This window comes from Heterocephalus glaber, unplaced genomic scaffold, assembly GCF_053883595.1.
Source record: "Heterocephalus glaber isolate CG9 unplaced genomic scaffold, H.glaber_assembly_v1.0 deba00001550, whole genome shotgun sequence".
Taxonomy (NCBI): Eukaryota; Metazoa; Chordata; class Mammalia; order Rodentia; family Bathyergidae; genus Heterocephalus; species Heterocephalus glaber.
In genome coordinates this window covers 13,703,949-13,979,972 of record NW_028258343.1, presented here as the reverse complement: position 1 = coordinate 13,979,972, position 276,024 = coordinate 13,703,949, and the positions used below count along the sequence as shown (strand labels likewise).

Below are 276,024 nucleotides of genomic sequence, written 5' to 3'. Positions count from 1 at the left end.
TTTTGCTTTTGGGTAGATTCCCAAGGCACAGAAATGTATTCTACATATTGAAAAACACTTAGGAGGGCAGATTCAAGATTATGTTACACTATTAGTGCCTTTAGCTCCACTTTCTCCAGAGGGAATTCTTTCTGGAAATTGTGATTGCTAAAAAGAAAAACACACCCAGAAAATAACATAGAATGACTCAAATACAGATGTTTTACAAAGGCAGGACTTTGTCTGCTTTGTATATTATTATTATATTTTAGTTTTTTGCTCAATGATTCAAAAAGCCTTCTTTATTAAGTATTTGTCAAAAGAATAAAAGAAGGGCCAGGGATTTAGCTCAGTGGTTTCGCCCCCTGCTGCACAAGCGCAAGGACCCAAGTTCAATCCCCGGTACCAAAAAAAAAACAATAAAAGAAAAGCACAAAGCCAGGTGTTGTGGCACAAGCCTATAATCTAGCACTCTGGGAGGCTAAGGCAGGGGGATAACAGTCCAAGTCCAGCTTGAACAACTTAGCAATTTAGTGAGACTCCATCTCAAACTTTAAAAAAAAAAAAAGTTTTCTGAAGGTCTAAGAATTAGCTCAGTGCAAAGACTGAAAATGAATGAGGGTACTTCTATTTCCTATAGTTTGATAGATCTGTTATTGAGAGAAGAATTCCCAGAATACAATACCTAAAATGATGGATTGAGCTCAAGGCCTTGCGCTTGCCAGGCAGATGCGGAGCCACTAAACTAAATCTCTGGCACCTTGTAATATATTTTTAAAGTGTTTTAAATACAGAGCCGAGCCTGGTCAAAAAGGTAAAGTACTAGTAAGACACCAGAATCTAAGGGAAAGGCAAATCCCAAAAGACAAGCAAGAGCTAAAGCCAGCATAGTCCTCTGCACACACTGATAAAGTCGTGCCCTGCACAAGAGCATGTGATCAAGGTGAAAAATGAGGTGATTTTTTAACCAACTCTCAGTGCTGCAAGGGTTGAATCAACTCAGAGCATGAAGTGTCCTTTTGAAATTCATCCATCCCTAGGAGGTGCCACTTGTAGAGTTTGCCCTGACAAAAACAAAGCTGGCCTGTACCCGGGGTCATCTGCACATTCCTGATGCTGGCGGACCTTTGTCTTCCACAGGCCGCACTATTAGGAGCTAGCTGGAGCTGGAAAGCAGCTCCTTTTTGAGTAAATTGAGAAAAAGTCATCTTCTCTGCAGAAAGATTTTTTGTAAATTATTTGTATTAATTCTTGGAAGAAGAGGGAGATTAAAAACAGGCGCCTAAGAATGTCTAACATAGGCCCCCTGTCACTGGGATTCAGTTAAATGAGCTGGGGAGATAGCTCAGTGGTAGAGCCCTTGTCTAGGATGTATGAGGTGCTGGGTTTGATCCCCAACACCACACAAAGAAGAACAACAAAGAGAAACACAGTGTCCATGTTGTTCTCATGGCCCAAGTACCCCCAAGACAAAAGTTTACCACCTGGCGTGTCAATCTTTTCCAACAGATTTACTTTGTACTAAATTTCTAAGGGGCTCTCACAATTACCATTCCAAGGATCATGAATGCATGAACATGAACCCTCAGGGATTACAATTACAGGAATGATCAGACACAGAAAATAAAGCATGCTGAACATATTTAAAAAGAGACTCCAGGAAGGCAAAAGAGCGGGCTCCATCAACCTCCTCCTCCTCCACAGAGAAGAACCAAAAGCACAAATGAGAAGCTGAATTTTGAGGGGCGGAGAGGAGACAAAGGAGAGACAGGAGCACTGAAGAGACAGAGATCCGGCTGGTGGCACAGAGAAAGGAACAAAGAGCACAGGTGACTGTGACGTTGGCTTAGGTGCCAGCAATGCTTGCCCCGAGTATGGGGTGCGCAGGCTTGGAGCCCAGTTAGGGAACCATCTGGAGCTGGCACAGTAACTTTGCTTAGAGAGAGAGCTCCCATTCTCTCCACCCAATCCCCAGAGCCCAGGCAGCTGCCATGTGCCACCATTTTGGAAACAGGTCCACTGTCAAAATTTAAATAGCTCTAAGGGACAGAGCCTCTACTCAGACCCATGCTTGGGGACACAGGCATGCTGCCACATTAGCACAAACAGCTCCAGCTGCACAAACCAACCTGACCCAGCAGAGCAACTGTGACCCCAGTGTGCAAGTCCTCACAGCGTACTGCTCTATAGGGGACAGGCAGTTCAACACAGTGCAGAAAAGTGACATAGCTAAGACCTATGAAAGCAAGGCCCTTTTCCCAAGGAACATGGGGCCCATCCTCCTCTCATTCCCTGTCACATCCTGCCGTTGTGATCAGCACCCATGCCACATCTAACTGGGCCTGAGGGATACCTCTCATCAGCCAGTTGCACTTGGTCCTACACTGCCTGAAGACTCATCTGCTACACCCTACATTTTACTGCTCACCCAAAAGGGGTCACAGAGGAAATTCAAGAAGAAATCAGACAGTTCCTACAATTAAATGACAGTGACAGTATAACATATTGGAATCTATGGGACACAATGAAAGCAGGATTATGAGGGAAATTGAGAGCAGTGAATATTCATATTAGGAAACCAGAGTGAGCCCAATTAAACAACCTGATGCTGAACCTCAAGGTACTAGAAAAAGAAGAGCAGGTCAAACCCAAAGCTCATACAAGGGAGGAAATTATAAAGACCAGAGCAGAAATCAATGCAATGGAGACTAAGAGAATGATAGAAAAAGTCAATGAAGCCAAGAGTTGGTTCTTCGAAAGAATAAACATAATTGACAAACCCATAGCCAACCTTATCAGAAAGAGGAAAGAAAAGGCCCAAATCCATGCAATTAGGAATGAAAAGGGTGAAATTACAACAGACCCTGCAGAAATCCAGAGGATCATCAATACCTACTTCAAGAACCTATATAATACGAGAACCTATATGCCAATAAGATGGAAAACACAGAAGAAATGGACAGATTCCTAGATAAGTATGAATTACCAAATTTGAATGAAGAAGACCTAAAAATTCTAAATAACCCAATATCAATCAATGAAATTGAAAATGTAAATAAAAACTTGTTAACTAAGAAAAGCCCTGGTCCTGATGGCTTCACTGCTGAATTCTACAAGACACTTAGAGAAGAACTACTGCCACCACTGTTTAAACTCTTCAATGAAATTGAAAGGGAAGCAATACTCCCGAATTCATTCCTGGAAGCTAGCATCACCTTGACCCCCAAAGCAGGCAAAGACCCAACTGCAAAAGAGAACTATAGGCCAATCTCACTAATGAACATAGATGCAAAATTCCTTAATAAGATACTGGGAAATAGAATGCAGAAGATTATCAAAAAGATCATACACCCTGACCAAGTGCGACTCATCCAGGGACACAGGGATGGTTCAACATATGCAAACCAATCAATATAATACACTATATCAATAGAGCCAAGGACAAAACCATGTAATCATCTCAATAGATGCAGAAAAAGCATTTAACAAAATCCAACACAGATTTATGATAAAAACCCTACCAAAAAATGGAACAGACAGTCTCTACCTCAATCTGAGAAAAGCCATCTATGAAAAACCTACAGCCAATATCATACTAAATGGTCAAAAACTGAAAGCTTCACACTGAAGTCAGGAACAAGACAAGGATGCCCACTATCACCACTCCTGTTCAACATAGTTTTGGAAACATTAGCCATGGCAATTAGACAAGAGAAAGAAATAAAAGGAAGAAAGATATGAAATGAAGAAGTCAAATTGTCATTATTTGCAGATGACATGATACTCTATATAGGAGACCCCAAGAACTCCACCAAAGTCTTCTAGACTTAATAACCAAATTCAGTCATGTAGCTGGATACAAGGTCAACACACAAAAATTAATAGCTTTCCTCTACACAAACAACAGACTCACTGAGAGAGAAATAGGGCAAACAATTCCTTTTACAATAGCATCAAAAAAACTGAAATACCTAGGAATAAACATAACAAAAGAAATCAAAGATCTCTTCTCTGAAAACTATAGCACTCTGAAAAGAGAGATGGAAGATGATATCAGAAAATGGAAAGACATTCCCTGCTCCTGGGTAGGAAGAATCAACATAGTGAAAAGGGCCGTACTTCCAAAACTGCTATATAGAGTCAATGCAATCCCAATTGAAATCCCAGCAGCATAATTCATGGACCTTGAGAAAACAATCCAAAAATTCATTTGGAACAAGAAGAGACCTAGAATAGCAAAAGCAATTCTAGGCAACGGAGACATGCCAGGGGATATCACAACCCCCAACTTGAAACTATACTACAAATCTACAAAGCTATGAAGCATGGTACTGGCAAAGAAACAGATCTGAACACCAGTGGAACAGATTAGAAGATGCAGAAACAACTCCAGACACACTCAGCCACCTCATCTTCGACAAAGGAGCCAAACACCCTCACTGGAGGAAAGATAGCCTCTTTAATAAATGGTGCTGGAAAAATTGGGTTTCAATTTGCGAAAGATTAAAACTAGACCTATATCTCTCACCATTCACTAAACTAAAATCAAAATGGATTAAAGATCTAAATATTCAAACAGAAACACTAAACTGGCTGGAAGAGAGTTTAGGAAGAACTCTTGAAGACAGTGGTGTAGGAAAAGATTTTATGAACAAAACCTCAGTTGCCCATGAACTAGCACAAACAATCAACAAGTGGGATCTCTTCTTACTAAAAAGCTTCTGCACAACAAGAGAAACCACCAACAGTGTGAAGAGACAACCCACAATGTGGGAAAAAATCTTCACCTGCTGTTCCTCAGACAAAGGCCTACTATCTCGAATCTATAAAGAACTTAAAAAAATCAGACCTCCCAAATGTAAAGACCCAATCCAAAAATGGGCATCTGAAATGAAAAGACATTTCTCAAAGAAGTATAAATAGCAAATAAATATATGAAAAAATGTTCAACATCACTGGTCATTTGAGAGATGCAAATGAGAACAATGCTGAGATTCCACCTCACTCCAGAAAGAATGGCTGCTATCATGAAATCAACCAATAACAAATGCTGGCAGGGCTGTGGGGGAAAGAGGAACCCTGCTCCACTGCTGGTGGGAGTGTAGACTGGTGCAACCACTGTGGAAATCAATATGGAGATACCTCAAAGAACTAGGACTGGAAGTCCCATTTGACCCTGCTATTCCCCTGCTGGGTATATTCCCCAAAGAATTAGAAGAATCATACCACAGTCATATATGTGCACCCATGTTCATAGCAGCACAATTTGTAATAGCTAAAACTTGGAAGCAGCCCATCAACTGGAGAATGGATAAAGAAAATATGGGGTTTTGAAAAATAAAATGGAGTACTACTCACCCATAAAAATGAGAAATTAGAGACATTTATAGCTAAATGGATGCACATTGAGGCAATACTCTTAAGTGAAATAAATAGGACACACATGTGTAAATACGGAATAGTTTCTCTAGTCTGAGAAACTGAAAGGGTAAATAAGGACTAAAAGGTATAATAGATAATGTGAACTAGGAAGAAAAGGGGCAAAGGGGAAGGGGAAGTGGGAGGGATAGGGGAAAGGAAAGAAGGGAATGGAATTAATAGGAGAAAATGAAAAAATGGAAACAAAGTCTTTGTAAATAAGGAGGGATGGAAGGGTTGAAGGGAGGGCAGAGGAAGGGAGTAAAAATAAGAACCAAGGGAGATTATGTAAAGGTGCAAATTTCCAATGATGAATGTCATTATATTGTATACCTAAAATGTACCAATAAAATTAATAAAAAAAGAAAAAAAGAAAGAGCTACTAATGCAATTTCTGGTGAAGAACTCATTAGAATTATTCTAAGGAAGCTCAATGAGGTACAAGAAAACACTAATATGAAATTCAACACTTAGGGAAAAAAAATAATATGACTGAAAAATTCAGCAAAGAGATGGAGAGCATGAAAAAGAATCAAACAGAAATCTTGGAACTAAAGAGCTCAAAAATTTCCAATTAAAAACAGTATTTAGTCGAGATCCTCAACAACAGACTAAATTAAGCAGAAGAAAATTTCTGAACATGAGGAACTCTTTTGAAATTTCCCAGTCAGAACAAAAAGATGAAGGGAAGGGAAAAAATTTTCAAATCGTAAAGTTTCTAAAGGTATAGAAAACCTAAAGTTATGGACAACCAGATGCAGGAGTCCCAGAGGAGCCCAAGCAAACTGGATCCAAAAGTGTCCTTATCATGAAATATTGGAATCAGGTGAGCAAAAAGTCCAAGACAGAGAACACTAAAAATAATAAGAAATATGTGCCAACTCACATTTATGCATACCACTCCCATTAGAATAACAGCAGATTTCTCAGCAGAAACTATTCAGACCAGGAGAGAATGATATATTCAAAATTCTGAAAGAATAAAACCTGCCAATGAAAAACATTATAGCTAGTAAAGCTATCCTTCAGAAATGAAGGAAAAATGAAGTAAAAGCAGAGGGGCTAGGTATGGTGGCACATGCCTGTAATTCTAGTACTCAGGAGGCTGAGGCAGGAGGATTCCTGTGAGTTTGAGGCCAGCTTGGGCTATATAGTGAGTTCAGTGCCAGTCTGAGCGACATAGTGAGACCCTGTCTAAAAGACAAACAAAAAAAGCAGAGGGAATTCATCATTATTCAGACTGGTCCTCTAAAAAGTATGTAAAGGAATTCTCCACCAGGAAGGGAAAGGATGACAACTATCCTTATGAAAATACACAAAAGAATAAAACTCACTGATAAAGTAGATGTACAAATGAAAAAGAAAATCAAGTTCTACCATAACAGAAAACTACAAAAACACAAAGATAAGCAGTAAGAGCAATAGAAAGAAACAAAGAACACGCAACATGATCAGAAAACAATTAAAAGAAGAGTAAATCCTTACTTATCAATAATTTCCTTGAAAGAAAATGATTTAAATGTTTCCGTCAAAAGACAGGGAAGGGAAAAAATATACAGATTGTAAAGTTTCCAAAGGCATAGAAAACCTACAGATATGAACAACCAAGCTGCTGAATTGATTTTTAAAAAGATACAACTACATGCTGCCTGAAGAAACTCACTTCATTGGTAAAAACACATAGACTACCAGTGAAGGCTTTGATACAGCTAGTTTCAGGAGAGGTTTTTGAGGTGGGATTTTTTAAAAAAGTAGATACTTGTGTTCACATTAATTTTGCTTTTTTTATTTGAAAATTTGCACTTTCTAAAGGTGCTTGTTTGTATGCTTTTGTTTTTTTTTCTATTTAAAAAAAATTTTTTTTTTTTGGTACTGGGGATCAAACTTAGGACCTTGCACTTGCAAGGCAGGTGTGGTGCCACTGAGCTAAATCCCCAGCCCTTGACTCTTTTTAATTGAGTGTTTTAGTTTAGAATTTTCTGAGCCTGCTGCAGACAGGCAGATCTGCGCACACCCTACCGAGGTTGCGAGTGGCGCAAAACATGCCGAATCAGCCCCTGCCCTGGCAACAATCCACTGGACACCGCCCCCGCACCCCGCTCCTCTGTACAGCCACCTGGTTCCACATTACAAAGACACAGAGGACACTGGACAACCAGACCACAAGTACTGAGTCCCACCGCTCCCAGCCCAGAGGGCAGAGAAGCTCAGCCAGTCCCAGCACCCAGAAGAAAGCTCCCTAGGGAAGGTGAGCCCCGTGGGTGCCAGAAGAACCGCCCCCCCCTCCCGCTGTGGAAATGAGAAAACACATAAGCAAGCCTCAAAAACAGAGTTCCAGATCACCTACAGCAACACCAAAGGGAAACGAGATGGAACAATTTAATACTTAACCACCTGGACTCTCTGAACTGGCAACAAAAGAGGATCTGGGAAAAATGAAATCAGAAATAATTACTCAGATAACAGCAAAGATTATGCTCATGGTGCAAGACATGATTAATAAATCTAAAGAGGACACAGATAAAAAAATAGAGGACCTGAGGAACATGATGGAATCCCAACATAGGAATCAAATGGAATCCATAAAACAGATACAAACAGATTTCCAAGAGATTAAAAACTCCATCAAAAGTCTGCACAGCAGAACGAACCAATGTGAGGATAGAATTTCACATACAGAAGATAAGATTGCAATTAGTGAGGAGGAAAAGAAAAATTGCTTTAAAATTGTAAGGGACCATGAGAAATCAATCCAGCAGCTGCTAGACGATGCAAAGAAGAATAACATAAGACTGATTGGAGTCAATGGAGAAACAGGAGAGAGTGCAGATGACATAAAAAAATCTGTTCACAGAAGTGATGGCAGAAAACTTCCCAAGGACGGGAAAAGAACTTGACATACAGATAAGTGAGGCATATAGGACTCCAGCTAGCCTTAATCAAAAAAAGTCTACATATAATAGTTAGGATTCCAGAAATCCAACAGAAGAACAAAATTCTATAAGCAGTGAGAGAAAAGAAACAAATCACATACAAAGGAAAGCCCATCAGAATCACAGCAGACTTCTCAATGCAAACCCTCAAGGCAAGAAGAGCTTGGAGTGATGTATTTCAAGCCCTAAAGGAAAACAGCCTCCAACCCAGATTGATGTACCCTGCAAAACTATCTTTCAAAACTGATGGAGAAATAAGATACTTTCATAATAAAGAGCACCTCAGGAACTTCATGAATACCAAACCGGCACTCCAAAAAATTTTAGGCAATACCCTAGGAAACGACAATGAGGATCTCAACCCCAGGAAGCCCAGCAGAATGAATCCATTGGGTGTGACAAATTAAATTCAAAGGGGGAGAATCCAACAAAAGAAAGAGTCATGACAAGGCTTTTAAAACTTTTAACTTCATCTCCCTAATGAGGGTATAATTCAATCTTATTGTTGTACTGATTAGTATTTTTCTGATTCTAGAGTTGCACACCATTCCTTGTGCTATATTGGCTATTTATCATCTTCTTATGTCTACATTTTAATTGGGTTGTCTATTAATGAGCTCTAAGAATTCTTTATATATTCTGGTCATAGGTTATATGCATTGTAAATATGGTCTGTTTAAGGACTACTTTTCATTTTAATGATGTCATTTAAAGTTCTAAATTTTGATGGAATCTCATTTATCAATTTTTTTCTTTTATACATCATGATTTTTGTATCCTAGGTAGTTCTTGCCTACCCTGAATTCATAAATATTTTCCCTCATAATTTCTTCTTAAAGTTTTATACTTTTAGGCTTTCTTATTTAGGTTCATAGATCCCTTCAAGTTATTTTCATGTACGGAAAAAAAGGGTTGAGGTTAATTTTTTATATACGGATAACAGATGTTCTAGTGCCGTTAGCTGAAAACACTACCTTTTCCTCTGCTCTTGAATTGAGTTTATATTCTATAAAATGCTAATGTTAAATAATCTTTCAAAACTCAGTGGACCATATATGTGTGGTTCTATTTCTAGATTCTCTGTTTTATTCAAATGATCGATATGTCTTTCCTTGCACCAACACTGCCTTGATTACTGTAGCTTTAGAGGAAGTCTTAAAGTTAGGTACTAAACGTCTTCCAACACTGTTTTCTTTTTTAAAACTTTTCTAGGTCCTTTGTACTCCTACATAACTTTTCAATTTCAATATCTAATTCTTCATTTATAGCAAGTATACACAGACCTGAATTTTTATATATACCTTGTGTTTTCTAATCCTGCTAAATTCAAGTACAAGTTCTAGGGGCTCCTAGAGATTTCTTAGTATTTTCTCTGTAGATGATCATTTCATCTACATATAAAGATTTTGCTTCTGCCGTGCCAATCCTATCCTAGTTGTATCATTTTATTCCCAGACTATTTTGGTGGGGGCCTATGTTTCAAAGTTTAATGGACAGATAAAGAGTAAGCATATCTGCCCTTGCTCCCCACCTTAAGGAGAAAGCATTGTATCTTCTCCATTTATATAAGGCATTCTCACTGGAAGTATGGAGTACATGTCTTTAATCTGTTGAGAAGGTTCTGTTCTACTTCTAGTCTCCTGATAGCTTTTACCATGAACAGCTGTAGAATTTAGTCCAATACTTTTTCTCCAACTAGTGACAGGATTATATGGCTTTTTCCTTTCCTCTGTTTACATGATGACTTTTGGGGGTGGATCTTCCAATGCTGAACCAACACTGCCATCCCTATAACAAAACCACTTTCTACATCCTGCCAGATCTGACTTCCAATAGTTTGTTTTGTTAAACAAATTTCTCTCTATGTTCATACTTTTTTCTTCTATTATCTTTATCCAGTTTTAGGATTAGCACAATGTTGATTTCCTAAAATGAGGGGAGAAGTGTTCCTTCTTTTTTCTGCTTTAATTGTTTGATATAATTTATCAGTTAAAATGTTTATGAGCCTGCTGTTGTCATATAGGTAAGTTTTCAAGCTAGGAATTTACTTTCTTTAATAGGTGCTATTCAAATTTTACATTTCCTCCAGAGTTAGTTTCATTAATTTGTCTTCCAAGGTACTTCTTAGAAGTTGTCAAATTTATTTCAAAGAAGATTTTTGAAATATGCTTTCTATATCCTTTTAAATTCTGTAAAATCTGTGGTAATGTCTCCTAGATCTTGATATTGTAATTTAAAAAATGTATAACTGATATTGTGTAACAGGAAGAAAACGTCTAAAAGAGCAGGGTAATTGGGAGGGGTAGGGGAAGGGAAAAAAGAGAAAGGAAAAAATATGAGAAGAGAAAAAAAATGGAAATAAGGTCTTTGCAAATAGGGAAGAGTGGAGGGGGTGAAGGGAGGGCAAGGGAAGGGGAAAAAAAATAAGAACCAAGAGACTCATGTAATGGTACAAGATCCCAATGATGAATATAACTGTATTGTATACCAAAAATGTACCAATAAACTTAATGGGGGGAAAAATGTACCGATGATTAGAATGAATAATCGATAATGCAAAATAGGAAGGTAAGGTCCAAAGGGGTAGGGGTAGTGGGAGGGGCAGGGGAAAGGAAAGAAGGGAAAGAAAAAATGATGAGAAATGGAGAAAATGGAAATAAAGTCTTTGTAAATAGGGAAGGGTGGAGGGCGTGAAGGGAGGGCTAGGAATGGGGAAACAATAAGAAACAAGATGCATTATGTAAAGATACAATTCCCAATGAGAAATGTAATTGTGTTGTATACCTAAAATGTACCAATAAAAGAATTTAATTAAAAAAAGGAATTTTTTATAGCTATACATATTAAATTTTCAGTCTACTAGAATTACAGTGAAAGAAAAAAGATAAGGAAAGATTTCTCAAAACCTAAATAATGGGACAAGGAAATAGAAAGCCAATTGTGTAATATTAGCAGAGACGGCATCAGCAGAACTTCAGGAGATTCAGAAAATCATGATATCCTGACTAGTTGGCACAGTTGTGAGGTAAACTTTTTAGGGCAAAGGAAAAAACTTAAGGATGGTTGAGATTCTGGGTTTTTTTCACATGGGTTTCATAAACTTTTAGTAAATGATGCAATTAACTTTGCATCTGATGATTTTTAAATAAATATATAATGATATTTAGAAGAAAATATAGTTAATAACTTAATTCAATAAAATCAATTAAATGAACACATACATTTTCAAAATAATCTTTTTATAGTTTTCCATGTAGGGATCTTACATAACTAGATTTATTCCTAGATATTTGGGGGTTTTTATGCTATAATAAATAGCATCATTTTAGAAATTTCATTTTCTACGTATTTTCTGTATACACTATTATGTTTTATTTGCAAACAATAGTTTGATTTCTTCTCAATCATTTTTCCCTTTATTTTTTATCCTTGACTTATTAAACCAGCTAGGCCAGTGTTGAATAGAAGTAATGATAGTGTGCTTCCAAATTTTATTCCTGACTTCCAAGAGATTTCATTTATTTATCATTAGGTTTGCTATGATGATAGGCTTTTTTAGTAAATATTCTTAATAAATTAATAAATATCCTTTATAAAATATCCTTTATTACATTCAGAATGCCCCTTTTATCTGATTATAAGGGGACTTCATGAATTGATTTTGAAATGTTAAGTCAATTTTACACTCATAATAAATTAAAAATGATTATGATATTTTCTTTGTACATACTGGTATACTCAATTTGCAAAATTGTATTTAGTATTTCTGCATTTTCATTCATGAAATTGTACTGTAATGTTTCCTTTAAATAATGTCTTTATCAATTTTGGAATCAAGGTAACGTTGGCCTTATAAAATAAGCTGAAAGTTTGCACTTATTTTCTGTTTCCTCTAAAAGTTTGCATGATTGGTGTTATTTTTCTTACATGTGAAAATAACTAACCAAAAAAGCCATCTGGGGCCAGGGATTTAGCTCAGTTGTTCCACCACCTGCCTCGCAGGCACGAGGACCCGAGTTTTATCCCCAGTACCAAAAAAAAACCCAAGAGTAATACATCCATCCCATGAAATACATAACAACAAAAAAGCCATCTGGACTTGGAGATTTCTTTGTGGGAAGGCTTTTTGGGGGTCGGGGGTTGAGGGTGGTACTGAGGATTGAACCCAGGGTCTCATACATGCTGGGCAAGTGCTCCACACTGAGGTCCATCCCCAGCCTTTTTATTTTTTATTTTGAGCCAGTGTCTCACTGCATTGTCCAGGCTGGTCTGGAACTCATGATCCTCCTGCCTCACCCTCACCAGCACCTTGGATTACAGGCATGCAACATCGTGGCCAGCTTGTGGGAAAATGTCTAATTATAGTTTTTTTTTAACTAAAGTATTAGTTGCATTTTCAAGGAATTCTTGAATTTCTTTCCAAGTTTCAAATTTATTAGCGTAAGTTGTAATTTTTGATTGCCTTAATGTCATAGGGATAGTCCTCGCCGTTTATCCATGACCTTAGTCCTTATGCTTTCTATTTTTCTTTATCATTCTTGCTAGAGGCTTATCAATAGCGATACCAGACTACCTTCTGGTTTTATTGATTTTTCTCCACTTGTACAAGTGCTTTCTATCCATGTGATAACCTTTTTATTATTTCTTTCATTTGCTATTATTCTTCTAAAATCCTGAAAAAGCTACTTCATTTTGGGGGGATTTGTTTGGATACAGGATTTTGCTCTGTAGTTCAAGCTGGTCTATAGAGCCCAGGCTGGTCTTAAACACTCGGCAATCCTCATGCCTCAGCCTCCCAAGTGCTGGGATCACTGGAGTACACCACCACACCTGGCTTTACTTAGATCTTTCCTTCTTTCTTTTTCCTTTTAGAGAAAGGGGAGGGGATCAAACAGGGCCTTGCATATTTTAGGCAAAAGTTCTCTACTATGAAACTATATCTCCAAGCCTCTTCTTTTCTAATATATGTATTTATGACTATAAAATTCTTTCTAAACATTTCATATATTTGATGTTATAGTTTTGCTTTCATTCAGTTAAAATATTATTTTAGTTCAAAATTTAGATCTATTTTATGGTATTTGATATCAAGACTTATTGTAAAACTATAGGATGTATGATATTGCTAGAAAGGTAGACAAAGAGACCACTCTATAGTAATACAGACCCACACATATATGGTCACTCGGTTTACAAAAAAGGTGGCTGCTATAGGGAAATACAGAGAGGACATTCTTACCAAATAAATGATTTTGTGTCCTTGGATAATCACATAGGAAAAGAAATGAATCTTACTCCATACTTCCCTCCATATACAAAAGTAGTTTAGTTGGATTGTAGACCTAAATGGTAAATGGTAAAGCAATAAATCTTCTGGGGCTGGGGATTTAGATCAGTGGCAATGCGCCTGCCTCGAAAGCTCAAGGTCCTCAGTTTGATCCTGGGTATCAGAAAAAACAAAACAAAACAAACAAACAAACAAACAACCCAATAAAGCTTCTACCTACAAAATAACGTAAAAGAATGCCTTTGTGATCTTGAGATAGGCCACAATTTCCTAGAATTCACACGCAGATGTGCACACACATACACACTAGCCCTAAAGAGATTGTTACATTCATTTATATTAAGGATGTTTGCTCATCAAAAGACACCGGTATGAAATAAATATTTTGAATTCCCACATATGTCAAAGTATCCTTATGAAGAACACTTATAAATCAATAAAAATGAACTAAAACACTCAATGAAAAAATGGGCTAAAGACAAAAATTTAATAGAAACAGGATGCTTGAATGGTCAATAAACACAGGAAAAGGCACTGAAAACATCATTAGTCACGGGGAGAATACAAATTAAAATAGCAGAGTTCTATCACTAGGCGCCCACCTGAATGGTTAAAAGTAAAAAGAATGATAATACCAAATGTTGAGGGTTAACTTGGAATACTAATTTGGAAAACTGTTTGGCAGTGTGTGCTATAGCTGAACATATGCATATCTTATTGCCCAAAACTTCTACTCCAAGGGACATGTCCTAAAGAAACATTACATAAATGCATTCAAAGATATGTATGCAAATGTGTATAGCAGCATTTTTTAATAAAGGCCTAAATAATAAAATATCCACAAAAATACAATTGTGGTATATTTATACAATCAGTTATGATAAAGCAATAAAAATGAGTGAATTATTGCCACAAATCAAACATGAATGTCCCTAAAAAAAATATTAATGATGCCAGGCATGATGGTGCAGGCCTATAATCCCAACACTTGGGAGGCTGAGGCAGGAGGATAACTGAGAGTTCAAGGTCAGTTGGGCTCCATAGTGAGTTCAAGGCCGGTCTGAACTGCATAGCGAGACTCTGTTTCAAAAAAAAAAAAAAAGAAAGAAAAATATTAATGCTGAGTGAAAAAAGCTGAATATAAAAGTAAATGAACTGTATGAGTCTATTTACATAAAGCTCAAAACCAGGCAGTGCTACTCTCTGGTGACAGTTACTGTGCTGGGGGAGTCACAGGAGGGCAGGCACACTGCAGTGATGTGTTTTCTGATATGGATGATGGGTACACAGGTGCGTGAACTTGGTCAAAATTCACTGAGTGACAAAGCGTATGATTTCTACACTTTGATGCATGCGTCTTAATATTTCAATTTAAAAGTTTAAGCAAAAACTATATACTGAGAAAAACATGCATCTCCATGTGCTGTACCTCTGCTTTTATCTTGGGCCTTGACAGCAGAAAGAATTAAACAGCTCCTCACTTTGTGACCGTATGTCAAATTGTGTTAAAAATATCATAGCCTTGGGCCTGGGGATTTAGCTCAGTGGTTCCAGTGCCTGCCTTGCAAGCGCAAGGTCCTGAGTTTGATCCCTGGTAATAACAACAACAAAAAATTACAGCCTTGCCTAGGGGTGCAGCTCAGTGGTAGAGCACTTGCCCAACACTTGTGAGGCCCTGGATTTGATCCTCAGCACCAAATATGCCAATTTAAAATAGCACAGATCCTGTGGCACCGGGCCTGCCTCACAAGCACAAGGTCCTGAGTTCATTCCCTGGTACCAAAAAGAAAATAGCACAGAGCCTGCCCTAGACATGCTCTTTCACAGTACTGACCTGTTGCTTTAACTGCAACCTAGTGATGACTGCTTCCTAAGTAATTACCAGCTTTCATTTTTATCTTTGAAAAATTTTGTTAAAAAGAAACTTGGTTGTCAAACTTAAGTGGTAAGTTTAACTTTCTCTTTTTTTTTTTTTGTACCAGGGATCGAACTCAGGACCTCAGACTTGCCAGGCAGGCACTATGCCGCTGAACTAAATCCCCAGCCCCCAAGTTTACCTTTCTTACATGATTACATATATTTAATATTTGTCGGTAGTGGTTTTACTTTGTGTTCAGGAATTGCTGACTTTCAGATAAACCTGTGTAGGAAATGGACATGTATCTGCAGGACTCAATTTGCAGCACGTTTTTACTTGTGAACAACACAGCAATGCAAGTTGGCTGTGATCGCTGGTGTGAGTAGCAGAGGAAAAAGACCAAGAGCATGACTATGTTTGTGGAGAGAGGCACGTGAGAAGAAATACAACCTTCATCACATATAGGTTCTAAAGCAAAAAATATTTTTAAAAATTCATTCCCTAACTGTAGGATGCGTAGCCTAGATCAAGGCAGGAGGTAACAGGCTGAGGAAGGTAAACAGGTCGTTTTCTTCCAGTTTGGTGACATGATCCCTTTATTGGATCACGGAAAAATTCTAATAAAAAGAATTCCCAGAGGAAAGAATGAAAAACAAGAGCCAGTACACAGTGTAACAAAGGCAGCTGAAAACCTCTTCTAAGTAAGTACTTAACCAATTGTTTGGAATATAATAGGATTAATTCTAAGCAGGTCGAATTTTCTACTGCAATAATATTGACAATTTATGCCTCCTTCAAGTTTCTTTAAACTACACTTTAAGAACCAGTTTGCTATAAGAGGATTGATGTCTCAGTTCTCAATGATTCCCACTGGCTCAGGGCTATCAGGAAAGCTATGTAAAGGAAGTGTGTGCTGATCGGGCAGTGGTGCACCCTCTCTAGTCCCAGCTACTGGGGAAGCAGAGGCGGGAGGATCACCTGAGCCTATGAGTTTGGGGTCACCCCGGCACTATAGCCAAACCACATCATTTTAAAAAAAGAAAAACAGGAAAAAAATGTGTGTTGCTGTACTCAGATCAATTCAGATGGAAAAGATGGTGATGGCTAATAAAGAGAACATACGCTGTGTAGCAGAGCTCCATCCTACAAAGAACCCCTGAAACATTACCAGAAACCTGTGCAGTAGGCTCCAGTCTTCCTGCTCCTGCTCAATGTGTGACGCAAGCCTGAGAAAAAAACCTAAAAGACAGAACTAAGAGAAACAGAAATCAGGGAGCCAGGACAGCTAATGCTGCTTAATTAGCAAAGGTGCTGGTCCGTCCAAGCCACTGATTTTTATTAGTAATCAATTAGGGTAAAGGCATGCTACGTGCAAAGGTGGAACTGTCTTTCTCCAGCACTCTCATGACTCTCCTTCGGTCCTCTCTACTTTGGCATTTTCTCTACTACTTGAAGAGGACCCAGAGTTGAAATATTGGGCTGAATTACACAAAAGTGTTGTCTTTATAGGTCAAAACCAGTCAACCATAGGCAAAGCTACAATTTAACATACACCATAGTGGACTGCAAGGACCTGCAATCATGCAGTTTCTATGGAAACTAATGGAGACAAGGCTTGTAAAAGGAAAAGTCGAAGCATTCTCAAATTAGGAACAGAATAGACAAAATACATGATTGTAATTAGAACATTGTCCTTCTAGCTAAGAAAGTTTTAGATGTGGGAACGGAATTTGGGCGCAAGTTCCTCTGACCTCAGCACGTAGGCTTCGCCGGACTGACCTCTATAAAGAAGCCAGTTGTGGGGTTAACTCTCCACAGCCTGCACTGCTTACAGCCTGCTTTGGGCATAAGCAATATTGTGATTCCCCACACATCCAAAAGTGCAGGAATGGTGAAAGTTCTCTGCACACACAAAATGGCAATAGCTACCAAAGAATGTCACTCCCTACTGTATTACTACTTACCTAAACTTCAAGCTAGCATCTCCCACCCTTTATTTTTTGCCCCCCTTTTTTTTGAGACAGAGTTTCACTATGTAAAGTAAAGGCTGGCCTTGAGCTCACTACATAGCCCAGGCCGAGCTCAAACTCATGGTAATCCTTCTGCCTCAACCTCCTGAGTGCTGCGATTACAGGTGAGCATCACCATAGCTGGCTCAAGCTAGCTCTTTTTTGCTGTGCTCCTTACTTTCTGTAGCCTTGATATCATTGCTCAATCAAGTTTCTCCTTCCCTGCCTCCTTCCTCCTTTCTGCAGTACTGTGGGTTGAACCCTAGATCCACCCCTAAGCCCCAGATTAAACAAAAATGTCGTAATTGCTCTCTCAGCTTCAGTCTCAAGTCTTTTTAATTTTTTTAAAAATTAGATCTCTTTCTCTAATCTTCACCTCTTTGGGATTTGTAGTGTAATCATTCTTTGTAAGTATCCAATTCAAATTTCCCCACCCCCCTTATTTTTTTTTATGGTGGTGCTATACATCAGGCTCAGGGCCTTGAACACACTAGGCAAACATGCTACCCTTGATTATACGCCCAATCCCTTCTGCCCTTTTAAAATCCACTACCATATTTCTTATCACCTTTACTAAACTCTTGCTTGGCATCAAAAGACAACTTCATAAACCGTGCCACCAAAAGAAATATCCTAGACTTTTATCCTTCCACCTCCCAGAGAGCTTGGACCTTAGCTCGAGTCCATATAAACTGTTTAACTCTCTCACCAGTGGTCTGTGAGTTGATAATTCAGGATACTGCCATTTGACCTTTTGAACTAAAGAAAATATCCTTCGATGTCAGTGAGACTCTTCAGCATATCAAATTTATCAGCCGATTAATTGGTAAACATGGAAAGGAAGAGATATGAATATGGGAAGTCATTTTTGTCTTTATTTCTTTTTCCATTTCCTTTATAATCTTACAGAAAAGTCTATAATCCTGTATTTATTATGAGACTAGAACCATGTAAACTACTTTGAAGTTATGACTTCAAAAAGTTTTCAATATCATGAGGTCTAACAGGAGAGAGGAGACTTTATCATAAGTCCTATTTAATCAGCAAAGAGCTTCAGTAATTTTAGAACTTTCTAAACAAAATTATCTAAACATCTGGAAGCTATTAAAGAGCTGAGGAAGTGACCCCACAGTTACATTTAGAAAGGCATTTTTATTATAAATTCCTTACAAAATAAGTCTGTGGAAACAAAATTAAATTACTGTTACCATTTTACTCAAATTTCTCATACCAATTAGATATTTTATAATTGAAATATAGAATTACTTGGGGAGAACAATGGTTTAGTGTTTAAGCAAGTAAATGGATAATTAAAATATGTGATATTATGCACCTAGGTTCTGATTTTAGTAGTAATATATTAGTTATATACATTCTGATTTGTAGGAAATATATTCAAATATTACGGCTTAGAAGTCAGACAGAAAAAAAAAACAAAGTCAGACAGAATGAGCATTAATTTCCGACTCTAGCACTTACTAGTTGCAGAGACACAGGTAAAATTCATCAACTTGGAGTCAGGATGTTCTTCTCAGTATAGAGCAGAGACAGCCTTGCATAAGACGATTAGGTGGGTTAAAGATTGAGAATACTTGATCTGAAATGCTTGGGACTGGGCCGGGGATTTAGCTCAGTGGCTTTGCTGCCTGCTGCGCAAGCGCAAGGAACCGAGTTTGATCCCCGGTACCAAAAAAAAATGAAATGCTTGGAACTGTTACCAAGTTCTGTGATTCTTAGACTCTCTGGGGATTCTTTCCAGATTCTTGGTGTCCTGAATAAAGAATTGGATAAGACATGTGGAAAAGGTAGCAAGGTTTTATGTTTACACTGAGAAAGCTCACAGTGGACACAAGGTTAATGGCAGACATCTTTGTTTTCCCCTTTCTTTGGGCTGAGGTCAGATCTAGGCTGTCCTATCAAAAACCTGCTTGGTTTCACACCAAAAGAACTGAAGATAGTACTTTCTGATTGGTCCCAGGTGCAGGGCTTCAGAACTGTTTTCTGTGCTTATGTCCTGGATCTCCATGATTGACAGGTCACACCTACTTGTTCAGGAGGTTGGCCATGCCCTGAACTCCTGCCTTGGGACCAAGAGTGTTTCTGATTTTTAAAAGTATTTACACATATATAATGAGATATCTTGGGACTGGGACCCAAATCTAAATATGAAATTCATTTATGTTTCATATACATCTTGTATGTGTAGCCTGAAGGTAATTTTATATAATATTCTTACTGTGCCTGCAACTTAATCACACAAAGTCAGATGTGGAATTTTCCATTTGTGGCATCATGCTAATCCTAGCTCAGAAAGCTTTGGATTTTGAAACAATTCAAGTTTAGACGTTTTGGACCAAGGATGCTGAACTGTAAAACTTGGAAGCCTAGCACAGTGTCTACCCTAAGTATAACAATAAATTTCCTCTCTTCTTTTCTTTTTCTTTCACTTGCTTCCTTCTCACTCTCACCCCCACTATCAACATGTCACACCTGCTTTTCATTTCAAGGCCAAGGGCGATGTCACATAAAAGTTTTTTGAAACTTCCTGTATACTTCTTATCTTCCCATTGTTACCAACAGCTTAAAACGCTAGAAATCCCCAAGAGGATTATGTTTATTTCAGGGCTGAGTATAGGGGGAAAGTTAGGACAGTGTATTTTGTTTGGCAGTAGGTCAAGGAGGAAGAAAACTCTTTATCCAGGAACACTACTCTGAGTCATACAATACGTTAGTTTTATATTTGCTTCTTTTAATCCTGATACTATTCAGGTCTGTTTGCAAAGCTCATGTTCTTTTGGCTCAAAAATTTTGTTGGTGGCTTTTGTAGATTGCAGGAGACACACACAATTTTGCACAGTGCTAGTGAGTTTTAAACCACTGACTGACAAATGGATGCACAAAGCCAGAGCTGGGTGGGGGGCTATTGAAAAACAAAAACTAAAAGAGGAGGACCTAAGACACATAAATAGATCAAGAGCAGTGTTGCCTGAGAAACTGTTCTCGGATTCCCTAGCTGTGGAAAAGAGAAGGAAACAATAGCTGAGAATCAGAGCGAAGCCTGGGGCCAGGACACACAAAAACACCAGGCGAAGTGGATCCGCTGAGGCTGAGCTGTAAATGGAAGGTGCGCTGAAAGGAGGCTGAACTTTTATCAAAGAACAGGGTGTGGGGTAATGGAGCAGTGACTCACAATAGAAGCCCTCAGAACAGTGAGACTTCCCCAGGTCAGGGACAGCTCCTGAAACACCCTCAACCAGGCTGGGTGAAGTAGAAGGAAGACATGCTCCTCCCCAAGTCGGGTCCTCGCCAGCTTCCTCTTGTTTAAGAAGCTATTCCTGCTCTCAGAAGACTTGTCTGGCCATCCCTCACACTTCAGTGAACTCTCCAGTGGCTTTATGAATGATGAAGGAAAAGATTTAGTAATAGCACATACAGCTTTCTTGTTCAGGTATACCTTTATGCTGCCATTTAAAAATATATATATTTTTAAGCCAGGTGGGGTGGTGCATGCCTGTAATCCTAGCACCCAGAAGGCTGAGGCAGGATGATCCTAGTGAGTTCAAGGCCAGCCTGAACTACAGAGCAAGACCCTGGCTCAAAAAACAACAACAAAACCAAAATAAAAAATATTTTTAAAGTAGGTTACAAAGTTAAACTAAAATATTATTCTTGTAGTCATCTACAAAGTCTTAGTAATTAGTTGTGATTCTAATTTTGCTTCTAAACACCTACATTGGGTTTAAATATCGTTTCTGTCTCCTACACGCTGTGTGACTTTAAAAATATTATCCAACTTCTTTGAACTTGAGTTTCCCTATTTGTCTGTGCTGGCATTGTTGGTAATGTCTGTTTTAACTACAGACTAACACACTGAGCTGTCCATTACTTCCAGGATGCTACCATCAGACTCGGACATCTCAATACTTCACTTTGTTTGTTTGTTTGAGACAAGACCTCACTATCCAGTTGAGGCTGACCTTGAACTCACTATGTAGCCCAGACTGGCTTCAAACTTGCAGCAATCCTCCTGCCTCAGCCTCCTGAGTGCTGGGTTACAGGTGTGTGTTACCACAGCCAGCTCACACACTTCACTCTTCTACTCATGCCCTGTGATTTGGATCTGAAATGTCTCCTGAAAGCTCTGAGTCAGAGGCGTAGTCCCCAAATGGTGGTGCTGTGGGAAGGAGGTAGAAGTTTTAGGATGTGGGGTGTCGCTGGAGGAAGCAGGTCCTTAGGCCTGTGCCCTGAAGAGCACACTGGGAATAGGGACCACTGCCCCTCCTCTCTCTGCTCTGGCCACCACTGTGTTCTCACAGGGTGAGTCCCGTGGGGATTCTTTCCAAGTTCTTAGGGCCATGAACAAAAAACTGTGCACAGCATGCAGAAAAGCCAGCAAAGGTGTACACTTATTAAAGGTGGGAAACAGGTACACTCTACAGACTGAGAGCGAGCCGGGGAAAAGACCCACAGCGGCCCGAGGATAAAGGGACAGGGGTCTTTTGTATCCAAAATTCCCAACTTGGCTTTCCCCTCATGCAAATAAGGCTTTGGGACATTTGTCCTATCAAAACCCTACTTGGCCTGGAACCAGATTTAAAGTGGAATGTAATCATCATGTCCTATACAAAGACTTGCTCAGTTTCTCCTCACATGGAAATGAAGGACAGGGATCACTGTCTTTTGATTGGCCGTGCCCACATGCAAATGAAGTATTGTGAACAGTGTCTTCTGATTGGTCCTGTAAACAGTGCCAGATTCCAGTGTAGGACTGAAAATAGCTTTTTTCTGATTGGTCCACAGTGCTCAGCCATAAACTGATGTCATTTTGGGTCCTGTGTCCTCCACACGTCCTCTGTTTTAGGGAACATCTCACTCGACCTGTTACCCAAGGGTTTTTTATGAGCAAGTGTAGGCACATTCTGCGCAGGCAGTTGTTCTGTTTGCCCCAGCCCCAAGCTCCCACCTCAGTAGGGTGAGCAGTTTTCCTGCCATGTGCTCCCTGCTGGGATGTCCCACTTCACATGGGCCCAAAGCAATGGGACAAAGTGATCATGGACTGAGAACTCTGGAATTGTGATCCGAAATAAATCTTCCACCATTTAAATTGATTATCTCAGGGCTTTTGTCACAGGGATGGACAGCTGCCTACCACGTCCCAACTGGCTCTATCTATAGACATCTGTTTATAAACTCCATCTTCCCAACATTTCCAGATATATTTCCTTTCACCTCTACTGTCTTGTCTTGGTCTAAACCTCTGTCACCTCTCACCTGGAATACTGCAATAGCCTGCTAACTCCTGTTAATGTTTCTGCTCTTGTCCATGCCCTCATGAGCTTTAAAATAAAAGTCAGATCATGTCTAAGGACTACTATCTAGAATATATAAAGAACTGAAAAAAATAAGATCCTCCAAATTTAAAGACCCAGTCCAAAAATGGGCATCTGAAATGAAAAGACACCTCTCAGGTGAAGAAGTAGAAATGGCAAATAAATATATGAAAAAATGTACAACATCACTGGTCATTCAAGAGATGCAAATTAAAACAATGCTGAGATTCCACCTCACACCAGAAAGAATGGCTGCTATCAAGAAATCAACCAATAACAAATGCTGGTGGGGCTGTGGGGAAAGAGGAACACTTCTTTACTGTTGGTGGGAGTGTAGACTGGTGCAACCACTGTGGAAATCAGTGTAGAGATTCCTCAAACAACTAAAACTAGAGGATGTATTTGACCCTGCTATTCCCCTGCTGGGTATCTTCCCAAAAGAATTAAAAATGTCTTACGACAGTGATATATGCACACCATGTTTATAGCGGCACAGTTTGAAATAGCTAAATCTTGGAAACAGCTCAAATGCCTATCAATTGATGAATAGATAAAGAAGATGTGTTTTGGAGTCCGGCATGGTGACACACACCTGTAATCCCAGCACTTGGAAGGCTGAGGCAGGAGAATCACTGTGAGTTTGAGGCCAGCCTGGGCTACATAGTGAGTTCAGGGCCAGCCTGAACTTCAAAGGGAGACCCTGCCTCAAAAAAACAAAAAAAAGGAAGATGTGTTTTTTTATACATTGGAATACTACTCTGCCATAAGTAAGGATGAGCTTGAGACATTTATAGCTAAATGGATGGAACTTTGAGACCATATTCCTAAGTGAAATAAATTGGACCCGCGTGTGTGTTGTTTTGTTTTTGTTTTGTTTTTTTGGTACCAGGGATTGAACTCAGGTCCTTGTGCTTGCACGACAGGCAGCAGAACCACTGAGCTAAATCCCCAGCCCAGGACACGCAGGTTTAAATACCACATTGTGGGCCAAGGATTTAGCTCAGTGGTTTGGCCACCTGCTGTGCAAGCATAAGGACCTGAGTTCGATCCCCGGCACCAAATAAATAAATAAATAAATACCACATTGTTTCTCTGGTGTCAGAAATTTAAAGTGGAAATAAGGACTAACATATATAGCAGATATTGGGAAATGGGAAGAAAATGTTCAAATGGGAAAGAGAATAAGGGAGGGGGAAAGAGAAAGGAAAGAAGGGACAAGAAAGAAAAGTTAAAATAAAAGGAAAAAATGGAAACAAAGCTTTTATATTTAGGGAGGAGAAGGGAGGTTGGAGGGAAGGGAAAAAAAGAAAAGGTGGGCCGGGGATTTAGCTCAGTGGTTCTGCCACCTGCCTCACAAGTGCAAGGTCCTAAGTTCAATCCCTGGTACCAAAAAAAAAAAAAGAAAAAAAAAGGCAGAATATATCATCATGGACAGGTGCCAATTCCCTATGAGTGTTATCATCATGTATATCTAAAATATACCAATGCATATTTTGCCTTAAAAAAAGTCAGATCATGTCTACCTCAGAGGATCTGGTCCGTGTGCCCTTCTCTGTCCTTGTGCCCCATTGCTCTCCATCTTTTCATTCCACTCCATCGGCACTGCTGTTCGTGCTCTTCCTAGAACACATCGAGAACTACCCAGTGTCTTAGTTACTTTCTCATCACTGAGATTCAATACCCAACACCCACAATTTGAAGGAGGAGAGGTTTACTCTGGCTCACAATTTCTACAGGTTTCAGTCCATAGTAGCTGGTTCCAAGGGAGGGTGCCATGGCGAGGGGCATGGTGTGGGAGAAACAGCACATGGCATGGTGGCAGGAAGCAGAGAAGGATCGAGGGAGGAGGAGGGAAACAGACCCTTCTAGGCCACGCCCCAGTGAGCACCTCCTCTACCCAGGCTGCACCTCCCCACAACACATTCAGCTATAATCTCATCAGTGGACTGACCCACCAATGAGTATCACACCCCTGTGATCCAATCACCTCCCCAAAGCCTCACCTAAGAGTGCATGTGGCGTTGGGGGACATCTGGATATGAACCATAACGTTCAGGTAGATCCTCTGCAAGTGCAAAGCCCTCTGCCTGGAATGTTCTTCCCTCTTGTACACACAAGGCTGTTTTCCATCCTCCTTCAGGTATTTATTCAAACGTTACCTTCTCAAAGAATCCTCTCTCACTACTCTGTCTAATGTACTATGTCTCTCCCTCCTCATTCCTTTTCACCTCCCTCTCTTCTGTGCTTTATTTTTTCTCAGCTTTTATCACCATCTAATATCTATATGTTTTATTTCCTTATCTTCATTTTCTAATTGATCCCACTGGAATGAATTCCATAAGAGCAGTGATTCATATTTGTCATATACCTAGCATGTAAAATAATGCATGACATATAATAGTAAGTCAATAGATAAATAAATAATCTTGAACTAACAAATGAATGATTGGAAAACTATAATATAGCTCATGTACCTATACCTATACTGTACTTCAATGATATATCTTGGGTAACTTTGCTTCCTGGTGAAACTCATTCTGATGTTCAACTCTGGCCAATAGGAAAACCCTCAAATGCAGCTAATAGAGATGATACAAGTGGGACTATGAGCCCACACCCTTCCACTCACCTGAACCTGGGCACACACTACCTTTGTCCTAAGGTCTATTACTCAGAGGTAGAGATAAGAAAAAGAAAAAGAAACCCCTGAGGCCACCTGGAAGATTCTGAAGTCCCAAGCCAAGACAGACATGTGCCGGCATGACCTAACAACAACCTTTCTTCACTTGGAGATCAATGAAGGCTCATGCACATGGACTGCATTTCATACATCCAATTATAACAGAGTGAATTATGGGAAAACACATATGTGATAGATGCAGCTGGCATGACTCAGCATCCTGTCAATAACGTTGTCAGTCATGCTCTGGAAGACCCAATGGGAGAGCAGTGCACATTTTAAATTCTTTTTTTAAAAAATTCATTAAGTTTACTGGTACATTTTAGGTATACAATATGATGACATTCACCATTAGGAATTTGTACCCTTACATGATGCATCTTGGTTCTTATTTTTTCCCTATTTCCCTGCCCTCCCTTCACCCCCTCCACCTCTCCCTATTTACAAAGACTTTGTTTCTGTTTTTTCCTTCTCTCGTATTTTTTCCTTTCCCTTCTTTCCTTGCCCCTACATCCCCCCCACTTCCCCTTCCCCTTTGCCCCTTTTCTTCCTATTTCACATTATCTATTATACCTTTTGGTCCTCATTTACCCTTTCAGTTTCTCACCCCAGAGAAACTATTCGGTATTTACCCATGTGTGTCCCACTTATTTCACTTAAGAGTATGGCCTCGACACATTTGGAATTCTTAAACACAACCCTTTCAGTGCTTGCATCATTTTTCTTTCCACCAGTGTACTCTGAGCCTCTCACCTGATTAAAATTTGGCTGCTTTTTCCTTACCCTAGTGTGGTACATCCAATTTTATGTTCATTGCACACAAGAATTTAGAAACCTGTCCAGGACCCCATCACCCACAGTAACATAGCTGTGGCTATTGGGGTGATGATTCCCCAAGACCCAAAGGAAACAGAGCAGGAAAAATAAGCTTCTGGAAATCTTCGTTCAAATCAGAAGACAAGGAGGAAAAGCAAGATGCCAACCCCCAGTCACACCCACAGGCACAAGCTGCTGCTGGCAGGCAAGTATGTAAATTGGGGAAGGGAAAACCCTTGATGTGGATTAATCAAGCATCTGGGAATCAGGAAATTTCTTTCTGAATACAGAGGATGTCCATTATACCTCTTCATTTTGGGCAAGCTATAGGGGAGAGATGTGAAAGGGAATTTCCTTAGAAAAGAGCAGGACTCTAGGACATTTCTAGAAAAGTCTTTGTAAACCTGAATAAGTTAGACAGTTTCTGTCTCTTATTCTTATTCACTTATTCACTCTAGGATTTTTATATTCCATAAATTCTGACTTGCAAGGAGAGCTTACGGCTTGGAGGAGAGCTTCCCAGCATCCCTGGGAGCAATGATGGCGAGAAGTGTTCACATCCACTCCACAGCCTCATCTCAGGGTCCAGAACCGAAAAGCTGTGTGCAAAGAAAATGCTGAATGAGGGGTTACTCTTTTCCTCATTTAATTCTTTATCCTGAGACTATGTTGCCATGGAAAAAGATTTCGTGTAGAAGAGAGAGAGAGAGAGAGAGAGAGAAATAGAGGTACAAGAAAGAGGTTGATTGGGACAATAGCAGGAGAAGAGACCTGAAAAGAGTGAAATTTGGAAGGAGTAAAATCATGCATAAGTTGACAGGCAGTTAGAAGACAGCTGGTGACAGATAATCCATCAGACCTTTTGACCTAGAATTATCTCGCAACATGTATTTCTTATTGCTCCTGGAGGAACTAATTATGCGATTTTCATCAGTCTGAACAAATCTTTTTTATACTATTCTTTTTTTTTTTTGGTATCAGGGATCGAACTCCAGTCCTTGTGCTTGTGAGGCAGGCAGCAGAACCACTGAGCTAAATCCTTGGTGCTGCCCGGCCCTTTTATACAATTCTTTATGACAAACTCTGACATGCATCAGAAATTCCAAGGCCATGAAAACCCTCAGTGTTTATAGTACCTGCTCCAACATTATGCGAAGCATCAACTAATAACCTTCAAAGTTGAGGGCTGCACACACCCTGTACGGTTGTATCAAAAAATCGAGAGTTACAGCACTAGGTCATGTTGATGAGACCATCATTTTTATTTTCAAATACTAATATCGAGTTCAAAATATTCAGAAAAATAAACTCCCAGAAGAAAAATAGTGGAAAGCATTATTATTTTCCCTTTAAAGGTCTTACATGTTACTGATTACTTTTTTTTTATAGAAAAGGCATTTAGTCTGTCTCTAAGAGTTGCCAAAATCCCAACAGTTTCAGCATTGCTGAAAACTCCAAGTCCATAGCCTTCTCTGAGATTTAAGGCAAACTCTTTCTTAGCTGCAAGCCCGTGTATAAATGCAAAGAAATCTAAGCATTTCCAAAATACAATGGCACAGGTAAATATTCCCATTTAAAATAGGGAGATAAAAGGAATGGGCCCAAAACAATACCAAAATCCAGCAGGGCAAACATTAAATCCCATATTTCCATGTCCAGCATTGGAGCAATTTGTGGCAAGATATGAATTCCAAAGAGCTTGGGTGGCTCCATCTCTGGGGCACTCCCATTAGTTGCAGCTCTCGTGGCTCCTCTCTTGGGCTGGCTCTGCTCCCTCCTTGAAGTTTTCCTCAGATGATTCTTGTCCTTAACTTCTCCAGCCTTCTGTGGTCTCCACCTTCCTCTTCACACTGACCACCTCACACACTGCCCTCTCAGGGCACACTCCCTGGCCTCCCAAGCCTTCTTATGAAATCTGAGTGGAAGTCTTCCTGATCCCACAATTTTTGTTTTCTGAATGTACTTAAAACCAGCACCACGTAGATGACACCAAAGTCTGCCACCAGCTAGAGCAGTAACTGGCCTTCCTTCTCTCTTGGCTGTAGGGCTCCAGTACCTGCATTGCTGAGTACTAAGAATCAAATCCTGAGGAACAACTTCCCTAGGCCACCACCATTTTGGAATATGGTGCTCTGGGGCTCTCTTCTCAAAACAAAGTTGTTCACCTTTGCAACTTTGAGGCTGCAAAGTCTAGAGTCCTGGTGGTTCCTGTGATGTCCTTGGGCCATCTTTTCCATTGTCCTATTCCCTCTCAGCAACCAAATTCTCCTCTGCTTCATCTTTGCAATCTGCAACTTTACTGGAGCTTCCTCTCTGGCCAAACTTAAAACATTTTAAATCATTCTGCTGGGCCCTTTGCACTTGATTTTCAACATACATCTGGCTAAAAGCCCCTGACAGTAACCATGCCAGTACCTCAACGTTAGACTGCCTTGAAATTTCTTCCGCCAGATTAATTAGTCCATCACACTTAGTCTCAAGCAAAGTCTCTGGACAAAAGCAAAATGCAGTCAAACTTTCTGACAAAGCACAACACATATGGTCTGGATTCCAACAGTTAATGCAGTCCTTCTTCCCAGCGGAACCCTCGTGAGCCTGGTCTTTACTGGCATCATTTCTATCAGCCTTCTGATCTTCTGTGCTCTGACCAGAGTCTCCCATCTAGTTTAGCTTATAGCATTCCAGGGCTGCTTCTTTAGCTGGCATCTCTGAACCTCCCAAACTCTTTTCACAAGCCAGTTCCAAAGGCGACTGGGCCACATGGCCAGGTAATATCATAGCAATGACCCAACTTCACTGGTACCAAAATCTGTCTTAGTTACTTTTCTTGTCACTGAAACAAAATGCCCAACATCCAAAGTTAAAGGAGGAAAGATTTATTTCAGCCCACAGTGTGTAGAGGTTAGATAAGTTCACAGTTGGCTGGTTCCAGTGCAGGGTAACATGGCACGGGGGCATCACAGAGGAGAAATAATCCATGGAATGGCAAATATGAGGCAGCAGCACTAAGCCTGCCTTTCTCTTTTCTTGTTATGGATTATTTTAATATTTAAGAAAAACTGAAAAAAACCAAACAAAACTGAGCTACTTACCCATTCCTTTTTTGGCTTTTGACTGTGAGCCAGGGTCTTGGTAAATCACTAAGTTACCTAGGCTGGGCTCAAACTTTCTGGGTTTGAACTTGCAATCCTCCTGCTTCAGCCTCCCAGAGTGCTGGGATTGACACATACTTCTGCCAAGATGTGTTGCCACCCCATAACAGCAAGAGTAACTATTCATTGCCTGGAACTTCCAAAACCAAAATAACCTTTTTTCTCTTTGTAAGTTGATTATCTCAGGTATTTTGTGACAGAAAGCTGACTAACACAGGATATCACCAACGGTAGATGAGGTCATGAGGGTAGGTAGGGCTCTGGCCCTCTGGATTAGTATCTTAGAAGAACATACACCAAACTGCTTTCTCTATGCACACTCCAAAAAGAAGCCAGGAACCAACCCTGCCAGACCTTGATATGGGACTTCCAGCCTCCATAACTTGAGAATTTAAATTTCTGTTATTTAAATCCAGTATGGATGGCGGCCTGGGCAGATGAAGCCACTCAGGGTTATACAGTACGAAATTGCATACTTGGTCTTTGTCCCTGTTTCCTGACACAGACTTTCTAAAACCTTTGGAATGTAAGGAATAGTAAGTAATAAGGTGATTGTGAGTAGGCCCTGGAGAGCTTCAGGATGGGGCTGATTGCCAGAGGAGCCAAACACGTATGTGATTAGAAGTGCAGAATTTTGAACTCCACTTTGGAGAAGGGCGAGGGGCTGGAGATTGAGTTCAACCATCCCTGGCTAATGGTTTGATCATCATACCTGCACGGTGAGATGATCCATAAAAACCCGCAAACAACAGTATTAAGAGTTTCTGAGTTGGCAAACACATTCATGTGCCAGGAGGGGGGTGCACCCCAGCTCAACAGGGAAAGAGGCTCCCGTGCCCAGGACACTTCCAGACCTCTCTATGGAACTCTGCATCCTTTATAATAAACCAGTGAAACTCAGTCAAGTGATTTCCCAGGTCTGTGAACCATTATAGCAAAGGAGCCAGCCCGAGGAGTGGGGCACGGGAACCCTGGTTAAAAGCCAGGATCAGAATTACAGGAGGAAGCCTGCTACCTGGCACCGGAAGTGACACCAGTCTAGTGGGGCTGAGCCCTTTAGCCCGCAGAGTCTACCAACACCAGGGAGTTGGCGTCCAAACTGGATTGTGGCACACCCGGCTGTGTCTGGGGGCTGAAAAGCTGACTTCGGTGTTAAAACAGCTCACACATGTGCCATCAAAAATAGTCTGCGGAAAGTCAGCTCAGAGGGTCACACGTGTCTTGCGGGACCCTCCGACCGTCCATCAAGGGGAGGAAAAGCGGAGCTCGGCCCACTGGCTTGGGTGGCTAGCAGCAAAGGCAGTTTTGTGCAGGAATTCCCGCATCCTCCTTCAGGGCGCACTGGGGCCAGTGCCAGTGTGGGACTGCATAAGTCTGTAATCATAAAACTCCCCTAGCCCCAACTGTGATTGAATGTGAGTAAATAGATAAAGACGCTTGTGAGTTCCGGGACACTAGATAAGATCTGTATCAGCCATAAGGTCCCAAAGTAAATTACTCAACTCTTTGTTCGAAACTGATGTTCCGGACACCGCTATCTATAGAACAATCTACAAACATCTGCTGACCATCAGTATGTGTCAGCTGACCACTAACCTTTGTTCCTCTTCTGTAAATTTTGTCTGTTAACTTCCCCTGCAACCCCCTATAAAAAGAGCCTCGGACTCTGGGCTAGTCGCCTCTCTAAGCTACTTTGCTTTGGGAGTGCCGTCTGGCCAGACTAAGGTCCGTTTTACCTTCCAACTTGTCCGGTGTGTTCCTTCCCGGGTCTTCTTCGCTGCAGTCAGCTCCTCGGAGCGTTTGGTAAGGCCCTGGTCTCACCCCAGAGTCCCGGTAGAGACCCAGCCCCAGCGATCAGGAGGCCCAGGGAGAGAACCCAGCAAAGCAGTACGACCTAGGCAGGGGCTCCGAGGCGAGCCACAGGAAGCTGTCTGCTGCAGCCATGTCCGGACCACCGCTGGCGAGAAATGTGCTGTGCAGGGAACTGAGACCTGGCCACAGCCCTCCCTGCAAGATCCTCCCTCTCTTCCAAACCTTGGAGAGCTGGAGCCTGATTTTTATTAAGGGAACCAGGTTTTCTCACAATGTGTCATTTATTTATCTCTTAACACCCACAGTGTTCCCAAGGGACACCTAGTTTTTTAAATAGTACAAGGTCAGTTATTTAAAAACAAAAAAGCCCTACGTGTTGGCACAGCCTGTAATCCCAGCACTTGGGAGGCTGAGGCAGGAGGATTGGCACGAATTGGAGGCCAGCCTGGGCTACACAGTGAGCTCAAGGCCAGCCTGAACTGCACAGTGAGACCTGTCTCCAAAAAATCAAAAAAGAAAGGAAAACAGAAAGAAAAAAATTAAAAACAAAAAAGAATACCCAAGTATAGAGAGTTCTATGGGAAGCAACTGAACTTCCAGATATCATAAGGCTGAGAATTGTGACGAAGTGCTGGGGATTTAGCTCGGTGGCACCCTGGCTACTTCGAAAGCACAAGGTCCTGAGTCCGATCCTCAGTACCAGGGGAAAAAAACAAAAACAAAAATAAAAATTGCATCATTAAAGAAAGAAACTGCATTATAGAGTTACCTGATGAGATAAGCAAAATCGCGTGTGGAAGTGCTTAGCCTGCACAAAGAGCTCAATAAACAACAGTGATTATCATTTAAAAAAAGAATTGTGATAAACTTGAAGATAAGCCTTTCTTTTTCTTTTCTTTTCTTTTTCTGGTTTTTTGTTTTGTTTTGTTTTTTGAGTCAGGGTCTCATTATGTATTCCAGACTGGCCTTGAACTCACTATGTAGCTCAGGCTGGCCCTGAATTTGTGTGATCCTCCTGACTCGGCCTCCTGAGTGCTGGGATCACAGTTGTGGGCCATCTCACCTGGTTTCTTTTTCATCTTTTAGCCTGCAGTCTTTTGGAGCTGAAATTACTTATCTACACAGAAGTCTTCTCCACCCAGACATGGAGTCTATGGAGTGCTCTGCCATCTCTCAGAAACTTGGTAGGAAAATATTTTAAATATTGACCATTTACTTTGACATTGCATTATGCTGTCTGCCTGTCCGTCGCATTCATCTACAACTGTATTCTCTTTCATAGATAATAACCTTTTAGATTAGGGAGTAGCAAATTATGGTTTATTGCTTGTGCTTGCAAGATAAGAATGGCTTTAAGTGGCTTCTGCCACCTCAAAAGAATAACATTTTGTCATATGAAAATTATGTGAAATTCTAATTTGTGCCTGTAAATAAAGACATATTGGACACAACCACACTCGTCCACGTGCGTATTACATTGGCTGCTCTTGCACAAGGGAGAGTCAGCTGCTATAAGGTCCCCATGGCTCTTTGAGGCCTAAAATGCTTGCAGTCTGAACCTTTACAGAAAAAGCTTGGCGACCCCTGGCCTAGATGACAAAACATGCTTACTGAGCTCCTTGTGCATTATCTACCCCTAGGCATCCAGGCACTTTAAACTGCTTCCTAAGGAAGTCTTCTGTGTGTTACTAGCATTGATTTTGACGAGGCCACTCAAACTCTATTAGATAGGAAATGGTTTTGCTAAAGTTGCTTTATTTCTTCACAGAGCCAGGGCAGAGTGTGTGTTTAATAAATGTTTATCAGATAATTTAGTGAGTGAATAACACTGGTGAGTCTGGCAGCGTGTAACATCAGTGAGAAGCCAAGCAAGCATACTCGTCGCTGCTTTGCCTGCTCAGAGCTTGGTGCTTTAAGAAGCACATACAAATCTGAGATTACAGACTTCCCCAGTGAGTCTGCAGGACTTGGTGGCACACGCCTGAAATCCCAGCACTAGGGAGGCAGAGGCAGGAGGACTGCCATGAGTTCAAGGCTAGATTGGACTACATAGTGAGTTCAAAATGAGCCTAGACTACACAGTGAAACTTTGTCTCAAAAAACTAAAAAAAAGTCAGAAGTATGAGAAAAATGTCTACGAGTAGCAATCCAAATGAAAAGGTCAGAGAATCAACATTTGTCCATGTTCTCTCCCCATCTGCCAGGAGGTCTGAGAGAGAGAGGATGTTTACTCTTCACTTAATAAACACAGGACTCGTGTCTACACTATCGGCCAGCCTCTTCATTCGGGGCAGTGTGATTCTTCCACAATAATCCCAGTGAATTCCAAATGAGAGTCCTGACAGTGCAGAAACACAGCTTAGATTCTGCCCGTGAAGTAAGTGTACATGTGCCGGAAGAAAGCCCTTCTCTCTCCAGTGGTGGTGGTAGCCATGTGAACTGAAGATGTGACTGTCAGCAGTGATGTCTTTATTTCCCTGTACCTTTCACCCCAGGGTTTCTGGGCAACTCTGATTATGGACTATAGTCTATTTCATTTGCATGAAACCAAGAAAGTTCAGATTCTTTGGATTTGAATGGCAACTTTCTTCTCACTCCCTAAGCCCTTGAAAAATCTGTAAGTGCCTAATTCCCTATACTTAAATGTTTTTATCTTTAAATATTAAGATTGATCTTTCTCTTGGCCGACACCCGACTGTATGCGGGAATAGGATCTAATTCACTTTTGCATTTTCTATAGCAGTTAACAATTATTTGTTGAAAGAATTTGGCAAGATGAATGACTACATCTTTCATATACCACATTATAGTCACTTTATCATGAATCTTTTCAAGAGTCATTATGTTCTGTCTTTTTACTTTTCTTAACATTTTCCTTTATTTTAAAAAATAGACTGTAAAAATTGTATATTTTGTGGAATACCATTTAGATGTGTGTTGTTACATTTCTTATAGCAACGCAGATGATTATGTTTGTGTCTAAACCTCAAGCAAACTAGTCCTCCTAAAGGATTAGCATGGCGTATTATCACCCACTGCCATCTGGCTGTCTGTTATAAAGATATAAGCAAGATACTAGTTGAGATAAGCAATCCTTGTTGTTTTAATATTGTATACTATTTGATCTATGTTCTATGGCCATTGGGCAACCACTCTTAGTAAGTAATCTTAAGGGCATAAATAGCAGTAAAATGTTGTAAAACAATTAGAAATTAGGATGTTTTGAATATTCATTATCTTTTTTTTTTTTGAGGCAGTGTTTTGTTATATAGTTCAGACTGGCCTTGAACTCACTGTGTAGTCTAGGCTGGCCTCGAATTCACCTCGATCCTCCTGCCTCAGTGATCCTCCTGAGTGCTAGAATGAATATTCATTACCATATCCTTAAAGTTATTAGCTTCCTGAGATATAATTCATATACCATACAATTCATCCATAGTGTTCATTTACAATTCAATGTCTTGTAGGGTATTTATGGAGTTGTACAGCACTGCCACAATCTCATTTTAGGCCATTTTCATCTTTCCCAAGACCCTGAAACCCTTAGTAGTCACACCCCTCCCACAGACTAACACAGCTACCAGCTTACTTTCTGTCTCTCTGGACTTGCCTGTTTGGGCTTCCTAATTTCACCACATCCCTGTCAGTATTTGTTATTTCCTGTCTTTTTCATTGTAGGCATCGTAGGGCATGTGAAGTGGTATTGCTGTGCTTTTTTTTTAATCTCTGTGGTTTTGATTTGCATTTCTCTAAAGACTAAACATCTTGAGCATCTTTTCCTATAGTTATCAGCCATTTGTATAAATGCTTTAGTGAAATACCTATTCAAATCCTTCATCTTTTAAAAATTGGATTATTTGTCTTTTGATAATTAAGTTATAAGAGTTTAAAAAATACATTCTGGACACAAATTCCTATCAGATACATGGTTTGCAAATATCTTCTCTTACTGTGTAGCTTGTATTTTCATTTTCTGTCTCTCCTTTCTCTCTTCTCTCTCCCTTTCTCTCTCTTTCTTTCTTCCATTCTTCCATTCTTTCGTTCCTTGTTCTTTCCTTGGAGGTGCTAGGGATTGAACCAAGGGCTTCTGCATGCTAGACAACCACTGTACCACTGAGGTAGACTATTTTCTTGATAATATCCTTTGAAGCATGAAACCTTTTAACTTTGATGAAGTCCAATTTTATTGGTTATGGTTCTCTAGAGGAACAAAGTCATGGGAAAAAAATATATAATTATGCAAGTAAATCAGTTAGGGAGGCTTTAAAATCCACAGTGGGAGAGAGAGTCCACAATCATCCATGGGATCAGAAGAAGAATCCACAACAGCTACCTGCTTCTGGAGAACAGGAGGAGCCAGCAGTTGCTCAGCCCAAGGAGACAGAAGCTCAGAATGGGAGTGGTCCAGGTACAGTGCCAGGGCAAGATCGAAGGCCAGGCCGGGAAGCTCCCAGGGGAGTCACTGATGTGAGTGTGCTCAGAAGATTGAAGGAACTGGAGACCAGTGTCCCAAGGCCATGGGAAGCCTGGCTCTTCAGAGGCCGGACACTTCCTTCTCCTTTCCCTTTTCTGTTCTGTCCAGGCTACCAGCCCACTGGCAGGTTCAGCTTCCATCCAGGGTGGGTCTTCACTCAGCTCTCTGGCCTCCATGTGAGTCATCCACAGACACAACCAAAATGTGCTTTACTAACCTGCTGGGTATCTCCTAATCCATTCAAGCTGACACATCATGATTTACAATCCCACCAAAACATCTAGTTTTCTTTTGTCATTTGTACTTTTGGTATCCTATTTATGAAATCCTAGCCAGGCATATTGGTGCAGTCCTGTAATCCCAGCACTTGAGGAGGCTGAAGCAGGGGGATTGCAAGTTGAAACCCATCCTGGACTACAAAGAAAAACTCTGTCACAAAAGCAAAACAAAATCTTACTTTTTTCAACTATGCCCTGAAAGAATAGAAAAAAAATAATTCCCTGAGAACTTACAAATTCTAACAAGCTCTTATGTGAGATTGAAGTTAAATGTATAGGGCTGTCAGATTTAGCAAATAAGAACAGAGGATTTTCAGTTAAACATGAATTTCAAATAAGTAATGAATAATATTTTAGTAAGTCTGAAATATTGCACTAGAAATTGCTTTTGCTTTTGTCTAAAATTTTAATTTAACTGGGTATCCTGCATTTTATTTGGTAACTCTTCCAATGTGGTATATTATAGCAAGAAGTAAATTGAATTTAAGTTGTTCCACTTTAGTAGTGCCCTCTGGTGACACAGAAACAAATCCATATCCTTTTTTTGGAGGAATGTAACTTCAAAGAAAGCTTTGAAGAATTTCCTCAGGTAAAGGTCTACCAGAAGCTCACAATAAAAATCACAAAACCTATAAAAATAAAGGCAATGTATATATGAAGTAGGTAAAAAAAGTCAAAAAGTATACTCAAATCCATAGAGACTTCAGATACTAGGATTATCATACATAGACTATACATTGTTAATATGTTTAAAGAAATGAGATTTGATAACATGAGCAAAAGACTAGAAAAAAAGAGATTTTGAAAAAAACCTAGAAACTCTAGAAGGGAAAATAATATCTGAAATTCAAAACTGAGAAGTGGAGAAACAGCATACTAGACAAGGCCAAAGAAAAGATTAGTGAACTGGAGGGAATGTATAATGAACTTACCCAAAATAAAGTTCAGTGAGACAGAGATGAAAAATATAGAGAAGTTAGAAAGACTCAAGGACAAAGTCAGGATCTGTAATGAATTTCAATTAAAGTTCTAGAAAAGGCAAAAATGTATGGCAAATAGGCAATAATAATGTAGAAAATGGTTGAATGTTTTCAGGAATTGTTGAGAGATACTAATTTCCAGTCTCAGGTAGCTCAATATTTTCAAGCCAGATAAGTTAAATAAATTTAAGCCTAGATCTACAAAACTATAGGGTCCCAAAGATGAAAAGATGATATTTAAAGATTTTCAGCAAGACTAGATTGTCTCAAAACCAGCAGTATAAAACATCATTACGGTCTGGGGATTTAGCTCAGTGGTTCTGCTGCCTGCCCCGAAAATGCAAGGATTCCCAGTACAAAAAAAAAAAAAAAAAGAGACATCATTACACTCTGAGTAGTAATACAAACAAGCATGTTATCTCCTAATAAGTAAATGATCCCTTATCCTTTTACTGAAGGAAAACCATCAATGATCTGGATGCAAATATTCTTAGACTGGTTAATTTTTATTCTTACCCAGAAAGGAAGAAATGCAATAAATATGTAATAATTCAGGCTGTCAACGAGGTGTACAAAAAAGATTCAGATTGTCATCACAAAGATGGTTAAGGTTCCGTGGACAGCTCCCTGATCTCCAGCTCCGTATCCCCAGTCCCTGGGTGACCTCGTCCATACCCACAGTTTCACTGACCACGTGCTCAGCTGTAACATTTGAACCACAAAAAGCCTGCCTTGGCATCTTTCTATCCTCCAGCAAAAGACTCCTATTTTCTTTCCTTTTTTTTTCTGGTACCGGGGATCAAACTCAGGACCTTGCGCTTGTGAGGCAGGTAGCGGAACCACTGAGCTAAATCCCTGGCCCATGACTCCTATTTTCATCAAGAAAACCGAGGCTTTAGAAAGTAGCTCTCTTCCTTGCGTGCAATTCCTCCGCCTGCCTCTAGGGTTCTCACCACGATCTGGGAAGCCCAGGGCCAGTGAAGCTTTCTGTTTCTCCACTTTGTCGGTTACGAGTTTCACCAACTATTGTCTTGTAGCTTCTTTAAATCTATCACTTCAACTTTACTTCTAGTCGAACACCTCTGTTCAAGTTTCTTCTTCTCCCTCTCCCTCTCCCCTGCCCTCTCCTCCTGTTCTTCTTGCTTTTCTTTCTTCTGAGACAGAGTCTCACTATGTAGCGCAGGCTGCCCTCCAATTTGCTATCTACTCCAGCTGGCCTTGAATTTGAGGTCCTCCAGCCTCAGCCTCCCTAGTGCTGGGATTACAGGTGGTACATCACACCTGGCACCGTTGTGCAAGTTCCTGCCCCTCACACTCGGATTACTGCGGGATCACAGTGAACAAAGTGGACTCAAAGGGCCGGGGATTTAGCTCAGTAGTTCTGGGGCCTGCCTCGAAAGCGAAAGGTCCGGAGTTCGATCCCCGGTACCAAAAAAAAAAATACCCTCCTCACTTCAAAGTGGACTCAAGGCTTTAATTCTCTACTCTCTGCAGTAAATCCTGCATGTGTCCAAAAGCTGTCCTTCAGAGCCATCCTTCATGTATCAGTCCCAGAGTTCTTTAACAATTCCCAGTTTCCTGCTGCACAAGCACAAGGACCCAAGTTCAATCCCCAGTACCCCCCCCAAAAAATCCCAGTTTTTAGTGTAACAAAGTCACAATTGGCACTTGAAATCTTCTACAATCTGTCCCCAAGCTAAATTTACAGCCTTATCTCCCAGTCCACTTCGATCTGAACCAGCCAAACTGGTAGGCCCTGTCACTTTCGCATCTACTTGTATAGTCCTGCCTCTGCCACCCCAGAATGCATGATTTCCAGGGCTCCACCTCCTTAATCCAGTCATTGTCAAATCTGGTCACAGATATTACTTCCTCCTCTAATCCCTCCCTGTCTCTCTCAGCCCTTGGAAATCTTTACCCTTTGGTCCACTGTTTCATTTGTTTCCATCAGGGTGACAGTTGCCTCTGATTGCCAGGGCTGAGGGATTTCTGGGAAGATGGGAGGCTCCAAAGCAGAACAGTCCAGGGCAGGCTGGGATGGTTGGTCACTCCACATGATGTGTGTGGCGGGGGTCCCAGGGACAGGACAGGGAGGCAGCGCTTTCTTGTGGATGTTCACTCAGTGCATTCAGAGGCAGGGGTGGCCACAAAGCCCGGGGTGGGAGGAGACTGAGGACACTGGACCTCATAATAAGCCTCAGACTTCAAATAAGTACAGAGCCAGAAAAATCTAACTTTTGTAGCTCATTTCAGTTTTTTCCCTGCTTTCTTTAAGGAATTAAGAAGAACAAGGGAGAATAAATAATATTTCAAATACAAGAGTCTTGTTTTTTTAAGAGTAGGAAAAATTTATTGGGAGAAAGATAGCTTCTGTCTAAGCGAGAGAGAAAGGGAACGAGAAAGTAGGTTGCCCACAAGAGCCTTAATAAGGATCTAAGTGGGTAGGAAATCTAGACAGGTAAACAACCTCTTTTATTATTACCTTGGAAACCATCAGAATCAGAGCTATTCACTCCTGGAAGAAATGAGACCCAGAAGGTAAGGCCACATTTTCTGGAGGTTTTCTGGTGCTCAGTTAAAATTCAAGATGATTTATAAAGGTGTGGTAAGACCACAGCAGATTAAACAGAGGATTGTACTAGAAACCTCCAATTTGCCCTCAGTATGGAGCAATCAAATCTGTTGTCCAAGGAAAGAGGAGGATAAAGGAGCTGAATTTGCAATGTCCTGGTAAGTAGTAAATGAGGCGTGGACAAGTTGTGTGTGGATGAATGTAGAAGAGGACTGAAACACCAAGACAGTGCTAGTAAGTGTGAGGCGACACACATGTATGAGGCCTGTGGCCAGGACTTTTGGTTTCTGAGGCCTTGGGTCCTGTTGCTTTTGGACCTCAGTGGGCAGAGCTTCGAGGCGGTGGAGTAGAGCTGCCCACCTTCTAGTGGCTGGGAAGCAAAGGGGCGGGGCTTCAAATGAGCACATCACTTTCTAGTGCACGTGCTCAGCGACCTAACTTCTTTCTTCTAGGCCCCTCTTCCAAAGGTTCCTGCACCCTCCCAGCAGTGTCCCTAACAGGGGACCAGCCCTTAACACACAAGCCTTTTTATATTTTTATTTTTTGTGGTATCAAGGATTGAATCCTTCTCACTGAGCCATTTCTCCAGCCCTTAAAACATTTAAAAAAAATTTTTTGGGACAGGGTCTAACTAAGTCCCTAAGTTACCCAGGCTGGATTTGAACTTATGATCTTCCTGCCTCAGCCTCCCAGAGTGCTGGGATTATAGGGGTGCACCACCACTTCTTCTTTCAGGAGACTCTCAAGATCCAAACTATGACAACAGGTGTACCCATCCTTGAATCTTTCCAAGAGAGTACTCTTCTAGGGTCTCTTAGGAAATTTTCTGTGTGTGGGTGTCCTCATTCAAACTCAATTTTGGGGCTTCGGATGTAGCTCCATAGTAGAACACTAGCCTAGCATATATGGGCATCCTGGGTTTGATTATAAGCACCACAAAAGCAAAACAAAACTTCAATTCTGATCTGACTAATGCCGCCATGGGCAGGGAAGGCTGGTGAACAGCAGAGAGGGGAAGGATTCATGAATCTCGAGGTCCCAGGCTGGAGGAAATATGGCCATTCACCCAGCCTGTACTCGATCCCAAGCTGAGTTCCCACCATCTCACTCCATGTGTCCATTACTGTTGTTGTTGTACTAGGGATAGATTCCAGGGAGCACCAAGCCACAACCCTTTTACTTAATTTATTTTTATTTTGAGACAGGGTCTTGCTCAATAGCCTACACTGGCCTTGAACTTGCAGTCCTCCTGTGTGAACCTGCCGAAGAGCTGGGATGAAATTGTAGGCCTCCACTTCCTGCTCATGATGTATTTGAAATCGACTAAGTGAACTATGCGATGTGAGCATTTTAATAAGACTGTAGAGCCTTTTTGTTCCTTGATCTCTGTAATAGCTTCCTGGTGTTGAACTTGGAAGCCATGTGGCATCAAGATAATTTTCTACATGATGCGATTTTAGAAAATGTTCTGTCTGCCAAGAAGGTGTCCTGTCTTTAGTTGGCATTGTGTTATTAAATAACTATGCCCTTCACTAAATAAGTTATATATATATATATATATAGAGAGAGAGAGAGAGAGAGAGAGAGAGAGAAGAGTTTATTGAGGGGAAGATAACTTCTGTCTAAGAGAGAAGGAAGGGAGCCCGGAAAGTGGGTTTCCCCACTAAATAAGTTATATTCCTAAACAAATTTGAAGCTTGAGATAGTTCATAATAATTAATCTTGCTCAACACATTTGTGGCTTATTTTTGGATTCTCAGATGATCTATAACATATGGTGATACTGTAATTGGACATGGTTGGTTTCTTTTTTCTCTTTCTTATTTGTTGGAAATAGGCAGAATACTGATAATTACTAATCCCCATATTCCTGCATTTTGAAGTTAGTGTTTGGCAGTGTGTTAGCTCTGTGGCCGCTGGAGGAAGAGCCACAGCTGGGAGCACTTTACGTGGGTGGAAGGAAATGTCCACGGCCATTGCTAGACTCACTCTCCGGGACACAGCCCCTGGCAGGCCATCAGGTCTCCAGAATCCACATCTCAGTCACCTCTTAGGACGATGTTCAGTCTTCAGAAAGTCTATTAAACAAATAACTCATGGTTTAGAACACTTAGGTGTGGGCAGGCCTGGTGGTGCAAGCCTGTAATTTCAGCACCCTGGGAGGCTGAGGAAGAAGATCACAAGTTCAAAATCAGCCTGAGCAGCTTAGCAATTTAGCAAGACCCTGTCTCCAAATAAAAAATAAAAAACGGGTGGGGGATGTAGCTGAGTGCGAAGGCCCAGGCAGGGTTCAGTCCCTAGTACCACCACCAAGAAAGAAGACAGACAGAAAGAAAGAGAAGAAAACACTGAATATCAGACTCTGAATGGAGCCCACAAAATCCCTGCCCTGGTGGAGCTTACTTCCTACTAGGAGATGGATTTAACATGTGAGTGTTCAAATACTGGTATGAATGTGGCTGATGGTCACATCAGTCAGTTTTCTATCACTGTAACCACTACCGGAAGAGGTAAAGCAGCTTCTAGGGAGGAAAGGCTTATTTTGACTCACGGTTTTGGAGGTGTCACTCCATGATTGGCCCTCCTGCTTCCGGCTTCTAGTGGAACCTCAGGGTAGGAGCAAGTGCTCCAGCACGGCTGTCTACCTCCTGGGAAAGATGCAGAGAGAGGACGGGCTGGGTCCCACCTCCCTTCACAGACACCCACTGGCCCTGGCCCTCCAGCTACCTCTGACAGGACCTGCCAGCTGGAGGGGCGTGGCTCAGCCCGAGCTGTTGCACCCTTCCCCTCACTTCCTTTTGCTCCCCCTTGAAGCCAAATGGACGGGACCATTTGCTTCAGTGTCCTCTCTGGCTATCAAAGCACATTCTCCACTCCAACAGGAGTGCAGCCAGGCAGCGTTGTGCCCCCCCACTTCAGACCACACTGTTGACTTTTTTTTTTTCTTTGGTACCAGGGATTGAACTCGGGTCCTTGGGCTTGTGAGGCAGGCGGTGGAACCACTGAGCTAAATCCCTGGCCACGACACTGTTGCCCTTTTGAGGAAGGGAGGGGACACCCTGGAGTGGCTAAGAAGATCAGGAAGAGAGGGATCCAGGCCCCTGATTTGCATACCCAGCATTCACAGCGAGCCTTCCAGAAGATTCCCTCATGAAACAGGCCCACAAGCGCTAGGGAAGTAGTTCTTCCCAGGTACTTCTGGAGTTTAGTCTGAGGGCTCCCTCCCGTATACCAGCCCCACGCTGCTGCAGCACAGGGACCGTTGAAACAGATTTGCTTTGGTTTCCTGTAAACCTGCTCATGATTTATTTCTCAGATAGTGTGGGCTCCAAAAGTCCTGTAAGTGTACTTAGGATTTTTATCCTGAGTAGTATGGACAGAAGCGATAAACACAGTTGTGAACACCAAAGAGCTCCAGAGACCAGCAGCTGAGACCCAGCACCCAGCAGAATTGACCTATGCTGTCCAGCACGAGCTGGCATCAGATGTTGACAGCCAGCAGTGACAGAGACCAGCAGCTGGCTGTGTCAGCCGTTGGCATCACAGAACTAACTGGTGTCATCTAGTGACATCAGGACTGCTGGGAGAGCTGCACTCTGCTGATTCATGATTTCCACCAGAATGGAGCAGAAGAACCCTATCTAGGCTGACTGGGAACGAATCCACAATCTCCCAGTAGCACTACTCTGAGAAAGAGCCTTTGGGGAACATTCTTTTTCCAAACTACAATAATTGTTCACAGCTTAATGGTTAATAAAATGGTTGCCTATGCATTATGTAAGGTATACAGTGTATTTTTCTGCAATTATTTTGAAACATGTCATTAGACTTTATTAGTACCTTAGTACCTTTAGTTTATGAGATTAATTGACTGACTTAAAATATAACTTGATGAAAATCAATAGGGTACTTTTGCTTTGTGTTGTTGGAGGAATAGGACCTGGTTGTTGTTGACTATGGATTATATGTCATGAAAGCACTCAGATACTTGGTTTCTTTGGAGAAAAAATAAAATTTCTATGTCATATCATACAATCAAATAAATTCCAGATTCATTAAAAAATTAAATAGTCAAAGAATAAATAGAAGCCTCCATACATGATCTTGGGGTTTTTTGGGGGGGTTTTTTGGTACCAGGGATTGAACTCGGGTCCTTGCGCTTGCACAGCAGGCGGTGAAACCACTGAGCTACATCCCCGGCCCTTGTTTTGCTTTTTGATACAGAGTCTTGCTATGTAATTCAGGCTTGTCTGGACTTCACTATGTAGCCCCCAGCCTGACTGTGAACTCATGATGATCCTCCTGCTTCAGCCTCCCAATAGTGTGATAACAGGTGGTCATCACCATGCCCAGCCACTATATATGATCTTATGACTGGGAAACATTTTCATATGTTAGAACAAAGCCATAAAATCATTAAGAAAAATTAACACATAGAGCAATATACAAATTTTCAAATTCTGATGCTACTAATTCCAATTAAACTACTAACCCCATTTAAAATAGACAGTTTAGAGAAAGTATCTTCTGTCTATATGCCGAAATTTTTTTTTTTCTGGTACCAGGAATAAGCTTGCACTTGCTATGCAGGCATGGCACCACTGAGCTAAATCCCCAGCCCTATATGATGAAACCTTTAAAATCACTAATAAATAGATTTTATGAAGTAGAAGGACAAATAACTTAGGAAAAAATTTTCTTATAAAGAAAGACATGTAAGCAGCTATTAAACATATGTCATTATAAGTATGAAAAAATTTCCCTGCCACCTCCAAGGTTCTGCAGATATGACCTGATGACAGACAAACAGGAGTAAAAGCATATGCGTTTGTTAAAATGCACACGCATTTGTTAAAATGCACATGTGCGTGGGAGCTAGACAAAATATGAAACTCAGGGGTGGGGATGTAGCTTAGTGGCACAGCTCCTGCCTGGCAAGCATGAGGTCCTGAGTTCAATCTCCAGTACCAAAAAAAAAAAGAAATAAAATTCAAAGAGCCAGATGTTGAAGCTTAAATATCCTTTTCTAAGAGTCTCAAGAGAGAACTGGGTCCTATAGGCCATTTCAAAGGGGTAGTAAATGATTTTTAGGAGAAAAGATTGGGCCCAAGGAACAATGACTGGGAACAAACTTCCCCAGGGCTTTAGGTGCAGTGTTCAACTTTTAGCCTTTTCCTTTATGATGTGACTTTAATATTCCTTGGTAATAAAGAGTCAGGAGGAGCCATGGTGCTCCTCTTTGGTGGATCTGGCCTTTAGGTTGATAAGGAAATTCACAGAAAGCCCTTCCCTGAATTTGCTGCTTCCTGGGGGCTCTCAATTTGAATCCAAAAGTAGCATATTTGGGGGTATCTTTTTCTGCAACCCAACAAAATAACATTCATATTCATTAAGAGTCAAAGACATGAGCTAAAATAACCATTTGTACTCTTTTGCCTTTTTTGGGACTATTATACAAGTGTATTTAACAAAAAATTAATATGATATTTTTAATTACTTTCTCATCAGTAGGACAGAATACCTAACATCCACAAGTGAAAGAAGAAATCATGCAGTCTGTGGAGGTTTCAGTCCATAGTTGGCTGACTCCAAGGCAGGGCAGCATGGAACACGGCAGAGGAGAAACAGTTCACAACATGGTAGGCAGGAACCAGAGTGGGATCAAGGGAGGAGGAGGGTTATGTGTTTCCAGGCCATGCTCACATTGAACCACCTCTTCCTTCCAGGCATCATCTCCCAACATCACACACAGCTTGAAACCCATCAGTGGACTGATCCAGTGATGAGTAGGACACACTTATGATCTAGTCACCTCCCTGAAGCCCCAACTGAGGCATGAGGCTTTAGGGGACATTTCAGATATAAACTATAACAGGTATTATCAGACCCTTCAACTGTATCTGACTACTGAAATAAAACTGTGATGAAATAAGCAGAGAGGTGTAGCTTACCTGTAGAATGTGTGCTTAGGATGCATTAGGCCCTGAGTTCAGTCATCACCACATGCACACAAAAATAGCTTACAGAGATTCCTCATCTAATGACCAAGTTCCATACCTGTGACTAGGTTGTTAAATGAATTGGTCACTAAATGAAGAATTGTATACGTACATTACAAGACTCAGGACAAAGAAATGGTCAAAAGAAATTCCAACTTGATGACTTTGCTTTTACTTGCATAACTCTTACAGTACTATACTGGATAACAGAACATAAAACTACAGTAATGTACTGTAGAGTACATTCAGCAAAAATTACACTACTGTATAAACAAGGTGTACTGAACAAAAAAGACAATGAAGCTTTATAAACAAGATGTACAGACCTGTACAAAAAAAATAAAAGATGAGTCATAAAAACAAGCAGCGGAGGGCTGGGGATTTAGCTCAGTGGCGCTGCACCTGCCTTGAAAGCGTAAGGTCCTGAGTTCGATCCCTGGTATGTGTGTGTGTGGGAGCAGCAGGTTGTAAGTCCCAACAGTCATTAACACAGGTAGATCATTAAAAGAGGAATATTTGTACTGATTTCTTAAAAATGTATATGCAGACATTACAAGCATTAACTAAAAGCGCTATGGTTTCCCCTCCAACTAAAGTCACCCTGGGTCACCAGGTGTTCTGGTGAGCTTTGTACTGCTATCTGACTATGTCTCATGTACTGCATGATTTCACCTGAGGTTCATACGAGGGACCAAGAAATCTTCTAGCACAAGCATTAAAACAGGGCTAATTTTTTGGTAGAAATTCATGAGGCCAGAACTCTATCACAAAAGAAAGTAAGGGACCTGACAGAACTTACCAGATGGAAAGGAGTCTGGCAGGATGAATGAGCTAATTTACAAATAAGTGCTGAAGGTCAGAGGGGGCTATGGTCCAAGAACAGTGTTCATTTGAACCAGAGCCCTTCCAGTCCAGTCATCTTGGCAGTGTACATCGTCCTCTGGGGAGAAAAAGGGCTGACCATGTAAAGGAACTTCCTGTCCCAATGAACTCGATATCTCTCAGTCGTCCAAATAATACTCTCCTGTTGTATTGTTATTGGGTAGCTCCTTCTAAAAGTGGCTCACCAAACAAACACTACTTCTTGTCTTGAACAAAGAATTGAACAAAATGAGCAAAAAGCAATTGCAAAGTCTATTTGAAAAAGTGTAAGTGAAGAGTGAGAAAGAAACTGGCTCTGTAGAGCCAGCATGGGTGGAGTAAAAGAGGAAAAAGCAAGATAAGAGTACGCCATGGAGGAGCCAGCGCAGTGGGGCATGCCTGTGATCCCAGCACCCAGGAGGCTGAGGCAAGAAAAACACAAGTTCAAGGCCAGCCTGGGCTGCCCAGTGGGTTCAAGGCCAGCCACATAGCAAACCCTGTCTCACCCCCGCCCCCCAAAAAGAAAGAGTACTAGCTGGAGGACACAGGGCTGGCCATCATGAGCAAAGCCACGATAGCAAGGTCTTCTAGGCTCGGTGTCCTTTGTACTGTCCCAACCTCAAGGAAATGCGTGAGAACTGTAGATACGGGTCCTGACACGTGGTGCTGGGGTCCCCCACCTCAGCCAGTTCTAGGCCATCCTATTGAAAATCTGCCGGAGTTCTTCCCAGAAATGGGAATGCAGGGCTTTGGGAGCTGCTCTGTGCATGTGTTCTGGGATCCTGTAATTAACACATCACGCCTACTTCCCCAGCCAGCTTTGCCATGCCCTAATTTTCTATGTCAGTATCACCCCCATTGCCTAGCCCTGGCAGAGGGTGATGGATGTATAGGGAGGAACTGTCCTCCTTTGCAAGACTGAGAGTCTCCACTGGGAACTGGTAGGCAGGTGATGTCCATGGCAGGCAGGGGGCTCCTGGAGCCGGGATGGACCAGCAGTGCCCAGGGAGACAGGGCTGGGGTAGGTGGCAGCCTGGCATGGTTTGTTATGGGTGCTAGACACTGTTGAGAACCCCAGGGCATTTCAGAGGGGTTTCACAAAGGACTGTCATTGTGATGTGAGTAGGTAGGTTTATTTAGCTATCAAGATTTATTGTTATTATTTTTTTTCTGGTACTGCGAATGAAACTCAGGACCTTGTGCTTGCCAGGCAGGCACAGTGCCTCTGAGCTACATCCCCAGCCCTCAGCTATCAGGGTTTAGATGTTAATATCAGCTAATTTTAGTCTCAGGTTTGCGAATCTTTAAAAAACTGAGGCTGAGCTGGGCGTGGTGGCGCAAGCCTATAATCCTAGCACTGGGGAGGCAGAGGCAGGGGATCACTGTGAGTTTCAGGTCAGCTGGGACTACATAGTGAGTTCAAGGTCAGCCTGAACTGCACAGTGAGACCAACAAAACAAAACAAAAGTTAGGAGGGGCTAGGGCAGGATAAAATAAAATTTATTAAAAAAACCAAAAATATTGAGATTGTCTACAATTTCCTTCCTTTCCTTCCCTCCCTCCCTTCCTTCCTTCCTTCTGTCTGGGTTGCTGCTTTCTTTTTTGACAAATCTGAATACTTAATATAAAACTTGATAAAAGTTATAAAAGTTGTATTCATTCATTGAGCAACCTCTATGCATTCGGGGACATAAAGACTTTAAAACACACATTCTGCATTCAAGGAGCATAAAGTCTAATGTGGGAAACAGGGAAATGAGGTGAAAGGGGGAGTCAGGGCAGCCACAGGGAGTTCGGAAGCCCACAGCTGGGGCACCAGACCCAGTCAGAGGTCCCAGACAGCCCCGCCTAGTGGTATTTTTTTTTTTTTTTGGTACCGGGGATCAAACTGGGGTCCTTGTGCCTGCACAGCAGGCAGTGAAACCACTAAGCTAAATCCCCAGCCCCTAGTGGTTTGTTTTTTTTGTTTTTTTTTTGGTACCAGGGATCGAACTCAGGACCTTGCGCTTGCGAGGCAGGCGCTGGAAACACTGAGCTAAATCCCCGGCCCCCGGAAGTGGTATTTTTAAAGAACTTGACAGAACCAATAAATATGGAACGTAAATTAAATAGATAAGTTTGTAGGAATTTGCTTGTTTTCTGATAAGAACCAGGCTAATATTCAGCCTCCTCAGCATCACTCACAAAGGCCTTGCTAATCCAGTGCACACCTCCCCACCCCAGTTCTACCCATCCCTCTTAACTCACCACATAGCCCTGCTGTTCCCATGACGCCTGGACAAGAAGGGTCCGAGTTCAAGCTGCCATATTGTTCTTGCACCACCAAGACCCACTGAACTTTTGAAGAGTCCAAGCCCATTATTTTATAGAGTGTCATACATGCTAGATTGGTCTGATTCTTTATCATGTTATTTTACTTGTTTTCCTAGCCTCATGCATTTCTGGTAAACCAGAAGTTACATTTAAGGCCTTAGTGGCTTTAGGTTTTATGTATACTAGCGATACTCCCAGCCAAGGTCAAATAATTTTGGCAAGAATATTTTGTGGGTGATGCTATGGTCTCTCTTGAGGCAGATTGTCCCAACACCATTGTTATTGTTATTTGCATAATAATAATAGCCCAGGGTCTTTGCACAGAACTATAGCCTCAGCCCTTTTTTATATTTTTACTTTGAGACAGAGTGATGCCAAGTCATTAAGTTTCCCAGGTTAGGGTTGAACTTGAGATCCTCCTGGTACTATTGTAGGTAGGTAAGTTAATTAGATTCTTGTAGGCAGTTAGATGGGATGGCCCTCAAGGACCCACCATGGACAACAAGATACCTTCACTGAAGGCCAGCATTGTAAAAGAGGAGAAACTACCACACCTGCCTGCTTCTCCCAGGATGAGTGGCAGTGATTGATAGTCTAAATAGGTATCAATCACCTGGGTAGGGGACCAAGATCTTAACCCATCCCTTTTAGGAAAGACCCTTGAACCATCCCTCACTGAAAATCCTTGTTCATTCCTTGAATGGTTGCTACATGACCTGCTTCCGCATTGGATCCCCATTTAATCAGGAGTACCTAAGCTATTATATTTGTAATCTTATTGGTTGTTAATAGATTTGTCCCACCTCATGTCCACCTTGTGATTTCTCATTGAACTTATATTACCTAAGCAACTGTACTTATAATCTTATTGACTATAGTTTTGTTCCACCTTGAACCTCACCTTGAGGCTTTGTCCCATAAACACCTTTGAGAAGTGGGATCAGTGGGCAACCCACTTTCTGGCCTTCCTTCTGTCTCTCTTAGACAGAAGCTATCTTTCTCTCAATAGATTTTTCCTACTCTCAACCTCTATTGTTCCTAGAATTCATTCTTCGATTTTAGAGAACACAAACTTTCGTTTTGGATATCCAGCAGGTTTGGGAGTTACCTCTATTCCCTGTATCAGCACAGGCTCCCAAAGTGCTGGGTTACAGGTGTGCATTACCACACCTGGCTGACCCCCCTCCCATCTCCCCACTGTCCCAACTTGATTGGCCTGGAAACCAGATTAGCAAAGCACACTCCAGTGTGACTGGGTGGGTCGTGGAGGTGGGCTCCTGGGTACTGTATGGCCCCCTGGCCCCTTCCGATGATTGTTCCCACAGCTGCTCCCCGGCCACCAGGACTCGAGCAGCTTTGCTCCACCAGGCTCTTCCCCCATGATGTTCCTGCCCTGGAGCCAGCCGTCCACAGACTGAATTCACTAACTTGTAAGCCAAACTAAACTACTCCTCTTTTAAATTGTGGGTATTGGGTATTGAGCCTCAGCAACAGGAACTCTATTATGCGTGGAACATTTTTTTCCAGCTTTTAATATGTATCGCAGTTATTTATGTTTCTTTCTTTGCTATCAGATGATCACTTCCTTAAGAACAAGGCCTATTTTACCTGGACAGCATCAACAGGGAGCTCAGGGATTAAATATTCAGTAGGGGACCCTTTTGCATCTCACAAGCAGCTCATCAATGCTATGGATGTAGACATCAGACCCCTCAAAATCAGTCCCCTCTCCCCTTTCTCCCCCTCCCTCTCTCCCTCCTGCAGTATTGGAGCTTGAACCCAGGACCTTCCCACTGATCTACATCCCCAGTTGTCTGATTTAGAGACAGAGCTTGCTGAATTAGTAAATCGGAGTTGAACTTGTGATCCTATTTGCTTTATTCTCCCAAGTTGCTAGGATTACAGGCACATGCCATCCTGTTTATTGTCTTTTTTCCTCAAGCCCTGGGGATTGAACCCAGGGTCTTTGTACTGAGCTACACAACCAGGTGTTTTGTTTTTTTTGTGAGACAAGAGTCTTGCTGTTGCTCAATTCCCAGGCTGGGCTTGAAGTTGTGGTCCTCTGGCCTCAGTCAATTACAGGTACTAATTTGCTTGTTCTGGGTTTCTTTGCATTAAAAACGAAAAGCAGGCTGGGGATTCAGCTCAGTGGTGCTGCAGCCTGCCTCACAAATGCAAGGTCCCCAGTTCAATCCCCGGTACCAAAAAAAAGAAAGAAAAGCAAACACCAATGGCATTGGTTCCAGGTGAAAGGTTTGTTTTCTATTTTACAAAACTAAGTGTGATAGTTAACTGATAGTGTCAATTTGAGTGAGAATTTGAGCGAGAAATGTCAATTTAGTGTCAACTAAATTGGCTCAGCAGTTCTGGGTGTGGAAGACCCACCCTAGGGAGGATTGTCTCCGGAATTCTCTGAGAGAGAAGAAGAAGGAAGGATTGCTTTTGTTTCTTCGGAGGAGCTCCACTCTTTGCCTTCTCTTCGGACGCTGTCTTCAGCTTCCGGCGCAGACCCTGTGGGCTCCGGGTATGGACTCCCTGGGATCCCCAGCACACAGATGGACCTTTCCCCTCTTCCTCACCTAAGCCAACCTTGTAAATTCTGATATATTTGTATACCTTGTATTATATCTGTTTCTGTAGTAAGCACTGTCGGATACACTAATTGTCTTTTTTCCATTTTACCCACATCAGTACCTTATCCTGCAAGACCCAGTAGTTGATTTCCCTTTCATTTCTTCCTCTCAAACCGTTATTAAAATTCCACATTTTGTCCACATTTTTTAAAAAAAGAAAGCTGATAAAATATCTCCTTATTCAGATACACATCCCTCTTTCCAAACATTTTGCAATCAGAACTGTGCATACGTGTGTGTGTGTGTGTGTGTGTGTGTGTGTGTGTGTGTTTCCCTGCGTTTTTCAAGATTTCCTGCAAAGCTAAACTCACAGGCGCTCACGAGACACCCGGCCGGGCCTGGAAGGCCACGCGCAGGTACCGGCGCTGCGCGCTCCCGGGACGCGGGGACGCGCTCGGCCCCCGGGGCGCGCAGCCGGCCATGCTCGGCCTACGCGGGTTACGGCTGTTGGCGGGGCTGCGGCTCGGGGGGCTCCGCACCTCCGCAGGCCCCGCCCCCGACCGCGCCCCCGGCGCCAGGCCCCGCCCCCGCCGGGTCCCGGAGCCCGGGCCGCCGCGCCACGCCGTGGAGCTCCCCGGAGCGGGTGAGCGCGGGGCCGGGTGGCGGGGCCCGCGCGCCGCGAGGGGAGTCGGTCAGCGCCGTTCGCAGGCCCCGGCCGCTGCGGCGGGAGCGGGGCGCCCGCCCGCCCCCAGGTTTCACTTTCGCTTCCCCTCCGGTCCTTGACCCTAGGCGCTCGGTCCTCGCGGCCCCTCCCGGCCCACGCTTTGGGTCGTAAACAAAACTGGGAAAGGTTCGCCTTTGTTCCCGAGGACGGTCATCCCCTGCCCGGCCCGCGCCCTGGTTCCTGCAGGACTTGATCTGGGTCAGAAGTGGCCGCTTTGAATCTGGCGCGAAGGCTCCACTTACGCAGCATCCCCTCTGTCCGGGCGTTTGTCCTGCTGAACTGTGCGGGTCCTGCGAGCTGGGGGCCCTAGGGTGGGGAAGCCGCCCTTCTGCAAGAGTCTGATCTTTTAAACATATGAAAAGCCAAAGAACGTTAAAAGGGGCCGCATAAATAGGTGTTACCTAGTGCGAAGAGGCTTGCGGTTGTTAGGCAGATGGAAAGGCCAGGCCTGGGGTGGGGGCCGGGTGTCCTTTAGGAGCTGCGTTTATAATAGAAGATGCGGGGATTTGCATAAGAGAAGAAGAAGGAGCTTTTTTGGTTGGTTGGTTGGTCTTTTGAGAGTGTAGTTCAGGCTCGCCTTGAGCTCGCTGTGTAGCCCAGTTTGCCCTTCTGCCTCAGCCTTCGGAGTGCTGTGGTCTTCTCTGTGGCTCTTCCTCTGCGTATTAATAGAGTTAGGGGTGTTTGTGGAGGTTATAGTTTCCTTTCATCCCTTTTATTTTGTCTCTTTCTCCTCAGTTACTTGGAGCCTAAAGGTCAAACGACCTTATTTATTTCCTCCACAGCTCCCTACATCGATCCAGACGCAAGATAGTGCTAGTTTTGGTAGCTTAGCCAGGCTAGAATGGGTAGCCTTAGCATTTGCTGTTGGTTCTTGGGGAATGTTCCTTCTGTTTGGCTGGTACACCCAACCATCTCCTTTGTATCCTCTCACTCCCTTTTGAGACACTCCTGCTATGTTCCAGGCTGGTCTTGAACTCAGGACCCTCCTGCCTCAGCCTCCCAGGGTGATGGGATTTCCTTTAGCTTTTCCCTGCCTGAGAGCTGTGGCTTGCTGCCACCTCACACCCAGAAAAAAAGTCAAAAGCCAAAATCCCAAGTGTGTTTTTTTTACTGGACATGCATTATTTTCATATCATCATAAAGCTGAAAAACCCTAAATTCAACTGTATGAGCCAGGGACCGTCTATATTTTCAAGTGATGCGGGGATTTAAGAGCTAGTATTGAGAAGCCAGTGTTAAATGGGTCACTTCATATTACCCAATGCTTAGATTAAGAATAAGGAGCCCTGGGTGCATGCCTGTAATCCCAGCATTTGGGAGGCTGAAGCAGGAGGAGCACCACAACTTTGAGGCCAGCCTGGGCTACTTAGTGGGTTCAAGGCCAGCCTGGAATATATACTGAGACCCTGTTTCAAAAAGCAATAAATAAATAAATAAGGAAACAAGCAATTGGCTTTACTTCTTTTGGTAGTGATTTTCATTCTGCCCTGTTTTATGTTTTACTGTGCAAGACTTTTCAGTTTCAGCTGCATTTGTGTTTTTAGTAATTGTTATGGCTTGCATCTAAGTGTTACCTTTAAAGCCTCATGTAGGCATAGGTGGAGCTTTTTCTGAGAGTGTGTGATTGATTAATGGTGCAATGCTGGGCTCAAGGGCACTAGGATCTAGGGTGTGAGTGCTACTCATCCTAAGTAGCCTGAATAAGATAAAAGGGCAGAAAGACACTGTTAAGCTTCCTTATTGCTTGTGTGTACCTTGAACCGTTTCTCTGTGATGCCTGTCTGCCATCTACCCTGCCTTGGAGCCAACTGATTATGGATCGAAACCTCTACAAACTGTGAACTAAATAAACCTTTCCTCCTTTAACTTTGGGTGTTAGATATTTAGTCTCAGCAACAAGAAAAGTAACCAAGACAGAATTTGGTACCAGGAGTGGGGTTGTTGTTGTGACTGCCTGGCCATGTGGTTTAGGAGCTGGCTTGTGGAAGGAAGAGTTAGGAAAGGTTTGGAGATGCCGGCAGAAAAAGTAGAGCTGTAACACCTGAGACTGTACTTAATGGAAGATTCTGGTCAGAGCCCAGAAGATCAGGATGCTGATAGAAATTGCGCTGGTAAAGATCAAGCTCAGATGGTTTCTGTAGCAGGGACATGGAGAGCAGAGAGACCACCTGGGCTTGCCTTGTGTGAGCAAACAAAACTGTATTTCCCCAAGCACAAACAGGTGGGCTGACTCCGAGAGCCACTACAAAATGGGGGGGGGGAGCATAGACTTAAGTAGGGAGGTGGTTGCTAGGTGATTTTCAGGCGTTGGTCAGAGAATTCATTGCCTGGAGGAGTCTGGGGGGAAAGATAGGGCAGCCTGTGCTCCTCAGACTGGGTGGCTGTATAGATGTTTCTTGGAACCCAAGGGCTGGGACGTGAAGGCCAAGTTTGTTTGAAATGGCTTTTCCCTAGGGCATCCAGCTTTCCTGCTGGGTGTGACCCTGGCCAAGCTGGGGTGGGGGGGTTGTGGCAGTGCCCACCTATGTTATGTCCTTGGGCATGATAGTTTCTGCTGGGCAGAAAGACTGCATTGACTGTTGGATTCCAGACCATGTGTGTTATGGCTTGACCATGTGTGTTATGGTTTGTTTGCATTTTGCTCACTGTCCAGAGACTTTGCCTGAGGCTAAGATTAAGGGTAGCAGGCTAATTAATCTTGCAGAAGAAATTTCAAGGCGGTCTGCTGTTGAGTTCATGGCATATCTACTGTTGGGGGCTTTTAGCCAGATTTATATTGAGAATCAAGAGCAAGGAGCCCAGCTGAATGATTTAAAATATTCTGATTTTGGCCAGAAAGGAAGCTCCAGTAAAGCAGTGGACTGCAAAGATAGAGCAGAAGAGGTCTTGATTGCTGAGAAGGAACAGGAGAATAGAAAAGATGGCCTGAGGCCATGGAAGGAAGCAGCAGGACTCCACCCTTTGCAGCCTCAGAATTGGCAAAAATGAAAGACTTAGTTTTGAGAAAAAGTCCTCAAAGCACTTGTTCCAGAATGGCAGCTGCCTAGGGAAGTTGTTCCAGGGGATTTGGCTCATAGGTACTGGACCCCTACAGCCAAGAGAGAAGAAAGCCTGGCTCCAGCTCCAGCTGGCAGCAGACCTTCGTGTCATCCACACGGTGCTGGTTTTAGTCTCATGCAAAATGCAAGAGTTGTGGGGATCAGGAAGGCTTCCACCCAGATTTCAGAAGAAGGCCTGGGAGGCAGGCAGGGTGCCCCTGAGAGGGCAGAGTGTGAAGCTGTGAGTGTGAAGCCAAAGGTGCAGTGGAGACCCCAGAAGTTTGGAGAAGCCAGGAACATGAGTTGTCTGAGGAAAACTGTAAGAAGGGAGCAGAGCTGGCCCAAGAGAGAGCCTTGGGAGCTGTCACCGCCAGCAGGGCAATAGGGGTGGAGCCATCCAGGCCTTTGGAGTTCACAACTTGCTACAGATTGCTGGGGGTGCTGGAAGTGGAACTGGGATTTGATGTTTGTCCTGCTGGGTTTTGGACTTGCTTTCGTCACATTCCTTTGTATCCCTGTTTGTAACTTTTGGAATGGAAATGCCTGTCTTGTGCCATTGAATGTTGAAAGTGTTTACCTTTCTTTGCATTTGTACAAAGGATTGCAGCTAAGAGTTTGCCTTAAGTCTCAGAGGAGACTTGGGACTTGGACTTTTCAGCAGTGTTGAAACTGTTCGGACCTTGGCAACTCTTGGAGATGGACTAAGTGCCTTTTCCATTAAATGATGTGAATGAGTCTGTGGCGTACCAGGGGTGAAATGTTATGGCTTGTGTCTAGATGTCCCCCAGAGCCTCCTGCAGTTGTAGGTGGGGCCTTTTCAGAGGTGGCTGCATCTAGAGTGTGTGATTGCTTCATGGTGCAATACTAGGCTCAAGGGCACTGGGATTAAGGGTGAGTGGTACGCGTCCTAAGGAGCCTGGCTAAGATAAAAGGGGCAGAGAGACACTGTTAAGGTCCCTTGTTGCTTTTGCCACCTTGTTTGTTCCACGGTCTGTTTCTCCTCCGTGACACCCCTCTGCCAAGCCACCCTGCCTTGGAGTCAGCCAATTATGTATTGAAACCTCTACAAACTGTGAGCTAAATAAACCTTTCCTCCCTTAACTTTGGATGTTGGATATTTTTGTCTCAGCAATGAGAAAAATAACTAAGACAGTGATAATGTTGTATGGTAGCTACCTGTGCCTGAAGGTTCAAGCTATGCATTGTCATGTTTCAACTTCTAAGGTTAAACTGCATTTGTGTTTCTAAAATACAAGTTTAAATATGGAAAGGCACCATTTAACTTCCCCAGTAACATTTGTTGGACACTTATGTACTAGGCACTGATATGCCTAAACTTTGAACTATATAAATAGTGTGATCACAGGGCCTGGTGGCACACACCTGTGATCCCCACACTTGGGAGGCTGAGGCAGGAACATCATTGTGAGTTCAAGGCCAGCCTGGGCTCCATAGTGAGTTCAGGGCCAGCCCGAACTGCACAGCAAGATGCTGTCTTTAAAAAACCCCCAAAATACTGTTATTAAGAATGTATTGTTATTATTATTATTATTATTTATTTATTTATTTATTTTTTGGTACTGGGGATTGAACTCGGGACCTTGAGCTTGTGAGGCAAGGGCAGAACCACTGAGCTAAATCCCGGCCCTGTGTATTGTTGTTATTATTATTTTTTGTTACCGGAGATCGAACTCGGGTCCTTGAGCTTGAGCAGCAGGCAGCGAAACCACTGAGCTAAATCCCTGGCTCCGTATTGTTATTTTCTTAATGTTGAAATTGATTGATGTTTAAAAAAGATTTTGTTATTGCTCTTTTCTTCTATCCAGAAAATAGATGTGTATGTTAATAGTGGAAGTGACTTTTTGGCATACGTGTTAACTGTGACCTAATTTGATAGTTATTCTATTGTATGTTATAAGCCATATTCTGAATTCTTTGCTGTTGTATTTGAAAATAGAAAATTATAACAAAAGGAATAAATGATTTCTTTAATAATCTTAAAGGTGGATTCGTTTTTAGTAAATACATGGACTAAAAATTATATTAAATTGTATTAAATTATAGTTATATTAAATTGTGTAATTAAATTGTATCCTAGGAAGCTGTTCAATCATAGTCCAGGTGACACTGGACTGTCACTAATGGTATGGAGAACAGGGGTCTGGGGAGTCCACTGACTGATAAACTTGGAATGAACTTCATCAGTTTCCGCAGCTCCCCAAGATCTGTGTGATTTCTCCACTATAATAAGAAAACAGAGACCCAGTGTGAAATATGACTTTCGTATTAGTGTCTGACCACGGGAGAGCTCTTACAGAAGCTAAGACCATTTGGTTCTTACAGTCAAATTTCCAAAAATGCATATTTAGACCTATGTGTACTGTATTTAACTGTATTTTCAGTGTTATATGTAGTAAGGGAGAGAAACAACTTAAAAGTTGCTATGGAAGAGAAACAAAGGTTAGAATCAAATCAAATGAGAATGCATAAGTAATATTATTAAAAATAAACATGAAAAGACTAAGCCTTGTTCATTTGTTTTCAAGAGATATGTGTTTTACTTATTTATTTAGTTGTGTTTTTTTTAGACAGGGTCTCCTATGTAGTCCGGGCTGGCCTCGAACATGCAGGGATCCTCCTGCCTCAGCTTCTTGAGGGCTGGGACTACAGGTGTGCGCCACCACACCCAGCAAAAAAATGTAGTTTTAGAATTAAGAAAAGGTAGCTGTAAAAGATGTTGAGGGTTGTTGAGGGTTGTTGATTAACTCTGCCTTCAATTAACCTCGTGATCCCATGCTTTAGAACATGACTAAAGTTTTAGACGCTTACTGGTTAGCGTAAAAGTGCACTTAGGCAATACAAAATATGGTGTAAGAACTGTTTACGTAAGTAAGTGCTGTGGCCACCAGATGTTAAAATAGTTTGGTGAGCCGAATTGTTTTGGTTCGGATATGAGTTCTCAGAAATGGCAAGTCAAATGCTGCGTTTTTCTTCCTGCTATGTGTGAAAGGGGGCGAAGTTCCGGCATGTGGGACGGGGCACGCAGAGAAGAAGCCGTGGCGGCGGACTCTCGGGTCAGCAGGCCGTTGGCCACTGTAGACACTGACCGTGCCTGCGGAGGTAAGTGCCTTGTTAAACAAGTGTTTCGAAGCTGTGCGTAGTAAATTAGTTCTTTCTCCCTTCGTAAAGTATTTTAGTTAAGTGTGTGTCATGTTTTTGATTTTAGGTTAATATTAACCGTATCTGTCGATACTGGGTCATCAAAGCTATTGCAGACAGGATTAAGGTGTGTTTAGCATGATTTGGGGCCAGATCATTCTGTAAACTGGGTCTGCGCAGAATGGGCCGGATTAGTTCCTGGTTTCTAATCCCCTCTTCGGTTCTTCCGAGCTGCTGCTGATTCCAGCAGTGGCTGCTCATCTAAGGGCGTCATTGGCAAGTGTGGAAAATAATTAAACTCTTGGGCCGGGTTTGTAGCTCAGTGGTTCCACCCCCTGCCTCGCAAGCACAAGGTCCTGAGTTCGATCCCTGGAACAAAAAAAAAGAAAGAAAATAATTAAACTTGTAACTAAGATGCACTTACTGATCCAATCAAATCCTTGGTAGCTCTTCTGAGAAAGGCTTGCTTGCTTGGAATACTGTTGGAACTATATAAATACCTAATTTTGAACATCATGTCATTATAAAAACAATTTCGTGACATTTGGAACCAACCCCCTCTAAAAGCCTGACAAATTTGCCTATTATCCAGGTTACTTATAAGTAGGAAAATAAAGGCATTGTCTTAGATACTTTTCTCTTGTTGCTGAGACAAAATACCTGACCCCCAAAGCTAAAGGAGGAAGGGTTTATTTCGCTCAAAGTCTGTAGAGGTTTCAGTCCGTAATCGGCTGGCTCCAAGGCAGGGTGGCATGGCAGAGGAGAAACAGTTCATGGCAGGGAGAAGGTAGCAAAGCCACAAGGGATGCCCACAGCTCTTTCTGTCCCCAATCTTATCCAGGCTACTGGGAGCTGGTAGCATTCACACCTTTAATCCTAGTGCCCTTGAGCCTAGCATCCACCATGAATCAGTTCCCAGCGTCACCTACCCTAGATCCAGCCACCTGTGAAAAGCCCCACCTATGACTGCAGGAAGCTTTGGAGGGACATCTAGACACAGACATGACAGGCATCAGTGTACTCAACAGATGCACATTCAGTTCCCCAGTCTGCCATCCGCTGAGTCTCCTCACGCACAGGAAGCCTTGCTGTGACTTCCACCCTCCTCGTCACTTAGGGGCCAGCTTGGTGAGTCGGTGGACGGTGATGTAATTGTGGAGCTTGTGTCGGAGCGACCCTCTGTTTACTTAATGATGGTCCATTTTATTGTTCTATTCAAAATTATTCTGTTATTAGTATTGCAGTTTCTTACTGTGCTTCGTTTATTTTTTATCTTCATTTCTAATTCATTAATGTAACAATGGACAAAGCACTCTTACAAATCTATATACTTTTTATACGTAGGATATGTTTGTGATACATAGTAATCACATTTGTCTTGGGGAATGGGTCCACACCCTATGGCATCTTGACCATCTTTATTCCCCTCTTGCCCCTGCCCTTCTATCCTGTCCCTTCCCTTGGTCTCTTCCGGTCTGTGCCTAATTTATGCCATGAACTTTATCTTTTTTTTTTGGTTCCGGGGATCAAACTCGGGCCCTTGCGCTTGCGCAGCAGGCACCGGAACCACTGAGCTAAATCCCCAGCCCCCATGAACTTTATCTTGAGTATGGATATGGATAGGCAAAAACACCATCTCCATAGGTTCAGCCCTGTCTGTCGTTCCAGGTGTCCCCTGGGGGTTTGGAAATGGACCCCTGTAGCCAAGCGGGGATTTCTGTGTGGCTTTTTTTTTTTAATAACTGAGATTCTACGTTAAACTAGAAGTTACCTTCTTCAGTCTGTATTTTGAGAGGAAAAAACTGAGACTTAGAAAAGTTATGTAAATTCACAAAGTTGAAAAGAACTAGTTATAGAACCTGTGATTTTTGGATTGGTTAGTCATTTTATAGGTAAACATTTATTGGATCCTATCAGGCATGACGTTAGACATTGAAACACGTGACAGTCTAGACCTTCATGAAGCTCCCAACTTCATTGTGGAGCCAGGACATTAATAGCAGAAATCTCATATGATGAAGGTCACGTGGGCTAGCCTCGGCTTCGGACTCAATGCAGCCTTGGCTCTCTATGTAGCCCAGGCTGGCCTTGAACTCGAAGCGATCCTCCTGCCTCAGCCTCCTGAGTGCTGGATCATAGGTGTATCGGAGTTTTGTGTTTTGAAACATCCCATGTGATTCTGATGCTCAGCCCCTCAGAAAGCACATAGCTCTCCACCTTGCAGCCTTCTTTCTAAGAGCAGTTATGGTTTGGGTAAGGGAAGAGGAATACTTAAAATGTATGCGGTATTTTGGTATTTTTGGTATTTTGCTGATCAGTGTTTCCCACTCCTTGGTCCAGGAGAAAAGGAAGCGTGCAGAGCTGTCTGCCAGCCAGGACATGTGTTTCCCTCCCTTTCCTTTCCAGCTGGCCCTAGGGAAGTGCGCTGGAGATCCACAGCGCTTGGTGACTTTCATTCCAAGAGTCTGTACTCTGGTTAAGCAGAAAACCCTTTTGGAAAAGGGAGGCTGAATAGCAAGGATTGAAAGTTTTCCTCCTAATTCCATACTTCTTGAGCAAATACAAAGGTTATATCTAAAACAGTCACATCACTTCTTCTGGTTTTGTTGCTTTCCAGCTCGGGATAAACTACAGAGCTGTGGGGAGTGGTCAGGCTGGGGTCACCCACGTGTGCTTCCTCGCCAGCCTTGTTCTGGTCCCGGTTATGCTGGAGCAGGGGGAAACCTGCTCCCCTCTGCTGCTGTCGGGCTCCCGACTACATCTTTGCTACATTGACCCCCCCAGACCACAGGGAAGGAGGGGACATGTTGGTGGCCTTTGTCTAGTTCCTGATTTGAAAAGCGAGATTGGGCTGGGTGGCCAGTCTTTCAGGCAAATGGTATTTTCTTGCAGGTTTGGTACATTTCCTTCCTGAGAAATGACGCTGACCGTGGACAGTAGGGAAGGACTCCAGGTCACTCACGTCCATCCCAAATTCTGCAGTTATGCCACTTTTTGAGAGTTTAACCCTTACGAGCTAAACTTCTGTGAGTTAGTCTAGATTCCAAAGCACTATGTGTACGATTACTTTTCTGGGAAGGTGGATTTCAGATTTGGAGATCCAGCTTACACATAGATAATGGGAGAAACTGAAAACTTCTGCTGTGTTATTTTATTTCCACTTGAGTGATTATGGACAATTTAACTATGGGGGCTGGGCTTCTTAAACTGTAAAATGTGGATTATCATTCTTCCTTGCTTACCTCCTACTGTTGCTGTACAGATCAGAAGAGGAAATTTTTTTTTCAGTTAAAGAAATTTTTTTTTTTTGTGGAACCAGGGATAGAGCTCAGGACCTTGTGCTTGCGAGGCAGGCACCGGAACCACAGAGCTAAATCCCGGGCCCTTTTTTTTAAAATTCTTGGTTTTTTGAGACAGGGTCTCACTATGTAGTTCAAACTGGCCTTGAACTCACTATGTAACCAAGGCTGGCCTGGAATTCATAGTGATCCTCCTGCCTCAGCCTCCTGGGTACTTGGATTATAGGAGTGTACTAATGTGCTCAGCTTCAAAAGAGGAAATTATGCAAGAAAGCAGTTAAAAATGTAAAATAATGTATAACTGTTATTTACAAAACCTTTGAAACATATCCCATTGGGGGACATCTGATTATCTCTCTTTTCTTTCTCTTTTCTTTTTTTGGTACCAGAGATTGAACTCAGGACCTTGCGCTTGCCAGGCAGGCGAGGCGCCACTGAGCTACATCCCTGGCCCATGATTATCTTTTTTTTAATAATGGCTTTTTTGATAACTCTAAGGAACAAATAATAACATTTTTTGCAAACAAGAAACTACCAACTAGTTTTTTTATCAAATGAGATTTTGACAAAGCTGGCCTGGCGCCTAGGCAGTCATGGGCATGGAGGCATTAGGAGGAACCTCCTTTGACCCATGGGATCTGCTGTTCCTCAGAGGAGCTAGCAGTGTCCCCAAGACTAGCATAAATGTCACCCCAGGCACCTCTTCCTGAGGAACCTCTGAGAAGGCAGAAATCTTAAGTCTAAACTGATTCTCTGACTGTACTGTCTATGGTCTCAATAAACGGACCTAAAAGGGACAGAAATTGTCGACACCAAAATGATCATTTTTGCTACAGTGCCTAGGATTATAAACACACAGTCCCGAAGCTGCACAAGGTGGTTTTGCAGTATGATACAGCATGTCTCACGGTGCCACCCTGGCAGTGCACACTGCACCCTCTCCTGAAGCCTTTCAGTGCCCCTCTGTCAGTAGGTCACACGCTGGAGCACGCTTCTCCCCTCGGTGCTGAGGCACTAACTTCACATCAGTGAGAACTTGCCCGACCCATCCTGGGCAGCATGGCCCCACACCTGGCGGTGCACTCAGCGCTGTCAGAAGGAAATCAGATATTAAAGACACGATCAGTCATTCCTTCAGGAATGTGCAGTTTTGCAGTTTTTTGAAAAAAGTGATTATTATGTTTTAATTTGTAAAGTAATAGATTATTTTCATTTTATGCATATCAGATTTGTTTCATTCTTTGCCATGTATATATACTGCCTTTCAAAGTCATTCAAAAAGATATATATATGGAAATTTCTCTTAATGTATGAGTAAGTATAAACACCAAGAAAGAAAATGTTTTCTCTCTCTCTCTCTCTCTTTTTTTTTTTTTTTTTTGATACCAGGGATCGAACTTGGGACCTTGTGCTTGCGAGGCAGGCGCCGGAATCACTGAGCTAAATCCCTGACCCCCCAAGAAACAAAATGTGATATTCAAACATAGCTTTTGTACATAGAAAGGAAAAGGAGCTTGAGGGGAGGGGGGGAAGGGGAAAAAAAGAGGTGGGATGTATCATGTACAGGTGCAAACTCCTTATGATAAGTGTTATCATTGTTATGCCTAAAATGTACCAAAAATACATATATACATACATGATACATACATAAATGAATGAGATTTTGACAAGTTCAAGGCCAGCCTGGGCAACTTAGTGAGACCCTGTCTCAAAATGCAAAAAGAGCTGGGGATGCAGCTTAGTGCAGAGGTGCTGGGTTCAATCCCCAGTACTGAAAAAAAATGTTTTTTTAAGAAAATTTTGAGACAGGCTAAACTATCCAGACTGGGCTTGAATTTGCAGTCCTGCTGTCTCAGCCTCCCAGAGTTGATTACAGATGTATACTACCACTCTTTGCTGGATCTCTTTAATCAAGAAAGTATTGCAGGTAAGTTGGTTAGAAACCCAGTAAAGCACCGAGAAGGTGCTGTTGATAAGTACTGTACAGAAATTGCAAAGGAGCCTGTGCTGGAGCCACTCTCTGCTGATGGAAGAGCTCAGTCAGCTTCCCCCAGTGTGGATCTATGCCCAGCTTAGTGTAATTGACTCTAGTCTTTCTGTTTTCTCTTTCTTTCTTTCCCAGGGTCTTGCATCGTAGTTCAGGCTGTCTTGAACTTACCATATAGCCCAGGCTGGCCTTGAACTTGAGGTGAGCCTCCTGCCTCAGCCTCCTGAGTACTGAGATTACTGTACTCTAGTCTTTTAGAGTATATAACCCCACACCTGGCTGACTCTAGTCTCTAGTCTTTTAAAAAGAAGAACCGCTGGATGGTCAGGCATGGTGGCACGTGCCTGTGATCCCAGCACTCTGGAGGCTGAGCCAGGAAGATCACTGAGTTTGAGGCCTGCCTGGACTACATAGCAAGACCCTGTCTCACACAAACAACCCACCTGAAACAGAACTGTGCTTACCTCCCCAGCCATATTTAAATCAAGATTCAAAAGAAAATAGCTGAGAGTTGTTTTCAGTCGGGACTTTCTTAAATGTGGAATTCAGTTCTTCTTTTATTGAAATAATTAATCCTTATTTTACCCAGAATTCTAATCTTGTAATCTTTGGAGATTTTTGAGATATCGGACATTACCATTTTGTTACTTTATTAGCTAATATGATTAACTTATATATATATATATTTTTTTTTTTTTTTTAAACTTAGCACCTTAAATGTTTTAAAAATATCAATTGAAACTTTTAAAAAATTTAGAGAAAAATTCTGTTATCAAAAGTTGAATCGTAATACACACCTTCCCCATTTGAAGTTTTATTTTGATACCCAATCTTGCTAAGTTCCCAGCCTGACCCAAAATTTGTTCCCTTTCCTTCACCCTCCCGAGCAGTGGGGGTTTCTTTCAGGTGTGTGCTATGCTGCCTGGCTTGGCTTGGTGTTTTAGAGTGCTGTGAAAAATGCAGATGTCCAAGATTTAGGGACTAGCTGATTGCTTACACTATGTGAGTGCCTCTAGATTGCATATGGTACAATTCTTTACGACTACGATTGTATTAATTATTGATATTTTCACAAATTGTAATGTTTCTGAAGTCAGTGTTACAGGGACCACTTCATATACCTGTACATCTGTCTATCTGTGTCGATGTGTGAGGCAACAGTGAAAAAGTAGGCCAAAATTTTGAGTGCTGTGTGTAGTGCGTAAATACTTCCTGGGATCGCTCACCAAAATTTACAATGGTTCTGTTAAGAAGTAGGTTTGAGTCATTTTTTCCTTTCTCAAATTTTATGAATATTCTTTGTATTTTTACAAAAAATGCAATTAAAAATTTTTAGTGTGGTTAAAAATTTGCTTTTAAAAGGTTAGGCTTGGGCCAGGGATTTAGCTCAGTGGTTCCGCTGCCTGACTCGCAAGCGCAAGGTCCTGAGTTTGATCCCCAGTACCCCCCCCCAAAAGAGGCTTTATTGTTTCAGTAAATGTAGATGTGGGTAAACTTGTTCCTCTTTGTTGGTCTCCTTTGAGGGCCAATTACACTGGGGTGGATAAAAGCGGTGGTGCATGCCTGTAAGCTCAGCACTTGGGAGGCTGAGGCAGGAGGATTACCAGGAATTTGTGGCCAGCCTGAGCTACATAGTGAGACCCTACTCAAAAAACAAAAGATCCACCCCCCCAAAAGTTGGCTTGTCAGGGGTCGGCATTTCCTTCTCTAGTTTTTTATGTCCTTTCTCTAAGCTTAATTTTATTAGTCATTGGCTTAATAATGGTAGCTGTGTCACTGGCCTGACTGTTGGAAAGATTCAGTTCCTAACGCACGTTAAATCCTTAACAGTTAATGCATAACTAGTCTCAGGAACTTTTCACTGACTTAGCTTCACCAAAATTTTTCCTAAATATATTTGCTAAATGTAATAATTTGCCCCTTAAGAGTGGTATATTTATTTATGTTTTATTTTTATGTTGTTTAATTTTCATTTATTTGATTGCTGCTGAGGTTGCACATTCTTCATGTTAATGGTCAGTATTTTTTTCATGCTGTTTATCCATTTCATTGATTGAGTTATAAGAATTCTTTGTAAAGATAACACTTTGTCATATGTGACAAATTCTTTTTCCCCAGAAACTGGAGTAGTATTTTGTAGAAGACATCAAATGATGAAGCTTGGAATTGTATTCATTTTTCTTTTATTACTAGTGCCTCTTAACTTCACAGAATATTGCATTTCAATGCATATAATATACTTTGATCATACCGATCTCCTCTACTTATGTATTTTTGAGACAGAGTCTCACCATGCAGTCCAGGCTGACTTTGAACTCACCGTGTAGCCGAAGGTGGCCTCTATCAGTCTTCCTGCCTCAGCTTCCTGAGGTGCTGGGATTACAGGTGTGCGCCACCATGCCTGGCTTCATGAATAGGATCTTAAAATAATATTGAATGCTTCTGGCCACTGCTGAATTTTATATTTTCCTCATTTAATCTCCATAGAAACCAAATGAGGGAGGTAAATTATATTTTTTAGAAAGTTTTAGTACTTTGCCAAAGATTATCTAGATAGTAAGGAAGAATAATTCTATGAAATATAGAAAATAATATTCTAAGTCATATAATTAAAAAGTTTTAGGAATGGTTACTTTTTAAATAACAAGAAAAAAAAGAAATAGCAGAACAAAATTTAATTCATTCTCAGGTGTTTAATGAAGGGCAAGTGTGAAAACAATTGACCCACAATAACAGATAGACTGCTTAATTAGTTCCTCCCATAACTCATTGCTTTGTAGTTTTTGAGGGAATAAACAGAACTTGTGGAAAAATGGTTCATTTACATAAAATGACATGTGGTGCTTTAGTCACTAAAATAAATGTGGGGATCAGAGAGTCGCGGCCTTTGTTAACATGACTGGATTCATCAGAGCACATTAAAATGGCTCCTGATCATGTAATGGTACAAGATCCCAATGATGAATGTAACTATTTTATACCGAAAATGTACCAATAAACTTAATGGGGAAAAAAAATGGCTCCGAAACCATTATGGAAATTAACAGATGGAATAAATTAAATTTATACCATGAGTTGATGAGGTGTGCTTCACGCCTGATTCTTTTGCCAACCATAAAGTTACTGTGAAGGATTTTGAGCCCCTGGGCAGTGATTTCTATGTTTTGTTTCTGCAGTCACTGACCTTTAATATTTTATCAGTAAACTAGGTTATTACATGGATATTTTTACTCTGGATATTTTCATGTGAAAGTTTAAAAAACAGCACATTATCTCTAGAATCTCAATTCAAAATTGATAATGTCAAAGTTAGAAATAAAATACCTAGTAAGGAAAGGCAGAGGAATTTTGTACTTTGGCTATGCAAATAAACTTTACAAATAAAAATAAAGACTATTCAAGCACACGGAGGAAAGAGAGATCTTGTGCTCAGGTGAAACAAGTTTATCACAAACCCACAGGAACCACTGAATTAACAAAAGGTATATTGGGCCGAGAATTTAGCTCAGTGGTTCCGCCGCCTGCCTCGCAAGTGCAAGGACCCGAGTTCGATCCCCGGAACCAAAAAAAAGGGGTGTATTAAGGTTTGATAAACTGTACTAGAGCAATAAATATTATTAGGATTCTTTTTAAAAACCAGTTCTCCAATAATTTTAAACTTCGAGCTGTCTGTGAGGCCTAACAAAACAAAATTTTAGAATATTTGGTTCAAATTTAAATTGTTGTTGGTAAGATTGAAAGCTAAAGACATTTAGTCTGACCTGGTACTACTTACTTTTTGCCCGGAAGTTGTATTCTGAGTTGGATTTTACAGTCACTCTCATGATGCTACACTTGTTAGAGGTCTGAGACGTTAAAACCATTACTTTGAGAGAATTCAATTGTCCTTTGCTGATGTCTACAGAATAGATTTTGTAATGTTTGAAAAGAGCAAAAGTCAGTGGCTACAGATGGGTGTAACACAGGTAAGATATAAAACTGCTTAAAATGCCAAAAGGGTCAGCAGTCTTTTAAGTGTGTTCTTTAGGATTGCTCTTATTAGAGAAATGATTAGATCTCATGTTCTCAGTAAAGAATACATTTTACAGGGCCAGGGATTTAGCTCAGTGGCACCGCACCTGCCTCCCAAGTGCAAGGTCCTGATTTTGATCCCTGGTACCAAAAAAAAAAATTACGTAAAGAATACATTTAACATCGCTAATCAATAGTCATATCTGTACAAAAAAATGGAAATACAGGTTTCATTAAGCAATATGCATCCTTTCTGTGAGTAATGTACTGTCTACACGAGTTACACCATTCCATTCCAGTTTTTAAAATTTGTGCTTTGTTATTCCTTAAGTTGATGTCATTACCTTCTTACCAGTTGATGCTTGCAGTTTGAAAAAAACACAAAACTGCAGTTATAGGATTCTCTTGAAGTCCTTTTTTCTTTAATTTCACTATAAAATGGCTATTAGTGCAGGTGTTAACAGTACCTTTAACCTGGATCACAGAAAATCAGAACTGGGAGAGACCCCAAGATAATCTGTCTTTCTAAAATATTTCATTATAGAAACTTTCGAATATATTTCTAAGTAGAGAAAATAGGACAGTGAACCTTATGTATTCATTGCCAGCTGTTTATTGTATTATTTTGAGGTAAATCCCAAGGATATTACTTTACCTGTAAATGCTTTAGTCTGTCTTTAAAAAGTAAGGAACCACCGGGTATGGTGGCACATGCCTGTAATTCCAGGTACTTGAGAGGCTGAGGCAGGAGGATGAAAAATTTGAGGTCAACCTGTGCAACTTAGTGAGACTCTGTCTCAAAATAAAACAGCATTTTAAAAAAACTGTGACATGGTTCAGTGGTAGAGCGCTTGCCTAATATGCACAAGTCCTTGGGTTCAATTTCCAACACTTCCAAAAAAAAATCATTTAAATGTTTTTTTAAAAATTTTATTTTATTGATACATTTTAGGTATACAGTATAATGACATTCATCATTGGAAATTTGCACCTTTACATAATCTCTCTTGGTTCTTATTTTTCACCCTTGCCCAGCCCTCCCTTCAACCCCTCCATTCCTCCCTACTTACAAAGATTTTGTTCCTATTTTTCCATTTTCTCATATTAATTCAATTCCTTCTTTCCTTTCCCCTACCCCTCCCACTTCTGCTTCCCCTTTGTCCCTTTTCTTCCTATTTCACATTATCTATTATATCTTTTAGTCCTTATTTACACTTTCAGTTTCTCACACTAGAGAAACTATTCGGTATTTACACGTGTGTTCTATTTATTTCACTTAAGAGTATCGCCTCAATGTGCATCCATTTAGCTATAAATGTCTCCAAATTTCTCATTTTTGATGGCTGAGTAGTACTTGATTTTATATTAAAAAAACACATTTTCTTTATCCAGTCTCCAGTTGATGGGCATTTGGGCTGCTTCCAAATTTTAGCTATTACAAACTATGCTGCTATGAACATGGGTGCACATGTATGACTGTGGTATGATTCTTTTTTTTTTTTTTTATTCTTTTAATTCTTTGGGGAAGATCCCCAGCAGGGGAATAGCTGGGTCAAATGGGACTTCCAGTCCTAGTTCTTTGAGTTAGCTCCATACTGATTTCCACAGTGCTTGCACCAGTCTACACTCCCACCAGTAGTGGAGCAGGGTTCCCCTTTCCCCACAGCCCTGCCAGCATTTGTTATTGGTTGATTTCATGATAGCAGCCATTCTTTCTGGAATGAGGTGGAATCAGCATTGTTTTCCTCTACATCTCTCAAATGACCAGTGATGTTGAACATTTTTTCATATGTTTCTTTGCTATTTCTATTTCTTTGTCTGAGAAATGTCTGTTCATTTCAGCTGCCCATTTTTGGATTGGGTCTTTAAATTTGGGAGGTCTGATTTTTTCAAGTTCTTTATAGATTCGAGATAGCAGAACTTTGAGGAACAGCAAGTGAAGATTTTTTTCCCACATTGTGGCTTGTCTTGTCACACTGTTGGTGGTTTCTCTTGCTGTACAGAAGCTTTTCAGTAAGAAGAGATCCCACTTGTTTATTGTTTGTGCTAGTTCATGGGCAACTGAGGTTTTGTTCATAAAATCTTTTCCTACACCAATGTCTTCAAGAGTTCTTCCTAAACTCTCTTCCAGCCAGTTTAGTGTTTCTGTTTGAATATGTAGATCTTTAATCCATTTCGATTTTAGTTTAGTGCATAGTGAGAGATATAGATCTAGTTGTAGTCTTTGGCAAGTTGAAACCCAATTTTTCCAGCACCATTTATTAAAGAGACTGAGGGTGTTTGGCTCCTTTGTTGAAGATGAGATGGCTGAGTGTGTCTGGACTTGTTTCTGCATCTTCTAATCTGTTCCACTGGTGCTCAGGTCTTTTTCTTTGCCATTACCACGCTATTTTTATCACAGTAGCTTTGTAGTATAGTTTTAAGTTGGGGGTTGTAATACCCCCTGCCATGTGTCTGTTACCTAGAATTGCTTTTGCTATTCTAGGTCTCTTCTTATTCCAAATGAATTTTTGGATTGTTTTGTCAAGGTCTGTGAAGTATGCTACTGGGATTTCAGTTGGAATTGCATTGAATCTATATAGCAGTTTTGGAAGTATGGCCATTTTCATTATGTTGATCCTTCCTACCCAGGAGCAAGGGATGTCTTTCCATTTTCTGATATCATCTTCTATCTCTCTTTTCAAAGTGCTATAGTTTTCAGAAAAGAAGTCTTTGATTTGTTAGGTTGATTCCTAAGTATTTCAGTTTTTTGGATTTGTTTGGTCTATTTCTGTCTCAGTGACTCTGTTGTTTGTGTAGAGGAAAGCTACTGAGTTTTGTGTGTTGACCTTGTATCCAGCTACTTTACTGAATTTGGTTATTAAGTCTAGAAGACACTTGGTGGAGTTCTTGGGGTCTTCTATATAGAGTATCATGTCATCTGCAAATAATGACAATTTGACTTCTTCATTTCCTATCTTTATTCCTTTTATTTCTTTCTCTTGTCTAATTGCTGTGGCTAATGTTTCCAGAACTATATTGAACAAGAGTGGTGATAGTGGGCATCTTTGTCTTGTTCCTGATTTTAGTGTGAAGGATTTCAATTTTTGACCATTTAGTATGATATTGGCTGTTAGTTTTTCATAGATGGCTTTTATTAGAATGAGGTAGAGACCATGTATTCCAATTTTTTGTAGGGTTTTTATCATAAATGCTTGTTGGATTTTGTCAAATGCTTTTTCTGCATCGACTGAGATGATCCTATGGTTTTTGTCCTTGGCTCTATTGATATAGTGTATTACATTGATTGATTTGCATATGTTGAACTATCCCTGCATCCCTGGGATGAATCCCACTTGGTCAGGGTGTATGATCTTCTTGATGATCTTCTGCATTCTATTTGTCAGTATCTTATTAAGGATTTTTGCATCTATGTTCATTAGTGAGATTGGCCTATAGTTCTCTTTTTCAGTTGGGTCTTTCTCTGCTTTGGGGATCAAGGTGATGCTTGCTTCCAGGAATGAATTTGGGAGTATTGCTTCCCTTTCAATTTCACTGAAGAGTTTAAACAGTAGTGGCAGTAGTTCCTCTCTAAATGTCTTGTAGAATTCTACAGTGAAGCCATCCAGATCCGGGCTTTTCTTAGTTGGCAAGTTTTTATTTTTTAATTTTTATTTTGGTACCGGGGATCGAACTCAGGTCCTTGCACTTGTGCCGCAGGCAGCGAAACCACTGAGCTAAATCTGTGGCCCAGTTGGTAAGTTTTTAATTACGTTTTCAATTTCGTTGATTGATATTGGGTTGTTTAGAATTTTTAGGTCTTCATTCAATTTGGTAATTCATATGTATCTAGGAATCTATCCATTTCTTCTGTGTTTTCCATCTTATTGGTGCATAGGTTCTTGAAGTAGGTATTGATGATCCTCTGATTTATGCTGGGTCTGTTGTAAATTCACCCTTTTCATTCCTAATTGCATGGATATGGGCCTTTTCTTTCCTTTTTCTAATAACGTTGGCTAAGGGCTTGTCAATTTTTTCAAGGAACCAACTCTTGGCTTCACTGACTTTTTGTATCGTTCTCTTAATCTCCATTGCATTGATTTCTGCTCTGATCTTTATAATTTCCTCCCTTGTATGAGCTTTGGGTTTGTCCTGCTCTTCTTTTTCTAGAAGCTTGAGGTTCAGCATCAGGTTGTTTAATTGGGCTCGCTCTGTTTTCCTAATATGAGTATTCACTGTTATGAATTTCCCTCCTAAGACTGCTTTCATTGTGTCCCATAGATTCCAATATGTTGTATTGTCATTTTCATTTAATTGAAGGAACTGTCTGATTTCTTCCTTAATTTCCCCTGTGACCCATTGGTTATTCAGAAGTGTGTTGTTCAATTGCCAGGTGTTTATGAAATTTTTGCGGTTTCCTTTGCTATTGATCTCCAATTTCATCCCAGTATGCTCTGATAATATACAGGAGATAACGTCACTTCCTTTGCACTTATTTAAACATGTTCTATGAGCGCGTATGTGGTCTATTTTGGAGAACAACCTGTGTGAACCTGAAAAGAATTTGTATTCTGATTTTGTGGGCTGGAATACTCTGTAAAAATCTGTTAAGTTCATTTGTTCACTAGTTTGATTGAATTCTAGTATTTTGTTGCTTGTTTTTTGTCTAGTTGATCTATCTATTTGTGACAATGGAGTATTGAGGTCCCCTACTACTATTGTATTAGTGCATATGTGACTTTTCATGTCCGTTAGTATTTGTTTTATATAGTTGGGGACACTAGCATTTGGTACATAGATATTTATGATTGTCATCTCTTCCTCTTGGATTGTTCCCTTTACAAGGTTGTAGTGTCCTTCTTTGTCTCTCTTAATCATTATTGGTTTGCAATCCACTGGATTTGCAAAGAGGATAGGTACTCCTGCTTTTTTTTTGGTTCCTGTTGCATGGAGTATTGTTTTCCACCCTTTAACTTTCAGTCTGAGGTTTTTTTTTGAATTAATTGTGTTTCTTGTATGCAGGATATTGTTGGATCTTGCTTCTTGACCCATTCTGCCAGTCTATTCCTTTTGATTGGTGAATTGAGACCATTCACATTGATGGTTATAACTGATACGTACTGATTTATCATTGTTATGACTTTTTCTTTTTCTTGGATTCTCCCCCTTTGCATTTAATTTCTTTTCGCGCCCGATGGATTCATTCTGCTGTGCTTCCTGGGGTTGTGATCCTCATTGTCTTTTTCTAGGATATTGTCTGAAATGTTTTGGAGTGCTGGTTTGGTATTCATGAAGTTCCTAAGGTGCTCTTTGTCATGAAAGTATCTTATTCCTCCATCAATTTTGAAAGATAGTTTTGAAGGATACATCAGTCTCAGTTGGAGGCTGTTTTCCTTTAGGGCTTGGAATACATCACTCTGAGCTCTTTTTGCCTTGAGAGTTTGCATTGAGAAGTCTGCTGTGATTCTGATGCACTCTCCTTTGTATGTGATTTGTTTTTTTTCTCTAACTGCTTGTAGAACTTTGTTCTTCTGTTGGTTTTCTTGAATCTTAACAGTTATATGCCTATGTGTAGATTTTTTTTTGATCAAGGCTAATTGGAGTCCTATATGCCTCCCTTATTTGTATGTCAAGTTCTTTTCCCCTCCTTGGGAAGTTTTCTGCCATCACTTCTGTGAACAGTTTTTTTATGTCATCTGCACCCTTTCCTGTTTCTTCATTGACTCCAATCAGTCCTATGTTATTCTTACTTGCATCATCTAGCAGCTACTGAATTGCTTTCTCTTGGTCCTTTACAATTTTAAAGCTGTTTTTCTTTTCCTGGTTACTAACTGCAATCCTATCTTTTATATCTGAAATTCTGTCCTCACATTGGCTCATTCTGCTGTGTAGACTTTCAGTGGAGTTTTTAATCTTCTGGAAATCTGTTTGCATCTGTTTTATGGATTCCTTTTGTTTTCTGTGTTGGAATTCCATCATGTTCCTCAGCTCCTCTCTAGATTTATTAATCATGTGTTGCACTATGAGCACCGTCTCCGCTGTTATGTGAGAAATTATTTCTGATTTCATTTTTTCCATATCCTCTTTTCTTTTCCAATTCAGGACATCCAGGTGTTTGAGTATCAGAGTGTTCCATCTTGTTTCCCTTTGGGGTTACTGAAGGTGATCTGGAAATCTGGTTTTGAGACTTGTTTTCATGTCCTCTCATTTGGATGAGGTGCCGGAGGTGTGCTGTTTGTGCCCATGGGGCTCACCTCCACTGCACTGGGAGTGGTTGTATGGTGGCCCGGAAGCCTCTTCTGCATTGGGAGTGATGGTATGGCAGCCCGGAAGCCTCTTTCTCTGTGTGGGAAGCAGTGCTAAGTTGGCCTGGAAGCGTCCTTCTCTGTGCTGGGAGCAGTGGCATGGCGGCCCGGAAGCCTCCCCTGCTCCTGGAGCGGTGGTACGGTGGCCTGGATGCCTCCTCCTCTGCACTCTAAAAATTTTAATTTTATATTTACTGTGGTAGGGGTGAAACCCAGGCCTTTGTGCATACTAGACAAATGCTCTACCACTGAGCTATATCCCCTGGCCAGGAAATGTTTTTTGAATAGTGTCCCTAAAATATCGTTACTATACCAATAAATAATAGTAATTTCTATTCTCATGAAACACCCAGTCAGTTTCTAATTGTGTCATGATTTTTAAAAACCTGTTTGACAGCAACCACTGTCTATGCATCATACTTGGTAAATCTCTCTGCTTTGTAAATGGGTATATTCAGGCATTTACTTTTTGTTTTTGCTAGTTAGAACCCTTTATTTCTTTTTATTGTCATTAAAAATATTAACAGATTTATCGCACACATTAATGGGTTTCACTGTGACATTTGCATACATGCACATGTTTTACTTTGATCATATTCACACTGTGATTGGTGCATATCCTGACTGTTTTCAGGTATAAATCTGTTTTCTCGTCTGTGTGTGTATGCATGTGTGTGTGTATGTGTGTACTTTTGAGGAAGTTGGGTTGTATAGATATTCTCCTTCTGATCATTTAATATATTTCTCTGTTCCTCGTATTTCTAATAAACAAGTCGTTAGAAAGGGAGGCTTAATTATGTTTAGTATATTGATGAAAATGCTCCAAAAATAATATTTTCTTTTTTTTCTGATTTTTTTTGAGACAAGGTTTCCCTATGTAGTTGAGGCTGGCCTTGAGCTCACTACGTAGCCCAGGCTGGCCTCAGACTTTCGATGATTCTCCTACTTCATCCTCCCAAGTGCTGGGATGACAGACATGTGCCACTATGCCTGGCCAAAGATAATATTTTGAACTTCCATAGTGTGATATCAGTTAACACAATGTTTGTTTGTGTCTTTTTTGTGATCTTAAGACTGATGAGTGGCTTCAGGTCTTATTGTCTCAATGTCCCATTATTGAAATTCCCTATCAGCTTTCCACCTAATGGATCATCTATTGATGATCTTTGGGTTGATCTATTGCTTTGTTAAACATTTCAAAATGGGGATATTTTATCTCTGTGCATTTGCATTTATTAGCTGGAAATTTAAAGAACTTTACCTTAGCTATTTTATTTACTGAACAATATCCTGTTATAATAAAAGGCTAGATAGATGCCCGATTTTATTCCCTTTGTTATCAGATTTTTAGAGTCATGGTTCTCTGGAGTCCTTCGAATGTGACCTGTGAGTTTTTAGTTTTAATTTTCTTTTTTCTGTTTAGTATTGTTATGAACTGTGTGAAATACTTTACACCACTCAATTTGTTACTCAATTTGATGCTTAAATTGTCCCAATTTAGGCCAGTGGGAAGGCTTTGGAATTTCCTCTGGACACCTTTGGAACTGATCGCAAGTGCGATCGGTGAATCTTGAATGCCCTCAAAGCCAAGTGCGATCAGTGAATCTTGAATGTCCTCAAAGCCAGTGTGTTGAGGCCTTGGTCCCCTAAGGGTGGTGGAGACTTTAGGGGTCTGCTCTAGCAGGAGGAGGTTAGGTCATTGGCGTTGGATGAAAAAATGATGTTTCCCAGGGTTAGTAAAGCCATGGCATGTAGGAGAGAATGGTTGTTAGCTGGACCTCAGATGAGGGGCTAGCACACTATGCCCACAGGCTGACTAGTTGCTTTGTAAATAAAGTTTTATTGAAACAAAGCTATACCACTTCTTTTATGTTTCTTTGGAGTTGTGTAGTTGGGAGAGAGAGCGTATGATCTGCAAATACTAAAAGTTTGTGTCCTTTATAGAAGTTTTTGCCAACCCTGCTTTAGTTTTAAAAATGACAGTTATGAGTCACTGCCACTTATATATTGCTGCTTTCCTTTTCTAACTGTATCATCTTTGTTGAAATATTCACACACATTGTTAGTTGCCTTCTTTTTTCTAGATCCTGATGTGCCACAGATAAACTCGAAGAGTAAAGAAAAGGAATCAATCAAGAGCGAGCAAGAAAAGAAGAGGAAAAAAAAGCACAATGATTATCAACCCAACTATTTCTTGTCCATTCCAATCACCAACAAAAAGGTGCTAGTTTTTAATGCTATTTTTACTGCAAAATTTTATTCTAAACTGTATTTAAAGTGTACAAATGCCTCTCAGTGTACTTGCTCTCAGCTTCTAAGAGCTTTGATGGCAAGTTACTAGGACCATGCAGGGAAAATTCCTGTAAGTAGTAAGAATATATTTAAATAGTTTTGGAAAACATTAAACATTTTCATTTATTTATGTATTCAGTGCTGGGAATCAAACCCAAGGGCCCATGCATGCAAGGCAAGCAGTCTACCACTGAAATCAGAGAAATATCAAAAGAAAAATAATATTACTGTTGGGTTATTCTAGGAAATATCTGTCCTGTGAAATACAGTTTAGCTGGGTTCAAAAGAGATATAAAGAGAGAAAAATTATGTAGCCATACTCGATTTTAGATAGGACACAGTGAAGGGTCATATCCTGGTTCTACTAATACATATTTGATTCCTTTGGTGGGTGAACAATAGTCTTTAAAGTGATGTTTTTCTTTAAAGTGTTTAAGTGATGCAAAATCATATTCTTGCAAGTTGTTTGGATAGTTTTTTTTTTTTTTTCCTGGCTATGTAGCCTGGGCTGTCCTTGAACTTGCAGTGATCCTCCGGCCTCAGCCTCTCGAGTGCTGGGATCACAGGTGTGCGCCTCCAGGCTGAGGCCTTGCATCTGCTTCTGCACTCCTGGTAGGATGTGTGGGCAGTGGGAAGGGGTTGTTAGATGACACCTGTGTCACCAGCTCCATTGTGCTGTAGCCAGGTGGCCTAACCTCTGCATCAGCTTCCATAGGTGGCAGTACAGACCTGGGATGGTTCTTTTCCAAATCCCAGTGTGAGCCCACCTCCAACCTGCTCAGAGCCTCCAGGCCCAGCCCTGCTGGGTTCCCTGAGGTTCCGCCTCCCCTGCCTGCTCCCTGCTGGCCTGGCTTTCTGCTTCAGCCCCTCTGGGGTTCCCTGGTCTTCCTGCCTTCCCTCTTCCCCAGGCAGAGGGAGTTTTCTCCTCGCTCCTTTGGACCTTATCTCAGGTCTCTCCCCAGGGACCCCTCACCCCATCAGCTTCCCCCTTCCTCTTGCTCCACCCCCAGCTTGGACAGCTGTCAGGTTGTCATTTGTCACCTTTGCAGTTGGACACTTGCCTTCCTTGCAAAGTGTTTTAATGTATTGTTAGTACCCACACTAGAGCTTAAACCAGTAGTAGGCGCACGCACACACACACACACACGTTTGCACACACATGCACACAGTGCTGTCATTTCAGGGTAAAGTTTCCATCATAGCAAGTTAGAGTCAGAACTCTTGTTTTTGGCCATGCTGGGGGTGGAAACTGGGTCCTTGTGTGTACTAGGTAGTGCTCTATCCCTGAGCTATTGCCCAGGACCAAGGACTCTTAAAAATAATAAATACAGTGTTCCAAATGCTGGTTTCAACATATGGGTCTACTGTAAATCATTGTTTTAGCAGCAGTAGGGGGGCTTCTAATAGTGGGAAATGCAGGTTTATTTAATGTTTTTCTCTTAAGAGACTTAGTTTTAGGTAACAGAAAGCTTGAAGAACTTTGACACAGATATGGAGGAGATGGAAGAATTGAACAGGATGAGGAGACGTATTTTATGTCTTTTGCATAAGCCTTTTTGTGTAGTTTGTTTTAAAGTATCTAATGTTAATTTTCTTTTAAAACTGCTTAGGAGCCTTTGTGAGGAGCCCTGGGAAAAGGGGCAGCATTTGTGCCCTTGTTTCAGTGGAAGACTGAATTCCAGATGCCAATTAAGCGACCTGCGCGGCCGCTGTTGGGAGCCAGCGCTTTCACAATGAGTTGCTCTACTTTTGGCCGCTATTTGTTGGCATCTAGTTTTAAAGCAAAAAACATTCAAAATTACACAGGTCTTTGAATCCAGACACATTCTTAAAAGTTTGGAATTCGGTAATAATGGCAGATCTGTAATGATAGAAAATCTTGACATCCTGTTTTTAAGAATTAGACCTGGGGAATGTACTGGAATGGCTACATAAAAGTTTCAGAAGTGTATACGAGTATGTGATTCTTCACATTAAAGACAAAGGAAGAAAACATTTTCATGAGGGCATAGTAAATCTTAAATGTTTCTTAACTGACGAATTATTTCATTGTTAATCTCCTACTTACGTGGCTTTTATATGCTTTCTTATTTGAGGTAATGTCTTAATCAGATTTTTGTTACTGTAACAAAATACCCAAGATAACTGACTTAGATACAGAAAAGTTTCATTATGGCTCCTGGTTTTGGAAATTCCAGGCTGTGATCGATTGACTCCATCTGTACTTTGAGGCTGTGGGGAAGCAATGGAAAAATGTGGCAGAGCAGAAAGGCTCACGCCATGGCCAGGGAACTAAAGGTGGAAAGAGCAAGGGACTGGGCTGGGGTCCCATAGTCCCCTTCAAGAGTCCCCTCCATGCCTCAGTCTGTCCACCTTTGGAAAGCTCCTCCGTCTTGCAGAAGTGTCCCTCAGCAGCTAAGCCTTTGGCCCATGTAGCACATGGGATGTTGAAGGCCATTCACGATCCAGACTGTAGCTGGTGACAACATAAGGCAGTGAAGATGAACCTTTTAGAGCTTTCGATGACACAAATAACCCAATGTGGTTCGTGCAGTAGGTTCACCATCACTGAGTAAGGCAAATCAACGTTGAAAAAAAGCAAGGAAAAATCAGAAGCTGATGAAATTAGGAGCATGTTAATTTTTTTGTAAGTTTTAAAATTTGCTAGTGGAAAAGATATTTTTTAGGACTTTTAAAAGGGTTTAGTTCTGTATTACATCCTGTTGTAATGTCAAAGTTGCTGGTGTTATGAAAATATGGGACATTGGTGGATACAGCTCTTTTCTGGGAAATAGAATAGTAAAAAGTATTTGATGTCATCATAGTATTTTCTATAGAACAGTCTTCTATTTGAGGATGATTTTTTTTTGTACTGGGGATCAAACTCAGATCCTTGTGCTTGCGAGGCAGGTGGCGGAACCACTGATCTAAATCCCCAGCCCTGAGGATGATTTTTAAAAATTTTATCCCAGTTATTGTTATACGATTAGCTTTAAAATCCTTTTAATGGTTGTAGATAGGCAAGAAAAATGAGAGTATTCAGCTATTAAGAGAAGTTAGGTAGCATTTTAAAAACTATTATTACTATTTTTTGTGGGGTTGGGAATTGAACCCAGGGACTCATGTATGTGAGGAGAATTCTGTACCACTGGACTACACCCCTAGCCCCAGACAGCATGCTGATATGATAATTATGGTGACTCTTAGTGGGGCAAAAAGTTTAGGAGACACACACACACACACACGCTTAACACAATTTCCAAACCAGTGTCAAAAGATGAGGTCAGAAACATTCTTGTACCATGTATTAGCATGGAATTCATCTTTTTCAGCCAGAAGTGTACCAACTTCATTGCATTTTTTGAATTCATATATAGTGAGTCAATTAGAAAATGCAAAAGTTATAAAAATGAATTTTCTAATTGCATTATTTTTAGGGATATAGAGTGTAGCTTAGTGGTGATGTTTAGCAGATGGTGTCTGCTTTTATTTTGTTAACTCAAAGTAACTACTCAATGAATGAAATATTAAAGATTTCAATAAAGTTGTTGTTTGAAGACATTTCTTTCAATGCTATATTTACATTGGACTTTATAGTACATTTAAAAATGTGCTTCGTGCAGTACTCCCAATGGGTAGGAGTTATGGTGACAGGTGAGCTTTAATCACTTTGTAGAATTTTAAACAATGACTGTAAAAATTAGTTACTTTTGGCTTTTGATGACCTTGGTACTTTTAAAAATTGACCTACAGTTCAGGCTCTTTTTTTTCTTTTTTTCCTTTTTAAGAATGTAATTAGAGATAAAATGCATCTTAAAAAAGCCTTTAGATATCAAGAAATATATAAACTAATCTGAAACATCAAAGCATAGTTAGAAATATATTGCTTGATTAGATTAACTTTAGAATTTTTTATAGGGTTGAGGTTAATCCCCCATTGTTAAGTATTAAAATGACTTTGTCAAGATAATAGTCTTCAAAGTATTATAGTTTTAAATTTGTAATTTTACAAGTTACTAGATAATTCAAAGACACTAATGGGCCAAAACTATTTTACCATGTAAGATACTGCACTGAGATGCTGAGTCTACAACTTGATGGAATTTTGAACACTGTGTTAAATTTACATGTAACTACTGTTTGAGCTTAGAACAATGACTATGTTTTGGTGAGAATGTGTGTATTCTACACACGAGGTACAAGTAGAACCTAGTCCCTTCCCCATTTTCACAACCAAAAATCCCTCTAGATATTATTAAATGTCTTCTACAAAATTGCCCTAGTAGAGAACCACTTGTAGTAGAGCTTACAGTGTACTTTGATGTATCTTTCCTAATATAATCTTCAATATAGCTGTACAAATAGAGCAATGCAAATTTTATTATTGCTATTTTACGACTGAAGAAACTAAGGCCAAATGAGAGTAGGTGACTTAAATGGGGTCACATCTCGGGCAGATCTGGGGTTAAAACCCAGGATTTTGGACCCAAGTCCAGCACCCTTAATTTATCTCAGTCTGTATTACAGGACAAAGTTCTTACCCTAAGGCACTTTTCATGACCAATTAGATCAGAGTAACCATGGTGTCCACTAAGATTGGAAGGTATATAATTCTTTTATTTTGAAGTCTGACCTTTTTGAGCCCCTCATTACATCCGAAGAGCAGAAGCTTTTTTTCACAAGTGTGGAGGCTGGGAAACCTGAGATGGAGCAGCGGGTATCTGTAAGAGTCTTGCTGCATCATCCTTTGGTGGGAGACTAAAGAGCAAGAGAGAACACGGGAAGGGCAATCCTGTCCTTTTGTAAAGAGGCCACTTCTGAAATGGTAGCATCAGTGCTTTCAACAGGGGCACTGTCCCCGTAACCTACACACCTCCCGTAGATCAGCACTGCCTCACTGGGGACCAGCTTTCTAACACAGGAGCTTTGGAGGACACAGCACATAGTATCCAGTAAGACTAAAATCCATTTTGAATGTTTCTATCCCATTGATGTCCTGTTTCTTAGGTCAGTACCCACATCTGTGCCCTCATCTGCTCTCCAAAGCAGATGGACTCTTTGCATCTCTGTTGGCCTTTTTCTTACTCTTGTTTTCTACCACTTCTTCTTACTGCTCCTGAAGATGAAGATGTCTTCCTCATCTTTTCTCATGTTTATCACTTTATCCCTTTCTCAAATGTCTTTGCTTTTTTTGGAGGGTGCGTGACTGGTCTTGTCAGGGTCCTATCTCTACAAAATGTGTCAAGCCAGCTTGATTACAGAGGGAATCTGGAGCACTGTCTAGATTAGGCCAATTTTGTTAAGGTGTTCTATGCATAGATATAAATTATCAGTAATGAAATCAAAAGTATAGACCAGTGGTGGCAAACCTATGGCATGCATGCCGCAGCCAGCTGTTTGTTATCATAGGAAGCTGTAAAAGGTTTGCCATCACTGGCATAGACCATCCTTTGTTTCTGTTGTTTCTTTTCAGTGTCAAATCAGTTGATCTTATGTATCAACAAGCCTGCCAAGGGGCGGAATCAACCTTTTGTAAAGGTAGTTTCCTTCGTGGCTCCCCTAGGTCAATATGGGGACAATTTCTGTCATTAGCTGTGGCTCTTCTCATTCATCTAGATTGACTGCATTGTCAGCAATTGCTCTGGTCAGTGAGAGCAGCCAAACTTTGAACAGTAGACCTTCAAGGATGTTCAGTTTGGCTAGTAAAAGTTCCTAACAAAAATAAAAGTGTAAGTTTGAACATTTTGTGATTAACAAATCTTAGTCAGTGGATGGGGTGCAAAGAGAGCCTTATTCCATCATTTTGGGAAAGCTATCTACTTTGTGACATCTGTAGGGAAGGCTCAATTTTTAAATTATTTTAAACATTTTTTTTTTTGAGACAGGGTCACACTATATGTAGACCAAGCTGACCTTGAACTTCCTGTGTAGCACAAGCTGGACTTGAATCATGATCCTTCAGCCTCAGCCTCCTGAGAGCTGGGATTTCAGGCGTGCACCACCAATTCTGGCTTGGGAAGGCTTAATTTTTAGATACCTGTAGGTTGACAGGTACTAAGTTCTTGACTGCATATGGAACTCTTTGTAAAGTTTATTCTCTCACATGAGGCTAGATTAGGTTTCTAACTATTTAGCTGCCACTGCCATGGCTTTTAGAAAGCTTGCGTGTGCTTTGACCTCTGGATAGCCCCGTGAGCACCCGTCTTTATTGCTATAATCAAGCCCTTGGGAATCTGATCTCATGGGGAACAGTGTGTGCCCAAAGGAGTAGAGTAGGTTCCTCAGAAGACGGGAGCAAGAGTGGGCAGTCCTTATCTCCAAGTGATGTAACTTCACAATGGTGACAGGCATCTTGAGGTACAGGGTTTCTTTGTTTAGGACCTCTTGCTTTTGAGTTATAAGACGGACAAGCAGGTCCTCTGATCTCTGTCCCTGTAGTTGTTGGAGCTATGAAGACGCAAGCATCGGATTCTTTCAGCATTTGTTCTCTTTCTGGTTCTAAAGTTCTCCGAAAATGTTCAGCTGAGGTCATCACATCAATGTTTTCCCGTTCAATCTTTATTTTTTATTTTATTTTATCTTTTGTGGTACTGGGGTTTGGACCCAGGGCCTTTGTGCAGAGCTACATTCCCAGCACTTTTTATTTTATTTTTTAAAACTTTGAGTCAGGGTCTTCTTACTTTTCCCAGGCTGGGCTCAGATATGTGAGTCTCCCACCTCATCTTAGCTTTTCATTTTTTTAAAATTAGGTCACTGCCCTCTTGTCCCAGAGCCCATTGATAAATGAAGACCATCAGGGCTGTTTCAGTTCCACTAAGAAACACAGTGCTTCCTGCTGTGTTTAAGGCCTGCATGTTTAACAAGTGAGATTTCTCATCTAGCCCTGTAAGGAGAGACTGAGTCATCTTTTTTCTGTTTACATGGTGGGATAATAAGACCATTCAGTCTTTTGTGGGAAGACAGTGGGTGTATCTTCTAAAAGGTTTTCAGCTACTTTTTGGGCATCTTTTGGACCCTAGCATGAGGCTGTCCTCAAGCTTTTCCATCCTGTCCAGCTAATATTATCCGTTTCTGTGCTTGCAGGGTCCTGATATCTTAGGTATAAACCAATACAGCACAGGAAGTGCAGGGGCATAGGTTCCTATGAGGATTCTGAATTCCCTAGTCAGCTTTTGTGGGTTTTCTCTGGGATTTGGAAAATTTTGCTAAGCCTCTGAGTTCAGTTTTTGACCAAGGAGTAAAAGTCGTTACAGGAGCCAGCTGTTCCTAGGCCTTTCTAAGGCATTAGCCTAATTTACTTTTTTCCCTTATCCCTGGGGTGCAAGGGTATTTGAGCAAAAGGAGTAGCAGGTTCAGGGCAAGAAGCTCAGTGGCTGGGTGTATGCTTAGCATGTATGAATTCTTGGTTGTAAATACCAACCCCCAAACAAAACAACAAAATCTCACTGTCTCTTAGGTATTGGACATCCCTTCTTTTCCAGGGTATCCCATAAGTGAAGTTTGATCTAGACTCATTTGCCCACTGAGGTGTGTCTGTATCTCCTTCTCTAGAAAAGCATGGATACGGGCTCTGTAATGTCTAAACAGAAAATTAGCTGGAGTTCCAGATGGAGGAGTCCCAGACTCCTTGAATGCTGATGAACCCATAATATCTCGTCTTTCTAAAATTTACCTCCCTGAGGTCTCCTTCAGCTGGACCTGCTTAGTTCCTGTTGAGTACCCAGTGTGACCTGTGGATCCAACTGGAACTAGAACTACACAAGTAAATTCAGAGGGCTCCAGAGGCAAAACCTTGGGCCTCAGAGGCAGCCTGGAAATATGGAGCACAATGAGTGTCCTTTTGCTTGGTTCCTTGATGTTCCTGGAGGTCCCCGGTTGTCTCATTTGAATCCCACCACTGCCACCAAAATATAAATGGAAAAATGTGGGGGCACAGTCAGATTTTAATGTGTTTGAGTCAGAAGCAATTCGTGGATTGGGAACAGCAGACTGAAAGAGGTTTGGTGTCACAGTTTCATAGTGCCAGAACCGTGTACTTATGGGGAAAATGTGGAAGCCAGAGAAATTATTTCATTGGTTTCAGTTACAAAATCACCCTTTTCGGTTTACCTTGTTAGACTACCTAGGTCATGTGATCATGTATCAGTTGGCTGTTTACAATTGGCCGAATGTCATGTGTGTTTCCAACAGCAGAAATGGTCACATGACTCAAGTCTTGCTTATGCTTTTAATGTAAGCAAGGTTAAAGCTATATTTAACCTTGTTGCAAAATTTAAGGCCTAATTCATTTTGTTTGCTCAGGGATTTTTCAGGCCTTCTCTTTGTTTTCGTTTGGCTTTAGTACTTCCTCATGGGAAAACACCATTTCATCTGTTAGTCTCTTTCGGTCTATAAGGAATAGAGAAGTACTGGGGTAATGCAAATTTTTGATTTTGATTGTGGTACTGGAGTTTGAGCTCAGGGCCTTCACACTGAGCTATATGCCCAGCCCTTTAAAACAGTGTTTTGGGGGCCAGGGATTTAGCTCAGTGGTTTCGCCACCTGCTGCACAAGTGCAAGGACCTGAGTTCAATCCCTGGTACCAAAAAACCCCCAAAACCAAACAATTTTTTTTATTTTGAGGAAGGGTCTTGGTGAGGCACTGAGTTGCCCAGGCTGGACTCAGACTTGCAATCCTCCTGCCTCAGCCTCCAGAGTGTTGTGATTACAAGTTGGTGTGCCACCAAGGCTGATGTGAATTCATTGTAAAAATACATGGTGATAGAGAAAAATTACTCATGACACTCATTAAAGATGGCAAGGCAGACCTTATTCAGGGGAGCCATGCAGCCAGGTAGAGGCATTCTTGCCGTAGGGCCTTGCCATGGAGGGGAGGGATTGGAGTCAGTGCATAGAAAATTACAAAGAGGAAACATGGAGGGCGTAGGACTTGTGACTAAACTGCCTTGAGGGGACTGTTGCTGAAGGCCAACCACGGTGATACGGTGATACCGAAGGTGGTCACAGACCAAGGTTGAGGGCTCTTCACTAAATGGACTTCACAAGATTTTTATTCAGAATGGCTTCTGCAACAACAGGGAGCCCAAGGTCAGGCGTAATCAGGCAGAGGACTTGGAGAAACTTGACACACGTTTTTGTGAAAGGAGAGACTCTGTCGTGGGATGTCAGATCCTTGGACAGCATCTCGTGCTGTGCTCAGCCACATCCCACAGACAATGGGAACATTGTTCAGGGTAAAACAGCTCCTCCAGTATCCGAACAGACTGCTGTGCTCATGCGTCAGTATTTTTCTTATCTCTGCTTTTTTATGAATTCTGCTTCTGCAGCCAGCCCCTCTCTTTCCTCTGCTCTCATAGTACTTCTGCTTTCACAGGGTTTTTATGTGTTCCCTTTTCTCTGCTTTTTCTGGGTTTGCTCTTTTAAATGCAGACTGCTCTCTGGTGCACTCATATTTAGAAGTTGGCTAGGACTGGATCTAACCAGAAGTGGAGAAGGCAGGAAACATCCCTCTTCCTGTTTCAGAGGAATAGTTCCTGAGAGGAGAAAGATGAAGTGTTTACCTGCATGCAGATTGTAATGATTTTCTAACATTCGCATTTGGAATGCTTTGAACTCTGTATCCATGGTTATTTCTGTCCTCACATATCAGGAAAGATGCCAGTGATTATTCTTATTGAAATTATTGTTATCCTCAAAAATCTTAAGGTCCTCAGACCCCTTTACTTGGGGACAATTACTTCTTACAGAAAGGGGATGTTCTTTGCTGGTTGGACCTTTTTGTGGTAAGAATAAAGCTTTTTTCTTAAAAATCCTGACTAGCGATCAAGCACAATGCCTTTTTTTTCTTAGAAAAGATCATAATTAGTGAGTCATACTCTATATTGTAAGGACAAATTTCTTAAGATGCATGCCCATTGAGTTTTCCACTCAACCAGTGAACCAGTCTGTAGAAGAAGGGTGTTGGGCTCAGTCCTCTTAGATGGATAAACATTTTGCAGTTTTTCTCAATTTTTACAAGGGGTAATGTCTTAGTTGCTTTTCTCATTGCTGAGGCAAAATAGCCAACACCTAAAGTTAAAGGAGGAAAGGTTTATTTGGCTCACAGTTAGTAGAGGTGTCAGTTCATAATCGGCTGGCAGTAGCATGGCAGAGGGGCATCATAGAGGAAAAACTGCTCATGGGAGGCAGAAGACAGAAAAAGCAATAAGCAGCAAGGGACAAACCTCTTTCTGTACCCTATATTGTGTCTAGGCTACCCTTAGGGCAGGAAGCACTCACTCCCTTAATCCTAGCACTTTAATCCTAGCATTGTACCATGAATCAATCTCAGCATCATATGCTTTATATCCAGCCACCTCTGAAAAGCCCCAGCTATGTCCACATGAGGCTTTGGGGGGACATCTAGAAACAAACCATAACAGGTGATCAAAATATACAATATTTAAATAAAAAATTTTATTATGGTGAAAGAAACATTGGCGTTCATCCCCCTCAGTTTACTTCCTCTCACTTGGAAGACACTTATCACGTTGTTCTTGCCACTTTCTGAAGCAGCTCTGGAAGGCCTCTGTAGTGAGTGTCTTTGTGAGGTGTGATCAAAACTACAGTGATTATCGATTATTCATTCTAATCATTGGTACATTTTAGGTATACAATATAATGACATTCATCATTGGAAATTTGCACCTTTACATAGTCTCTCTTGGTTCTTAATTTTCACCCTTGCCCAGCCCTCCCTTCAACCCCTCCATTCCTCCCTATTTACAAAGATTTTGTTCCTATTTTTCCATTTTCTCATATTAATCCCATTCCCTTCTTTCCTTTCCCCTAGCCCTCCCGCTTCCTTCCCCTTTGCCCCTTTTCTTCCTATTTCACATGACCTATTATACATTTAGTCCTTATTTACACTTTCAGTTTCTCACACCAGAGAAACTATTCGGTATTTACACGTGTGTCCTATTTATTTCACTTAAGAGTATCGCCTCAATGTGCAACCACTTAGCTATAAATGTCTCTAATTTCTCATTTTTTATGGCTGAGTAGTACTCCATTTTATTAAAAAACCACATTTTCTTTATCCAGTCTCCAGTTGATGAGCATTTGGGCTGTTTCCAAGTTTTAGCTATTGCAAACTGTGCTGCTAAGAACATGGGTACACATATATCACTGTGATATGATTCTTTTAATTCTTTGGGGAAGATCCCCAGCAGTGGAATAGCAGGGTCAAATGGGACTTCCAGTCCTAGTTCTTTGAGGTATCTCCATACTGATTTCCACAGTGCTTGCACCAGTCTACACTCCCACCAGCAGTGGAGCAGGGTTCCTCTTTCCCCACAGTCCCGCCAGCATTTGTTATTGGTTGATTTCATGATAGCGGCCATTCTTTCTGGAGTGAGGTGGAATCTCAGCATTGTTTTCATTTGCATCTCTCGAATGACCAGTGATGTTGAACATTTTTTCATGTATTTATTTGCTATTTCTACTTCTTTGTCTGAGAAATATCTGTTCATTTCAGATGCCCATTTTCAGATTGGGTCTTTAAATTTGGGAGGTCTGATCTTTTGAAGTTCTTTATAGATTCGAGATAGTAGACCTTTGTCTGAGGAAGAGCAGGTGAAGATTTTTTCCCACATTGTGGGTTGTCTCTTCACACTGCTGGTGGTTTCTCTTGCTGTGAAAAGGTCCAAAGGGGTAGGGGTAGTGGGAGGGACAGGGGAAAGGAAAGAAGGGAAAGGAAAAATGCTGAGAAATGGAAAAAATGGAAATAAAGTCTTTGTAAATAGGGAAGGGTGGAGGGGGTGAAGGGAGGGCTAGGAATGGGGAAAAAATAAGACCCAAGATGCATTATGTAAAGGTACAATTCCCAATGAGAAATGTAATTGTGTTGTATACCTACAATGTACCTATAAAAGAATTTAATTTAAAAAAATACAAAAAAACCCAAAAAAACCCCTACAGTGATGTTGGGCTGGGGATTCAGCTCAGTGGTGCTGCCACCTGCCTTGCAGTGCAAGGCCCCGAGTTCGATCCCCAGTACCAAAAAAAACCCCCAAACAAACCAACAAAAAACTACAGTGATGTTGCTGCTGAGTGTCAGGGTCTTAAAAACTTTAGGGTGTGCATCCTCATCCACCTTATTCACTGGGTGTGGCTCCCTGCAACTTCTGGCTCTTCCCCAAAGTCAAAATGACCTGGAAGGTAAATGTTTTTAAATGTTTCTGGACCTCGAGGCAGCCACCACAGGGCAACTGAAGAACAAAAGAGGAGTACCTCCTGTTAAAGTTCTCTAAGTCAAGTATCTTGCATATGTGGGAACAAGCTGATAATCAGCATTAGTAGGTTACGTGACCTTGGAATTGTTCTGATTTTGGAGATTGTCTGTCTTTCTCCCTCCCTTTCTCCCTGTCTGCCTTGAGACAGGGAGTCGCTGTGTAGTCCAGGCTGGCCTTGAGCTCTCAAGGATCCTCACCACACCTGGCATGGTTTTTCTCCCTGATTTATAATTTGCTACGTAAAACTCTTGCTGACCCATCTCTATTTTTTGTACATGTGATTAGATTACAGGAGAAATTAAAGCCCTGCAAAATGCAGTAATACAACAAGATAAGCGACTGGCCAAAGCAATGGTGGGCGATGGCTCCTTTCATATTACCCTGCTAGTGATGCAGTTATTAAATGAAGATGAAGTGAACATGTGAGTAATACAGCTCTCTTGGATATTATTTTTCAAATTATTACTCCAATATGCATAAACATAGTAGAACTCAAAGTCATTGAAATTTGAAAGAAATATTCTTTATCCCAATTAATAATCAATATATAGAATTACCTAAATATTTTTCTTCTAGACTTTTTTACTGTATTACTATCAAATGGTAGCCCTTGGTTACACAGCTGTTTTTTTTTTTTTTTGTCTGGTATGGGAAATCAAACTGAGGACCTTGTGCTTTTGAGGCAGACGTGGTCCCACTGAGCTAAATCCCTGGCCCTACACGGCTCTTTTGCCCTTATTAATTATGTGACCACTCTGGAGTTTGATTTTACATTCTAGATTGGGATTCCAGGAAAAACTTCTGGGACTATCATTCAACCACCTTTTATTAGTTGTTTGGTTTGGGCAATTCACTGACTGTCTTAGTAAATGGAGAAAATAATACCACCAGTACATGTATAAGCTCTTAGTATGGGGCCTGGTATGTGGTAGGCACTATAGTGTAGCCATCAGAGCTGCCGTTTTACTAGGGGAGTGGACAATTTCAGTTTCACCCCAGTTATTCTTAAAGAGTCCTGGTACCCCACTCCACTCTTATTCCGGGGTCGTGATAAAGGTGGACTAGCAGATCACTGCTTTCCAGTCTGGGGTGGGAAACCTTGCTGTTCGCCCAGTTCTTTGGGAGACTGCCAGTGGCCCTTGCCCTGCGACTTCTCTACAGTCCGCTGATGAAACCCAAGCTGAGGCCAGAATGATTGCAGATGACTTCTGTTTTATACCTAGATATATCTGTCCCCCTTAGGAATGAAGAACAAGGCTTGGATTAGGGGAGGGTGAAGAAAAAGTAAAATGAAAGAGAGAAGACAAAATAAATTGATAACTCAGACTATCCTGCTGCATGTGATTATCAGCTATGTCTTCAGAGTTTGTTCTTCTGTTCTGTCTCAAGCTGTCTTCCTAACAACAGTCTTGGGTACCCCCTCAGGGCAGAGAGGAGCAGAGACTAATTTATTCAAGTAGGTAGTAGTTGTAGATGGACTCACTTGGCTGTCACCTTGCCCGTCAGAAGGAAAAATAGATGTTCCTGCGAGAAGAGAAGCCAAAGAAGTGTGCCCCAGGGAGTGAATGTTAGAACAGCGCATTTGTCAGGGTTCTCTAGGGAAACAGCCAGTGGGGTGGCCATCTTGCTATCCAGCAGACGTGTCTGTCTGTGTGTATGGAGAATTATTTAAGGAATTGGCCCAGTGTTACAGTCTCAAGTCCAAAGGCAGTCTTGAAGTAGAACTTTCTCAGAAGACCTCGGTCTTCTCTCTTAAGACCTTCAGCGATTGGAAGAGGGCCACCATATGCTGGAGGGGCAGAGGTGTCGGCTTGTAAGTGGTGATGTGGCTGCAGTGTGGGCACCCGAGTAGAGTAAAAGTGATTGTTTTCAGGAAAGACATTGTTTGTATGGAGGATTTTTTTAAAGTCTCTAATCTTTGATCCTATCCTATGTAATATGGAAGCTATCTGGATTGTCAGTTACTTGTCCTATATTTATTCTTACTGTTAAAAACATAGTATCATATGTTAGTGTTTAATAAAGTATTGGTTAATGAATTAGATATGGAATATGCAGGGACTATATTTTTTAAATCAGAAATTCATTCAGGTAAATATTGCCTAAGGTCATTTAAGTCCTCACAGTGTAGATAAGAGAAGTAGAAATATGTACCAGGTGTGGTGTGCATGCCTGTAATCCCAGCACCTGGGAGACTAGGACGGGAGGATTGCTGAAGGTTCAAGGTCTGTTTCAAGGCCAGCCTAAACTGCATAGCAAGACCCTGTCTCAAAGCCTCCCTCGAACCAAAACAAACAAAAGATAGAAATGCAAGAGGCCACATCCAGCAGGTGATTTGATAATATAGCTGTCCTATCTTAATTTGAAATATAAGCTTTAGTTCTGAATTCCAACTTCAAAATTCTGTTTTATATATGAATATACTTTAAAAAAAATCTTTTTACTATAAATTTTTCTATAGACCAGTCTTAGAATTCTATTCTGTTCTGTTAATTTATTTTTTTGAGACAAGATCTTGCTGTATAGTTCAGGCTAGCCTTGAACTCATGGTGATCCTCCTGCCCCAGCCTCCTGAGTGCTAGGATTATACAATGCACCACCACACCCAGCTTGTATTTCTTTAAAGAAAAATAATGTATGGAATTCACTCTGAAAAGTCTTGGCCTTTCTCACGCCTGCTTGGACGTACAGTTTCCTTTGAAATGAACATCTTGAATTCCCCAGTTTATGACAGATGAGCCCAAAGTGGTTGTCCTGCTATCTCATACTTTAACTCCCAGAGCACAGTGGGGGCCAGTATTGAGTTAGCAGTCCTTTTAAATGACTGTAAATACAATTAGGTGAGGTCGCATTTATTAAGTAGATGTGCAGGGACAATAAGAAATGTTACGTGTACAAGGCTGGTCTACAACACTGTGTTGTCCTTATGTCATAGCAGAGAAATGAAGCTGAGTAAGAAAGTCAGGAAATCAGTTAAATACTTTATAGGAAGACTAATTTAGAAATATGAAAGACCTAAGAAAATACCCCCCCACACATTTTACTGTGAACAGATCATTGATTGAGATAATTTAAATTAATGATGGCCGTGCTTGCTTCAGCAGCATGTACTCTAAATTAATGATGGTTTATTAGAAGGGTCTTTGAAAGCCCTTTCTGTACTGCAAGTGTGTGCTTATTTCTTTTGTAAGTAATTGCTGCCCTCTAGTGAGAGTTTAGTTTATTTTCACATAATAAAGTACCTATACCAAAATTCAAGATGGAAATAATTGATCCTACTTTTCAAAATATTCAAAATCTTTTAGTGTCTAATTTAATAATATAGTAAACATTTATTTTTACAAAGAACCATAAAGATTTGAAAACACAGGGTAGACCTAAATAAACATAGGCTAAATAACAACTGTAGCAAGCATGTACCTTCAGTTGGGACATATAATTAAGCTTATATTTTATTTGAATTCAAGTACAATGTATTATCTTATTATAAAGAAAACCATATTTTAAGAGATAATGTATATTTTCATAGAGTGCCTTCAAATAGTAAGTACTGTGTATTAATTAGTAGTTTTACCAAACATTTAGAACATTCCACATAAACAATATAAACTTTTATAGGTACTGTGTTTTTTTGGGATATATATCAGTAACTTTTTTGAGTTGTGTATGGAATATTTACTTTGTAAAAATTTCTTCATGAACTATAAAATAGTATTGACTTTTATATCTTTAATTATAATTACATATACTCTTTAATTATAATTACATCAAGATTTAATTCACTCCTGTGGTTTTGATTTAAAAATCAGTATTAGCCTTAATCATATGGGTTAGCTCTAGAAGGTGTTTTTACCTTTAGAAGGGTTTAGTTTGTTCCTTATTTGGTTTTGCATGTGTTCTTGCTTAATACGTTACTGAAAACGCGATTATCTCCTGCCAGTGGTGTGGATGCGCTTTGGGAATTGAAGCAGTCGGTAGAAGATGTCCTGCAGGGCAGATGTCTGACGTTGCCTTTCCAAGGGATTGGCACTTTCGGAAATCAGGTTGGCTTCGTGAAGCTGGTGGACGGAGACCACAGACCCCCACTCTTGGAGATTGCAGGTAAGATGGATGCCAGAGTCCTCACAGACATACTTTCAGCCGAAGAAGTGATGTGTGAATTTTTCCCTAGAGGTTTGTCGTCTTTTAATCTTTGGAGCCAGTATGTATAACCTCATTTTATGAGTGACTTGCTTTGGTATTTGCTTGTGTGAGTGAGGGATTCAACAAAGCACCTGAAACGTTGTTGTGACTCTTGGGCCTGAGGAATGCGTCGATTCTGGGGCTTTCTGAAAGGTGATAGACTGGACTCAGTCACTAAGTGTCAGTCCTGAGTCTGGAGGGTCCTAGTGCTCGTCATGAGACTTGACATGTGGCAGACACTTAGTAAGTACTGAATGAAGAAAAGTCAACAGTCGCCTATTGGAGGCTTGTGGGAATTGTCATCGGTCCCAGAGAGCCACTGGGTGAATCAGTACATTTCCGTGGTCTTACTCCTCCCTCCCTTTTTAGCTATGACCCTGAGCAGAAAGCCTGGGGTGATGGTTGCGACTTCACACTTGGAGACCATTTGTTGGGACTGCAGTTGAAGATATCAAGGAATTACATGTAGAAAAAAACACACCCTGGTTGAGTGACTTTGGGGTTTGATCCAGAGATTATAGGTTGGGTGTCATTTAGTGTCACCTTATCTCAGGTTCAGAAATCCTTGGCTTTTCATACACTCTCATCATTGGTCCATGAGTGGCCCACTTTTAGCTTCCTTTTTCCGTCTTCTTTTTCTTTTATTCTCTTTTTAATCCACTCTCCCTCTGTCTGTCCATATGTTTAATATATGGGAATCTATCAGAGAAAACAAGGATTTGGGCAGTGCAGTGGTACTCATTGTTAATTGGTTCCGGTGGGTGTGATGAGTATCAAAAACAGTGCCAAACAAATTGTTTTAGCTGGAAAGTTCTACCCAGTGTGTTGAATACAAGTGATGAGTATGAGGACAGAATTTTTGGATCAAAATACACTGAGTTCCAAATTCTACAAGTTGCAGAGAGTTAAGGACCAAGGTATGACTGTAATATAAACTATGTTGTCCTCTTCAGTTTCTTGACCTTCTTCTGTTTAAATGAACCAACATTGTGAAGTTGGAGTCTATTGCCTTATATTCTCCCAAGTACATATGTATTTATTTTAGTGATCTTAACTGCACATATGGAACATTATGTTGTCCGTGATCTACTTTTCCACCCAGGATCATATTGCCTCTAAGCAGTTTAATAATTGCTTATTGAAAAGCACATCTGGAGTTGAAGGCAGGATGTATTGAGGATTGGGTTTCATTGTCGGTAAGTTTGTCTTTTGTGCTATTAGGATATTTGTGATGAGTCTTTTGTGAACATCAGAGTTTTTATAGGGCTTGATCATCCAGAGTAGTTGTTGAGCTAGAATGACACTTACATGCTATCAGTTATATTGCCCAGTATATGGTTAAGTTTGCTTAGTTCACTATTCAAGTTTATCAAACGTGGAGCTGTTTAGTTAACTTACTAGTAAAAGATTTCTGTTAAGTATATTTTACATAAGAACATTTCATTTGAATTATGAATCTAAAATTCAGTATTGACCTTACTGGTGAAGCACCCACATGGATCTTAGTTAAGATTTTTATAAATTTGTCTCCTCTATATTCATTTCTTTTACCTAACGTGGGCCCAAGGAATTATACTTTAGTGGGAATAATTCATTCTGTTACTGTGTAGTTAGCTAGCATTCCTTAGGTGTTTGGGATTAAAAAAACCTGAAAAAAAAGTTTCTTGTCCTTGAAGGAGCTTACAATCTTGTGCAGAAACAAATAGTGACTAATTAATTACAATGCACCATGATCAGTTCTGTACCTAAAGGCAGGTACAGAAAATACTCATAGGAGAAGGAGTCTACATTGCGGAAGAATAAGTAAAAACTTTTTCATTGGACAGGTTGTCGGAGGGCATTCTAGGGAGAGGGAATTAATTGTATGTGCAAAGAAATAAAGGTATATTTAGGGACCAGCAATTAGTTAGCTTTAGTAGAATATAAATTGCAAGTCTAGGGTTTCAGTAAAATTAGATCCACATATTAAACTGAAATGGGACTTGAGGAAAGTGGTGAAGTTTAGAATAGTGACCAAGAAAGACAGATATAGAAAAAGTCTTTGAAAAAATTCAGCATCCTGTCATGATAAAAGGCCTGAAGAAACTCGGTATTGACTAATTACTCCTCAGTCTACTAGTAGCTGTATACAGTAAACCCACCACCGAAGTTATTCTGAATGGGCAAAAATTGAAAGCATTTCATCTGAAATCAAGAATGAAGCAAGGATTTCCACTCTCATCATTCCTATTCAATATAGTTCTTAAAATTTTAGCTAAAGCAGTTAGGCAAGAGCAAGCAATAAAAGAAAGAAGTCTGTATTATTCGTCTGAACTTTAGCACCCTCTTCTATACCAAAAATTTGTAAGTTTTGTTTTTTACCCATGTCCCAGAGTTCTTGGATGTTTTCTTCATGATTTCTGTTTATTTTTCTTTCTTAGTGTCTGCATATAATAGTTCTGGTACTTTATTTTCAGGCCCTGAAATTCCGTCTTCTTTTTGGTCCTATCTGTTGGTGAGGCTTTCTGCCAAGCTTTTGATTTGACTCACTGTGCTTTCCCATTCCAGGGTTTCTGTTTGGTTCTTTTTCAGAATCTCTTTTTGTTGAATTGCTCCTTCATATCTTGCATTGTCTTCCATTCAACTGTTTATTTGTACCATCTTTGAAGTCATTAATCATTTTATACATGAGTCTTTGAATTTTTTGTCAGTTCACCTACTTTGATGTCTTTGGATTCATTTCCTGATGAATTATGGAAATTTGGAGGAGTTGTGCTGCCTTGTTTTTTCATACTTCTTGTGTTCTATATTTAGATTTCTGCATCTGTTGGGATGGATATCTCTTCTACTTTTATTCAAGGGTCTCTTCAGTGTTCAGCCTTCCTTTGAGGGTTTAATTTCCAGCACCACTCACAGAGGAGAAAATGAACCTGAGTAATGTTGACAACCCAAAGACAAATGACATTCAGTAAAAGCCAATTAAAAGCAAAACTGATACCACTCTTAACAATACACAGTAATAATAATTTAGACTCAAAGGCAAACCATGTATTGACGTATAATAACAATTTACTAAAGGCAATGACTATGCCACCATTAACAATAGAAAAGAAACCACCAATAATTGTATAGAGTAAGCTAAAGAGCTAAACATTAATAAAAGTTAATAGTAATAATAACAAATGGCGGGGTGGGGAAAGGGAAAAATGCAAAAAGAGTAAAAAAATGTTTTTTGTTTTTTCTTTGAGACAGGGTCTTGCTATATAGTTCAGGCTGGCCATGAACTCACTATGTACCCCAGGCAGGCCTCAAACTTATGGTGATCCTCCTGCCTCAGCCTCCTGAGTGCTGGGATCACAGGCGTGTGCCACCACACCTAGCAAAAACAAGTAAAATTGGAGAAAGAAAGAAAAGATGAGAGAAAAGTGAAATAAAAAATACAATTAAAGGATAAAAAAATAGAATCAGGTAAAAGAAACACACAAACACACACGCAAAAGAAAAAAGAATGTAGCAAAGACCAAAAAGAAAGAAAGATAAAGGAAAAACAAACAAAAAAACAAAGACAAGGAGCGAAGAGTCCAAAAAAGTCCTCCATGTTGAGATGGTTGGTGGATAGTTTCTTTCCAGGGCCACCAGATATTAGAATCTACCAGGTATAGGGGAGAGATAGTGAGTCACAACTGAGGCCTGTTATGTTTCCACAGCCACTTTTTGCTGTCCGAATGCTGAGTCCTGTCCCTCCTTTCCCACAGGATGGAGCCTGTCACTGGTATGTTGTCTGCCTCAGGGCTGTATTCAGTTTAGGGGCTTTTCATGTTTGTTGTTGGCCTTCTGTGTATCTTGAGCCACTGCTCTTACCAACTGGCTTTGTAGACTGTGGGCTTGTGAAGTGCCACACTTGCTCCAGAGGCCCCTCTGTCCATATACCCTGGGATATGGCAAATGTCCAAGTGTTGCATTTGGTAGCTGGGAAAAGCAAATAGATAGTGAGTTCTGTGATGGAAGTAGGTAGCAAGGGGAGCCAAGAAGTTTACAGGACTAATTCCCAGCACTTTCACACTCAGCCTACCCAGAGGACCACATGTGAATGGCTTTTCACCACAACTGGTGGTGCTGTCAACCATTGTGTCCTCTACTACCTGAGCTCTCTGCCAGTAAAGTTCCCAGGGGGGTTGTGAGTAGCCTTCCCCCTCTTTGTGATTGTCTCGTAGCTGTGTCCAGCCCAGCCACTGTGGTAGGGTGACCCTAGAGACCATGAAGTGTGGATGTTCTATGAATTCTGCTTCCAGGAGTAGTTCAGTCTTAAACAATAAACCCTTTCACAAAATGGCTTCCAATTATATCACCCCTAAATATGGCAGATGTTGCAGTGGATTTCTTCTCCAAAGCTAGCCTGCCAAGGGAAAGGAGTCACTATTAGTGTAAAACCCTACACTGTTAAAACTTACAATAACCGTGGGCTTTTTCTGGGGCTTCTGGCCCTGTCTGGGGTTACCTTGTGTTTTCTTATTTTCCTTAGTTTCTCTGTAATTTTTATCTTTTCTGTCAGTTCTTTCTTGATTTACAGAGCTCTTCTCTTTCTCTTGATAAGTTGTTGTTTACCTGGTGTCTTGCTTCCAGGTCCTGGTGATCTTGTGATTTGTTGCTGGCTTCTACTCTGCCATATTATTCTCTAATTTGTTATCATTTCAAGGACTAATCTAAGGTGCAAATGTTGTAGTGGAGAGGAGAAACTTGAGCCCTGATATGTAGATGTGTTAAAAGGACAAAGGAAGAAGGACACTGGTGAAAGAGTGGTTGAATATTTGATGTGATGCATGCATGATTGGTTATCATACACATTAGAAAATTCAGTACAGTCTGGGTGGGGCAAATACTTGGAATAAGATTACAGTGATAAGGTGGAAGATCAGTGTTAGTCCAAGCGTGAGAGAGCTGTGGGCCAGGGATTTAGCTCAGTGGTTCCGCCACCTGCATCACAAGTGCAAGGTCCTGAGTTGGATCCCCGGTACGAAAAAAAAAAAAAAAAAAAAGAGTGAGAGCTGGAAGGATTGGAAACTGTGACCAGTGTACTGAACTTTAAGAATTTAGGAGATTTTTGGTTAATACAATGTTTAAGGAAACTTCTCCCTTTAAACTTCACAAAGGACAACAGATGATAGATAGTTTCAAACACAAAACAAATTATTAAGTTATAAAAATTATTAAAATTCATAATATGATTGCTAGATACAAGGTCAATATACAAAAAGGTAAATAATATATCTAGTTTTCCAAGAGATATACTTTTTGATAGTAACAAAATCAGTAAGAATATGTAGGAAGAAATCTACCAAAGGATAAGCATGACTTTTATGGGGAAAATATTTTGACTTTTGCATCAATATTAGGTACATTTATCAAAATGATTTAAAAAATTTTCTCTTTTCCTTCTTTATTACAAGAGAATCTATTTTTCTTCTTGAGAAATACATTTCTAGACTGGGCTAAACCAACATAAAATTGCATACATAGATTGAAAAAATCATGTAAATCTCTGTAGAATTATATTACCATATTACTTTTACCATAATTTTGGCTTATATTGATGATTTTATAAGAAACTTATGGAAAGTTTCTGTGTTTAAGTATTTAAAAATAAGTGTTACTATGTCATACGTTAAATAACATCAGAGCTGATTAGAAACATTTATTTTTAAAATTTCCATATCAGGACTGTTTCCCATGGTCAAATAGTTTTTTTTTTAGCTTCATAATGTTGAATATTTAAGTTGTTTTTTGAGTTAGAATAGTTGTCTGAAAGCTTAGAATTTAGTCGATAACATATTTCAATTTAGAATATAGGACATAATGTCATTCTTCTTGTGTACTTTCTTCATACCTAGTTTTATCTTATCTTTCCAGCTTTAGTCTTTGTCTCATTTTCCTTTTCTTTTTTGGTACCAAGGATCAAACTTGGGACCCTGTGCTTGTGAGGCAGGTGGCGGAACCATTGAGCTAAATGCCTGGCCTCATTTTCCTTATTTTGAATGCACTTATTTCATTAAAATGTACACTTTTTTGGAGTCATCTTAAAATCTAATTCTTAGGACAGGGTAGAGCAAAGTATGTGTAAACAAATATGCTAGCAAATGAAATGATGTTTGTGAGTCACATAAGACTTGAAATCATCAGTTGGCCAAAAACAAGACGTCATTTGGGAACCGATGCCCACAGTTGACAAACTTAATCCCCTTTTTCTGACTATTCTGGAGAAAATGTTAGTTTTAATATTTTCTTTTAGAATATAAATATCACTGTACTCAGAAACATTTCCAATTAGTCATTCATTGTTCTTTTAAATAATTCGGTGGGTGCCTGCAACATTGAGAATTCCATACATTCTTTGCTAATAGTCTCACAAAGGCATTTTCCAATACTGATGAAAGATCCATTGTGTGCTGCAGAATGTGCAATCTCACCAGCTTTGATAGGAATATCACACCAAAGATGTAGGTTTGTCATTTTAGCGAAGACCACTGCCCCTGTATTTCCTGTCTTGATTCCTGAGTATTAGGTACTGTTACTTTTAATATCTGTAATTAAAAACTGGTATTAAAATTATTTATGCTTACCTAAAAATTTCAACAAAACATTACAAAAAATGCCCTGAGAACAGAATTCGGTTTCCCTCGTGCAATTGCTGTTATTTTTGCTTTCATTGATTGATTGCATAAGGGAAACAACTTTATATGTTCTTATAACCACCAAGGCAAAATAGAACTTTTTAAAAAAAAGTTTATTTTATTGGTACATTTTAGGTATACAGTATAATGACATTCATCATTGGAAATTTGTACCTTTACATACTCTCTTGGTTCTTACTTTTCCCCCTTCCCCTGCCCTCCCTTCAACCCCTCCATCCCTCCCTATTTACAAAGACTTTGTTTCCATTTCTTCATTTTCTCATATTAATTCCATTCCCTTCTGTCCTTTTCCCTACCCCTCCCATTTCCCCTTCCCCTTTGCCCCTTTTCACATTATCTATTATACCTTTTAGTCCTTATTTATACTTTCAGTTTCTCACACTAGAGAAACTGTTCAGTATTTACACATGTGTGTCCTATTTATTTCACCTAAGAGTATTGCCTCAATGTGGATCCATTTAGCTATGAATATCTCTAATTTCTCATTTTTTATGGCTGAGTAGTACTCCTATTTATAAAAAAAACACATTTTCTTTATCCAGTCTCCAGCTGATGGGCATTTGGGCTGTTTCCGAGTTTTAGCTATTACAAACTGTGCTGCTATGAACATGGGCGCACATATATCACTGTGGTATGATTCTTTTAATTCTTTGGGGAAGATACCCAGCAGGGCAATAGCTAGGTCAAATGGTACTTCCAGTCCTAGTTGTTTGAGGTATCTCTGTACTGATTTCCACAGTGTTTGCCCCAGTCTGCACTCCCACCAGCAGTGGAGCAGGGTTCCTCTTTCCCCACAACCCCCGCCAGCATTTGTTATTGATGGATTTCATGATAGCAGCCATTCTTTCTGGAGCGAAGTGGAATCTCAGCGTTGTTTTCATTTGCACCTCTCGAATGACCAGTGATGTTGAACATTTTTTCATGTGTTTATTTGCTATTTCCACTTTGAGAAATGTCTGTTCATTTCAGATACCCATTTTTGAATTGGGTCTTTAGATTTGGGAGGTCTGATTTTTTTAAGTTCTTTATAGATTCAAGATAGTAGACCTTTGTCTGAGGAACAGCAGGTGAAGATTTTTTCCCACATTGTGGGTTGTCTCTTCACACTGCTGGTGGTTTGTCTTGCTGTGCAGAAGCTTTTTAGTAAGAAGAGATCCCACTTGTTGATTGTTTGTGCTAGTTCACGGGCAACTGAGGTTTTGTTCATAAAATCTTTTCCTACACCACTGTCTTCAAGAGTTCTTCCTAAACTCTCTTCCAGCCGGTTTAGTGTTTCTATTTTAATATTTACATCTTTAATCCATTTTGATTGTAGTTTAGTGCATGGTGAGAGATACAGATCTAGTTGTAGTCTTTGGCAAGTTGAAACCCAGTTTTTCCATCACCATTTATTAAAAAGGCTATCTTTCTAGAAAAAGAAGAACAGGACAACCCCAGAGCTCATACAAGGGAGGAAATTATAAAGATCAGAGGAGAAATCAATGCAATGGAGACTAAGAGAACGATACAAAAAAATCAATGAAGCCAAGAGTTGGTTCTTTGAAAGAATCAACAAAATTGACAAACCCTTAGCCAACCTTGTCAGAAAAAGGAAAGAAAAGGCCCAAATCCATGCAATTAGGAATGAAAAGGGTGAAATTACAACAGACCCAGCAGAAATCCAGAGGATCATCAATACCTACTTCCAGAACCTATACGCCAATAAGATGGACAGAAGAAATGGACAGATTCCTAGATACATATGAATTACCAATGTTGAATGAAGAAGACCTAAAAATTCTGAACAACCCAATATCAACCAATGAAATTGAAAATGGAATTAAAAACTTATCAACTAAGAAAAGCCCGGGCCCTGATGGCTTCACTGCTGAATTCTACAAGACATTTAGAGAGGAACTACTGCCACTACTGTTTAAACTCTTCAATGAAATTGAACAGGAAGCAGTACTCTCAAATTCACTCCTGGAAGCAAGCATCACCTTGATCCCCAAAGCAGAGAAAGACCCAACCGAAAAGGAGAACTATAGGCCAATCTCACTAATGAACATTGATGCCAAAATCCTTAATAAGATAATGGCAAACAGAATGCAGAAGATCACCAAGAAGGTCATACACCCTGATCAAGTGGGATTCATCCCAAGGATGCAGGAATGGTTTAATATACGCAAATCAATCAATGTAATACACTATATCAATAGAGCCAAGGACAAAAACCATATGATTATCTCCATAGACACAGAAAAAGCATTTGACAAAATCCAACATGCATTTATGATAAAAACCCTACAAAAAATTGGAATAGATGGTCTCTGTCTCAAACTGATAGAAGTCATCTATGAAAAACCAACAGCCAATATCATACTAAATGGTCAAAAACTGACATCCTTCATACTCAAATCAGGAACAAGACAAGGATGTCCACTATCACCACTCCTGTTCAATATAGTTCTGGAAACATTAGCCACGGCAATTAGACAAGAGAAAGAAATAAAAGGAATAAAGATAGGAAATGAAAAAGTCAAATTGTCATTATTTGCAGATGACATGATACTCTATGTAGAAGACTCCAAGAACTCCCCCAAAAGTCTTCTAGACTTAATAACCAAATTCAGTCAAGTAGCTGGATACAAGGTCAACACACAAAAATCAATAGCTTTCCTCTACACAAATGACAGACTCACTGAGAGAGAAATAGGGCAAATAATTCTTTTCACAATAGCATCCAAAAAACTGAAATACCTAGGAATCAACCTAATGAAAGAAATCAAAGACCTCTTCTCTGAAACCTATGGCACTCTGAAAAGAGACATTGAACATGATATCAGAAAATGGACAGACATAAGAAAATGGACAGACATCCCCTGCTCCTGGGTAGGAAGGATTAATATAGTGAAAATGGCCATACTTCCAAAACTGCTATATAGATTTAATGCAATTCCAATTGAGATCCCAGCAGCATACTTCATAGACCTTGAGAAAACAATCCAAAAGTTCATTTGGAACAAGAAGAGACCCAGAATATCAAAAGCAATTCTAGGTAACAGAGACATGGCAGGGGGGTATCACAATCCCCAACCTGCAACTGTACTACAAACCTACTGTGATAAAACATCAGGGTACTGGCAAAGAAACAGACCTGAGGACCAGTGGAACAGATTAGAAGATGCAGAAACAACACCAGACACACTCAGCCATCTCATCTTCAACAAAGGAGCCAAACACCCTCACTGGAGGAAAGATAGCCTCTTTAATAAATGGTGCTGGAAAAATTGGGCTTCAACTTGCCAAAGATTAAAACTAGACCTATGTCTCTCACTATGCACTAAACTAAAATCAAAATGGATTAAAGATCTAAATATTAAAATAGAATCTCTGAACCAGTTGGAACAGAGGTTAGGTAGAACCCTTGAAGACATCGGTGTAGGAAAAGATTTTATGAACAAAACCTCAGTTGCTCGTGAACTAGCACAAACAATCAACAAGTGGGATCTCTTCTTATTAAAAGGCTTCTGCACAGCAAGAGAAACCACCAGCAGTGTGAAGGGACAACCCACAATGTGGGAAAAAATCTTCACCTGCTCTTCCTCAGACAAAGGTCTACTATCTCGAATCTATAAAGAACTTCAAAAGATCAGACCTCCCAAATTTAAAGACCCAATCTGAAAATGGGCATCTGAAATGAACAGACATTTCTCAGACAAAGAAGTAGAAATAGCAAATAAATACATGAAAAAATGTTCAACATCTCTGGTCATTCGAGAGGTGCAAATGAAAACAACGCTGATACTCCACTTCGCTCCAGAAAGAATGGCTGCTATCATGAAATCCACCAATAACAAATGCTGGCGGGACTGTGGGGAAAGAGGAACCCTGCTCCACTGCTGGTGGGAGTGTAGACTGGTGCAAGCACTGTGGAAATCAGTATGGAGATACCTCAAAGAACTAGGACTGGAAGTCCCATTTGACCCTCCTATTCCACTGCTGGGGATCTTCCCCAAAGAATTAAAAGAATCATACCTCAGTGATATATGTGCGCCCATGTTCATACCAGCACAGTTTGTGATAGCTAAAACTCGGAAACAGCCCAAATGCCCATCAACTGGAGACTGGATAAAGAAAATCTCAGTTTTTTTTATAAAATGGAGTACTACTCATCCATAAAAAATGAGAAATTAGAGACATTTATAGCTAAGGCGATACTCTTAAGTGCAATAAATAGGACACACATGTATAAATATCAAATAGTTTCTCTGGTGTGAGAAACTGAAAGTGTAAATAAGCACTAAAATGTATAATAGGTAATGTGAAATAGAAAGAATAGGGTCAAAGGGGAAGGAAGTGGGAGGGCTAGGGGAAAGGATAGAAGGGAATGGGATTAATATGAGAAAATGGAAAAATAGGAACAAAATCTTTGTAAATAGGAATGGAGGGGTTGAAGGGAGGGCTGGGCAAGGGTGAAAAATAAGAACCAAGAGAGACTATGTAAAGGTGCAAATTTCCAATGATGAATGTCATTACATTGTATACCTAAAATGTACCAATGATTAGAATGAATAATCGATAATGTAAAATAGGAAGAAAAGGTCCAAAGGGGTAGGGGTAGTGGAAAGGGCAGGGGAAAGGAAAGAAGGGAAAGGAAAAATCATGAGAAATGGAAATAATGGAAGTAAAGTCTTTGTAAATCGGGAAGGGTGGAGGGTGTGAAGGGAGGGCTAGGAATGGGGAAAAAATAAAAACCAAGATGCATCATGTAAAGGTACATGTTCCCAATGAGAAATGTAATTGTGTTGTATACCTAAAATATACCAATGAAAGAATTTAACATAAAAAAAGGCTATCTTTCCTCCAGTGAGTGTATTTGGCTCCATTGTAGAAGATGAGGTAGCTGAGTATGTCTGGAGTTGTTTGTGCATCGTCTAATCTATTCCGCTGAGCCTCGGGTCTGTTTCTTTGCCAGTACCATGCTGCATTTATCACAGTAGCTTTGTAGTATAGTTTCAAGTTGGGGATTGTGATACCCCTTGCCATGTCTCTGTTGCCTAGAATTGCTTTTGCTCTTCTAGGTCTCTTCTGGTTCCAAATGAATTTTTGGATTGTTTTCTCTAGTTCTGTGAAATATATTGTTGGAGTTTCAGTCAGCATTACATTAAATTTATATAGCAGTTTTGGAAGTATGGCCATTTACACTATATTGGTTCTTCTTACCTAGGAACAGTGGATGTCTTTCCATTTTCTTATATCCTCTTCAACCTCTTTTTTCCGAGTGCTGTAGTTTTCAGTGTAGAGGTCTTTTGCTTCTTTTGTTAGATTGATTCCTAGATATTTCATTTTTTTGGATGCTATTGTAAAAGGAATTGTTTCCTTAATTTCTCTCTCAGTGAGTCTGTTATTTGTGTACAAGAAGAAATTTGTGTTTTGAGTGTTGACCCTGTATCCAGCTACTCTACTGAATCTGTCAATTAAGTCTAGAAGTCTTTTGGTGGAGTTTTTTGGGTCTTTTATGTAAAGTATCATATCGTCAACAAATAATTACAGTTTAACTTCTTCCTTTCCTATCTTTATTCCTTTTATTTCTTTCTCTTTTCTAATTGCTATGGCTAGTGTTTCCAGAACTATATTGAACAGGAGTGGTGGTAGTGGGCATCCTTGCCTTGTTCCTGTTTTTAGCATGAAAGTTTTCAGTTCTCGACCATTTAGCATGGTGTTGGCTATTGGTTTTTCATAGATAATCAGGTTGAGATAAAGACCTTCTTTTCCAATTTTTTGTAGGGTTTTTATCATGAATGGGTGTTGGATTTTTGTCAAATGCTTTTTATGCATCTGTTGAGATGATCATAATGATTTTTGTCCTTGAGTCTGTTAATATAGTGTATTACATTTATTGATTTACATAATTTGAACCGTCCTTGCATCCCTGGGATAAATCTGACTTGGTCAGGGTGTATGATCTTCTTGATGACCCTCTGTATTCTGTTTGCCAGTATCTTGAGGATTTTTGCATCTATGTTCATTAGGGAGATTGGCCTGTAGTTCTCTTTTTCAGTTGGGTCTTTCCCTGGTTTTAGAATCAAGTAACACTTGCTTCCAGGAATGAATTTGGAAGTATTGCCTCCCTTTCAATTTCATGGATGAGTTTAAAGAGTAATGGCAATAGTTCTTCTTTAAATGTCTTGTAGAATTCAGCAGTGAAGCTATCAGGACCTGGGCTTTTCTTTTTTGGTAAATTTTTTATTATGTTTTCAGTTTCACTCGTTGTTATTGGGGTGTTTAGAATTTCTGTATCTTCATTAAATTTACCAAGTCATATGTATCTAGGAATCTGTCCATTTCTTCTGTGTTTTCCATTTTATGAGAGTACAGGTTCTCAAAGTAGGTATTGATGATCCTCTGGATTTCTGCTGAATCTGTTGTGACTTCACCTTTTTTGTTCTTAATTGTATGAATTTGAGCCTTTTCTTTCCTTTTTTGATAAGACTGGCTAAAGGTTTATCGATTTTATTTATTCTTTCGCAAAACCAACTGTTTGATTCATTGATTTTTTGTTTTGTTCTCTTAGTCTCTATTGCATTGATTTCTGCTCCGATCTTTCTTTCTTTCTTTCTTTCTTTTTGTTGTTGTTGTTGTTGTTTTGTATCAGGGATCGAATTCAGGTCCTGGCACTCGGGAAGCAGGCAGCGGAACCACTGAGCTAAAACTCCAGCCCTTCTGCTCTTATCTTTATAATTTTCTCTCTTGTATGAGCTATGGGTTTGTTATGCTTTTTTTTTTTTCTAGGAGCTTGAGGTTCTGCATTAGGTTGTTTATTTTCTCTGTTTTCCTAATATGGGCATTCACTGCTATGAATTTCCCACATAGAACTGCTTTCATTGTGTCCCATAGATTCCTGTATATTGTACTGGTGTTATCATTTACTTGTAGAAATTGTCTAATTTCTTCTTTAATTTCCTCTGTGAGCCATTGGTTGTTGAGGAGAGTGTTATTCAATTTCCATATGTTTGTGGGAGTTTTGCAGTTTCTTATGGTACTGATCTCCGGTTTTATTGCAGTATGGTCTGATAATAGACAGGAGGTAACTTCAGTTCTTTTACATTTACTTAAACATGTTGTATTAGCTAGCATGTGGTCTATTTTGGAGAGTCACCCGTGTGCAGCTGAAAAGAATGTATATTCTGATTTTGTGGGGTAGAACCCTATGTAAACATCTATTAAGTCCATTTATTCAATGGCTTGGTTCAGTTCTAGAATTTCATTGTTGATTTTTTGTCTAGATGATCTGTCTATTTGTGATAGTGGGGTATTGAGGTTCCCCACCACAATTGTATTAGTGCTTATTTGGTTTTTCATGTCCTTTAGTATTTGTTTTGTTTAGTTGGGGGCATTTGTATTTGGTGCATATATATTTATGATTGTCTTCTCTTCCTCTTGGGTTGTTCCCTTCACAAGGATGTAGTGACCATCTTTGTCTCTCTTAATTAGTTTTGGTTTGAAATCTACTTTGTCTGCAAATAAGATTGCTACCCCTGCTTTTTTCTGGGTTCCTCTCACATGGAGAACTATTTTCCATACTTTTCCTTTCAGTCTATGAATTTCCTTTTGAGTTTGGTGTGTTTCTTATATACAGCATATTGTTGGATTTTTCTTCTTAATCCATTCTGCCATTCTCTTTCATTTGATTGGTGAATTGATGCCATTAACATTGATGTTTATATTGATATTGACTTATCCTTGTCATGATGTTTTACTGTTGTTGGCTCTTTTATTTTTTATTTTTACCCCTTTCCCTTTAGTTTCTTGCCTTGCTTGGTGGCTTCCTTCTGTTGGGCTTCATGGAGCTATGACATTCATTGTCTTTTTCTAGGATATTATTTAGAATTGTTTGGAGTGCTGGTTTGGTGTTCATGAAATTTCTCAGGTTTCTTTGTCATGGAAGTATCTAATTTCTCATCAATTTTGAAAGATAATTTTGCAGGACACAACAGTCTAGGTTGGAAGTTATTTTCTTTTAGGGCTTGAAATACTTCACTCCAGGCTCTCCTTGACTTGAGGCTTTGTGTTGAGAAGACTGCTCTGATTCTGATGGGCTTTCCTTTGAGGGTGATTTGTTTCTTTTCTCTAACTGCTTGTAGGATTTTGTTCTTCTATTGGGTTTCTGGGATCTTGACTATTTTATGTCTAGGTGTAGATTTTTTTGATCGTGGCTGGTTGGAGTTCTATATGTCTCACTTATCTGTATGTCCAATTCTCTACCCCTGGGAAGTTTTCTACTATTACTTCTGTGAACAGTGTTTTTATGTCAATTGTACTTTCTCCTGCTTTTTCGTGGACTCCTATCAGTCTTATGTTATTCTTCTTTGCATCGTCTAGCAGCTGCTGGATTGATTTCTTGTGATCCTTTACTATTTTTAAGAAATCTCTGTTTTCATGGTCACTAACTGCAATCCTGTGTTCTATATCTGATATTCTATCTTCACATTTCCTTAATCCTTTGTGAATAATTTTAATGCAGTTTTTAATCTGCTGGATATCTGTTTGAATCTGTTTCATGGATTCCATTTCTTTCTTATGCTCGTGATCATGGTTTCCATTTCTTTCTAATGCTGGGGATTTATGGCTTCCAGCACGATTCTGAGCTCATCTATTTTTTTTTTATCTTTTTCTGTTCTAGAGCCTCTAATCATGTTTTTCACTCTGCTCACCATTTCTGTAGTTATCTAGGAAATTATTTCCATTTTGAATTTTTCTAGAGCCTCATTCATCTGTTTTGTTACTTCCTGTGCTATGAGTTCAGTGTGTGCAGGTGGTTATCAGTTTTCCACCTCGTTTCCCCCAGAATTTGCCTTTGGTGGGGTGGAAGTCTGAGTTTGTGCCTTGCTTAAATGTCTTCTCATTTTTGTTTTTGGTTCTGTCCTTGGTTTAATTTCTGGGTTGATACTTCAAAATTGCTTATTGTAAGTATCTTTGTTGCTTGTATTTAGAACCTTTATGGACTGATTGCTTCTCAGAGGTGTCTTTCAGATATAGCTGGTCTTTAGGTTTTGAGTCTCTAATGACTTTTAGGCCATCTCATTTTCTTTATATCAGGAAGGACAACTGATTAGATCAATCACAATACCTCAGCCCAAGTGATACAATTAGCAACAGCATGGCATCAAGCACAGGTTAGAAAATGACAATTTATGATAGTTATTAGTCTATCACCTTTAACTGTGTGAATTAAATCAAAATCAAGGACCAACCCAACATATGTTTATAGTGAAGAAACTCTTCAATATAGCAACTTTACCCTTTGGGATGGAGAGTTAGAGGGAGTTGGAGAGGGAGGGATAGATAGGTGGAAGGATAGGGGAAGGTTAACAGTGAGGCCAGAGGACACAGGAAAATCACGCAAACTCTAAGAAACTGTTGAAGACAAGAGGAAAAGATAGAATGAAAGAACAAAGATGAGAACAGAACAACCTATCAGGAATAGGGAGGCTAGAGACTATATTTACTTTCCTTTAAAACTAATGACAATCAAGAGAAGGAAAAAGAGAAGAAAAGACAAATAAAGAAGAAATTCGAATTAGGGCCAGAACAGGAACAAAAAGGAAGATGAAGAGCAATGTGGGACAGTGAGAGAGCATATGAGAGAGAGAAAGAAAAGAGCAAAGAAAGAAAAAAAAAGAGAGAAAAATAAAAATTTGAAAAGAGTAGAAAAAAAACAAAAATTAAAAATTAAAAATAAGAGCAAAAAATAATTTTGAAAATAATAAGTAACAAATAACAAATAAAAATGAAGGGCCTCCTTTAGGGTCTGTCTCTGCTGTCACAATAGACAACATGGGCAGCAGTGTGCAGTTATACGTCAATGAGTCTTAGCAAGGCAGTAGCAGACCTGTGAGATTCAGGCAGATTTCTGGCTGCAAGTCCCTGTCCTCCTGCAGGGTTGCACTCTGCAAGGTTCTACTGCAGGTTCCAACTGCCTTTCCCCTTATAATAGTCCAGGTTCCGATGGGAGGTGATGATCCCTCCATCTTACCAAGCACGGTGGTCTGGTGTGCCTTTATTGCAGAGATTCTCTTCCCTTTTCCAGTGGGCTTCAGTTTTCATCAAGGCGCCTGAGAGAGGCCCTCCTTCTGTTGTTCACTTCTGCTTTATCTTCTGGTGCTCAGGACAATGGCCTGTATGACCCCCTGTGCCTCTGTAGTGTGGAACCAGGTAGTGGCACAGCCAGGAGGCCAGAGGGTGGGGGTCCTGCATGTGGCCACGTGACTAAGCTGGTCACTGGGGGGCGGGGCAAGGTCAGGATTTGTCCCTCTTTCATTTACTTGGTTTTCAGATATCCACTTGGACTTACTTTGTGTTAGGGTTTATTCTACTCATCTTACAAATATCAATTCATTTGGTCTCAGAAAAACAGGAAGGTAGAGACCATTTTCATCACCCTCCCTTTACAGAAGGTTCACAGAGCCGAAGTCACTTGTCAGTCAGCAGCTGAGCCAGGACTGACCAGATTCTGTGCTGGCAGTCACCGCGCTTTTTGTCCACTGTAGATGAGCGCCTGGGCCCCCCAGGCATCTCCTGCGAGCTCCCCTTCACCTTCTTGCCTTAGCCGAAACCTAGCTTTTCTTGGAGACGACAGCTTCCCTAGGGTGCAGGCTGCACATTTCACTCAACCTTTCCTGCCAGGGCCCCTCACATGAAGGCCTGTCCTTACTGGTAGTCCATGCTCTGGTTTTATCATCCTCCACCTCCTCTTTTTGCTCTCATCTGAATATTCTCTCTCTCTGTCTACTGGTGATCGAACCCAAGACCTTCACCTGAGCCATACCCACAGTCCCTGCCCCCCTTTTTTATGTGCAGTACTGGAGATTGAACCCAGGGCCTTTGCACTGAGCTGTATCTGCAGTTCCGATACAGAGCCTTGTTAATTCACTAAGTTGCCCAGGGCAGGCCCGAGCTTGTAATCCTCTTGCCTCGGCCCCCCAGAGTGCTAGGGTTACAGGTGTGCTCCCCACACCTGGCTTCTCTCACCCTGCAAAGTTCTCTTTCCTAGCTCATGTTGCAATCCTCGCTTGCTTCTGCAACGTGAGCACAACCTATTTCACCATCCTGGTTCAAGATGAATTTTAGAATCAGATAGAACTGAGTTTGTGTCTCTGTGCAGCCTGCTTCCAGCTGGGTGCCTTCTTAACCTTTTGATATTTGGGTTTCCTGTAAAATGGGCCCAATAAGCAGAGCATTTGGCACATGCGCACTCTTTAATCGGTGGTAGCTGTTACAATTGTTCATAATAAACACCCCACCCCACCACCATCACTGCTACTACTTTTCTGACAGTGTCTGGACTTCTTGGACTCAAGCATCCCACACTCGTCTTCCACGCCAGTGGTCTGTAAGCGTGGGGAAGCCTTTGACTTTTCATCTGCCTGGACTGTCCTATATCTGAGCCCTTACCCTTGGATACAGCCATCTGTTACCACAGCCTTCCACCCTTGCTGCCCCGTTACTGCTGTTCACTCCTGCCCATGCTCCAGAAGCTCCCTGAGTTCTCCAGACACTTCCAGGCCAGCATGGACGCACTCTTTCTTACCCTCATCAAGGCCTCGGGGCCTGTCAGTGTTCGAGGAGGCTTTTTCAGTTGTCCTGTGTCCTTATTCCTTTGTTTGAGCTGGCTGGCCGATACGGGTCATCGGTCAACTCCTTTGTTTGTTTTTTTGCCCCAGTGACCCTGGGCCAAAGACCCAAACCCCTTCCTCTTTAGCATGGCCCACAATATTCTTGGCATCTGGCCCCTGGCTGGCTCTCCGGTCTTATCATGGCCCCCTTGCCTGCTGGCTTTAGGTTCTCTTGCTTCTTGCAGGTCCCGGAACTCAACAAGTTCTTCACCACTGTAGAACTTTTGAAAATGGCTGAATATTCCTTCGGCTGGGCCCTTTTAATTCTTCAAGTCTCAAATGTCACCCCTCAGAGTCTTTCCTTGTCCACTGTGAGTAGTTATCTGTCATTATACCTCAGTGGGAGTCCCTCCAGCTCGTATTGCAAGTTTTAACAGTGATTGTCTATCTTTCTGACTGGATTAAGCTCCATGAGGGCAAGGCCAGGACTGTCTTATTCACCATTGAGTACTTTTATTATGTGTGACAGATTAAAAAGTGTCACTAAAGTGCTTATCAAAAGAATGAAAAAATGAAGAAATCACACAATTGTGTGGGTTGATTGGATGGCACATGTGTGTTTTCTAAACTCAGCTACAGCCTGCCTGGCAGCCCCATGGCTCCTGAGCAGTTCTCACTTGTCTACTCTCACTGCTTCAGCTTCTTGTCTCTCAACGGATAACCCTAAGCCTGTGCCCTGCTCATTTTGAGTCCCTATACTTAGAAAACCTAGAAACTTTTCATTTCTAATTGCATAGATGAGTCCCCCCAACTCCTGGCCCCCAGACAGGGGGTCTCGCCATGTAGTTCAAGCTGGTCTTGAACTCACTCTCTATGTAGCCCATGCTGGCCTCAGACTTGCAGCGGTTTTCCTTCCTTGGCCTCCCTAGGGCTGGGATTGCAGGTGTGTGCCACCATGTCCTATGATTGTTGTTTTCATTTTTTCTTTTGGCAAGTTTAACTAGGTGTTTATTATGTGGTTTATCCTTTTGAAGTACCAAGTCTTCAATTCATTGTTCCTTTTATTTTTATTTTGGTGCTAAGGATCGAACTCGGGACCTTGTGCTTGTGATGCAGGCGGTGGAACCACTGAGCTAAATCCCCAGCCCTATTGATCCTTTGTATCTCCTTTTAAGTCTCAGTTTCATTAATTTCTGCTATGATCTTTATCATTTTTTTCCTCCTCCTACTTTTAGATTTGGTTTGTTCTAGTTTTTGCAGGACCTTGAGATGTGTCATTTACTTATTTATTTGGAATTTCTCTAGTCTTTTAATGTGTACATTCACAGCTATAAAGTCTCTTAGAATTGCTTTCCTTGTGTCCCATAGATCTTGGTATATTGTGCTTCCATTGTCATTTGGTTCTATGAACTTTTAACTTTCTTCCCTGATTTCTTCTTCCACTGATTAATCATTAGTGTATTATTATTTTGGGGGGGGCGGTTTTGGTACTGGGGATCGAACTTGGGTCTCTCCGCTTGTGAGGCAGGTGGTGGAACCACTGAGCTAAATCCCCAGCCACATTAGTGTATTATTTAATCTCCATGTGTTTGTATAGTTTCTGTGGGTTCTTTTGCTACTGATTTTTAGTTTTATTCTGCTATGATCTGATAGTATGCAGGGGATTATTTCAATTCTTTTCTGTTTATTTAAGCATACATTATGGCCTAATGGCCTAATATGTTATCTATTTTGGAAAAAGTTCTATGTGCTGCTGAGAAAAACATGTATTCTTGGTAGGGGGGTACTCGGGATTGAGCTTTGGACCTTGCACTTACGAGGCAGGCAGCGAAACCACTGAGCTAAATCCCCAGCCCAGAAAAATATGTATTCTGTTGTTGGATGAAACGCTGTAGATATTGATCAGTCCATGTGTTTGATGGTGTGATATTTCTTTGTTGATTTTTTTGTCTGATTGAGCTGTTTGTGAGAGTGAGTTATTGCTATGATTGTATTGGTGATGTCTGTTTGTAGCTTTTGTTTTATGAAGTAGGCTGAGCCAACATGTGGAACATATATATTTGCAATTGTTTCTTCCTGTCAGATCATTCCCTTTAGAGTATGTAGTGGTTGGCTTTGTCTCTTCTAATCACAAACTCTTACATGTAACAGAGCTCCACCTTCCTAACATGTGTTGAAAGACCATCCTTTCCCACTGAATGGCTTTAGCACCCTTTTTGAAACTGTTTGACCAGTACCATGGTCCTTTCCTGCTGCTATAACAAAATACCTTAGACTAGGTAATTTAAAAACTGCAGAATTTTTTTTTTTTTTTTAGTACCAGGGATCAAACTTGGGAACTTGTGCTTGTGAGGCAGGTGGCAGAACCACTGAGCTAAATTCCCAGCCCAAAAACTACAGAAATTTATTTCTCACAGTTCTGGAGGCTGGAAGTCCAAGATCAGGTACCCACAGACTTAGTATCTGGTGAGAGCTCTGCTTCACGGATGGCTCCCTGTTGCTGTGTCCTCACCTGATGGAAAGCGTGAATACTGTGTCCTCACATAGAAGTCAAAAGGCAAAAGACAAAGGGGACAAGCAGGTTTCCTGCTAACCATTCATGGTGACATTGATACCACTCAGGAGGCTAGAGCTCTCCTCACATCTCACCTCCCACAGACCTCAACTCTTGTTGCCATCATCTCAGGGTTAGGTTTCAGTATAGCGACTCTGGTAGGACAGACATTGAGGCCAGAGTGCCCATGTACATGCGGACTTGCTTTTGAACGCTCTTCCATTCCATTGGTTTGTTTACAGTAGCCTTGTAACACGTTTGAAATCAGGAAATGTGAGATCCCTAATGTTATTATTTTTATCTTTTAAAAAAATTTATTGTTATTATTATTTCTTGGTTCTGGTGCTTAAACCTAGGCCCTTGAACATGCTAGACTGGTGGTTCATCACTGAGCTATACCTCTGGCCTTGTTCTTCTGTATCAAGATTGTTTGGACCATTTGGGATTCCTGAGGTTCAGTATGAATTTTAGGATTTTTTTAACCTTTGCAAAATATACTATTGGGATTCTGATGGAGACTGCGTTAAACCAGAAGGCTGCTCCGAGTAGCTTTGACACGTAAACAGTATTCCACCTAGGCCCCTGACTTACAGTGTTTTGCCATATGATTTTCCACAGTGACAGTGGTGCAGAGGGAAGATAGTTCAGTAGGAAGTGTCCCTTGAATTTTGTTTTTTCTCTGGACTAGTGATGTGTTATGCGATACTCTCTTGCAATGCTGGTTATTGGATCTAGCTCAGACACACTATTAAAAGAGTAAATAGCCAGCTAGACATGGTGGCACATGTCTGTAATCCCAGCACTCTGGGTGGCTGTGGCAGGAGGACTGCAAGTTTGAGCCCAGTCTGGGCAACTTGGTGAGTTAACAAGACACTGTCTCAAACTAAAAAATGAAGAGGCAGCTCAGCGTGAGTGCTCTTGGTTTAGTCCCTAAAAGTGCCAACTCTCCCCCAACAAAAACAAAGAGTAAGCAACTGATATTAAGGTGTTTTGTGTTGCTGAGCTATGGTGTTTGGAGGGTTAGATGGATCAAATGCACTTTTTGGGGGGTAATACTGGGGGTTGAACTCAGGATCTTCTCACTGTGCCACATACACTCTAAGCCCTTTTGTTGTTTACTTTGTTTTGAGATGGGGTCTCATTAAGTTGCTAAGCTGCCCAGTCTGGGCTCAAATCTGCAGTCCTTCTGTTTCAGCCTCCCAGGAATGCTGGAATTACAAATGTGCACCACCACACCCAGTTGATTAAATGCACTTGTAATTTAGTGTAGGTTTATGGGGAAATATCCCCATTGTAGAGAAGCATTTCTGTGTCTTCTTTCTTTTAGCTGTGTTTTGTAATTTTCAGTGTCTTTCACCTCTTGGGTTAAGTTTATTCCTAAATGTTTTATTGTTTCTGATACGGTAGTAAATGCAGTTGTTTTCTTAGTTTCCTTTTCAGATTGTCTCAGTAATCTTTTATAAAGACTCATTTCAAGTTTCATTTCTAAAAATAAAGTTTTTTCTGGTTTTTTTTTTTTCTGTTCTGTTTAGTATCAGGAATTGAACTCAGGGCCTCGCACTTGCCAGGCAGGCACTGCAATTTTTCTGATTTTTCCAAGTAGAAATGACCATTTCTTGTTGAATCCTAAAATATCCCAGACAGATGACTATTGCCAAAACTGTTGCACTTTATTGAACTTATTATTTAGAAATCTTTCTCCATCGGGATGGTAGCACTTTGAAGAAATCTTTAATTTTGTGTCCAAAGACCCTGCCACTTCGTAGTCACTAAATATATTTTAATAGGTAAATCAGTGAAAAATATATGTGATGTAAGCATAAGTTTAATTAAAAGAACATTAACCTTAGGTAGTCTCTCTTGCCTTGTTTACATTTGCATGAGAATTGGACTCACTATCTAGAATCTCCTGAAGTCTTGTCCAGAACTTGAACTGTGCTTGTTAGGACAAGAGGGACACTGAAAGGTGCTGATTCCTGTGGCTTCCTTGGCCTTGGCAGTACTGTCAGGGTCGGGTAAGGTCCTCAAGAGCCAGGAGAGCTGGCTGGAGTTAGAACGCATGCTCTGGTTTCCTGTAAGCTGCCTGCGCTGCAGTGCACACCATGTCTTAGAGTGCAGTTTTAAAGACTTGCTTTTAAGACTGAAATGTTTTAAAATTCTGTTTGACAGTGTTATACAGTAGTCAATTGGAAATTCCTATTTAAAATGATGAGTATAAAATTATAAAATTGAAGTTGGTGTCAACATTATGTCATTATTTTGAAACGTATATTTCAAATCACTTCTCTGAAGCTAAGATGAAGCAGTTTAGACAGCATGTGGAAATGGGAATCTTTTAAATAGTAATGCCACAGGAATGACAAAAAAGGCTTTATGACATTTATTTATTTAAATTTAAATGACTAAATATCTCTGAAATCTTATTGAGATTTGCCATATCATATGTGAAGTAATTTTTATAATAACTTACAATGATATTAGAAAGTATCTTCCAACTGGAAACCATGGAAAGAAATTGCTTGCTGTGTGTTGTTTATTCACAAATCAGTCTTTAAAACTAAAATCTAGTGTACTATTTCTATTATATCCACAGTATAGACATAGAATATACTAATTTTTAAAATATATTAGGACTACTTAATTTACATTTAGTATGTGATCATTATTTTTTATATATGATCATGATTATTTTCAAACTTGAGATCATGCTATCATGTAAACATTCCTCACAGTTTTAGAGAAAAGGGAAAATACCAAGGAGAAGAAAAGGGGAAATATTTTACTTTGCAAAAGAGGTGCATTATTTAAAATATATGATTTTATTAAAATCAATCTGTTATAATTTACTTTGAGATAACTTTTGAAAACTTCTTTACAATTTAAGTATAAATTTATTGCTACTACATTTTTAAAAGTTCACTTGGAGAAAATCTCCATGTAAAAATAAATACATATATGTAAGGAAAAGGTAGAGTTATAATTATGGGGATTACAAACCATTGTATTTTTATGAAATTATCTCTTTCAGTGTTCTTTTATATATAGCAAAGATTCCTAGTATTTAAAATGTATTTTAAAGAAGTTGTTTTTTTAGACAACTTTCATGTTCAGCTATGAGATAAATTATATTATTTAGGAAATGCTCTTAGCTGATTTTTGAAGGATGTCTGATGTATTTGCTGTGTGATTTTTTTTGTTTAGTGCTTGAAGGAATTTTTATGCTACTAGGAAGAATTAGATAATCTCTGTAATTATTCATAAGCTTCTCTTCCAGAATATGTTTGTCATAGATGAAAAGTGATATGTTTTTCACATTAGCAAAAACTCATCTCAAAAATGATATTTTGTGACCATTACCTGATATTCTGGCTAAGCAATAGATTATACTACTAGTGGAAACATAAATCATTATTAAGAAATTATTTCCAGAAATAATTTTCTATACACCTAGAAAATATATACTTGGGTACCTAAAATATACTGAGAAACTACAACCAAAAGAAATTAAATGTGACAAGTAATTGTTTTATAAATATCTTTTATCAATGATTTCAGATCCCATGAATAACGAAAACTGTTAGGTTAAACCTTTAGTAACCAAAACCAATAAACTGAAAAATGTTCCTACGGACTCACTTGATAATAAGATTGTTATATCAAATAATATGCACAAGTTAATGTACATAGTAAAGAATGGTACAAATGCGTACCATTTTCTGTTAACTGAAGGCCTTTTCCTCTGTCAGTTGCACTTTTGATAATCCTGCCAGTGGGGGTCCTCTGTAACGCTTCAGGGGTTAATGTGCTCGACATGCGTGGCAATGTCAGTAAGCAACAGAATAGGGGAATTTGTGTGCTCACATCTTTGTGCTGATTTTGTTTCCTAGGTGATAAGCACGTTTCTAAGCTGGTATCCGAAGCTCTGCTAATGTGATAATTTTCCCAATATTTGAAGATTTAGAAATTAGTCCTCAATCCCTTTAGCCACATCTTAGGAACTCCAAACTCCCTTACCTAAAATACCAGCCCTCTTTCTTCCGTATCACTCATAGCCCTTCCCTGATTGCATTTTTCTGCCTTTCAGTTATTAATTCTTGACCTTATTTTATGTATTTCTCTGTGGCACACAGCATAGAAGGGAGCTCTACAGGGGCAGGGAATTTATCTTGTTCCTTTTCTTTACCTCCTAGAATAGTAGCTGGCATATAATAGGTTCTTTTTGGGGGGCCGGGTACCACGGATCGAACTCGGGTCCTTGAGCTTGCGCAGTGCGAAGCGAAATCACTGAGCTAAATCCCTGGCCCCTATAATAGGTTCTTAATATTTGTTGATTGAATGAGAGATCACACCAGAGCTTGTTGACTGCACTTCAGATCTGGTGTACAAGTCTTTATCCCAACCACCTTTAGCTTTTGTCTGAAGAACATTTCTTAGAAAGGAGAAAGAAGATTTTGGATTCTTCATGTAGGAGGCAGTGTGAACTTAGTACTTAGTAAAATTTGGGTTCAAATTCTGTCCTCCTCACTACCTAGCTGAGGATTTTTGAGTAAGCTACTGACATTTTAGTCTTAGTTTCTTTGTTTTGTAAAGTGAGAATAATAACAGCTCACTCTTAGGGTTATTTTGATGAACAGGTGACAGAACATCCATTACACACCTACAGCTGGGTTGATACTTAGCTTGAGCCTAGCCAGTCCTGATGAGCAGCTCGTAGGGGCCAGGGTTGTGGCCCAGCCATGCTGGGCACTGAGATGAAGGTGCCAGGTGCCGCTCCAGGGTTCTGTCCGCTCCCAGTACGCATTCTCTTGTCTGCCCTTCACCCTCCTGGCCAAGCCAGCAGAGCGATGACCCGTGCCGGACGTCAGAGATGGCACTCAAAGATCTGTCGTCAGTAAACAGAACGCATCCATGGGGTTTTCCTGTTGTCCCAGGATTTTCGTTTTGAGACTCTGCTGTTCTCAATGAATTATATTCACCTTATTTTATTATTTTCGAGTGGACCGGCTGTTCTAATGGAACCTTTCATTTTCTTAGGAAGAGCAATATGGTGTCTTTGTTTTGCTCACCCATGCATCTGTTTCATTTCACGTTCCCAGGCAGAAAAACTGAAACCTTACACTGTTCAGGAAGAGTTCAGGGAGGACGGAGAGACGCTGAGTTTTGTTTCATCCAAGTATTTCTGGCTATAATTATGTGCATCTTTAGCAATCTCTGGACTCCAGTAGGACTCGCAGTTAAAACTAAGGCGTACTTTTCATTCTCATAGTGTGTTGAAAAATGTATTTTTAAAAAGAGTTTCTGGAGCCCTGGATGTTAGAGAGAAGCATGAGGGGAGTGGCAGTCAGGCCACCTGGGCTGCAGCTCCTCAAACACGAATCAGGTGCCAGAACCTTCAGGGTCGACTTCTTAGTCTTCAGTCTTCAGTTACCCTTAAAATTACCTCGCTAGCATTAACCTCGCCTACTTTTTTTTTTTTTTGGTACAGGGGATCGAACTCAGGACCTTGCCACTTGCGAGGCAGGCACGGTGCTGCTCAGCTAAATCCCCAGCCCCAACCCCACCTACTTTTGCATAAAGACAAATAAAAAGCTGTTTATAATAGTGTTTGGCAAGTGAGTCTTTACATTTATGGCAAAGAATTATACTTGTGTATTGCAGTGTAGTGCTTGTGTACCATAGAAATATCAGATTGCTAATATGTAGTCATTTTGAACCCATATGTGTAGTTCTGATGAATTCTTTTTATTAGGTGGATGATAGTCCTTAGTATGATTGTATTCTAATTTATCAACCATTCCTTTATTGATGGTTATTTCCAATCTAAGCTAATCCAAGATAATGCTTTAATAAATATCTTCCGTACAGGATTTTAGATTCTGACACTGCTATTGCTTTGTATTTTTCTAGAATTGGAATTGCTAGTTCCAAATGTTTTTGTGTAGTTACAGTAGCAGTTTTGTGTCCTTTTGATGTTTTTCAGAGATTGCAAAAAGGATGTTTCAAGAAAAAGGCATCCTGGCTGGAGAAAGCAGAAGTTTTAAGCCCCACCTGACCTTTATGAAGTTGTCCAAAGCGCCCTGGCTCCGGAAGCATGTGAGTGCACGTTTATGGTCAGCCTGTCGCAGGGGCTGCTCCAGCCCTCAGACAGTCGGGATGAGAGCCACTCGTGTGGTTTTGAGGCCCTGCCTCTGTGATCCCAGGCTAGTGTGGTTCCGATTCCTGAGGATGCTGAGGACACGCTCAGGTCCTCTATGGAGGCTGTGGCAGCTGTGCCCTGCGAGGTGCACACTGGGCGTCATTCACGGCCGCTGCTTCTGGCCGCCACCATGTGAGCTTCTTCCCGCCACCGTGTGAGCTTCTTCCCCAGCAGCCTTGAGGTGGAGCCAGAGCTTCTTGCATTGCTCTCTCCGCATGGTCCTTTGCCTCCTGCTGCTCCCAGCGCTTGCTCTGCTGCCTCTGTCCACAGTGCTGCTCACAACCCCTGGGTGCTTCAAGCTGGGCAAAGCCTGTTCCGCTCTCTAGTGGTCTTTCCAGGCCTCCAGAAGACATCTTGCTCTTCCAGCCTTTGCCTCCATGGAGATCCTGGGGAGAGTGTGCGGGGGCTGGGCCAAGAGTAGCTGGGGAACCTCTCTGCCCAAGTGCCTGAGAGCATTTACCCCGGAGCGAAGGCCAGCGGCAGCAGGCTAAGGCACGTGACTTCGAGTTCCTTTCCAGCCCACCCCTCCCCGTTCCCACAGTGGAACAACTTTTGATTTTGTCTGGATTCCCGAGCCTGTTTCCTGGAGCCCTAAGGGTGCCCTTCCTCGTTTCCCATTTCAGCCCAGGGACTCCTCATGCACATTAAGACATCTGGTGGGTGGCCTGCTCTGGTATAGCAGTTTTGGAGATGGGCTTTCAGATTAACACCCCCTCTCTGCTCTCCGTGGGCTTTGCTGCAGATAAGACTCATTTGCAGTTCTGTAAATGAAGGTCATGTTCATTAGTAAGTAGAACTTTTTTCTAAATGTAGCATGTTTTGCATCTGATCTCTCTGTCCTTACAAAGTCTTTTTGGTGTTTTAAAACATGGGCTTAGGTGATTCACTATCCCGCAGTTATGAGTTTTCTACAAACCGTTGTTAGAGATGCCCTCTAAAAGAAATCTTGCATTTAAAAAATTTTTTTATTTGTTTTGCATTTTTTTATAACTATGCCATAGATTCATTAATATTAGGTAGCATTCCAGAATATGTTTGGTAAAAATAATCTGTGTAAATGGTAGATTTTGAAATCTGGAATAACAATGTGTAAAACCTATAGACTGACAGTTCTCTACTCGTTATCTTTCCTGCTTTGCTTTCCAATGGATTGCCCTCTTCCGAGCGGTTTCACACTTAATCACAGACTGACAAATCAGTGCTGAAGGTAATATCCCCATTTCAAATGTTTCTTTGTCTTTACAACATCAATTCTGAAATGAGTACACCCACGACATTTGTCAAGGGAATGTCCAAACTGCTCCGGAGTCTGCACTTCAGCATTTCACACTGCACTTGGATGATTTCTTGGCCATTGATTTCACAGAACCGACTCCCTCACCCTATGGAAAAAGGGATACGAGACTCAGAAAGGTCAGGTGCCTTAATCACATTCTTTTTAGTTACAGAGTCCTGTCTTTGCATCTGTGTCTTCTAGCTCATTCTCTTCCCTCCCATCCACTCTAGTTGAAACAAATTCATTTCTGTGTGTGAGGAGCTCTGGTCCAAATCACAATAATTCAGCGAATGTTGTGCACTGTGCGCTGCACACTGGCAGCTGAACACACAGTGGCGATCAAAATAGACAGTCCTTGCTGCAGTGGTGAAATCAGACTTATTTAGGTTAGAATGTTTAATCTATAGAAAATAAATGGCAGTGGTCTCCACTTCTCCAAGGCAATGCGTTTCAAGACCCCAGTGGTGTCTGAAACCACAGATAATCCTGATCCCCGTGTACGCTGTTTTCTTTCTGTACATATATACTTATGGTAAACTTTCACCTTTTCACTTAAAGGAAACTCTATGCCTTCTCTTTAGTTTATCCAAATTGCCAGAATCATTACTTTTGCACTTTGGGGCCATTTTTAAATAAAATAATTGTTACTTATTTAATAAAATAACTCATGGCACTGTGATACCAGGACAGTTGAGCTAATAACTGAGATGACTGTGGAGTGACTAACAGGAGGGTAGTGTATACAGCATAGATTCCTGACCAAAAAAAGTGGTTTCTGTCCTGTTGGGACAGAGAAGGACGGCACAGGATTTCATCACAGTAGTCAGAATGATGCACAATTTAAGCTTATGAATTATTTATTTCTGGAATTTTCTATTCAATTTTGTGTTTTGTTTTGAAGACAGGGTTTTGCTATATAGTCCACACTGGCCCCAATTTCATGATGATCCTCCTGCCTCAGCCTCCCAAATGCTGGGATTATAGGCGAGTGCCACCACACCAAGCTTCTGTTTAATATTTTTCAACCACAGTTGACCACAAATATCTGAAACCACAGATAGGAGGAGGGGCCCTCTTGTATGATCTTTTCATCTTTTAGAAAGCCAAATAAGAATTTTTTTTCTTTTAATTTATGCAGTGACTCTTTGCAAGTCACTACTGTGATGGTCAGTTTTCCTGAAAGAAGAATATCTTAAGTTTGGGATTCACAAGTCACGTGGAGTGCTTGGGGAAGCTACAGAATTCTACTTTCCACCCTCAGATCAGTTGGTGGACCTAGACCTTGAGTTTTGATGTTCAAATAGTATCCTCTGTGCTCCGGATCCAGAGGTCTGCAAAATATACTGGTTTACATTCAGTACATTTTGACACCTGGAGGAGGCTTAAATAAATATCCAGCAGATTTTATTTTATTAAAAAAATTTGTTTTTCAGTACTGGGGATCACACTCAAGGCCTCTTGTGTACAACACAAGTGCTGTACCCCTGAGCAGCACTCCCAGCCCCCAGTAGTCTTTGAATGCAGCAAATCTACAGTAAAGTTAAACCAGTATGAAAAAGTGGTATAACTACAAGTGGATTTTATTTATTTACCTTATTATAATTTGTGGTTTGGAATGCAGGTTCCTTGAAAATACCTGACTCCTCTGTCTTTTTCTTACTTTTTACAGTTCCAATTATCTATTTCTTTTCTTAACATTACTTCACTTCTAGATGTTTGTTTTTGAGACAGAGTCTCGCTATGTGGCCCAGGCTGGCCTTGAACTTGTGTTGATCCTCCTTCTTCAGCCTCCCAGGTGCTGGGATTGCAGGCGTGTACCACCATGCCTGGCTTCACTTCTAAATTTTTTTCTTTTTGGTCCTGGGGATCCAACTCAGGACCTTGTGCTTGCGAGGCAGGCTGCGGAACCACTGAGCTAAATTCCCAGCCTCCTAAATTTTTATTCTACAAGTGAGTGGCCATTGCTTAAGACAGTAATGGAATGCATATTATTCAGGGTCCTCCAGAGAATCAGAACCAATAGGAGAAAGATGATAAATAAATAGATAATAGACAGATAGATAGATAGATAGATAGAGGAATGATGGATGGATAGGGAGATGGATAATAAATAAATAGATGGATAAATGGATGGATAGATAAATGATTGATAGGTAAGATGGATGGATGGGGAGATAGATGGATAGATAATGGATAGATGCATGGATAGGTGGATGAATGGATGGATAGATGATAGATGAACAGATGGATGAATGGGTGAATGGATGGATCGGATGATAGATGGGTAGATAGATTCATAGGTGGTTGGATGGATGGATGGATTGGGAGATGGATGGATGTGGAGATAGATAGTTGGGGAGATAGATGGGAAGATAGATAGATAGATAGATAGGCAGGCAGGCAGATGAGATTTATTAAGGGGATTGGCTCAGTAATTATGGAGACTGAGAAATCCCGCAGTAGCCACGTGGAAGCTGGAGAGCTTGGGATGCCAGGAGTGTGACTCATGTCCAAAAGCCTCAAATCAGAGAAGGTGAAGGTGTAGCTTTTAGTCAGAGGGCCTGAGAACCCAAAGTTCTGCTAGTGTGCATCCTGGAGTCTGGGAACCTGGTTCGGATGTCAAAAGGCAGGAGAGGAGTGTATCCTGGCTCAGGAGACAGATCAACACATTTATCTTTTCGCTGTCATTGTTCTCACCTGCTTGGCTGTCTGAATGGTGTCCAGCTCCCCACAGGGTGGATTTTCCCCCAGTCCACTCGGACTATATGCTGTTTTCCTCTGGAAACATAGACACATGCCACAATAATACATATTTTAACCCAATCAAGCTGAACCTAACATTAGCTGTCTCAGAATATACAAGTTAGTTTTTAGTGTTATTTAGATTGATGATAAAATAAAAGAGGGTAATCATATATATCTATATATTGGATTTGCCTCATTTCAAGCACTTTAATTTTTATTTAAAAGTTATTTTAATTATAAAGTTATTATCTGAACATATGCTTATTGTAGGTGATTCAAATACATACAGTCCTATAGGGTAAAAGAAATAAAACTCTATTATATCATAATTACATTTATCATATTTAAAACATTTTCTCCTTGATGAATAATTAGGTTAGTTTCTGTTTCTTTGCTACCTCAAACAGTGCAGCAGTAAACATCTTCATTCACTGTTCTTTGTTTAGATACCCAGTATTTCAAAGAACCCTTTCCTTGAAGTAGAATTCTAAGGTCAAAGAGTATTATCCATTGTCATTTTTCCAAAACACCTCAAACTGCCTTGTAAAGTAGTAGTGCCAATTTATAGTCCCAGTCACAGTTTATGAGAATAATCTTTGTTAGGATAAATTTGTGGTAGAGGACTATCAAAGATTATGAATGGTGCCTTGCAGTATTGGAATGGCATTTTGAGCTGTGAACTATGCAGCTGATGAGGAAAAACATGAAAAAATTTATGTTCTTTAAGATATCCTTGCTGCTGATAGTATCCTAAAGGACTATTTTAAGAGGACGCTTTTTATGCATACAAATATTTACTAAGCATTATCAATAACAGGGAAAATGTAGAAATAACTTTTAAATTTAAAATAGGGGAAGTTTTTAAGTCATTCATGGTAAAGAATACCAATGATCTAAAGATCTGTTAGAGTAAATCTTTATAAGGACTGTAATAGTATGAAGAAGAGAAATAAAATATAGAATGGACACTATAATTAAAGTTGTATAAAATAATTTTGGAGGGGTTTGCCTTAATGTTTTCAATGAATTATGGAGTTAAAAATTGGGTTGCCACAAATCTCCTTTTAACCCATGCCTTTTCTGATAGGTCAGCCAATAGAGCTGACTTCAGTATACCTCACGATCCAGGAAATCCCTCCCCATGTGTACGAAAGGTTTCCTTCTCCAGGGGTTGGGGGTTTTCTGGGTTCTGAGGGGGTGGAGCTTGGTGAGCTGAGTGTGGTCAGGATTGGGGAGGAGCAGGTCAGAGGCCCCACATTTCAGCGGCAAGGGGAGCTGCTGGATTCCCAGCACTGGCAGGCTTCTCAGTGTCCGGGGAAGTATTCCCTCAGTTTCTGCTATGAGGGCTGGGACACAGGGAGAATGCTAAGAAAGAGCTGAATAATACTTCCCTGTAAGATGCTTTGTTCAGAGGTTGGTGCTAGTTGTATATTCTTTTGGTTTTGATTTGACCTGCTGGAAGAACATCTGGGAATGATAGTGGAGCACTACTAAGATACTGGTGGGACTGTTGCTGGGACAGACATAGTAATTATTAGTAAAAAGGACTGTGCTAAGTAGAGACACACTGCAGATTAGGACAGACAAATTCTGAGATAGTGAAGTAGATGGTCCATCCATTATTGTTTCTAGGAGGTTTAATGAGATCAATCTGGTGTGGTAATTCAGTTAGATTTCTCTCCATTATCTGACCATGGTCACATTTTAATGATCTGAAAGGCTGCTATCCATGCTGACTTAAAGAAAGAAGCGGATTCAATGTTAGAGCCATAATCAGCCTGTTTATGAAGGTAAAGGATCTCATTAATATCAAAGATATGGGTACCACTGCTCCCAGCACAGAAGAGGAGAGCTGCACAGGTGCCAACAGCCCCCCCCCCCCCGCCGCTCCCCGCCGCCCCGGGAAATGAGAAGACACGTAAACAAGTCTCAAAACCAGACTTCCAGATAACCTACAGCAACCCCAAAGGGAAATGAGATGGAACACTGATACTCAACCACCTGGACTCCCTGAACTGGCAACAAAAGGAGATCTGGAAAAAATGAAATCAGAAATAATTTCTCAGAAAACAGGAGAGATTGTGGTCATAGTGCAATACATGATTAATAAATCTAGAGAGGACAACAGATAAAAAATAGAGGAGCTAAGAAACATGATGGAATCCCAACATAGGAAACAAATGGAAACAGATTTATAAAACAGGTACAAACAGATTTCCAGGATATTAAAAACTCCATTGAAAGTCTACACAGCAGAAAGAGCCAATGTGAGGACAGAATTTCAGATATAGAAGATAAGACTGCAATTAGTAACCAGGAAAAGAAAAATTGCTTTAAAATTGTAAGGGACCACGAGAAATCAATCCAGCAGCTGCTAGACGATGCAAAGAAGAATAACATAAGACTGATTGAAGTCAGTGAAGAAACAGGAGAGAGTGCAGATGACATAAAAAAACTGTTCACAGAAGTGATGGCAGAAAACTTCCCAGGCAGGGGAAAAGAACTTGACATACAGATAAGTGAGACATATAGGACTCCAACTAGGCTTGATCAAAAAATATCTACACAGAAGCATATAATAGTTAGGATTCCAGAAACTCAACAGAACAACAAAGTTCTACAAGCAGTTAGAGAAGAGAAACAAATCACATATAAAGGAAAGCCCATCAGAATCACAGCAGACTTCTCAGTGCAAACCCTCAAGGCAAGAAGAGCTTGGAGTGACGTATTGCAAGCCCTAAAAGAAAACAGCCTCCAACCCAGATTGATGTACCCTGCAAAACTATCTTTCAAAATTGATGGTGAAATAAGATACTTTCATGACAAAGAGCACCTTAGGAACTTCATGAATACCAAACCACTCCAAAAAATTTTAGACAATATCCTAGGGAAAGACAATGAGGATCACAACCCCAGGAAACAGCAGAAGGAATCCATCGGGCGCGACAAGAAATTAAATGTAAAGGGGGAAAATCAACAAAAAGAAAAAGTCATGACAATGATAAGTCAATACATATCAGTTATAACCATCAATGTTAATGGTCTCAATTCACCAATCAAAAGGAATAGACTGGCAGAATGGGTCAAGAAGCAAAATCCAACAATATGCTGCATACAAGAAACACACTTAATTCAAAAAGAAACTCATAGACTGAAAGTTAAAGGGTGGAAAACAATACTCCATGTGACAGGAACCTGAAAAAAAGCAGGAGCAGCTGTCCTCTTTGCAGATCAAGTGGATTTCAAACCAACAATGATTAAGAGAGACAAAGGACACTATGTCCCTATAAAGGGAACAATCCAAGAGGAAGAGATGACAATCATAAATATATATGCACCAAATGCTAGTGTGACCAACTGTATAAAACAAATACTAACGGACATGGAAAGTCATATATGCACTAATTCAATAGTAGTGGGGGACCTCAGTACTCCATTCTCACAGATAGATCAACTAGATAAAAAACAAGCAACAAAATACTATAACTCAATCAAACTCTTGAACAAATGAACTTAACAGATATTTACAGAGTGTTCCACCCCACAAAATCAGATTACACATTCATTTCAACTGCACACAGGTCATTCTCCAAAATAGACCACATACTCGTTCATAGAATATGTTTAAGTAAGTGCAAAGGAATTGAAGTTATCCCCTGTATATTATCAGACCATAGTGCAGTGAAATTGGAGATCAATAGCAAAAGAAACCACAAAAATTTCATAAACACATGGAAATTGAACAACACACTTCTGAATAACCAATGGGTCACAGAGGAAATTAAAGAAGAAATCAGACAGTTCCTTCAATTAAATGACAATGACAGTACAACATATCGGAATCTATGGGACACAATGAAAGCAGTCTTATGAGGGAATACTCATAATAGGAAAACAGAGCTAGTCCAATTAAACAACCTGATGCTCAACCTTAAGCTTCTAGAAAAGGAAGAGCAGGACAAACCCAAAGCTCATTCAAGGGAGGAAATTATGAAGACCAGAGCAGAAATCAATGCAGTGGAGATTAAGAGAATGATACAAAAAGTCAATGAAGCCAAGAGTTGGTTCTTTTAAAGAATAAAAACAATTGACAAACCATTAGCCAGCCTTATCAGAAAAAGGAAAAACAAAGACCCAAATGCATGCAATTAGGAATGAAAAAGGGTGAAATTACAATGGACCCAGCAGAAATCCAGAGGATCATCAATACCTACTTCAAGAACCTGTATGCCAATAAGATGGAAAACACAGAAGAAATGGACAGATTCCTAGATACATATGAATTACCAAAGTTGAACAAAGAAGACCTAAAGTTGAACAAAGAAGACCTAAAAATTCTAAACCCAATATCAATCAATGAAATTTAAAACTTAATTAAAAATTTACCAACTAAGAAAAGCCCAGATCCTGATGGCTTCACTGCTGAATTCTACAAGACATTTAGAGAGGAACTACTGCCACTACTGTTTAAACTCTTCAATGAATTTGAAAGGGAAGTAGTACTCCCGAATTCATTCCTGGAAGCAAGCATCACCTCGATCCCCAAAGCAGAGAAATACCCAACCGAAAGAAAGAAATATAGGCCAATCTCACTAATGAACATAGATGCAAAAATCCTTACTAAGATACTGACAAATAGAATGCAGAAGATTATGGAGAAGATCATATACCCTGACCAAGTGGGATTCATCCCAGGGATGCAGGGATGGTTCAACATACACAAATCAATCAGTGTAATACACTATGTCAATAGAGCCAAGGACAAAAACCATAGGATCATCTCAATAGATGTAGAAAAAGCACTTGACAAAATCCAACACACATTTATGATAAAAACCCTACAAAAAATTGGAATAGACAGTCTCTACCTCAATCTGATAAAAGCCATCTATGAAAAACCAAAAGCCAATATTATACTAAATGGTCAAAAACTGAAATCCTTCACACTAAAATCAAGAACAAGACAAGGATGTCCACTATCACCACTCTTGTTCAATATAGTTCTGGAAACATTAGCCACGACAATTAGACAAGAGAAAGAAATAAAAGGAATAAAGATAGGAAATGAAGAAGTCAAATTGTCCTTATTTGCAGATGACATGATACTCTATATAGAAGACCCCAAGAACTCCACCACGTGTCTTCTAGACTTAATAACCAAATTCAGTAATGTAGCTGGATACAAGGTCAACACACAGAAATCAATAGCTTTCCCCTACATGAACAACAGACTCACTGAGAGAGAAATAGGGCAAACAATTCTTTTCACAATAGCATCCAAAAAACTGAAATGCCTAGGAATCAACCTAACAAAAGAAATCAAAGACTTCTTCTCAGAAAACTATAGCACTCTGAAAAGAGAGATTGAAGATGATATCAGAAAATGGAAAGACATCCCTTGCTCCTGGGTAGGAAGGATCAACATAGTGAAAATGGCCATACTTCCAAAACTGTTATATAGATTCAGTGCAATCCCAATTGAAATCCCAGCAGCATACTTCATGGACCTTGAGAAAACAATCCAAATATTCATTTGGAACAAGAAGAGACCCAGAATAGCAAAAGCAATTCTAGGTAACAGATATGGCAGGGGATATTACAACCCCCAACTTATAACTATACTACAAAGGTACTGTGATAAAAACATCAGGGTACTGGCAAAGAAAGAGACCTGAGGACCAGTGGAACAGATTAGAAGGTGGAGAAACAGCTCCAGACACACTCAGCCACCTCATCTTCGACACAGGAGCCAAACACCCTCCCTGGAGGAAAGATAGCCTCTTTAATAAATGGTGCTGGAAAAATTGAGTTTCAACTTGCCAAGGATTAAAACTATATCTATATCTCTCACCATGCACTAAACTAAAATTGAAATGGATTAAAGATCTAAATATTCAAACAGAAACACTAAACCGGCTGGAAGAGAGTTTAGGAAGAACTCTTGAAGACAGTGGTGTAGGAAAAGATTTTATGAACAAAACCTCAGTTGCCCGTGAACTAGCACAATCAAGAAGTGGGATCTCTTCTTACTAAAAAGCTTCTGCACAGCAAGAGAAACCACCAACAGAGTGAAGAGATCACCCACAACATGTGGGCAAAAATTTTCACCTGCTGTTCCTCAGACAAAGGTCTATTATTTAGAATCTATAAAGAACTTAAAAAAATCAGACCTCCCAGATTTAAAGACCCAGTCGAAAAATGGGCATCTGAAATGAACAGACATTTCTCAGCCAAAGAAGTAGAAATAACAAATAATCATATGAAAAAATGTTCAACATCACTGGTCATTCGAGAGATGCAAATGAAAACAACGCTGAGATTCCACCTTACTCTAGAAAGAATGGCTGCTATCATGAAATCAACCAGTAACAAATGCTGTTGGGGCTGTGGGGAAAGAGGAACCCTGCTCCACTGCTGGTGGGAGAGTAGACTGGTGCAACCACTGTAGAAATCAGTATGGAGAGACCTCAAAGAACTAGGACTTGAAGTCCCATTTGACCCAGCTATTCCTCTGCTGGGTATCTTCCCCAAAGAATTAAAAGAATCATACCACAGTGATATATGTGCACCCATGTTCATAGAAGCACAATTTGTAATAGCTAAAACTTGGAAGCAGCCCATCAACTGGAGACTGGATAAAGAAAATGTGGTTTTTTAATAAAATGGAGTACTACTCATCCATAAAAATGAGAAATTAGAGACATTTATAGCTAAATGGGTGCACGTTGAGGCGATACTCTTAAGTGAAATAAGTAGGACACACATGTATAAATACTGAATAGTTTCTCTGGTGTGAGAAACTGAAAGGGTAAATAAGGACTAAAAGGTATAATAGATAATGTGAAATAGGAAGAAAAGGGGCAAAGGGGAAGGCTAAGTGGGAGGGGTAGGGGAAAGGAAAGAAGGGAATGGACTTATTATGAGAATTTGGAAAAATGGAAACAAAGTCTTTGTAAATAGGGAGGGATGGAGGGAGTGAAGGGAGGGCAGGGGAAGGAGGAAAAATAAGAACCAAGAGAGACTATGTAAAGGAGCAAATTTCCAATGATGAATGTCATTATATTGTATACCGACAACGTACCAATAAAATAAAATTTTAAAAAAATATCAAAGATGTGGACAGAAAGTTGGTGCAGGCTGTGAGATCATCCTCTAGTGGGGGTGGCCGCAAAGGACCAGTGTGCTGTTTGCAAATGGTGTTCAGTGTTGGGGTGCAGAAGTCCCTAGGCTCCAGCGTCCTGTTCCCTGGTAGAACATCTGTTTGCAGGTAATAGCATGCAGTAGAAGTAGCCAAAACCCAGTGGGGCAGCTAAGAGTTCTACATATTATTTTCAGAATTCTGAAAATATAGAATCTCTCCATTGAATTTCCCAACTTGCAGCTTCCTCTGCCAAAGCATGGGGTTGTGGTTTCCAAGTTAGAGAGCTGAGCTGAGGCTAAGGATACATCCTGGGAAGCATAAGGCTCTTTTTATCAATTACATTTTTTTCCAACGTGAGGAGACATTTAGTCAGTGTATGTGTCAGTTTTGGGTATTCTTAGTTTCATGAAATTCTAGTGAGTAGATTAGATCAGATAATATTGAAAAGAGTTGCACATTTTAGAGCTATTCTGATGATCACTGTTTTGTGATTTTTTTTTAATCAAATGAATAAAGACTCAAAATCTTACTATGTCTTTGAAATGGTAAGTGAAGCTCGCATTATTTGTACAGTTTTCTTAGAACACAGCTGTTTGGCGCCACTAGTCTGCTGCTTGTTTGGTTCCATGCTTTTTATAAAGTGAAGCCTTTTGGATTCATTTTCTCATTGAATGACCTTGTGCTTCTGTGATTTAAACATCGCAAAACCTGGTGGGTTAGCATTGTGTGCTAACACTGGGTGGCAGAAGAAGACTGGCTTTAAATTAAACAAGCATCTTAGCACAAACCCAGATTCCTCAAGAAATAAATGTGATTCTCTCCGGGATAGATCAGTTGTTGTTTAGACACACATTCTTTTCTAGGCTTCTTATGTATCTTCCCCGAATTGTAACTCTTGCAGTTTACTACTGTTGCACTGAAACTAGGGAAACCTCGGCTTATTCATTGGCCCTTCCTTGCAACGGCTTTTCAGAGTCATTGTCAGACTTCAGAAGGAAAAATGTGAGCTTCTTTGAAGATGTCAGCTACTGTTTTCGCTGAGAGTTTGTTGTAGGTGTGGAAGTTGATGTGCAGGCAGCCAGGGCTGGGGATGATGGTGCCGGAGGCGGGGCAGAGGGTGTGGCAGCCACAGGCAGGAGTGGCAGTGACAGCAGAAAAGGAGAGCCCAGGGGTGAAAACTGTGCTGATGGTTTGGCGGAAATTTGAGTCCCTGAATCTATGGAACCACCACAGGAACTAGATTTTTTTTTTTTAGACTAGGTTGGCTGAATCCTTTGTACAGTTCTCCAGCTGTAACCTTCAGATGTCCTCTCTCCTCACCCACCATTATTTACTCCTGTCCATCCGTTTATCCATCCATCCTCTTATCTATCTAACAGTTATTTTTTTCAGGATTTTATTAACTGGCCTGGTGTAATTTGATTGTCACTCATTTTGGGGGTCTCATGACAATGGATCTTTCAAAACCATCTCTAAACTGAGACTACTCTCTCTGGAGGAAATCTCTGTAATGAATGAGAAGGAGCAGGAGTTCTCTTGTTTTAACTCTGTTGTTTAGCCCCAGACCAATCCCCTGACATCTCTTAACACTTCTCATAGTGAGAGGAGCCTGGTCTTAATCACTCTTGACACCCATGCTATTTGGTAATGACTATAGGATAAGTATTTTGACCTAATAGGCTGCTGCAGCTTTGCAGAGAGAGATTTTTTAAATCCTAAATTTGGCTCTCTTGTATGCATGAATGGAGAAGGACAAGAGAAAGATCTTTAAGTTCTAAAGGGAAGATATGGTGGCCATTTCGATCTGAACCTTTGCCTGTGTCCTCCTGAAACCATACAGAGCAACAAGCAATGGAAAAATATCTCAAACTACACTTAGAGAAACAAGAGACAGAGAAATCCTGTAGACACCAAAGTCCACGCGATCATGACCAGTGCCTTCTAGGACTAGTAGGACTTGCCTGATGGAAGCTACCTCAGAGCAGGGAGGACTACAGAGCCAGAAGCAGCTCTTGACTTTCAGTGCCAAGGAAGAAGGCTTGGAAAGGTTGGGAGGGGCCTAGGAGGAGGACCCAGGAAGCCCCATCTTTGTGAAGGAGGGGAGCCCCTTCAACCCCAGTAGGGAAGCTCAGAGCTGCAGCTAGAAGCCCTTCTGATGAGGGGCAGGACAGGGATGTCCAGGTGGCCCCTCCCCACAAGCACACTGTCCCCTTAGCAAAGGAGGAGGGAGCCCTGGAACTGAAAGAGGACACTTCCTTGCCTTCATTCCAGAAAAGAGCTTGTCTTAAAAATACCCTTGGTACAAGGTAAATCACATTTCAGCAACCTATTCCTGAGTTTTCCAGTGCCAACGGGCTTAATTACCCACAGTTTTTACTTGTATTTGAGTCACTTTTCATATTACCAAGTGCATATAAAAACAGACCTTTTTGCTTTAATGGCTTTTGAGCACTAAAAACATAGTGACATCTGATGTGAGATGGAATTATAATTTCTTCTGTGATGCTGGCAGTGCCATTAGTCAGTCACCTGTGTCATCTACTGTGTCAAGAGTGCACTGCTCATGACAAGCGACTTCTCTTTTTCTTCTCATACTTTTTTTTTTTTTGGTACCAGGGATCGAACTCAGGACCTTGTGCTTTCGAGGCAGGAGCTGGAACCACTGAGCTAAATCCTCGGCTCCCTCTCATACATTTTTTAACATTGCACTGGTATATTGTCTGTTTCCATATATTGAAAAAAACCTAAATTATTAAGTTTATAATTGTTTAACAATTGCAAATAAAGTATATAAAGGTAAGCCTACGTGAATGTTTGGAATCTTTTAGTACTTCATGTTTTTTAAGAAATAGAGTGACACATATGTACATAAATAGAAACCTAGCTGGGGATTTAGCTCAGTGGTTCTGCCTCCTGCCTTGCAAGCGCAAGGTCCCAAGTTTGATCCTCAGTACCAAAAAAAAAAGCAAAACAAAATAAACAAAACAAAACAAAAAAGAGAAACCTAGATTATTATTATTTTTTTTTTTTTTTTTGGTACCCGGGATCGAACTCAGGACCTTGTGCTTTCGAGACAAGCGGTGGAACCACCAAGCTAAATCCCTGGCCTGAAACCTAGATTATTTTTTAAGGAAAGATACTACGAATTGATTAATACCAGGATTGTAAATGATTCCCAATTGGCCCTGATTTTCTTTGAAAACCCAAGAGAAAAATGACATGATCAATCTAATCTTCAGAGATGCATGGAGATTAGAAGCAATCATCTTTAGCAGCTTTTGAATTTTTTTCACTCAGAACATCTTCAGTTTTTTCAGAATTCTGCTATTAGGTACGTGGTTGTGAGTAATGATGAGCTAAATAAAGTTAATCTGATTTCTAGGATCTCTGGGACGCAACTGTTTGTTCTGAATTAAGATGAATCCCAAGATCTCAGCAGCAAAGGCTTATGTGTTTGGCTTATGTTGTGGGGGCAGCTGTGTCTCTGCCATACTCAGGAGCTTGGCTCTGTCGCAGACAGAGCTAGTCTCCTGGCCATAGAAAAGGGAGTTGGTAAACCACATGCTGATTCTTAAACCTTTTGCTAAGAAGTGTCAAATGTTGTTCCTGACCACATTTCATTGGCTAAAGCAAATCTCCTGGTCCCTTCTGCATTCAGAGGAGGATGTATAAATTGCTTCAGGAAGGAGCACCATGGCAGAGGCAGGGAATATTTTGGACACTTGTGTAGTCTTTCTCAGCATCATTTCCCAAATGTACTTGACCAGGAAATCTTTGGTTTTCCTTTATCTCATTAGTGTTTAGTAGAACATGGTTTAGGAAATACTGACCTTGATAGTTCAGGCTTAAATGATATTTCTGCTTTAAATGTCCAGCCAGGTTCTGTGGATATTTTAACTTACTAGCATTGGAAGCTCCAGACAAAATTCTGACTTAAGTACTGTATAATTAAAGAAACATAGTTTTAGAACTTGTATTGGAAAATGCAATAATAAAATATGCATGTGTTTGCCTTAACTGTATTAAATATAAATGTTCTGTCTCAACCATTACCACTAGTGATAGGAAATTTTTTTTTTCCTCAAGTCATTTTCAGATATTTTGGAAGCCCTATCAGCTGGTAATTTTATTTTCCTAATCAAGGGCAATGTGGTGGTTAGGAATGTCAGCCAGATGGGCTTTGGGATTCACCCTGGGGATTGGCAGAGCACACTTCTGGGAGTGTCTGGGTGGTCTGAGGAGGTGTGGCTTTGGGGTCTATGTCTGATTCCTCAACCTTTCCCCCCTGCTTCCCAGGCACATGATGTAAGCAGCTTTGCTCCTCTCCCTCTTTCTGTAATGATGTTTCTGCTTTATACCCTGCTGACCATGTACTGAATCCCTGAAACCGTGAGCTAAAACCTCACCTCCTTTTTAAGTCATAGATGTCAGGTATTGTCCCCAGCAGTGGATCAGCTGACAAATACAGACAGCATGGGGCATTATGTAGTGAACCGGTGAGTCCCCATAGAGGAGGACTGATTGTGGGTAGAGACAAAAGAGAATCTATGGCCAAGAAAACTTAAATTTTTATGCCAAAGTTGTGTTGATGCAGAATTATTTAGCTTGTTTAGTAAGTGACAGTAGCTAATTTTTGAACCAATTGAATTGTCACATAAAAATAAGCCAGCTGAAATCGGGGGATGGCAATAACATTTTCTTTATCACAAAAATAAAGATTTTTATCACTAGAAAGATTGGCCAAGCTCATTAGCCAGCCAGCTCTTGTTGATTATAATTAGCTACACAATGAAAGAAGGCAAGATTGTTTTTCTTAAGAGAATCATTTAGATTTTAGTGGAAACTAAGGTTGAAATAAAAAACTATTACTAGTGTGCATTGGAATTAGACTACCATTTCCTAAATATGAGCTAGTCTTTTTTCCTTTGGTACCGGGAATGGAACTCATGTCCTTGCTCTTGCCAGGCAGGTGTGGCGCCACTGAGCTACATGCTGGCCCTCTGAGTTAGTTTTCTGCAACCATTCACTAGGATTTTATTCTTTCACAGAGAGACACACCTTAGATCTAGAAAATGCTAATTCTTTGAGTTATTAAGCTGCTCAGTTCCTTTTTGAGTTTGTTACCCCAGTCAGTTAAGAGTATTGGTCTCTCTGCACCAGCCAAACTTCATACTATCGGTGCTTGAAGTCCTAACAAAGCCCGCTTAAGTTGCCTTAGTAGCTGGCCATCCTTGCCTGTGGGAATTTTGGTTTGCTCCTGCAGTGGGTTTCTGTCTCTAAACTCCACTTGATGGAGCTATTTTTGACCGTTGGCAGCATTTGTGATCCTGTCTCAACGGCCTGAGTTCAATTGGGTCTTTGCCCTGAAGCTGATGGCCAGAGGTTGAAGTCACCTCTCTTCCTTCCTTGCCCACTTCCTTCCCCACAGCTGAATTTAATTACAGTGACTTGCTGCATAACCGCATGTGGAGCACAGTGTTTCTCCCACAGTGATTTCAAGCTTGGTCCCAGGTCTGGTACGGGATTGTAATGAGCCACCGCCTGGTAGACTGTTCTGCATGAGCCTCCCTTAGTGGTCTTGTACCTTTAGCAGCAGCCCTTGCCCATGTATTCTCATTTGAGTTTTCATGACTTGATGTCTTGAATTCCACCTTGCTCCTTATCTGCCATGATCTTCTTCAAAACTCAAGGAATGGCACACAGAGTACTTTATCCTGTTGGGCTTTCAGTCCAGGTATCTCTGGAACTTAATTCAAGGAAATGAAGCCAGGCTTAGGAAGTGGTGAGTCGAGGTGGCCTGAATGGATGGGGAAGTCAAGTCAAACCTACTTCTCAACAGGTGGTAACTTTTTACATAGTACACATATCCTGCTGGCAGGTGCCAGAAGTGCACAAGGTAGAGACGGGGTGGGAAGGGAGGCTGGTGGCAAGTGTGACCCCTCCAGCTTCTTGGGGCTGTGTTTACGCTGACTGCATGTTCTGCAGGCAGCTGCATGGAGGAGTTTTAGAGCTCTCTCATCCTGTGGTACCAGTCCCTTCCTCTTGTTAACTTCCCACCACACACATTGCTTATTCTATCAGCATAGAAGTGCTTCTTGGCATTTGGAAAAGATCCCTAATTTGTAAAGTTGACAAGAGAAAAATCTATATGGAAATTACTGTCTGGTCCAAGACCTTTTTAACTTTACTTTTTTGGGAAGCAATATATAGTCTAGTATTCATAGATACAGGCTACCTCTTGGTGCATTAGAAAAGCTAAGCCGTCCCTTTAATGCTGTTTCTTAAGAGTAAACAAAGGAGAGAGGTCACAATTAAAATTTGGATTAAGTTTGAAATGTGGTCAAAAGAAAGGATCCAAGGGTGTGTTATAGATGAAATCATTTTACATAGTACTATGTGTCCTGTTAAAAAGCAAGTCTGTGGATACTTTGCTGCCTGGGGAGAAACATTCAAATTGCTTTAAGGTCTATACGTTACTGTTGGTCATGTGTGTAGTAGCTGTTCCATATCTGAGTAGTGTTTGTGTGTGTTTACCCAAACCCCTTCATCTGATATGATATCCAGCAGTAGATCCAGCCAAACAGCTTAAACGCCTGTAATGGGCTTGGGATCTGTAGCTCAGTGGGAGAGGGCTTGTTGAACATATATGAAGCCCTGGCTTCAACCCCCAGTACGGGGGTGGGGCGTTGTATCATTGTCCCATTTTATAACATGTACGAGAGTCAGTGCAGGTCTCAGCATCCAGTTCCTTTCACTTCTTAGAATGTTCAGTTGCTGGAGTCCATATACGCGAGGGAGAGACTTCTGCCTTAAGGAGTGGGTAGGGCATTCTCCCAGGCTGTCAGGGGAGGGTAAGTTGGTCGAAGCAGGTTGTTCTTTTGAGAATGATGTTGGTGAGGGGCAGAGTGGGAGGGATGGAAGAAGATGGGTGTGAGTCTGGGAAATTGATGAGTTCATAAGAAAGTGAGATAAGAATTCTTTGGGTGCATAGGAGCAGGATGAGCTGTGAAAGTGTTCAAGGCCTTTCTTACTTAAAATTATGAAACTACGCTGAATGACGCCTATATGCATTTAAATGACTTTGCCAATGTATTCCCTTCACCACTGGTTAGTTATTTAGCTCTTATGTGGATTGTATAAAAAGCTGCAGTTACACCTGAAGTTCTGTCTATAGAAAATCTAACTTTGATGAATGGTTTTGTGTTTTAGACCTCTAAACTAAACATAGAATGCATGCTACTGCCTTGTAAGTATTTTACAATATGTAGATTGGTGTTTAGGGCAAGTTAAAATTGTTAGGATTTTTCTATGATTATTTATTTATCAAGACAGGGTCTTGCTATGTAGTTCAGGCTGTCCTTGAACTCACTGTGTAGCCCAGGCAGGTCTTGAACTTTCAGTGGTCCTCCGGCCTCAGCCTCCCGAATGCTGGGATTACAGGTGTGCGCTACCATGCCCAGCTGTGATCTTATTTCTAAATCATCTTCTGTACAAGAGTCTTGTTCCTGTTGGGGTCTTTTGGAAAATGTTGATTAGAAAGGAAAGCTATGGCATTGAAAGAGGAAGACATTGGATTAAGTTATAAGTGTGTAAGACCATCGTAGAAATTTTGAGGTGGGGGATATTTTCTTTTTAGGGTATAGAAATGAATAGTTGAGTTGGTGAATTCAGAAGAACATGTACCAAAAGAGCAAAGCATTCAGAATCAGATGTGGTAGGGGGTGGAGGAGGAGGAGGAGGCTGCAGCTTGTTTACATTTGAATGACCACAAAATGTTCTGAACCAAGGACTCAGCAGGAACTGGAGCCAAGCAGCAGAGAGTCCAGCTGAGAAAGAGATGTAAGGAGCTGCTCTTGGATTCTCCAATTCCAAGGCCCCTTCTTTGTTTCATAACAATGAGAAAAGCCACATAGTAAACAGCTGTGTGACCAAGCAGCATATGGTCTCTCATGCCATGCCTGAGAGGCTCTGAGGAGGAGGAACGGAAGTTGGCTAAGTGGACAGAGTGTGCTCCGGTGAGAACAGACCAGTGGGGTGACTATAGGCCTTGTGCTGTTCCACTGTTACTATATTGAGCCCGCGACCTTGCGAGCTTCCCAGGTACTGTGACCTGTGGTGTCTCTGGTGGATTTGATGCGAGCCAGAGGAAGCCATGCACCTCTGTTCTGTTTGATGCCAGCAACTCCTGGAAGGAACCTCTGGGACCAGGAAGTGACTGTGTTTTCTTTTGGTGGCTTGGGTGAAGTGGCTTGTGCTATTAGGATTTGTAAAACCTTCCCTCTATAACTGCTTTTCTTGACACTTGCTGTGTGCAGCTCCTGTCAGAGTTAGAGAAGGTAGAAGGAAAAGATTAAAACACTATAGCTCTACAAGCCCAGTTTCTACTTAGTATGCAAGGTAAGGTGTGATATTGTAAATGTTAGGTAAAATGCTAAGGTGAAAAGATTCCACTTTTGCTTTCCCTAAAGCCTCAAGATTAAACAAGTTAGGAATGCTAAAAGCGAGTTTATAAATAAAGGGATCAGGGAGATGGCATGCCTACAGACTTCCATGGTGAGTGTGTGCATGCTGTAGCTTAAAGTAAAACGTTGAATTGAGAAACATACTCAGATAAACAACTGGTCTAGAAAACTCAGAACATCTCCAGTATTTTACTTGATTATTTGGATATTAACAGTATTTAAAAAGTTCCCTTTACAGGCTGCATTATTTGAATAGTTTTTCTGTATTTAAGTAGCATCTAAGAATTCTCTCTCATCTCCCTTTACCTCTCATGGTAAATTGAAATGCGTCTTTGCAGGCAGAGAGTTATCGCTTGATTTATTAATACCAATATTAAAGGCAGGTATTTCAGAGCGCTAGAAGTTCCTCATTTTGGCATTGGTTTTAGAAATATGAGAGTGTATCTGATTAAGTCTCAGGAATGATTAATAGTCTTAGAACTGTGACCTTGTAAAGTGAATGGTGTCGAGCTTGAGTATTGCTCTCTTCCTCCTTTCAGTTTGTCTGTGTTCTTCATCAGCCCTGAATCCGAGACCAAGCGCTCCCTCTTCTCAGCTGTGTCCTTTGGTTGGTGACCTGGTTCTCTGCGACTTGGCTTCCTTATCTGAGATAGTAATAGTGGGCTTCTCACACGGCTATTGCGATTGTTAAATGAGTTAATAAGAGTCCTAAGAGCGGTGCGTGTACATTGTCAATATGGTTTTTATTACTACTCCAGGATAGAAGGCATTTTTTTCAGATGTGTCTGAAATAATAAAGTGCCAATGTCTTTTAGATTTTTCATCACTCCTCCGTTTTCCTTCAGTAAACTTACTGCCAGACAACTTACTGCTCGAGGGAGGGCAGGGGAGGGGAGGGACCCAGCCACGGAGCGACAGGAAGACACTGGACGCGGGGCCCCCAATCAGCACACTGACCCCAGCCTCCGGGGTGGGGGGGCCCGGGTTTCCCACCGAGAGGTGCTGCCGGAAGGCTGCAGCTGACAGCTGTTCGTGTCCCTACCCGGGAAGATGCCAATGACAGGGACAGCACAGTGTGGTGACCCACAGCAGGGAAAGGGTCAGGAAGGATTTTAAAGTCATATTTACCCTGAAGAAGCTCCGTGTCAGTGGGTTCTGTCTTCATAACTTCGAGCACCAATATATGAACTTTCAATAGGACACTGGTCACCGAAAATGATTTTAATTTTTTAACCAATATACCACTAAGTAGTACAGTCCTTTTCTACTTACAAAGATAAAGGTAAATGATTACTATTGGTTTTTATCTAGCTGATGCCAAAAATGCAAGCCAGTTTGGTTTGGCTCTTGCTTTACGTTCTTAATTTTGGTTTCAAGTAATTACCATAGAAGAGGTACATTTCTTTAACTGCTGCTTGTGTGATACGAACAGCTGGTGGGGAATACAGCAGAAATCCAGGAATGCTAACCTTATCATCAATAGAATAAATAATTGGGGCCGGGGATTTGGCTCAGTGGTTTCGTCGCCTGCTGCGCAAGTGAAAGGACCCAAGTTCAATCCCTAGTACCAAAAAAAAAAAAAAATAGAATAAGTAATTTCTTTGTTTGATATATGTGGTTATCATAACAAGTAACAGAGGTTATCATCTATTATAAAAAGCCGCAACCTTCTTAATAAAAGAGTATTCATTGTTCTGATAGCAGTAACGTTGTCATAGAAATTAAAGATGAGTAACATGTATTTATCTTTCAGCACTTTAAATGATTTTTACCTTCAGCTTGTTAGCCGATGAGTATTTTTATATTTCATGGTTCTGTCTACTTCCTGTGTTAAATATAGAGCTGGATGATGCATGGTAATATAAGACCAGGCCCTCTCTGGCATATATTAAATTATGTGCATCATTTAGCTAAATGTAAATTATGTTGTGAGTGCTTCCTAAGTAAATAATTTCCATTATTTATCAGATTCAGCCATTAGATGATTCTAAAAATACTCACCGTGTTCTCAGTGGCGTGTTTTTTTTCAGGAGTTGGTTGTTTGGGTACCAAATTACAATCAAGAATGAAATGCTTCACAATTTCACAGTACATTGTATCAGAGGTTGTCAAGTAGCTTTGAATATCAGTGATAGTTCTCCCTGCGCTGAGACTGAAACTGGCCTAAGGAAAGTAAAATTTGAGATTTGAGTCCTTTTTTTTTTTTTTGGTACTGGGGATTGAACTCGGGTTCTTGCGCTTGCACAGCAGGCAGCGAGACCACTAAGCTAAATCCCCAGCCCCAGTCCTTTCTAATAATGAAGACAGTCTTGAAAGCTTTCTGTTTGATGTTTCTCTCCACTGATTTCTTATTTCAAAGTCTGATAGCCTGTATTTAACTTCTTATTTATTTCTTTTAGTTTTATGTGGCATAATTGATCCATCATTATAAATGGGAAGCCCTTAAGAATATACCTTGTCTCGGTTAGTTTCCAGGCAAAAATAACCTTCAAACTAGCCTATTACCCACAATATTTCAGATTTCAGGCTTGCAGCATCCCTAGCATGGTGTTATTGAAGATTTCCCATATATTGTTTCTCTAAATTTAAAATAACTCTAAATCAGTTAGCACTTGTACATCAGATTTTCCTGGCTTTAGCCATTTTTGTGTTTTTCTTTGAACTCTCGTAATGCATCAGAACTTCTATTTATCTTTAAACAACTGGGTATCTTGGCAGGCTTGGCCCATGAGGAAGGGATGCAGAGAACAGCTCAGGGCTTCTTAACCTGACTATAATGTTGTCACCCAGCCATTTTAACTTTAAAATATAGCCGTGAAGAATGATGTCTTTGAGGCGTTTTGGCAGCCCGATAGATTCTGTTAGAAAATAGAAACCTTCTGAGCCTCGCCCTTAACAATATCTGATTTTGATGTACTCACTTACTTTCTCAGAATTACAATTCTTTCTTTTATGATGAAAGAAAAACACCACCTGCTATAGCTGAGTGGTGAGAGAAATTCAGATAGATTTTATTAGAAAAGAAATATATTGTCCAAGAAAAAGTACTGCAGAGAACAAAGATCATGCTAATATTGTCATATATATGGGATAAAGCATGCCTGCATTATCTGTTTCTAGGTGCTTTATTATTAAACTTGTCTTCTGACCAGGGAAAATGACTTCAGTGCCTCCTGAGTCCCTATGCCTTTCTGAACCACGGCTTCCTCTATAAATTGAGTTATGGAATTAATTCCATTTCACTTGCTAATAAAAGCTAACTCCTTAAGGCTCTTGCTGAAGTCAGCTGTGAAGAATTCTGGCAAAATGGTTGCTGCTTGCCTTTTGCTAGAATTTAATTAGCTTAGCGGATCGGAGGTACTCAATGTCTTGCTGATTTCTTTCCTTTCTAAAAGGACATTTTATAAAATAGACAATATAGTGGCTAGTTGGTGCTGGCATCAGTATCTTGAAAACGGAAGGTCTTTGTATGTCTGTTAAACTATTACGAGTCTTTGGTCTAAAGACACTGCTGTACTCCCTACTTCCCTCCAAACAGACAAACCAACCACACAACGCTTTGAGATGGGTTCTCTGTTGACCACATGTCACAGATGAGGCAGCGGCAGGGAAGCTATTACACTGACTATGGTTTGACTCTGCAGCGCCACTGAACGCCCTGTGTGGAAGGCTTGGTCCTCAGCCCAGCAGCGTTGGGAGGTGGCAGTAGCCTCTGGAGGCCTGGCCTAGAGGAAGGAAGTTAGCTGGCTGGGCACCCATGAGGGAATATCTGGAGCCAGCCGTCCCTCCCTCTTTTGCTGCCCAGCTGCTGAGGTGAGCAGCTTTTCTTTGTGCCCTGCTCCTGCCCTGCTCTGCTGACCTCCCACAAGCCCAGAGCAACAGGGCCAACTGACCATGGTTGAAAACCATGAGCCAAAAGTACATACAAACTGATTTCCTCCATACAAACTGATTTATCCCCAGGTCTTTTGTCCCAGTGACAAAAAGCTGACTAACACAGCTGGACAGTGTTTGAAGCAGGACTTGAACTCACATTCTGATTGCTCCTCAGTCTTATGGGCTGCTGTTTCTCTTGCCATATCCTACTCTCATGACTTCTTTTACTGAACTCTGCATGGAGAGCATTTATGTGGTCAACTCTGCCCTTCTTGACACTCCATCCCCTTGCATTTGTGACAGTTGCTTATTGAGTGAGCACTGCTTATGTTAGGCATTGTTCTAGGCTCTGGAAGTAGTTCAGGGACTAAGAATCAGACAAATCTTCGCCTTGTGCAGCTTGCATCATACTGGCCAAGGCAGAAAAGGACAATAAAAATACTAGTAATAAATAAGTAAATTACACAGCACAGTGGAAGACAGTGGGTACTATGAAAAAGTATGCCAGTGGGCCGGGGATTTAGCTCAGTGGTTCCTCCGCCTGCCTCATGAGCACAAGGTCCCGAGTCTGATCGCAGGTACCAAAAACAAAACAAAGTATGCCTAAGTATGAAGAGGTGAGAGTGGAGAGGACCTGGAGAACCTCCAGCATAAATGGGTGGTCTGGGGAGGCTCTATGAAGAAAGAAGTGTTTGAGCCAGGAATTGAAGGTGCGATGCACCATGAGGGCCTTTGGGGAGGAACAGGCTGCAGGCGATGCAGAAACTTTGAGGTGAGCTCCTACCTGTCGGGTCCAAGGAGTAGCAAGGAGGCCTGGGAGGCAGAGAGGGGCGAGCGAGGTGGAAGACCAAGTCCAGCAGTGGGCAGAACAGCGCTTCGTGGTCTGCATGGGGAATCAGGCTCTTCCTTTGGCAGAAATAGGCACCCTTTGAGCAGAGAAGTGAACTGACCTGGTGCGTTGTTCTAGGATCACCCTGGCTGTCGAGGAGGCAGTGGTAGGAAAATAGTCAGGAGCAGCCGCCCTAGTCCAGGGGACCACAGACATGAGGGCGTCCGGAGAGAGGTAGCAGTGAGTGGCTAGAATCGGTATGTTGTGGAGGCAGAACCAGTACAGTTTGGACGTGGATTGAGAGAAAGCGGGGATGAAGGGTAACCCCAAGGCGTTTAGGCTGGGTTATCAGAATACAGGCACTGTTCACTGAGGCGGGAAGGGCTGTGAGTGGAGAGTTAAGATCAGGATTCCGATTTTGAACATAGAACAAAAGCATATTTAATATACCACCAAAAAGAGCACCTGAAATATCCAACAGTATAGCATTGGGTGGATAAGTTATTATACTTGCATACACTAGAGTACTATGGGGACAAAAGCAATCTGCACTTCTGTACATTGTTTACTGATGGATTTACTGAAAAAATAAAGCTGTCTATCAGATACTCAAGAAACAGCCTTAATCACACAAATTGCATAGAAAAAGTGAAAACAGCAAAATCCTGTGTTCTTGTATCACTAAAACATTTCTATAATGAGTTTTTGTCAGTAAAAAGGGAAACTGGATTGTAATTAGCTTCATCTCAAGTTTTAGCTTCGTCTCAGCATTTTGGTTCTCTGAGGCTGATGCTGGGCCATTATGTAGTGCAGGGGAGATGGAGATGTGATTTCCCATGACTGGGGAAACTGTGGAGATACCACAGCATCTCACTGTAATTTGTGAGCAATCAGCTGTTTCCAATTTGAATAATCTTTGTTTTTCAGATGATGTTTACACAAGGAGCTTAAAAATTGTGTCCATCTTATCAGAACCTTTTCCTCTCTATAAAATGTTTTAAAATCCATGTCATATTTTAAAAGTTCATCTATTTTTCCATTGTAATTATAGATGGTAACTCTGCCCTTGGTGTCTCAAATTTCATCACAACATGCTCACGTAGTTCTGAAGCCTAAAGTAATGAAGTCCCCAAAGCTGCCAATTTAAATCAGCACTCTTTAATTGATGGCTTTTACACTGCATGCTAGGCAGGGAGACTTGAAAAACAACCTCACAATTTTGTGATATCCAATTTCAAGTGCCACTAGGTAGTACTGCATGCCAAAATGTAAGATTAGGCTCTAAGAAAGGGAGGTAGATATGAACTCGATTCCTGGTTGGAATGATTGATTGATGTGATTTTGTTTTGTCATTTCTAGGGAGTGAAAAAGATAGACCCTGAGTGGTATGAAAAGTTTATCCAGCACAGATTTGGAGAAGAAACATTGTACCGCATAGATCTTTGTTCCATGGAGAAGAAAAAGCAAAGTGATGGTTATTATCACTGTGAGTCTTCAATCATGGTTGGTGAGTATTGTTTAAAATATTATTTCTTATTTTTTATTTCTTTGTTGTTGTTGTTGTTGTTGTTGTTTTTGGTACCAGGGATTGAACTCAGGACCTTCCGCTTTCGAGGCAGGCAGCGGAACCACTGAGCTAAATCCCTGGCCCTATTTTTTATTTCTTTAACATCACTTTATTTTGACCGATATTTAGGGTTAGTTGTGTTTTCTCGATGACATATTTTTCCAAATACTATGTTTTGGCAGTTATACATTGAAAATTTAGTAGGGCATTTTCCATATTTATATGTGTCTAGATTTTACTGCCTGTGGTCTTTGTACTTCTGTGCTTTACATATGATTGTAATGAAGTCCCAGCATGCCACTGTTCATTTCAGTTTAATTTTTTTCACGGTGGTTGAAGAAAGCGTTTTCTCCAAGGAAGGCCTTCACGGTCTTGCCATGACCACGCAAGGCTTTGTCACGTTTGCTGCTTTTAATTAGGAAGAGAGTGACTCGGGTCAGGGAGGGTCACTCTGAAAAGAGAACATGCAGGTGACCTGTGAAAACTGAAGACGTTGTTTTCTTCTGTAACAAAAATTACTTCACCCAGAAACAGGGCCGTTCTCATCTTCCGCGAACAGAATGTATTTCACAGGAGCCTGCTCTGATACGCTTCAAAAATACTACTCCAAGCCAAGTACTATTCTTGTAAAATTTTGAACTTCACCACAACCTGACTTAAATGCTTTTAAAGTAAAATGAAGATACCCAAAGAAGATAAATATATGTCTGTATATTTCAAGGTCTTCAGCCACGACAGTTTCTTTCCACACCAGCTCGGAGAGAACCTATGGATATGCAGTATATCCCTCCTCAAAGAATTTTAGCACTGAAGTTTATTAAAACATTTAAACATGTTCAGGAAATATAATTTTATTCTCATATCCTCATCACAGAGCCTCAAAGAAGTCCTCATTTTGTCTTCCAAACAGCTATCTTAAACAGAAGATATTCTGTATGTCATTTGAGTTTTATATCCTGAAAATTTCAAGTCTATTTTAAGGAGGATTTTCATGCTTTTGGAATCTGTGGAAGAGAGCTATCTTCCATCCAACTTTTGATGAGGACCAAACATTTCATTGCAAAAGGCAAATTCAGGTTCTTCTTGTAAAGTACAAAATTTGGCAAGCTTTCCTTATCTTCTCTGAAATTCCTTTAGACCAGTCTTGAAAGGAAACACGATGCCTCATCGCCTTTCCCACTCAAATTTAAGAGAAAAACCCCCAGAAATATGTGGATTTATGGAAGACCTTTCAGGGATTGGCATTATGCAGTGTACGGCATGTATTGCATAGGGGGCTCTGTTCCTACTCACCGCACAGCATGATGTTAGCTGCCTAGAAATCCCCCTTTGCATTTTTCTAGCTCAGTCTGTGTATTTCCTGTTAGTGTAGGTAATTTTTTCAGATCTTTCCTTCAGGCTTCTTATCTCTCTCACCCTTTTCTAATTTCAGGTAATTTTGTTCCTTTCAAACTCTACCAATTTTGTATCTTCATACCAGTGATTTAATATTTTTTAAAAATTGCCTGTTCAAAATACTCTTAACTTTTTCTGTCACATTTCATGATGTCAATATGAGCTTTAAAATGACATCTGCATCTAACATAATTTTTATGTTATAATTAATGAAGTTTAATAACATGCTAGATTTTTTTTGTGTGTGTGTGTTTGTTTTGCTAATGGATACTGATTTTCTCAATCTTACCTGACTATTATCTTAACAGAATATTTAGCAGGATTGGGGATACTTTCTTTGTGAGTTTCATTTCTTGATGAGACTTAATTGGTTTACATCAATTTGGCTTCTCTGATTTTATCCTAACTCAAATTTAATGTCTGTTTCCTGAGCCTTGAACCAATATTTTTTAATTGACACATAATGTCTGTGCATACTCATGGGCTACAGAGTGTTATTTCGATGCAGGTATCCAGTGTGTAATAACCAAATCATGGTAATGGGCACATCTATCATCTAAACCATTTATCACCTCTTTGTGTTGGGGACAATCAAAATCCTAGCTTCTAGCTATTTTGAAATCTACAATAAATTATTGTTAACTATAGTCACCCTACTTTGCACTAGATTGAGCCAGTATTTTATTATACTTATTAATAGAATCAAGACAAGATATTTTGTATTCAGAATTCTGGGGTAGAAATTGGGCTACTGGGGCCACAACTTTCTGAAATTGTTTATAAAACTTTTGATGTATGCTAACTTGTTTCATTTCTACTACTAGTTCCTCTTAATTCATTGAAAAGAAAGTTTTGTGCTATTGCTTTTACCTGTTTGTTTCTTCTTTGTATGAGTCTTTTTTTGTCTATGTCTTGTGAGTAACTTCTTTTACTATTAGGATACACAGTGTACAGTGTATTAACTATTGTTATTCTCTTATTTTATTATGAATTGTTTTGTTGATTCATAGAAGAGTGCTTTTACATATTTTCTTTATTAATAGCTACTTGGATTACATAAAATAAACAAAAACCACGTTGTATGTAGATACCTTTGTGAGTGTTTTGTGGAGAATTTAGCTTTCATCAGATCTGTGCATTTCCTCTCTTTATTTGTTAATGGTACATTCTGGGAGAGGGCTAGATTCCAAGTTGCTCGTTCTTTCTGCTTTCTCTATTAAACCACCTAGGGTATTTAAAAAAAATCAATGACTATATGCTTTTTTAAAAAAAGTTTCCAATCTGTTGTTTGTATTTTCCTGTTCTGGTCTTCACTTCAAGGAACTATTCCTTCATTGATGTTTTTTAGTATTTCCATATAATTACATTTTCAAGTTCTTCCCATACTTTTAAACATCTGTTGGGTATGAGTTCTCATGTATGTTTGGTCTTTTGTGGCACTTGGTTTCCTCCTGTACGCTTTGAGTTTTGTTCAGAGCTCATTTCATTGTGACCCGGATGCCCCTTGTGAGTTTGCAGTTGTCTTGGGCTCGCAGGGGGCTTTGCCTGAACCAGATAGGAACTGGCAACAGAAAATCATCCTCCTATAGGTCCTCAAACAAGAGGATTAACCCAGACATACAGTTACTAATATGAGTGTGAAGGAGGTATGTAGTTTTAGGAAGACAGTAATTTTTAGACTTTTTCTTATACCTCACAATTCTCTTACTGTGTATATTAGAGATCGGATATCAGCAACACTCCTTGCTGTATATGATTGGGACAGACTTTGTGCTTGTTATTTTTATAATTTGGATGACTTGCTCATCTTGGGGTGATTTTATGTAAATCTGGATTACTGCTGTCTCCCAAACAATTGAAGGGTGTGACCTCACCAGTCCCGAGTTCCTGGCACAGTGCTAGGATTTCCTGGATGGAGAAGCAGGCACCGACCTTGTCTGCAGCCCTTTTATCGTCTGTCTCCCTCCGTTGTCATACAAATCTGCTTAACTCCTGCACTACCTGCTCAGCTCTGAGCGCATCTGAGTGCGTGACACCATTCCCATGGTGGGCATCCTCCCTTCGTGTCCTGCTGTTCTTCGCCTTCGCATCCACTGCTAGGGAAGTTTGCTAAGATTGGAGGCAACATTCATTTTTTCAAAACTAAGAAAAGACTTAACATTTAGTTGTTTCATAATCAAAACTTGGGGTGATATGATGCCTACTTGATAGTGGGCTACAAATCCTTACACATCTAACTGCATTAATCAGCTAAAATTCAAATCCAGAAAGAAATGTAAAAATCCCAGTGCTTCCTGGAAAGCTAGGATATGGTCCAGATATTCTAGGGTCATGAAGGCTGTTCTCTCTGGAGTCCTTACTGTAGTTGAGTGAATTAATTGTTCCTCAGGCAGCCATGTTCCATTTATGTTTCCTTAGGGACCCTTGGTAAGATGGATGAACAATCTAGTCCTTCCAAGACAAATTTACTTTTAGCTGTCATACGTACCATTCACAAGGCAGTGGGGAATATCCATCCATCCATCCATTCATCCATCCATCCATAGCAGACCTGTGTGTTTCTTTCATAACTGTAAGCAGAGGTGGAAAGAGAATGATTTTCTGTGAACTCCAGTGTTTTTGGCTTAATACTCACTATTCAACATTACTGCATGTTATCAAGTTTGTACAATGTGCCTACTGCTCTCTTGGGTATTATGGGATACAGAGCAGAATAAGACAGAGTCCTTGTAGAGTCATTGGGCTGCTAAGACGACACCTGAGAATGGAGAGGGAGAAAGATAGAGGAATAGGCCTTGTCCAGAACAATATGGGCTTTGGTGGACACAGTAGAAGCCTATGATTTCCCTCCTAGTAGAATGGGGATGAGAGTAGCAGGATTCAGCTGAATTGTATGAGAAACAGACTGTACAGAGAGGTTTGCTAGACCAACAGGTATGGTTTACAGTGGAAGGGAAGCAGGCTGGAGGAAATGATAGTGATGGGAAACCCCTTGATTGGACTGACAGCCTTGACAGCTGAGGCAGCTGCAGAGTGGGAGGTTGCTAGGTTGCACTGATGAGCAGCTGGCAGAGAGATGGACAGCATTACACATACTGAGGCGATGGTGTATACTGGAGGAGACTGAGTAGATAGATACGGGCTAAAATGAAGTGAGTGTGCAAGAAGACAGGACCATATTGTAAAGATAAGACATGCTTTAGTTCTGCCTGTAGCAGAGGAGGCAGTGAGGAGGTTACAGAGCTGCTGATAGAATAGGACATGTGTCACAGGTAAGTCAGAGTCATCGCTGCTGTGGTCCTTGTCTTATGATGGGGTGGCATCTGCTGGACACATAGTAGGTTGAAACTATCATGAGTAGAAGACACGTTTAATATACCTAACCCAGGGAGCATCGTTATTCACCCTGGCCCCCCTGCAACATGCACTTTAGCCTAGAGTTGAGCAAAATCACCCTACAAAATCTATTTTGTAATACAGTGTTGAATATCTCACATAATTTCTTGAGTGTCCAAAAAGCACTTATAGCGCAGTCCTGTGTGTGGAGTACGAGTTGTTTCCCCTTGGGGTGGCCCAGCATTATGAAAGAGTGTCTATGCTAGCCCATTGTAAGTTGAACCATTACAGGTCAGGAACTGCATGTATTTTATTCAGTCTGTATCCAGTTCCAGTGAGATTACATAACAGTACACCAGTCTTCGACCTCACAGACTGAAACACTACAGAGAACTCTGAGGGAGCTGAGTTGATGAATTAGTTGCATACGGATAGCTCTCCTAAGTGAGAGACACCTTCAAGAGATCTGGACATTTTAGACCTATCCTATTTGTCTTAAAAAGCTTGTTGTGGTTCACCCAGGTATTTCTAGTACTCATCCCTGGGTGGTGGTTTCAGCCATAAGGAGAGGACTCTTTGCATTGTAACTGGGTCATTTCTGAATGAGGGGCCTCAGGTTGGAGGTTGGTGCTCTACCCTTTGGCGTCCCTCACCCTAGAGTCCAGGGCAGAGCTTGGCAGGCATCAAGTTGCCCACTTGTGTGTCGTGCCTGGTTGCAGTGTGTGGGCCTAGGGATCTTCCCTGGGAGGGTAGTGCAGTGCTGTTGGTGCAGTTGGCCCACTGGGTGGTGGAGCAGGAAGGCAGGGGTGGAAGGAGAAGGAAATCAGCACCCCACCTCCCCATGGGATGGAAGGCATGGCCAGCACCAAAGTCTCTGAGCTTTCTAGACCTTTGTCTGATAAAATGATTAATAAGACAATGTTCAGCTTGCAAATATCTGTATTGCTTGAAGGCCATATGCTACTTGAAAGTCCACTTGAGAGAAAGGGGTATTGGTCATAGATATGTGTTTGAATACTTTTTCACTTACGTTTTGGACTAGAAAAGGTGTATCACTGTGCTTACCTTATGAATGACTTACTATTCTCATAGTTCACAAGGCTACACTTTCATTGGGTCTTAACTTCTTTAAAAATATACTTTAGGTTTATGTCTTTTATTACTCTGTGTAACAAAAATGGGAAGATTGTGTAAAGCATTTTGTGCTGCACATTGAGAAGGAGGTTGATCTCAAGAGAAGTGTGCAGTGATTGCTTAAGTTGCCAGCTAAAGTAGCCATGTTATCTCTTGAAACAGCATTTTAGAAATGAAGAACAATTGACAAACTATCATTTTTCAGACTTGAGTATTAATATGCATTTTCTTGAAAATAAGTGAACCTGTCACATTAATTAATGTATTGACATCACTGACTGCTAATGATAAAGCTCAAGCTTTCAAGCAAAGACAAGAATTTGGAAATCTTAAGTCTATTACCATGGGCCCTAAAGCTTCCTAAAACTGAAAGACTTTTCTCTATTTTTTATCATAGGAAAGTGTATACACAAAGGAAGCGATCACAGAGGGGAATAGTGAGTTCCACTGTTACGCAGTTCGTTTTTTATCTTCACACGCTCTTGTGATAAAATTAAAATTATTTTTATTGAGAGGTATAACTCATATGCAAACTTGCACATGTTTCAAGTGTAGAACTTATTGGGTCTTTACATCTGTGTGTACCTATGAAAACATCACGACTATCAGGACACTAAATATCCCTTTCCCCCTGAAGTTTATTCCTTCCCCTTGCAAATCTGTACTTAAAGTTTTCTTGTGAGATGGGTGATATTAGTGAACACATTCTTTGATGTTGTATAATGACACTGTGTCAAAATTTGGGAGATCTCCATAACTCAGTGCATCAGTATTTTTCAAATGACTGATGCATGCTACAGAGTCACACATGAAGCAAAGAGACATCAAAGTTCAAGAAATCGTGGTATACACAATTGTGCCATAAAGAAGGATATCTGTGAGTCATTTGTAGGGAAATGGATGCACCTTAAGACCATAATGTTAAGTAAAATAAATCAGGTGCACAGGCTCAAATATCTCATGATTTCTCTTATATGAGAAACTCAGGGTATAAAGAATTTAAAGAGCAAAATAAAAGACAAATAATAGGAAACAGGGAGATAGATCTTTTGCAAATGGGAAAAGGATCTAGCAATGGAATGAGGGGATGAAAAGAGAGTTAAGATGTGGTATGTACATCTACCAACTTCCCATAGTAGATGTAATCAGTATGTACTGCAAACATATCCTAATTTTAAAGAAAAGTTCAAGATGGATAAAATGATCTGAATGTAAAGAGGATGAAGATTCATTCAGAGGCTTTAAGATTTTACGTGGCAGCTAACCTGGAAGAAATTACAACTTGTTGAGTTTTCGTATAATATCAAACAATATCCACAATTATCTGAAGTTTCTAAATAATTATAAATATAACCCACATAAACCGAAGTTCTTGGATGACAAGAAGAACAAATTTTAACAGAATAAAGACGTCCCAAATCAAACATTTTAAGTTTTCTGTTTTAGGTCATGGGTCCAAGTAAACCAGGAAAAATACAATCTTCAGATTACTCTCTTAATTTAACTTTAATCAATATTTCCAACATATTTTTCCAATAAATTAATTTTGATGGCCACTTAGCTATCTTTGTGTGCAATATATCGCAATTTTATTCTTCCTCCTTTGATTTCCATTTGAGAACTCTGATAAAAATATAATAGTACAAAAATACCCTAGACTGAAATAACTCATTTAAAACCATTGTAATGGGAAACTGATACTGTGTAATACAGGAATGTCTCTTTTGTGGTGGGTAGGACCAAAATTTTGTCTTGTCTCTTTTGCACAGGCTGACAGGGAGATGATTAATAAAATTTCATCTCTGCTTACACTGATTAAAGTAGCTCTATTTCCATTCTGTTAGAAGAGGGAGCAGGAAAAAACAGTTTATCTGCTGGAGGAACTGCATACCTTTTTTGTTTAGTGGAAAATTTTAGCAGTTGGAAATTTTCTTTGGTCAGAATTATCAAATAGTTGAATAAGATCCGAGTACAGGGTGTTTCATTACTTCCTTTATGACTCAGAAATGGAGTGACCATGTCATCCATCACATCCGTGGTGTAAGTGTAAAAGCGAGATCTGTTAGTTACTATGATACGCTAGAAGAAGGAAACAAAGACAATCCTAGGACTTAAGGTGTCTTATCTAGAAAGTATAGTGGTCTTGAAAAGTAGAACTTTCAATTTGTTAAATACTATATCTTAAATGCCAATCTTGTTCCTTTTTGTAATCCAGTTGTTCTGTATGTTCCTTTTTGGATGAAATGTGTCTTCTAGAAAGAAAAGACCTGAACTTCCATTGTTACATGCCCCTAATAAAAACACAAAGCACCTGGTGATGGGTGCTCTCGGGTCATTTCCTTACATCTGCTTGAGAAGAAACCTCAGGAGAAGACTGGGAACATTCATCTTCGCGACAGCTCACTGTATTTTCACTGGTGCATTGGCTATCAATCTGGATGCGGACCCAAAGTGGCAGCTGTGGTTCAGGCTATTTTGAACCCCCCCATGCCCTGAGCTGGTTTCAAACCTTATGATTTATTAGACACCTGAGTAACCCTGAATAGTAAAGGGGCAATGCTAAGTGCTAATTTTAACTTTCTGGGGAATTAAGCAGCATGCTAGAATGATGCACTAATAGATTATTTTATGAGTTCTTTGTAGAACCTTCAATTTTAAGTGCATTTTTGATGATGTGAAGGTAAATTGAACTCCAAGGAAAAGAAAATTAAATTGTGTGAATGAAACTCCTAGTGTGCAGAGTCTGTGGTCAAACAAACCATTAAGAAAAAGTAGCATTAGGAGACCCAGTAGTTGTGGTTAAAACCCTGTCAAATTACCTAATAACCTCTGAATAAATTTTTCACCACCCTACTTAATATTTATTAATATTTTAAAAGTGCTTAATAGTACCTGATGTCTAAGGTTATAAAAACTTTAGTTATCAATAACAAAAACAATAGTAATCCTATTGGAATACTTATTACAAAAATATTCTTACTTTCCTAAGCAAGAAATTGTTTAGAACACCCGCCTTATGTTAGTAAGGATTTGCATTATTCGTAGAACTTTCCTTAAACTGGTATGTGATGAACACTGCTTTTAAAAAGTAGAAATGCATACATAAGGTGCTTTTATTTATGTCATATTTTATCTTGCACACACATATTTATGTAATTTATGTATATAGGTGAAGATTAAGAAGTTGGAGTTTTTTGGCCATAAAAATAAAGTTGGCAAATCTGTATAATGTATTGTTATTAAAAATAGTGAAATGAAGTCACAGGAGACAGACTCATGAAGCTCAGTGAGTTCCTCTCCATTTCAGTAGCTCCTGAAGGAGCAGGAGAGGGTGTGGGAGAGAAAGGAGAGAGAGTGAGCAAACCAGATAGGAAGCACCTCGACCCAGGGCTCCCTGGAGTCAGCCAGGCCTTGCTCTGTTGTCACTGTCGCTCCCCACCCAGTCACTTCCTGTGTATGAAATGTGAGTAAGGAGCCCTCGCCTCAGAGGCACCTGGGAGGAGCGAGCGAGGTCACAAGCATCAGCTCTCAGCAGTGGCCCTGGTGCTCACTCGTGGCACGTGGCACCATTGCTGGCATTATAACCAAGTGTGTGGGGGGGGCACAAGAGTGACCTAGGTAAGGGTTAGAAGAGCGGAAATTACCTTCGATTTCTCCTGAACCTTTCCCAGGAACACATCAGTTAGGCATTAGGAAAGACTTTGGTCTCTCATGGAGTGTTAAGGCTCTGGGATGGGGTGTTAGGAATTTGTGAAATGTCTATACTGGCCTTCTTTGAAGAGAGTACCATTTATGAAGTCACATCTGGAGGTCTGAATAGCCTCGTGAAATTTCTTTTATCATTAGAATTTTCCATTTTGTTGGATTGTTTTTGCCAGTGCTAGGCTTTATTATTGCATCTCCAATTAGTTGCAAGAGAAGTAATGAAATTCACATTCTCCAGCTCTTTGTAAAAATCCAATTCCACCATGTTTTTCTCTTTAGTATATTGTTACCCATAAAATAGGACGCGGGGAGGTGAAGTGTGTTGTAAGTAAATGGCTCTTGGTCATCGTTGCAGAAAGATTTTAGGATGCGTTGGTCCCGGCTGCCTTAGCACTCACTGTAACTCCTTCCAGAAAGATGAAAGTTGCCAACTCTTGGGCACACAAAGACCTTTTTACTTTAAAATGGCTTCTAGCACATCTAGTACTTCTTGAGAGAATCATACTCTCAAAGGGTTTGCTTTCTAGTGGGAAGTCATGCAAACACTCAGAATTTAGACCCATAAAGAGGAAATGAAGTTAGTGGGCACCAAGTGAGGGTGCTTCGCATTCTGGCTGGGATTATAGGAAAGGCTGCTCAGAAGGGGAAAGTCTTGAGCTAAAAATGAGAGTGCTGAGAGGGAGGCGAGACAGAGGGAGGTGTTTTCCAGGCCCAGGAAGCTGCAGGAGAAGCTGCCTCGAGGAGTCGGTGCGGGGAGGTGCAAGTAGTTCCCTGTGTAATGAATAACTTTTCCAGGTCTTATTTTGTGGGAGCCAGTGGTTGGATTTTATCAGAGGAGGATTGGATGTGGAAATGTCACATGGAACCCCATCAATATGTGCAACTAATACCTGTTAATAAAAATAAAATAACTATTTAAAAAAGACAAGTCATTCTACCAGTAAAAAAACAAAGCAAGATTGTGGAGGGGCAGGAGGAGACCGAATCATTGAGAGCAGTAAGGAGGAGCAGTAAGCAGGCCACCGTGTTAGCCTGGCAGCTCATAGTTGCCCAAACGTGGCATTTGCAGTGAAGGTGCAGAAGGACATGAACACTGCAGACCTGGTAGGTGGGAGAATCCCTCATTTCAAGTTCTGAGTGGATTGTGAAAGACAGGGTGACGTCCCTGATGGTTCCCAGGTTTGGAATTTAAACAGCACGGTACACACTCACGGCCCGTGCCAATGCAGAAAATACGAGAGAAAGCAGGTTTGGGTGATAGAGATGAGGAGTTTGGTTTGTTTGTTGTTTGTTTTTTGGTACTGGGGATCGAACTCAGGTCCTTACACTTGCAAGGCAGGCAGTGGAACCACTGAGCTAAATCCCCGGCCCAGGAGTTTGGTTTTGAGCATATGAAGCACCTGTCACCCAAGCAAGCTGCATGCGGAAGGGAGAAGTGTAGGACAGAGATGCCGTCTCCCAGAGACAGGTGTGGGGCTTAGTGGCATTAATAGTTCAAGCTACGAGCGAGAGAAATAGCTGGGAAGCTCTCTTTGCAGCTCCTTACCTAAGATAAAGACGGTACAGCAAGGGTGGAAACCTACGTGGAGGCTAGGAGAGAGAAAAATATTTAAATAAACGTGACAAATCTGTCTCTTGTTTTGTCTATGAGACAGAAATAGCAATAAAATAAAAGCCCCTCCACTATTCATAGGTGTGTCTTCTGTCTCCTGCAGAGAAACCTGTGCTGCCAGAAAGGGGAATAGTGAAGGTTAAGGAAACACAAAGGGCCTTTATTTCCTGTTACAAAATAAAAATTGAGCTTCTTTCCCTTTTTTTATTAACCCATGAAGATTCTTTGATATTTTATCTAACTTTAGTGTGTTTTATATAAAATGCAAAAAAAAAACTAGCTAGTGAACTGAAAGAAGATGAGTTTGTCCACTCATTACTTAAAGTTCCATTTGATCTTCAGTTGACTAAGGTGATGTTCGAGTGAAGGAAACTGCATTTGAACATCACAGATTTCATACTTTGTCCCCCAAAGACTTGTGTATTGAGCACTGCGAGTTCAGAGGTGGGGTGTAGAGAAGTGATTTGCCCATTAGGGCTTTAACTTCATCAGCAGATCATCCACTCACGAGATCATAATTTGATGGCATCATTGGGAGGTATTGGAAACAGGCAGTGGGTCCCAGTTGAAGAGAGTGGAGCATCGGGATGTGACCTGGGGTCTAACCTATCCCCTGGTCCCTTCCTCTTCAGCTCCTTCCCTCTCTGTGTGCTTCCTGGTGAGCATTTTCCTCTGCCATGCCTTTCTGCCATGATGTTTCTGCCTCAGGACTAAAAGCAATGGAGCCAGTTGACTATGGACTGAAGCCTGTGAAACCATGAGGCAAAATCAGTTTTTCCTCTTTTTAAGTTTATATATGTCAGATATTTTGTCACAGCGATGGAAGGCTGACTAACATGCCTACTAAGGTTTAGAGAAAGTTCACAGTTTGGCTATTTGCTCTCCAACCATGAATTTTAGCAAGAATTTAGTGTATAAACGTGGCATACATTTATTCACATATGATAGTTTAAAATAGTTTTTATTAACATGACACTTTTGACACTTTTTCAGTGATTTACTTTTGGGCGCTTTTTTTTTGCTATATGCAATTGTTTATAGATCCTTTAGTGGTCCATTTTCCGTTGCAATAACAATACCTGAAGCTGGGTACTTTATAAGGGAAAGAGGGTCGTTTAGCTCATAGATTTGGAGGCTGACAGTCTGCGATCGAGTGGCCCCATCTGTTTACCTCTGAGGGGGCTGCTGGCTGCATCCTTGTGTGGTGGATCGCATGCTGGCAGGGGTTTGCACGTGTAGGAGAGGAAGCCAGAGAGGTTCAGACCTGCTCTTTATAGCAACTCACTCTGCTGGGAACTCACCTGCTCTGGGAATCCCATGTTAATCCCTCTTGAGGGTGATGCTCCCGTGTCCTAGTTACCTTGCGCTGTGCCCACCTCTGAAAGGTGCTGCTACTCCCATGCTTGGGACCACGCCTCTGAAACAGGAACCTTTGGGGGACACATTACATGCTGGTCACAGCAGACCTTTGCAATCATTTCAAAGTTTAACTGACCATAAAGTAGAGACCACATTTTCTAGGAAAAGGTAAGTACAAAGGCACGGGTGGTTTGCCTGTCCCGAGACCAATCTCTCACTTTCTCCTCCACTGTGATGTGCTGGCCTGGGAGTGCCAGGGCGTGGCTTCCACCCTTCGGCCACCTGGTTCCCTTCTTCCGGCAGGTGACAAGGGATGCGACTCAATCTGATACTTGAGAAGTCTGCTGGAGAACTTTTTTTTTTTTTTTTTTTTGCTAATAAGAGATTTAAAGGAAAGAGGATGGTGTATATTTAGCTGGAAATGATTGGGTATCCCTGTGCTCCCTGAGTCTGCATTGTGACCATGGGGACACTAAGGCTACACAAGCTTACAGGGTGAGTAGGGACACTACAGAGATGAATGCTGATGATCTCATTAAGCCACTGAATGAATTAACCCTAGCGTGACACTCAGATAGATTAAAAGAAATAATGACATTTCCTTTTTACTTCTTCCTCCTCTTCCCCTGTCTGCTCCCCCATTCTGAGGATGGAAGCCAGGCCCTTGTACCCGACAGGCAAGTGCTGTGCCACTGAGCTCCATTCCCAGGCCTAACATTTACGTTTTCTTAAATCAAGCATTTTTTTGTTATCTGCAGCTGAACGCAAACAATTGAGAACATTTCACTTGTGAGTGAAGACGTGTATTAACAGAAAATGAACTCTGTTTTAGCTCGTGAGCATTTACTCAGCAGTTCTGACAATCACCATCTGCAAAGGGACTGATCAGAACGAACACACACTGTCATTGTATCCGATGCATTTCAGCTCGGGCCAAGGTGGACCATGACCGTCACTGGGCCTTGCCAAAAGACAGTCCTGATTTAATGGCATTTTGTCCAGTATAAATGAATTTTATCTTCATTTTCTTGAGGATTTACCTTTATTCTTTCTTATACCTTTAAATGTTATTAGGGAAAAACTTTACCAATAATATATTGAGCTGGTGGAGCACTTTTATTTGAAGCTGACGTACCAGGAAATGTAACTGACAGTTGTCTGGCCCAAGGTCAGGCATGAACCACTTTCAGAGCTAAATATAGATGGAGGGTACTTTGTGTTAGGATTAATGAGGGTCTGTGAAAAGCTCCCGATAAATCAGATTATGGAACCAAATTTTGAGTTGTTTGCATTGTTAAATTTTAAATAAAATCAACTCCTTGGGTGCTGTTGACATCTCTGAGATCTACTCGTTTCTTTCTGTGAAGGGAGCTGCTTTCCGCTCATAAAGGGATTGCAGGCAGCTGAGCAAGGAAGCGGCTGTATCTGAGTGGAAATCCCAGCCGGCAGATGCAATGTGCTTTGTGCTTTCCTTTCTTTTCTTCCATTTTTCAAAATAAGGTTTTAACATCCAGACATTTAACTTGTTCTTGACTGGGTAACTTAGGTCGGTTTTTGTGACTTCATTGGCAATACCTGGAAAGCGCAGGTGGTGGAAGGCAGGGGTGAACTCTCCCTTTACCACCAGGCCTTAATAAAGCTGCCCAGTGGGGTTTCCCACTATGAGTGCGCTGATTTCCCTTGTTCCCGCGTGTTCATTGCTGCCCTGGATGTCCCCGCAGCCCTTTAGCTTTGCTTCTCTACCTGCTGTAGCACGCTTCTTGACTCAAGAGTTGACTTCACCTCAAGAGCTTGTGGGATGATCATAGAAGCACGGAGCACATGTTCAATACACAGCGGCTCCAAAGCAGTTGGTAAATAGTCTGCTGTAGATGCAGTATGGCCACGTTCACGCTGTAACCTGTCAGCCTCTCGTCAGCCTCCCTCCCTCAAGGGCTCCTCTGCTGTCTGTCTTCTCGGTGGAGAAATTGCTTCTCTGGCCTCATTTATTTCTGGTCTGAGGAAAAGACTTTTACTACACACATTGTGTCAAGTTGGGCCACACACACAAAGGAGAACTGACTGAGTAGTGACCCGGAGGAGGCATCTGAAAAGTGGCAGTAAATGGAGATAGAGCAGTAGGGATTTCAGGATGGCTGCCATGGATTGATAAAGATTGAAGATTTCTTTTGTAGCCCTAGTTATCTACTTATTTCTTCCCCTTTCCAAAATGCATCTATGGTGCATATGGTATATTATGTTTTTCTTCTTTGTGTTTTATAGGAAGATATATATATTTTTTCTAGTTCACTACTAAAATTGTATACTGTATGGCTATCACAAATACAAATACCTGTCACTTTTAGTATTAGGAACAAAAGCACTGGAAAGAGAAGTAAACAGTCCATTGGAAATATGACTAACATCAGAGCAATGATTAAAAACAAAAGCAATAAAGCTTGACTCCCAAATTCAGAGATTCTTTACCCAGGAATATAAGAACAGGACTTTTAACAGTGGGATATGTAGATAATCCCTGAGGATCTTTAGTTATAGTTTCCAGCCTCTTCCCTTTACAAATAGACCCTGCAAGAACAGCTTCCAAATATCAATATTTAATGCTGTAGTTTCAGATCCTTGCCCTTTGGCTACAAAAGGACTACCAGTGTGCAGCAGTGGCTGTGGACCATCTTTGCCTCTAGGGAACAGACACATGCTTCTTGTAGATTAATTATTGAGAGTTGAATTTTTTTTTACAAGAACATAGAGAAACAAAATACAATATCAAATCTGTCCACCCGAGCTCCTTAGGTCCAGAATAACTTCTCATCTTCTGGCATCTCAGGTTCCATGAGTGATGTTTCCTTAAATTATCAGTCACTTCTGGTGTTCGTATTTCCACCGAAACTGTGACATTTGTGGCATAATCGTGTCTTTAAGTGTGTTACCTGGTGTATACGAAGTCTTTGGAAGCATGCAGGCATGTCTGCCTGGCTCCAGAATTTGGAGAAGGAAAGCAGGTCTTATCTGTCTCCACAGTTCATGATTCAGTGCCCTCTTTTCTCTCCACTCTTTTGAATAAAAGGACATTTACTTTTTCATTTTTCATTTCCACAAATTGTCAAACCCAGATTTCCTTTAATGACTGAGCTGGAGGCTCCACAGGATTGGTAGTTGGTACAGTTTTACAGAGTTGCAGTCCTACAGCAACATTGAATCTTTATTTTGAGCCAGATTTTCTGCAAGATTGCTTAGAGATCCAAATGTTCTTTTAATGAGGTTGCTCAGAAATCCAAATATATATGTACTGTAGTCATTTATAGATAATCCAGAGAAAGATGCAACCAGTCACACAGAGAACGAAATTTTTGGCCACAGTTAAGAATTATCTTTTTCCCTTAGCGATAATAATCAGAGCTGATATCTGAGTCTGTGGAGACAGGCAGCTGCCACCCCTCTGTGGTTCTCAGTTTCACTGTTATAAGAAAAATCCAAAATACTACAGTAGACATACGCAACTGGCCTAACCATGATTTTTCTGTGGCCAGGCCTGTAAGGAAAGAAAGCATGCTTTGGTTATGACTTTAAATTTATGAACATGCCCCCACATCGTATTTTTCCTTGCTGAGGCTGACCTTTCAGAAATTTTCTAGCTGTAGTAGGGGTCCACGTATTTCTGAGAAGAGTGAGTTAACCCCTCGTAAAACTCTGTGAATGTCCTCAGGTATCGCTGAGTGGTCCAAGGTGCTCATTTTCCTGGAGGATGGAGGCTTTTGGGCCCTTCTGCGTCTCTGGGCTCTACATCGAGTCATCTCTCTGGGGGTGACAGCAGCATGGGGCCCTGTCCCCAACAGGAATCATTTTCTAAGTTTTTTGCTTTAAAGTAGGATTTTATTACTGTAGCAGTGTTAATAAAGGAATCTAGTGGCAAAACATGAGCCACGAAGGCAAGGTTTCAAAGATATTACTATAGATCCTGGTTTAATAATATTTTTTGCACATTATTTTGAAAGTATAGTATACTATTTTATGAATATCTGAAACCACACACTAATTTTGTGTACAGAATTCTGGGTCAGATGCTTAATGTTTGTAGAACCAGACAAATCAAGTTCAAATCCCATTTTTTTTTTTTTTTTTGGTACTGGGGATCGAACTCGGGTCCTTGCACTTGCGAAGCAGGCGGCGAAACCACTGAGCTAAATCCCCGGCCCTCAAATCCCATTATTGCCGCATACTTTCTGAAAGATTTTGCCCAAGTTACTTTTCTGAGCTTTACATCTGTAGAAGCTGAGCTTTTTACATCTGTAAAACGAGGATAGTAGCCAGGTGTGGTGATGCACACCTGTAATCCCAGCATTTGGGAGGCTGAGGCAGGAGGATTGTTGCAAATAAACATTAATTCAGGGCAGCAAAAAGGGCAGAGAATTGACAGAGGAGGGGGCAAGTTTGCTACCAGGTGTTAAAAAGACTGAGCTGCACATCGATATGGTCACCAGACAATCTTCTCTTCTTCCCCTTCCCCCAAATACTCTCTGCTTTGCACAACAAAACAAAACTGTATACTGAACGACCTAGTTCCCAAATGAAGATCTCTAAACTCTCACGAGGAGCTCGCTCTTATCTTACCTGAGTGATGGCCAACCCGACTCCATCTTCTGCCTCAACGCCATTTTGTACCTGTGCTTGAACAAAGTGCTTGCACACGAACAAATCACCCCAAACCCCCACATCCTGCTTGGCAGTAGACTCGCTGCAGTTGCAGGATGTTCTGTAGCTCACCTAGTGTGTGAAACTTCCTTGTGCCCCCCACTCACCTGGCATGGTTCTGCTTCTGTAAGATTCCACTTGCTCTTCCCTGAGCCCTCCCCAACTGAAAGCATGATTTTAAAGGAGAAATCAAACTGTTTCCCATTGCTGAGGAACCTTTCTGGGTGCTAGCCCACCTCGGCCGCCAGCTACAATAAACGGGCTCGAATCTGGCAGAGTGTGGTCCATCCAGCTCTATTGTCCGAACTCACTCATCCACAACACCTGTTGACGCTGGACAGGTCTGGGATCCAGACCCATGGTTTTCTGATCTTAAATGTTTCAGAGTGGGCCTGGGAAATGGGAGGAGTTACTCATTTTCCCCCTGAAGACCGATCACTGCTAATGTTTCTCGTAACAAAGAGAGTGATTGGGGACAGCTGTGCACTGGTGGTTAACTGTTCTTCCCTTTGTTATTTTGACCGGGGAATCACGTGATATTAGACTGAAGGGGTCTCAGTATTCCAGCTGGCTTCTTCTGGGTGGTGCAAAAGAGACCAGGGTCAGGAGGGTGGAAGGCTTGTCCAGGGTTCCCGCTGGTTAGTGGCAGTGCCACACCTGGGGCCATTCTGTGGCCCTTCTCCACCTTCTGAGTGCATTCTAGATTCGGAGTTCACCCTTCCTAGGACTACAGGCCATTTCTTTGCATTCTAGTCCTAATATTAACAAGGCTTACATTATTGCTTTTAAGGCTGTTTTACATTTATATAAAAATCTTATATTTGAAAATGTACACCTGCATTCACTCATGTGATGCTGAATTAGAGAGGGAATAATGGGAGAGTTTAAAACAGCGGTTAATTTGCAGGAGTAAGCTGTGAAGAAACAAAGCTGGTTTTGATGATAGAATCTGAATTAAAAACTACAGCGCTTTCTGGGGACGATGGTGCACTCCTGTACTCGCAGCACGCTGGGAAGCGGAGGCAGGAGAATTGCATATTTGAGTCCCACTTGGGCAACTTAGCGAGACTGTCTCAAATTAAAAATAAAAAGGGCTGCAGGTGTAGTTCAGTGCAAAGATCATGGGTTCAATCCCTAGTACCACCAAGAGATAAAAACTAAATAAATTTTTAACCCTTGTTTTGTTTTGTTTGGTACCAGGAATCGAACTTGGGTCCTTGCACTTGCAAGGCAGGCGGCGGAACCACTGAGCTAAATCCCCAGCCCTACATACATTTTTCAAACATTCTTTGTATAATGAGTGGAATGCCCCCTTTAAATCAAAACAAAATAATCATCATATTTACATTTACATTTAAATAGCGTGAAAAGGGGAAAGCTGTTTAAGGATGTGTAATATTTCAAATGTTGGTTTTAATCATGTGGCTAGACCTGCCAGTTTCATTTAATCAAATACTTGCTTTTTATTACATAAATCTTAACTGTTTCTAATCTTGGAAAATTAAAGAATATATTAATGTATTTGTGATCCACAGAAATACATTACTTAACACACTCTAAAATGCTCTTTGATATGTTTGTCAAACTGTAATTATCAAAATCCTGTCTTTCTGGAAATTCTGTGCTTGCCAGCTTCTTCACCATGCGTGCATGGGTGAGTTTGTGTGTGTGTTGAGGTGCTAAGGATTCAACCCTGGGCCTTCACACTGAGCTACATCCTCAAAGACCAGCCCCCATCCTGATTTTTTTGAGACAGAATCTTGCTAAGTCCCCAAGTTGCCCAGGCAGGGCTCAAACTTGCCATCCTCCTGCCTCAGCCTCTCAGAATGCTGGGATTATGGGCGTGTGCTACCATGCCTGGTTTTTTTTTGTTTTTTTTAATGCAACGTCTTGAATTTGTAAATCTGATGATTTTATTTTTTCCGAACTGCACTCCCTTTGTTTGGGTGGGTGCAAAAGCAGATGACTGCGTTCAGGGCCATTTGAAATTTTCATCGTCTTCTATTTACCTCTCCTTCCAGCTCCTGTGTGCGTCTAGCTAGGAAGTAGGAATGCAGGAAGAATTTGGATGAAATTCCCGACACTAAGAGCACTCTTTCCATTCTTTCCGTTCCTACAGGGTCATAAAGTAAGGCTTCTCTGTATGTGAGGTAACGGATTTTAAACACACGTGACCCCACGTCACGAAGTTGAAAATGTGTTTTGAAATTAGTTCTGCTGCCTCTAAATTTGTTGTCACTTGGTGGCTTCGTTCAAAACGGTGCCTGGCCTTTTTCTCAGTGGTGCTTCTAGAGTTGGGCAATTCCCGAGGCAATTGATATATTGGTGCTACAATTGCAAAATGCAGAGTATCGATTAATGCATTGGTGTGGCCGTGAGGCAGGTGTTTCCTTAACTTCAAAGGGCGGATCAGGGCTGTTGTGAAGCTTCTCAGGTCGTTAATGGCGCTTCACACGGGGAGGTTTGCAGGCTTCTGTGGGCCTCCCCACGCACGAGGCACAAAAACTCCTGGGCGTGAAAGAAGGCAGACAGAAAACCTTCCCCTTGGTGTGAATTTCCACCTGCGGGTGCTGCCTCTGTGCTAGGGGAGGGACTCCTCGTGGGCTCCTTCTGCCTTCTGAACTCGAAGGTGGGCAGCCCCGAGCACGTGGCGCTTCTCCAGGGCCGGCTGGTGGTCGTGTGCGGACTAGGCAGCAGATGGCCACGTCCTCCCCGGCGCCAGCCCCGAGCAGCGGCGGCCGGGAGGAGGAGCCTGCTCGGCTCCGCGGCGAGCTCGGCTCCTTTCTCTGCGCCGCCCCCGCCGCGCCGAGGTCTTGGATCGGGCAGGGTGCGCGCAGGGCGCGGGGCGGCTGCCGTGCTGCTGTTCGGGTGGCCGCGGAGAGGAACCCCGGGAAGGACAGCGGGGCCATGGGCCAGCTTTGCTGCTTCCCTTTCACCAGAGAGGAGGGAAAAATCTGTGAGTGCGCTTTGTGCTGTGCCAGGGGCTTGGCTATTGCGCGCGGTTGCCTTCTGGGGTAGTTTTGGATTTTCTTATGAGAAAGACAGCGGAGTAATCGGCTGTGATTTTTAAATGTGCTTTTCTAACGGCAGGTGTCTAGTTAGGAATTAACTCAGAAACAACAGTAACTATATGTGAACGGTACAAAATACTGAAAACTCATTGCTGATTTTCTTTGGCTGATATTCTTGCAGCCCATTTTCTTCCCACGATCCAAAGTCAGAGTTTAGTTCTGAGTTTCTTTAAATCACCGCCTTCAGTTTGATACACTGGACGAGCCAGACTGCATATTTTTTCCCTGGAACCGGCATATTTTCAAAGCAGTACTCAATCACAGCATGCAGGGAGGTAAAGCTGGTTTCAAAATGACGGATATTATACATTTGCAGTGATTTTCGCGTGTCCTCTGCTTTGTTCTTCACAGAAGGGATTCAGGTGTAACTATAAGGTCACCTGAAATGGACAGAAATCTCATTGAATATTTGTAATTCAGTGTCAGGCAAATTCCACATCTGCTTACAGCTCGGAACACAGAACTTAAAAGTGGTGATATTTGCATTGAAAAATTTTTATCATGGGCTTATGCTGTCGTCACTTACATTTCAGCTTTGTTAAATAGGCTACTGGCATTTTAATTTGTGTACTGAAAAACATTTGCCTTATATTAGTTCCTCCTAAATGCGGAATTTTTACTTCCTTTTAAACAAAATGTTTCCAGTTACACTTGCTAAATCTGCAGCCATAGATCTGTCATGTCAGTGCTTAATTCTAATTTAAATAGGTCTGTAGAATTTCTTGGTGTCTAGTTCGCACACTCAAAGATCCACATCTGACTTGTATTTCCTGCTGCTTTTTCCTTAGGAAATTGGCCAGGGATAGATTTTTTAAAATTAATGTATATTCTGTACCTATTCACTTGGGCAATAAGTCAATCTTTATAGTCAGTCTTTTGGGAATGCTTTGGAATCAACGTTGGGAGACTTTGGAATGTGTGATTGTGAACAAGAGCCAATAAAGTGTGCTTTGGTTTTATTTGTGAAAATGATACTCTACCGTGCATGACAAACCTGAGATGACCTCACAGCTACATTGCTCATTGTCTAACGACAGGCACTGGCGTTGGTTTGGCAACCCAGATCTTTACAGCTAATTGTCAGAATGATTTATTTGTAGATCCTGGAGATTTTGGTGGATTGATTTCATTTTTGGAGGACAACCCTATCTAAAAATGCTTAGCATGCACAGATGCAAGACACTGAATTCTTTCCTTACCCACTTTACTTCCTGTTCTTTTGCTCGAGGTTTTCCTGTGGAGCATTTGCTTTCCTTCTGTTCCATGCCTTCTGTCTGCCAGCAATTTTCTTGACTGTGTCTGAGGAAGTCCAATCTCAGTGCAATGAGGAATTGCTCTTTTCTCTCCTTACCTGGGTCTGTTTGAAAGCAAAATCTTGTGTTTTACCCTCAGTGCTTCCTAATACTGATTGATGAGAAGTTCTGTTCTTTGGGTTCCCTTTCTCACATTCCAAACTTTCACGAAGAGGATGAAGGCAGGACATGGTGTCTGAAGTGAAGTTCTAGTGCAGCAGTACTGATGAAAGAACCCGTGCTTTGTGCCCCTCTTCCATTCACCCCCTGTTTCCACATTGCTTCCTCCTCATTCCACCTTCTATCTTTGCTCCTGTCAGTATTTCAATGTTTTTTTCCTTCTAACCTCCACACTCCATTCACACACCCCATACACACCTGTGCACATATTTCAGAACTGCCTCCTGGTGCTTTTCATTGCTCTGCTACCTGGTGGTCTAAGAGAAGGTTCTGTGCCAGGCACTGCTATCCTGCTAGGAATACCTGCCTAGCAGCACTCGGGTAGGGGCATTTTAGAAAGTGGCAGAGAATTCATTGCTCAGCGTCCTGATAAGTGGAGCTGTCCAGGCAATATGTTGTGTTGGTGATGTGCCGGAGAAGCCACAAGAGACATTTGGAGGAGGCCAGGACTGTTCTGATCTTGTTTCTGGTTTGTAAGTCACTTCTGGGTCTTAGTTATCTTTGTGTTCCCTCTGTGTGGTCCCCTCATTGGCCTGCTCCGAGTCACATGCTCTGCGAGAGCCCATGAGGAGCCAGAACGCGACTTGGCAAAGACCTGCTCTCTTGTGATTCTCTCCCCGAGGGCAGTGGCTTGGGGCACTCCTCCAGCGGGGAGCTCAGCAAACTAACTCAGTGGGTTTTCAGTGAAAGTTTAAATTTGTGGGTGTCCTTCTCAAAACACAGATGAGTTGGAAAGATCGTCCTCCGTGGTCCTCCAGAGATACAGCAAGGACACCCCCACCTGGTCCAGTGGTAAGAGTCCAATGACCCCTGCCTCTCCCTCTGCTTGCCCCTGCTTTGGCCTTTGGTGGTGGTGGTGGTGGTGGTTAGAAAGAACTCTAACCGATTATCAGTGTTACTGTTTTAATCTTTTGATAGGGAACAGAATGATTTTTCTAATCAGCCAGTTGTTCAGGGGCCTAAATTCATTCGGAAAATCACTTGAATGCTTAGCAGGAAACCTTGATAGTGGGGTGAATCATGGCATCCAGCAGGGCTCCACGTGGTTTATGTATCAGAGAAGGGAGCACGATGCAGAGAGGCCCTTTCTGGTCAAAACCAAGCAGTTGAACATTTTTCCAAACTACTCTTTTTGTTTTTAACCACACTAAGTAGAATATGCTGAAAATAAATGCATGTTTCTTGGAAGATTAGGCTCTATTCCTTTGCAGGAACATTCTTAACATTAAAAATAACTGTAGATATCGTAGGAGTAACAAATATATAGCTATTCTGCAATGTGGTTTTCATTTTGTTTTTTGGCAGTGTTGGAAATTGAATCCAGGGCATTGTACATGGTAGGGAGGGACTCTACCACAGAGCTATGCCCTTCGCCCTCCATGGAGTCAATGCTGAAATCTTTTATAGGATTTTTTTTTTCCTTTGAATTACCAGATTTCTCCTAGTGAGTTACTTGAAGGCAATGCCTGTGAACAGTCATTGCCCAGGCATACTGGCCACTGTAGTTTGTATCACCATGTAAACCTCAAATGAAAACTTAGTAACTAAGCAAACACCTCTGTAACTAATTAGAAATCATTTTTCTTGCCCTTTTCCTATTGCGTATTTTTGCATTTGGAAGCACTTTGGTTTAATATAGAAGAAAGTGGAAGAATGTGCAGAGATGAATGGAACCGGCTCATGAGCTGTTTGGTCTCTGGTCCCAGATGTGTCCAGGTGTAGTACAGGGAAGCCACTCACTCCTGGGGTGCTGGAAGGGGAAGGGGTCATCCCCAAATGGGACACTCGGCCTGGGTGGCCCCTCTCTGTGGTGCTCTGTGATGCTGAAAATAAAATATTAGGGTAATTTTTTTAACAAGACACATTTTTAGACATGAAAAATGTTTTGATTAAGTCCTTGTGAGTGAGATTTTTTATCAGGACCACTTATAGTATTAATTTTGTAAATATGAACCAAATCTTCAGGTAATATCTGGTGGTTTGGAATTTGGTGGTATTACATTAATATATAAGTTGAGGTGTATGCAGTTTGGATTTCATCTCTGATGAGTACGTATGTCTAAGTTACTTTCTGGTTGCTGGGATGAAATAACCAGCACCCACAAGTTGAAAGAGGAAAGGTTTATTTTGGCTCACCGTCTTTGTAGAGGTTTTAGTCCATAGTTGGCTGGCTCCATGGCAGAGGAGAAACAGTCCATGGTGTGGCAGGCAGGAGGCAGCAGCCTTCTTTCCCTTTTTATTCCATCCAGGCAGCAAGCCCATTGGTTGGTGCCACCCATACCCAGGGTGGGCCTTCCTTCTTCAGTGACTCCATCACTCACACCCAAAACTATGCTAATATAATCCGAGGACTCATCCTGTATCACATACCTAATCCAGTCACCTCCCCAAAGCCCTACTGTGAGTGCGTGAGGCTTTGGGGTGCAGGGAGGGATCTAGATACGTTTGAACCTTAATTACCGTAATGGAGATTTTTCAGTTATACTTAGGGAAGTTTGTGTTTAGATTTTCCAGTTCTCTAGAAGGCTTCCTAGAAATCTTGTTGTTTTATACTTTTGCTCTTCCGTTCTGCACTTAAGATACACCAGCCTCATGGTTATCTCTCCTCTGTCTGCTCTATGTTGTCACAGGGTTTCCAGCACCCCACATTCAGGACACACATTTTAGGCCTGCCTTGGTTGCCCCAGACCCTAACAGTATCTTACTCGGAGGAGGCATGTGCCAAATTTTTGTCAGTGAAGCACTTTTCCCATCAGGTTACAAGTATGAGAGAAGTTCAGTATAAATCAGCTCACCACAGGGCAGAATTTTCTAGTCATGAACAGCTATGACTTTGAAAGTTTATTTTGTTTCCCATTTGCCCCTTGAGCTACAGGTGTAGGAAATAAAAGAATGAGTAATGCAGACAGGATGCTGTTCTTTCTCTTCCTCTCCCCCTCCTCGGTTTCTTAGTTTATTGGACACTTTCTGTATGCCAGGTACTATGCCAGGATTATTTTCAAAACTGATTATGAAATGCAATTGTCAGAACACATGTGTCCCCCGGCTGCCCATTTCAGAGGGGAGGTTTCTGGAAGCCAGAGGAGTAGGGGAATTTCTCAGTTATAGAGTCCTCCAGGGCCGTTATGAGGACAGATGCTGGCAGGAGGCCCCAATCCCAGGCCGCTCAGTGTCCGTGGTTCCTTCTGAAGAGAGCAGCCCGCAATGCCCGGCAACCCGAGACTACGTTTTGCATGAGATCTCTGTGGGCCGCATTGTGAGGCAGCAGGAATGTTGTGCAGTAAAAAACATTGAGCCTTTGTCAATAAAGATTAGATTTTCTCTTATTAAATAATGTCTACCCAGGAGATGTGTTTCTAAAATTAAGTATGGGAATATGAGAGGAAATGCTGTCTCCTTGGACCCCCACGTTAATTCACAGGCTGTTTGGTAAATATATTTCCTTTGTTGTTCTCACACCTATTGTGGGTTTGCCTGGATTCTTCCATCAGATGCTGGATGATCCCAGGTTGTAGGATTGTTCTAGCCTCTGGAGCAGCTATTGGCTATGAGCTGTGCCTGGATGTATAGTAATGGTAGTGACAACTTAGCCCAAAATAATGTATTATGGAAGATTTGAGCCATTAGGCTAAGGCTGGTAAAACTCTGAGGACAGGTGGTAAATCACTTCCTGTAGATCGGTTTAATTTTGGAGATGCTTAATGTGTAGGTTTTGATCTTTCATTCACAAACTTTGGAAACTCATAGTAAAGAAACTTAAAAGATTCTAGTGCCATGTGGTAGAAAAGTAGGTTTTGAAGATAAACTGACTCAGTTTATAGTTTTGGTTCTGATGTTTACAATTTAACTTCTCTAACCTTCTGTACCCTAATCTTAAGTAGTATCTGTTATGAAAAGCTAACATCTATAAAATGGCACTTGTTTAGCATAAAATAGACTCAGTAAATATGTTTTTTGCAACCCATAAAATGTGTTAATTACACAACCAAGGGGATGTTAAGAGTCAGCTTGACAGAACTTTGGTTTCATTTCCATCTTACCCTCCAGGGGAAATCAAGGACTTAGCATTTTAGATTTGAATTGTCGAGTAGGTTTGCAGCATTAATCTTCACAGCATCTGTGTGTGAAGATTTGGGGGACTCTGTCCCTCTTGTTGGGGTCTCAGCTGTCATAGTGCCTTGCTTCCTGTGCTAGGAAAGACATAAGTCCAAGCAAAGTCAACCACAGTCTTCCTTAAGATTGGATAGAAGGTCATTTTAATAATGAAGCCAGCACCAGGCAGAAGGAGAGAGAAGAGATAGCCCCAAGGATATGTTTTACTGAGTTAAACTATGTCTAAGAATTCTCTCATACACAAAGCAATAAGTCCTTCTCTTTTTCTTTGCTTAAACTTGGTTTTCATCTGCAACCAGAGCCTTTGGATGTTATTCACAATGTATATAAGTACAAATAAAACCCTGTTGCCGGGAATTTAGCTCAGTGGTTCCGGCGTCTGCTGCGCAAGCGGCCAGGTCCCAAGTTCGATCTCCTGTACCAAACCCCCCCCAAAAAAAACAAAACCCTGTTTTGCCAAGCTGACTTCTAAGGTGACTGTGATTACACAATTAATATGTTCTAATTGTTGCAGAAAAATATATTCACTGTGTTTATTGTATGCCAAGCTCCAGTTTATATTCTGAAGCAAATATTACCAAATTTAGTGAAAAAGTGAAAGCTTTCTTTTCTTCTGAACCTTCACGTTCTACTTAAGTTGCAGTGAAATTTAGCCTTTTGTGAGAACTACTGCAGAGAATATTTCTGTGTACTTCAATTAGTATTGTGGCACCTGTCACGTTCAGAAAGCTCTGAGCCGGGTGTTCTGGAAGATACAGTGGGAAATAACACGTGGTCCCTATTGTCAAAGTTTTAAAAATATTTTTCCTTGGCTTCTTAAAGAAAAATCTGAGGGCCAGGGATTTAGCTCAGTGGTTTCGTCACCTGCTGCGCAAGTGCAAGGACCTGAGTTTGATCCCCGGTACCAAGAAAAAAAAAATCTGTTGGATTCCAAGGTTTCTTATGCTGTGAACAGAAAAAGCCAAAGGAAAGGACGTTAGGGCCCTCAGTCTAACTAGTGAAGCCGCACCCTTTACGCATTTGCAAAGTTTTATAGCTAAGTCATTAAGTCCAGTGAGAGTGAGTTAATGACCACCAGGATTGCAGTTACCACATGCCCCTGTCATAGGCAGGGTTTATAGCTTGCCATGAACAAGCACAGTTTCTACATTTTAGCAAGTGAAGCATTCATAATGCCAAAGTTACGAGTTAACAGACCTCAGAACTGTGACAACAAATCTTTCAGTTCCATAGGAAAGTTCTTTGCCATTAACAAATGGTCATAGACAAAACCTGAACTATATGATGAAAAAAGAATAAATGTAGCTTGAACTTAAATTCTGGGCTAACTGGGACATACATGTTCATTTTATTACCAGCTGAATCAAAGATATTTGAAGCTGATAATTTCTGTTTCTACATACTCCCACTAAAGCATAAGAATATAGTCAAGAACATTTATAAACATAAAAAATGTGTATGAAAAATTACAGTACCAAGGAGATAGTGATGTACAAACAAGATGCTTGGAGTGAAAGGAGAGAAGGTTTTCCATTCCCAGGAGAAATGGCGGCCACCAGTTGGGAATGCTATTGGAGTAGGACAGAAGGAAGCCATTGGAACAAAGTGACCCATTTTTAGTTACCTGTCTCAGAAACCAATCCAACCGTACTCTTCGTGGTCACATGGCTGTCACTGGCTGTTGCCATGTGAATGACATCAGGCTTCAACTAGATGTCTCATATGTGACTCTGAGGGAACAAAAATAAATTTCACACTTTTAAAGCATTTTAAATGTTCAGCTAAAGTTAGCTGTAAGGTCAGCCTTGTCAGTGTTCTGAGTCACGTTCGTGATGGCTAGTAAACTGGCAAGCAGATGATTTGTTAATCTAAGACTTTCTAGCTAGCTCTATAACAGTCAAACTTTACCAGAGCTCTAACAACCCAAATGTGTCCTTAGGGAAGCTGGGTTGGAGAGGACCCTGGAAACCACATCACAGCAAGAAAGCTTGGCTAGGATGAGAGAAGGCAGAAGAATTCCTTGTCTTCACTTACAAATTCTCTAATGTGGAAGAGAAAAGTTATTCTGTATGGGTAATGGGGGACAGATTTAGGACAGTGGATGTTAGTCTTAACACATTTTCTTTTGGTTCCCACAGAACTCAGAGGGTAAAGATTCAATAACCCAGGAATATTCTAGTATGTTTGGAATAAATTTTGTTTTAAACAGTGAAAATATTGGAGTCTTAAACAAGTTATTCAAGTAAAATTTTGCATTAGTAATTCATAATACGGTGCCTGAAAAGATCTTCAAGGCAGAATTTTCAAACTATTTTAAGCCACCATATTCTTTCTTAAATAGAAGACCAAACTTTTAGAAGAAAAAGTGTGTTTTTTATTAGTTTTTGATTTAGAATAACTATTAAATGATTGTTTTAAATTAGCACTCTTAGGATCAACAAACATGGTGGAGCCTTGTCTGGGTGCATTGTTGTATAACCCATGCACCACATACAATGCTGGTAGTTGAACTTGGAGTAGGAACAGCTTCTGTTAATTATCAGTGAACACTAGAATAACAAGCTAAGGTGTGTTGCCTACCCTGTGTTTGTTTTTAACAAGCCAAAGTTTTATAAAAGTGTGTTAGTCATCTTTCTGTTGCTGGGATAAAATACCTGACTCGCACAATTTAAAGAAAGAAAGGTTTATTTGGCCTATAGTTTCAGAGGGTGTGGTCTGTAGTTAGCTGGCTCCATTGTTTTTAGGTCAGTAGGGAGGCACAAAGATCATAATAAAAGGCCATGCTGGAGGATAGTCGCACACCTCAGGGTGCCAGGAAGCAGAGAGAGCAAGAAGGAGCCCGGGAAAGGATATATATGCCCTTTGGAGCTCCTCCCAGAGACCAGTTCCTCTAGGGGGCCATCTCTCCCCTTCATCTAATCAGGATCAGCTCATTGCTGAGGTTAGTGATCATGACCCAGCCCCCTTCCAAGCCCTACGTCTGAACCCATGAGACTTTGGGGGGACATTTTTGATCTAAACCATAACCGAAAGTATTGTGTCCACATTTAGATTTATTTAAAGTAATTTTTTCTAATATAGTAAACTGAAGATAAAAATTCGTTGAGATGCCATTGTGTACCCAGTGCTGTATGTATATAACCTACTTTCAATGTAAAATCAGACTTACACATTTATAGGTTTTATAGAATGTAAAAGTATGTCGGTAAGACTACATGCAATTTGAATATTAAATTGGAAAGCATGATGTAAAAATTATTTTAGGGGGAAATTCATGAAATACGCAGTTTATCTTGTAAAAACTTTAACATCCTAGCTCCTCTTAACTTTATTCTCTTTGGGGGACAGGGATGTAGCTCAGTGGCACTGTGCCTCCCTGGCAAGCAAAAGGTCCTGAGTTCGACTTCTGGTACTGGAAAAAGAAACCCAACTTTATTCCCTTTGCATCTGTCATTCAGGCCAGATACACTCTAATCAAACACTGTATGTGGGGAGGATTCAGAACCAGTTCATATCGGTTAGGGTCCAGCCCAGAAAACAGGAACTACACTAGTTATTTTAACAGAGAATTTAATTTTGGAAATTAGTTAAAAAGATTGTGGAAGGATAAAGGATGCAAAGGCAAGACTGGGGTAATGTGTGGGAGGGAAGGTTCTTAGAGACCTTAGGGGTTTGAGAGGGGTTCCTGTCTCCCAGGAAGGGCCCAAGGGGCCCTCGGAGCTGGACACAGCCTCTGAGGACGGAGCGCCAGCCAGCCTTGCTGTTACCTCTGAGGGCACGCAGTGAGGCCGGTTCTAAGAGTGATGGGGGCGAAGTCTGGAATTCGCTGATCGTGGGGCCTGGTGTCGCAGTGGGAGGAAGAGCCCTGGGAGCCGTGAGCGATCGCGGGGCAGGCCCGGGGCCCCTGTTGCAGCCGTCCAGGTTACTCCTGCCCCTCCCCCTTGGGCAGAGCCTCCCAAACCCAGCTGGCAAAGAAGTTTGCTCAGCCCAACCCCACTGTCACAAATCTGAGGAAGGCTGGGCTGGCACTGAGGACAGTGGTTTAATAAATAACCAGCACGTCCTTGGCTCTGCTTTAATATCGACTTGGTTTCATTGTTCCAAAGTAAGTCTTTAATTGATGCCATTTGCTTCTTATTTCTTTGGTGACAAAAGCAATAACCATATTAGGTAACAGTGTTTTGTTCTGTTTTTTTACTATAGAATTCTACAAAACTTTAAAAAGTATATTGAATTGTGATTATATGAAGGAAATAGTTTGAAGAACTAGGTATGGAATGGTAATTCAAATTCATTAAGGTGGTTACAGGGAAAACTCACTCAGATCAGTTCACCAAACTTAGAAAGGACAAAATATTTACAAACTAACCTGTCCACAGTGTGTGAAGATTGTTTAACAACAGTTTCTTCTTTTTAAGTTTGTTGGGTGCGTGTTCTGCAGTCTCACTCATGCCGTGCGTTCTGTGGGAAGCGAACACTGAACCAGTCTATGGTTCCACAACAGTGGTGCTGTCAGTTCCGTTGTAGGGACAGGTTAGTGAATGGGGTGAGGAGTTCAGCTGGCAGCATCAGGCATTTGCGAAAGCTAAACTGCTCTCGAGTCTCCAGGGTTAGAGGGAACCGAAGCCTCAGGGACGAGTGGCTGGAAAAGTCTGAGAATTCTGAGAAGTGCCTGGGTCCCCCCAGAGCAGAAATAGAAAAGAGCAGTACAAAGCATCACAGTGGCTACAGGGTGGATGTCAGAATTCCACACACACCATTGCGAATTTGTTTTTTTCCCTAAGGAAAATCTATTGGCTCACAGGTACACGCAACAAGACAGGGACCTTGAGCCTGACTCGTGGGCAGTGCTGCTCTCCACCTCTCCACCCTCCTTTCGCCTTCACCTCTCGAGCTGTGCTGAGTGACGGAGGAATTGTGTTCTCCCCCATTCCGGCCTCTCTTAGGGAAGGGGATACGGCGTCCAGCAGTTCTGGGGACATTCCTGCAGCTCCACGTTTGAGTAGAACACATTCCTCTCCTGCTGCCAGAACATTAGATCGCAGAAAAGCCTCGGGTTGTAAGCTGTACAGCCTGCAAGGGCACTAAACTGTAGGATCAAAGACGTTACTGTTTCCGGGGTACAGTATAAAGTGCCTTCACGTACTCAAGAAAGCAATATGTAGTGGATGTTTGCAGAAAGTACAGTGAAGTGTCTTCAGGACAGAGCATTTGTGACAGATCCTCCTAAGGTATCAGATGGGCTGGTGGTGTCTCTGCCTTGGAACTCTCCTGGAGCCATCCAGAGTGTGAGGGGTCGGGCAACCTGCGGTGCAGAGGAGAGTGGGTGGTCTTGCTCACCTAGGAAAACAGTGAAGGTCAGTAAGGAAGGGCTCTGGGGCAGACGTGGCCCGCAGCCTGGTGCAGCAGTGGAGCAGCCGCTCTGACCCAGAAAGGCCCTGATGTGCCCTTTGGACTCCTGACACTGAGAACTGCTGTGCTTCCTCTTTCACCCCGAGTACAGGAAGTTGGGGACCCAATTCATTAGGATCTGCCCTTCTGTAATTTGCGTTTCCCTCTGTTCTTTACTTGCTGCTGTAATCTGTAGTTTTTATTGGTCCTGATTTTACTTTATTAGTTACAGTGTACCTTTTGCTGTGTTTTATGCTACTAATCATATCACATCTTTTGAGGATCTGACAAAAAAAAATGAATGCCTAGAAGAAGCCCTGTGATTCAAGTGTGTAATGATTGTGAGGAAGGTGAGAGCAAAGCTGAGACTATGAACCATTGCAGCATTCACAAGTGCATAACACACATTCTGAAGTAGGTATTTTTTCAAAAGTTGCATATAAACTGAGCTTGATGTCATTATTTTTTTCAGTGCCACACATTTCAGTGTGGTGCATCTAGAAAACTAAAATCACCTGTGTATGACACTATTTCAGGTGCAGTCTGTTCTTATGTCTCATGGAAGCTTTTTGTAAGATTCATTAGCAGTAGCTCTTCTCTTTACCTATGATGGGACATCATTTAGTTGCAAAAGAATACAAACGTAAGCTGTATGAAAGCAATGCATAAAATTTAGGCTTGCAGTTATTCCAAACATTCCAAGAAATAGTGCCCACTTATAAACAGAGCACTGTGCTAGGTGTTTTGAATTACTTTAACTTTCATAGAAGTCCTGTAGTAAAAAACTACTGTTATCCCTTGTTTATAGATAAAGAAAGTGGCCCATAGGAGAACTGAATGATTTTCACAGGGACACAGAGTTAGGGAGTAGCAATATCATGCTCTATTCTGTGAATTTTAAAGTGTTTACAGGTTCTTGATCACCTTGAAGTCATGCTTATAGTTTTGTCTCTCTCTTTAAGCTTAATGACTACTTATTTGCATAAGACCTAAAACAAAATAGAAGAAAAAAATCACTGGTCAGTGGCTCATCTGAGGTGTCACCTGTTTAAATAATAGGTACATTCCTTGCCCCACACTTACGTTTTTAAACATTAGCAGTGTTCTAAAAATTGAATTTTTGTTAATATCATACCTCATGAATCAAAATAAGCCATTCCTTGAAAATAAGCCTAAATAATTATGTATATCTCAGAATATGGAAGTGTAATTTGACCAATCACAGGTGCTGAAGAAATAAATGATGTACACTTTCCTAAGTAGGTCTGTCAGGTGACTCTGTCTCTCTCTGCATACATTTCCAGTCCCATCATTCTCCTCCTCTCACCTCAGCCATCACCTTGTACTAGAGCAAGTTTTTCCATTACCCAGACAGGCCAAGCTGTTGTCACTTCCTTGTCATCACATTGCTGACCTGATCCACCTGAGAAATACCTACTCATTTTACAAGATCTGACTGAAGCATCACCTCTTTCTTACATGACACTGTTTTAGATTTTTTTCTGAAATAAAATTGACTGGTCTTTACTTGTGTACCCGACTTTATATTGTACATTTTTCCTTCAGAGCCTTATGATATTTTTTTAACCATTCTAATGAATTGCAGGTTTCCTGAAGGCAGGGTCATGTTGGGCTCTTTTTAGTTTTCATAGCATTGTGTGTCACAAGTACAGGATGCTCAGTGGATGTCTGTGGAAGGAAAGATGAGAGGAATTATATAACATTAATCAGTATTGAAATTTTGAGAATGAAATCTGAATTTTTCTGTTTTACAGTCAATCAGTTATTAAATTATATGGTATTTCTCACGTTTGTATCTTCTTTTTTTAAAAAAAAATTTTTTTCGGTACTGGGGATCAAACTCAGGACTTTGCACTTGCAAGGCAGGCACGGTGCCACTTACCTAAATCCCTAGCCCTATATCTTCTTTTTCCTAGGATGAAAAAGAGAATCATTCTGGGAATGGGTATTCTGGTTGACTGATTTTTAGTAAGAGAACTACTGATTGCCATAACCACTGCTATGTGATTTTATAATTTATGTTACCTCTGGGGTATCATTTTTCTTCCTTGTAAGAAAGGAAGCATAAAACTTATTTTATTTCATGAGTTACAACATGTACGTATTCTGTTTCCAAGAGCACTTTGAAAAGTGCAAAGTGTGATCATCTGAATGGAAAAGTCTATTCCTGTTGCTATCGTTAGTGACTGAGCATCATGAGAATTTTCTCAATCCATAATTCTTCTTGATCCAAGTGTACCCTTATTGCTTATAAAGAGGTAATATGACATCTGCTGTTGATTATTTATCTCACTTAATTAGATTGATGGCAACATTTATTCTGCTGACCTACCTTGGTGAGCATAGCCTTTAGAACAGGAAAATAACCTTTATTTCTGTTTGAATCAACTAGACTAGAATAGTATCAGCCTAGAAAGAAAAGTGTGTATCATGAGCAGGTGTGTTGGCCACATAAGTGAAAATCAGTTCCAACTAGTCATGCTACTTTCTTGAAATAAATGACAATAATTACATGAATGCAGTCATTTTAAGATCCTAAGCAGTGCTTCATTTTTCAACCTCGTTTTTCTGCTAGACAAAAGCATGATTATCTGAAAATTTATACTTGTGACATGTTTGAAATCATGTTTCTTTTTCATCATAAAATAATTTTTTCATGATAGCCATGCTTCTGTTGCTATTCCTGTGGACCAGACCTTGTGTTTCGAATGTCAGCCTCTCTTATCACGACTCAGAATTGCATCTGAATCCATTTTGCATGAAATGACTCACAGTGGCCTAGAGCAACGAGTCAGAGATATTGAGAAGTCCTCACATTCCAACCTGAACAAATACAGAATCTAAAATTCAAGGAGGAAAGCACTATGGTATCTATATAACAGACAGAAATTTATGATACGGAACATCAGGCAGGAGGCTACAAATAATACCAGGCAAAACAGTGAGCAGAACAAATCACAGCAAGCACAGTGTCCCTCTGAACTAGATTTCAGCGATGGAGTGATAGTGCTCACTTGTCAATCATAGTGCTGGGTGCCAGTTTAGTTTTTACTCTGAGCAGATTGGAGCAGATGATATGCCTGGTACAGTGAAGGAGAAAAGTAAAACTGATCTGTCTGAGTTGTGCTCTGAAGCCACCTGTCTATATTATGGAAATATTTTGATATTGCACAACAGAAAAGTATGATTCAGAAGAAAAGCAACTGAGAATCTGAGGCCTGCAGCTGTAAGAGATTACAGATCATAGTTGAGATGTGTCTTAAAACAGAGGAGTGGAGATTCATCCTCATATCCAGGCACACGCTAATTAGAGAGTCAAAGACGCAGTTCCATGCAGAGGCTTGCTTGCATGCTCTCTGAGTTACCTGGTCTGGGGTATTCTGTCTCAGCAGACAGAGCAGACTGAGGTGATACACATTGAGCAATTGTATATGCTCTTGATGAATAATTGACTTTCTTACTCTGTAATCTCCCGCAAGTGATGTTCTTTTTTTCCTGTAATCTACTTTGACATTTCTCTAGCTTTCTTTTGATTAGCATTAGCGTTGTATATCTTTTTCTATCCTTTACCTTTAACCTTTCCATATCTTTATGTTTGAAGTGGTTTTTTTTAGTAGACATCACAGTTGAGTGTTGTTTTAGTTTAAATGAACAATCTGACTTTTAATTCGTGAGTTTAGACCATTTCATGCTTTACATGATTATCAGCTTGGGTGCGTTTAAATCCTCCACTTTGCTAGTTGCTTTCTACTTGTCCTGTCTGTTCTGTTCTTCCTCTTTTACTGCCTTTGTGTGTCTGTGTGTCTGTGTGCGCAGGTCGGGGGATCAAACCCAGGGCCCTGTGCCTGCTAAGCAAGTGCTGTAGCAGAGCGATACACTAAGGCCCTACTGCCTTATTTTATTTTAAGTTTTATATTCTAGCTCATCTCCATTCTTGGCTTATTTGCTGTGCCTCTTTTTAATTTTTACTGTAGTGGTTGCTGTAGGGTTTTAAAATACACATCTTCTGCCTTCAAGTAATATTACACTACTTCCTGTTTAACATAAGAACCGTGTTCCCCCACCCAATCTTTGTGCTATATCTACTATGTATTTTATTTCTACATATTTCTATAAACTCTGTTTAAAACAGTTATTTCTCCTTTAAAGAAATTAAGAATGAGAAAAAGGGCAGGTGTGGTGGCACATACTTATAATCCTAGCACCAGAAAGGCGGAGGCAGGAGAATCACCCCAGGATCAAGGCCAGCCTGGGCTACATAGTGAGTTCAAAGCCAGGACTACATAGTGAGACTCTGTCTCAAAAAAAACAAAAAGTAAATTGAAAGAAAGAAAAAAAGAAAGAGAAAAGAAAAGAACAAGAATGAGAAAAGGTGTTTCATTTTTATTTTTACCTACTTATGCACAATTCTTAGTTATCTTCTTATCTTTGAGTACACTTAGGTTTCTATCTTGTATAATTTTTCTTCTCCCTAAAAATTTTCCTTTAACATTTCTTTTAGTGCTGGTCAGCTGATAGTGAATTCACTCAGCCTTTGTGTATCTGGAAAAGTCTCTTTTTCACCATCATTTTTGAAATAGAATACTTTTGGGGGTCAAGAATTTTATGTTACCTTTTATTTTTCTTTTAATATATTAGAATATTATATTCTTTTACTTTGCAGTGCTTCTAATGAGTGTGCCTCTGGTCATTCTTGTCATTTTTCCTCTGTATAAAATGCATCCCTTTTTTCTTTGGCTCATTTTCCCCTCGGTGTGGTTTGTTTTTTCACCTTTCTTGTACCTGGAACTCCTCAAGCCTCTTGATTTGAAGGTTTATAGTTTTAATTAAATTTCAAGCATTTTTGGCCAGTATTTCCTCATATTTTCTCCATCTTCCTCTAATTTAGTTGGCTTTGTGGTTCAGTATTCCTGTTTCTTAACTCTGTAACGTGCCCCTTACTTTCCTACTGCATTTATCATGTTTTGAGGCCCTTGTTTGTCTTTGTCCTATGCCAAGGATGCTTCTGTTTTGGCTTCTCTCTAATCTTTCATCCGTATTCCATATGTCTACCATAGTAAATTCTCTAGCATATGCTATGCTTTTATTTATTTATTTTATTTATTTACTTATTTTTTGGTATCGGGGATTGACCTTGGGTTCTTGCACTTGTGCAGCAGGTGGCGAAACCACTGAGCTAAATCACTGGCCCAACATATGCTATGGTTTTAAAAACCCCCAGTGACTGCCTGTTACCCAGCCTTCATTGCTTCGATAAAGTACTTAAGATGGAGAACTTGAAGTGTGAAAGGCTGAAAGGACAGCAGGTGTTTTCTGGCTTACAATTTCAGAGAGTTCAATTCATGGTCACCTGGCCACACTGCTCTGGGCCTCTGGCAGCACAGTACCTCACAGCAGAAGCATGAGGGAGAGGTGGTTGAGAAACAAAGGAAGAGGTAGGTCCAAATATCCCCCTCAAGAGCACACCCCCCGTGACCTAACTTTTCTCTGTTAGGCTCCGCCTCCTAAAGGTTCCTCTCCCTTCCAGTAGTGCCAGGAGCTGGAGACAGCCATTAACACAGGCCCCTGGGGGACATGGACATTGAAGAACCAGGCCATAACACTCCCTGATAGCAGACCTTCTTTCCCTCATTCCACCCTCACCCACCCGTGGCTCTCTGAACTCTTTATGCCCATATTATGGAAGGTCTTCCAGCTCTCCAAATATGCTGTGCTTTTTCATGACCTGTGCACATTTTCTTACCTTTTTTACATCTCTGAAATCTCTCCACTCCCCTTCACTCCTGTCCCCATGCCTAGAAGCTTAATCCACTGAGCTGAAATATCTCCTTTGTGAAACTTACCTTCTCACCCCTTTCGAACACTGGACTGTGAACAGACATTAGTATAACATGTAACCTGTTGTTTTTCAATCATCATTATTGGTCATCCTTCTAGAATCATTTGTGTGGTCAGTGTATATATTTAATTCATTTTTAAATAACTAGTTGAGACATATAAGTGCTTAATAAAGTATTTTTAAGTAAATGAATGATTGGTATTTAACAGATGTCGGGCATACTATCTTAAAATAACTCAGATTTAAGCATATCTGACATATAAAATATACTGATTAAATACTACATTCTGAGTGACTGTTACATTCCAGATTCAATGCTAGGTGTTTTTGATACATTTAATCTTTAAAACTTCAATGCAAAGTATATTATTTTTCTCATAATAACCCACCTTGATTTTGGTGAGGTTGTAGATGAGGCTGTGCAGATTTTTAAAAAATGCCTGTATGAATATGCTTTTTCCTCCTCCTATACATATTAGGCATTTTGTTGCTTTCCGTGTTTTCCAAGCTGTCCAATGTGAAATGACAGCCTATAGTAGTAAGTTCATAGGAAGCAACGTGGATTGTAATATGGGCTCAGAGTTGATGTTAAGACTGATAAAGAGCAATGCCTCAAGGGTGCTGCCCAGTGGTAACTGGGAAGTAGAAGGGAGAGCACTGCCAGGGAGGAACCCCAGTACATCTTGTCTGCTCTCTGAAATGACCATGTGAACCGAAGTCATGAGGATGCACAGGAGCCGTCCTAAGCCTCGTGCTTCGGGGCTTCCTCCAGGGATGTGTGGATAGCACTGGCTTCAGCCAGGGCTGTGGGATGGCAGGAGGAAGTTGTGTTAACCAGCTGTGTTAACAGGCAGCCCCAGGGCTCTCAGTCCTTTGTCATTGTGACAGCTTTGGCCTTGGTTGCCTGGATGACACCCAGCCCACTCAGACTGCAGGTCACATACAGCAGGGACCCACCGCTTCTTTGTCTCTCACAAAGCTGCTCTTGATATTCTGGGTGGCTGCTTTCTACCCCCCACTCTCAACTGGAAAATGCTCGGATGGAGGCTGCACAGCGTGGTGGCCTCAGGCTCCTGGGAGCAGATATTTGTGCATACAGTAGCATCCTCTTTCTACTTGCTCCTTGCCACTGAATCCAGGATGAAACTCACCAAAGCATACATAGTTTTTTCCCTTTTGAAATTTATGTTCTAGGGGCCAGGGATTTAGCTCAGTGGTTCCACCGCCTGCCTGGCAAGCGCAAGGTCCCGAGTTTGATCCCTGGTACCAAAAAAAAAAAAAAATCAATATATTCTAAAATAGTGTGCCCCTGTTTTAGTTCTGAAATTCTCTGGTGTGTGTTGAGGGTGAGTTTGGGTACTAGGCAAGAGGAGGGGATCTTTATCATAGGAGCTGTTTTCTAGGGCAAAGCGAAGACTCGGGGCAGCTAAAGGTCCAGGGATAGTGTCAGTTTCATGTGCCTACCAGGAGGATTCCTCACCTAGACATTGTCATGAGCAGTGGGAAGCTTCGCGCGGTGTGCAAAGAAGCTGTGTGGACCATGCTAGGCTTTTGATAGCCATAGATCTGCATTTAGTGCTTTTTGTCAGGTAGATGAAAGCAAAGATAAGCTTGGTTGAAAAAGAAAAGCTCTCTTCTAAAGAACAGGAAGTGTGAAATTGTCCAAGTGATGGCAGACACTGAGGAAGCCTTTCTTCAGACACCAGTTGAAGTTTTGTTTTATTTTTCTTTTCTTTTTTCTTTTTTTTTTTTGGTACTGGGAATCAAACTCAGGACCTTGTGCTTTTGAGGCAGGCAGCGGCACCACTGAGCTAAATCCTTGGCCCTGTTTTTCATTTTAATACTTTTTATACCTTAATAAATAATTCTCTTTTTGATTACAGATACAGAAAACTGGTAGCATTCAGAAATATCAGAGTAATGGTATTTTTCCTGATTGGCTTGTAGTCTTCGATAATTATACAGAGATGTTTGTATGAAACTGCTATCAAAACCCAAAGACTGTTTATGCGTCCATCATTTCCAGGGTTGTTGGTGACCTGGGAATATTTCCTCCAAATGACTTTGCCTCTGTGTCTCACAAAGCCGAACTCAGTGACTGCACCTTTGTAATAACACCCAAAGTTGTGTGGAGTGGGGATGAGAGAACCTTTTTCCTTCAGGCTTTGGCAGGCAAAGGGGGCTTTCAGGAGTTCAGCAGGGGTTGCATAGTCTTACTGAAGTGTCCATCAGTCCACGGGCCTAATCATCTTTCATACTTGGGTGGTTTTCTCCTGAAGCTGTCTCTATCAAAGCAGTCTTTAGCAACCTCCTTTCCCACACCTTCTATTTTTCTTTTCTGTTTGAATGACTTTACCACTTATGTTTTTCCCTGGGCACGGACTTTGGGCAGAAGGACTTCCATTTCCCTGTTTTCTCTTTTCGTGTGTGTGTAACCATCTTAGAAAGTCCTTTTCTTGGGGTGCCTCTGTTCAGCAGCCAGGCAGGGACAGCTCCCCGTGGCGCATCCTTCTTTTGGTTAATATTTCTTTTCATTCCTCTTGATCGTCTTTTTTCAGTTGTATTTTCTCAGCATGATGCCTCAGAGGATAGAGCTTGGCTTTCAGGATAGTCATCTTTTAAATTTTCACCTTTTTGAACGTTCCTAATGTCTCTGTGTTCTTCTCGTGCTAACCCGAATGACACCGTAGCATTTACAGTGTGATTTAGGATATTAGTTTTGTGACATGGCGACAGCCGCAGAGCCTCTAGGTGCAGCCCCTGGGGTCCAGGGAGGCTCTGTTTTCCCAAGTGAGATTTTCGATAGTTGGGGTGCGTACAAATGGCCACTTTTAATGTTTTAATATTCTGACCCTCTCATTTTAACGTGGTTGTTCTGTGTCTTGGTCTTACGTCATATTGTAATCAAGATTTCCTTTGTTCCCTTTTTAAAACAGATTACTTTTGTGATTTATGCTTATCAGGACAAATAAACACCTAGCTGTTGGTGGTGGCAGTGTCACCAGCTAGCGTGGGCCCTTGATGTAGTGATAATGGATATTAAACCTGAAATAATGAAATGAATTTAATAAAAAATGGTTTAATAAACAAGTAAGAGAAGATAAAAGGGAGCACAGGTCTGACAGAGATCAAGCCACCCCCGAGCAAAAGAAAGGAAAGGAAGAGAAGATAGGAAGCAGTCAGGGCCAGAATGACCCGTTCACAGAAGAACAGAGACCAGTTTTATGGGGTGGTATGGTGTTCAGGGTTTGCTAGCCCTGAGGCGTTGTCATGACTTTCGAGTCAGTCCGGTGAGATGTCAGTCTCTGCTGGCATGGTCTCAGGCCTGGGAGGCGCTGCTGGAATACAAGGTGAACGAACATAGCCAGCCACTGGGCATTTCTGGGTGTAGCTGAATGTCCTGTAAATCTCTTACATCGGGGTGCTCAGCCCTGAAGGGAGATAAGCTACGTCAATTTAGGGCTCATAAACCTTGTTTTGCCAGCTCTTAAGCAGGCACTCCCTACGTGACTAACATGCCTATATGCAGAGCTAAGAAGGGATCTGACCCAGAATTTTACAAAATGAAGGTCAAGCTTTGTTCTACTTTTAGGTACCTATTGGGCATCTGGGGCCAAGTGAAGAATCACAGTTTTTAGGAAAAAAATGGCTTTTAAGTCTTTGACTGCCTGTGAAGAAAACGATTCATATTTCTAAGGAGTCGCAGGTTAGAGGCCCAGGAGTTTGTCCTCTGTTCCTGAGGAGGCGGTCTCTGTCGGGCAGGGAGGGAGCAAGGCTCTGATGCCCTTCATGTGACATCATTTAACCTCTTGTTGGGTCAACTCACACCCAAGAACAACTGAACCGAATTAATGTTGGCCTTAAATTATGCTAGTAGATGTGAAATGTTCTTCTACCACAAAAGAAATCACTTATTTTCTTCTTCATGACCACCAAATTTTTATGTTTGCACTGAGCTGATATCAAAGCTCTCAGGTAATATAAACAAAAACAGAATCATAGGTACAAAGCATGAATTAAGACGCCAACAACTGTCACACAGAGATGCTTGCTTGGAATTTTTTACTTGAAGTTTGTTGGAAAGTTTCTTAATTTTCTTCCTTTTGCAACAATCCTGTACTTGGTGGGTTTACAAGATTTTCACTACTTTTATATTTTTGGTATTCTCCTGAGAAATAGATCAAGGATATTTCAGGGAGATTTCTAAAGTAATAGTGCTGAAGACAAAGATTAGTCTGTTGTTTTAAATAAGAATGACATTCAGGTAAATCGAGTAGACCAAGAAAAAATATTTTTTATCAAGAGTTTGATACTTATATTGGGAATATCTTTGTATATCCTTTCGTTGGACTCTCAACAGAAGCCCTTGGTTGAGTGCTATTGGTAACTAGGCATCAGCTGAAATGGATGTAGTCATTTGTCTTAGATTCTGTGAGGAACAGGTGCCCTCATTTAAGTGGTAGGCAGAAGAAAAATATGACATAATTTTAATCTGAAAGTATCTCATTTTAAGTCTGCTGAAAGTGGGAACACAAAAACAGGTTTTCACTGGCATGGAGCTACACCGTGCATTCTCGCAGGGCTCTGTGATACACCTTCTCTGTCGTCTTTTGCCTGGACTCATGTTAACAAACTGAGCATGGTTTGCAGAAACCCTAAGGGGGGACCAGAGCCCAGGAGAGAGCTGGAAGGTTCATTTACAAATGTGTTTATTTGTTGATCAACGGGCTAGATATAGTTATTGTAGGTGGGTAGTATTTGTCCCGTGGGTCTGAAACTTTGTCATATTGACCAGGTTCATCAAAATAGATGTACATTGTACATATGGATATTTGAATTATTCTGGAATTCTCTTCTCTTGTTTTAAACTTAATATGAAATTTAAATTTCTGGCTATGGTGTGCTATTTTTATAGGATGGATGGAAACATTTAAAAATGTTGCTACTGTTTTCAAAGATTTCAGTCAACAATTCTCTTGACTAACAAATATTTCTTGAACTCTCATTGTGACTAATTCACTGTCCATCTGTTGGCAGAGGAGGAGCCTGAGACATAGTTTCTGTACTCCAGATTGTGTCTTTACCAAAACAGACACCAGATCACTAGTTGTTGAATCATACAGTGCAATAAATACATTAATAGCTAGTGCTCATCATTTGTAAATGAATTCAGAGAAGAAAGCCTGTGGGTTGTTGTTCTGCTCCCTGTTGTGTCTCTGTGGGCTGGAGGAGTTGCAGGCATGTAGTGGGTTCTTGGCACATGCTTGTTGAGTGAATGACCGTGTAGTTGTGTTCAGTTAGAGTTGTGGGATCTAAGGGAGGAGCTTCGCTTTTGGTTGGGCCAGTTGGTGAAGGCTTCCTGGAGTAGGTGGGATTTTAACTAATGAGAGAAAGGAGGGAGGGCCATCCTGAAAGAGGCGTTGATGTGGAGGCTTCTAAAGACACATTGGAAGTTGTAGAGCTGCAGCAGCTGCGGGCTGTTAAGGCAGATTTTGGCAAGCCAGGCTTGTTTCTCTGTTGAGTGGAGAGTGAAAAGGATATTGTAGAAAAACTAATCTAGAGAAGTTATGTCAGAAACATTAAGAAAGGGGAAATTGTGAAGCATATATTTAGGCATATATACAGGCTCAGTGATTAAATAGGTTGGTGAAGGATAGAAAGGTGTCCAAGATGGTGATAATCTTGAGCTTCATTGGCTGGATAATAGTGAAAGCACAAACAAAAATCAGAAGGAACATTAGCATTTTGGGGAAGATCTTTATATTTCAAATCTCTTCATGTTTAAAGTAACAGGGGCAATTCACTGTGGACTGATGGAAATCACAGAAACACATAATATTGGACTGAAGAGAGATCTTGGAGATTGAATCATTCTTTAGACTCACATATAGCCTTATTATTTTGATAACAAGAAAGGTGACTGGGTTCTAGAATAGCCCCCAGTAATACAACATGTTGCCCAGACACAAAGTGGGGTGGCAGATGTGGAGCCCTTTATAATGTTTTAAAAGATACTTAAATAGTAGTTCTTCATTTGCAGTTTGATTTTTTTTTCATGTTAAATTTGAAGAGTCATTTATACAAATAGGTGCAAGTGCCCCATCTATATCATACAAACAGTACCTTGTTAGATTGAGGTAAAGACCTTTAAATATTGAGCAGTGTATTCATTTATTCTTACGAGTGAAAACAATCTGAACCTGGCCCCCGAAGTAATATTCATGATGATTTTTTGTCTGCCTCGCCGTAGCCATAACACCTTGACATGTTTATGTGTAGTAGGCTCTGTATGGTTATCAGTGGGTCGAGGTTTACTCCCACTTCCAAACACTGCAAATGTTCTTGGACTTCGGGTCATGGGCCTTAGGTGCCTCTCCATCGTTAGCCTCTCTCCACGGGTTTTAACCCATTCTTTCTTCTGCCTGGCATGCCACTAAGAAGGATGGGATGGTTATAAGCAGAATTGGTTCCAAATGTGCATTTCAGACAAATGATAGGGCTCTGGAGGAAGGTGAGAGCCAGGTCTCACCTTTGGCATATCTGCTTTTGTTCTTCAATTCCTGTTATATGTGAGGACAGAAAATAATGTCCGCCTTCGACCTCACCCGCTTTTTATCTGCCTGCTCTACCCCTCAGCATGCAGATGCCACACTGGCTTTGCCTTCCGGAGCCCACCAGTGATCTTCCCATGCTGATCTGCTCTGAAAGGGTGTGCCTTTGGTGACTTCTTTGCTTCCAGCCATCTGCCTTTCTGGGCCCACAGCTCCATGGAGGGAGGCGGGATGCTGAGTGGACATGGGGGAAGAGCCCCGTATTTCCTTTCCCTAGTGAAGGGAGACAATGAAGTGAGTGGCTAGGAATGTGTCGCATGAAAATGGGTAGGAACCAGCTCTTTCACAGTAACCGGAAGTATGGAATACAGTACTTAAGCCTGGGCCACTGCTAGCAGGGAAGCCAATGACCATAAAATAGTAACATCAGGTAATTTACCATCATGACCCTAACTCTTCCTTGAAGAATTAGGATTCTAATTCTTCCACTCCACTCTTCCTCCACTGCAGTGATAGCACCGAAACAAAAAGAATGTTGGTCTTCCAAATTTATTGTAACCTAGTTGCTAGCAGTAGTAGCTTTAGCTTTGTAACTGTCTTCAAAGGAGTCCTGAGAGTTTAACAACCCATCTGGAGGCCAAGTATTTGAAAATTTAGTGATCCTAAGTAGTGAGATGACAGTGAAATCTTGATTGCCTCCTGTGTGAGATTGGAGAGGGAGAAGGAGAGATTCAGTCTCCTTGGCAGATTCACAAGGCTGGGGCTCTAGGTGGTGGACACAGGCCCTTCAGTAGTAACAATTAGCCTTGCTTGAGAGGAGAACAAAACTTCCATGTAGACGTGGGCAACTTCTGCCATTGCTAGCTCGAGAGTATTCCTTTCAATCTGACTGGGACTAACGAACTACATTTCAGCCTGACGTCTTCAGGAATAGGCGGGCTCCTGCTTCTGCAAATGCCATATGAAAAGTTGCCCACTATTCTTGGAGTTATGGATCTAATGTACCAGACCGAAGGATACTTGCTCTTTTAAGCTAACTGAACCAGCTGACCCCTGCATGGCTGAGTTGCTATGATACCAACTCCGTGACCTCTCTTCTCTGTTGTGGAATGTAGGTAACAAGACTGGAGCAGAGCCGGATGATGTTGAGCTGGTAAGACTGAGTAAGAGGCTGGTGGAGAACGCGGTGCTCAAGGCTGTGCAGCAGTACCTGGAAGAAACCCAGAACAAAAAGCAGCCAGGGGAGGGGAGCTCTGTGAAAGCAGAAGAGGCCGATGGGAGTGGCAATGGCAGTGATAACAACAGGAAATGAGACTGGAACTGGGGTCCCGGCTGTTCTGTGGAAACGCATCCCTTCTCCCCTCTGCTAAGTCTGGACGCTGACCTGCCATGTGCTGTTTAAGTGTCCCTTGTCTCATCCAAGGAGATGGCCTAACACTCATGATCGATGTGTTTGCATTTCTGAAACACAACAGAAGCGAAGCGGAGTCCTTGGGACTAGCAGAGGAAGTTAGTTTATGGAAGAAAAATGGGCCAAGTTTCACTTGCCCTCAGCCGAGCACAGGGAGGGAGGGGCACTCCGGGTTCCACCTGCCTCGGGACCCAGAGGCCGGGAGAGGCCTGGCCCTGAATGAAATACTGCCACTTCTATTGCCTAGGGCATTTGACTACTTCATCTGAGGCCAAACACACACTGCTGTCAAGTGCAAAGTTTAATTCATCACTGTCGAAATTATCTTCTGTCCATAATGTTTCATGTTTGTCCTTCATGTGCTATCGCTATGCACTGATCTTCATTTACAGTAATTTGTGTTTTATGTACATGATATATTTTTGGCAAAACACAACCTTTTCTATAAAATGGGCAACATTTTAAAGGTTTTTTTTTAAGCCTCATTTTGATAAGTCAGTGTATCATGTTTAAAGTTTTTCATTGACATTTGTACTTTAAATGTATTATATAATTTTTTTCCCTTTAGGCAAGAAACCTATTGGAACCCAAGACTTAATTAATGAAGCTTTGGAACAAGAAAGGATGGGTCTGAAGTCCAAAGTGAAGCAGATAAAGGAACTTTTATTAATGCCTGAGACTCAGGCCAAAATTAGGAGGGAGCTTTTTGAAGGACAACACATTAATAACAGTAATCAAGTTGATTTCAGTGCAACTTGGCTATAACCCTTTCCTAGCTATTAGGGTAGCATAGTTAAAAAAATTTCTTCAGCTTGTTAAATAGCTTGTTGGTAAACACCAAAGTGTTCTGAGAGTTTCTACGCAACAGTAAACCAATATTGGGTGAGGAATTAACAATTTCTTGCCAAAGAAAACTGATTTTTGCCCTATTATTTTCTGAGCTGCTCTTGTGTTTTAGGATGTTTCAGTAATAATGAGTCATTTTATAGAAATGACTTTTTAATGAGCTGTTGTGAGATGTTCATCAGGTCCTTGTAGATAAAAAGCACAGACTGAAAAAATCATCTGCAGACAAAACAAAACAAAACCAACAGTATTTTAAGTGTCACTTGCCTCCTGTCAACAAGATCGTTATTAAATCAAAAGAAACATCATCCAGGTGTGTCTACATTTAGTGTTACTTTTAATGAGAACTTGAGTGTTTTTTGAACATTAGTACTTGAATGAACATTTATAAATGTAATAATTGCAATCACTGGTTGAGAATGTTTTATAATATCCATGTGTATTATTTTTCACTGATCAGAGATGTAGTTTGCTTTGTCATTTCTTAATGAATAAATGTTTAGGATTTTTATTTTCTACTTTTCTGAAGATAAACCCCGGGTCTTATGTATCCCTTGTAATTTGAATTTGTTTGCACTGATTCATTTTTAAAGAGCATTCTTGAAAAATTTCTCCCTGTGTGGTGATTATTAGTAACAGCTTTTTCTATATTCACTGTAAAATTGCTGCTACTAATAGATCATGATGGAGGGGGAAACAATTGGAGATCAAATATGTAATCATTCAAATATAAAATCCAGCTTGCTCATGGATTTTAGCTATTTTTTCACTGAGTAAATTATACTACTTTATTCATAAATGAGTTTATGCATTTTCATGCCTCTTAATGAATGTTTTGTTTTCCCTTGTTGCCTTTCCTCTTTTTTTCTCACTCTTGGAAGTTGTTGGGTCCACGTTGGTAAATGGAAGTCACACATGGGAGCTCTGAGAGTTTCAGTGTTTCTTCATCTTTATGCTCCTGTCTTCATGCCTTAGAGCACAGTGGTCAAAGCACTATCAACTTTAAAATCATTTCAGCCATGGTGGTGCGTGCTTATAATCCGAGCATTTGGGAGGCTGAAACAGGAGGATTTCTGTGAGTTCATGGCCAGCCTAGGCTACATGGTAAGTTCAGCTTGGGCTTCATGGTTAGTTCAAAGCCAGCCTGAACTACATAGTGAGACCCTGGTTTAAAAAACCAAAACCAAACCAAACAAAAATTCAAATTGGCTTCACAGAATTAACGACTGAACTTTAAATTGAAATAGCATCCTATAAACATCTAAAATCACGTTGGTGATGTGACTCAGTGACAGAGAGGGAAGGAATAAATGCATCTAGGTGCAGATCCTGCAGGGCTAGAGGGCTTTCCTGGCTGCCTTGGACACAGAGCAATTTTTGGCCTAGCCTTGTTTTGCAAGTGAGGAAACAAACTCCAAGAGTTGAGTTCCTTATCCAGGGCCAGGATGCTGTTAGGATATGGACAGAACTGCAGTTCAGGGCCCTACCTCAAGGTTCCAGTGTTACCTTTGTAATCTGTAATTTGGGCAAACATTTTAGGAGAGGTCGGACTCCGCAGTGTCAATCTTTAAATATTTTACCCTCAAGTCATCATTCCCAGTCCACCTGAATAACTCACAGGGTAAAATGTATAATTTTGGCCATCTAGGCTCCATGCCTCCCTATTTATTATTCCACCTGAGAATCATAGTTCCCATTTGTTAAGTACCTGCTAAGGCCCAGGTTCTGTGCCAAGCAATTTGGGCACATGGTTGTTTATCCCCTGAGTGATCCTGTTAGAAAGTAATTGGTACTTTTGCAGATTCAGAAACTGGAACTCTATATGGTTAAATGGCCCACTGTCATAAAGCTAATAAAAGAGAGGGCTAAATTTAAGCTTGAATCTGCTCTACTGCAAGGCTAATACTTCTCCCAATGCAGCAGTTCCGGTCTCCACCAAATACATCGTATTTCACAAATTGAAGGTGCATAACAAAAGGAGAGCCACTTTCTTTTGATTAAACCAGCTTCCTTGCAGCCCTGAATTTCTATGATTATAGATAAGAACGGTCAGCTGGTATGATAGAACTAGAACACAGAAGCCCAGACATCTAATTTAAGGATTACGGATCAATTTAAGGATTACTGATCCTTATCAGTGACATCTCCATTTAAGCAGCTTTATAAAAATAATTGAAGGGATAAAATAAGTTTTCTTCATTTTCCACTTAAAAATCTTACAAGACACTAAATCATAAAAATCTAAGTGTGGGATCTGAAATTTTCCACATGACTTTATTGCCACTCATCAGGATGACAGAATAATTGCTCTTTGGGTCGCTTATCCAGAGCGTGTTGTCCTCACTTGGTGCTGATGTGATGTCACCTATAATAATTTTACCTGACATGGTGCTGACAGCGCTGGCCTGGGCTGGTCATGGCTCCTGGACCTGAGCCCACCACTGACCTGTGATTTTGAGCAAACCAGCTCAGGTTTCTGAGTCTCACTTCCCAGTCTGTGCTTGGGAAGAGATTGGCCAGGTCATTTCAAGGACCCCAGAGCAGGGCTCTTTGAGGCTGTGCTACAGTGCCTGCCTCTCTGACTCCCTGTCACCCAGCTGGCATGGTGAGAGACCTTGATTGGGCCTCACTGTCCCATCTGTCCACAGTGGAGGCTTAGACTTCCGGAAGATTTTACATCCTGCTTCACTTGTATTGACTGTCAGCTTCAGGCAATGACAGTTCAGTGGAACATAGATTTATAACCAGATTCCAGCATTTAGGGGATCAATCACTCAAAAAATAGTAAACTGTATGTGAACAAAGGATATCAAAAAGTAGTATTTTCAACAACAGGACAAGATTTTGTCACCTTTGAACTTGGTCCCACTTACAGAATCCTAGTTTGTGTCAGTCCTGTTCTCAGCCTGGACTGTAGGTCCCTGAGATGTATGGGATTGGTATTCCTGTAATGCTTGGGACTGGAAGTGTTTCATATTCAGATGTTTTCAGATTGTGGAATATTTGAGGGCTCTTGAGTAGAGGACCCATGTCCAAACATGAAATTCATTTGTTTCCTACAGATCTTCTACACAACAGCACCAAATCAATTCTAAGGAATGTGCCTGCATTTTGTGCATGACCTGCCGCATGAGGTCAAGTGTGAATTTTCCACTTGTGGCCTCAGATCAAAAGTTTTGGATTTTGGAGATTTTCAGATTTTGTATTTTTGGATTTGAAATAGTCTATATTAGATTCATATGTAGACCATACTTAAAGATTCAAATTATTCACTGCAAAACCCTGAATGGGCAACCTCCCAGTCATCCTGTGTTCTCATAAGGAGGTAATGAAAGCAACTTGACTTCATTTCAAGACTGTGAACAATGCAGTATATCTGCACACCCACCCCAGATGCTTAGCCCGGCTACCACGCTATGTAACAAATTATGAATGTGCTTCACTATACATCAAAGACAGTGGACCTATAGTATCTCCAAACAAACTGATGAATAGATAACCAGTTGTCATTTGTTGTTTTCAACACTTTCAAATACCTCCTCTAATAATTTTATCTTTAAACAAATTGTGGATGCATTCTTGAGTTCCAGCTTCCCCAGATAGATAGAATTCATCTAAAAAATAAATGAAGTGCAACCTATTTAAAAAAAAAAAAAGAGTACTTTCCAGGTTTCTACATGAATTTTATAGCAACACACATGCTAAGAAGACAACTCCCACATTATTTCATTCACAGTGAGAATGAATATTAGAGCAATTCATTCACAGTCAGGGAATTTAAAATTGATTCATGGCTCACGTACTGGGAATAGAAGACTCATTTATAAGGTCATTTGAGAGCTTGGAAGGCAGGTGTTAGCATCTACATTATGATATTCTCAGAACCACTTATTTGTAACACACAACCGATAAATTCAGGTGACCTGGGATGATTTCAAAATGAAAACTGCAATACTTATTCCTCTATATATGCCATCATTAATTACCTACTGGAAAAATCACGAAATTCTGTTAGAACACCGAAGATAGGCAAAATAAAACAGAGAAATGAATTCATTGATTCCAGTAAACCTGTGTTACTTTCTCTTTAATGATTCAAATTTTTTCTGAAAAGCTACTATCATGTGACACTGTCTTATATTTTATATGTTAAAATAAAAATGATACAGTTCTAAGGGGTATCACAATCCCCAACTTGAAACTACTACAAAGCCACTGTGATAAAAGATGTGATTTTTTAATAAAATGGAGTACTACTCAGCCGTAAAGAACAAGAAACTAGAGACATTTGTAGCTAAGTGGATGCACATTGAGGTCATACTCTTAAGTGAAATAAATAGGACACACGTGTAAATACTGAATAGTTTCTCTGATGTGAAAAACTAAAAGTGTAAATAAGGATCAAAATGTATAATTGATGTTGTGTAATAGGAAGAAAATGTCTAAAGGAATAGGGGAAATGGGAGGGGTAGGGGAAAGGAAAGAAGGGAAAAGAAAAATTGGAGAAAAGAAAAAAAATGGGAACATTATTTATAAATAGAGAAGGGTGGAGGGGGTGAAGGGGGGGCAGGGGAATGGGGAAAAAATAAGAACCAAGGTGTATCATGTAAAGGTACAAGATCCCAGTGATGAATGTAACTATACTGTATACCTAAAATGTACCAATAAATAAACTTTATTAAAAAAATGACACAGTTCTCAGAAAAGTGACACCGTCCTGCTTGCAGAACAGCTGACTTAAGCAGCTGTATGGTACATCCCACTCTGTATCTTTATTAACTGTTTTGTAGATTGGCACAGCACTTCGAATTACTCCCTGTAATTCCTGCAAACACCACCTTGTCCTTGAACCAAAGGGCACTATAATTTCTTCACTGATATTTTTCCAACCACATATATTTTATTTTACCCGTAATTTCACAAAACCTTTTGAATATACTCATGTAGGATGATATATGAAGTTGTGGGTGGTGAGGGGACAAAGAGATGAGAGTCCTTACAGCTGGACAGACATGATAGTGCAGAGGAAAGAGAAAAGTGATACGTAGGTAGCAATCCAAAGAGGACCTGATACAGCAGTTGTGGCAGAAGACAGTAGCATGAATATGCAGCAGTGGGGTGCAATGAAGTATTCTCTTTTAATATTCTGGAAGACAAATGTGGAAGCTGGTTTTGACAAGTCCATGGTTGGAAAGTGTTTTTAGGACCCAGGGCTTTTGAGAGCTGAGCACACATTTGTCCCACTCTGTGACTGCCCCGCCTCTTCTGAACACCTGACCTATGTTCACTCGGCTTCCTGCCTTGTGAGCCCGGTTCCCCAGGTAGAGACCTGGAATTCAACCTTTCTACATCACTGAGGTTAAGGTGTGGGACCTGGGCTCACGAGAGAGGGAAACTGCGTGGAGCCAGTCCCTCTTGCTAAGTCCATTCCTGTGAGGCCGATGGAGAGAGAGTCAGCTCGAAGAAGCAGTAGCGGCACATTCAAGAAAAGAAAATGGACTGGAATAAACGAGAGAATGTGTACTTCATGTTGAGCATGGATCATGGGGGATTTCGACTTCATTTTTAAAGTGAAATTACCAGTCTTTAGTGCACTCAGAATTTTTTTCATGCCCATGCTAAAAAAATCTATAGTTTATTCCTTTCATAATGAAGTATCTAAAAAACCGAAGAATGCCTCAAACTAACTAGAAGGAAACAATATAATTATAAAGATGTTTAGGCCTGGAGTAGACTGGATTATTGTTCCCAGTTCTTTATCTTCCCAGTATCCTTTTCCATGTGACTTTCCTGTGACTGCCTTTCACAGGCGACTTCACAGTTAATCTCACCAAAGGCAGAATATACTCCTGGGTCCTACTCATGTTGAGCTTGACCATGTGACTTGCTTCAGCCGATGGGATGTCAGTGAGTGTGAAGCAAGGAAAGGCTTAGACACATGGAGCCGTGGAGCAAATCCAAACCAAGCCTGCAGGGTGGAGCCAAGCCTTGCCACGTGCAGCTGAGGTTGGTTTTTTTGCAGCATTATTCTGCACAAGCTGGCTAGTGCTAGGCCTATTAGTCAAACTTAAACACAATAGCAGACTTGAGCAATGTGCTTTAAGAAAAGGCCATAGCTTTCAGGGTGTACATACCATTTCTTTGCCTATATAAATCCAGCATTATATAATTTAGTATTTTTATTTTTAAGTAAGCAATATGTTTATATATGCACACAAAAGGTTAACAGTTATTTTTAAAAATTCATTGTTTATTTGTACATTTAGGTATACGATATGATAACATTCATCACTGGGAATTTGTATGTTCACATGGTGTATTTTGGTTCTTATTTTTTTCCCCATTATCCTGCCCTCCCTTCAACCCCTCCACCCTTCCCTATTTACAAAGACTCTGTTTCCGTTTTTTTCCTTCTCTCCTGTTTATTCCTTTCCCTTCTTTCCTTTCCCCTACCCTTCTCCCTCCTGTTTGGACCTTTTCTTCCTGTTTCACATTCTCCTACACGTTTTGATCCTCATTTACACTTTCAGCTCCTCACACCAGAGAAACTATTTGGTATTTACACCTGTGTGTCCTATTTATTTCACTTAAGAGTATGGCCTCAATGTACATCCATTTAGCTATAAATGACTCTAGTTCCTCATTCTTTATGGCTGACTACTACTCTCTCACATGAACTAGCATAAAGAATAAACAACTGGGATCTCATCTTATTAAAAAGCTTCTGCACAGCAAGAGAAACCACCAACAGCATGAAAAGACAATCCACAATGTGGGAAAAAATTTTTACCAGCTGTTCCTGAAAGGTCTACTATCTAGAATATATAAAAAACTTTAAAAAATCAGACCTCCCAAATTTAAAGATCCAGTCCAAAACTGGGCATCTGAAATGAATGGACATTTCTCAGACAAAGAAGTAGAAACAGCAAATAAATATACGAAAAAAGGCCGCGGATTTAGCTCAGTGGTTCCGGTGCCTGCCTCGCAAGCATTGTGAGGCAAGCAAGCGGTGGCACCACTGAGCTAAATCCCCGGCCCTCATCCATTATTTTGATGTTCCAAGTTCAAGTTCTGAAGTCAAATCCTGGTTCTGCCACCCATGACTTTGGGGAGGTCTTTAACCTCTTTGAGCTTATCTCTTATGAGGTTTTGTTATGAGGTTTAAATAAAATAATGCAGTTGCTTAGAACAGTATCTGGCACATGGTGCTCAGTAAATGTTATTCTTCTCATTGCTACCGTGTGATAGTCAGTGGGGTGGGCATCGTGAGGAGAGACAAGTGGCGAGAAGTGTAAATACCTAGACAGATACCTGGGAGTGGGATTGGTGTGGCAACACTGCAGGGAGCAGGTGTCTCCATCAGGCAGTGTTTGGGGAAGTGTTCTAGGAGGATCAGGTAGGGCCCCATGGAAGGACACAGCTTTAGGAAAAGGCCCAGAAACTGGAAATGCCAGTATGATCTGAGAGATGTGAGCAGTGTGGCCTTTGTTCCTGCTGGCTGTGGGCTGCTTTTCCCTTGCCTTCCCTAGGCCGCCTCCTGCTTGGCACGAAGAGGCCTCTGTCACCGCGCAGCTGTCCTGCAGTCACATACCCCCTTGCCTGCCCCTTCTTCATGGAGTCCATCCCTGTCTGCCCATTTGTGCACGTGTGCATGGTGCCCCTGTCCCCCGTCTGGACCACAAGATCCAGGAGAGCAGGAGCTGTGCCGTGTCACTCAGTGCTCTGCCCCCGGGCCCAGCACAGGGCCTGCACAGACTCTGAGCACAATGCCTGTGCAGAGAGATGAGAAAAGGATGGAACACCCTGTCTCAAGTCCTAGGCAGGCCTCGAGGCCACCGTGCTCTGCTTCTAAGGAACGATGTGTAGAGGACGCAGGCCCGCTTATGGGTCCCAAGCTCACAGTGCTGATCTCCAAGTCATGGGAGTATGGGTGAGTTTGCTTTTCAATTTATACATTTTGGGATTTTAAAAGTGTTTTTAAAAATATATATTATAAAACAAATCATATGTGCTATTTTAAAATAGAATGCATTTACTCAGATATTAGTTAATGCATTACCATCCAGCTGTAAGTATGTATCACTTGAAGATTGTATTACTCCAAAATAGAATCTGTTCATTCATTCATCCTTTCATTCATTCATTCACTGAACATTTCCTCTGGGTCAGGTGCTGGGGTTGGTATACAAAAAAAGCCATCTGTCGGACTGATGCAATAGCATATTGATAGAAGTGTATTTATTCCTTTCTCTGTAATCTCTTTGTTTCCTCACCAACCATTTTATTTATTTATTTATTTATTTATTTATTTATTTATTTATTTATTGGCAGCAGGGATAGAACTTGGGACTTTGCACTTGTGAGGCAGGCAGCAGAACCACTGAGCTAAATCCCCAGCCCCCACCATTTTGTTTTAGATGAGATCTGGTCCTCAGTGGTGGGAGGCAAATCAAAATGGAAAGAGAAGCAGATAAGGCTGATTTTCACCGATTTGGGCTGTTGAGCTCCCATCTCCCCTTCCCGGTATAGCCCATCCTTTGACAATGCAACAAGATATTGGAATTGGGCTCTGTCCACTGTTTTCTCCACGTGAGGCTTCAACAAGCTAATAAGGTGTGGGGACAGAGCCGCCCCCATAGTCCTGTGGACAAAGGGAGTGACCCCAGAGAGCACAGGAAAGTGGTAAGGATAATGTGAGGAGGAAGTGTTGGAGCAGGCTGGGCTTGCATCTTACCTTCTCCACTGTGGGGCGCATCTGCTGAGCACTTGTAGGGGTCGAGGCTGTGTGACTCAGGTCTCACAGTCTTGAGGTCAGTGTGGCTTGCCTTGGGAACAGGGAAGTATGTGGAAGGCTGCGTGCCCCCTGGCTATGGGTGGAATGCTGATAACGGGTACTCCTGAGGCAAGGGATCTACTGAGGACAGTTGTCAACATACTGGCATTTGGGTGTAAAGAAAATCCAGCTCCTTATTAACTTAATCTTTATCCACCCACTCTCTATAGCTGCTGTTTCATGAAACGTGTGCTTCCTCTCCCCTTGTGCTTCTCACTGTCAGGCTAACCATGGAGTTTTATTGAGTCTGTCTTCTAGAGACAGTCTTCTCTCCTCCCAGTCCCCCCCTTTATATCTTGAAAATTGTCTCTGTCTCTTTCTTTTATTCCTCATCATTCCCCCCAAAAGGTAGTGGAAGGTCTGATCAGACCGTGGTAAGAAATGTAACCACTCTGCGAAGAATCCACCCAAACCTCTGCCCCAAGAGACTTGACCACACTCTACCATGCCTTCTAGCAGCCCACGACTGTGTTCCTGTGATGACCTGACCCTCCTTGAGTTCTTGTCTGGGAGAGGTCAAGCCCTGCCTAAGAAATTTACTATTGCTTCTAGCTGACACCTCATCACGGCCCTTTGACCTCCCTTTCTTAGAGCATTCACTTAAACAAAAAAAAGCATAGAATTGTAAATCCTTCCCCTGCCCCTCAAGAAGTGTGTGTTTCCCCTACAACTCAGGTCTGTCTTTTGAAGATTTGAAAGCCATTCCTTCGACATGTACTCATTAGAAAGGATAGGACTTTTGTCTGCCTTCTTTTTGACAGTGTGGAAGCCTAACCTCTCTAAATGCCAGCTTGGGACAGAGATGGCTTATTTGCTTTGAGAAACCCTCTTACTTGGTTTTTGTAATTTTTCCCTCCCCTGACTCCACTCCAGCCCCTTCTTGCTCCCCCTCCTTACTCCCTCATTTTCCCTTTCAAATGAAGGCTCAGTCACCCCTCAGATTGAAACGGAGCTCAGCCTGTTTGCCTGCTGTGATACTTACTGAACAAAAACTGTGCAGGGAAAAAGAAAAGAAATCTTGTCTTCCTACCAGTAGGTTCAGGGCCCAGGCACCACAGAGACAGAAGCAAGAGAGAAGCATACAAATTCATTTAATGCAAATTTACAGAACACAGTGACACTGACCGAGAGCTCCTTGCCTGGAGGGCTAAGGTACCAGATTTTCCAAAAAGAGCTTTATTGAAGGTTAACCAGCAGGAGACAGAAAAGCAAGCTTAAATCCATCTTTCCAGTTGGCCAGGGAAGGGGCCTTTAAAGGGCTTTGGAGGAGTTGATGGGTTTCACAATGTCTGGGCCCTTGATCAGATGGAGTGGTGTCTTCCAAGGTTTTGGCTATTCTAGTCCAGTGTTCCAGTTCACAGTCAGCACTCGGGCTATTGATTTGAGTCAGTATAGATAGCTCCCAGCCCTGAATCTAAGATCCCATTGGTGTGAGTCTTTGTTCCGTCCAGCTTGGGGGCCATCCTTAAGTCAAACTTGCAGGTGCCTCCTAGGAAATGTGCTGTTAAACATCTTACACAACTATTGGAAATGAGGAGATTATTTAAAATGCCTGGCAATAGGATAAGAGCTTAAACTCCATTCTAAGGAGCATTTTAGAGGTGGGTGAGTACAGGGGCTCAGTAGAGTCAGAGAAATAAAAAGGACAGAGGACTGGTTAGCATGCATGAGAATAGGGCAGCTGTGTTTGTTGGTGGCATTTATCTAAATTGGGATTCTGTCCTCCCATAGAGCCTTGGAGACAGTTCTCACACTTTTGATGATAGCATTCTTGGATATGGCTCTCAGCTTGGAGGGATGCTTCTGGTTGTAGGAGATGTGTATTTCCAATGATAAGCCGCCTCGGCAAATGGGTGGCAGAAGGCTGAGGCCTCCTAGGCTGGGCTGAATTGCAATAGAAGGCTTCATAAATGAAAACCCAAGTGGGCCAGGGATTTAGCTCAGTGGTGCTGCCACCTGCCTTGCAAGCACAAGGTCCAGAGTTTGATCGATCCCTGGTACCGAAGTTTCGAGGTGAACCTGTGTGGTTTTATGCTAAGTTTGAAGGGTAGGCAGTTGTAGACTGGATACAGGAAAGTATTTTCTAATGGTAATAAACTGGGTGACTCATCAGGACTTGTTTGTTGAGATTCTCCTGCGTCCCCAGGTCTTGGAGATTAGGATGTTTCTTTCCTCTGGCTAAGGGAGAGTATTTCTTGAATGAGGATCTTATCATGTACTTTGGAGGAAGGTCAGAGTATTCTTTTGTGGTCTGCTTCTGGGACAAAGCATGGGAGAAGGTCAGAGAGCCCTTCTTGCTGCAGTGGTTTGGTCAAATGTCAAGGCGCCATGTTTGGGGATGGCACATTCTGATCCCCATCATCCATTTTTCTCACTTCAGCAAATGGCCAGCTTTGTTTGAGCCCGCTCATTGTCTTAGTTGGCTGGACGGGAGCATCTAGAGGACACTGTGCGGAATCTGGGGCTCCATTTCCAGTGGATGAGACCCAGAGGGCTGATGCCTGAGGCCTTGTAGACAGCTAAAACAGATACGCTTGAGCCGGGGACCTAAAGGGAGAGCAAGCGCAGACTTGGTCCTGGGTGGATGCTGCAGTGAGGGGACCTTGGAGTGGGTGACAAAGGGCTGAATAGCCTCAGCCCAAAGGGGTTCAAGCCGGGAGAAGGCGATCGGGACCACTTAGAGCAGAGCTGCATCTCTGGGGTCATCACTAAGGCCACTGTGGAATTCCAGTGGGAAATAAGTCAGCCCCGGAGCAGGAAGTTACTCAGCCAAGGCCTTGTGCCCTTGTGTCTCCTCCCTGCCCGAGTATCTGCTTTTAGAGGGGTGAGGGCTCATAGAGGAGGTGAGGAGGGGAGAGCAGGGGTGAAGAACTAACCTACCTTCTCCACTCCACACTTGCAGCTGAAGCATCCCCAGCAGAGCAAGGGGGGACACTGAGCACTGGGTCAGGTGGAGTCTTCTCTATCATAGGACTGGATAGTCCAAAGACCAAAAATGATAGAATACATGACTACGGTAACTGTAGATACATACGTAATGCAAAGGAGAAAACAAGAAAATCCAAAGGACTACCAGTATTTTTATCCTGGTGAAGACTGCCAAAACAGAATAAAGTTTAAAAGGGACAGAGGAAATAAAAACAAAGCTGTGTTTGGATAACATCATAAGACCTGTTTGTTCAACAGACTGGTCACAGCAAGATGACTTGACTGAAAAAGGCTCCCATTGTCCCTGGCCAGGCCACAGGAAAGCCTCCATCTTGGAGCGGGTCGGTCCAGGGAGAACCTGGGAGCTGGATGCTATGGAAGTGGGAAGCCTGTGCTCCCCAGGCCTTTTCTGATTTCCTCTGGGAAGTTAGACAGAGATGATGCTAAGATCACTCTGTGCCTTGAAGTTTGGGGAATTAGAGTGCAAAGAACTTTTGTTTCATCTCTGGGGGAAGTGGCAGAGAGGTGGCACCCCTAGGATAGAAGTGACCCTTGCTGCGGTTCTAGTGGTCAGTGGTAAGAAAAGATATGGTCGTGGGGCTTATTAGAGCTTGATGAGGTAGATGACTGATGTGTCCTCACTCTCTGATGAGTTTTTCTGAGCACCAATCGACCCCAAAATGGGGGTGGGGGTTTTTAATGGTTCCCAGAAAAAAGATGTAAATCAGCAAAAATCATACATAAAGATCTGAACATCACTAATACTGTTCCCCTTAACAACTAGGGCCATGTTCCAAGACCACATTGCAAGAAAGTAAAAATAATAATAAATAAAATGGAACATGTCTTAGTTATTTTTCTCATTGCTAAGACAAAATACCCCACACCCAAAGTTAAAAGAGGAAAGGTTTATTTCAGCTCACAGTTTGTAGAGGTTTCATTCCATAATTGGCTCGTTCCAAGGTAGGGCAGCATAGCAGAAGGGCATCACAGAGGAGAAACAGTTCATGGTATGGCAGGCAGAAGGCAGCAAGCAGTGAGCAGCAAAGCAGCAGCCTGTCTTTCCCTTTCATCCCATCTAGGCTACCAGCCTTTTGGGTGGTGCCACCCAGAACTACGCTAAATCCAATGAGTGGACTAATTTAGTATCACACACCCTTAATCCCAGTATCACATGCCCTAGATTGAGCCATTCCAAAGAAAAGCCCCACCTCTGAGCACATGAAGCTTTCAGGGGGACATCTAGATAAAGATAGGTATGGCAAATGTCCAGAAATCCTTAGACACTACCTGTGAGGATAGTTTCTCCCCATAGGCTTCACATTAAGGATTTGCTGTTGGCCCAAGATCTGCAAGAATTAAGGAAGAAATAGTGTGGATCCCCCATCTTGTGTTAGCTTTCTATTGCTATAACAAAATACTTAAGAAAATAAACTTTAAAAAAATGTTTGTTGGGTCAGGGGTGTAGCTCAGTGGCACCACAACTACCTGGCAAATGTAAACTCCTGAGTTCAATCCTCAATACCAAAAAAAAATTGTTTCACATAGTTGGAAGAGGGGGGGAAGAAAGGGGAGAGGGAGAGGGAGAGAGAGAGAGGAGCTGGAAACAAAGCCTTTAGCACATGAGCTGCTGGGTCACATTTCAGAACCTGTCCCCAGAAACACAAGAAAACAAAAACTTTTCCTAGGAATGGTTTTCAGTTAGAGGCCATAGAAAGAGCTGTGGAAATCTGGATCCACAAAAGAATGAAATGGGAAATTTTTTCTCTCTGATGTGAACTCTGAATTTGGAGACAACTCTGGCAATTGTGCATGACCAAAATAAAATACTGTCCTAGGTTTCATTAATAACTTGAAAATGCCAAAAGGAAAGGACACCCAAAGGAATGAAGAAAGAAACAATCTATGCAAGTCTGCATCAGATTCTTCATATCATGACATTATTAATACCTGGTTATGAGACAAATCACACCTCAAGAATGAGCAAGTAATCACATTTTCTTACAATTTCTAGTTATTCTTTTATAGAAGCAAGAATGAAGGAAAAAAGAATTCATGGTGAGTCATACTTTTTTTGGTATAAGAGGAAAAAAGTCTTACTATTTATATGTCATTGTAGATGTGTATTTAAAAATAGTGGCCCAAGAACTAGAGAAACCAAATGGAAGTCAAGAAAATGGGGAACATGGATGCTTCTCGGCAACTATGAGTTGCCTTTGTTGGCGTTATATTAGTTAAGAGGCTTAGGGGGCTTAGGTGACACTGAAGTAACAATGCTGTAATAATGCTGGAAATAATAATGCTGTAATAATGCTCTAATGATGTTGAAGTAATCACGCCACTGATTAAGGCTGGAAGTGAGATGCTGACTGTTATTGTTGTATTAATACAAAATAAGCACTCAAATGATTTTAAAATCAATCTTTATACTGTCTATATGGAAAACTCAATTTGGGGGCATGCACAAATCTACGAATTAGTACACATACTTAGATGCTTATAATCACCCTCATAGAAAAGAAGCAGAATAGTTTTAACATTTCAGATAACACTTCCAAACTGCCCCTGTGTCTTCAGACCTGCTTCACCCCCAACCCTAGGCAACCATTTATCTAAGAACAGAGGTTCTTCTATATTTGCCTTTTCTGAAAGGTCACATAAATGGAAATATATAGCATGTACTCATTTAAAATTGTTTTTTTTTATTTAGCATAATACATAATTTTTTTTGCTGAGTACAAGATAAAAGAAGAGAGCAACAAAGACTTAGTGACTGCAGAACATACACAGGTTACATCTTCACATCCTACAAGAAATGGAGAAGTAAATAAGGCAGTGTCGAAACACTCATATGTAACAAGAGCTTCATCTATTTAAAGCATATGTATTCCAATTTGCCTTTTCTATTTTGGGCATGTTCAAATATATGTCCTCTAGAGGCATGATGGAGGCAAACTCACCTCCCCTCAGGCATTCCTTAGCCTGTGCATATGGAAATATAATTATTTGCTTTTTAATTAAATGTGTTGTTAGTTGGGCAGAGAGGTTATTCTATTGCTAGTGAGAAAACCCCTAGCAGCACATTTTCATGTTCTCTGGCAAACTGCTGACCTTCCTGGCTGTCCTAGCTTGATTCATCAGGGGCCGTGCTGCACAGCACAATTTTGCACACCACAAAATCAAGTTGGAAATCTACATGGGGTAAGAAAAAGCATGTCTAGTATCTTACTGCCCAAGGGACATTTCTAGTTTCCACTATAAAGAATACATTTCCTTGGCTGATGAGTCCTGCTCTTTTGTATCCTGGGAAGCCTTACTTAGGTAGGGAATTAATATTGTGCTCTGGAATTACTATTGAGGTTAACATATTAGCAGATAGTGAGATAAATACCTGCTAAGTAAATAAAAGCAGCAGCCTCCATTTCCAGACAACTTACACGCACGCACACACACACACACACACACACACACACACACCACATACTCAGGTGCATTATGTAGGACCTGGGGAAAAGTGCTTTGCAATTTTAGATAGGAAGGGTGGGGAGCAATGCACACTGCAAATTGGCTTGCTGTTCTGTTTTTAATTGATGCTTCCATAAAAACAATGATGTGCTGTGGAATGTGTAAGATTGGCCACAGAGCCTAGATAATAACTATATGGAACCTTGCTCAATGCAGTCAAATGGCTAATATCACGCCATTTGAGTCGATCAAGTTTGGCAGTGGGCTCAATTCTGCACTTCCCAATGTTTTCCTTAAAATGTGATATGATTAAAAATGGATTTACTTTCGGTTTTAATTTCTTATTGAATTTCCTTTGAGGTTGACCATGTCCTCTATTTGTGGGTAAAAACTTCATGTTTGGAATTATGAAAAACTTGTTTTCAAGAAGTGGAGTAGTCCAACAACTGGACTGAGTCCTGAGAGCTATCTGTATCACTCCTGTGCTGAGCATACTAGAAAACTCTTCCTTGGTTGTTCTCTTATCCTGGAGAAAGATAAAATACACAAGAGTATAAAACAAGTAGATCATTGTCTATAACTCATTGGAAAAATAGTTAGCCATACTTTTTTCTAGCTGGATAACCCTCTCCTGAAAGGGGAATATTAGGAAGAAAAAAAAATCTGTTTTCAGTTGCATAGGTTTGTCTGCCATCAAGCAGCAGGAAGGGCTTCCTCCTAGGGCTCTCATTACTCCCTGCACACAAGTTTTTAACCATTGCTTTAATTCAGCTGTCTCTCCCCCAGGGGTCTTGTAGGACTTCAGTGATAGACATATGTTTTTTGGCCCACAAAAGAGCTCAATAAAAAAATGTTCAAATAAATGTTTATGTATTGGCTATGGCTCTGGAAATGAAAGTTTGGGATCTAGTCTGGAGTAAAATATAAGTCATTAGCCAAGTCATCTCTTCCTAGTCCATGAGGCAAGAATTTCTGACAGGGCTCATCCAGTATTTTGTCTTGTAGTTACTGTTTATTATGTTTTTTTTCTGCTAGGGAACCTACAAACATCAAATGCTGAGACCCTAATACTCCCAAGTATGCCTGGCCTGTTTCCTTCTGGAAGAATTCTGCTCTGAGCAGGGTGGCGTGATTTGCTCCATACCAAAGGTGGAAACCCAATACAGTGATAAATTGTACTGTTTTCCTTTAGTCCTCGCTGGGTGGAGCCAGGATTGTTCCTTATAGAAACAGAGTGCATTGCTGTTTCCTCAGTAACATGGGATTCTTTAGGATTTGAACTTCTAAACACCCTGCCTCTTCTCCCAGTGCCACTCTGGAAAACTATTCTGAACTTCCACCTTTAGTCATGATGAAACAGCAATAACTAAATAAAATGTTTTCCCACTGTTTCCAGACATTAACCAATAGGCAGCATAAGGTTTTCTTCCCTGAAAGAAGAGAAACAAACCCTAAATATCTTAGCTTTCAGCTCAAAGTCAAATTCCAGATTGGAAGGGGCATCCAAAAAGTAATGCCTCAATCCTCACTTGAAAGAAACTGAAACCAGGGAAGCCGAGATTGCTGAATATTGTGGGACAGAGTTCTGGAAATGTGGGAGCTACACGTAGAGTTCCAAAAATCTGTATAGGTGTCCTCTGTAGTCTTTGTTGACCACGTAAGTGTAGAGTAAAGTGCCACAAGGCAAAGAAAGCCTGGTGTATTGTAAGCAGAACAATTTCCAGAGCTCACACAAAATAGGGAGACATTGTAACTCTGGCTGGGAAAAGTGGAGATTCCCTCCAGCAATCTGAGGTAACCAGTGGAGATCCAAGGAATGAGAACTGAAAGGAAATCAGAACTATCTCTGGGATGAATGCAACACCAGACTCAGTCCAGCAAAGATTAAAAAGAGACTGTGCAGGTATCATACTGACCTACCATTTTCTAAAACAAAAACCTTCTCATTAAAAGAAAGTAATAAACTGCCATACTCAATATCCCAATAATGACAAAATTCAACATTTAGTAACAAATTACTAGGCTTACCCAGAAACAGGAAATGTGACACATGCAAAGGACAAAAATTGCCAAGAGAAAGAGACTTCAAGATAACAGAGATGATGATTATAAAAGATATTTTAGGACATGAATTATAGCTCACAGTGTTTAAAGGAAAATGTAAACACAACAAGGGGGGAAGAAGACAAAAATGGAACTTTCAGGAGTAAAACAATCCAATACCTAAAATAAAATTTTCACTGATAGGATTAACAGCAGATTAGATATTTCAGAAGAAAAAAAATTAATGCAATTGAAGACAGAAATAGAATCTATCCAAAAATAAGAGGAAAATAATTAGAAAAAACCTAGAGACTTAATGATCTAAGGAATAGTATAAAAGAATCTGATATAACTAGAGACTAAGAAAGATACTATAGTTCGATGAAAGACAGAGAAATAATTGGAGAAGTAATACCTGAAAAATTTTCCAAATTTTATGAAGACTGAAAACCCAAATTTAAGAAGCTCAACAAAACATACCAAAAATAAACATCCGTAAGTGTGCACTGTATACATCCAGGCCTACAGCAAAGCATATTCAAATTTCTGAAAATGACTTACAAGAATGACTGCACACTGATCAGAAACTATACAAATCATCATTAAAAATGTCAATGTCAATATAGAATTCTATAGCCTGGAAAAATACTCTTTAAAAATTAACCCTCCCCAACACTATTTATTCAGAAACAAAAAATGAGAAAATCAGTTGCCCATGGATCTGCATTTCAAGAAATGTTGAAGAAAATTCTTCAGGTAGGACAAAAATGATTTGAAATCAAACACAAACTCAGAGAAGGAAGAAAACATGAAATGGTAAACCCATGGGAAAGTTTTTTTCAATTCAAAGATATTAAAAAATAAGATACCATTATATGCTGTGTATAGGAAGCCACTTTAAAGACATTCATTAAAAGTAAAAAGATGGGAAATATATATTGTGAGGATGCCATGTGTAAGAAAACTAGCATGACTACAATAATATTGAACAAAGTAGACCTCAGAAGAAAGATTGTCAGGGATAAAATGAATTATTTCATGATGATAAAGGGAAAAATTCACCCAGAAGGTAAAACATTACTAAATATGAATGAGCCCAATAACACAGCTTCAAAATATATGAAGCAAAAATTGACAGAATGGAATAACACCATCAGCTAACTTGACCTGATATTTATAGAGCTTTCCAACCAAGAACAATAAAATAAACATTCTTTGCAGTTGTGCAAGAAAGGTTCAACAAAATTAACCATATTCTGGGCCATAAAATGCATCTCCAGAAACTAAAAAAGACTAGATATTGCAAAGCACATTCTCTAACCACAGAAGAATTAAGTTAGAAAGAAATGAGAATAATATCTGGAAAAATGCCTAAATAATTGGAAATTAAACAACAGACTTACAAATAATCCATGTGTCAAAGAAACAGCCACAAGGGCAATTATAAATTATTAAGAACTTAATAAAAATAAAAATAGAACACATTGAAATTTATGGATACTGCTGTGGTAATGATTAGAGGAAAACTTATAACTCTAAACAGTGTAGTAATAGAAAAGTCTCAAATTAGTGATCTAAGCTTTTATCTTAAAAGCCAAAAAAAGAAGAAATTAAACCCAAAGTTAGAAGAAGAAAATGATGATTAAGACCAGGAATAAATGAAATAGAAAGTGGACACACAATTGAGAAATTTTAAAAAAGAAACAAATACTCATTCCATGAAAAAAAAATCAGTTAAATTGATAAAGCATTTACCAGAATAACCAAGAAAAGAGAAAGGAGATGCAAATTTCCCAATATTAAGAGTTAATAAGGAAAGTTTTCTATAGATCTGACAGATATTTAAAAGAAAAAAGGGAGGTTAGCAAGTTTATAGGATGCATACAGGATCAATATATAAAATTTCCTTTATCTTAATTTATTAACAATGACAACTGGATATTAAAATTTTTAAAAATCACAAGTACAGTAGCATCTAAAAACATGAGAAACTTAGAAAAATATAAAATAAGGGACCAGGAAATGTTGGGAGGTGAGAGGAAGGATATGTAAAACAAATTAAAATGTGTTGTATACATATACATGTACAGCTACTTACAATGAATGTATTCATTATACACTGCAGCCTAATAAAAAAGAAAAAATGTATAAGATTGATATAGTGAACATCATAAAACATTATGGAGAGGTATTAAGGACCTAACTACATACAGAGCTATACCAAAATTTTAAATTAGAAGACTTGATAACATTCATATATCAGTTCTCACCAAATTAACCGATGAGTTCAGTGTGTCCTTTGAGGTGGTTTGCTCTCACTTGGGTGGTAGGGGTTCCTTTGAGATGGTTCATTCTCTCAGTCTGCTGAACTGAAATGCCAGCATTGAGCTCATGGTCCCTGGAGTTAATGCTGCATGTGGAATATGATTTTTTAAACTTGTCCTCCCATTATATTTGACATTTTGGAAGCATGCCTGTCTTGATGACATTTTCTTTGGTAAGTAATGATCTCTCAAAATTAAATTTTGTAAGATTTTTCTGGTTTAAAAGTAATTCACCATAAAAACCATTCAAGATATAAAAACGATGAGCAAACTAGTGATACATATTTGATTATCAACTATTTCAAGTTTACTGGGATTGCTATTACACTAATTGCCTAAACATACATTTATTATCCTTTTCATAAAACAGCTCCAATAACTGGGGTCTCAGTTGGCAGTGGTTGAACTGATAATAACCTAGCACTCTGCATATTGGAAAAGTTCTTTATAACAATTACCTTATTCTTTGTTGGCTTACTTTTCTGCAGCTCCATAGACCTAATAAATGGACAAGCCCAGGACACCTGTTAGAAATGTAGAGCTTCAGTGACCCCCTCCAGATTCATTCCATCAGAATCTGCATTTGAAATGATTCGCAAGTTGATGATTCCCAGTGGCACCCACTCCACAGCTTGAAATGTTGGGCTGCCTTGAAATTTCCTCTGCCAAATCAATTACTCTGTTGCCTTTAAATTCAGTCTCATACAAAGTGTTAGGATATGGACAAAATGTAGACAAGTTCTTGTCCAGAATGTAACACAAATGACCTCTAGTACAATTCTGGAGTCATCATTTACATCTGAAACCTTCTAAGCACAACTTTCCACTACCTGCATTCTTGTCAGCATTCTGGTCTTCTGAACTCACATAAGAATTGCCCATCAAGCTCTGCTTACAGCATCCTAGGCTTGGATTTCCTAAACCCCTTGCATAAACCAATTCCCAAAGCTTCTGAATCACATAGGTATAGTCACAGCAACAACTACTTCTCTGGTACCCACATTCTGTATTAGTCAGCTTTCCACTGCTGGAACAAAGCACTTGACATACAGAACTCAAAGAAGGAAGAGTTTATTTTGGCTCACAATTTCAGAAGTTTCAGTCAATGGTCAGTGGCTTTGAGGCACAAACATCACAGCAGAAGGGCATAGTGGAAAAAAGCTGCTAACCTCATGACAGTCAGGAAGCAAAGCCAGCAAGGAAGATCCTGATACCAGATACAGTCCCTGGCGTCAGGCTCCTCAGACTCACTCAGACACACCAGAAGTGTGCTTTCCTGTCTCTTTGGTGTCTCTCCAAACAGTCAAGTTGATAGTCAAGATTAATCATCACAAGCAATCATAAATTGTAGTCCACAGAGTTTTTGAAAGCTGAACCTACCAATACCCTATGAGAAAGCAGAATATGGTGTGAATAATACATGTATGTGCTTTCAGAATTTAAAGACTTCTCCACATACATCCTACAAAATACAGTAATTTATTTTTGCCACGTATTTCAGAAGAAGCAACTTAGGATGTGTGAGGTTAAGTGACTGGCATAAAAGGATGCATAATAAGTGTGCAGCAACCCCAAAACTCAACATTAGTCTTCTCGTGTTCTTTCTATTCCACCACAGTTACAGAATTACTCTCAGGCCACCAGATCAACATGACCCAATCATTGGGAATATCTACTCATCCTGGACAGGTAAATTCTGTGAGTAGTTTTTCCTTCTTTCTTAGAATTTCTTCTCTCCTGTGCCTCTTTCCTTGAATATCTTTGGATTGTTAGTTGTTAGTATTTCGTCTCTGTTAGTCAGGAAACTAACACCCCAGGGACAAGGAGATGGCGGTAGGGTCCATGGTAAGATGCAGTTACTGATAGTCTGCGTTCCAGCCTATGGACTGTCAGAACTCAGGTAACAGGGGCCCCTGGCCTAAAGACACAGGTGTGTATCTGTGATTAAAGGAGGTCTGCTGATTTTCAAACACCAGTCCTCTACAGTTGTCTCGGTTTCTACCTGATGGTTGTCTTTCATGCAACCGGTCTCATTTTCTTTTTCAGCAATGCTATTCCTTGCTCTTTTTTTTTTTTTTTTGGTACCAGGGATCAAACTCGGGTCCTTGCGCTTGCGCAGGAGGCAGTGAAACCACTGAGCTAAATCCCTGGCTTTTATGTCTTGCTCTTTTCACATACAGATTTGGCAGAGAGATTGTCCACATCATATCCTTGGGCAAGTGACTTTGGTCTCAATTTATCTTATTTTCAGAGCTGGCCAAACCTTCAGTGAATTAGTGCTCTTGTTTTCTATTACCATGAGTTACAAAATGTTAGGGAGGTAGATCCTCTCTCTCTCTCTCTCTCTTTCTCGCTCTCTCCCTCATCAACAAAGAACTTCTGAAAGACATCACAAAGCTTTGGTGACATCCACATCTATGTGCAGTACTTGCTTTCTGTAGTGAGTCAGTTACCAAAGAGAATTGGTAGCAAGTTTCTCAGAGGCCGAGTGACGTGGAAGATCATCTGTGGCAGTCCTGGGTAACCTTCAAGGGTCTCCCAAGTGTATTCTTACTGTTCCTTTCTGGCTCCTTAAATCATGGTCAAGGCCTGGGTTCTGTTAGTTCGAGCAAGGACTGGAAGTGAAATCCTCTGCCAGGGACACAATTAATATTTCTTTTATTTAGAATTCTACTATCTGTCCAATCAGGTTATCAATTCTCTTTTCATGATTTAGCAATCAACAATGGAAAGAATAAGTTCAGATGACCCTCAGCTCAGAGTGATTTGCAGTGTGTGTACCAGTGAAAACATCTGATTTTTCCATTTTCTTTGACAACCTTCTGAATATTTTAACAATAGATTCCTCAATTGTACATCAAAATTATGTGAATAAATTAATAGAATTAAAAATCATCAAACATATGGCACATATCTTGTATTTTAATATAAAAACCTTAGCACAGACTTGAAAGGATTAGCATTAAAACTTGATACCAAGTGTAGAATTTCTTTATGTCACAGTAACTATCGAATAACACAGAAAGCTTGGCCCTGTTATCAGTCGCCATGCTATTTTCATTATCCTACCTCAACAGAGTATTTTTTTAATAGCAAAAATTATTATAATTACTTGAAATAAGTCTTCACAATGTTTTTCTTATAATCATAGAAGATAAATAAAATATCAATAAATACTATCAGGCTGCATTTAGATGAAAAGCTTTAAAATATTTTTAAGTATAGGAAATCCAAAATAATTCTAATTTTTCCTTCTATTCTTTCCCAGATTCATTTTTTAATTGAAGTATAATTTCATTGTATAATATACTATAAAATTCACACAAGCTTAAACTATGGCATGGTTTCTTTTACATGAGACACCTAAATTATAAATAAAAGATATATTATAGGAAGTAGGGAGATAGATTTTTCTTATATGGGAAGGGGATGAAGAGATGAAGGAAGAGGATGGAAAGGGGATGAAAAAATAATTAAGATGTGTTGTGTACCTACCCCAAGTCCCCACAAGGACTGCAATCACTGTGTACTGCAAACATGTACTGATAAAATATACATTTTAAAGGCATAGTTTGTCATTACATTTTAACAACAATTAAAATGTTAAAAAGAGGGCCAGGGATGTAGCTCAGCAGCACAGCACCTGCCTGGCAAGTGTGAGGTCCTGAGTTTGATCACTGGTACAAAAAAAAAAAAGTTAGAAAGTAAGACCATGTAGGGCTTTAAAAAGAAAATTTCACAAATATGAATATGGAACAAATTGAGAAAGCTATCAATATCCTTCAAAGGTGTTAACTTAGCTTGATTTGTAGGTGTTGCCACTTCCTACTCTGAAGAATGAGTTAATTTCATGCTATAGAAAAAAATCTTGAATAGGGAAAAATATTATAAATTGCTTATTTTATGAAATAAACACAACCCTATTATCAAATAGACACCAGGAGGATGTCATACACTACTATCATTTACTGATATCTATATGACAAATTATAAATAAAGGAGCATAACTGAATTCAGTAGTATCTACAATAATAATTTACCATGTGCAATGGGATATTTTAGGAATACAGTGGCAGTTAAGTCTAAAATCAGGAAACTCACTTAGATAACAGCGATGACTAAATTAAGAAAAGAATATGTTCATGTCAAAATAGGTCATAAGAATTTTAAAATAATTTTTATTTAAAATAAAACAAATTTCTTTATAAAGTAAAGCTAGAAGGAACATTCCTTAATGTGAAAGCATATCTATTTGAAAACAATACGAATTTATTTAATGATGAAACTCAAAATCATCCTCTTAAAAATCAGAAATATACTAGATGATCTTTTATCAATATTACTACTTAATAACACTCAAATTTCTGGTCAATGATACAAGATACGATGTTGAATTAACAGAAAAACATGTTAGAAAGGAAGTCTTGACTATATTATTCTTGGGTGACATCACCATACACTTATCATACATTATCATATATAGACAATGCAAAAGACTCAACAGAAAAATTCTAGGAATGAAATTTAAAGTCCAAAGAAATGACAGGACGTATGATACACCAAAACCTATATGCCAGGAAGGAATTTAAATACAATGAAAAAGGAAGTGACACAATTGCAAAGGTTAAACTGTCTACCAAGAACTTCACGAAAAGTTATCAATCGTGAGATTCTTAGTGTTATGGTTTATATGCAGATGTCTCCCAAAGCCTCCTGTGCTCTTAGGCGGGGCTTTAAAAGGTGGCAGAATCATGGGAGCTTTATGGCTGACTTGCTCTTAAGAAGTGGGGCTTGGTTGGAAGAGGTTGCTCACAGGGTCGGACCCTCTTCCTGGCTCCTCGCTTGACTCTCTCTGCTCCTCGACTGCCACACTATGAGCAGCTCTCCACCATGTCCCTCTGCTATACATCCTGCATTGGAGCCAGAAGGCTATGGACTGTAAATGTGAACCAAGCTAAACCTCTCCTTTCTTAAGTTGTGGTGTCAGGTATTTTGTTGCAGAAAAAAGGAAAGTGACTAAGACACTTAGTGTCCATAACACACCCTCAAATTAGTATTTTAGGGAAGTGCAAATTATCCCAGTAATGAGCACAGGGAGGGTTCGGATGGTGGGGAGTATGTCATACCGTCAACATGACAATAGGTTCAAAAGCAAATTTTTTTCACAGGGATCATTTTGAATATTTGTCAAAACATTCTAAACTTATTATAATCACACTCAAGTGTAGTTTGTTGAAAACTGTCTAGATGGCTAGTAAAATATTTCAGGTATGTGGTTATTTGATGATCCAGGTTGATTGAAGGACAGATTTAATAAGATAGAAAGAATGGAATTGGCTTGGAGGGTTGGTAATGTTTGTGTGGTGGTTCATTACACCATTCTGTCTATTCTGTGTGTATTTGAAATTCTGTATAACACAAGCTGAAACAAGATGAAAATAGAAGTTCTTAAATTCAGCTAATCCACAGAGGGATTTTAGTGACCCAATAACCCTTCTGGGTTTACAAAATGTATGTATGAACATGTGTACATTTTCTTCTAGGAAGGAGGTCCAAAACTCTAATCATATTCCTAGGAGCCTCTTTTGCTAAAATGTTAAGAACAATTGGAGTAAATAGTCTGCTAACCTTTAGCCAGCCCTTTCTGAGGATTATTTCTTGCAACTAATGCTTTTAATGGAAATTAGGAAATAGAGATTTTAAGCCTATAATCCCTTGCAAAGACCCTGAAATACAAAAGAGACTTGCCAAACCGTGAAGGTTTGTGTAATTATTGCTGTAAAAGGACTAGAGATAGAAGAATCTAGGATCTTAGGAGAAAACAGAGCTGCAAATGAAACTTTGAAGGCTGTTATAATGTGCTGTAAATTTATTAAAACATAATCAGAGCAATAGATTAAATAAAGCAAATGAAAGTGACATCTTATAAATTCTAAAAGAATAATTATGAGTCTTATACAATTAACTTCCTTTTACCATTTCTAACTCTGGGGAAACTTATTCATCATGCCCCATGGAGCGCCCTTCAAATTCATTTTGCTGTGCTGCTGATAATAAGTATTCTAAAAATCTCTCCACCTCTCTACCTCCTGCAGCACAGTTTGAATCTTGGCTCCAATGTTCAAGCCCTTTTAAATTCGGCACTAGAAGTTGCTGATTCCCACCTCCCAAGCCCACAATGTTCTAGAGACAAACAGAATGAAATACCACTTTAAAATGCTTCAGTATCCTCTGTTAGAAAAGACTGGGAAGATTTTGTTCTCAGCTTCCAGTGTATCACATAGGATTGCATTAGAAAATTTTCACTTCCCCTGCCATTCACGTTGCCTCCTTTCCTGTGTAAGTGGTTTTTGGTTAATAAAGAAAAGTCTTAAAGTGTAGCTATGAGTGGTGATGATGATAGCTGATGATCACTCTGGGATAGGCACTTTTCTGTGCGCTTGGCGTGTGTTAGTTCATACATCATTCCTAGGTCATGTCAGAAAAATTACCCAAAATGTAGAAATTGGTAAAAGAGACAACCAGAGGTCTTCCCAAGGCATTGTTGGACTTGCAACATCAATTTTCCATTGTCTGGACTATTTTACAACTCTGTAGGATGTAGAGATTAACTTAGAGATTTGTGTCAAGATGCAAATTATTTCTGTTACGTGACAGGGTATGGAGTGTGCATGTGTGTGTGTGTGTGTGTGTGTGGGTGGGTGGGTGGGTGGGTGAGGGTGTGGGTGGGTGTGTGTGGTGTAGTGATAATCCCAAAAGTTGGGGTCCATAGCCCTCTTGGACATTAACCAACTTGATTTCAATCCCACCAATTGTCTTCTAACATTTACTTATTAAATCGCTCGTAAATACTTAGTGCTTTTTGAGCCGCTTTAAACATCCTGCTGTCCTCTCATTAATTACCGAGTTAAATAAAGCCTTTCACACATGTCAGTTTTTTTAACCTTTGAAAATCATGCTCTAACACTATGTACATTACATTCAAACTTTTGGATGGTTGTATACTGCTCTATTTTGTGAACTAGAAGTAATTAACCTACTCAACTTATTTTTTCATTGTGGGATGTTGATATCACTTTCAATGTTTTTTTTTAAAGAAAAATTATATGTTAAATATTTTGTGACTAAACATTTGCATTTGTTTAATTTTAACTGCACAAATGAAATTTCTGAGTCAGGACTTTTCACACTTAAAAAACTTTATGTACACATTGTTCAGTTACCCTCCAGAGTTTGTGCTGGTTTGTTTTTCAGCAGAATATCTGCTTTATTTTTCAGATCCCCCCCTTTCCTAATTATTCCCATTAAGAAGAACTCAAATACATAATGAAAATGAGAAGTTGATGAAAAACATAACTAAACTTTTGAGAAAGAAGAATTTATGGTTAGGGATTATCTGCTGCATTACATTTGAAGGGTCATTTATATGACTTGAGAATCAACTGAATAAAGTTGGCAATATTTAAACTGTTAGGAGGCTGGACATGGTAGTGCATACCTATAATCCCAGCATTCTGGGAGGCCAAGGCAGGAGGATCATAAGTTCAAGCCAAGCCTAGGCAATTTAGCAAGACCCTGTCTCAAAATAAAAAAATAAAAAGAGTGCTAGAGATGTAGCTCAGTGTGGAAGCCATGGGTTGAATCCCCAGTATCCATCCCCCAAAGAAAAAACTGTCAGGAAAAATACCCCTGGAAGGCTATTTACTTCTACTTTCTTTAAAGACAGGGCAGCAGCTTATTTGCAAGACGCCTCCCCCCAAAAATTCTCTTCCTTCCTTTTTCTCCCGCATAGAATAAAACCAGACCTCTCCAAAATATAACTGGCTAATTACAGCTGCAAAATTTTATGTCATAAAGCATGACAACACTAACTTCAGTTTGGAAAATACTCACAATATTTACTATAAATACCTAAGAACTTGCACAAATAATTCAGAAAAATCTAATTTTAAACAATATGACTCCCTTTATAGTCTACATTTATACAAAAAGTTAAAACTTATTTCCTGAAGTTAAACAAAAAAGAAACCTGAGTGAATTTTGAAAGACTTTTAGTGAATGTATGTTTAGGAAAGCATATCGTTTGGCTATTTCCTTTCTTATCCATACAAAACTTAATTCTATTTTCAAGGCACTGGAAACGTATGGTTTTTAAAGTTAATTGCAAACAATAACCATCATAGTCCTGTTACTACTACAAGTTTTAAAAACTTTCAGGGCTTTATGAATATTTGTTTTAATGGTTGATGAGAGCTGTCAGTACGTCCTGAAAGAGTGGGCTGCTGGACATCTATCTGGGGCTCTGAGAACTAAGGGGGAGGGCAGGCTCAGGGACGGGAAAGGACAGATAGACCCAGGGGGACCCACTGCTTCTGGAAACAAATGCACTGTGTTTTCTTCTTGCTCCTGAAGGTACTATATATGCACATGTTCTGATTTCCAAGACGGATGTAATTGTTAAGTACGGTAAACATACCCTGATAAAAAGAAAATAAAAGTAGAGTTTCTAATGCAGTAGATGCTTTGAAAATTTATCTTGAGCACCTCACAGCTTCTCATTTAGTCCCAGAGTGATTTCAAGTTGGGTAGGAAATACACATATTAGCTGGTGTAAACTCATGAATGTACACAAGCTCCTATATGAACAAATGCATTCAGAGGAATGAAAAATAAGATCCTAATGGTAAATCAGGCACCATGGCCACATCTCTGGGATTCCCCAGGGAGATGAAAGGCAGGCAGATAGAAGGAAACATGATCTCATCTCATCTCTAACCTGGTATCAGACCTGTGTTTGCAAAGAAACACGCTCATAATGCCATTCCTGGAACTGTGTGCTATTCTTTTGTGTTTACACAATTTCCACTAAAAGCACTTAGCTCTTCCCAATCCTTACACATGTTCCAGGTTTTCACAACCATTAAGGTGAACAACAAAAAGCTTGCCAAAGTCATTAGCCTGAGGACTCAAATATGCAGACGTTGGGGGATGTTTATGAGATACTCATTCTAATGAGCCAGACCCCTTTGGCACAGGTTAGGGTGTCCCTAAAGAAGCTTTCTTGGAAATGAATTTGTTCAAGAATATCCTCTTTGGCAAAAGTGCTAAGGTTCAGGCAAGAGTGAGATAATAAAGATTTATTTCTTATTGAAGTATTTTATGCAAAGGGCCAAGTCTGGTCAGAAATTAAAAATTGAGTCAGGAGCAGACCTAGGGATGCAGCTTAGTGGTAAAGCACTTGCCTAGCAAGGTTAAGGCCTGAACTCAACCCCAAGCACTGAGAAAAAAAAAAAAAAAAGCCTGGAGTCAGGTTTACATGGCAAAGAGAATTTGAGGGATTGAGCTTTATGCCTACTCTACAACTAAAATAGAATTTGGGAACACACCCATGTAGTTCTAATGTCAGTGGGCCAACGTGCAAACACGCTTTAAGCTTTAAAAATTCATAATTTCCCAACAACTCTAATTGCAAGTCCTCTGCCTACTTGGTTTCCCCCAAAAGCCGTGATTTCCCCTGGCTTCACCATCTCATTTCCTTGAGGAAATTGCTTTTCCTTGTTTTTTTCCCCCTTGGTTTAATGTTCACAGAAATCTGCCTCATGGACCTCTCTTCTCTGCTCCTATTGACCAGCCAGTGTTCTGGCCCAGAACGTGGGGACAGTCTTACACAGGACTGGCCCTGGAGCCCAGGAAAATCCTGCAGGTGACAGCGTGGGTGGGCTGGGTGCTACTGTCTCAGCACCCACTGGAGCACAATTGGACAGTCACAACAGAGAGACTAAGGGAGACTGGCCAACCCAGCCCTCCTGAGTGTAATTCATGTGAGGTAGTTTGTTCCCCAGCAGTTTTGCTACCTGGGGGAGTCTTTCAAGTTAGGAATGGGTTGGAGTGGGATTTGCCTCTGGGCAAGGGTGTAAAGGCTCCATAGAAGTGGAAATGACTTTTCTCATATGTTTATGTTTTCCTCCAGATCCGACATCAGATTTTACCTCAGTTCTAGACAGTTGGACAGTTGCTTAATTCCCTTACACTATACCTCCTTTTCCAGCAAATGGAAAACAAATGTGAAGGATCGAAAGCAGAAGTTCAAAGGTCCCTTCACACTGCAGTGGTGGCAGGGAGGACAGTGGTGGTGTGGTCAGGAGTCCTTGTGAGTCACAGGAAAGCCCCTGTGAGTGTGGGTGAGGACATGGAGCAGCACGTGGGGCCTGGGTAGCTTGGATGGAGACAGAATATGGTCTCCAGGCCCTGCCTAGATGTTTTCACCTCTGTCCTTTAAGATCTGAAGTGATACCCAGAAGAAAATGCGAAAGATGGGTTCACCTGAGTTGAAGATTTTAATCAAGGACATTTAGAGAGAGCTTCAGAAAACCATAACATTACACATGTCAGAAAGCCATCACTTCTGAATTGTGCTACTTTAGATACTGCAAGTTGTGTTTCTTTGATTTTTCTTCATGTTCCCTGTGTTACTTTCATTTTTCAGAAATCAGTTTTGGAGGTAAACAGTTATCTGTCAAATTCACTCGATTTAGCAAATGTAATATAATTGTATAATTCTTCACTATTTCCCAATTACTCTTCTGCTTATGTGTCAGATTGCTGGAGGAACACTTATTCATGACATTAACTTGTTGATCTAAATCCCAGGCAACTTAGTTTCCAAATAAATTCACATTTATAATCTTTTAACATGATATTATAAATTTAAGGGAAATATGTATCATGGGAATAAGTATTTTAAGCACATGGATTTATTTCCTTTCTTCTTATTACTTCTTAGGCTGTTTTATTCCAACAGTTGTCAGCCTATTACATACTCTGGGGAAACTCTTTGCAAATTTAAATATTTTCTATGATAATTTCTAATTCTAACCAGAAATATCAGGTGATGAAATGTATAGACTTCAGATTTTGTGACTAATGTGAATATGAAGACCAACTGGTATATTTTATGTTAATTCACTACAGACAAAAAAATTAGTTTCTCAAAAGTGTGTCTTATTAGCTTAGACTCATAAGGCATGAAAAATAGATGCTGAAATTGTTGGGTGGATTACACAGCTGAGTAATAATCTCAATATAATAGGTCTGTGTCTCAAGAGTTGAATATTCTCTCAATACCTTTAACACACAGCGAGGTGGATTATTACAGGTGAGCAAACTGAGATCTAAAGGGCAAAATTTTATCTAAGTCACACAGCTTGTAAGAGGCAGATGTAAGGTTTGGACCCAGGCTTTTGGTAGTGGTAACTGTGTTTCCATATTATCTCCTTAGCCAGGTTCATGATAATAAACATAGAAACACAGTCATATTTTTCCTTAAGATTTGCCAAATTTCATTCATTTGTTCTCAAAATTTTCTGATTTTCTAATTTAAAATTCTGTCTATGAAGTCTAGCAAGAAATAGGCTGGCAGACTATGCATACGATTTTTTTTTGATGTCCATAAGATTTTCTTTTAAGTTTGTAAACTTTTAATATGTCTAAATTCTAATTTGTAATTGTGAAAACACGATTGGACACAAACCACACTTGTATCTCTCCACCATCTATTTTATCCTAATCCTTATTAATTTTATTCTATTCTAATTCTATTCTAATTCTTATTCTATTTATTCTAATTCTTCTGGGAGGTGTATACTTCATCTTATGCCTGATTTCTTTGAGATAATTCCATCCAAAGCAGTGGGAATTTTTATATTTTTGAAATCAATTCAGTTCAAAGACCCCAGTCCTTGAATGCTTACTGCTCTCGACCACTTGAGGAAACATGTTCTCCTGGACTCGCTGCTGATGCGAACTGGTGACAATGACAAGAATTTCTCATTCTTTTCATCTTATTGTGTCATCCCACCCTGGATAGCGATGCACCTTCTTTGCTATTAAAAAAGTAGTTTTGCCATTATTTTATTTGATTTACAGTAGCCATTTGGATCATGAATGACTTTATTTATGACGAACCAAGGGGAAAGTATTAGATTCCAGATGTGTATGTTTTAATTCCTAATTTTGTCCATAAATAGAATTTCACGCTTATTTTCAAAAGAGGAACATCAACTCTGCAAATGTTCAGTACGTAACACATGCACCATTGTCTTTTCTTTTGCTGTTTTGATGTCCTGTGGATTTGTACATATTCGGTTTTGTTTTTGAGACCCCTGCTAAGACCCTATTTCCTACAGTTGAATCAATTTCTACAATACCATTGAAGAAATTAAAAAACAGTCCTTTGGTTTTTTATTTTATATTATTATCTGGCAATTTAAGAGAAATCTGGTATATTTAAGAGAAAACCTAATAGCAAGGACAAGCCCCAGGGTCATCTTGAGAATTGAGTTTCCTTTCTGTGCAACTTCCTCAAGGTCAATTTTCAACCTACATTATTTTCACAATAAGGCAGCTGACTTGGGTAACATCTGTCGCTATGGTGACAGTGGGATAACAGTAGCTAGAAAGGCTGCTGGTGCCTTTCCAAACTCGTCTGCTGGCAGATGTGGCTGGCACGGAAGTAACAGCAAAGCAGTTAGTGAAGCCAGAGATCAGCGAGCCCCTGCGGGCAGTGCCCTGTGTCCTCCAGCTAAAGGGTCAGTGCCTTCGCCAGGCAGCCTCCGAGGGAGTAATGTCCCAGTGGTGGCCAGCCTCGCACCTGTTCTAGCTTCGGAATTCCTCGAGCACTCACAAGAATAATAACAAACATTGTCTGGAAGGACTGATGGAGGGCAGGAAAGAGGGATAGAGGAACACAAACTGGCACAAGTAGCAATAGTGGATCTTCAGATGATCTAAATGGAAGCATCCTTGTGAAAAGGTAGGTGAGGTGGAAGTCGCACAAATGCACCAGCAGGGTCATGACGCATGGCTTACTATCTGCCCTGTGGCTGTTAACAGAGGCCCTGTGACCAACAAGTGTCAATGCATTAGCTTTGCACGTGGTAACACCCATGTGCCTCTGGCTGTGTAGGATTTTTTGAGCACCAATACAAATGTAGAGAGTTGCATGGAACTTGCTTACATGACCTAGGTTGATGATTGCGTGTGTGTGGGAAACCAAGGGAGAATGTAGAAGCTGCCTAGCTTGGGGGGCCATGGAGTTGCTTCTGCTGCATTCAGTTGGTGATAAGCAAGCTGCAGAAGTCTGCCCACACTCGAAAGGAGGAAGATTAGACCACACAGGCTCTCGCAAGCACATGGCACGAGAGAGGAAGACAATCCATGACAGATGCTTTGTTGAAAAGGATTTGTAGGCCTGGCGATGGTTTATGGGAACTGGTACTGCTTTAATAAATGGGTGTGGGTGTACCGTGTGCATGCAGGACTGAGGAATGACAGAGCCCATTTGCCACGAGCTTGCCCTCCCTGCATGATGTGCTTGTTTCTCGCTAGGCCTGTTGAAAAATGAAGGTTTCCCTGCTAATAATTCCCATATTACTTTCTTCTTTGAGAGAACAAATGAAGTCTGTAAAAATGAACTAAAGCAAAACAAAACCAAAACCAGCCATAACAAATACTCCGCTATCCTCATAAAATCTAACATGACTCCCAGCACTTGTGGAGGCTGAAGCAGGAGGACTGCAAACTTGAGCCCACCCTGGGCAACTTAACAACTTACTGAGCCCCTGTCTGAAAAAAAAAAAAATTAAATAAGAACTGGAGGTATACCTCAGTGCAAAGGTCTTTGGTTTAATCACTAGTGCTAAAAAACAAACAAACAAACAAACAAACCCCCCAAAACCCCAGTGTGATCTAGAAGACAGAGCAGAGAAAGGGAATGTACAAAAATATATAAAAATGGGTTCTGGAAAAAATAGATGTGACTGTTTCCAAAAGATATCCCAAGAATTTTAAGTTAAATAACTACAAAATGCAGATTCTTTTAGATGGAGATTGTGTGTACGTGTGTGTGTGTGTGTGTGTGTGTGTGGTGTAAGTCAGTAAACCTCTTAACCAAAACAGAAAAATGCCATAAATAATACTAATTCACAGAACTTTTTTTTAAACCCAGAAATCTAAAGCTTCTGACATTAAAAAAGTCAGAAGACGAACAATGACCTAGGCTGGGGAAAAGTGTCTGCGATACACATAACAAAGGATTGGATTTCAAAAAGCTTCTGGCAAAGGTGCAGGCAGATTTTAAACTTGAAAAGTGAGCTGAGGTATGAACTTGGTAGAATGAAATCCATTAATCTCTATAACCAATAAAAAGAGTAAAGCACAAGTGAACTGAGGATATCAGAGTCCACAGCAAACAGGAGATGTCTTTGGGGGAGAAAAAGTAACTTCTCCTCAATCAAGACGCCCCCTCCACTCTTTACCAAGGACACTTAATCACAAGACACAACTCAAGACCTTGTTGGGACAGTAGAGGAATCTACACAAAAAAATTCTCTAAGTAGCCCTTATTAACCATTAGTTTCCCCTAAATATTTCCTTCTCACAATTTGCTGTTCTAGAAACTCAAAGCTCTTTTCTTTTGTCTCGTCATTTGTCTAAAAATTTACCCACTTGATTGTTTATGGCTGAGTGCACCTGGTGTGTACACCATGAACACTTCCACACATTTTAGCTTGTTTCATTCCTATTAATCTGGCTTTTGTTAGTGAAGTTACAGAGACCCTGCTCAACCACCTAAGAAGTTTCCTCCTCTACACTATGAAGTCCTGGCCTCGATGTGAGAAACTCACACATGCTGTTCATGTGCTTATAAATTACCATAATCTGACATTCTAGTTAAAAGTAAAAATGAATATATCTTTCACGTAACAGTTATACTTTTAAGCATTTATCTAACAGATAAATTATTCACAAGTAAATGTATACATTGAAGAATATTTATTATGTCTATTTTGTTTTACAAAAACTAGAAAAAAATGGAACTTTTTTCAATAAGCTAGAGATTGAATTTTAGCCTATAAAATACTATATAGCTAAGTAAAATAGTGTGTTATATCTATATATGTTGTTTTAGACACATCAATGTATGATAAAATGAAAAAGATTAAAGATAATATATATAAAATACAGATATATGCATAGTGGTACCTGGATTCAAACAATTTGCAAACAATTTGGTTTGCAAACAAAAGCGTTTGGCAAAATTTTGTTTTGTTTGCAAACTTGATGGCAGCCATCTTTCCCACAAGATACAAAGGTGGCCATCTTTTCTAGAATCGTGGAATGAATTAAGTTTGTGAATGGAGGTACCATATATAGTGTAAAGAAGATAAAAAATATCTGTGTATGTGATTATTTAAGTAAAGGAAGAAGCATAGAAAGGTCCATTGGAAATTGGTGGAATTCACAAAGTGTTGCTAGCACCCATTTGTAGTGAGAATAGAGGGAAAACTTAATTTTACATTATCAACATAATTATCTTTGGAATTGTTTCTGAAAGATACATTATTAATATTTGATAAAAAAGACTAATGAAAAGAAATGGCTATTACATGTGCTGGCTAGCCCAGCTTTGGGTACAAATAAATGTGTGTTGAATGAAAAAATGAGTGTCTTGGATCCACTGTCATTCTTAATGTCTCTTATTTCCTGCATAAAGGGAGTCTAGGACTTCTATAGTTAAAACCATTTTAAACATCAAAGGAATAATACAGGTACCTAATAATACAGGCAGACTGTTTAGTAAATCATGTATCTGTTTTGGTAAATCAGTCCTATGTAGTATCTATTATCAAAATGATTTTGCTTAAGAACAACAAGAACACACGGAAACAACTCAATGGCGCTTTATTCTGCTGAGAATCAAAGACTTGCAGCACAGTCTCCCTCCTGATTCGCTTCCCTGCCCAAATTGACTAGAAAATTCTCATTTCATGCAATTAGAGATCTTTATTGCCTTTCATTACAGAGTGTTTTCCTCAAGGAGTAGACAGTTTTTTGAGAAAGACTAATTTTGTAGAACAATTTGTAAAAATTGTAGCGCCTCATTCTTCTGAAAATTGAATTTGAACAAAACCCAAGAACAGTTTACAGTTTGATTCCTATTGTAGAAGCTGCCATTATAAATCCCTCCATACCTACAAAGCACCAAGTAAGAGTCTTTATTTCTACTCAGTATATGTTTTTCATCATCGGATTTCAACAATGGCTTAATTTTTGATGAAAATAATAGTTTTCTTCCCACCTACACTTTTATCGTTATTCAAACCTGGGTGGGCAAGAACCTCACTCCTTCCCAAGGGAGGAAGATAGCGGTGCCCTTTTCAATTTGGCTGACTCTTCTCCATGCATCCAAAGCTCCTAGTAGCAATGCTCCTGGATGGCCAGTTCATCTTCCCTCACACTGCAAATAGAAGCAGCGACATTTCTGCATGTGACACAGCCACACGTATAAACATGAGCTTCACCCATGAAGACAGAGCACCTGCCACACAAAGACGCTTCCTGTGAACTTCTACTTCTCCTGATTCCTGTGCACCTGTCCCTGGATGCACTGCAGAAAGCCACACCCCTTCAGAAAGGAGAATTAACTTTATTCTCCCAGTTAGAGACAGGTTCAGAGGGCTATGCAGAGCCAGGCAACGTGTCTGTGTAACAGGGTCAGAAAGACCTCATGGTGACTCTGAGAATGTTTACCTTTTCAGTGCTGGGCATAGACCCCAGGTAGGCATGGGTGGTAGGCAAGGGCTTGAACATGGAAGGCAAGGGCTCTACCATTGGGATCCCTCTCCCCACAACCTGAGAGTGTTTGATAACATGAAATACGCTAAAACATAAAGGTTTTTGTGCAGATAGGGAATTGTCCCAGAGGGAATGGGTCTCAACCAAGACCAAAATCTGAGACGGTCTTCCCACACACTCAAATGAGCACGCAGCTCTCCTGTGACGGTTAACAGGAAACTCGTGGGAGATTCAGAGCCCAGGGGCACACTGAGTACTGCACATTTTCTCTGGAGACAGACATTTTTCAGAGAGATATGCTCTGTGGAAACTATTTTAATTCTGTGTAGTTTTAGAGAATTAGATAGAGCACAGAAGCCCAAATGATGCAGTCTCAGTGTTTAAGGCCCAGGCTTTGGACAATTAGCATAGCTTGGGAATGTGGAAGGCTGGTATTAAGTGTCACTGAAGGAGGAAATGGCCATTACCACAGAGACCAGTCTAAAATACAGAAGGCCACACTGCAGATGCTGGACAAAGAAAGAAAATTAAGAACAGATGAGGAAAAATATAATTACCCTAACCATGTTTGACTAATGATTTTACTAACTCCTAATAAGGGATATAGAAAAGTGAATAGAAAAAAACCTCATATGATATTCAATTTGTAGTTTCAATACTATATTAGCTTTTGTATTGCTGAGACACAATACTAATGCCCACAACTTAAAGGAGGAGACATTTAATTTGCCTTATGGTTTCAGGGGATTCAGTGCATGGTTGTCTGGCTCTAAGGCAGGAACATCATGATGGAAGGGCATGGTGAAACAAAGATGCTTAGTTCATAGCAGCCAGGGAGCAGAGTGGAACACAGTACTAGAGAGGAAGGAGTGAGGGATCAGATATACCAGACCCTGAGATTATGAACCATGACGCACTCAGAGACACCTGGAAGTTTGCTTTACTAATTCCCTGGACATTTCTTAATCCAGTTAAATTGACATCTCACCATTAATGGCCACAGTCCATCCCTTGTCAACTTGACAGCCAGATACATTTCCTTAAACCACACTTAATCTCCAAATAAAGACAATAGCACATTCATAATTCTGCCTAACATGATACAATTGTCCTGCATATAACTGAGAATGTAACAATTCCTTCCCTTAAGTCTCAACACTTCTAGTAGTTTTCAAAAGTCCAAGTCTCTTCTGAGGCTCAAGACAAACTTGTAGGTGTGAATCTATATAAAAATCAAAAACAAGTCATATTATTTATCCCCAGGTACAATGGCATAGGGTAGACATTCCCATTCCCACATGGAGAAATGACAGGACAGAAGCTAGAACACAACACAATAAGGCAAAAATTAAGTCCTGTGGTTCCATACCCAGCATCTGGGAAACACAGTGGTGAGATGTGAGTTCCAGAGGGCTTGGACAGCTCCATCCCTATGACCCTGCTGGTTGCAGCCTGTATGGCCTTTCTCTTGGGCTGGCTCCACTCGCAGCTTACAGCTTTCCTTAGTAGAAGTTCCCCATTTCTTGCATCTCTGACTTCTTCAGATCTCTATTGCACCTTTGGCTTCATTTCCACAGCTTCAAAAACTGCCCTCTCAGGGGCTCCTTGCTTGTCCTCCCAGTCTTTCCTTTGATATGTGGGTGGAAGCCTCCCTAGCCCCATAACTCTTGTGTTTTGCATGCTGGTAAAACCAGCATTATGCAGACAATGCCAGTGTCTGCTGTCAGCAGGAGCAGTAGCTAGGCCCTACTAGACCATGGTTGCAGAAGCCTGAATGCCTGGATGCTAAGCTCATTGAAATGAATCCTGGGGGACCAATTTTCTAGAAGGCCTTTCTTAAGTAGATACCTCAGAGACCTCTTCTCAGATGAAAGATTTACCTTGCAATCTTGAACTTGTGGTGGTTGGAGTCTTGCTAATTTTTTAGATGCTCTCAAGGCATCTTCTTGTCCTTATACCAAGTACATTTTTTTAAATGGTGCTAGTCTCTTTAGCAGCCACAGTCCCTTGGCCCCAACTTTACACATGGTTACTTCTGGACCAAACTTTACATTTTTCAAATTTGTCTGCTCTGCTTTTTGCCTCCAATTCTCACTAAAAATCTGGCTAAAAGCTAGCATACTCATGCCTGAACATTGGACTGCCTTTGAATTTTGTCTCCCAGATCAATTAGTCCACCACCTTTAATGTCAATCTCCTGCTTGGTCTCAGCACAGGAGCAAAATGTAGGGCAATTTTTTTTCGCCTTAGTTTAACACAAAAGGCCTTTCATCCAATTGCCAATGGAGCTCTTGTTCCCAAATTAAACCTGGGCCTGCCCTTTACTGTCCATATTGCTATCAGCACTCTGGTCTTTGAAGCTCTGGCCAGAATAAGCTTTCTCCAGCCCAATTCTCCAAACTTTCCAAACCTCTCTTGAAAACCAATTCCAAAGGCTTCTAAACCACATGGTCAAGTACAGTCACAGCAATGACCCTACCAATTTTTGTATTAGTCAGCTTTCCCATCACTGAGACATACTACCCAACACCCACAACTTATAGGAGGAGAGGTTAATTTGGCTTATAGTTTCAGGACAATTAGTCCATGGTCACCTGTTTCCAAGTCAGAACATCACGGTGGAAGAGGATGGTGGAGCAGAGATTCTTAGTTCATGGTGATAGGGAAGCAGAGCAGAGGAACATTGGCAGAGAGGAAGGGGTCAAAGACCATTAATAGTACCCAAAGTCATGCATCCATGACCCACACAGACACATCTACAATTGTGCTTTACTAGTCCCCTGAGTATTTCTTAATCTAGTCAATCTTATATCTCAGAATTAAGGTCACAAATAGGTATATGGTGGGGGTTTTTTGGTACCAGGGATCAAACTCGGGACCTTGCGCTTGTGAGGCAGGTGGCAGAACCACTGAGCTGAATCCTTGGACCTGTTTTTTAAAATATATTCATGCTTAAATGACTTAAGTTGCTTTATACAATTATCTCTTCTTTGTGTAGAATTATACAGTCTTATCTCTCTTCTCAAATTTAGATCCAATGGAAGGCAGCTCTGGCTCAGAGTACTGTAGGTACCAATTATAGAGAAATTACAGAATCATGTCCCTTGGTGCTCCAACAGATTTCTCCTGTCTTTCAACCCCCAGCCTCAGGACTCCTTAGAGCTCCCTTCAGAATGGCCATTGTGTGGCTCCCTGGTGGATTCATAACCTAGCTGCATGAGCCAGAGAATGTAGCAATGTTTTCAGAGGTAGTTATTATCCACGCTGTACTAGCTGATCAGTTAAGGAATTAGGGCAAAAAGTCAACTAGAATCACATGTAAAAGACATTCTCCCATTACTACTTACCAATAAAAAGGAATGAAATGACAACAATCTGGATGGATCTCTAGAGAGTTATGTGGGGTGGAAGAAAAGCCAATTCCACAAAGTTACAAATAATATGATTTTATATGCAACACCATGGAAATGACAGAAACACAGGGATTCAGAATGCATTGCATAGTCATTTTCAGGATTCAGAGGCAGAGGCAAAAAATAAGTGGGCTATAAAAGGGCAACAAGAAATATCCTAGGGTGACAGAAGAGGGCTGTATCTTGACTGTCGATGTCACCATGGCCAGCGTGTGACCTTTTACTATAAATGTGCAAAATGCTACCATGAAGGAAAGTGGCTAAGGGTATGTGGGATCTCTTTCTCTTATGTGAAGGTATAATTACCTCAAATAAAGACTCTTTTAGAGGAATACATTCTCCATGGAAAGGTTTTATTTATTTATTTATTTTTGGTATCGGGGATTGAACTCTGGTCTTTGTGCTTGCAAGGCAGGCAGTAGAACCACTGTGCTAAATCCCCGGCCCCAAGGAAAGGTTTTAAAAACTCATAATCTTTAATTACAAGTTTTGATTTGGTAGTAGGTCTGGCATCTGACTTTTATGTAAGAAACCAGGTGAATCTGATGCAAGGTGGCCTGCTGCATATACTTTAGAAAAATTGGGTTCCTGAGCTAAGCAATTTGCTATAAATTAGAAAGCAAACAATTGAAATTTCACAGCAGATATTTCTGGTTTGTGTGTGCACTGAGATACAGTTGTGTATAGGCAGTTTGCTTGGCCTCCTTGTCCTGGCCCTCTTTGGGCTGTTGTAAGCATTTTCCATACTGTGTAAAGATTTCTTCTTAAGGAGATGGAAAATCAGTCTGTAATAAGTATAGAAAGGGGGAACGAGGAACTTTTTATTTATGAGGATTAAAAATAATGCCCCAAATTCAGCTTTTCCACCAAAACGAGTAATTCAATGAAAATAAAAGCTAAACTAGACAGAAAATCACACCAGGAAAAGGAGGCTGTGGGAATAGTGAAAAAGTCAGCAAAATGCACCATAGAGAGAGAAGCAGACTGCTGGGTGTAGGGGTGACCTGAAGGCCCCCAGACTCTTCTGTTTATGGGGGGTGAGGTGTCCTGTTTTAGCCAGGGTGTAACCCTAAGCTCTAATATGTTTCTTTTTTTTTTCCTGAGTATAAACTTACATCAAGAAATGTGTTTTCGGTGCCCTTGCAGAAATAAGAAATCCTTTCTTCTGAAAAAATCATAAAAGAACCCTGAACAGGAAACATGGAGATCCTGCTTTTCCTGGGTTTGCTTAGCATGGAAATCCCAGAGATTTGCCCTTCTTCAATTTTAAGTCTGTGGTGGATTCTTCTAAATTCATTTGTCCCCACAAGAAGGTAACTCAAAACTGACTTTAAGATTCTTGGTAAGGCTATGTTTTGTTTTTGTTTTTGTTTTGAGACAAGGTCTCACTATGAGCTGAGGCTGGCCTTGAACTCCTGGGCTGCAGCGATCTTCCTGCCTTGGCTTCCTAAGTAGCTGGGACAACAGGAACATGCCACCAAGCCAGCTTGGTAAGGTCACATTGTTGATGAGGGTTATTCTGACTCTGGCTCAGTGAAATCTTCCAGCCAACCTAAACCTTCACTACAGTGATTTGTTAATAGACAGTGCTTAGTTTGAGCTTTATCTTTGCTCTTCTTTCTTTGGTAAGGGGCCAATAAGCCGGGAGGAACAATTCAGAGTTAAAATGCTGTGGGTAGGAGTGGTGAACAGGAAAACCTAGTACAATCATAAGCAAATGTTCTAGTTCCGACCTTGAGGATCCGGATGCTCTGTGGACAGTGCCTCTGTCCTCCCACACCACATCTACACCAAGCAAGCTTGTTCATGAGTATTGGCTGAGAGATAACACATACTCCATCAGCATCATGCAACAAGAGGACAAATACCCATTTTCTTTTACAGTTACCTTGTCTCAAGCCATGTTTGTAAAGTCAGCTCTCTCTTTGGAGAGAGGAGGGTCCATTGTAGCCATAGCAAATCCATGTCACCCTCTTCTGGAAGGAGGGAAAGACACCCAACAAAGAGTGCATTTTCAGGCGTGTCATTCCTGGATGAAGTGCCCATGTTTCAGTAGCACTCTGGGGCTAGGAGGAGGGTAAAGAGAGGAAAGTAAGCAAGACTACAGAGCATTCTATTTGAAGGGAGGTTAAAAACAAAACAGACTCGTGTTGCCTGAATATGCTTGTGATTACATGTATTTCATACACCATATTTACTTTTTCTGAGTCTCAGTTTCCTCACTGGTGAAGTAGGAAAACTTCAGTAGTGTCATAAGATCTAGTAAAATAATTGCAGTTGCTGAACTTAGCAAATAATACAAGTTATATTCCATCCAATATTTGGGACATATCACTACTAAAATATCTACTGTTCATCTAAATTCAAAATTAACTGATGTCCTATATTTTATCTGGCATGCCCAGATATAAGGTATAATAATAGCACCCATTTTCTGAGTGCTTATTTCATGTGCCAGGAACCACTATATACTTGGTTTACTTGGGTTGTAATTCTAGCGGCAGCTGGAGGCAGTTATTACCAGCCTCCATTTGAATCTAAGAGATGGAAGTTTTCCAAGACCAAATAGCCAGTAAATAGCAAAGAGTCAAATCCACTGCAGTGTGCTGCCTCTTCAGGAGATGAGAGCATTTAGGAAGTGGAAAGTGCTAGGTGTTTATGGTCTCCCTGTTCATTACCCTCAACTGGAGGACAGCAAAGGGGCAGTGTAAGGAAACATGGAGATTAAGAGTTGTCATTAAGTGGAGAGACAGCCTGTATTTACTTCTCGATGTCCAGGAAATCTGTTTGTAGGGTGACCAAGAAAGGGCAGTAGGGACTGTAAATACCACCCGTGCACAATGTGACACAGGGGACTTTCTAGCCAACAGACCAGGCTAGGGCAGAGGTGGATAGGCTAACGAGGCCACAGAGTAAACTACTTCTGACGGCAACCAGGTTCACAGGTTCACCTTCTCGGTCATCTGTCAGATAGCCGGCATATCCCAGTATCCCGAGTAGTGGATCCCTCAACACTACTGCTAGGAGTACGATTGCACTGTCCTGCACTCACCGAGCCATCTGGCAGTGCTCAGGCGAGGCATAGACTCGCTGCCTATCTCAGTGTAGCTTCCCCCAGAAACCCAGCTGGAGGCAAGGTGTGGAACGGAAGCGGGTTTTTCAGGGGATGACACCATTGGATCCTGGCTGCAGGGAATCCTGGCGCTCCACAAAGGCTGCCTTTTCAGGTGTGCCACTCCTGCGCATGGCTGGAGGGTCACCGGGCACTTCTAGGAGCCGGTGCAGGGCCAGAGCCTCACAGTTTCCCGCCAAGGGTAGAAGAGCGATATACAACACTTGCCAGACGTTGGCTGAGGTAACCAACCAACTCCAGGCAGAGGGATGCAGACTGCAACAGCTGGAGCGAGGAGGCTGAGCCGCAATAGGAACCGAGGGGAGGTGGTACAACTCCAGCAGGGTCACCCTGGTGTTGCTCCAGGGATTCCGCTCCTGGGTACAGATCCTAAGAAGTAGTCACAGTGCTCCGTATGCGACAGGTACAGGGTGTTTGCTGCAGCGTTATTTTTGATGGCAGGTGTTCTAGACTGCCTGAGCGACCTTCCCTGGGAGGATGAGCAGAATCCATGGGGAATGCACAGGAGGAGTACTGTGCAGTACCAGTAACAGATTGGGTTATGCACAGCTACATAATGAGTCTTAAAAATAGTGCCGAGAAAGAAGCAGAATGAAGTCCTTCATACACACACACACACACACACACACCATTAATTATTTTGTAGCAACACATTTAACCAAAATCTTCACATAAACACACCATAGGGGTTTTCTATAGAGGTAGAGGAAAAGGAATTGACTATGGGAATAAGAAGATAATAAATGAGTAATCAATTTAATTAGTTTTTTTGGACAGCACAGAGGGAAGGGTGTATAGACCATGGATGATCACGGGTGGTCTGAGGAGTGAATAATTCAACAATCTGTAAGTGACTCCAGAGAAAACAAGGTGCAGCAGCGATTTTGGATGCTCTCAGTTTCTCTAATGCAAAATACGACTTAAAAAACCCTCTGGCTTGCTTGTTTTCCAGAGTGTTACCCGCTTCTCAGTGGTTGGTCCATTGCATGAGGATGCTGATTGCACAGAGTGGGCGGTGGGGGGATCAAGATCAAGTTGGGGTGGGAAGCTGCTTAGATACAGGAAGAGGGCCAGGGTACCCCCAAGCTCAGCCCAAACCAAGCCAGTGCAGCAGGTGGGTGAGGCCAAGCCAAGGGAAAAGGCCGAAAGCAGAACCAGGCCCTGGCAGCCCCAGGCTCAGGCTGCAATGCGGATCAGCATCTAATAATGAAACTATTGGGAGGATTACAATTCATGCAAACTACTGAATCGGATTGGAAGGAACTGAACATGGCTTGAGTTTTTATTTAAATATGTTTTGCAGACAAGCAGCAGGCTTGAGTTCCAAATGAGGAATAACTTTTTTTTTTTTTCCTATTCTGCCTCTGTGAATCTTAAAATTTTCATTGGAAAAACTTCTTAGTACCAGTCAAGAGCAACCTCGCCTTTTGTGATTTTTTTCATAAGCCCAGTGCAAATATTTAACAAATAGGCAGGATGGGGCTGATTGTCTCATGCAACATGCATGAGAAATTCATCAGTTTGTGTTTAATTTGAACAACATAATGAACGCAAGATACTGTTCTGGCACTGTTGTGCATTTAATGATTAAAAAGTCATAGTCTATAAATTTTATCTGTCTTAAGGGAATATTATGCTGTTGGAAGTCAGAGAGTGTCCCAGAAATAGTCTAACACGGCAAAAAACTTTCCCAGTAAGATAAATTTTTTTTTTTGTATCTCAGTTCCAGAAGAAATTTAGAAATAGGGCTGTTGCTCTAAGAGTAGTACCTAGAAAAAAGGATTTGATCAAGTGCTCAGAAAAATCAGCAGTGTTTGCAATTGATTTTAGAGGTCTTATCTTCTACCACAGCCTACTTTGAACTCTCGAGTTGTATTTATTGGGCATTCTGGCTGATCCACTCAGCTAGATGGATGCTGAGATTACTTTCGTCTTCTTAGCCATGTGGTGCTGGAGTCTGATCCAGCCAAGTGGTCTGCTGTGGCAGAATGCCTACTCTCCTCTGAGGAAAACAATCTATTAAATGGCAAATTATAAAATCTCCCAGTGGCTCCCAGAAGAAATATTTTGTTTGTGTTCTCCATAATACATCCTTCCTTTGAAGTAGCTGCTGTTTCAAAGGAGATTGTAGGAATTTAGAAAACCGGGCTCACTCCTCACACATTCCAGGAAAGAAATGAGCTAGACAAAGGCCAGAGGACCTGTGGTAGCACTGTGGGAATGGCTGAGGGTGCAAATCAACCCAGCAGGGATCCGGGGAAGCTTCACACCCTGACCCTAGGCCCCAGGCTTAAAACAATGAATGGAGAAAAATGGGAACACAGGATCTTTATGTGAGTACATGATTAGAATGGCAGTCATATTCACGTTAAAAATGAGGATTTCAATATTAAGGAAAGGACGATGAGGAACTGGGTCATGCTAGAGGTCTTTTAAAACTCAGAAATAATGATTTTTTTCCTAACAGTTGACTATTCTTTTCTTTTTCTTTTGTACTGGGGATCGAACTCGGGACTTTGCACTTATAAAGCAGGTGGCAGAACCACTGAGCTAAATCCCTGGCCCTGGTTGACTATTCTTAAAGGCAAGAGTCATACATATATATATATATATATATATATTTTGTTGTTGTTGTTGTTTGTTTGTTTGTTTTAAAAAAGATCATATCGATAAAGATTGGTACCAATACTTAGCTCTGATTTAATGATTGGAGTGGCAGAATGTGGGAGGCTTCCTTCCCAGGTACCAATGTTACCCCCAGGTGCATGCTTCCTTGGTACTTCTTACTCTCTTCTTTGTGCTTCATATTTTAGGGCATTTGTAATAAACACTTGTATGATGAGTCTGCATGGAATGGTAAGAGTGCACGTGCGGGAGCTAGACGTCAGTTTCCAATCTCGACTCCAACAGTCCTTGTCTGGGTGACACTGACAAAATCGCCCCTCTTCTGTGTCTCATCTGGTCGCCTGCAGGGGTTTTATGTAAGGATATAGTAGTCAGAGTGCTACTCCTCCTCACATTAACCCTGAATACTAATATTGATAGGGTTGTCAGGGGCCTTTGGTGTGTGAACACAGCAAAGGGTCCAGTGTCCAGCATATTAAAGCCAGTATGGAGGCTGCTATTGTTAATCCTTGCTTAGCAATTTTTTGAACTATTTGGTGATTGTGATGATCACTGAGGGGCTTTGCCAAATTCCCTCCTAACTCTTGGTGGTTTCTAGAAGAATGAGTTTCCCGAGACCGACACGTACCAACATGGGTAGCAAACTGCCTCTTTGAATTGTAGGTCAGATACACTAGGAGCACACTGAGGGGGCTCTGAACTTGGCAAACCCTGGGTTAGGGGTGTTTTCTTTCCTGCAGTTGCCATAAAAAGGGCTGTAGGTGGAGTGGCTTAAATGTAGCACCTCACAGTTTTGGGGTCTAGAAGTTCAAAACCAAGGTGTGGGCAGGGCTAGTTTCCTCCCAGGCCTCCCTCCTTGGCTTTTCTGTGTCTGTCTATGTCCCAACTCCCTTGTCTTTAAAGGATCCAACTGTACTGAATTCAAACCCATCCATCAACCTCATCACCTCACGTCTTAGGCTCTTTCCTCATCAATGAGACACAACACCCAGCATACCCACAACTTAAGGGAGAGGTGGATGCGGCCTCACATTTGTTGAGGTTTCAGTCTATAATCTGCTGGCTGCAGGGGAAGCAGAGGTCAAGGGGGGAGCTGGGTGGGAGGTAAACCCTTCCAGGCCATGCCCCCGTCACCCAACTCCATTGATCATGCTCCACCTCCAACATCCTATTTAGCTGTGAGCTCATCAGGGGACTAATCTATGAAGGATTATCACACCCCATGATCCAATCACTTCCCCAAAGCCGCAGCTAGGAGCACATGTGGCTCTGGGGCGACAGCTAGATAAAAAGCATAACATTTCATTTTCTCTTTATCAACTCTGTAAAGACCTTTCTCCAGATACAGCCCCATCCTGAGGTCCTGGAGAGCCAGATCTTCCATGTGTGGATGGGGGAGAGCATACTTCAACTCAGAGCGTGGAGCTTTGGTTTTTCGTTTGCAGGTGGAAGATAAGGACAAAGGACCACAATCACCTCCACCTCGCCTAGGGTTGGCATTGATCCATATGCTCAGCAAGAGCTCAAGGGAGGACACGTCCTTTCCCTTTGCTTTCTGAGCCAGTTGCATAACGACCCGGCTAACCTGTATGGAGCAGTCACTGTGTTTTCTTTTTCTTCTCCAGGAGCCTATGTCCATTTGATCCAGTTTTACAGCAGTGTTACCTGAAACAAATAGGGTAAACTGAGAAGGTAAACTGAGAAGCTGACACCAGAATCTCATCTTAGGGAGAGGGAGAAACTGGACATCACAGAATATCACCTTCTCTGGTCCTTACATCTCCATTTTGGGCTAGGTTCTATTCTCACCTCCATTTTCCAGATGAGCAACCTGATGCTTAGAAAAAAGCAAAGAGCAAGAAAGTATTAGTCCTTGAACTTGAACCTTAGCAGACTTACTCCAAAGCCCACACTGTGACAACTGTCCACAGACCTGAGCCTTGCTCACCGCCTGCTACCAGGTGACCGGATGTCACTGTTTCCCCAAAGCTGCCTGCTCCATCATTGCTGTGCCTTATGCAGCTGCTGCAGATAAGATTGTAGGGTACAGAGCTCACCATCTGGAGTGGAGTGGAGAGCTTGGCCTTGTCAATGAGAACAGGAACCAACTGAATTCTACGGCTTCCCTTTCCTCTGCTGTTTAGTTTTCAATTTTCACAGATTTAGATGTGTCAAAACATATATCTCACTCTCTGTGTTAATATTATAATCACTCTAAAAATATTTATGGTAGAGTCAAATGCTTTTGACTGACAGTGACTGAAATCCCACTCATGCGAACTGAAGAGTTCTAGGAATATCGAGGAAAGTGTTGGCTTCAGGCAAGGCTAAATCTAGGCCCTCCAACAGAGACCGAAGGCCGTGACTTGCTTCACTGGTCACTCCACTGGACAGGAAAATGGTTGTATGTCTAGAACTCCAGACTAAGACCCCACCAGCTTAATAACAAGGGCCAAAGAGATAGTATTTCTTCTGAAACTCTGAAGTACACCTTTGCAGGGAGGATTCTGATGAGCTACCCCATGGTGGCCAGATTCATTAGGTCCATGTGTTGTTTACTGTGTGACTCTCACAGAAACAGCGGGAGGCTGCTGCCAAAAAAAGAAGGGCTCCCAGGCAGACAAAACCAGAAGTCCCCGCACAAAGACCCTGACAACCAACACAAGCGTTCAGACAAAAGGTCTGCACTGGCCAACAGGGGGACCCTCAACTGCTCCAAACGTGCGAGTCTTTGTGTGAGTGTCCAGGGTTCGTCTCTCCATTCTTGTCTGAGTCTCTAGGTCATTGGCATGTGGAGATTCTCTCATCCTTGAACTGCCCCCACCATGGCTTCCGTCACTCTTAGCTGCTTTCTCTCCTGCCTCCTTCACACCTTCTTCTCATTCTTCTTTGCCAGCGTTTCTCTTCTGAATGTGCAGTGTTCCGCCCTGAGATTTAATTTCTTTATTAGCATTCTCAAATGAGTGACGAATAATAATAGTAATAGCACTGTGTTCTGTGTTCTGTCTTAAGCCCTGTGGAACTGTTAAATGATTTACTCGTCCTAGCCCCTACAGGTAGGTAGTACTATCCCTACTGACAGATGATGAAGCTCAGAGATGTTCAGACTTGTCCGAAGTCACAGAGCTAGGAAATGCCAGAGGCAGATTCAAGCACAGATGGTCCATCTTTCACGGTCTTAAGGCTGCTGCAGACATTGCCAGTGAGTCTCCCACATCACTTGAACCTTTTAGTGAAATTTGCCTCTCACTTGCCATTATTTGCAGCTCTGGCTGGGCCTCATACTATGGAAACCTCTTCTGCTTGAATGTGGGTCAGGCTGGGGGGATGTCTCTGACCAGGGACCTTGGAAAGTTGGTATTAGCTGTCCTTCATGGGGGGAACACTTTTCCCCTGATTTCCCAGGTTGCCACCCACTTTGGTAACTGGCTTCCTTGTGTCCCTGTAACTGGGTGCTTTCCCTCTGCTGGACTACTTCCCCTTTCCCCACTCCTGTCTGCCACACTTCCCAAATCATGTATTTGTGTCTGAATCCTTATCTTATGGTCTGTTTCTGGGACAACTCGAATTAAAACTAATGGCAACTCTACAGGACTGCTTGCCTGAGTTCCAGATTCATACACGGAGCTTGGTGATGGACTCCCAATCTAAATGATTGCAAACAGTTCCAGGGGACATCAGAGCCCTTGGGGTCTCTCTGACCTGTTTCTCTGCGTGCTCTTCCCAGTGGATTTCTACCGTACCCAGTCAAAACTCGGAGTCCTTGCTGTGATCTGAAGGGTCACTGTGGTGTCTCCCAGTCTCCTCTCTGGAACAGTCGCTTGCCACTCTGGTCCCTGGGTGCTACACACACCAGTGCCTTTCAGGCTCCCAAACTTGTTAGCTTGTTCCCTCTGCAGCCCTCACTCTTGCTTTTCTCTTTGTCACAGCTCTCAGGTCCCAGCTTGGAAGCCGCCTCCTCTAAGAGGCCTTGTCTGTCACCCTCTCTCAAAGAGCCTCTCCCCTGCCCTTAGTCTTCCTTTAAAACATTATTCTCTTTCACTTTCTCTGCACACTTAGCACCCCGGAAATGGTCTTACTGATTTGTTCACATGTACCTCCTACCTTCCACGCCAGAGTGCAATGCATGAGCTGCACCTGTCTCCTCTCTAGCACCTTCCCGGCCAGGGTGACTGTAGGAGAGAGTGGGCTGACCGTGGCTAATTGTTTGCATTTGCCAGGGTGAAACGTTTGAACATATTACATAGCATCCGAAATTGCTTTATTTCCACCCTATCACATTTCTCTCTCTTTCAAAATTAACCTGTCTTGATAAGAAATTTAGTTGCAATGTGTTGCATTTTAATCTCTATTATTTTTAGGAGTATTTCATTGTAAGAGTACTTGTTTTTTTGGTTTCCAATGTAAGAATTCTGAAGTGTTTTGGTTATTCAAATGTCCAAATGTGAGGACTTGAGAATAGATTTTTTTTTTTGTTTCATCAAACATTTTTCTGAATTTGTTGCTAAAAATTGGGTAGCTTTCATGGTACATAGAAAATGACCAAGAATTATGTAATGCTATATAATGCTGTATAATGAATAGATGTCATTTGGAAGATTATAGGTTAAAGCCTTAGCATTTTAGTTTGGGGTGTGTGTGTGTGTGTAAGAGCACTTAACATGAGATCTAACCTCCACACATTGGTGCCATTGTGTGGTAGAACACAATGGCCAATATTCTGAATTGCAAATATTCTGTCCCATTTCATAGGCTGACTTTCACAATATTGATTGTTTCTTTTGCTATACATAAGTTTTTTATTTTGACATAGTTATGCTTTTGATTTTTTTGTTTATGCTTTTGGTATCACATCTAAATAATTATTGCATAGACCAAGGTCATGAATTTCTTCCCATATGTTTTCTTCCTAGAGTTTTATAGTTTCAGGTCTTACATTTAAATTTTTAATCTTTTTTGAATGAATTTTAAATATGTTGTAAGATAAAAGTTCAACTTGATTCTTTAGCATGTGTATGCCTAGTCTTCCCAACACTATTTGTTGAAGAGATTATCCTTTCCACATTGTGTGTTCTTAGCATCTTGTGAAAGACAACTTGACCATATACACAAGAGCGTACTTCTAAAGGAAAAAATGGAAACCAAGTCTTTGTATATAGGGAAGGGTGGAGGGGATGAAGGGAGCGCAGGGGAATGGGGAAAAAATAAGAACCAAGATACACCATGTAAAGGCACAAGATCCCAATGGTGAATGTAACTGTACTGTATACTTAAAATGTACCAATAAACTTAATCAAATTAAAAGAGTGCATTTCTATGTTTGTCATATGTCGATTTTTTTATAGTACTCATATACTATTTTTATTTCTTCAGCTTTGTAATATATTTTGAAATCAGGAAGTGATATTTCCAGCTTTGTTCTTGCTGAGATTACTTTGGCTATTTGGGGTCTTTTGTGCTTATACACATATTTTGGGATTTTTTTCTATTTCTGTAAAAAAGTCATTTTTATATGGACTGCTTTGACTCTGTGGATCACTTAGTATGGTATGGATGTTAAGTCTATGGATACATTTTCTTCGTGGTCGTCATGAGATTTACATAAAACATGTTAGGCCTGTGACAGTCTATTTAGGCAGATAACAGCTTAATCTTACACAAAAACTCTATACATTTCTTCTTCCCCACTCAAAATTTTATGCTTTTTATGTCATAATTGACATATTTTTATATTGTTTATGAATAATATAATTTCAAATTTTTTATTTAGCATTAGTATTTTAACTTGTATAATAGGATAAAAAGTATTTAAATACCACCATTGCATTATTGTGATGTGTTCTATTTGTGTATAAGTACCTTAACCAACTAATTTTATGTTGAATATGGTTTTATGATGTTAGTTAGCATTCTCTCATATTATAACTCCAAAAACTCCCTCTAGCACTTCTAAAAGTCAGGTTCAGTGTTGATAACACCCTGCTTTTATTTGCCTGGAAAAGTTACTATTTTTCCTTCAAATTTGAAGGACAGCTTTGTTCGGTATGGAATTCTTGGTTGACAGTTTTTAGTCCTTCTTGTACTTTGAATATATTCTCCCATTGCCTCATGAGCGACCAACTTTCTACTGAGAGATTTACTAAAGGACTTAAGGGGCCTCCTTTATAGATGATGAATTGATTTTCTCTTTTTGCTTTCAAAATTCTCTCTTTGTCTTTGACTTATGGCAATTTGATTATAACCTGTCTCTGTGGGGGTTTTCTGGAGCTCACTAATCTGTATGTTTATTTCTCTCCCTAAATTTGGGAAGTTTTCAGTCATTATTTATTTAAATAAGCTTTTGCATCTTTCTTTCCTTCTGAGAATCAGTAATGTGTACTTTTTCAGTCAGTGGTATTACGAAAGTCCTTTACGCCTTGTAAACTCTTTTTTTCATTTTGTTCTCTACATGATTCCCACTGTCCTGAGTTACTGATTCTTTCTTTGGCTTGATAAAGTCTACTACTGAATCCTGTAATGAAGTTTTCAGTTCAGTTATTTTCTTTTTCAGCTCCAAAATTCCTGTTTTATTCTTTTTTTATAGTTTCTGTGTCTTCATTAATATTTTAACTTTGTTCATGTCCTGCTTCCTTGATTTTGTCTTTTTGTGATGTCTTATGATTCACTGAGCTTCTTTAAGATTATTTTGAATTATTTGTCAGGCAAGTCATAGATTGTTATTCTTTTAGGGTTAGTTATGCAGTCTATTTTGGTCCATTGATTGTGCCATGTTACCCTGATTCTTTGTCTCCTCATACTTTGCATTCGTTTCCACACATTTGAAGTGACTTACACTTCTGCCAGTCTTTATGGACTGGTGTCAGTAGAGGAAGACTTTTACCAATCACACTGGCAAGAGATTCTGGGAAGGTCTCAAACTTTTTACCATGTCTTTTTTTTTGGCTTGTGAGCATACATTAACTGGTTTCTTTTACTGGAGTTTAATAGTTTCTTTTCCTTTTATTTACATGAACCTATAATTCCTTTCTTCCAGTGTCTGAGTTCTATACTATGAATTGGGATGTTGGAGGCAGGCTACATTTCTCTCCCTGTTCCCCAGTGGAAAACCCATGGGTGAGTTATGTACCTACTTCCAATCTCACACATTCATGCTGCGTATAGCAAGCAGTCCCCGTTTTTGCTTAATTTCTAACTCTAAGCATCCAAGCTATTTCATCAGTTCTCCAAGTGAGACAGGATAGAAACTGGCCCCTCAGACAATGCATCCAAAGACCAGGGACACTGAAAACGTGCTTCTCTCTCTTTCCCCCTCCAGATGAAGTTGTGGACAGAGAAAATATCCCTTGGCAAAATCCTCTGCTGGCTTGGGAGAGGGGCTGATGTGGATATATTGAAATTGCTCTGTTTTCCAATCTCAATACAGCAATTCTCTGGTTTGTGCTCATCTGGAGTACTAAAAGCTCTTAACTAAATTCTACACCTCTCACAAAGGTATTTTTGTCCATACCATTGCTAAATCGAATATTCCTATATGGAAATAAAGACTAAGACTTCTTATTCCTCCATCTTGATGGCTAGGTTGTCTACTTATTTTAAGGAAAAAGTAATTTTAAATGTTCTAGAGAAATTAAAAGATAAAATCATGAATTATTTTTGGTAGCAAGATGTATAGTAATATATCAGTTCACAAATACTTCTTTTCACAAACCAGTTTGGCAAAATTTTGCTTCTGTTCATGAACTCCACACCAGGTGATGAACAGGACCTCAGCCATGTTTCCCACATGAACATGAACGTGGACATCTTATCTAGAATCGTGGAACAAATTCAGCTTGTGAACTGAGGTACCATCGTATTACTGAAGATGTCGAAGTTTATCAGTTAATTACATCACTTAAGGAAAGAAGACACTGAACACAACTCTGAGGCAATTTATCTTATTCTGTTGCTTTTAGAAGATGATTTTTAGCTGACTGGTTTTTAGAGCAGACAGTATGTCTTTGTTACTCTTCTTGTTGCTGAGACAAGATACCTGAAGCCCAAAGTTAAAGGAGCAAAGGTGTATTTCAGCTCAGAGTTTGTAGAGGTGTCAGTTCACAGCTGGCTGGCTCCAAGGCGGAGTGGTATGGCAGAGAGGAAACAGTTCATGGCAAAGCACCAGCAGACAAAGTAGCAGGAGCAAAGCAGCTTCTTTCTGTCACTTTATGTTCCATCCTTTATGTACCTGCCTTTTGGATGAAGCCAGTCAGAACTGTGCTAAAACAATAAATGAACTAATAATCCATAATCCCAGCATCACACACCCTAGATCCAGCCACTTCTGAAACTCCCCACTTATGACTCCATGAGGCTTCAGGGGACATCTAGATACAAGCCAGAATACAGTGCCTTCTAAAATGGAAGAATTTGAAATTAGTCTAATTGTTATCTGTTTCAACATCACTAATTTAGAAAGTAGTGAGGGCCATTTAAGAAGTGACAAGATAAAATGTTTCAGCAGCTTTATTTCTGTACAGAGGTGAAGGAAAATTCAATCTGAACACATGCTGCTGAAATAGGCACATGGCAGATACATGATACCCTTCACCAAGATTTCACAGAAACATGAGAAAGATAATTTATCTTGTTTGTTTTTTTTTCCTAACTAAAAGAGGAAAGATCAGTGAAAAGAAAAGGGAGAGAAAAAAGTCCAAAAAGATTGCAGTAGGCTAGGACAAGATTAAATGCAAATGCCTACCAATATGAGTACTTAAAGTTATCTGTAAAATTGTTCCACACATTAAGTTTTAAGGTGCTCAACAATGGGTCAAACCCTCCTGTAAGGTAGATATATTTTCCCCTGGTTTCTCCCACTAGGTACAAGTCAAAGCCTCAAATGTTATATGTGAAACAATCATAAGATTCTGAAAGCTGGAGAAAATAAAGCATATTGCAGAGGGACTTGTGGATATAAGGAATGATGAATTACTTAGTCTTTCTTTTTTGTTTCTTGTATCACAGAGTAGGAGCTGAAGAACCTGGAACCATGGAATGACTCATAAGTGCAGACACAATAGCCCCAACAAAAGCCTGCTTTCTCTAGACAGAACCAAGAAGGGAACAGCCTAGGTGTCCTAGTCTGTTTTTTTTTAATTAAAATTTTAATTGAAAGAATAATTCTCCATATAATAGGATACAGCATGCTGTTTTGATGTATGCATGCTACATCTTTGTTTTGTATTGCTCTCACAGAATACAGCAGACTGGGTCATTTATAAATGAGTTTGTTTGGCTCACAGTTCTGGAGGCTGCAAAGCTCAGGATTGAGGGGCTGCACCCATGAAGGGCCTTCTTGCTGGGTCATAGGAGCAGCTATCCTATGGGAGGGATTGACACGCAGGAGATGAAAGGGGGCAAACTCATGCATTTATTGGGAACCCACTCCTGAGACAATGGAATCAACCCACTCACTAGGCAGAACCTCATGATCTAATCACCTCTTGATGGTCCCACCTCACAACACTCTTACACTGGAGATTAAGTTTCCAACACATGAACTTTGGAACACACATTCACTCCATGGCACTAGCAAAATAGAAAAACTGTAAACAATGATCACTCTATTCCTGCCAAACACCACGGAAAAAACTGTGCCCACACACCTACTTGTGCCAGCCAAGCTTGAGTGGGGTGTCTTGACTTCCACCCTGTCAGGATACAGAACACGATTTCCTCCACCAGGATGGTACTGGAGAATGGTGGTTAGGAAAGGAAGCTTTCATTCCCACTGGGTAGTTATGAAACTCCTTCACCCGAATTATCAGTGAAGGTCATGTGGAGAGTCTAGACGTCTCTCTACCTCAACCCAGCAGCAACGAGACTCCCGGCTGGCGAGTGTTGGAGGTCAAAAGGACAGACGGGATGCTCACTACGGCCCAGCTCCCTTCCCTGTGGTCTCCAGGCTCTAAGTGAAAAATCCCATGCTTCAGTGAGTTTAAGGAGAAGTATCATTTGAAACAGCCTGAGAAGGTGAGTAACAGTTTATCAGGCAAGGAAAGAAAAGACCTGCAGGATATGGGAAAGGGATCCTGAAGAGGGGTGCAGAGCATGGTTGGGTCAGGAAAATTGATGAGCTGGAAAGAGAGGGTGGATGTTGGGCTTAGCACTAGGTGAGAAGGGTCTTAGGCTGTAAGCTGCAGAGTGCGCTTCCCAGAGAGGATTTCACCATGGAGGTAAAGATGAATGTAATATAATTTTCTATCCCAGAAACTTCCAAAGGGAGAGGATGAAGTTTGACACGATCACATTTATATTTCTGAAAGAGAATTCTGATCCTTGGTTACTTAAGAGTGAGATTAGGTGTGCCTGCTGTGACATTTGCTGGAGGAATCAAATAGTATATGTGAACTGAAGTGGCTAGAAGTTAAAAATTAAAGTATAGATGTGAAATATTTATTAATGCTGTTTAGCAATAAAATCAGACTGTGAAGCATTTGTGACAATGAATATTGGACAGACAGCATTCTTATGAGCATCCATAGAAGTTTGGGATTTAATCCTGAAAATATTTCTACCACGTTTTCCAGGTATGTGACAAAGAATATATTGTTGCTGTCCCTCCCAAAATTGCCATAATTTCACATTAATGTTCTACAATTAGCTTTCAGTTTGGGTCCTTAAATGATTTCTGCATTCCCTGTGAGACCCTAACTCAATGTGTTTCCCCCACAAGTAATGTATTTACAATTAATGTCAATTAAGGAAGTAAGAGAAGATGCATGTGAGGATTTATATATTAGCATGTTCATTAGAGTGTTATTTATAATAAAAATAAGAAATGACTTCAATGTCACTCAGTGGCAGTTCTATTAAATAAATTATTGTTTGTCCTCGAGGAATATTTTGCAACTATTAATCATTATGATTTCAAGGAGTATTTCATGGTATTGAGAAGTGTTTACAATATTAAAAAAAGATTGTGGAGCATCCATTTGTTCTCAGTTTATAGATCAAAACAAATATATAGCATTTCTCTCCCTAAAAGAATAAAAAGAATAATCATATTGTTAATTTTTCTCTACACAAAATTATTAAACAAGTTTTTGTCTATTTGATATTTTCTAAGCTCTAAAAAAGTTAAATACCCATTCTATCAGCAGGAAAAATGATTATATTTTTAGAAGAATAATCTTGTGTGAAGAAATTCTGTGGTTTCTACTTTTGATGGGAGTCTCTGCTTCAAATATTAGCACCAGTCTGGGAATTTTCACTCTAATAACTGTAGGTTTTTGAGTTCCTTAACCCTCCTTTTCTGGGAAAAATAAAGACTGTACTACTTCCTCTCTGCTATCAATGTATTTATTAATAATAAAAAGTTTTTTAAAAATATCAAAATATTCTGAGCACTGTAAAACCAGGTGTGTTAGGCATGTGGTACCTGGGGCCCAGTACTTCCTGCAGGAGGTGCAGGGCTCTTGCCCGTGGGTCCACGGGGTTTTCATCATGGCCATGCATGCTCCCAGCCAGGGCCCAGGGAGGAGGGCTGTCCTCCATGCTGCCAGGCAGGATAGCTTTGCAGAGCCAGATCATCACAATCTGTGATTCAATTAAAGACAAGAAAGAATTTAGTTCTTTGAATACTGGTTTGCAGTCTTTAAGCCAGAGGAGCAGGGTCCAACCCAATTAAATTGAATAGGTTGAAGTGGTAAACGATACCTCTCAGCAAATAAAGCCAAGATCATGTCACTGGAAAACAGAATGTAGCTAAAGAGATCTTCATACCAACAACAAATTCTCTTCAGTCTATTTGACCTCAACCTTCAATCTCTCTCTCTCTCTCTCTCTCTCTCTCTCTCAATAATACCATGAAAAACAAGGCAACAAAATGCCTCCAGAGATTCCCAGCTCTCCCAAAGCAGACCCAAGAGTCATCAGTGGTGAACAACAAGCTGAACTGCACGAAATGATTAAAAAGGAAGTGAGGTGCAAGGACCTGAGTTTGATCCCCAGTACCAAAAAAATAAAAAATAAATAAATAAAATAAATAAAAAGGAAGTGAAGAAACTTGGTGAGCTCGAAGACGACATCACCCAAAAGGCAAAAACTCTCAAACAAACTAATATGGCCACAGGAGAAACAAATAAAAGAATTGGAAGAGCAGACAAAAATAGTCCAAAATATGAATGACAAATTTAACAAAGAAATAGACTTCATGAAAAGGTGCCAAGCCGAAATCCTGTAAATAAATAATTCTATTAAATTCACGAAGAGCAGAAATGGCCAATGTGAAGACAGGGTTTTAGAAATCAAGGACAAAACAGAATCACATGATGATATACTCAGAGAAACCTTGAAAACAATAAGAGCAAGAAAAATTCATCCAACAACTACTAGATGATGCTAAGAAGATTAACCAAAGGCTAATTGGAGTTAGGGAGAAATTAGAAGACAGTACATATGGAATAAAAAATCTTTTACTGAAATCATAACAGACTTTCCAAGTAGGGAGAAAGAGCACAACACACAGGAAAACCAAGCTTATAGAACATCAAATAACTATGATGAAAACAAGAATTTCTCCATGACATGTCAGAGTCAAAATCCCAGTCCAATACAAAGACATAATCTTAAAAGCTTTCAGAGAAAAGCAAAAAAAAAAAAAAAAATCACTTAAAAAGGTAAACCCATTAGGATTACAGCAGACCTTTCAACACAAATTTTAAAAGCCAGGAGAGCTTGGAGTGAAGTGTTTCAAGTCCAAAAAGAAAACAACTTCCAACCCAGACTAACATATCTTGCAAAACTGCTTTCAAAATTGATGGAGAAATATGAACATTCTACAACAAAGAACAGATTTAAAAATTTATGAACACTAAACCAACAATCCAAAAAATACTCAAGAGTATCTTAGAGCCCGGTCAGGGTTGGCTCAGCGGCATCGCACCTGCCTTGAAAAGCGCAAGGTCCCGAATTCGATGCCCAGTACCAAAAAAAGAGAATATCTTAGAGCCAACAAAGCCAAAAAGTCAGAAGGAATGACTACATCAAGCAAGGTGAATAGTTCAACAGAAATGGAAAAATAAAGGAGTCAACAACAGAAAAAGAATGTAATGACAAGAATACCTTTCAGTAATAACACTCAGTTTAGTGACCTGAACACTCCAATTAAAAGACACATATTGGCAAACTGGATCAAAACAAACAAATAACAACAACAAAACAAAATAGAAAGGTTTGCTGCATTCATAAGACTTATCTAATGCAAAAAGAAATTCAAAGACTAAAAATCCAAGAATGGAAAACAGTATTCCATACACAAAGACTCTGAAAGCAAGCAAGCAAGCAGGGGTTAGGGGCCAGGGATGTAGCTCAGCAGCACTGTGCCTGCCTGGCAAGCACAAGGTCCTGAGTGTGATTCCCAGTAAGGGGGAGGGGATGGGGGAGGAGGGGAGCAATTTTGTTTTCAAGTAAACTTCAAGTTAAAATGGAAGAGAAGAGGCAAAAAAGGTCACTACATATTGGTAAAGGGAATAATTCAATAGGAAGATATAACAATTATGAATATATATCACAGTGGCTGAGCTCAATACCACATTTTCGCAAAGAGATCAACTGAACAAAAAATTAGCAAAGAAATATCAGAGCTGAACCACACCCTTGAACAAATGGAATTAATAGATACCTACAGAGTATTCTCCCTTATTACAACAGAATACACCTCGTTCTCAGCAGCACACATAACTTTCTCCAAAATAAATCACATACTAGCTTAGAACCCCTGCTTAAATAAATGTAAAAGAATCAAAATCATCCCGTGTATACTATCATATCGTAGCACACTGAAACTCCAAAGCAGTCACAAAAGAAGCCACCGAAATTTCATAAACACCTGGACTTTAAATAACACACTCCTGAACACTAAGTGGGTCACAGAAGAAATCAAGGAAGAAATTAAATAGTTTCTAAAATTAAATGATAATGCCAGTATAACATACCCAAACCTATGGGACACAATGGAAGCAGACCTAAAAGGGAAGTTTATTGCTGTGAATGCTCACATTGGAAAAACCAAGTGAGCTGAAATAAATAACTCAATGAGGCACCTCAAAATATTCGAAAAACAAGAATCACCCAAACCCAAACTTAGTATGGGGAGGGAAATCATAAACATCAGAGCAGAAATACATGAAATTGAGACTAAAAAAAAAGAATCAATGTTTTTTTGAGAGAATAAATAAAATAAACAAACCCTTAGCCAAACTTACCAAAAGAAGGAAAGGGAAGACCCACACCCATGCAATTAGAAATGAAAACATGGAAACCACAACAGACACTGCCAAAATCCAGAAGGTCATTAATAATTACTATGAATAACTGTACTCCAACAAATTGGAGAATTTAAGTAAATGACTAGATTCCTAGACATAGGAATTACCAAACTGAACCAAAGAGACATTTAAAAATCTGAATAATCTTAATAAAAGGCAATGAAATTGAGGTAGAAATTTTTTTTAAAAACCTACCAATTAAGAAAAGCCCAGGATCTCATGGATTCACTGCTGAATTCTACAAGAACTTTAGGGAAGATCTAACATCAATACTCTTCAAACTCTTTAATAAAATTGAAATGGGTACTTCTAAAGTCATTCCTGGAAACTTGAATTACTTTGATTCTAAAACTACAAGAAACAACTAAAAAAGAAAACTACAGGCCTATCTCTTTAATGAACATAGATGCAAAACATTAGCAAGATAGTGGCAAACAGAATGCAACAAATCATCAAAAGTTCATACATCATGATCAAGTAGGATTCAGTGCAGGGATGCAAGGATGGATGAACATACACAAATCAATAAATGTAATACACCACATAAGTGGAAGTAAGGACAAAAATCACATGCTCATCTCGATAGACACAGAAAAAGCCTTTGACAAAATCCAACATCCTTTCATGATAAAAACCCTAAAGAAAACAGATATAAGAGGACTCTATCTCAACATGATAAAAGTTAGTTATGAGCCAGATGTAGTGGCTTCTGCCTGTAATCCCAGTACTTGGGAAGCTGAAGCAGGAGAATTGTCATAAGTTTGAGGCCAACCTGGGCTACATAGTGAGTTCAAGAGCAGCCTGAACTACACAGTGAGACCCTGTCAATAAAAAGAAAAAGAAAATATTTAAAAAACTACTTATAACAAACAAATAGATATCATATTAAATGGGAAAGAGCTAACAGCTTTCCTTCTAAAACCAAGAACAAGACAAAGATATCCATTATCATCACTCTGATCCAATAAATGTTCAAAATATTAGCCAGAACAATCAGTCAAGAGAAAGAAATAAAAAGAATATGTGTAGGAAAGGACGACGTTATCTTGTCATTATTTGCAGATGGCATGATCCTTTACACAGAAGATCCAAAAATATTCAACCAAAAGACTCCTGGAATTAATAATTTAGGCATCACAATTCCAGATTTGAAAGTGTGCTAGAATGCTACAGTGATAACAGCAGCATGGTACTGGCACAAAAGCAGATATATGGATCCGTGGAACAAAGTAGAAGATGGAAAAACAACTGCAAACACATTCAGCCACCTGATCTTTCACAAAGGAGCCAAAAACACATGCTGGAGAAAGATGGCCTCTTTAACAAATGGTGCTAGGAAACCTGACTATCCACATGCAGAAGAATAAATCTAGACCCACATCTCTCACCAAGCACTACACTAAAATCAAAATGATCCAAAGATCTAGATGTTAAAAAAGAAACATTTAACTTGCTGGAAGACAAAATAGACAAAATTCTTGAAGTCATACGTGTAGCCAAGGACTTTGTGAAAAGAACCCCAAGTGCATAAGAAATAACATAAGGAATCAACAAATATGGTTATATCAAATTAAATCTTCTGCACAGCAAAGGAAACAACCAACAATCTACAGAATGAAGAGACAACCTACAGAATAGTAAAATGTTTTTGCCAGCTACACCTCAAACAGAGGACTGATATCTAGAATATATAAAAAACTGAAAAAGTATTTCCCCCCAAATAAAAGACTCAATCAAAAACTGGGAAACTGAAATGAATAGACAATACTCAGAAGTACAAATGGCCAGAAAAAATTGTTCACCATGCCTGGTCATTAAAGAAATGCAAATGAAACAACACCAAGATTCCATCCTACTCCAGGAAGAATGGCTATCATCAAGAAATCAAATAATAGCAAATGTGGGAGAAGCTATTGGGAAAACCCCTCTACATTGTTGGTGGGAATGTAAGCTAGTATAACCAGTGGAAATCTATATGAAAATTCCTCAAAAAACTAAAATGAGAAATACTATTCAACCTTTGTAAGTATCTTCCAAAAGCCTTAAAGACACCATATGACAGATATACATGCCTATCCATGTTTATAGCAGCCCAACTCATAATGGCTAAATCTTGGAAGCAGACTATATGTCCATCAAGAGACAAATGGATTAAAAAAAAATGTGGTATTTATACACCATGGAGTACTACTCTGCTATAAAGAAGGATACATTTGAGTCATCTGTAGGAAAATGGGTGCATCTTGAAACCATAATGTTAAATGAAATAAATCAGACATACAAGCCTAAATTTCATGTTTTCTCTTATATAAGAAATCCAAACTGTAAATAAAGAGCAAAATAAAAGATAGATAATAAAAAACAGGTAGATAGATTTTTTTCGAGGGAGAAAGGGGCCAAGAGATAGAGGAGGTGGGCAGAGGAATGGGATGAAAAAAGAGCTAAGATGCATTACCTGTGTATACCAACTCCTCACGATGAATGTGATCATGCGTATCACAAATGTGCACCAATAGAAGATGTGCTGTGGACACAAGAGAAATATAAAGTATTATTTCTACATATGAAGAGTTTAAGATTAGGATTAAGGATCATAATGATGTCATGAACTTGATAGTGATCTTTCAAGGTGAGTCTAACACTTGGATAGATGAAAACAATGAAATCAATGAGAATAAGTGATTTTTCCCTTATGGCACAAATAATCAGGAGAAGGACTCAGGTATCCCAGTTCCACTGAACCCTAAAAATACAGGATAATCCACAAAATCCAAAAAGTAAGCAAGATCAGCCTTCATGAAAAACTGAAGAAAGAAAGAAGGGACAGTGAGGCTTCTTAATAATGAGCCTATGAGCTCTGACTCTTTCTCAGGAGGCAGTGAGTCTGTACAGCCCTGTGACCATTGACTTAACCCTCAGTGATACAGTACCACTGACCAAAGCGATGTCTGGAATAGTAGACACAAGCGTACATGTTCATCACTTTCACAGAGACAAAAATCAAATTTTCAGCTGAGCTGTGAATTAAGATGCTTTCAGTTGCAAGTGACAGAAGCTTAAACCACAACAAAATAAATTAATTAAAAGTAGGGTGAGGGTTTATTGATACATAACTGAGAAGGGTCACCAGCGAGCTTTAAGATGGCATCTGCAGAGCTCTGCTATTGACGTCAGAGCTCTGCCTCAATCTTTCTGTCTAACCACATCTCTGCTTAGCTTTGTTTGTTGGGCAGAAATCAAAGCTCACACTCTACTGCTTGGGAACCCCCTGGAGATGTTGCCCTGGAAAGCGCTACAGAAGACTCTGGGGAGACCCTTACTTCTTAGGGTGTGTCATGTGCTTGTCCTTGAGGCAGTCACTGTGGAAAGGATTCTGATTTTTCAGAGATTCAGCCTCTTTCTAGCTACTTGGAATGGATTCCCCTTCATATAGAGGTGTTCATGAACAGCAGACAGGCCGGGGAAGGGATAGGGTTCTTCTCAGGTATCCATTATGGGACATGGTGTCAAAGGCCCAAGTATTAACCATGCAACAGAGATGATAAATACAAAGGAGGGAAAGGCATAAAAAAGGAACTGCTGTCACAGTTTCCAGAGGGAAGTAATGATAAATCCTAGGACACTATAAAACTCTGTTAATAATAGACTAAATAAAGCCCAATTATCAAGTAAATCTCCTTTTAAAAAAACTCACACTTTATTCACAGAGGCTAATTTTTTTATGACTTTGCTTTTATTGATAATTGCAGTGACGAGACCAATCCAACTGTGAGCTGTTAGGAATAAAATATTCTTTTTGAACAAACAGACTAAAGTCTGAGAGGAAAAGTTCTAATAACAATATCTCTTCAGATAATGACTACTGAGGCTAATCACTCACACATAGTTAATGGAAATTTGAATTATGAAGCATAAGTTCTGAAAACAAAGGAACGCTCCCCTCAAAGACTCCAGCACCTCCTAATCTGAGTGTGCCTTCTTTGTCACCAATGTAGTGGGTGCAGAATTTATCAGAAACATAATTCTCTCTGACATTTGCATCATGCTTTTATGCTGTCATAGATTAGCTCTATTGATCTTTCTAACCTTCCCTGCAGGCATTACTGTAATCAACTGCATTTTACAGATAAGAAATCCGAGGCCTGAGGAGGTCACACAGCTAACACTGGTGTTTGAATCCTGCCTCCACCACCTACCGCTACATGCCTGCGTCCTTTTGATTCTCATTTTCTACATGAAAAAGCCTGATAATCAAACCTAAGCTAATGGGTAAAGTACAAATTGCTTCTCATCATGGGTTAAATTTAGCCAGGCTGCAGGAGTAAGGGAAAGGCAGGGAGGAGGAAGCCAGCCTGGTGGGTGGGCCCAGAAGAGAAGTCCAAGCCTACTGGGAGGGAAGAAAGGGTGGAGCCTGCCCCTTCTGGGTTGAAAGGGTAGAAACCAGAGCCCAAGGGCAGAAGAGGGGAAGCAGAGTTCTGGTTTCCTCTCTCCCCTTTTCCAGGCGTGCATTCAAGGAAAAAGATGTGAGTAGGCCCTACCACTTCTGCTTCTACTTGTGGCCAGACTGGAAGGAAATTCTCCCCCGCCCTCTCCCTTCCACAAGCTGGTGCAGTTCTGTGCAGAGTGGCCACATCGCAGAAGCTTCGTGCACCACCTGGCTGCGCAGTGAGGGGGACCCCTGTGTCTCCGCAGAGTCTCTTAGTAGGTGAGGCCTGTTGGGAATTTGCTAGTGTCTCAGAGACCTGAAGTCTCCAGGAGACAGAAGCACGGGGATCAGAGTGGAGGTTTGGATTTGGAAACTGTAAGGCTGCCTGGCTGCTTTGCTCTTCACTGTCATGTGTTTCTGTGTATGTGAAGGAAATTAGCAACTGAGATTCTCCTTAACAAATTCTTTTTGCAGCCATTATATCTTCACTCTCAAAACAATTCCATATCATCCTTCAGAAGCATAAACTGGCATGGGATAAATATTAAGTTCTAAGCCAGTACAGTAAGTCTCCAACTTAGGAGCATTTGAGTTGCAAACTTTTACAGGTGTACTGTATAAGAGTCACAGGTGTACTTATAAGAGTCACAGGTGTACTTGTAAGATTCACAGATACGCTTATTAGATTCACAGGTGTACTATATAAGATTCACAGGTGTACTGTAAAAGATTCACAGGTACACTTGTAAGATTCACAGGTGTACTTATTAGATTCACAGGTGTACTTATTAGATTCACAGGTGTACTGTATAAGAGTCACAGGTGTACTTATTAGATTCACAGGTATACTTGTAAGATTCACAGGTGTACTGTATAAGATTCACAGGTGTACTTGTAAGATTTACAGGTATACTTATAAGATTCACAAGTGTACTGTATAAGTCTCACTTTGTTGGATTACAAGTGAATTTGACTTACAAATGTTCTCCCAGAATGGAACTCACTTGTAAGTCAGGGACTTACTGTATAAAGGATGTAAGTTCTTTCCAGCCAGCTTTAATGCTTAGTTCCTAGGAAAGATAAAATGTTTTAGCTTCAAAAACCAAAAGAAACAGTTGCAATACTACAGCTTGATGGCATGGCTCTGCCTTTTGCCCAAAAGAGCTAATGTGCCCAGGTCCTCTGGGACTTGCCATTAGGTTGTCACTGTCACTGTTTAGAGATACATACCATCACCAACAGCATTAAAATTGCAACATGATGTCATCAAAGGCTCCTGGACGATATTTTAAATTTTATTCTTTTATCAGGTTAACCTTAACGAAGTGTGGCCTTCCGGAAGGATGCTGTCATTAAGAGACACGAGACTATTCTTTTTGCACACTCTCTCCTCTTGCTACCTCCTCAGGTGGGGCAGTTTCTCAACCTTGGTGTCATGGCCATTTGGGGCTGGATACTTCTTTGTCTGTGCATGACACCCCTGGTGTTCATTTGTTAGATGCCAGGAGCAAGAATTAAAATGGCTCCAACTTTGCCATATGTCCCCTCATGTGGATGGGGACAAAATCACCCCACTTGAGATCACTGATGAAAAGGAACATGTAGGTGTTTTTGGTCTATATATAATGTGTCTCAATGAAGTACTGGATATTCTTCATGTAGGAATGATATTTTAAATAGTAGCACCCTATCAACAATTTCCAACTACACTAAAACCTTGGTTTGTGAGCATAATTCATTCCAGAAACATGTTTGTAATCCAAAGCACTTGTAAATCAAAGCAAATTTCCCCACGCAAAATAATGGAAACTCAGATGATTCTGTCTACAACCCAAAAATATTCATATAATAAATTATATATAATTCATATATAATGATTACAATGCTGTAATACAAAATAATACAGAAAACACAAAATATAAAAAAACCCAAATTAACCTGCACTTATCTTTGAAAACCTTCATGACTGGTGTAAGGGAGACAAGAAAGGGGAGGATACCTTTCACTATCACTAACGAATCACTGCTATCGGGTCTGCTCAATGAGACCTTTTTCTCTTCATGCAACTTTAACAAGGAGCCTATCCAATGACATGTGCTTTTGCCTTCTTTTGAGGATTTTGTGCAAATGTGACATTGCATTGCCGTTAAACAGATTCATTGCTCACACTGCTACAGCCTTATTTGGGTGGTGTTTTTCTACAAAATTTTGCGCTGTGTCCCACATTGTACACATTTCCTTAATCTCATTTGAAGTGAGGGATTCCTTGCCCCCTTTCTCCTCATATGTTGCGAGATGATCACCCACAACCCTGCAGAAAGAGAGAGAGGAACCATTGGCTCAGTTGTGATCATACGATGCTCAGCATCACGTACTACTTGTATTGAAGACATCACTTGTTTATCAAGTTAAAATTTATTAGAAATGCTTGTTCATCTTGTGGAACACTCGCTCATCAAGTTACTTGCAATCCAAGGTTTTACTGTCCTTTGAAACTATGTGACCTAAAGTGGCAATAAAAACAGTTGCTGAAGTCTACCTTTAAAAGAAAGTTTATTGACGATCGTTTCTTCTGTGCCGGGGGCTGGCCAGTGTGATTTCCCGAGGCCCAGCCTGAGCCTCCTCTGCGGGGTTCACGCAGGATCCGGGAGGCCAGGCTACTTGGTGGTGAGGGGAGAGACTGGCGAGGAGAAGGCTTGCACTCTGGCAGTTCTGTTTCACTTTCTAAAGAATTCAGTTAATTATCAGAATGATCACCGTTGGAAGGAAAGGCTTGTTTTTCCTTTTAATCTTAGTTAACCTATAAAGTTCTATGCCATCTGTTTATTTCAGGGTGCAGTGCAAAGGCTAGTACTTTAGCTTAGTTTTTAGTTGACAAGTAAAAATGACACGTGTGCATTGTGGAAAGGGTATGACAATAGAATTAAAATATCCATTATCTCAGATACTTATTCTTGTGGATGTGGTGAGAAAATGTAAAAATTTATTCAATTAGAAATTTCCAAGTGTAAACTACATTGCTATTAACTATAGTCACCATGAAATTGTTGGAATTATTACCCTTAATTTGAATTTTATATCCTTTTACCAACATCTATGCCCCACATAACTCCCAAGCAAAGACACTTTCAAAATGAAAGTGTGCTGTGACATAAAGCAGTATTGGAAGCACTGTGATGGCTTTTTACTTCATTTTATTCTTTATTGGTATATGTTTTCAATACATAATGTTTATATTCTTTGGGTAATTGACGTAATATATAACATATCTCGGTAATTTTTAATTTCCCCTTTCTCCCTCCTAATTCCCTTCCTCTACTCCAAAAAGCCTGTCTTTATTTCTTATTTTGCTTGTTTGTAATTGAGCTTCTCATATGAGGAAAAACATGCAATATTTAACTGTCTGTATCAGGACTATTTCACTTGACATTATGGTCTCAAGATCCATCTATTTTCCTACAAATAACTCGAATTCATCCCTTCTTTATGGATGAATAAAATCCTGTTGTGTTTATATAACACATTTGCTTTATGTGATAGCTACACGGTGTGATCAACAAATACAATAATGTTTAAATTTTTTAAAATTACAGTAAAAGACATGTTTCCAGTTCTTGCCACTTTCTGAGGCAGTTCTAGAAGTTCTCCTTTGTGCCTGAGTTGTGCTCTTGTGGCTGCCTCCATATCCTGCATCCATTCAATATGTTTACCTTTCGTGGTCATTGTGACTTTGGGGAAGGGTCAGAAGTCACATGGCACCAGAGAAAAAGGTGGATGAGGACCCCATGTGTTGCTTTTCTGTGACAGAAATCGCCATACCAGAAGCCACGTATGACAGAGAGTGTCAGCGTAGAGGATGAAACCATTTGCCCATTTCTCAGGCAGTTTCTACACACATCATTTCTTAAATGCTCTAACTAATAAGCCCTTATAATATTCAGAGTTTGTGGTAGTATTCATGGGTACAAACTCAGCTTACACAATTCCACCAAGGGTAAAAAATACAATCAACATCACCTTGGTGTTAGATCTTGATCGATACTCTTTTTCTCTCTCTCTTTCTCTTTCTTTCTTTCTTTCTTTCTTTCACAAGAACTGGGTGATTTCCACTGAGAACTCTGAACCTTGGTCTCAAAATTATAACCATGGATGCAAGGTGCATCTTCATGACAGCATTTCTTAAAAAGATGAAATCTGAAGTGGCACAATGGTGCAACTCCAGTGAAACTGACAATATCTTGTGTTAATGCATTGTTCCCAATCCACGATTTAAGGTACACTTTAAAACACACCTGCTCTCCAGCGTAGCTCACAGCCAACTGATGCACAGGACACACTGAAACATGTCACACGCTGTTACCAAGGTTGACACCCTGCTTCTGCATGGACGATCCCTGCCGTTTCACTGAATGGCATCTGCAGCAGCACTCACAGTATTTTTTGATCACGCCTGATTTATGGCAGGACTTGCTTGGCCCCCAGAGACCTGTATGAGAGGTTTGTTTGTGATGCAGGTTCCTGGCTTTCATGCTGGACATACTACATCAAGATTGTGTGTCAAGTGCCTGGGAATCTGTATCTCACTTTAACCACTGAGTTGCAGTGTTCTTCGTTATGAGAAAAAGGAAAATTCTACTTTCTTTCACAGTCCAGAAACCCAAACTGAACACAGGAGAGAAATGAGCAAAGAGTTTCCCTCAGGGGTTTCTATACTTCCAGTTTCTAATGGACCGCTTGCTCACAAGAAGTGGCAAAATTACCTCCTTATTCTCTCCTCGCTTGGCTGGAGGGCCTCATTATTTCCCAATTAAATTCCAAAACGATAGAAACTCTTACCCAGAAATGACATTTTGATTATTTGACTGAATTTTCCCTCCAACATCCATGTCCTTGGCTGTATAGATCTGTGACTTTCTATTTTATTTTTTCTGAAAAATCAATGTGCTTGGCTCAACTAGTTAGAGAAAGAGAGAGAGAGAGAGAACTGAAACAAACAGCTGGATTCATTTAAGACATTTCCTTTTTCATTTTAACTTGAAATAAACTTTTCAGCAGATTGCCTTTGTGGCAGTTGAAGGCCAACATAAATTTAAGCAGCAGGTTGCTTGGTTTTAAGAAACTAAGACTTGGTGCTTCTGCTAACAAAGCCTTCCCAGAGTTGGCAAGCACAAAAGCTGCAAGCACTCGGCTGTCTGCACAGAGGGGTCCCCTGTTTTCGGGGCTACGATGTGACCAATCCACACAGCCTGGCAGAGGCACTCTGAGGATGTGGCTCACAAGTTGTCAACTGGTATCATACCCTGCTATTCACCATGACCCCTGCCCGGAACCTCCTCGTTTCTCTCCATTTCCTCCTACTTGGACAATCATAAAGAACTAATTTTCCAGAGGAGAAAGAAAGCGACAGCATGCTGTGAAAATCTTTGCTGACTGCAAAAGCAGCTTTTGTCCTTGTTTCTCACACCTTAGCTTTTGTTCAGATCGGTCATTTTCTCAGTGGAAACTAAGCTACCTCGATTACCAAAGGATTTTTGCCCTGAATCCAATGCAGGAGCATCCATGACTATATCTATGGATACCACCTAGCAAAGCAAGATGGGAAAGTATAGATGACCAAGGTGATAATTTCATTTGTTAACTCACTCCACAAATATGCATAATGAATATTCTGGGTTGAGTGCTACAACCACGATGGAAAACAAAACTGAACCAGATCTGCACTCACTAGGCTCAATAACAGTACTGAGATAATCACTCCCAGGGATATCAAAACACAACTGCAAGCAAGGCCAAGACTCAGGGTGGGTGGAAGAAAGAGTAGGAGGCCTCCGCAGAGATTTGGCCTGGCCAGGAGGTCAGGAAAGTTCTCTCAAAAGAGTGAGGACTGAGTTGAGGACTGCAGGGTGGGATGAGGAAGAAGGAGCAGTTTGAGAGAGAAAAGCTAGCACTCCCCTAAGGTGGGGATCATGTGCCACATCTGGGGAACAAGGCCCACGTGGCCGAGGCCAGACTCAGGGGCTGGGCCACGCGGGTCCATGTTTAATGTGGTTCTCTGTTCTACAAGCAATGGATGGATGCCACCAATGCATCTTAGGGGAGGTGTAGAAGAACCAGATTTGTAAGCCTGCAGGAGGGACAAACCCGATCTCTCCTTTCTTAGGGAATTTGGCTGGGCCAGTGAATTAAAGTGATGTACAAGAGACAAACAGGAGAAAAACATAAATATTTATTCAATGTAAGGTTTATGTAATACAGGAGCCCTTCAAAAGGAAATGAGGACCCAAAGAGGCGGCAAAGCCGAAGTGCTTTACTAGTAGGTTGAACAAAGAGACAACTGTGGGAAGGCCTGAGAAAGTCAGGAAAGAGTTTAACAAGGTCTGCTTTACAGAGTTTCTTCCGCATCAACTTTATGCCCTGGACAAGAATGTTACTGTCCTCTGGTTCAGGGTGACATCCGCCATGTGAGGGCTTTACATTCTGATTCCAGGAAGAAAAAGCTGAGGGTCAGAGTCCTTCTTGCACTTGCTGGTGTGTGTGTGTGTGGCATATTTTGAGGTGGCACTCTGCTTATAAACTGAAAACTGGGCACCAAGACTCTACAATACGTGACTCACACGTTTGGTGTGGAGGGTACCCTTGTGAAGGAAATTAGAATAAGTTACTCTGAAACATTCCTCTGTGAAATAAAAATTACTTTTTAGCTAGAGGCAATTAAGAAACAGTGAAGATTTTCTCTACACTCTGCATGGTCCCTTTTCTGCCTAAACCTAAACCTTACTTCATTAACTTCCTCCCATACATTTACCCTCTCAAAACTGCTTTCCTTTGCCTGTCGCTTCTCTACAAACATAGTGTTCTTTGTTGAAGATGGTGTATACATGGAGTTCTAAGCTACCCTTTGAGATACTTTTTGTTGTGGATTTTTCTGTGTTGTGCATTGCCTTCGTTAATAAACTTGTTTGGTTTTCTCTTGTTAATCTGTTTTTGTTACATGGTTCTGTTCCAAATAAAAACTAAGATGGTTAGAAGTAAAGTTTATCTTCCCAGCAGTTGATAGTGTAGTAATTGATGGCTTGTTCTAGTCTTGGAGAAACTAGGGCCCGAAGGTCTCTATAAAATATAAATAAAAAATACTGACAGCCAATGTGTTGAGTCCGCTTGTTGGCCTCAGCAGATAAAATACACTGAATTCATCAACTTACTCAGGAAATTACTTAGATCTTCATGTAGGTTTGGAATCTACATGGAATATTAGTTAAACACAGGTAGTTAATGAAATTGTTTCATGGGATGAAGAGGGCTCAATAGTGCCTGTCCAAAATTCCTCTCTACCTTGAACCTCAGAAAGTGGCCATACTGGAAATAGGACCTTTGTAAGTCAATCTTGTGATGAATCGTCCTGGATTCAGGGTGGACCTGAAATCCAAAGGCTACTGTCTCTAACAAAGGAGAGGCAGCTTTGGACAGAGAGAAGGAGGTGTCCATTTGAAGACAAGCAGAGGTATGTTGCCAGCTGCCAAGGAGTGCTGGAAGGTATCAGGAGCAAAAGTGGCAAGCAAAGATTCTCCCCTAGCACTTTGCTGGAGCTCTGCTGGCACCTTGATTTTGGACTTCTGGTCACTAAAACTCTAAGAGAATACATATGTATTGTTGTAAGGTACAGGTGTGGTAGTTTGTTACAGCAGCTGCAGGAAGGTAATACATGGGCACAGACAGATTCCGACCCCCACTACTATAATAATTGAAAAAATTTTAAATCAACACTGAAACATTACAAGACAGCTTTATCGCACCAATTGCTGAGCTTTTACATGTTTTACTTTTTAAAAGATAAAACAAAAGTAACCTTGTCATGGTTCTTGCAGCTTGCTTTAACAGCATCTGCAGGAGGATTTCTACACATGTGGAATACATTTAAAGAGATAAACCCAGCCTTATTTTAAAATTTTAAACTGAAGTTATGAACGACTTTTGGTTCAAACTGCAGAGGATACATTAAAATAAATTGCATTGCATTAACCAACATGAACGCCTTTCTTCCATCGATGTAAATCTTATTAAAGACCAAGTGGATAAACTGGGACAACAGATGGGAAGGAGCTAGGGCTGGAGGCAGAGCTGGCCTGGAAGAGGGTTCGGGGCTGTAGTGTGTCTGTAAGTGGGGCCCAAGGATCTCCACGTGCAGGGAACACAGCAGCTGGGGCGGCCCGGTCCTGAGCACAGACCGCTACCGGGGTTGTCTGTGAGCTTGGACAGAGCCAAAGCCCGGGGAGCAAGGCTGCTCTGTGTAACTGGACCCGTTGTCTAGGCAGAAGTGCATCCCCATGGGAACATGTGCGGCAGCCTCCACCATGTCGGGTCTAGTTCGTCGCATTGTTCTATTTTACTAAATTACATTACGCTTTGAGCACAAGGTGATTCGCACATACCTGACATAGTAAAGCCAAATTATACTGGCTACATATAATTCAGGATTAGACTGAATAAACCTTTGAGCACAGGCACATTAAAGAACCAATCATTTTCGCCACCTGCTGCGCAAGCGCAAAGACCCGAGTTCGATCCCCGATACCAAAAAAAAAAGAAAAAGAAAAAAGAAAAAAAGACCCAATCACTTTTTTAGGCGCAGCAACATCTAACTCTTCCACTCAGGATTACTTCTGCTGTCTCTCACTCTTCTTTTTGTTTCCTGGCTTCCTTGATGGCAGCTTTGTGTTGTTTCTGCCCTGTTTCATTGTTAATCAGCTCTCCCTCCAGATGGTCAGCTGCCTAAGGGTGAGTTGTGGGAAAGCTGGTCACTGTCCTCCTCGAAGATTCCTTTTTGACCCGTGGTAAGGCAGCTACGGAGTCACCTTTGATTACAGGCTCACGATCACGTAGTGCATCTCTGGGAGTGCACGTGAGGAATTGGCAGCATTGCAGTGAGGAGGAGGGCTAACTGGCTGCAGATTGGAGTGAAAAAGTTATTTTCTTTACTGTGTCTTTTTTGAATGCTTTAATTTTGTACACATGTACTGCTATTGCTGCCAAAGGTAAACAAATATTAAGCCAATAGCAGAGATAACATTATTTATTCCATGTTTTAACCAGATGATTCAAATTTATACAACCTTTCCATTCAGTGCCATTTTCCAACCATTCCATAGGTATTTTCCCATTTAGTTTCCACAGCAACCCAACCCATTTTACAGATGAGGAAAGAGCTGAGGCATGGAAAGACTGAAGAACTTACTGAAGATGGCAGAGCTATGAAGTGGCAGCAATAGTACAGAAGTCATACAGTGAAGGCATTGCCTGGTGTCTATCTTTGAGAATGTCTGCCAGGTGGCCCTGAGACATGGTGACCTGGCTGCAATCTATTGCATGTGAAAACAAAGAGGGCCGGGCAGGGAGAGTAGCTGCATCTCTGTCATCGGAGATGGCGCAGGAGGGTTAGGGATTTGAGATGCATCACGTTAGAGTCTCCTAGCTTGAGACCAGCTGTGGTTGCTTTGGCTTGGGCATGGCAGGTGTATTAGTCAGTTTTATATCACTATAATAAAATACCTGAGGTAATCAACTTACAAAGAGAAAGTTTTATTTTGGCTCACAGTTTGGAGGTTCCTCTTTGCTGTGGGCCTGTGAGGAGGTAGCACATCATGGCAGAGTGTGTGGTGGAAGAAAACTGCTCCCCTGGTGGCCAGAAAGCAAAAGAAGTGGGGAAGCAGTCAGGGACCCACCATCTCCTACAAGGGTACCCCTTCAATGCGTTAAAGACCTCCCAGGAGACTCTACTTCTTAAGAGTTTCACCACCTCCCAGCACTGCCACCTGGGGTGACAATCTTTAACACATGGGGTTTGGGGAGCCATTGAAGTTCCGCACCATAGCCATTGGTATCAGCATGGAGCTATTACGATGGCAGAGCTACAACTTTTCCTGCATTATTGATACGATCCATCTCTATTGTGAAGTGGAACAGGTAGGAGGAAAATGACAACCACCACGGCCAAGAAATTAGCTTGGGAAACATATATGAAAATCTATGACATACTTCTGGAAATATTTGGAAGGAATTCAGGGAGACAACAGCGATTGCAGGACAAGTTGCTGTGGAATTAGAAAAACATTCTTTGTCTCTGACCTCATCCGACGCTAGTGAGGCTGGATTTATTACACTCAACCACGAATCTAGGTTTCATAGAGCCTGAATGTTATCTGATCCCCCATCAAAGATCAAAACTTACAGATCCAAAATTAGGACGAGGGCCTTGGAAGAGACTCAGGCACACAGCTTCATTCATTTTGATATATTCACCTCTGCAGAGGTGAGCAGTGTCAGCAATACTCACCCAAATGTACCTCACTTCGCAGATTCCTTAGCCCATTGATAAACTGTGGATTTCTAAAGGGTCTCATTCTGAGAAAGAAAACAAAACCAACATAACATTGTAAGAGTCTAATTTGCAAATGGTGTTCTCTTTCCTAAAGCTCCAGCGTCCTGAGTAGTGTAGGAAGGGACTGTAATGGCCACCCCCCCAACAGAATTATGTCCCTAACACCACCTTCCACTGGAAGTGTAGACTCCAGTTAGTATCAGATGGAAGATTATCCAGGAGAAAACCCAGTATCAAATGTGAAATGCTTTGATGCTTAATGCCTTTTATAGACACAAAGCAAATTTCTCCAAAAGGACAACATGAAAAAGCACTAAAAAAGATGACTGTGCAGATGCCATGTACTTTAGTTTTCATCTCTCATTGACAAGGCCAAAGTTGAAGAAACTCTCCATTAAATATAACCGGAGGTCTACAGAATTCTGATCTGGCAACTGCAATCAAATAGTAACTGGTAATGAAGTGAAATGCTAGGTAATTGTAAATTTAAATGTATTTTTGAATAAAATGTGTACACTATTCAAGTGAAGAAGAGAGACTGTAACCTTGGATTTAGAGATGTTTTTCTTACATAGTAGGCTCTCAATATTGCTATTAAGGCTCTCCAATTTTCAATTCATTCCTATCACGAATCTGGAGATAATGGAAGCTAAAGTACATTTCTTCTTAGGTTTTGCTTTCTGACTCATTCCAACCCAGCCTCTGTTCTTGCTGCCTGAGTAATCTTACTGTTCCGTCCTTCCACTTCAAACCTTTGCACGGCGCCGCATTGGCTACAGAGTGCAGTGTGATCTCTTAGTGTGGCCCAGGGCTGCACATGGGGACCAGTCATCTTCTGACACATTTCCGCTGAACTCCAGCCCCGCTCTTGCTGAATGACCTCCTGCTCCCCACCATGGCCCTGCAGATTGCTGCGGGACTGAAATGTCCTTTCCCAGCTCTCAGCAAACCACCACTTGCCTTTTCCATGCCACTGTCTCTGAAGCCTTTCCAGAGCTGTGATCATATATGCTCCCTCTAGGCCTCTCCTCTCTGCCCAAGGACCTCTGGCCAACGCACACTGAGCTCTTAATATACCTGTGTATTTGCCAATCTCTCCCTTGTAGCTCATAAAATCATTAAAAGCAGAAGAGACCCAAGGCCAACCCTTATGTCACATTCCTTTCTGCACTGTCACTGTTTATTTGGGTGCTGGCTACATAGTGACCATCTAATAAACACTGGATGAATCCTTAGGGGATGAATGGGAGCAGAATTTTAAGACAAACCGTATCTTCCTCCAATATCCAAATAGCCTTCCTTTAGGTGTTGGCCCAAACTCCACTCTAGGTAAAATAACAGCCCCCTCCTGCCCACCTCGCCTTTACCTACTCCACTTTATTCTTCTTCATAAACACTGTGTGTTTACTTGTTTATTGATCTCCCTGTCCTGAAGCTCCCCATCAGAATTATGCAATTAAAGAAGAACCACCACAACAAAAGGACAGTTTGTTATGCCCTGGTCCTAGCCCTGAGAACAGTAGTTGAAAGTCTGTGCATACTTATTGAATGATCCCATGGTTGTCAACCATGATGCAGACTCTGAAGATCAGAATTCAAGTCATGTAGGGATAAGGTTGTGAGATATAACAAATAAAGATACAAGACATCCAGTTAAATTTAAAAAGCTAATAAATAATGAATACTATTTTAGCATAAGGATGTCTCATGGAATTTTTGCAGTACAGTTACACTGAAAATTATTTATTGTTTATATGAAATTCAAATTTAGCTGTGTGCCTTGCATTTTATTTGGACTTTCTTAGGGGGGACGTCTGGATTTCATATAACTTCTCAGAAATTCTGAAAGTTTCTAAGTTAACAACCATGTTTATTTTGCCTTGACTGTCAGTGGATGAGATTGTTGCATAGCCTTCAAATGCATTAGAGTGGAAAAATAACACTATTTTAAAATATTTCACAAATACAGAAAACAGAGGACCAACAAAAGGATGGTAGCACCAATCTGATGTATTTAGTGATTTTCCTAACCCACATCACTGCGTTTCCTGCACCTGTAGCCATGAGCGATTCGCTACCAGGTTGTCCTAATTTCAATGGACAAAGGGAATTAAAAATTACAGAGCACAGGAACTGCTAAGCTGTTTGATAGTTCTAAATTTGGTGATGCCCAGAAAGGTGTGGCCTCAGATGAGTTCGGGTGTGAGGAGGGCTGAGGGCAGGAACTGGATGGGTACTGGCATGCCTGGGAGAGGCCGCACCAGCCTGGTGACAGAGCGTGCGCTGCTCACGGAGGGGCAGAGAGCCTGGCATGGGCCTCCCTGGCTGGGGCAAAGGGTGTGTGAAAGTAGTAGTGAGTGGTGACTGTGTGTGCACATTCATGTGTAGCACGCCCATATGAGTCACAGCAGGGGAAAGTTACCTCTGAGCTCCAGTAGCTACAGCAGGTTCTAGAAGTCTGGTTAGCTCCCCTGAGCCTTCTGCTCTGAGTCTCGCAATCTCTAAAGCAAGATGGTGGACAGATGGGGTTCTTCTCGGAAGACACCAGAGGAGGACTCACTTCCAGGTTGACTCAGGTTGTTGACCAACATGGGGCTGTAGCACTGAGGTCCCTGTTTCCTTGCCAGCTGTTGGCCAGGCATGGGGTGGTGTTTCCAGCTGCTGCAGGCGGCAGCCCACCTTCCTTGGCTTATGCACCCCTTCTTCAGCTGGGCGTTGAGTCTTCTCTGTGCTTTGATTCTCTGACATCCACTTCTGCCTCATCTCTCCTGGCTCTTCTGCTCTGCTTAATTGATTACTTTGTCCCCACTCCTATAATCCAAGACTGTGTGTGTCTCTTAGGGTCCAGAAACTTAATCCCCTCCACCCCGGGATGAAACATATTCACAAACATCGTATCAGGGGGTAAAGACCATAGGGGCCAGAATCCTGCTTACCACTGTTACCTCTGGCCTTAGGGAGAGAGAGAGAGAGTGCATGAAGTAACACTTGAATGACACAAAAGAAAATATATGCAAGGTTGGCTGTAGGTGGTGGTCAGGGTGAGGAGAGGGGCATGGACAGACTTACTGGAACAAACCATTTCATATCAGTTTGATTTTTAAAACCAGAAAAAAGTATTATCTGGTTTTTAAATTAATATAAATAAGTATATAGCTTCCAAAAATTAAAAATAGAGTTACCATCCTGGTTCATGTGTGTGTGCGCGCACATGTGTGAATTTACTATGCCACAGGTGAACAGAGTGCCCGTGAGGTGTGTCCAGCTGGTGTGGTTGTAGGGACCCATGGGCTCAGTGCAGTAGCTGCCCTCCCAATATGCGGACTAAATGAAGGAGATGGAGAAGGAAGCTCCTTTTTCCTTCCTGCCTGCCAACTTGTGCGTGCCATCTGTCTTCTCCTGCCCTCAGCCTGGGACTTATACCACTGGCTTCTTCATCCTCAGACCTTCAAAATCAGATTAGAGCTACATCGCCAACTCTCTGAGGACTCCAGCTTGCCTGTGTGGGAATTTTCCTCTTTGATCATCACGTGAACCAATTCTTCATAAACTCACCTCTTTCTCTGTCTTTCCCTAACCACCCACCTTTATTGGTTCTGTTTTTCTGCAGAATCCTAACTTAATGGATAGATGATCCAGCAGTTCCACTTCAGGGAAATGTATTCAGCGAAATCAAAGCAGAGTCTGGAAGAGACACTTTGGACACCCATGTTCTTGGCAGCATTATCACAATAGCCAAGGGCTGGATGTAGCTCAGACGCTCGTCAGTGGGGGAATGCATAAAATGTGGTGTATACACAGAATGGAATATTAGCCCTAATAAGGAAGGAAATTCTGTCACATGCTACCTAATGAATCCTAAGGATATTATGCCAAGTGAAATAAGCCAGACTCAAAAGGATCAATGGTGTAAGATTCCGAGAAACTGAAAGAGGAAGAGTACTGACTGCTAACGCACCAGTTAAACTCAGGCTGTGGATGGGCTCTCTCTACTAGCGGCTTCCCCAGCATACATGTTACAGGGCTTTGTTCATGTAGCAGGAGTCAGCTCATCCAAACCCCGAGTGTGTGACAAATCTGTCTATGCCTGGGACTTCAGATGGGGTTTTTATGAGGCTCTCGTAGTCTATGGTTTGCCTCTATGGATTTCATTTCCTGTTCTAGAAGAAATCACTCACATGGCTGGAAGTGAGAATGTCCAGTCCCTTCAGGTGATCCTCAGCCTTTCCCATAGCAAGTCATCCTTGCTCAATGTCACCCACAGGAAAACTATCACTGAACACAACGGTCTATGCACAGCACATTTTGGTCACGAATATTGTTTCATTTTTAGGATGAGAATATCAGTTCTCTTTCTCATCATCTAAGTTGAGAAACTGTGAGCCTGTCCAATTCGCTTTGCATTTTTGCTTTAGATTTTGATATATTATTCTTTCCTACTCCTTGTCTCTAACAAAATGTGAAAAATATGTACATGTGGAATGATCAAAAGTGCAGAGTATGTTTAAGTAAAAAATTATTACAATAAAAGACACATTGTCATATTAATCCCCTTTAAATACTCCAAATACTCCCCCTCGCTTCAAACACACTTTTCCCATCACTTTAGCCAGTGTGTCTTTTTTTTCCCCATTAACTTTATTGGTACATTTTAGGTATAAAATACAGTTACATTCATCATTGGGATCCTGTACCACTACATGAGTCTCTTGGTTCTTATTTTTTTCCCCTTCCCTTGCCCTCCCTTCACCCTCTCCACCCTTCCCTATTTGCAAAGACCTTGTTTCCATTTTTTTTCCTCTTTTCATATTTTTTCCTTTCCCTTTTTTCCCTTCCCATACCCCTCCCAATTACCCTGCTCTTTTAGACCCTTTCATCCTGTTACACAATATCAGTTATACATTTTTTAAATTACAATATTAAGATCTAGGAGACATTACCACAGATTTTACAGAATTTAAAAGGATATAGAAAGCATATTACAAAAATCTTTTTTGAGATAAATTTGACAACTTCTAAGAAGTAACTTGGAAGACAAGTTAATGAAACTAACTCTGGAGGAAATATAAAATTTGAATAGCACCTATTAAAGAAAGGATATTTCTGGCTTGAAAACCTACCTATATGACAACAACAGGCTCATAAACATTTTAACTGATAAATTATATCAAACATTTAAAGCAGAAAAAGGAAGGAATACTTCTCCCCTCATTTTAGGAACTCAACATTGTGTTAATCCTAAAACTGGATAAAGATAATAGAAAAAAAATGTATGAACATAGATAGAAATTTGTTTAACAAAACAAACTATTAGAAGTCAGATCTGGGGGGATGTAGAAAGTGGTTTTGTTATAGGGATGGCAGTGTTGGTTCAGCATTGGAAGATCCACCCCCAAAAGTCATCATTTTAACAGAGGAAAGGAAAAAGCCATATGATCCTGTCACTCGTTGGAGAAAAAGTATTGGACTAAATTCTACAGCTGTTCATGGTAAAAGCTATCAGGAGCCTAGAAGTAGAACAGAAACTTCTCAACAGATCAAAGACATGTACTCCATACTTCCAGCGAGAATGCCTTATATAAATGGAGAAGATACAATGCTTTCTCCTTAAGGTGGGGAGCAAGGGCAGATATGCTTACTCTTTGTCTGTCCATTAAACTTTGAAACCTAGTCCCCACCAAAATAGTCTGGCAATAAAATGACACAACTAGGATAGGATTGGCACGGCAGAAGCAAAATCTTTATATGTAGATGAAATGATCATCTACAGAGAAAATACTAAGAAATCTCTAGGATCCCCTAGAACTTGTATTTGAATTTAGCAGGATTAGAATACACAAGGTATATATAAAAGTTCAGGTCTGTGTATACTTGCTATAAATGAAGAATTGGATATTGAAATTTAAAAGTTATGTAGGAGTACAAAGGACCTAGAAAAGTAAAAAACAAAAAGAATGTTGGAAGACGTTTAGTACCTAATTTTAAGACTTCTTCTAAAGCTACAGTAATCAAGGCAGTGTTGGTGTAAGGAAAGACATATAGATTGTTGGAATAAAACAGAGAATCTAGAAATAGAACCACACATATATAGTCCACTGAAATTTGAAAGATTATTTAGCATTAGCATTTTATAGAATATAAACTCAATTCAAGAGCCGAGGAAGAGATAGTGTTTTCAGCAAACGGCACTAGAACACCTGGTATTTGTATATAAAAAATTAACCTCAACCCTTTATTTCCATACATGAAAATAACTTGAAGGGATCTATGAACCTAAATAAGAAAGCCTAAAAGTATAAAACTTTAAGAAGAAATTATAAGGGAAAATATTTATGAATTCAGGGTAGGCAAGAACTACCTAGGATACAAAAAACATGATGTATAAAAGAAAAAAATTGATAAATGAGATTCCATCAAAATTTAGAACTTTAAATGACATCATTAAAATGAAAAGTAGTCCTTAAACAGACCATATTTACAATGCGTATAATCTATGACCAGATATATAAAGAATTCTTAGAGCTCATTAATAGACAACCCAATTAAAATGTAGACATAAGATGATAAATAGCCAGTATAGCACAAGGAATGGTGTGCAACTCTAGAACCAGAAAAATACTAATCAGTACAATAATAAGATTGAATTATACACTCATTAGGGAGATAAAGTTAAAAGTTTTAAAAGCCTTGTCATGACTTTTTCTTTTTGTTGGATTCTCCCCTTTTACGTTTAATTTGTCACACCCAATGGATTCATTCTGCTGGGCTTCCTGGGGTTGTGATCCTCATTGTCTTTTCCTAGGGTATTGTCTAAAATTTTTTGGAGTGCCCCTTTGGTATTCATGAAGTTCCTGAGGTGCTCTTTATCATGAAAGTATCTTATTTCTCCATCAATTTTGAAAGATATTTTTGCAGGGTACATCCATCTGAGGTGGAGGCTGTTTTCCTTTAGGGCTTGAAATACATCACTCCAAGCTCTTCTTGCCTTGAAGGTTTGCATTGAGAAGTCTGCTGTGATTCTGATGGGCTTTCCTTTGTATGTGATTTGTTTCTTTTCTCTCACTGCTTGTAGAATTTTGTTCTTATGTTGGATTTCTGGAATCCTAACTATTATATGTAGATTTTTTTTTTATTAAGGCTAGCTGGAGTCCTATATGCCTCATTCATCTGTATGTCAAGTTCTTTTCCCGTCCTTGGGAAGTTTTCTGCCATCACTTCTGTAAACAGTTTTTTCATGTCATCTGCACTCTCTCCTTTTTCTTCATTGACTCCAATCAGTCTTATGTTATTCTTTGCATTGTCTAGCAGCTGCTGGATTAATTTCTCATGGTCCCTTACAATTTTAAAGCAATTTTTCTTTTCCTGGTCACTAATTGCAATCTTATCTTCTATATATGAAATTCTATCCTCACATTGGTTCATTCTGCTGCACAGACTTTTGATGGAGTTTTTAATCTCTTGGAAATCTATTTGTATCTGTTTTATGGATTCCATTTGTTTCCTATGTTGGGATTCCATCATGTTCCTCAGATCCTTTATTTTTTTATCTGTGTCCTCTCTAGATTTATTAATCATGTCTTGCACCATGAGCAAAATCTTTGCTGTTATCTGAGTAATTATTTCTGATTTCATTTTTCCCAGATCCTCTTTTGTTGCCAGTTCAGAGAGTCCAGGTGGTTGAGTATTAGATTGTTCCATCTCGTTTCCCTTTGGGGTTGCTGTAGGTGATCTGGAAGTCTGTTTTTGAGGCTTGTTTATGTGTTTTCTCATTTCCACGGGGCGGGGGGGGGGGTGCTTCTGGCACCCACGCGATTCACCTTCTCTGCCCTAGGAGCTTGGGATGGTGGCAGGGGAGCTTCCTTCCAGGTGCTGGGACCAGCTGAGCTTCTCTGCCCTAGGAGCCTGGGATGGCAGCAGGGGAGCTTCCTTCTGGGTGCTGGGACTGGCTCAGCTTTTCTGCCCTTAGAGCCTGGGATGGAGGCAGGGAGCTTCCTTCTGGGTGCTGGGACCGGCTGAGCTTCCACCAGTGTGTCTTTTATATTAATAAGTTTTTCAAAATTTAAACATTCGCTTTTTAAATTATCCCTTGTACATTTGTCCACTGATCTATCCATCCATCTATCCATCTGTGCCAAATTATCTCTTCCACATGACCATTTCATCTTTTGGAATCTTAACCCCCAGTGCCTTGTTATGTGACTGTATTTGGATACAGTGTCTGTAAAGACATAACTAAGGTAAAATGAAGTAATTAGAGCGCATCCTACTCCAGTAGGACCAGTGTCCTTATGGGAAGAAAACATTAGGACACAGAACTATAGGGAAGACCACAGGAAGACCCTGGGGGCAGATAACTGTCTGCAAGCTAAGCCTTAGGAAATACAAACCCTGCAGATGCCTTGGTCTTGAACTTCCAGCCTCCAGAACTGTGGGATAACACATTTCTGTGGTTTAACCCACACCCAGCTTGTAGCACTTTGTCATGGTAACCCTAGTAAAGTAAAACAGGCCAGCTTCATTGCCCCAGAAATGAGGGCTGATTCAGCACAGAGAAAACAAACATTTTTCCAGAGAAACCTAAAACAAAATCTCTCAAGAGTTTTCTCTGGTCACACACACACATTTACTTTACCAAAATGAATTCTTCCTTTTCAGGACACAGCATCTGCTCTTCCGGTTGAATGATCCAAAGTTGGGGCTGATGGTGTCCATGTGTTGGGGCAGGCAGGGAAGCCAGGAGCGCATGGGGGAGAGGGGCTGCCCAGCTGTGCTGAGCCAGCAGAAGCCTGCGGTGCTGTGGTTGTGGTCAGTGGCTCCTCCAGCCATACACCTGAGGCTTCTAGAGTGGCCCACTGGGGCCAGAGTTTTATATATCCAGCTCTGGACATGACTCACAACTGTCCTTTATTCTCCCTTCCATTTCATATCTCATCCCAACCCCACCCCAAGGCGTATGCATGTGTGTATGTGTGTGTGTGTGTGTGTAGGCTGCAATCACTACTGAATTTGTTTGAAGGGAGAGGCTGCATTGCTAATGGCAACAAGGTGCACCTGCTTTTGGAGCATAGCAGGAGAAATGGAGATGGCGCAACTTCCTGGAAGAGCAGACTTTCCCTCAGGATTAAGCGAAGCACAGAAGCAAGGCAGTGCTTAAGGCCCTGATAGGATCTGGGTATGCTTAGTCCCCCAGAGATTTTTGTGCTGGACATTTAGTTACCAAAGTAGTGGTGTTGAGAGCTGAAGCCTTCAGGAAGGATTAAGAATTCTTTTTTCCCAGGATTATGTTCTTACTCACGTGGGACTGGATTGGTTACTACATAAAGGGGTTGTTTTAAGAGTGAGTCCACTCCATCCCTACATTCTTGCATCCTCTCTTGCCCTGTAATCCCTCTTCTCCTCTCCTCTCCTCTCCTCTCCTCTCCTCTCCTCTCCTCTCCCTCTCTCTCTCTCCCTCTCTCCCTCCTGCCCCATCCATGGGCCCTCATGTATGCTATGTAATGCTACCATCCATGAGGCCCTCATAAGAACCCAATGCTGGTACCATGTTCTTGGACCCCCAGAATTGCAAGCTAAATAAACCTCTGATCTTTATACAGTCTCCAGCCACAGGTATTATGTATTGTAACAACACAAAATGGACTAAGACAGGCTCTCTTTCATTTTAAAAATGTTGTATTTCTACATGTATTTGTAGGAAGATTCATTCCACACTGCTCTCTTTTCACTCACTATATTGGAAGAAAGGAGCTAGGAAGGTGGCAGGGTAGGAAGCCAGGAGACCGTGTCCTTTGTGACACTATTGGAAGGAGAGAGAAGTATAATCGCACTCACAGATTTGCAGCCTGCTGACCCTGAGCTGCAGTGTTGCAGAGAAAGACAGCCTTGGCTGCTCTCCTTGTGTCTAAGAGCTACGGAGGTGGCTGTGGTTAGTGCTGGGGCAGTGGGCCTTTGGGGGGTTCTTGGGCAACTTGAGCGGTTAGAAAGCAAGCTGTCTGGTGGTTCCTTTATAACCGAGTGCAGCCTCAGATAAAAGGCTGCATAGGAAACGCGGTGTAAATGGCTGCTTCTCCTCCTAGCCCTGGCAGCATTC

The 276,024-nt window shown here is 40.7% G+C and overlaps 1 protein-coding gene across 13 annotated transcripts; it reads left to right on the top strand.

The window, feature by feature from the left end:
* Positions 1-32,439: 32,439 nt before the first annotated feature.
* Positions 32,440-196,118, top strand: Akap7 (A-kinase anchoring protein 7). Of its 13 annotated transcripts, XM_087190126.1 has the most exons (10): positions 32,440-32,458; positions 58,097-58,206; positions 75,911-76,047; positions 88,676-88,812; positions 92,331-92,491; positions 119,372-119,484; positions 120,774-120,794; positions 145,276-145,423; positions 167,980-168,048; positions 190,287-192,227. In XM_087190126.1, the coding sequence occupies exons 2-10, from the start codon at positions 58,113-58,115 to the stop codon at positions 190,481-190,483; spliced, it is 1,077 nt and encodes a 358-aa protein (XP_087046252.1). In that variant the 5' UTR covers positions 32,440-32,458; positions 58,097-58,112; the 3' UTR covers positions 190,484-192,227. The 13 variants fall into 13 exon arrangements, 12 of the variants coding, with proteins under 12 accessions (XP_087046252.1, XP_087046258.1, XP_087046255.1 ...); XM_087190129.1 differs by lacking the exons at positions 32,440-32,458; positions 167,980-168,048 and having other exon boundaries at positions 57,751-58,206; positions 190,287-190,324; positions 191,151-192,227; XR_015442551.1 differs by lacking the exons at positions 32,440-32,458; positions 167,980-168,048 and adding an exon at positions 192,310-196,118 and having other exon boundaries at positions 57,795-58,206; positions 191,151-191,741.
* Positions 196,119-276,024: the final 79,906 nt, after the last annotated feature.

Coding starts and splice junctions, on each gene's coding strand:
- Akap7 (XM_087190123.1), top strand. CDS start 58,038: ATGAGTTCTCAGAAATGGCAAGTCAAATGCTGCGTTTTTCTTCCTGCT. Junction 119,485..145,275: donor CGCCCTGGCTCCGGAAGCAT/GTGAGTGCACGT, acceptor TGTCATTTCTAG/GGAGTGAAAAAGATAGACCC. Junction 145,424..167,979: donor TGAGTCTTCAATCATGGTTG/GTGAGTATTGTT, acceptor CTCAAAACACAG/ATGAGTTGGAAAGATCGTCC.